Raw genomic sequence first — 284,678 nt, 5'->3', positions numbered from 1 at the left:
CTTCTCTACCAAACAGAGTGTACATTATTACTCCCTCCGGTCCTATTTATAAGCAACAAAAAAAAATTCACATAGTTTAAGAAATGTAGTTAAACTAGATAAAATGCATTAAATTTGTCTTAAATTAAAATGAACTTCCAAAATTACCCTTTATTATTAGTGTTGGAAAGTGGAAAAGAGAGAGAATAATTAATGAGACACATTTTACAAGTTAGAATTAATAAGGGCATCATTGGAAAAAATTAATTAATATAGCTCAAACTTTCATTTGGTTCTTATAAAAATGACCAAGATTTTTCTTCTCTTTCATGCTTATAAATAGGACCGGAGGGAGTACTTACCTATTTCTCTCTTCTCTACTCTCTCTTCTCTATCTCTCTCTATCCTACCAAACAAAGTGTTAGATTAGTTTTTTAGGTAGAATTAGATTTATCTTTAATTTTAATATTTTATTCAAGTCAATAGAATATAATCTTGGTAATTATTATCTTTAAGCTAATTTTCAGGCCTAACTGAATTTTAATAATTAACTAGCATGAAGGTCAATTTTAATTGATTGACCTTATAAATTTTTCTATTTTTTGAGTACTATACCTGAAATTTAAATATAAATTTAACATTTTATTTAAAGATGAATGTGGAGATTGAAATGAGGGCAGGCCAATTGAGGTAGAAGTGTGGAGAAAGGAATGAGGGAGCAGAAGTGACAGAGGGGACAGAAGGATGTTTGAGGAATGTGGGACAGTAACAGTGACCACACAGTGAGGGGCCACTGCCAACGATACTCATACGCGTGTAGTGTGTACCTTTCGGCGTGTGCTCCAGTAGTCCTGTGTTTGCCGCCGTTACGATACACACCACTCCACTACCAGCCACCACCATAAAATGAAAGAAAGATCGACATTCTCTTTCCCTATATATATACTTGCCACATGTTAAAAACATTGAGTTGTAGAAATTAGTAATTAATTAACCTCAATAGGTTTCATTCTAAATTAGATGTTTATGGTTGTAGTGTTAATTTTAAAAAATGTATCAAATATATATGCATAATCAATTATGTGGTGAGCAATCACACTGAAGAAGAGGCGAGCTGAGGTTATATATATAATTAGGTTAATTAATTAAGCACATGATATATATCTGAGAGCATGCTGCATATAATTCAGCATAAAAGAATACTACTTGCTGTGATCGAGCTTAGGCGTGTCTAGAATTGTTAAACCATGGTAACAAATGATTCCCGAACTTTCTTTGCTTTTACCCTACATCCCCAAGCACGAGTTAAAGTTACATATTGGGGATTGGGATATTCCTAGACTAGATCAACAAAATCAACAGTACTGCTACTACACAGAACAACCTCAACCATAGCATGAGACGACAACCACATCATGCACATACCCCACTTCCCTCATCAATCATCATCATTCTCTTCAAGTATCATACGGCAAAAATACATGTACAATTTGGTTGTTATTATATATATATATATATATATATATATATATATATATATATAACTCCAAACAATCTACTTCGCAAATAGCTCTCCAACAATCCATATCCCACAATAAGCATAAACCATGCTTCATGCTCATAGCACCAATGACTCCATGTGAGGATGCTTTCAAGCCTGTTATATTTTCACCTAAGAAAAGCCTGTTATATAATTTAGTGATCTAGCTGTTTGTAATGGACATTGGACACCTAATTTATGATTAATATGTTAGAATATAAATAAAATCATTTATGTAACTTAGTCATTACCCTATAACTTAAGCTTTTGGGATAATTTATTGTTTTTTATTTTGGTCAAAGGATAATTTGTTGTTTGACATAACGTGGTTTGATAAAAGTTCTAGGCCTTAGCCCAAGAGTGTTTTAATGGGTTGGTCCAAAAGATCATATTTATATATAAAGAAATCTGACCGAAAGTGAAGAGGAAGAGTGTTTTTTTTTCATGTCTTTCATGAAGCATATTCAGTTCAGCTATTAATAACCAAAGGAGACCAATAATTTCGTGATCATTGTTTAATTACTAATGGGCTATAGTAGCTTTTCGACCCAGCAAGTAAAAGAAGTCATAAAATGTAGTGCTATATTCAAGAATATTGGGCTTGAATATCATCAAGTCCAATAACCTTTCTGCCTTGACCTCAATAAGTTAAGAAAGTGCAGTTGACAAACAAAAAAATCTCAAAGTTTCAAATCTGAAATTGTGGTTTGGGACTTTGGGTATTTACCAAAACAAGATATTATGGTTTGGGTCAAACTCAAGGCTCATTTTGACTGGTAATACCCTAATATTGCAAGCCCAGATCATTTTGTAAATACTTTTGAAATATAAATATTCAATTTTTTATAAAATATAGTAGCATGTAATCATGAATCGATATTTATAGGAAGAACGATAATGAAAGAGAAAGATATTGCCTACAACAAATCAAGAAATATAATCTTCACATTTTGTTTGTTGTACACGCATGTTGTGTATAACCATAAATCCATAATGGCATTGTTAAATGGAGAGAAACATCAAGTTTTTCACTAGCATCATGGAAAACAATTGCCTGCCCAGATGAGGAACTAAAGCGTTAAAGCGTTATTTCAAAATTGCTTAGTTAAGAGTTAGGTAAACACGCACAACATTATCAAACTTGTGATTACTGATTAGTGATTACACATCTTTTCAATTATTCCTTGAAATTGTGCATAAGATTCTGTTAGATGTATAGGGTTTGGGCCTTAGCCCAATATGGTTTGTTGTATGGGTAAAAGCCCAATTGTAAGAGTCTGTATGTAGAATGAGTTAGGTGTAGAGAACTCTGTATAAGTACTTGAAGTATTGAATGAATGAAGTTAGTTGTTGTTGGTTGCAATCCAAAACAGAAAGTGTATTCTCTCTATCTCTCTATCTCTAACATTAAAGTGTATTATCTCTATCTCTCTATCTCTAACATTTGGTATCAGAGCTCCGTAAGGGGCCTGAACCAAGAAAACTGCAGTTTTCGTGAGAAAAGCGTGTTCGATTGGAAGAGAAGGAGAAGCGTGTTCGATTGAGGGGGGAAGAAGGGTGTTCACAACAAAGAATAGTGATCGCCATGGGAGACAATTCAAGAGACAATTCAAACTATGCACAACCTGCAGTTCCCAAATTTGATGGGTTCTACGATCATTAGGCCATGCTCATGGAGAATCTTCTTCGATCGAAGGAGTATTGGAGTCTTGTTGAAAATGGAATCCCTGTACGGCCACAGAATCCCACTCCAGAGCAGATCAAGGCACATGAAGATGCAAAGCTGAAAGATCTCAAAGCCAAGAATTATATGTTTCAATCTGTTGAGAGGAGCATCATGGAGACAATCTTGAACAAAGATACAGCAAAGGGAATATGGGATTCGATGAAATCCAAGTATCATGGCTCGAACAAGGTGCGCAGAGCCCAGCTGCAAGCTCTTCGTCGCGAATTCGAAGTTCTTGGGATGCAAGAAGGTGAATCAGTCAATGATTATTTTGCAAGAACCCTAGTCATTGCTAATAAGATGAAAATTCAAGGTGAAGCTCAGTCAGAAACTGTGATTGTGGAGAAAATTTTGAGATCCATGACCGAAAAGTTCAATTATGTTGTCTGCTCCATTGAGGAATCAAACAATGTAAGTACTCTCACCATTGATGAACTTCAAAGCAGTCTTCTTGTCCATGAACAACGAATGAAGGGATACAAAGAGGAAGATCAGGCCTTGAAAGCTACCAACTCCAATTCTGGCAGAACTGAAGGACGAGGAAGGGGTTGAGGATTCAGAGGAGGTCGTGGCAGAGGAAGAAAATTTCTTAACAAAGAAAGCGTTGAGTGCTACAAGTGTCACAAACTTGGACATTTTCAGTATGAATGCCCATGTTGGGAAGATGGTGCCAACTATGCAGAATTGCAAGATGAAACAAAAGAGTTGTTGTTGATGGCACGTTCAGATGGGAATGATCAACCTTCAGGAGGGAAGGTATGGTATCTTGACTCTGGCTATAGTAATCACATGTGTGGAGTAAAATAGTGGTTTCATGATATAGATGAATCGTTTAACACAACTGTGAAACTTGGTGATGATTCAAAAATGTTGGTCAAGGGAAAGGGAACTGTGAAACTGGATATTGCTGGTCTCACTCAAGTGGTAACTGGTGTGTATTTTTCACCATAATTGAAGAACAATCTATTGAGTGTAGGACAGCTTCAGGAGAAAGGTTTGACTGTCATATTTCAGGGTGGATGTTGCAAGGTTTATCATCCTGAGAAAGGGCTCATTATTGAATCTAAGATGACATCAAATAGGATGCTTCCCATAATAGCTTATGTTCAAACTCCTAGATGTCATAAAGTAACTGCTGAAAGTGCTACTAGTTTATGGCATAGAAGATATGGTCACTTGGGGATAAGTGGGCTAAAGGTGTTAGCTGATCAGAAGAATATGGTCAGAGGGCTACCAGAATTGAAAGAATTAGAGGGTGTGTGTGATAATTGTTCAAAGGGAAAACAACATAGAGACTCATTCTCACAACAGAACTCATGGAGAGCATCACAAAAACTTCAACTTGTTCATGCTGATATTTGTGGGCCTATTAAGCCAGAATCCAATAGCCACAAAAGGTATTTTATTACCTTTATTGATGATTTCTGCAGAAAAACTTGGGTTCATTTCTTATCTGAAAAATCCTCGGCTTTGGAGTTTTTTAAGAAATTTAAGGTAGCTTCTTAAAAGGAAAGTGAAGATGTTTTATGCTGCTTAAGAACTGACAGAGGTGGTGAATTCACCTCAAAAGAATTTGACCAGTTTTGTGCTGAGCATGGTATTAAAAGGCAACTTACCGCACCTTATACTCCCCAGCAAAATGGGGTGGTAGAGAGGAAAAACAGAACCATAATGAATATGGTCAGAAGTATGTTGTCAAAGAAAGAGGTTCCCAAGGAATTTTGGCTAGAAGCAGTTAATTGGGCTGTGTATGTTCAGAATAGAAGCCCTACATTAGCAGTCAAAGACATTACACCAGAAGAAGGGTGGAGTGGATTGAAGTCATCAGTGCATTTCTTCAGAGTTTTTGGCTGCCTTGCTTATGTTCATACTCCTGAGAAACAGAGGAAAAAGCTTGATGATAGGAGTATTAAGTGTGTGCTGTTGGGAGTCAGTGAAGAATCCAAAGCTTACAGATTGTATAATCCCATTACTCATAAAATCATAATTAGTAGAGATGTGATATGTGATGAGTATGCAAAATGGGATTGGGGAAAAGAAAAGGAAAATGGACTTGATCTATTAGATCTCAGTGATGAGACCAGAAATAGTGCAGACTCAGAAGAAGGTTCCTCAAGCACAAGTGGTGCATCTGGACTTCCAGATTCTGGAACACAAGGTAGTTCAGCAGAACCAGAACCAGAAACCTCTACTACACAAACTGACACTGCTACCAAAGATCAACCAGAAGCAGCAATTAGTGGAGGGAGTAAGAGGACTGTTACTCAACCAAACTGGATGAGAGATTTTGTAAGTGGGGAGGAGATTGATGATGATGACTTTAATCTTGCAGTGTTTACTCCCTCAGTTGATCCCATTTCATTTTCAGAAGCGGCTAAAAGTGAGAAGTGGAGAAAGGCAATGGATTTGGAGATGGAATCTATAGAGAAAAATAACACTTGGTAATTGGTCATTCTTCCACCTGAGGCAAAAAATATTGGTGTCAAGTGGGTATTCAGAACTAAGTACAATGAGAAGGGAGAAATTGAGAAGCACAAGACAAGGTTAGTAGCAAAAGGGTATGCTCAGGAGTATGGAGTGGACTTTGTTGAAGTTTTTGCACCAGTGGCTCGATGGGACACCATTAGAACTGTTTTGGCTCTTGCTGCCATCAGAGGTTGGGAGGTGTTTCAGTTAGATGTTAAAAGTGCTTTTCTTCATGGAGAATTAGGTGAGACTGTTTATGTGGAGCAGCCACAAGGTTATCAGAAAAGGGTGAAGAGAGCAAGGTGTATAGACTGAATAAGGCGCCGTATGGACTGAAACAGGCCCCTATAGCCTGGTATGGCAAGATTGAATCTTATTTTCAAAAGGAAAGCTTCTTCAAGTGTCCATCTGAGCACACTTTGTTTGTTAAGACTGGAGAGAATGATGCAATTCTGATTGTAAGTCTTTATGTGGATGACTTAATCTTTACTGGAAACAGTGAGTCTATGTTTGAATACTTTAAGACTTCCATGGAAAAGGAATTTGATATGAGTGACCTAGGAAGAATGAGCTACTTTTTGGGGGTGGAGGTTACTCAGAACTCAGAGGGAATTTTCATTAGTCAGGGGAAGTATGCTAGAGAAATTTTAGAAAGGTTTGGAATGAGCAATTCTAACCCAGTACATAATCCTATGGTTCCTGGTACAAAGTTATCCAAACAAGGAGGAGGAAAGTTGGTAGATCCCACTGAGTATAAGCAAATGGTTGGCAGCTTGATGTATTTGACAGCTACTCGACCTGACATCATGTATTCTGTTTGTTTGGTCAGTAGGTACATGGAGAGGCCCACTGAGTTACATTTGCAAGCTGTGAAAATGATCCTCCGATATGTGAATGGTACTGCAGATTTTGGAATTAAGTACAACAGAGAGGGAAAAAGAAATATGGTTGCGTTTACTGACAGTGACTATGCAGGGGATATTGATGACAGAAGAAGTACATCTGGTTATGTGTTCCTTCTTGGAACCGGTTCTGTTGCTTGGTGCTCAAAGAAGCAGCCAGTGGTAAGCCTTTCTACCACTGAAGCTGAGTTTATTTCTGCTGCTCTTTGTGCCTGTCAGTGTATCTGGCTGAGAAGAATCCTATCAACTCTTGGTTTTTCTCAGAGCAAGTCTTCCATGATCTATTGTGATAGCAGCTCAGCTATCAAACTGCCCAAGAATCCTGTGCTTCATGGTAGGAGTAAACATATAGAAGTTCGATATCATTTTCTGAGAGACTTAGTCAAGGATGGAAGAATAGAACTTGTTCACTGCAGCACAGATGAATAAGTCTCAGATATCATGACCAAACCTTTAAAGGGTGATAGCTTTGTGAGACTGAGAGGAGAACTTGGTATGTGTAAAGTGAGTGAATAAACTGACTTGAAGTTAGCAAGTTCAGTTTAAGGGAGGGTGTTAGTTGTATAGGGTTTGGGCCTTAGCCCAATATGGTTTGTTGTATGGGTAAAAGCCCAATTGTAAGAGTCTGTATGTATAATGAGTTAGGTGTAGAGAACTCTGTATAAGTACATGAAGTATTGAATGAATGAAGTTAGTTGTTGTTGGTTGCAATCCAAAACAGAAAGTGTATTCTCTCTATCTCTCTATCTCTAACAGATTCAACTCCATCATCATCATGCTTTCGAAAAAGAAAAAAATAACTCCAGAGCATTTTTTTTTTCTCTGAGATGCTTCTCACTATTATGAAACGAGTAGAGTTTGATTAGGATGATAAGGCCGGCCCAGCCTAAAGCAAATAAAGCACTTGCTTTCTACTAAAATATTTATAAACTACAAAAAGTATTTCAATAATAAAGATTTTTGTGTGAATAATAATAAAGATTAAATGAACTGATTTTATTATTCAATGAAAAAATACAAAATAAAATTCATTATAATAATGTAATGAGTAATTTTATATATAAAAATGAAAAAAAAAATAATGAATTATTTTTGTTGAACTAATAGTTCAACATTCCGTCTCATAACCAAGTTGTTGGGGTTGAATCTCAACTCTTGTGAAATGAAAAAACTATTGGTCAGCTCTCTACTACTTGCACTACATCATTTTTTGCTTTTAGCAACAAGGGTATATGCAACTAGCAAAAAGTGTTGCTAAAAGTGTCTCAGGAATTAGTTTGTGCATTGTCATAAATGGTTCATTTTAGGCAACACATTTTATAACAACATTAAAAAGTGTTCTCTATATAATAATAAGGAACAATTATTACGTGATAATTGTTGCATTTTTTCTACAATAGATTACATTTTCTCACAGTGTTACTAGAGAACACACAAAACTGTCCCCAAAAGAAATAGGTAACGTTGTTACCTTTTGTGTTTATGGCGCGCTACACTTTTAAACTGTTCTAAAAAACAATAAATGTTGTAGTGTTAGTATACTTACTACAGGGCGATAATAGTCTCACAACTATCAATTGTGGAAATAACTTGGTGAAGAAAAAAATATTTGAATTAATTTGGAAATGCCTTGTCATACAATGTATTTTTTCTTTACACTTGAAAGATGATCATATAATTCACTTTAGACTTATAAAGATATTTGTTTTCCTATCGAAAAAGAAAGACATATATGGAAGATGATCATATAATTCACTTTAGACTTATGAAGATGATCACAATGATAAAATACTAGTACGTATATATGTATCAGCAATTAAGAATTTCTTTTGAGTGATGAACGTTTTATATTTAGAGCATCAGTGCAGCACATATTGTGGTTAGTTATTTATAGCTTCGTGCGAGAAATTGTTTGTTGTTGGTGGATGATACCCTGAGCTCATTAGAAAATTGTTAACAATTATCTCATTTGTGTTAAAAATATTTTGATATGATTTAAAAAGTGAATTAATTATTATCTAAATATCCAAGACACATTAGTCATGTGATAATTTGTGTATATGTACATGAACTAGTGTCATTACGAAAAAGAAAAAGCAAGAAAGAGCATCCACAGCTCACGTGACAGTTAGGCACGTGGTCTCACGTTAAGTTATGGTAGCCTAGTAGTGTAGCATCAGCATATGTTTAATCGTCGTAGAAAAATAGCGCATAGGTTCGTGACACGTGTCGTTGACCACCGTCAGTTTTGGCTTTTGACACGAGCGGAGAGCACTCACATGATTGCTGACACAGTAGCCATGGCCACTGCTACCCATTCCTTCTCAATCACGTGTACCTTCTTGCCCCACCACCAAAATTACCAATCATGTAGTAAAAACATAAATACACAAAAAATGGTAAATAAAATTAAAATACAAATATTTTCAATATATATTTATATATTAATATGAATTTAATGCTAACGCTGTGTAAATATTTTTTACACAAACATTTAATTATAGGTTCCTAAATTATAAAATAATTTTTTAATTAAATTAAAGTATAATATATATATATATATAAATGTCTTTGAATACATAACATTCGGTTACTGTTACTGGACGTTTACGTAAAATGTTTTACAATGACAGTGAGCAGCTATTAAACTCTATTAATATTGTATGAGATATAATTATTTTATGATTGAGTTAAAATAAGTTTCGTGCTCCTTTTAATCATGAAAAAAATTAGGTTTAATAGCTCTTTTGGTCATTCACTTATCCCTAAAAAATCTAGCACAATTAGTCCCTCACATTTACACACTTTTGTCGTTTTAGTCACAAATAGGGATCATTTTTGCAAAAAATTAAGTAATGTGGAGGATCAAAGTGCTAATTTTTTTATTGGGATCAAAAGTGCAAAATCGTGGTAAGTGATCAGGGACCAAAAAAGCTATTAAGCCAAAAAAAATTAATAGTACTAGTGAGAAGTGAGAACTAAAGAGTGTAGGATGCATTTGGTTAAGAAGTACTTCCTCCATTCTAAATTTTTTTACTATTGTTTAAGAAAATGCACATAATTCAAGAGCTCATTAATTAATATAAAATTTGACTAAAACAGACATATTTAAAGTTGAGTTTAATTAAAGAGAAATAATGATGATTATTGATTAAGCGATTTGTGAGAATTGTGATGATTGATTAGTGAGAACTAAAAGTTGTAAGTGAGAAATATAATATTAAATAAGAGTATATATGGAAGAATATGGAATGAATAGTCTTGAAATCATATTTTTTTTCTAAAACAAAAGATATTATTGATAAAATGCATAGACGCATGAGAATAACCATCTCATGACAAAGGGGAAAACCAATAAATAAACCATCCCTTGAAAGGCCCATGGAGCTAGACAATGTGCCTCGTTAAAACCTTACTAGGGAAAACCCAAAGGGAAAAAGTCTTGAAGTCATATAAAACAACAACCATTTTAAAAAATATGTTAAAAATTCAAACAACAACATTTTAGAACGGAATAAGTAAATTTTAGATGTAGCGTCGTAGAGCGCGCATGATCAAATTGATACTCATTTTGTTCCTTAATATTAAGGAATATCATTTAATGTTCTATTTTTGTTAAAATTATTATTCCTTTTGTTCCTATATAATTGAAATTTTAAAGTTGTTGCAAAATAATAAATAACAATTAATGTTCTTGTTTTATTAAAATTACTATCTAACTTCCTTTTATACCCTTTAATTATCTCTTTTATTAATTTTAACTTTTCAATTTTTCTACTGCCAATAAATGAAGGGTACAATTAGTAAAGTATAATTAATGATCTCTTAGAATTATAAAAGTGTCAAATAATAGGAACAAAAAAAGGGTCAAAATAGTGTCAGTTATATAGGAACGGAGGGAGTCTATAACTTCCTAAACATACCCCTTATCTCTCTCATTAATTTTGCCTTTTCAATTCTCCAACCATCAATAATTAAATTGTATAATTGGTGAAGTATAATTAATACTCTCTTGAAATTAAAATAATAATAGTTATATAAGAACAGAGAGAGAACGCAACAAGTACTCCTTTTTTGATAATAACAACCTTTCCTTAAACTTTTTTAAACGACCTTTTCTTAAAATGGAAGCAATGAAGTAATTAACACATCTTATCCATTCTACATTTCCACGAGGATATAAATAAATATACCAAGATAATATTCGAACCCTCGCTCTCATAGACACAATTTATTTAGATGTTGTTGGCTTTAATTTCTAATCCTCTCCTACATGTCGGTGCATGCCACGTGACGGAGCGCACTTCAATTGATCAATGCACCCGCCCACACCCACATCACATGTATCTTCTTCTTTCTTTTTTGATGAGTTCATGTATCTTCTTTGTATCATATATAGATATTTCTTCTTCTTCATATAATCGGGTAAAATTATATAGTTAATGCGTATATATTGAGAATATATAAAATTGATCTAGTTTTTAATTAAGTGAACTGTTTTACAATTGGAAAGGGGAGCATCAACGAAATGATTACGTTTAGTATTTTAATTATGATGAATTAACCATGCCCTTACTTGCTCCATACTTTTCTATTTAGAAACAGTCAGATGATTAAAATGTTGTTTATGGCCTCTTTACTGGCTTTGCTAACCTCTGTGTTAGTAAATTGAGACTTGATTTGTTTATTTACTAAAGCTTGTCAAGAAGAATCATATCATATGCTTTTTCTTTATAATTTTTTCCCGTTGTCTCTTGTGTAAAGGTTTATTTTATGAGGGTTGTTGTTTTGTCATGTGTTTAGGTTTTACCTGCACTGGTTTAAAATGTTACCTACACGGCTGCAAAGTTAATTTGCATAGTTTTTTATTTCAATTTTTAATATTTTTTTACCCTCATTACAAGAAATGTTCATTTTAGCGTAAAAATTTAACGTCGGAATGTTGATATTAATTTTTGCGCTTTAACGTAAGCCAAACTGACGAAAGTGTCAAAGGAAAAATAATTTCTCTTAAAGGTAACGCTAGCGCAGACGACGTTACTAAGCATCAACTAGTCTATCATTAGAGTCGGCTACGACGGACGCTAAAACATCCAGTCAACTTAGCGTCCACCCGACATCCATTAGTGGTGGTTCAAATGATTATATTATGGGGCTGCTGGTGGATTGTTTTAATTTAATTGTATGAAAGTCTTGGAATAATATGTAAAGGAAAATGATTGTTTGCCTTAGAACAATGAATCTATTTAAAGAAAAATAAGCAATGAGAAGCTAGTAGTAGGTATTACATATGTATAATACATGTGTAGAAATTGTGGAGTTAGTCAAATGTTAACTGATATAACTTGTAAACTGAGAATGTCTAAATCTTTGTCATAAAGTTAAAGATGGACAAAAATAATGATGAAATGTAGTTAGAAGATAGTCCTGAACATTGCAATCAGACTTTCATGACAATACTAAGAGCAGCTGGTAGGACAAAGGCTAATAATAATTTTCGATTATAGTAATAGTTCGGATCTGCAATGTGTCCCCTCACCACAAGAAAGGGTGATTTTAGGGTCCAAATTTAGCGTCAGGTTGTCAACGCAAAATTTGGCTCGTTACCATCATTAAATAAAATTGAAACTCAACGTCGACTTTTCGTCAATTTGCATCAGCTCAAGCGGATCTTAAAATCACTGACCAACGTAGCGCTCGTCCATTAGTGAATAGTGTCGATTTTCGCCAATATTGCAACATTCACCGATAAACTTAACGTCAACCATAACCAATGTAGTGTTAGCACTACCAAAAGGATCACCACCCACAAAATACTAAGGCCCTTTCTTGCAGTTATGTTAATATAAGGGATTGATCATTAGTTTGTATATTTAATTTAAGCGGTTATCACAACATGGTATATAGCATGTAATTTTGGCTTTTATGATTGAACCATACTTTTTAATTTGTTTAATATTCCAACAGTTTAAGGACTAGACTGCAAGCAGTTTATTTAACGAGTCTTCCTACATTTATCCATGTTTAAAGCCGTCTGTGTTTGAAGCATTCATGCTCCTTTTTTTTCTATTATGCTAGAGTAACATTAGGAGACAGGGGAAAGAAAACCGTACTTTACGAAATCAAAGAAAACTTGACCAAGTACAAAATTAATTGAGAGAAAAAAAGAAAAAGGGCTCCAACGTAACTTGAGTCACAAATTATTTTTTCTTCCTTTTAACTCAATCAAAGCCTCATTCTCAATAAAAAAGTGAAAGAAATATTATTTTACTAAAAAAAATAAAAGAAAAAAGAGATGTTGAATTTCAAAATAGGTGTATGCTTGTCCCCTTCAAACGCAAATAAATCCTCTTCTGCTTTTCTCTCTCACCACTCAAAACCACAACTTTGTCACACTTTGTTTCTTCAGCTCCCTATACTTTCTCACTTCACCTCAACATTATATTTTTTTGCTTCAACAAGCAAATTAAACCCAACCCACAACACCATTACACAACCCAATTGCTTCCATGGAGGCACACGAAGAGTTTTTCTCTCCACAATTCCCCTCCGACACCACCACCACCACCAACATTAACAACGCCACCGCTGCTGCCGCCGACCAATTCATCGTGGAGGACCTCTTCGACTTCTCCAATGATGATGCCACCTTCGATGACTCTCTCCCTGCCAACTCCACCGAGGGTTCTCCTCCCCCTCTTGACTCCACCACCACCACCACCACCACCACCACCAATTCCAATTTCCTCCACGACATTTCCCCCCGGAATTCCGCCGACGGCAATTTCTCCGGCGACCTCTCCGTCCCGGTACGTCCTTTTACACACACGTGTCTCCATATTTATATACGTGTTAGCTACTTAGCTTATGTATAACAAACATGATTCTTATGCAGCATTTTTTCATTTAATTTAATTTCCATTGCTCAGGCACTTCCAACACATAAAACAATTGGACTTGTCTTTTTCATCCCCACACACCTTTGTCTTGTTTCCATGAATTTCAGGGAAACAAATTTAGGCCATGATTCAATTTCTTGCCAGAATTCCCTTTCGTTTTTATATTTGTTTTGTTTTGCAGAGCATGAGAATATATAGATACAGCAATTTTTCATTTTCTGAATTTCATGAAATTAAATGAGCTACCTAAGCAATTGATGAACATGAAAGCTTTAAGTTAAGAGTAGCTCACACATAATATATAGCTTCATCATCTTCATAATTTTATTTTAATTACTAAAGTGATAAAAAGTAAAAGTAAAAGTAAACAATATTAATATTTAGTACATATATTAAGTTATGAATAAATAGAATTTTTTGAAAAAAAAGTGGAGGTAATTAAGAAAGAATTGTAATTCTATATATTTTGGTTCTCTTCCTCTTGTAACCAAAAAATATTTTGGCTAATATATAAAAAGGTCAATAACAGCTAGGAAGTAGGAATGAGCTACTAAATGGTTCAAAAAAAAAGAGCTACTAAATGACTAAAAAAATCACCAATATAGGATTTAATCTATGTGTACCGGTAGTGTTACACATGGATTCAATCACTTTTATTTATTTATAAATATTGTGAAATTCAAATCTAATTATAACATGATGAATTCTAATTGAATTATTCTATTTTTACACAATTAGTGCATATATAATACATGCTAATTAATTTTTGTAATATACACTAGTTAATTTTATAAATAAATAACAATGTATATGTTTGTGGTTTATAATTTTGGTCATTTTGATCACAGTATGATGAACTTGCGGAGCTGGAATGGCTATCCAAATTTGCCGAGGAATCATTTTCAAGTGAGGACTTGCAGAAGATGCAACTGATATCTGGAATGAAAGTGCCAAATGATGCAGCATCGCAGACCCATGATGAGCCCACCGGCCCACTCTTCAGCCCGCCCGTGTCGGTTCCTGCAAAAGCCCGCAGCAAGCGGTCTCGTGGCCCACCCTGCAACTGGACTTCACGCTTACTTGTCCTTTCTCCATCCACCACTCCAACATCCTCCTCCGCCTCTGACTCTGACACCACTGCCGCCCCCGCCCTCGTGCCGACGGCGGTGAAAAAGCCCGCCGCACTGAGAAAGAGGGATGCTGACGTAGGCGATGGCCGTAGGTGTCTGCATTGCGCTACAGACAAGACCCCACAGTGGCGAACTGGGCCCATGGGCCCGAAGACGCTGTGTAATGCTTGCGGCGTCAGGTACAAGTCAGGCCGCCTCGTGCCTGAATACAGGCCCGCAGCGAGCCCGACTTTTATGCTGACGAAGCACTCCAACTCGCACCGCAAGGTGCTCGAGCTGCGGCGCCAGAAGGAGATGATGAAGGCTCAGCAGCAACAATTGCTCCAAATGCAACATCACCAGAGCATGATGTTTGATGCGTCATCCAACGGTGACGATTACCTGATCCATCAACACGTGGCGGGCCCTGATTTCTCGCACCTAATCTAATACGGTGGAGCTTCGGGTATTTTGTAGCTACAGAGCTCCATCACTTTTTTCCCACCTAATTTTGCTAGGGGTTTATTTTCTTCTACATGACTCTAATTTTTTTTGAGTTTTATGTTATTCGTAGCTACATACACTGCTCTAATTAATGTTTCTTCAAGTCATTATTTAACAGACTTGAAAGGTCACAACTCAAAATTTTCTTAATGCAGTTCTTTTTTCTTACCAACTAGTAGTTATTAAGTTATATATATCAATTAAAGTAGTTGGGTACCGATTTGACTATGGAGATTTTGTAATGCATAAAATTTTTGCATGGCTGTTTTATAAAAATAAGAATAAAATAATTTAGTTTCCTCGTATCTTATATTATGGTGGAAAATATTTTTCAAAAGAAGAAAAAAATTGGAGTGCTTATTTAATAGACAGTGCTTTTGCATGGACCACATCAAGTTTTTGCAAAGTCCTATTCCGTTTTTCCAGCAAAATAACTACGTACGTTGTTGATGTAACGATATTCAAGCAATTAAAGACTTGAGCTACCAAGGTGCGATTTGGAAGCCAAGAAACAAAAAGCTAAAAAAATAAAATTGTGTATGGTATTTCATGTGGCCAAGATAAGCATTAGAATGAGGTAGAAGAGAACTATTCGTGTTCTCGACTCATTAGTGATGTTCCTGAGAGTATGTTAATTTTTCAGATCTTGGTAAATGTTCCTACTTCCTATCTCTCATGATCTTATCTTTAGTTTTCTCCTTGTCTTGTTCGAATTTTCTTAGTTTCTCTTTGTTGGGAATCCCTTTCGTGCCTTTTTCTTTTTCAAGTATAAATATTTAAGGTGAGTTCTTAAGTATCTTATTGATTACTCTAGTTACATTTACTAAAAATGGATTTTTATTACTGAACCAATATTCAATAAATAACTGACACCATATTGACAGTGATAATATATTCTATTCATTTTAAAGTGTCAGTGCCTTAGTGAAAAATAAAAATTTGTTTATCTTTTACTTAAATTATAGATTAAAAACATCAATTGTTTTTCAGATTTTATTGTTTTCCTCTTATATTTTCACCAAGTAAAATAAAATAAAGAACTTGATATGATACTTTTTTAATCTTCAAGATAGTAGTAATGGATTAAATTAAAAGAAAAATGTACACGGATTTCAGTGAAAAAGATTGTTATTACTGATTAGCTCAGAAAGAATGTTACAGGAAGCAAAAAGTGGATTCGTACACAAACTATTGGTACTAGATGTGTGTAAGCGTATTTGGTTTATAAGTTTTTTTTTTTGGTCAATGGTTTATAAGTTAGACTTCCTCTTTTTCTTCTCTGTTCTTGAAGTTGAATAGCATGATCATTCATTCACATGAAATTAAAGAATTTGTTCTTACTTCCCCCAATAAATAATCAAAGTTAACAATGCATGCATGTGATGTGAGAGAGGAGATAAAGAAATGAGGAAACTTCAGAACCATTCCTCAGCCCCTACCAGCCCCACGTGATTGTAGTACTTCGATCTAATTCTAACTAGGTGATTGAATGAGTACCTCAAGGCGCAAAGCGACGAAAAGAGAGAAGGAATTTCATTGGATACAATTTTATCTTATAATATTGGGAGAGTGTATGTACGATATCAGGCAACACAAATCCAGAGAAATATCATGTCACTATTTAATAAATTCAACGCCTTCCCAAGTTATGTGTACATTACATCAATATAAAATTGACCATTTAAATATAAGAAGCCAAATGTGAATTAATCATTTGAATATAAGCAGCCAAAGGGGGAGTATAGTTTAATTTATTTTACTTACCCAAAGTCTTATGTATAAATAGTCGATTGCACAAGATATTTAAATTTAAAAATGATGCATTATTAGAGTGAGAGGAAGCTAGGATTGCGGTGGTCACATGACATTCTTCCATGGCCTCATGCATTAGTCACTAGTCAGTGTGGTGGGATTATAAATGAATGCTTATATATTATCACCGCCCACTAGTAGTTAGTAATTGCTCACACACCCCACTCTGATCACAGTAAGTGTAATCTTACTTCCAAGTTGGGGTTTTAAATAGCGGTTGCAGTCGCAATTGCGGTTGCCAATGAGTCGTGAAATTACAAACAAATATAGGTTGCTGCGGTCACAATTCAATTGCAATTTTAATGCCAATATGATAACTTGATCAAAATCCGTTACGTTGTGGGCACAAAAGTGGCCGAGGGCCGCAATTTAAAACCATTGTTCTATATTGCTATGAATTCACTTGGATTGATATGAAGTATTTTCAATATAAAGGGTTGGCTACTTCCACCTTTGAGATGAGAATAAATCTGAAAAATTGGGATTAACACTACATGCAATTGACATATGATAATAGCAAGGTCAGATAAGATTCTTTTGACAACGCATCAGCAGGAAATCAACAGCATTGTTTAATGTATAATGTGCATATAAATATAATATTAAGATTATGGCTCCATCTCACAAGGGCATTCAAATGTTGTAGAGGGGTCCACGTCAGTGACCTTTGCATAAAATGTTAAAGTTCAGGGGCATAGGGCATTCAGGTGTACATGTTTACCATTTTCATGAAAAGTTTGTAATCACTTTCACAAAAGCAAGACCTCCTACTGAAGAAATCCCCACACAATTTGTTGAAGTCATACTACTCCTACGAACTCCCTTGAATAGCCATTAGCAAAGGAAACATAATCCATGAAGACATATGCATGTGGTTCTATTGTAATCTCCACAATCATGTTTAGGCAGAGAACACTTTGCAGTTTTTGCCAAAACAATGGCTTTGGGAATTTCAACGCAAAAACAAAACACAAACCATATTTGGTTCAACATTTGAAAGTGTTGAGAAATGATTGTCTATCATAATCAATTTTTTGGTATTTGAATATTTTCTTTCACAACAGATTATAGTTCCAAAAGTCTATATATATAGGATGAAATTACAAATCCTAACTAATACAATTGATTACAATTGACATAATCAATTGTGGTTTTCAAAACTGAATTTTAACCTACATAAATCACTTCTCATAAATGTATCAAAAAACAAATCACTGAATTTTATATTACCCTACATAAATCACTTCTCATAAATGTATCAAAAAACAAATCACTTCACTTATACTTACCATAATCAATTTTACCAAAACTAGTTATATTCACGACAAATTCTGATAATGTTGATCAAAACATACATCATGTTGCCTGTATATTCGATATAATTTGATAAATACCAAGCATTTCACAAGGTGGCCAAATGCTTTTTGATATGAACAAAAACAATCACCACTGTACCTAAAGCTTTAAGCTAAGATGTTAACATATAACATCCTACATCCCTTCCCTATTAGACGGGGCACTAGGTTGAACACCAACAAATAGAACATGCAACCCTGCGCCCTTTGGGCATATCATCTCCTCCCTAAACGTGTAAAACCTGGGATTCAAACTCGTGCCTACTCTGATACCAAATGATATGAACAAGAGCACTTATCACCATGCCAAAAACTTAAGCAGTAAACATAAGTTCAATTCTTGACATGTAACACACTGCATCGAACACATGTCCTTCTCTATTGGGCATGAAACGGGTTGAACCCAATTCATAAACCCACATGCACCATCGCAATGTTTTGGTTAAAGAATGCTCACCGGATATATGGAAACATGCCGTACCTTGAATTCAAACACGCACTGGTTTTGATACCAAATGTTAAGAACAAGATTGCCATGTCAAAAGCTTAAACTAATAGTATAGGCACAGTTCTTAACATATAACACCTAGCATCAAAGTCAGGCTTTACCTATTGGACATGGACCATTGGGTTGAACACGATCCAGAAGCTCCTGACCCTTTGGACATATCACATTCCCTCTAATTAAGTTGCTTCTCTCGTGTGTGCAAGTCTTAACTAAGAAAATATCAAAATCCTGAAGTGCACTTATAGATGACATAAGCTATCATATTCAGGACATGCATGAGCATATGGGGCTATGAGGTGAATCAGCAATATCTTTTTGTTCCTTATTCACCAAGTAATGTGGGCATAGTTAGATTATTAAACAATTAAGACTGGGATGATCAAACGTTTAATTAAAGGAACCATTGCAAACAGTAAAAAGAAGATGGAAACATTCTTCCAACTGTATAAAAGCTATACTGAAATGAAAGGAAAGCTTAAAAACAACTAAGGCACCCCAGCAAAAATTAAATGAGGACTCCAATCTATCAATGACTGGCCTTCGAAATCTCTTATCGCGGTGTGCTGAGACCCATTTCTGAGGAAATTTGAAACAGATAAACATTACATAAGCACTGGCTTTCACCAGGGAAGTTGATTCTACAAGAAAATGACTAAGCAAAGCAAGTGATGCAGTTAACAGTTAACATGCAACTATTAGCTCAGGAAAACTACAGAGGCATTCACAATAGTTAAAATAACCTACACATAATGAAAACTCCTATGAATATGTAAAAGGACTGAAGGTATTAAAAGACTGAAACGTGTCTCCGAGGATATGAAGTGCAGAAAAGCTTGCAACAATCAGTGGCAATGAATTGACCTGGTCATTACAAGTTGCAATAACAGAAGGTCAATTGATACAATGTGCCTCTGCATTAAGTTTATTAGACACAATGATTTTAGATTGGAAAATGCAACAATATTAATTAAAGCTCAGATGTTGGAAAGTTGGTGTAATTAATAATTTCTTACTGCACCAAATGCGGTCTATTGTGCCTCTTTTAATACCATGTGTCTATTTAGGTACAGATCATGCGTATGCAACCTATTCGGTTATTCGTAAAACCCAGGAGAGACAAGGTTGGTTCGGAAGGGCAAACCAGTGAGCATATGTGCAACACAAAAAACAATGGATAATTCATTTTATCATCAAAGCTTCCCTATTTCCTATGGATGACCTTCAAAAGTGACAGGCACTCAGCATTACAAGCAAACACAAATAATTTAGAACTTTAACATATTAGAATTATATTGCATTCATATTATTAGACATTTCAGATCACTAACCCCACAAAAAAATACAGAATTAAAGACCTATTGATCACAAAGGGAATAAAGCATAAAAATTTCTAAGCCAGATAAATTGTCTTCTTAAAATAATTACTTAGATGCTAGAATTTTACATGCACAATGGAATTAAATCTTTTTCTCTTTTAAGTAACATACTAACATTTGTTCACAATGCCTACATGACTAAGTAAAGGATTATAATAGTTCATAGGCCACCCCCTGAGCTAAAAAGTAATCCTATATCCTGGTAGGCTGGTAGCTACTTCCTTGTTCAACAAAACATTCTGCCTAATCAGGAAGATTTATAAAACAACATTTGAAACTCTTACGGAACATGGATTAGGATTATTTCTGTGGTTTTCAAGTTACGGATTGGATGTATATTATTTAGGATTTTGATATATATCCTCATAACCAATACCCTGCCCAAGAGAAGTACTGCTGGTTGCAAGGGCAGAACCAGAAAAGTTGGGTAAGGGAGGCGAAAATTTAACACATTAAAGTAAAATTAACACTCTAGTTGAAAGATGCAGTATAAAATTTTGTGGGGGGCAAAAAATAACTTTTGAATATTATTCTATGAAGCAAAAAATCTCTCTTGGGGGGGGGGGGGGGAGGGGGGTGACCACCCCATTTTAACACTCCCTAGGTCTGCTCCTGGTTGGTTGTTCTACACCACTTCTACCCTAAACATGTATAGATATATTGATTTCTCTTCAGCTGAAATTCGAAATAGTAGATTATAATAACAGAATACCAAGTGCAACTCTCCATTTATCCTTTTGACATGTAAAATTGTAGGAAAGTCATCAAAAAAAAAGGAAGCCTTAACCTTCCACCAAACTCAAAGCTATAGCTTATAAGAGCACATTCGGATACAACTATACGAGCCTATCCAAGCTTATTAGAGCTTATCTACTAGAAAATGCACTAAATGAGCTCCAATAAGTGCTCATTGGTTGGCATCCACACGGTTAGTAAATCTAGCAACGAAACATGGCGATAAGCCTAAAGTCTAAGGAATCATTTTAGTAAATCCTAGACAATACAGCTCCATGAGTGCAGGAATACAATTGGTAATAAATTCAGAGGGTAATAACTAAAGGGATGTTATTCAGATTGAAGTTTTGGTTGCATGATTAGATGGGGCAAAAGAGTGAAAGTGGCATTGCTTACAGATAAGAAAGGGAGTGAAAATTAAGAATTGGAGAAATCAAACTCCGGGGTTGGCACTGCAGAGCATACCCTGAGACAACGACCTCGAGGTCCTCGAATCAATGCCGAGACAAGAGGTGAGGCGAGCTGACGACACCGCAGAGTGCAGGGGAAGCAGCGACTGCACGCAACCGAGCTCAGCAACCGACCTGAAACGGTGAATTCACAGCATGATTACAATGAATTGAATCTACAAAAGAAGACAAAAATTGGGGGAAAATGGACTTGCCTCGTAGAAGAAGAAGAAGAACGGGTTTTGAAGAGGAATGGTGAAGGCTTGGGATTGGTGGTGGGTTTGGTGATGGTGGATTTGATGAGGGACATTGCTGGTTGCGAGAATGATCTGTAACGAGAAGCCATTGCAGATTTCAGCGCCACCGAGAAATTTCCAGTGTTTGTATTAGGGTTTTTCTTTTTCAGCTAAGGAGAAGGGAAGGGTTTTTCTTTTCGTGAGGTTTTTTTGGTTTATTGAGTCCTTCTTGTTTCTTTCTTTTCCTTTCTGAGTCCTTTATTGAGTTTTAAGTCAAGTTGAGTCCCTTTTTAGTTCATAATTGCATTTGCATTAGTTTATTTGTTCTTAGTCTATTCATTTGGTCTTTTTATTAGTTTTAGTTAGAGGGTAATTCCTAAGGTCAGTTTTGAGCTGAAGTCCTTTGAATATATGAGAGTTGGTTGCATATTAGGAGTTTTATTTGATGAATTGAATGGATTGTTGTTGAATTATTGTGATTAAATGAGTGTTTCCATGAGTTACATTGGTGGAATGATGGTTTGTTGAGATTCTTTGAAGGTTTCAGGTGTTTTTGATGGAAAATAATGATGATTGAAAGCCAAGTAATGAGCCATGATGATAAATGAAGAAGGAGTTACAAAATAGAAGAAAAATCAGATGAGCCACGCTTGTGCGCCATGTATCCCACGCACATGCGTGGAGCTACTGTTGAAAAAACTTGATGCCCACGCATGTGCGTCACCTGATCCACGCACATGCGTGGAGGCAAAACCTGATGCTGCAAATTTTGCGTTTTGAGTGTTTTTGCCCACGCATGTGCGTGGCCATGACCGCCGGAAACTCTATAAATAGAGATTTTGTTATTTCTTTTAGGTATCTTGTAATTTTTGAACAAAACTTAGAGTTTTAGTTCTTTGGAGCTTGTGGGAGGCTTCTTGGCACTCTTATTTCAGGTTTTTATGCTTTTAACTTGCATGATGAATTTCCTAGTCATGCTTGACTAGTTTTCTTTGCACTTTGGGTGAAGTGAACCTTAGCTTTGATTAAGTTTTGAACTTCTGAGTTTCTTATATGAATAAAGTTTCCTTTCTATGTATCTTTTCTCTATTTCAATATTTTCTTGAATGCATGCAAGTGTTTGACTTTCTTCTTGCACAACGGTAGTTGGTAAGGATTAAGGGACTTGTGATTAGATTGATTTGTTTGCTACCACTTAGGTATAAGGGTGGGAACTTATTGTGTTGGCCTGAACATAGAACAATAATTCTTCAATTGAATTGACTAGGTACTAAGGTATTAGGCTTAGCAACCTGAGATTGAATGATTTGCTTGATTAAGGTATTAACAAGTGAAGGTAAAGGCTACATCACCATAGAAGGGGTTCTAAAGTTCATATAAGGATTTGGTTGTAAGAAACATAGTTGGATTGAGTGAAACTTTACCCATTGTACTTCTTTATCTGAATTACAATTCTTGCTATTCATCACAAGTGTGTTAAACACAACAAACCCTCAAACTTATATTGCTTTCTTTTTCACATTTTAAACACAAACTCTTAGAAGCAATTGATGAACAACTATCACTGTGGTTTGACAATCTTTTTTATTACTTCGATCAATCCATACACTTAAGGAATTGCTATCACTTATAACACTTCAATAGCTAATCCTTAGTTTTGATGGTTGAAAATTTTCATTTTTGAAATCTAATGAAATAGTAACAATTCTATATCCCAACATGGTAAGAAGTAAGAACTATTGCTGTTTGCTGAGGCCTTGAAAGCCCTAACTCCTGCTTCCTTTATGCTAAGTAGCTATTGCTTTAGATCTGCCTCCATTTTGAAGTGTTTGGCTCGTGTTAGCACCAATGCAAACGAAAGTTAGTACTAAATAAAAGTTGAATAAAACTCTTATGATAGATTGAGATGAAAGTCCTATTGAATGGTATGAGCTACAAATACAATAACACCTGAGTGTGGAACATTAGTTTCCTAACAGATTTTCAGCCAATAGATCCATAAATTTGTTTCATTCATCCCTGGTAGGCGCTGAGATTCTTATAATGAGGCATAGAAAGGAAACCAATTGTGAGTTGTTAATGTAGGAAATAAAATGGGCCTCCAATTAGGAACTACTCCTATTGAATGGTACGAGCTACAATTACACCTGAGCCATAACTAAGTTACAATATCAGCAAGTAAACGCTGCATAACATGTCAGAACACAGACGAAGCGATCACAAAACTTGGGGTATTAGCACTTGTTTATTGAATGCAGTCAAAGCAGGGCCAATCTTCCAGTCACCGAATCCACAGATGCTTTTGGCCCTGATACAAAACGCAGTAATATGTAAAGAAAATCAATCAAAAAGCAGCAGATTATTTGTCAAGTATAGCTTTCAAGAAAAGGACATTGTAACTGTTCTGTTATGCATAACTATTTTGATATTTTTACACATGCTTTTGGCCATACATGAAATACAAGCTATGATAGAAAGTAAGTACAAAGCATATATAGAAGCTGACCAGGTCCTACAGCAAGAACAGTCTTTGATCCTGCCGAAACCTGAAGATGATAGATGATGATTTAGAGAATAGATATTAACATAAAGAAAATATGGATGTTTTAGTGAAGAGTAAGAATGAGATAAATTGATGTCTTCTCCACCATTCAAGAGCCTGATCTATCCCCCACCTAAAACTAACCAGTCAACTAAATGCCATTCCCTTCCATTTTCTGCCTCTACTTATAGCTGATTAACTAAAAGTCTAAAACAATGCCTAACTAAAAGGGGGAAGCCCACTTGATTCCTTGGCCCATTGATTTAAGCTTTTCTAATTGGCACATGTTTCTAAAAGAAGACAAAAATGTCTAAGCAATAATACAAAGTTACCATTAGTAATTTCAATGGATTTTTTTTTAAATACCAACTCTGTGCTAGATTTTTAAAAGTGGAACCATTCTCTATTTTTAGCCACATCTCAAGTATTACCTCTGTTCGTCCAGCGTCGGCAACAACAAAAGTAGGAAGGCCGATACTCTCAGCAGTTTCCTTCAGCTTATTCCTGATTAAAATCAGAGTAATGGATGTAGAAGGTCTCAGGAGCCTGAACAAGAAGTGAATTTACAGTACTCAGGAGGAAAAAATCATCTGCTTACATTTCTTGTTGGTTCCTACAGGTCACAACAATTTTTGGCTGGCCGCACTGTTCCCATTGTCTCAAAAGAGACCGGTCACTGCAAAAGTACTGGCTTATTATTGCATGAAAGAACTTCACTTCTAATGATATGACGATCATTTTGCAAAATCACTCAGACTCAGGTTGAATATCATCTTCAAACTTCATGTTAAAATGTAGGGATACAAAATTACAAATACAGAACTAGAATGTATCTCAATTCTCTGAAATGGACACTGATCAGAACAAAAGTACCTTTGCATCAATTCAGCATACATGCCAGTGGCAGCATCTGCAAAAGAAAGATGAATGTAAAGACATGAACAAATAAAAAAAAATCATAGAAAGAGCTAATAAAGAAGGTAATGGTTGGAAAGAGATTTTTGAAAAATTCAGGATAAAGAACAGATCCAGAAAATCAGCAGTAGTTTCACATCTTACGAGCACATTGGGATGCAATCTTTCCAGATTTCATCTTTAGGTCTTGCCTAACAACCAGAACCTGACACAAATAGTTTATCATTGAAATCAGAAATTTCTCAACACCAATGAAGAAGTTCCTGATCCTGACAATTAAAAGGAATGCATATTTACACTATTTGTTTAACCCCTGTAGAGTTTAAATAAACCAGATACTGAATAAGAACATGTTCAGTTACAGAGTTTATGCATATAGAGTACTTTGAATGATATATTTTTCAAAGAAGGTTAAAAAGAATAACGGAAGTTTAAAAAAGCTGTTTCTGTGCTTTGTTAAGCATAAACAGCGTTTTCTGGTTTTCCCCCTTCAACAGCTCTTTTGATTAGTAATTAGAAAAAGAAAGTGCAGAGAAAACTGTAGACATTTATCTGGTATTAAATGCAATCATCAAATGAGTTCATTGTGCAAATCTTTCTTCTAAATGAGCCAATAACAGATTGAGAACAAAGGCACTATGTCAAACATGTATATACTACCAACAAAATAAAAAATGACTTGTTTACATAGAGTAGAAATAATGAAATACAACAGGCACTGAATAACCATTTATTTAAGTTATAGGCCCATAACATGAAAAGTGATGATAAAATGAACTAACCATTTTAAACTCCCTATCGCCATTGCCTGAGAGTGTGAGGTGCTGTTGAACCTTGCTAGGTGAGAATATTTTCTTGGACAAGAGATTTCTATGGGGCTTTGATAAATCTAAAAACATCCCAAAAATGAAACCTATGATAAGACCTGGAATGAAATTCTCTGGCTTGAAACTTCCTGCTAACCATTCTCCCTTTTGCTTTCGTTGCTGCTGCATTCACATACACACGCCAATAGTATTAGTACTTGAGTAAACAAAGTGTGTGTTTGGGTAAACAGCTTAATTAAGCAACAAACGATTGTCGCATAAGCGCTTATTCATAATCTAATTTGAGAAACTTGTTCAAATAAGCTGAAAACCAGTTTTATGTAAGCATAAGCTGTTATTGGTAAACTAATCTAAACAGTTTATGAAAATAAGCTCAAAACAGCTTATAGATAGGTCATAAACAGCTTACATAAGCACTCCCAAACACTTGCTGCTATAAAATAAGCTCTTCAAATGGGGCCAAAGTGCAGATAAACATCTTATATTAACTCAATATGAAATACGAAACATCTATGTGGGAGGTACATGATTACAAAATAAGATAAGCTGAGGAAACCATTTGAGAAATAAAGGAAGTGCTTTGCATATGAAATATGTATCGGGAAAAAATAAACAAAACTGAATTTACCTAACAGTCAATTAAGCAGAAATAGTGAAAAGGGAGATAGCTAAGTTAGAAGAAACAAGTGCAAAAGCAAATAATATATGTTTTGGTGTTCAGAACTGACAGTAGAAAAGGAACTTGTTGGAAGAAAAACACAAAGGAGGAGGAGGAGAAAGACATAAACTGACCTGTTCCTGAGGTTGCTTAGAATTTAGGATTGAAGGGAACATTGGAAGTTTACACTTTCTCGGTGATGGGCACGAATGGGGAAAGGTCGAAAATTTGAAGTTGAATTGATATGCTCTTCTTCTTCTTCCTTCTATCTTATGCGCTGCGCAAACAGATATTGAGAACATGAACCATGTGTCGTTTTTAGTTGTGTCCGGGTTTGACATTGGAGCATGCTTGGTATAAAGATTATTATTTGATATGGTATAAAAAAATGTTAAAGATAATGTAATTTTATTTGGTAATTGGTTAAAAAAAATTAATTTTATAGTTGAAGCTTTTTTGGGTGACTCGGGTGGAACACGTCCTGTGAGAAGGAGTTTTTTTGTACTGATTTTTAGGCTAAAACGGGTGCGCTTCAAGACTTAAACTTCCTCCATGTCAAGAATTCCCTCCCTAGTATGGAGGATTTGCTTCTAGTTCTAGCTAACTCTTTGGATACTTTGGTAGTTAGGCAGTAGAGGGTTTTGTTTTTTGTTTTTTGTTTTTATTTTGGCTCTCTTTGTATTAAGCATAAAAATAACTATTATTCAATTATATCTCACTCTAAATGATAGCTCAAGTGATAAGAGATATGAGACATATGAATTAGAAATATTTTCGATGTAAAAAATAAATAAAATAATTCAATTATAATTTTATCTTATTACTTTTGAACTATGTAGATTTATTTTATTACTTTTTAAATGTTATAGGTGTTAGGTCATTAGAAATTCTGAAATTTCTTCCTGAAGTTATGTGGCGGAGTGCGGTGGAATGCTAGGTGGTGCTACTAGTTCCTTGTCACGAAATGGAATACTTTAACGCTCAAAATAATGTGAGAGCAAAGATAAAATTTTACAATCTTAGTATAACTCTTATGAATGCTATAATAAAAAACATGTTAGGTAAATGAACAATGAAATATATATTAGTCTACGAGAATGTGTCGTTTGTTTATACCAGTGTATGAGAAGTCATGAGAATGAGCTTTCAAGTGCATAGTTGGTTTTGTGTCCTCATGCTTTACTTGTGGTATTTCGGCCTAGTAGTGGCCACTCGAACGCTAGCAAGATAGGAAGTTCATTTACTTAAGTCATCTAGATTGCCCTTATAACACCTGCTTAAGAGTGAATCTGTTGGGTCGGCTACAATATTATGGGGCCTTAAGGTTGAAAAGTAGGCTGCATCAACAACTCAAAATTGCAAAAGCAATTTATGACACACACAAAAAGTCAACATTATCTCATTACATGTATCATAGTAATAAAAAGTAAACTAATTTTTTTTTTATACATCGAAAGATTGACAAAGACAAAATTACAAGCAAGAAAACGAGTCCCTCGGGATGAAAGGTTCAACTTCCACTGGAGGCCTCTAAAAAATATGAACACCCAACGAATTAGCTGTAGCACCAAGATGAGCCAAACAATCTGCTGCGGTATTCCCTTCTCTAGGCGTCCATTGAAACGACACTTTCCATGGCAGCCGGAGGAGAGTAGCTATTTCCTGTAAAACTGGACAAAACAGATGTGTGGCTACATTCGTTATCCCTTCCAACACCTCTTTGCTATCGACTTCTGCCACTATGTCTCTACACCCATGATCCCAAACCATGTGCAAACCATCTCGCAGTGCTCTCACTTCTGCACTGAATGCATTTGCCCCTATACTGCAGGACTTAAAACCTTGGATCCACGCACCCCGTGAATCCCGTAACAGACCTCCGCTCCCCACTCGCTCGCTTCCTTTCTGTCAGCTTCCATTGATATTAAGCTTTAGCTTCCCCGGTGACGGAGGTTTCCAAGCTAGACTAATGAAATCATCTATCGTAGTATCTGATCGGAGAGCCCGCAAGAAAGCGTCATGATCGTGAGTCAACTTACGCCACACCTCCTCCACACTCCAAACTGTATCTTCAAAAATACCATTGTTCCTCCATTTCCATATGTTCCAAATTCCGGCCACGAAAATATTCCCATGATTCCCGCAGGCCTGGTGCATAATCCACTGATCCAGTGTTTCTGTCAAGAAATTCCTCCAACTTAGAGCTCTCATCCGTAGCCATATTTCCCTCGCATGGGGGCAGTCTCGAAGACAGTGGAGTTCATCTTCGATCGACGTTGAGCATCGAGAACACGACGGAGACGCCACCAACTTGCACTTGAAACGATTCGCATTAACCTGAAGGGATTGATGAAGGATAAGCCACAAGAAGAACTTAATCTTCTTTGGTATCTTGATTTTCCACAGCCAGTTCCATGAATTTGCTGCTACCTCCCCAGTCCCTGGACTCCGCAACCAAGTATAAGCATCACGCACATTGTAGCAACCTGTTGAGCTCTCTTTCCATACCTAGTTATCCGACCTAGTCAGCACCAGAGTTGGATAATTTTGTTTAAGCATTCCTGGACTTCAATCGGTGTCACTGTGTAGAGTTTGTCCAAAGACCAAGTCCCATCTTGAATAATATCCCGCAAACACAGATTCGTATCAGATATGTGTACAAACGACAAAGTTGGACCCCAAGCTCCTGTTCCAGACCAGTCATCATACCAAACCGATGTATCTCCCCTTCCCAGTCTGAATTCAAAGCCTTCCCACAATGCATCCCTAGCACGCAAGATCCCTCTCCAAATCATTGAGTCTTGGCGACGGGGTTGCACCTGCAAGATCGATGAGCGTTGCAGATATTTGTTTTGCAAAACTTGGACCCATAATTTATGCGGATGATGCATAATACTCCACACCGATATTCCCAAGCAGTGTCGTGTTTGCCATCGTCATGTCTCTGATTCCAGAAGGTCTTGAGAGCCTCAGCCACTATGTTTACCTGTGAAAGGGATGCCTTGCAAAACAGTAAAACATCGTCAGCGAAAAACATGTGAGAAATTGGAGGTCCATCCTTTGTCAAACGGATTGGTTTCCACTTTCCCAAGTCAACCAGCTGCTGGATGTGTAACGATAATCGTTCCATACACAGAACAAAGAGATATGGCGATATCGGATCTCCTTGCCTGAGGCCCCTTCCCGGTTTGAAAGGTTGGAGGCGTTCCCCATTCCATAGGAGGGTCAATTGAGATGAGGTCACACAACACATGATCAAGTCAATAATTATGGGAGGAAAGCCATAGAGCATCAAGGTTTCCTGGAGAAAATCCCAAGAAACACTATCATATGCCTTCTCTAAGTCAAATTTGAAAGCCAGGCTACCTTTAGATACCATTGATCTATCCATAAAGTCCACCGCCTCCTGATCTATCCATATATGTATATATATTAAAATTAATATTTATAAGTGAGCAGTTAATTGTCCATAAGTTTTTACTATTTGAGTTATCATTCGGTGACATTATTTTTTTCTCTTAATCCACAGTATTAATTTCAATCCAATTAAAAATTAAAAAAATGTTTGTAAATAGCTTAAAATCTTATATGCATTATAGATAGGTTCACAAATCCGTTGATGATAAGCAACTGAATAATCAACTTCTATTGCTCTAGGTTAATGCACTGTCGATCCAGAGGCTAATTAACTAACCTGGGAATAGAAAAGAAATATAATTAATTAATTATACTATCTGCTTTGTGCTTATCCAACTTTCAGCAGTATTTTTTCACTTCCCAGTGCTACTCAAGTTCACAGTCAGAATCACAACAGAGCTAGAGCTAGCAGGTTACATTTTCGGCTCTCTCTAGTCTCTATACATGTCATATCATTTCCCCTGACATCTTCTGCATGCCTAGTACTACTACTACCCAATTATCTTCTCTTATCCTTTGCCTTCTACTGGACGCTTCTAAAAGCAACTCCAACCCACAATTTCTTATTTGGTTTCTTAACACACTATTCGGCACTATTTTGCACTATTTTTGTAGGCCCGCATTGACACATCAGACTTAAGAAACCACTAAGGAACTGAAGCAAATTTTGCTCCAACCCATGGTTTCTTAAATTACTATTTGAAAGGTCTCACCCGTGTCCCACCATAAATATTAATTAATATTTATAGGAATTTAATTTAAAATTAATTTTACTTATTATTTAAAACAATTAAATTTAAATATCAGCATATTAACTTAAAAATAAAATAACAATAAAAAACTTATAAAAAAAAAAGAAAAACCGGTCAATTCATGCCCAAACGGGCAGAAAACCGGTTCTAGCCGGTCTGAACCGGTCAATAACGGTGTGATGACCGGCTTAGCCAGTCACCCACTATATATTCCATCTTTTCCTCTCTCACTCTCCATTCATCCTCAAACCCTAGCTGTTCTCTTCTTCTTCTTTTGTTCTTCTGCCATCTTTCTTCCCTTCCTCTCTCCCTCACCTTCTCCTGACTTCTGGGTTCACTTCTTCTCTGTATCCACTCCTCTTCTTCTGCCACAAACCCACCCCCAACCGGCCACCACCACCACCAAACAGCCACAACCCGCTGCCACCGCCACTTAACAGCCCCAATCCGCCCCAAACCAGCCACCACCGCCACCAAATAGCCACAATCCGCCCCCACAACCCTTGTTTCCATCAAATCCGCCACAAAGGAGCTTCCTTTTCCATCAAATCCGCCATCCCTGTCACTTCCCTTCATCAACTTCAGCAGATCGGGGCAAAGGTGGTTCCTTTTCCACTTGATCGGAGGAAAGGAAGTCCATTTTCACACATGCACTGCAAGATTGGATTGGAGCTTCCATGGTTTTTTTTTCTCTGTAAAAATTGACTTTTGTGTTCTCTGTAATATTCAAAAAATTAATGATAATTTTTTTTTCAATTTCATGTCTTCCTACTATGTTCTGCATTTTTGTGTTGGATTCAATTTCATCTTCTACCCTTTATCTTCATTATGTTGTTTTCCCACTGAAATCAGTTGGGTTTCGGTGAGAGAAAATATCATTTTTTAACTTAAGAAACCAAAAAGCAGAGTTCCTTGTGCAAGGAACTCTGCACTGTTGCTAAGAACTCAAAATTGCCAACTAGGCATGCTCCAACGCTGCCAGAAAATAAGGACAGTTTCTTAGCAACTCCAGCTGGGTTAAGAAACCAGCGTTGGAGTTGCTCTAATTTTACTCGTTTTTGAGACTCTTGTGTTCTATTATCCTATATACAGCAGAATTTGAATCATTTCAATCAAATCTCTGTCGTGCTGGTTTCAGAGGTGTCGGTCCAAAATTCTACGCGTTGTTAGCGATCTTTCATGGCTCGAAGCTTTGTTGGGAGCGTGAGTATCAACGTGTAGTTGTTCATTCTGACTCCTCCTTGGCTCTTTATCTCGTCCAACGTTAGGTACCAAGGCATCACCAATATGTTGCTATTCTTAGAAACATTTGTGGCCTTCTCAAGCAAGAGTACAGTTGAAGCATATTCTCTAGGAGCGGAATGCGATAACGAATCTCTTAGCAAGGTTTGGTGGTTCGAACTCCTTGCCATTGGTGGTGTTTGATCAGTCTTCGGGTGGTGTGGTCTTTGAGTCGACACACATCTTTTTTGAGGCGTTAACTAGTCTTCTTGTCTTCCTTTTGCTTTTCTTTTAAGCATCGTTGTACCAAAAGAAACATATCAAATGAGATAAATTCAAAGTTGAAAATGTATGTTTGAAAATAACATGCGTGGATTGTAGGTATCAGTTACTGGTTTTGTGTTCTCTTGCTATAAAAAGCGTGCTTTGAGAGTAAACACCATTTCCACCATACAAAGCATCCTTTGGCCATGATCATCATCCATCTCTGTTCCTTCACGTGTCCCCCAAAACTGGACAAAGAATCATCAACCACATTCTACATAATCAACATCAACACATTCTCCTAAATTCTAGTTCTTCATTTTCAACTAACCCAATCAAACGTAACTGCTCTGTTCCACGATCAATGGACGAATCCAATCCTAGTAACTCCACCACATCTAGCCGTAACAACCACCGCCACCACCACCACATTCGCGATCATATCATCCCTCGCCGCAGACTCAGCCAACCCATTTCCGACCGAATAGTCCGCGCCCTCCGCCACCGCCTTCGTCTCCTCCACCGCTCTGCCTCCACCTTCTTCATCCTCGGTGCCACTGGAAACGTCTACACCGTGACACTAACCTCCTCGCCTTCCTGCACCTGCCCTGACCGCACAACCCCCTGCAAGCACATCCTCTTCGTCTTGATCCGCGTCCTCGGCGTGCCCCTGGAAGACACGATTCTCCGGCGGAAGACGCTCAGGCCATGTCACCTTCAACGCCTCCTGAGCGAGCCAACGTCGTCGGAGGCGCTTGCAGGGGACACGCTGAGACAGAGGTTCCACCAGCTTTTCTTCGGCGGAGGGAAGGGAGGGACGGAGACTGTGGTGCCGGAGGAGGGTGCGTCGTGCCCGATTTGCCTTGATGAGATGGGGAAGGAGGGGAAGTTGGTGGCTTGCGGGACTTGCCGGAATGCTGTTCATGAAGAGTGCTTTGTTCGGTGGAGGAGGAGCAAGGTGAGTGGAGCGACGAGGTGTGTGATTTGCAGAGCGAGGTGGAGGAACAGGGCGGAGCAGGATGAGTATCTGAACTTGTCTGAATATCTTAGTGATGAAGATGTTGCTGATAGGGATTACTGCCCTGCATGGGTGGCTAACTCTCTTTCCTTAGATGGTTGATTCAATGTTGTTGTTTAATGTTCAGTTTCCTTCCTTCATGTACAAAGCAAAATCTAAGTTAATCTTAGGGGATCTTAATTAATATATGATGGATGTAAAAGGGTTTCCATTCCAATTAGTCAGTAATTTGTCTCTAGTTGTTACTTGTTTTGTTGCCAATTTTGAACTAGTGCAGTTATATGCAGCAAGAACATTGATTTGGGAAAGCTCCTGAATCTAAAGCTGGGATATGTAGTGGTACTTGTTTACAGTTTATGGTGTGTCTGTTACCAAGTTTAAGAGTAATAGTAAAACGCATGTTAAGGCCAACGTAATGCCTTATGCCTCCCTTTCAATTTGAATAGGGGAATGTTTGAGGGACACCCAATTTGATCCACATTATGGGATAGATTTCTTTTGGTATCATTTGTTCAATTTGCTCACATAAACAATATGTAGGAATCACTTGAGTTACTGATTTGATCAGGATTTCTCTTCCCACTTTAGAACATTACTTCTCCATCCGACTTTTCAATTTCTACCAAACTTTATCTTGAATGAAACCAAATACTTGTCTCTTGGATCTTCCAACAAAGTGGGAAATTCCAAATATTTGGAGTGAATCTCAATGGCCCTAATTCCCATCCATCCTAGAGAGACTTATTTTGCAATCTCCACTAAAATAAAGTTCACCCAGGTTAATGAGTTGGCTCTAATCCTTCTACTAGTAATCAAGGATCCTCTTCATCTTCTCAACTTTAGATTTATATGTTCGGAAGACTATCATCAACAAAGAATAAATGTGAATGTTTAGGGCAGTTCAGACAATTTTAATATATGTGATGGGCTCTGGATTCCCGAGCTTTTTAATTTTTAAATGAGACTTTAAAAGATTTTTACACACTGAATGAACAATTAAGGGGACATGAGATCATCATGTTTGTCTTCTCCGGCAAGTGAAACAGTGAAGTGAGCTTTTGTTAAATAACATTGAAAAGCTTACCTCTTATACATTAAATATTAGGCTAAAATGCACTTTTGGCCCCTGATGTTTCAAGTTTGTGCAAATTCTGCCCCTACTCTATTTTTGTCGATGTTTCTACCCCTCATGTTTTCAAACAGTGCATCGTCTACCCCTCATGTTTTCAAACAGTGCATCGTCTACCCCTCCGTCAGGGGTAGACGGTGCACTGTTTGAAAACATGAGGGGTAGAAACATCGACAAAAATAGATAGGGGCAGAATTTGCACAAACTTGAAACATCAGGGGCCAAAAATGCTTTTTAGCCTAAATATTAGAGAGCCGCAAAACCATTTTTCCGGTATCTTATTTTTTATTCCATTTTATTTCCACCAACTTTTTCTTATTTTTCTCTTTTTTTCCTATCACATCGCTATTTATGTCATTTATTTTTCTCTCATCACTTTCTATTTCTCTAAAAGTGGAGGTGGATAATGTGTGAAATAAAATTTTCCTTTTAACAATTAGTCACTAAAGTTAATAAGGAAAGTGTACCTTAACAATTTTTTTAAATAGTTTGTTAACTTTCACTTTAATTACCTTTAGAGAATACTATTGATTCTGTTATTCCCCTATATAACTACATTGTGACAGGGATGAAGTGATCTGCTTTTCATTTAACTTAATGTGAATTTATTGTTGAATTTTATGTGGCAAAATCTTTTTTTTTAACTTACATTAAACTCAATGTGTCCAACGTGTCGAACTCTATATTCTCAATTAATACCAAGAGATACCTGAAATGACATTTGTGTTTGGATCAACCCCCAAACAAACATACATTTATCTATAAACCATAATAAAAAGGCAATGTTAATTTCTATTTTGAGAATCAAATAAACTAACCTTAATATTATTATTTACGTATTAAATTACTCTCGCTATTCTAACCCCGAGTTTAGGGAATGCTAAATGTTTCATAAAAGTGCAAGTTTTGAGGATCTAACTTCAAACTTTCGACTGAAAAGTTCAAACAATTATGTTTAACTACTGCGATTACACTCTTTAAATATCATAATTATCAGTATTAATTAAAAAACATCAGATTCATGCAAGAATCGCGATGATTTAAAAAAAACAACTTTAAATCGAAGTGCAAAAATTCCATAAGTACGAATTGTTCATTATTATCATGAACCCAATTCATTTCAACATAATCTTTCATTCACATTTTTTCCAATCGAGAGGATTTTAAAACACTTGGACTTACAAATTTAGAGTTTCATTCATACTTTCAGGCAATTCACAAGGGTTTATAATTATTATTATTATTAGGGTTAAAAACTATAACCGTCCCTGAACTTTGAGCGAGTTTTGAAAACCGTCCCTCGCCGGAAAATTATCTGAAAACCGTCCTCAGACTTTTAAGAACAAATTTGACCCGTCCCTCCGGCCACCATAGGTCCTGCCGGAGCTTACGTGGCCGTCCACGTCATTAATGAGAGTCCGACGTGTATTTTTTTTAAAATAATAAATATTTCCTAATTATCTGAATTACCCCATTTATCCTAAATTAACTCTAAATTCCCAAATTAACCTTAAACCTAGTTTCTTCATGTCTTCATTATCATCTCTCTCCTTTACCGTTTCTGTTCTTTCTTATTTCTTCATCTTCATCTCATTTCATCTAACAACAATATCATCATCTTCTTCATGTCTTCATTTCCTCCAACATCTCAAAACACGCCACCACCCCCAACCCTAACACATCGCACCACCGTCGCAACCACATAGCGCCGTCGCCGCAACCACACCGCACCGCCACCCCCAACCCTAGCCCAGACCGCGCCTCCACCTCCAACCATCAACAAACCTCAAAACGCGACCTAGAAAGAAGGGGGTTTTGCTGGGTTTGAAGAGAAAGAGGGGGATTTGGCTGGGTTTGAAGAGAAAAAGGGAGATTTGACTTCAGATGTGAACAACAGTGGAGGAGCTGCCGAGTTTCGTTTCAGATCTGAACAACGACGGTGGGAGACTACCTTCTTCTTCTTCTTCTTCTTCTAGGGTTTTCTAGGCTTGATGTGTTTCAATTTGCGCTTTCTGGGTTTCGATTTGTGTTTTGGGTTTTGTGGGTGGTGGTTCTGGGTTCGATGTTGAATATGTTGCAGTGGTGGTTCAATTTTGGAGCCTGTGTATTCTTTCCTGGGCTCTGGGTTTTAGGGTTTGTGGTGGGTTCTGGATGTTAAAGATAATAATGAAGAAGATGATGATTTCTGAATTTGTTTCTTCAAGTTGTTTAAGACTTGATTGTTATCAGATTTGCTTAAATTTCTGGGCTCTGCGTGTTTGAAGTTTTGCACAAATATGGTGCCAACGCCTAACATAATGATAAAGACATATTAACTATTATTGTATTCCTTGAATACTTTCGTCAGGATTTTTGGTATGCCCAGCAATTGAAGCTTATTCTTATTTTTATTTTGCCATGGAATCTTATTTTGCCATTGAAAATTCCCTGAAGCTTATTCTTATTTTGCCATGGAATCTACAGTAACAAAGTTTCAATGGAAGATGATGAAGAAGTTTTTTTATTTTAAAATTCAGGATGAAGATGTTTATTTTGAAATAAATGATGATGTTTTTTTTAGAAATATTTATTATTTTAAAAAAAATACACGTCGGACTCTCATTAATGACGTGGACGGCCACGTAAGCTCCGGCCGGACCTATGGTGGCCGGAGGGACGAGTCAAATTTGTTTTTAAAAGTATGAGGACGGTTTTCAGATAATTTTCCGGCGAGGGACGGTTTTCAAAACTCGCTCAAAGTTCAGGGACGATTATAGTTTTTAACCCTTATTATTATTATTATTATCAACTTTGTTTTATTTGTCTTCCTCTTGTAAAAAAAAATTGTTTTATTTTATGTTCCTTTCTTTCCTAGATTGGTCTGTTCCTTCATTGGCATTGGTATCGGTTTCGTGTGTTGATGTCGGAGGCAATGGAAGACGCCGGAAATCTTGAGAGCTCCGGCAACCTTTCGCATAAGATAGTTGCCATCTCTGCAGGGGAAGCACACACTCTCGTTCTAACTGGTAAGCCTATTCACCTATTCCCGACTCAATCCGTGAATCATGGAAGTCGAGATCCCGTATTGCATTTTTGAAAAGTTTCCCTCTTTGCTTTGATTCATCGAGGGTTGAAAAAAAGGGTGTTTTTTATTGTAGGGAATGGCAGTGTGTATTCATGGGGTAGAGGAATGTTTGGGCGCCTTGGTGTTGGCTCAGAGAATGACGAGCTTTCCCCAGTTCGGGTCAAGTTTGGAAACCCCAACAATGTCAAAATTGTCGGAATTGCTGCTGGTGCTTATCATAGTCTTGCTCTAACAGGTTGTGTTCTGTAACCCCAGCATTGCATTGCATTCCACCTGAAAAATGATAATAATAAACAGTGTGTAGCTGCCATTGCTCAGCTGCTAATATATTAGCATTATCTATATCACCTATTCATAGGCTCTTGGTATGTTATTGGCTGGATTTTTTTTAAATTATAATTAAATCACCATGCCCCTGAGGCGAGCAGTATTAGTGGTTATGGTAAACTCTATGAATATAACCAAAAGGAGATAGTTTGAAACTATTTGAGATTGAAGTGAAAATGCAATGAAGTGAATGAAGATGTATGTTTTTTTTTTTACTTATGATTCCTTTTGGTCTCAGAGCTACACTTTGCCAACCGCCAGAGGGATTTGATTCCCTTTCCCTTGATGGGAACTCAAGATAAAGTGGCCTAGTTATTTATTTTTAACCATATTACTGACCTTTCATAAGAGTGATTATCATGTGTGCGCATTTGGATTACTGTGCTGCTTACAAATATGAAACACCTTGAGTTTAGGCATCTGGCGTAAACTTAGGCTGGTTCATCTAATTGGAGTTTGAAGGCTATTACTTCATCTAATTCTTCAGTCTCTTTGTGTGTTCGCAGAAGATGGATCAGTTTGGTGTTGGGGTTACAATATCTGTATCCTTAATATTGTTGAAGTCCCTTGGTTGAATTCAGTTATGAATATTACTTGTCAAGCCTCAGCGCAACGGTAAGTTTGCTACCATGTAACTTCATGGTCACAGGTTCGAGCCGTGGAATCGGCCTCTTGCAAAAGTGCAAGGTACGACTGCTTACATTTGATCCACAAAGTGGATCCGGCCCCTCCCTTGACCTCGCACATAGCGGGAGCTTTATAGCACTTGGTTTGCCTTATTTTACTTCTAGAAGTTTGTTGACTTGTATAAATCCTTGACTGTTATATGGATGGTCAACTTGGTAACAATGGAGAGGACTCAAATGAAGAAAAATACACGGAGGGAGATTATTCTTTAGTACCCTGCTTACTTAACAAGTTTATTGGGTTGCACCCCTCTGATTCTTCAACAAGTGTGTCTGAAGGTGAAGGCAAAGAATCATTAAGGGTACATAACATGAATTGCATTAATTTTAATCTTTAAACATTAGCCACGACGATTGCATCATTAATGCATTTTCACCTGTTCAACTTTTTCAGATCTGTGCTGTCAAAGCAGGAGGAATGATGTCTCTGGCTATTGATAATCGCGGGACCCTGTGGATGTGGGGAAACTGCCCACAAGAAAGCAAAGAAGGCGCGTTATCTTTTGAAACCAGTTTCATTCCAGCACCAGTATGGGACTTTCATGGTCGCGTTGTTGTCAAGGTTTCATGTGGAAATGAGCATGTTGTAGCTCTGGTTAGTGCTACAGAGTCATACAATGGTGAAGATCTAGTGTGCTACTCTTGGGGTCATAACAACCACGGCCAATTAGGTGTCGGGGATAGGGAGAGCAGGCTGCATCCAGAAGTTGTGAAGACATTTGATGAGGAGTCTCCTTGGGCAATTTATGAGTTAGCATGCGGTGCCTTTCACACTGCTTTGCTCACTCGCAAAAAGAATCCTGATGACGCATCAGAAAGCATTTGCTGGACCTTTGGTCGAGGGGATAATGGCCAACTCGGGCACGGAACAACGCAAAGCACTTTGCTTCCTACACCGGTAATAGAATTGCCAGAAAATGTACATCTTGTTTGTGTTGACTGTGGTTTGTTTCATACTAGTGTTGTTTCCTCTGCCGGGGATGTGTGGTCATGGGGAATGCAGAAGGGTCTCGGCTTATGCCCTGATGTTAGTCGCGCTGAATCAGATTCTGGTGATGCACTCAATCCCCGTCTCATCTCATGCGAACCTCATCAACCCAAGTTTCCTGATCCAGATAAAGTCGTGTGTGGGGCGGCACATACTGTTGTTGTTGGGCAGGAAGGTTATAAGGTTTGGGCTTGGGGTAGGGGAAGGAGTGGAGTTCTTGGAAATGGTGAGGGAGTGGATTGTCACATTCCCACCCTTGTGTTGTGGCCACCAATGTTGGATGATTCCGAGGAAAAGGAACCTGATGCAAAATCAGAAACAGATGAGAAATTATCCTCAGCATTGAATGAGCTGAACCTGCTTCAAACAAAGTTATCTATAATGGAGAAATATGCTGGCATACTTCATGGTTCTGTTTTTGGAAAACCTTTTGATGAGAAAGATATCCCTGTTTCGTTGCAGAGTTCAGGTTCTTTTGATATTGGCAAAGAATGGGACAACATGTTAGAGGCAGCAGATAATAGGAAGCTAGCTAGGTTGGAAATGTTTTACCGTGACATGCTTGCTGGTGTGAAAGATAAATTGATGAAGAGAAAGATCAAGGATATGATAAAGGAGTGTCTTCAATCTTCAGATGTAAAAAAATCGTATCAGTGAAAACAAAATGCATTCTTTTCGTACAAAAGATTTCACATGCTAAGCAATAAGCTATTTGATCATTCCACTCTGAGTGGTGGTGTGCCAATTGGCCACTTTATTTGATCATCCAATTTTGAACTTGAATTCTATTCATTGTTCCCTTGTCTTCATGGTAGAATTTGATATGTGATTTCACGCATCTCAGGCTATCTTTTGTAATGTTATTGTTCATATTTTTTTAACAATATTAAGGATTTAATCATGAACCTGTCTATCAATAATGTTGCCCTCTCAAACGGTTCAATCCCAGTCCCTGTTGTGTTGTTCCCTTCCTTATCCCAAGCCATTCTCTGACATCTCAAATTGAAGTCTTTGGAGGTTAGAATTTCACAAAAATGGCTGGAACGTATTCAAATCATTTTAGACATGCATGGAAATATGTGATTTCATCATGGAGATGGAATCACATGTGCTTTTAGTGATTCTATATATCTATATCCATCTTTTGAAAACAAGTTGAATTGTGGTCCTATGCCAACCAGTTAAGTCCTCACACAATTATTACACTATCTAATGAATTGTTCAATGTTTAGTGTTCATATAAGCCATGGAGATATCGGACTCTATGAATTTGAAATATATTGAAGTCCATAACAGGAAAGTACTAAGAATGGAAGATGTAAATAACGGTAGCTAGTTTAAGTGGTACATGTTTGAATTTTAATAAGCAAAGTTTTGAGTTCAAGTTTTGTTGTATGGGAAACAAAACCTTATTAAAAGAGTTAATCTTACCATAATGTAAATGTTCCTCGTTTGGAACATATATCCTCTAAGGGAATACTTGTGTGGAATAAAAATGAAAGGGAGATGTAGATTAATAACACATTAGGTTATATTTTGAAATCTATAACATGAATTAGGTAATATGATATGTCATATCAAATCAATTTATTTTAGGGCATTGTTGCTCCAGTACCCATGGGAAATAGGAGGATATAGTACCTTTTAGTTCACTATTTAGCATTCAAAGGACCAAATTATAAATTTTTAAAAAATTATTATAGAGAAAACATGACTAAAGATATGAAACTCCACTTTTAAGAGAGTACTAAAGAAATTGCCTTTGTTTTATTAATTTATGACTTAAATAAGTTTTTCGTCTCTAACCTTTACCAAATGTTTGGCATTGGTCCCTCGCCGGAGTAAAGGTGGGCTTTAGTCCCTAACCTTTGTCAAAATGTTTGGTTTTGGTCCCTCCGGAGCTGTTGGTCAACGCCGGAGCTCCGGTGGCCCATGTGGCATGGCCACGTAGGATTAATGAGGCCAGGTGTTATTATTATTATTATTATTTTTTAAATTAATTCAGTAAATTAAAAAAACCCTAATCTAGTAATTTTTTTTTTTTTGACAGGCTAATCTAGTAATCTCGATCAACATCTTCAAACAGCCTTCATCCTCACATCAACATCTTCACCCTCCTCACATCCCAAACCCAGAAAAAACAATCTGATGTAGAGTAGCTATAGCATCAAATCTGGACCACATTGAAAGAAGAAATAAAAAAAAATCTCAGAAATATCATAGACCCAAATTCAAAGGAAAGAAAAACAAGAAGCAGAAGAGGAATAACACCACCATGTCCCTGGAACCACACATGCCACGAGCACCACACCAGAAATCTCCTTCAAACCAGCTGTTGCATCACCGTACCATGGTCGACATCCCTCTTTCTTCATCTTCTTTTAAAGCTTAATCGGGTCCTCCTCCTCCTCCACCGTTTCTAAATTCGAATCCCTCTTTCTCTTCCTTCCACTTCCACTTCCACTTCCACTTCCAGATCCATTTGCCTCTTCTTCTTCTACATCTTCGTCACTGCTAATTTCCGATTCGGATCCGGATCCTTCGCGGGAAGCTTAGTGGCGGCGTTGGCGAAATCCGAGCGGGGGAACAAAAATCGTAGATCTGATTAGCTTCGTTCTCGTCGTCGTCAGTGAAAAACACCACGACGGCGTCGTTCTGGTCACGAAGGTTGTTGAGGTGGACGGGGTGGTGGCTGACGACGAGTACACGTGAGCCAGGGTTGAGGTTGAGGATTCTTCTAAGGTCCCTGTGGCAGCCCAGTTGATCAAAACGACAAAGACACTGAAGTCACTTTCTCCAACATGAAAGTTTGTTACCGGGGAGCAAGAAGGTGGCTCAAACTCTGACTTTGATATGGGTGGCAACAGTGGGATTAATCTGGAACTCCAGGAATGGTGCAGAGTTCAGAGAAGAAGTAGTGGAGATATGTAAAAGTGTTGACACTGTACAGTTTAAAGGATGGGTACTGCTACTACTATTCATTGAGGTAGATATGTGGATATAGTATGAAGGGATTTGAGCACACAGTGGAATGAAGAGTTGGACGGTTTTAGGTGATGAAGCAAGCTTCTGTGCTGATAGTGAATTGATTTGGAATTGATTGCTGGTGTCTGTACACTTGTACATGTAATCCTATATGACATTTTGCATTGACATTGGGTGGCAAATTCATCCTTGTTCTAGCACTTTTTCCATGTATTCTGCTTGATTCTTGATTCAATTCTGTTTCACTTGGATTTGGTTGAAGGAAGGGCAAAAGTTGGTTTTTGTTTATGAAATTTCTTTTGTTTCTTGTTGTTTTTGGATCTCTTGATTCTTCTTTATTTGTTTCCAGAATTTGTGTTGTTGATTCATTAGAGATGAATATGGAAGAGGATCAGATATTAATGATTTAATTAAAATTAAGATAAGTAAATTAATATTTTTTTATTTTTTAGAATTTTAAACAATATCTTTTTTAAAAGTTAATTAGTTTTTTTTTAAATTTAAATGAAAAAACAAATTCCACGTCAGCTCATTAATCCCATGTGGCATTGCCACATGGGCGACCGGAGCTCCGGCGTTGACTCAGAGCTCCGGAGGGACCAAAACCAAATATTTTGACAAAGGTTAGGGACTAAAGCCCACCTTTACTCCGGTGAGGGACCAATGTCAAGCATTTGGTAAAGATTAGGGACGAAAAACTTATTTAAGCCTTAATTTATCAATGAACATTTCTTAGTGTGGAATCTTTCACCAGAATCAATCTTAAGCTATTTTATAAGAAAAAGTTATTCCATCAAGATGTATTTAGAAATGAGTTATGCACACACTCCAATGCACATTTGGATAGAAGCTATAACTTGAAACTTCAAGTAGACGGGAATGAATCCTCTTGTGTAACTTCTTTCTCATATTTCTCATGTTGAAAATTTATGTATTAATTAAGTATACGTGAGACCCTTAAATTGTTTTTGAAGACATAAGCATAACACTTTCAACACTAAAATCATGAGAAAAATTTGATATGAGAATATCCATTAGCTAAGTAGACACACGTATTCAATCTCCCATATGCGCTACTCCAAACGAGCTAACTTGTAATTAAGATAACTACAAACCGAAAGCTTTCAGTTTACGTTATACATAATAAAATACTTATAAAATTATCACTGGAAATTTTATATATTAAATACATTTAAATATTTTCAAATTATAAAATTTCAAACTTCTATATTTTAAATTTCTTTGAATTTTTAGTCATTGAACTTGAAATATTTCATTAAAAAATTAGTTTAAATTATACCTTTTGTACATTTCACGAAAATGTAGCTTAATTTAATATTGGCAAATAATATTCCCCATTAACTTCAATCCAACCCAGTGAAGTGAAAAAATAAAATAAAAAATGGCAGTTGCTCTGGCCATTTACCTAGTCTTCCATGATATGAGGCAGCCAACGGTGTCCCTAGCTGTCCACACATGGCACATCTCATCACTCACGACAGAAAACTTCATTAGGATATGTCCAAAAACCAAACACTTTTATGACAAAAGATATACATATAAATTTAAGAGTTCAGAATTAGCATTTACACAAATGTTAAATCCCAATATACACAATCAACGCCGGCCTTTTCATACAAAAATATATATAATGGCACAAACTATATCAATCAACAAATTGGCTATACAATGCCTGCATAACTGCATTTCATACTATTAAATAAGGGACAACACCATCCAAAGGAAATTAACAAAAGAATAATCAGAACATAGACATCATTTTCATATAATTTATATAGTGAAAGAGAACTTTCATAAGGTGTAAAAAGAAAACAAATTAAGCTAAACACAGAATAAACCATTGAGATATCTATAATCTCCCAAAAATTAATGAATCAGAAAGAATATCCAACTACCTTCACAAACAAGCCTTTCATTCTGATGGTCAACATTTATGCTTCCTCCCTTCGAACTGAGAATGTGCCGGTATATCTTGTTCAATGCAGATAATTTACCTGCTAAGGCTATGTTGTACTACATACATGCAGAAGCAGACAGTTAAGCATGAATGCATCTCCGGCTGCATTTATATCCAAGTTTGCCATTTCCATTAACCTGTTCCCAAGGTTGTTAAAGTTTCTTAGGGAGATCATATGTCTTTTTAAGAAACTTAGAAGCTGAATCATCATTTCTATAGCATAAAACACGTAGTAATGTGTTTGGTTCGGATGGACTCCACTGTCCAGAAGTTGGAGGTAATGGAAGCCTAGACCTAGCATTGGATTTGTATGTCTCCAGTGTTAACCGTCTAAACTGCTCAATGATGCTCTCTGTGTCGGCTCTGAAAAGAGGAAGGACTGACCTCACAGTAGCTGACAACTTGTCTATTAATTCAGAAGGCAAGCCATCCCCATTTGCCCAAAAAAGCTCCTTAAGTAATTTGAAATCATCCTCTATGATTTGAGAGTCCTTTCGGGAAAAGGCACGAGCCGGGCCTCCAGCAAGCAATACAAGCAAGAATCCATCAAAGGAAGCTCTCATTATTTCAGAAATAATGCGCGTGCGAATTCTTTCATTAACGGTGTCTGATATGTACATTAAGTTCCGCTCAAGTTCCTGAATAAATGGCTCAATTCTGGAAGATGATGGATCCCCGACATACAAACCATCCCATAAAACATGGCTTAGATCACGGAAGACAACTCTATAAGCTGCGGCCTCGCAGAGTTGCTGAATTCCTTCAAGACAGGCAGATGGAGAGAGTTCAAACTTATTCGCTAATCCGTTTGAAAAATCTTCTGCATGAGCAGATTCAGAGTTTCGTAAAAGAGTAATTATTCTTTTTTCCAGAACATCAAATTCACCCAAGATCCATTGCAAAGTATTTATGCGAACACAGAGCTGTGGGATCCCAAAAGAGCTATCTCCATTTGTTGCAACCTGAGGGTTTCTCTTTTGAGAATTTGGAGATTTTTCTTTCTTCTTCCCAAAGCCTTGAAACTTTGAGCCAATAGTGCATCTGGTCAGCGCGGGCATTGTTGGAACAAAAGTATTTCGTGATCCTGAATATTAGAACAAAGAACAACAGTTATTAAAGATATCAAATATCAGAGCTTATCTATAAACTATGAAGTCTGAACATCATTTACCACAGCCTGATTTAGATTTGATAACATAGTACTGAAGGCATCTATCAAGGCCATTCATCACTTCCGGAAGTAATGCAGGATGCATTGGTATTGGAAGCTGAAAGAATGCATCCAAAGTTTCATTCATGATTCGCAATACTTCAACAGCAGATGGGGCATATCCTTCCTGATTTGAGTTTGGACTCCAAAGCTAGGAAAATGCAGTAAACTAGGTTAATTCAAGATATAAGGCAATCAATTGATGCATCATATAAACAGAACAAAGAAATTAATCACATGCATAGAGCTAATAATACGTTACCACTTATCAATTAAAAGAATCTCATGATCTAAAGACAACACACAACTCACAAATGTTTGGCAATGACTTCATGACATTCAGTAATGGACAATAAACTCATGAGTCTGATTCTACCAAAATATCCATCCCCAACATTCTTTGTAGGTAATGAAGTACAGTAGAAACTCTTTAAATTAATATTCGGTAAATTAATAAACTCTCTAAAATAATAAATTTGTCCGGTCCCGACTTGGGCCAATATAAAAAATTGAAAAACTCGATAAAATAATAAGATAATAATTTTTCGGGAGATCCCTTTATAATTTTCGGTCCCAAGAAAATCATAAATTAATAATTCATAGAAACTGAAAAAAATATATTACACTCTATTGAAATATGATTCAATAGTTGTCTGTTTTCCTTTAAGAATACATTGAACACATTTGTTCCTCTTGTTTACATTTACTGTACTTCAAAAGTCATTATTGATTTCCAATGCATATGAACACAGTAGTTACTAATTTACGTTGAGTCCCAAAGTTCGCTGCAACGTAATTCTAAGAGGCATAGACTAATTTGCCTTTTTGTTTGGTATGTACAGCATAATTACTTAAAAACTCTTTAAATTAATAATTATTAATTTATCGATAAATTAATAACTCTCTAAATTAATAAATTTCTCCGGCCCTGACATTATTAATTTAAAGAGTTTCTACTGTAATAATGAAAATCATCAACACACAAAAAGAGAAAAGATTATGAATGCAAACCTCTTGCTGCAGATTTCTATCAACCCATTCTTTCAGTCTGTCTAATCTAGTCTTAATCCATATTTTCACAAGATTGGCAATTGCACCTTCAGCCTCAAAAGGAGGCATCTCACGGATTATTGCCTTACCACCATCATCACTGTCCACTGAATCCTCAACTGCTATCTGCACAAGGTCTTTCTCCAATTGGTCTGCCGCTCTTAACACTTGAACAGCATCAGGTGTCAACTCTGTGATGCCTGAAATGAATTGCTTCAATTCATTTCCATAACATGAGTGGAGGGTGGCCACAGCAAGACCTGCGGGCAAGGGATGCCATCTCTTAAATATTGGACTGAACACTTGCTTTTCATTAACTGCCAGGCTACCCACATCCTTTGCAAGAATAGCAAGGACAGGGAGAGAATTTGGCTGATTCCTTGAAGCTCTCCTGCTTGAATCTGATTTCTCCATTATCTGTACAGCAGCAAAACAAGCATATTTCAGAAAATTCATCTTGCCTGCTAGACCTTGAATATTTAAGCAGTAGCATGTTTTGAATATATGAGGTCAAATTTTCCACATATTCACACTCACGTAGAATTGTACTTTGTATATCAACATAATTGCACAAAGAAGTAAGAAATTAAAGGCACTACAGTAAGAGTTATTAAAGCCCTATTGCCTTCTCGGGATATCATAAACCTCTAGTCTATCTATCTCCGTTTACTAAAGGGAAAAGCGAGTGGCAGACAGTAAGAACTTACCTGGGCAAAGGCAGTGCGCAGTGATGATCTGATGTAAGTTTCAATTCTTTCCCGGGCCACATTGACCTCAGTTCTTCTCCTCCGGCGATACTCATTAGATATATCTTCAACCAAAATCTTAGCTGCCGCTACCCCTAAAGAGACAATGCCCTCCATGGTTTCAATGTTTCCACGATCAAAAGTTTCATGATAGGCAAGAAGCCTTTTCTCAGCCCATCCCAAAATTGAAGTCAATGTAGAACTCAAAATTTTGGAGTATTCTGCATCTTTTGTCGTCTTTACGTCTTTTGCAACCTCAGCTAGCTGGCCATCAGCAACAGACAGCAGTTCCAAATCCACCTGGCCAGTCGCAACAAACTGATGAAATAAAACCCAAGTAAAACAGAGATTATGGAGTGTCTGGTTCAATCCAAGGATTCCCCAAGTCTTCTTAATCTGCTCCATTAGCTCATCAACTTCCTCAATAATTGACGATTCATCATTAGCATCAAAGCAGGACCGCAGAAGCATTTCATAAAGCCGGAGATTCAGAGGAATCCCATCTGCCCAGTGGCAAGAATCAGTGAGAGAGCCATCATACGACCTATTCGCAAGAGACATGACAGCGCTACGAAGAACCTGCATAGACTCATTATTCCTCCCAGTCTCTAAAGGCCTATCAATAGCAGCATGAATAATATGTCGCAGCCGCTGCGCAGAAGAATTGGATTTGTCCAGAGGCATGTAAGGATGCGAAATCAGACCCGCCTCCAAAACCTTGAGGGTCCTCTTCTGCCACTCCACATACTCTTGTTGATCAGTAAAATCTGAAGACTTGAGTTGCTGCAACAGCTCAAGTGGCACGACCACCGACTCAATCCTCCTTCCAACCTGCAATAAACACCACAAAATGCCATAGCCACTGTCAATTTCAATTCCAACATGAATCTACCAATAAGCATTTCAACAAAGTAACGTTACACTGCTGAGCTCACACAATTGGAAGAATCCAAAAGCAGATCAAGCGAATCTGGTTTTTCACGATTGAGAAAACCAATCAACAAGTACAAATTTACATGAAAAAATAGCAACTGAAGGCAGATCAAGCACCAGTTTCTACATGCATGATGATAATAGAGTAATTCAAACGAAAACGTGAATGGAATGGTAAAAGTTGAGTAACCTGGCCAGCAGAGATTCTAAGGAGCGCACGGCGCACACGCGAATCCATGGCTTCAGAAACCCTCATCTGATTCCTCATGAGCTCACCAACCGTCATTGGCCGCTTCGTCTTACCCTGACCCGACCCGGAACCGGAAGAGCCAGGGCTCTTCCGGCCACCCGACCCGGGCGATTTCAAGCCGAACGCCTTTTTCATCTTGCTGGCGGCCGTGGAGGTAAGAGATCGCTGGTAGGCCGGGGAGTTTTGACTCGGAGAGTCGGAGTTGTTGGGAACGAAGCTGAGTGGCTTCCCGGAGGAGGTGCGGCAGGCGGCGACGAAGATCTCGTAGGCGGTGAGGGAGAGGTCGGAATCGGAGAGAGTAGCGGCGAGTTGGCCGAGTGGGGAGGGGAGGTCGTCGGCGATTGGTTTGGGAGGCATTGTTATTGTTGGCGGCGGCGCGTGGGAATCACGCTTGGATTGGCCTAATGAGAGGTCTCTGAAGAGCTGGGCCATTATTGCAGTGAGAAAAAAGAGAAGAAGAAGAAGAGGATGATAGAAAAAGAGAGAGAGAGTCAAGAGTATGGACTAGTCTACTACCATACACATTGCACACACGGTAAAAACTGTTGACATCTCATACTGATACAGATACTTCCGAATACTATATTATTTTCCTCTGTTTTTTTTTTTAATTTTTTTCTATAATTTACTAATATATAATAAATGGATAAGACATTATAAGAAAGTGATGTATAAACTACTTGAATATATTTAATTAACTGCCAACACCACCACTCTCCACCACCACCGCTGCAACCATTGCCGCCACTACCGCCTCCATCGTCGTCGCCCTCCACTACCGTCGCCGCCACCGCCCTCCACCAATGTTCCCACCACAGTCGCCACCACCACTACCACCATGCTCCACCACTGTTACCATCGTTGATACCGTCATCGTTATTTTCACTACCCCACTGCTGTCACTACCACCACCCTCCACCGCCGCTACCACCACCACCGTCGCCACCATCGTTAATACCGTCTACATTATCTTCACTACCACCGCCGCCGCCAATTGTTCATCAATTGTTCTAGAACTTGGTCTAAGTGGTTGTTTTAGCCGCTTTAGTGGTAGGAAATAACAACAATTCTATCAATCAATACATCCTTAATACTTTGGATTTGTGAAAGGGGCTTTTTTCCAATATAAAATTCCCCCCACTTTTTAAACTATATTTAACTATATATTTTCACTTATTTCACTTCTATTTATACATTCACTTATTTATTTTTTAAGCAAATTTCCCCCTTTTTTATACAATTTCCATAGTTCGTTTATTTTTTAGATAATGAGGAGCTATATATGATTTGAATCTTTCACAATTCACACACGTTTGTAGTCTGTAGACTTGTAGTTATGAATTAACGCGCACCAAAATTAAATGGTTCTATACCGAACCGTGTCAGGTCAAATTTTGATTTTAATATCCTTGTAGCCTGTTGGTAACAATATTTAATTAATTAAAAAGTGCTTAGAAAAAGTAAAAGCATAAACATTGAGTTGAATGCGTGGCGAATATGACATGGTCCTAAAAAAATATAACAATGAAAGGCCGATTGTAGCTGCATGTTAAATTGTTGATGTGGTCAATTGTTGATGTGGTCAATCCAGAAATTATGAATCTGTATTAGGATTTTAATAACATTTATTTTCCCATCCTCTATTGCAATTTTATGGTTCAATTAGAATTAAGATGAATGTCAAGTAACAAGGATATTACTTTGGATAAAGATTATTAGATATACAAAATTCTCAGTTTAATATGATCGAGTTTGTGGTGGTTTTATGATGGTTTAAAAACTCCACAAAACCCAATTAACGTGATCTTGGACGGTGCGTATGGAGAAGCATTTGTTGGGAGAGGCCTACCCACTTAATGTGATCTCAGAGTCTCGAAGGATTAGTCTCATGGCTGTCGGTTGTGAAGATATCTTAGGAAAAAAAAAACTCCACAAAACCATATGGCTAGTGTATCTAAATTTTGTGTATATTTACATATACCTACTTTATACTTTTTGCATTTAGTCCGCCTAGGATTATGTTAAATAACTTTATGGGATAAGTTAGATAACACATTCCAGCTTTAGTCCTTTTCCTTACCAAATTATCATTTTATTTATTTTCATTTAGTTTCTGTCAATTTTAATTACATACCTCATACATGCATTATCAAACTCACTTTATGCAATATACATTTTACTCCCTAATCCCTATTATTTTCTTTTTACCGACATCACTCATTCGCCAAGTTGTTTCTCTTTACTTTCATTTTATGTCAAAACAACTTACATTCAATTCCTCTTTTTGTCAATATTTTTGGACTTTTTTGGCTTTCTTATCCTCCATTCACTTTCCTTGTCAATCAATATATCCTTCTTCTCAAGCTATTTTCAGACTATTTACTTGCTTGCACATTAATTATCAATCTAACTTTAGTAAATTCTACATGTTGATCATTTACATTTCACCAATCATTTCATATCCTTTAAAGTTGGTTCATTCCAGTAGTTACGTTCCAGACGTGTTATGCAAAATGACTCACTACTTTGTTAAGTTGATGAATTCCCCATAACGTACATTGTCAAAATATTCATTTAATACAACATGAACAATACAAGAAGAAAGGTGAAAGTTAAACTGTATTGTCAGCGGCATAAAGGAACAGAACAATACAACACCTTGGTTGTATGTTGTTTGTATTTTGAGAAAAATACAAGGAAGGAAAGTTAACGCGGCGTAATATACAGACAGCTAAGCATCACATGATATTTTACAAAACTATGATACAGAAGATTAATAAAAATATATTAAAGTCAAAAGTTGCAAATGAAGACAAGAAATTCATACAATATATAATGTGCTGTTTAATTATACTGATTGGTGGGACCTTAATTCCTCTGTATAAAATCTACTATTTTTTTTTTAAATAGTTATTCTTCAAGAAATTAAACAATTTTGTTTGAGTTGAGAATATTTATATTTTTTTAAATTAACTCTTCTAGTAATATTTTTTTTCATTAATAAAACTCGAACTCAAAACTTTATTTAAGGAAAATCAAGTAAACGTACATGTGTACGTTGTAAACGTACATGTGTTGATCATATAAAACCCACTATAGTATTATATTTTTTGTGTATGCAAAAGGATTTCTGAGTGAATATGAATCTAGTGTCATATACTCACATAGAGACTCCTCAAACATATGTTGGAACTAGGTGCTGATGATTTTAGGATTGTGAACAGAAGCAGATGAGTACATAACTATTTCACAAGTGGCACAAAATCTTGTTGGCTTTCTTTAACTACTGCATCATTGTTAGCTTCAATCATGCCAACCACCAGCTGCCAGTTTCACTTAAAACGCATTTTAAAATAACAATAACAATAATTTGTGGTAAGCTCACATGGACAATGATTAAGAACAGCCATAGTTCAACTATCTAGCCATATAATGGATAATATATTCACACACATGCTTATAGAAGAATCAGAGCTTCATATCCCCTACATGGCTACATATATATAAAAATATATAACACTAAGAACACTGTAAATAGTTTAAAGAATAAAATTAAGAAAAAGAATAGTAGCGTTTAATTAATAGTTATCAAGAAGGAGGAAATCACAATAAAATGAGAGATACTTGTTTTTTTTTTTGTCAATAATGGAACTTTCATTGATAAAGAGGGACAAAAAGCCCAGAGCATTACATGGCCCGGTAAAGGCCCACCAAACAACAGACAACAAAGCTAAGGGTGGGACCAAGAAGAATAACTACCATGCACAACATGCACTAACGGCCAGCACTTCGAAACAGCCAGTCATAAAAGAAATGAGAGCTTTGGTTGAAAGTAAGTGCAGCACAATAATTGATAAACCAACCCCCACCAGCACAAAAGTAGAGTAAGACTAGTGCCATCCCACCAGCAGGGAATCTCTGGCAAAGACTCCCTAGCAGACAAGAGAAAAGTAAGGAGCCATGGGAGAAGCAGCATTCTTGAGGCAGCAACCAGATCAAAAGCGTGGAGGGACGTTCCTAGCATCCTCAGAGAGGGCCAAAGCAATAGGGAGAGGGGGATTGAAGGTCCAGCCTTGGAGCAGGGAATTTTGCAAACATGCCTTTGCCGTGAGATGTGCTACCTTGTTATTGTTCCTTCTCGTCCAGACAAAGCTACAAGAAAGGAAGGTAAACTGCAGCTTCTTAATGTCTTCAAGGATAGCCTTGGATTCACCTATTTGTTGCCCACCATTGCAGGCATCTATTAGCTTCAGACAATCAGATTCCAGAATAATTCTATTCCATCCCAAGTTATGAGCTATGACAATCCCCTCCCTTAAAGGAAGTGCCTCAATAATGAGAGGAGAGGGACTCCTGAGCTTACGACAGTCTCCAGCCACCAGATTTGCTCCCGAGTCCCTTACAATTAGTCCTGTAGCACAGAAGGAGAGATCCTTATGCCAACTTCCATCCACATTTACTTTGAGCACTCCATGTGGTGGGGCTCTCCAGCCAGTAACAACAGGTAAACTCCTTCCTTCTTGACTCGTTTGTTGCATTTGAATTGGGGGTAGCATTGCCAGTTCCTCCAGCATAGCTCTGGTAAGAATAGTCACACCTCTAGGATTAGGTACTACCCCATCAAAAGAACTCCTGCATCTCTCTTTCCAAATAATCCAAACGGTGCACCCCAAGGTTCTACAATCAATTTCCTTGTTATTGGAGCAATTATGTATCCAGTTGAATCTTTCCAAGAGCCAATTGTCAAAGGAGGTAAGGCCGTAGGGGGAAATGGTCCACTGTAGTGGGGAGGCAAACCAAGCTGCACAAGTCCAAGGGCACAACAGGAGGGTGTGTTCCACAGTTTCCTCATCCTGGTGGCAGATCTTACACAAAGGGGATCTATCAATTTTCTTCTTGTACAGGTTATTAACAACTGCTATCGCATTATGACACGCTTTCCAGAGGAACAATTTCACCTTTTGGGGAATACTGCAACCCCAAATCAGTTGCCATAATTTAGAAGGAATGGTAGAGGAACCATTAGCTCCTTGGGGGGTAGTTTCACCATCAAGTCTAGCCATATAAGAGTCCTTGTTTCTATTTTGGAAAAGCTATATAAGAGTCCAACCATAGAACATTAGAACGAAAGGATTTAACCTTTTTTTGTATATATAGAGAAAACAAGATCTGGACTTGGTATTTTTTGTTTCCAGACATTGATGTGGGCCGTTTCTTGTAAGTGTTTATACCAATGGCCCATTGCTTGTTGGAAAAAAAAAAGCATTACATTATATCCTTGTCAAGCTGCAACGGCTCTCTACGGGTTCCCTGGTCAAGCTACAACTCCTTCTTAGCGTTGCTTCTGAGTTGCTTCTTCTCTAGTGGTCGCTGCTTGAGGAACCCTTTTAGGTGAATTTAGTTGTGTTCTCCCCAGTGGCGGACCCAGGAATTTGACACTGGGGTGGCTAAATATCTAACAAAAAATTAATTTTACTTTCTTTTATCTAAACCATGTTTATTTTTAAACTTACTTTTACGTATTATTTCTATACACATTAATCTTTTACCTTTTATTTTATCAAACTTCGTTATATCAAACATAATTTTATCAAACACTAATCCTAATGATTCGATATGTAAATCTTTAAAAAAAAAATATGTGTGAAACAATTGATATAATTGATACCAATTATGATATTAGGTTATGTATAAATATATAAAATTGTCAAAACTGTCAATAAAGTACTTCTAGTATAGTGGTAAACATATGAATTCGTTTTTATGGGGCCAAAAGGATTCGAACCCAAGACAAGGAGAGAATTGATTCATGAGCAAACCACTGAGCCACTAATCGTTATATGACCTGTGTTACCTTGTAATATATATTAATAATCACGGGTGCTAGAAAAATAATATACCTAGTATTAGTATGAATATCGAAAATATTCGGGGGCGCGGAGCACCGGTAAGCCACCCCGGTGGCTCCGCCCCTTCTCCCTTCTGAAGAGTTTCTTTTAACCCTAATTTAGGAAAAGGGAAGTTGTGAATTCTCTCTTAGTCAGACCCCACCGTTTTAAAAGCATTTTATGCTTTCCTTATGCTTGGTTGTAATTTTTTTTTGGTCAATGGGTTCTGTATTAAAACAATGGAACAAAACTGTTACATGAGTAACCAGAACACAAGACTCATTAAGAGTCCAAAAAATGGGCGTAGAAGCCCAAAAACGAACACCCAATATAGCATGGCTCAAATAGAATGCAACATAAAGCCAACGAGCTAGCTTGGGTGGTAATTCTAAATTGCTGAGGAATAGGGGGGCCTATACAAAACAAAAAAAACAGGCCAAAAGAAAGCAGTTTCAGTCCCAGCTCGCGTAGGACACCTGCCACCATCACATCGAAAGGGACTTCAAAACAGTCAATGCAGTGGGTGAACAACAACTACCAAGTAGCTTAGCAATAATTGAGGGGTAGTTGTGACAAAAAAGCAAGATAGAGGAGGCTTTAGGTCTAGCTCAGCCTCATATCCTTCTGTAGAGCATTGAAGATTGCAAGAGGGGGGCACCAAGTCCAATTCCGATGGAGATTACCTTGGAGGCAGCTTTTGGCAGCAAGATGAGCAACATAGTTACCTTCTCTCGGTGTCCAGGTGAAGGTGCAGGACTGGAATTGCTTTCTGATTTCCATAATGTCCTCAATAATTCCTTTTACTATTCCAATACAGGTTTCACCATTGCAGGCTTTAACCAGATCCTTGCAGTCCGATTCAATTATAACACTCGAATACCCTGTATTCGCCAAAAAAAGAAATGGCTTCTCTGAAAGAAATAGCTTCACCCATGATCGCAGAGTTTACATAAATTAGACTAGCTATGCTTGTGATGAGGAAGCCAGTGTCATCTCGGATGATTATGCCTGTGGCTCCATGTGGGGTAGAAGGGGAGAGAGCAGCATCGATGTTACATTTAACCCAGTCCAGAGGAGGCTTCTTCCAGTGTTTGGGTTGTGTATTACCATGGTTCCTCGTCTCTCGTGGTCCTGCATTAGCAGCAGAGGTAGGCGAGGTACTATCGCACTTGGTAGTATCCGCAAGGAGGCGTAGAGTGTCCTCGATAACCCTTATGGGGTCAGGGTATCGATTATGGAAGCAAACATTATTCCTTGCTTTCCATATTTGCCACAGGAGAATTTCAATTTGACCGATCTGCAGGAGTATTGCTTCCTGATCTGTTCCCTGAGAAATTCTGAGCACAAGGTCTTGAAACCACCCTCCAAAGGCTGTGTTTGGATCAACTGTTGGGATAATTTGTAAAGGAGACCCAAACCAAGTAGCCCGAGTCCAGCTACATTCAAGAAAGGCATGGGTGACTGTCTCCTCACCAAGTTTGCAAACTGGACACAAAGAGTCTTGTCCTAGATGACGCTTGAAGAGGTTGCCTTTTACTGCCACAACATTATGCAGAAGTTTCCAGCAGAAGACTTTGATCTTTGAGGGTACATTAGTGCTCCAAAGTAGGTGCCAGGTTTTGGAGGTGATGGGATCTGAGGATGAGGGGATATGATTGTTGTTTGTAGCAATGGAATGAGCTTGTTTATACCCTGACTTCACATTATAGCTGCCATTCTTAACCTTTGGCCAGATTAGAGAATCTCTATTTTTAGTCCACGAAATTGGAGTTTGCAGCACTTTAACAATCTTGTTTTGGGGGATAAGAGAGTGAACTTGGTCCATCTTCCAAGTCTTGGTGGTGTGGTCTATCAAGGAGCTAACTTCTCTATCTCCCCTGATTAGTAAATCCTCCATAGTGTCACCGCTGCTCAACCACCTATCTCTCCACACATTAATCTCATTGCCACTGCCCACAACCCACTGGCTGTTGCTGATAATGTATTGTCTGCCCTGTAGCATGCTTAGCCATGCCCATGGAGCATTCCTTCCTTTCTTGGCTTTGAGAAAACACTGGTTAAGGTAGTAGACTCCTCTAATAACTTTGGCCCATAGAGATTCTGGCTGTTTGATAAGTCTCCAAGCTTGCTTGGCAAGCAAAGCAATATTGAGAAGCTCAAAGTCCTTGAACCCCGAACCTCCATCAGATTTGCACTGTGTAATAACATCCCATCTCCGCCAATGAGTTTGACTTTGTAACCTCCTGGGCCTGGCCCATTTATTCTTCAATGAAACATCTCCATTTGACAAAAAAAACAATTATATTCTTGGGAAAGAATGTATAGTAGCAATTGGAAAGTGCAGTGTAAAAACTAAAAAGTAATTGACAAAAATATGTGTCAAAGGTAAATTAGTATATAAACTATATGGAGATGTATATATATCTTTAAGCGTTTATTACATAAATGCTTATTTATAAATTAATTTGAGAAGTTTATTGAAATATATTATGAGTGAGTTTAAAGTTAAAACACTTCGGTCATAAAATCATAAAATCGTGACGGACACTTCCGTCACGAATAGTAACGTGACTGTCTGTCACAAATAGTGACGAAGGTGTCACAAAGCAGCGGTAGAAGAATCCCTCACAAATTGTGACGGATGTGTCCGTCGCAAAGTAGCGATACATGTATCACGGAAGTATCCTTCACAAATTAGTGACGGAAGTATCCGTCACAAAATAGTGATGGAGGTAACCGTCACAAAATCGTGACAGAAGTACCGTCACAAAATAGCGACGGCTTTATCTATCACAAGATTGTGACGGATTAATTAATGTTTAAATAATAATATATTGATGATTCTCATATCTCACCATTTCTGCATTGAACTCGTGGAATTGCGTACTGGGAACACAACAGGGTGTAGAAGGAGGAGCATGCAAATTTCACTGCCACCCTGCTTCCGCCGTGGGATTGCATCTGCACAATCAACCATAATCTGAGATGAGAGCATTCAGAGCACTTCTTCAGCTTAACACTCTCTCCAACCTCGTTTCCTCCACGCGCCTCACTCTCCACCTTCCCAGTAACACGCCCCACCTCTCACCTTCTGCATTTCCATTCCCATTTTCATAATTCTCATTCCTGAATAACATGATCAACTTCATGATACAGGGAATAATCATGTGCTGAACAAGAGCTTATTGTTGTGGGATGCAACTGCAAATGCAACGTTTACTGGTAGTTCTCAAGTCAGGAAGATTTGGACTACCTCATTTGTTTGTATGGGCAGGCGTTCCAGCAAAATTGCTCGCAGAAAGGTTACCCTTTTTATCTACTTTGCTTAATTTGATTGGTTTTCATGTGCACGCTACCTGTTCGATGAAAATCCCGTCTCACGGTTTTCCTTAATCCGAACCCCATTTCGCAATATCCCAACTTGTGATAAATTGTTTTATTTAAAGACATAATTAATTAATAGCCCTGCTTTTTTGGATTTTAGGGTGCCCCTCTTCTCTCATGGTTCCTGATGTCACTTTAATGTATCTTCTTTAGACTATAGTTGGATTGATTGTGAAATCACATTTGTGTTGGTGACTTGGTGCAAACAGAGAAATATGCACGCACCTAATAATTAGGATTCCTAATTCTGTGAATACCTTCTTTTAAAACTTCTACTTCCAAGCTCTAATATTTGCCACGACTGCAGGGAACCCAAGATGTAAAAAGGGCAAAGCTGTACTCAAGGATTGGAAAGAAAGTTGTGTCTGCGTAAGTGCTTCTCCTTTTAGCATTTCATAGGCTAAGAGTGAGGTTTATCCCTTGTATCACTGTTAGAATTATTACTGGTGCAAATTTATTTTAACGTAACAGGGATATTTTGCAAATAATCCTGGCTTTAATGATGTAAAATAGATTATCTGGCCATCCTTGTATCTTCTTTAGTTCTTTTCTTTTATGTATGTGAGGTTGATGCCCGATTTTCCCTGATTTAAACACTGTATATTCTTTAATTCATATTGGTTCGTTTCCTAGAGAAGTTTGTTTGTGTCCTGTTTTCCTTTCTTGATCATAACCTTATTGTGCATGTTTTTCATCATACTGAGTGACAGTGTAAAGAAAGGTGGTCCAAATGTAGCAACAAATTCAGACTTGGCTGCTGTGCTTGAGAAAGCAAAGGAGCTTGACGTGCCTAAAGATATTATTGAGCGTAACATCAAAAGAGCATCTGAGAAGGGACAAGAGGCTTATATTGAGAAAACCTATGAGGTTAGTATATACTCCCTCCGTTCCTATTTAACTGTCCACCTTGAATTTTTTTTTTGTTCCTATTTAACTGTCCACTTAGCATTTCAAGAGAGCATTAAATGATGTTTTTACAACAAATGCCCTTGTCAGTACAATAAATGAGGAGAGATAACACATACTTTAAAGGATAAAATAGAAAAATAATCCTCACTTTTTCTAAAATCAACAAAATTAATCACACCCTTAATATGTGTGCCTCCACTCAAAGTGGACAGTTAAATAGGAACGGAGGGAGTAATATTATGAACATGTTTCAGTAGGGTTTTCAGACACTGTACAAATTCATTTTGGACAGATTTTGATTATCTCCTTTATCTCAAAACCATGAAAGTATCATGTTTTAAAGATATACAATAAAACATTTCTTGTGTAGACTAGATACACACCATTAGGAGGAGTCGACCAATCTTAACAGCAACAGTTTGTTCTTTTTCTCTTGTAGCATGACTCTGTCATGCTTTAATGATAAAACCATGAAGGAAAGAAAGCAAATCCATCATAAACAAATGAATATTGCAAATAATGTTCAGTTGCCATTGCCATAATTAATTCCTGTCACTTGAACATCTCAAATATCTGTTTGGGTAGAAGTAGCATTTTGTTATTTTTTCTCTAAAGGATGTTTGGGTTAAAATATCCTTACTTTTCATATTAAAAAGGGTCGTACAATATTTATTTTTCTTTTTAAAACCAGCTACTAAAATCTGATTTTACATAACACTATATATATACGCGCGAGCGCGCATACACACAGACATATATACACACACATATATCATATATTTAAATGAATTTTCGGAAAACATTCCTTAGCATAAATTCCAAAAGTAATTATTTCAGTATTTATTATTTCAAAGTACATTTTCCCTGAAATCAATTCATCCCAATTATCCAAACAAACATTGTCTTTAGCAGTATGCGATATTTAAAAATTTAAAGATAATCTTTGCTTGGTATTATTATTTGTATGTATCTATATATTTGCATGCACACACACACGTGCGTGTGAATTTTGATCCTGGAGTATTGTCTTAAAGTCATACTCTTCTACATTTACCCACAGGTATATGGCTATGGAGGAGTTAGTATAGTAGTTGAGGTATCAACTGATAAAATAAATCGTTCGGTGGCAAAGATTAGGGAAGTGGTAAGGGATTATGGAGGAAAGATGGCAGATCCTGGATCTGTGATGTTTAAGTTTAGACGTGCTCGGGTAGTAAATATTAAAGTCACCAATGCTGACAAAGATCAGCTGCTTGCTATTGCTTTAGATGCTGGAGCTGAGGATGTAATTGATCCTCCAACTTACGAAGAAGACACTGAAGAGGATGAGTCAGAAAGGTAATGTGCTCTGATTTCATTACTATGTTTTTCAGTTATAATCTAATTTATTTTCTTCAGAGAAAAAATATGTATGACCTTACTGTATCGCCTCTAATGGGGCTGCTCCCCCTATTTATTCCTGTCTCTCTGCTCTGTTTATACAGTAATTGGCCTGGGTGGAGGAAACTTGGATCCAGCTAAAATGAATTCATACATTTGACTCACTAAAACCCCAAAGAAATTTTATCCCTCCATTCCTTAATTTTTATTCCCTAATTGAACAATTGACTGGTTTAAGTAAAAGCAGTAAAGCATCACTTTACAATTTACATGATGTGGCTGACTTTCACTGGTCTATGTACTATCTTAGATTGGTTTCATATGTGTTGTCAATTATCAACAACCAAATAACCTGTTATCCACAACTTGATTGTCCCAATGCCAACCCAAGCTTTATAGTACATTTTTGATCCGAGTAATGAACTTTATGGACAAATGTGGAGTTTGATTAGCTGCATTTGAGTCCCTTACTTCTAATATTTGAAGCGAAGGCTCTTCTAGTATGTGTGGTCATAATGGTCTCTCGTTTTAAATAATATGTTTATGAAATAAAAGAAAATGTGACGTATTGGAATTGATACTTATTGTTGTTCAAATTTTCTAAAATCTGGCAAGTGGAATGAACATGAGAAATAGTTACAAATTAACAGTCAGATATAATAATTTCACGTTTTTAGGAGTTATTGGGTTGTATAAGTTTATCAAATGGGTCAAAATCTTACACTAGTGTCAAATTGATACCCTGCACAGACATGCAATATATATAGGACAAGCATTTCTTACACCATGATCTCATTTGTGATGGGATTAACTGATTTTGTTGTCATTCACACTCAAATTAGTCTGCTACTTGACAGCTTTGATAGCTTTAATGAGGGCAAAAACAAGTTCCAACATCTGCTTCTTTATTTGGCTACACCATCACAAAGTGTTTAGGATGTTCAACAATAGACCAACCAAGTAATTGCTTTATTTAATTTTTCCAGATATTATAAAATTGTGGGTTCTTCGGAGAACTACTCATCTATACTATCGAAACTGCGAGAGGAGGGCATAGATTTTGTGCCTGATAGTGGTTCTGAGCTTCTTCCAAATGCCACAATTGAGGTTTGTCTCCATTGGCTATTGCATGTGCTCACATCTTGTTTCATTTTTCTTTTCTCCTCCTTTTGGTTTTATATAGCATACAATGTTGGCAAGCTGACAATTCTGAAGGTATAAGTATGTGAGTTCAATCTGTGTAGGCTGTTGCAAGATGCAATTCATAAAATGACACTGTAAATAGCTTTTTCCTGACTCACTGTTTTGTTCTTCTGTCTTTATTGCAATTTTAAAGTTTCCCATTTTTGTCCTGACTCACTTTTTGTATTTACATGTTATAAACCACCGCTATCATGCTAATCCTGGGTCTTCATTTCCAATTTATTCGGATAGTGGGAAAGAAGATTTTAGAAAGTGAAGCATAATCGAGGAGGAAATTTTAAATTGGGTTAAATATGTATTCTGTCCCTGTAAAGTTTGTGATTTGTGGTTTTAGTTGTTAAAATGTTATTCTATTTTAGTCCTTATAAACTGCTAAACTCATGTGGTTTATAATGCTGTCAGTCAATGCCCTCTGAATTGGCTCTTCAGGACACTACATTTTAATTTTCTGATATATCTGTACATGACAAATTAATGGAAATAAACACTTAAGGGAATTAGATTCAGTTCTATAATTTAATTTTAGTTGGAAGGTTGGGAAAGTGGCTAAAGGTCTGTGATAGGAGAACTTGCGTCACCGAATCCATGGATACCCGCACTATGTTCATTTTGTAACTTTCTTTGTTCAGGGTTATCAGTTCTTTATAATTTTATTCTCATTCTCTTCTCCATAAGTCTTAGAATTCATTACTTGTAGATGTGACATTCTGAATAGAGTAGACAACTGCCAAATCTCAAGGCAAATAAAGGCTTCATAAAGATGAGACTACTATTCATCCCATCATTTATTTGTTTGAGCATGTCTTTGTTGTACATCGATGATTGATCATTATAGTATTTATTCTGCATTCTCCTTTGGCTATTTTTCTATATAAAAAGGAGATTGCTTGGATATAACTTGAGTGTTGCTGTTGATTTTGCAGGTAGACGATGAGGCTATGGACTTGAACAAGGAACTTATGAGCAATTTACTTGAACTTGATGACGTTGATGCTGTTTATACAGACCAGAAATAGTCATTTTTTTTATCTTCAAAAGCTTCCAGTAGACAGCTCAACGTTATTCTTCGCTACAGGGAGTTCATATGACATTATGTACCTGGTCTATTTGCAAAATGAAAATTTGGTTTTAAATTTTTTGGGGATTCCTCTGGTGAGAAGATTGTATTTCTAGTCTAAGCACATGCTCGGTCTAATAATCTGATTTTGTTTTTTCTTGCGAGGGTAGCTAGAAGCATGTTTCTGGTAAGTGAATTCATTTTGAAGTTTTTATCCAAAATAGAGGATATTTAAATTATTTATTTCCTTATATAACAAATTGACAAATTCCAACAATAATAAGACAAGGTAAATCTTGTTTCCTTCTGATCGGTTTCGTTGTATTTGCCAGCAACTATCTCCTTGAATTTCTGTCTACATTCGAATATGATTGGTCTTTATGTTTCCTAAAAAAAATGATTGGTCTTTAATGACGTATGATGATGCTAGGTGAACTAGTAGTCTTTTTTACTCATATGATTAATATTCATGCTTGCATGTAAACCTAGAAGCTGCTATATATAATTAAGGTCACGTTGCAAAAAACTTATTTGAGTTTATTTTTTAGTATAAGTATTAAATAAATATTAATGCTAGTGTTTGTGAGAGCTTATGTAAAATTGTAAATAGTTTATGACCTACTTATAAGTTGTTTTGGCCTTATTTTCTTAAGTTGTTTCAGACTAGCTTATGAATAAGCGCTTATACATGCCTATAATTATTTTGAGCTTATTTCAATAAGCTTCTCAAATTAGTTTATTGCAATAAATGTTTATGGTCTTAAACTCGCTGAGATTTAGTTGTTGACCCAAACACATCTTAGTGATTTTGAAGATGCGTTTTATTATGTGAGAACAACCAAGATAGGCTCTTGCTAGAGAAGAGTTGGTTTGTATAATTGCTAATATCTAACTTATCTATCATGGATAAGTTAGATACTTGGATTTCTTTTAGCTGGTTCGAATGTTGTATAATTGCTAATATCTAACTTATCTATCATGGATCTGAACTTCAAATTTGAGATATATTCACAGATAATAATACATAAATTATAATTTACAAATGCTACTTTCTAATGCACACATACATGCCTATGGATCACTATATCAGCTTTCCCTCATACAGTAGTAGAACTGCAATGAGTGTTATACACTTATTTAAGATACATCTCAATTACACCCACATAAACATGAATACATGATCATGATAGGGAGATGATAGATATGTGATTGAACATGAGTCGGAAAAGAAAGAAACAGAAGAACGAGATATGAGAAGTGAGGTGAATGTAAGAAAAATAAGGCTGTGAAAACTAGTAGAATTTATAGAGGTGTAATGCTTGCATTGTTTTTCCCTATATGATAGTAACAGTCTTTAGTGATACTTCTACTTTTTTGGAACCCAGCATCCATGCAATCCATATGGAATACCATGAGGGAACTCAGCTCTAGCAATCTCTTCAAAGGTGGAGCCATCTAACAACAAAGCATATCCTTCTCCATTTTTCCCACTGATTATAGAGATTACCACGCCTGCAATATGGGAGAAAATAAATTAGGTTAGACATTGCAGGTCAATTGTAATGGAGAACAAGAAGGGGCTGAATATTAGAGAGAACAGGCTTCAAATGTAGTAGCTAGTTCTAACCATCATCTTCCTCTGTTGCTCCTGGTCGAGCCACAAAGAATGGTTCAGATGGCACAGCACCTTCATCATACCAGGTCTTAGCCTTTTTCAACTCTAAATCAAGCTGCACATTACATGTCAAATTAAGAACGTTCGGTTAAGGAACCAAAGACACGCACGCGCGCGCATACACAAACACACATATATATATATATATAAGCAAAGAAATAAAGAACTGAATTATAAATTAACAAACCTTGGTGAGGGTGTTGGGAAAGTTACAAGGTCGGTTTGCTCCACAAGCATAGGCATATCTGTATTTCTTCCCTAAATAGTTAGGGTTTATGCTGCACATGTCCATGCCTTTCCCATGTTCATTTGGGTCTAATGCTGGTTCCAGTGTTCCATTTGGACTCCCATCCAGAGGTATTCTGAACCGACCAACCCTGTTAATTAATATTCAATACATTAAACTATGGTTTTAGTTTTGCATTCACTTATATGACCTTTCAGTTCAGGAAAGGCCAATTAAGATAAAATAAGATACAAATCAGTACTTAGCATCTGGCAGAACATCTTGGCCATTGAATGAGCGAAGATTCTGTAATCTAAGCCTTTCAAGAATGTCAGTATTTGAATTGTGCTCACAACAGTCAGCAATAACTGCCGTCACCCTCCCATCTTCATCTTCCTCTTCGTACGCATTTATGAAATGGAAAGTGATGAACAGAGGCACTTCCACACTTGCCACCTTCAAAATCACATTCCAAAAATAAGAAAATTGATTTGTAGACATGCACAGACAGTGTATACAGCTGACTGACACCCAAAATGAGAAAGGAATAGAAGAGACAAGTAATGGATATGATATATATGATGGATGTGATAATGATAGAGATGAGAGAAAAAAATGAGGTGTCTATACTATTTGAGAGTCTAAATATTGTTACTTGGAAAAAATTAAACCCCAAGACATATATGATGGATATAGAAAATCAACACATGGAACATAGAGCAAAGCTATTAGCATATCATACACATCAGAGATATATAACACTATTACTTACAATCTTTCCACTAGTCTTGCACATGACATGCATAAAAGCTTTGGATTCAGGGTGCCACTGGAACTTGTACAGTGGAGTAGGCTCAGCCTTTAGTAAATTCTGAGCACAGTATCTAAGAGGCATTTCAGGCACAATAACATAGTGGTCAGTAGCAGGGAAAGAATGGACCCAACCGGGTGATGGCCCGCCGCGACAGTCGACCCGACCGATCACCTTCCTCTCATTAGTACCAGGCTCCATTCTCACCACTAGGTACCTATTATAAATATAATATAAAATCATTCGTGTGTCTTCACCCAATAGAATAATTTAAGTTTTTAGAATAGTTAGTTCATGACATACCCTGGTCTAACAAGATCTGGAAGCAACGTTAAAAACTCATTGTCTGTCACAATGGGATGTGCAGAGTGAATTAGACCCCCTAGAGAGTCACTGTACTCGAATTTCCTAAGCGTGTCCAGTGTGTCAGGGTCTATCACAATGGACCCTTTCTGGGTCTCCGTGAGACACACCACCCTCCCGTCGCCGAGCTTGACAACGCCAGTGTTGGCGTTATCAGTGAGAGATGCGCCAGAGAACAAGCTTGCGAGCTCCCCCACGTAGGCTAAGAAGCTTTCTGCTTTAGGCACCTCAGAGAATTCACGGTAACATATCTTCTGGTTTTTCTTCGCGGCTTCGTAGGCTTGAGACTCGATTTGCCTGTGGCCGGCGATTAACCGGCCATTCTCGAAGTTAAGCTTGACCAGAGTGGCGTAGCCGTCAAAGAGGTGCCTGAAGTTGTAGTCCCCTATGTGCCACATGCCCGGGCCATTCCTTATATACGTTCCTTTCTGCATGTAATATTCTTTCATAGTTATTATATAAGGTCATTAACGTTATTATTATGAGGAATGAGGATGATGCAGACTTATAGTACATGTTGTTTATAAATCATGTCATAGAAAACATAAGAAAAAATAGTGGGTATGTATAATTAATTATTTTGTTTCCTTGTATACCCTTCTGGGAATCTAGTTAATTTCGAATTTGAAATGATTGATATGGTGAAATCTGCAAACAGATATGAGATACCTGATGAAATCCGCATACAAGTACATAATGTTCAAAGATACGTTAATGCTTATTTAATTAATTGGATATTAAACTAAGAGAAAAAGTTTGATGCACCAACGGTGTAAAGTTTTTTTACACCGTCAACCAGTCAGATCTCAAGGATGTGAGAAAATCTCTCTTTTCATTTAATTTCTTTAATTGACATGTCACATCCTTAAAATCTGATTGGTTGACGGTGTAAAAAAACTTTACACCGTCGGTGCATCAAAATTCAACTCTTAAACTAATCTTACAAGTAATATATACTTTGTTTTTGTAGTTTGTTGGCTTCCCATTGGCTAACACGGTATTAATCGAGAACGATTACCAACTAAACTATGTTACGTGTGAGATTAGCAGCTTTTGTTATTATTTTTATAAGAGAAAAGTTTGATGCACCGACGGTGTAAAGTTTTTTTACACCGTCAACCAATCAGATTTTAAGGATGTGAGAAAATCTCTCTGTTCATTTAATTTCTTTAATTGACATGTCACATCCTTGAAATCTGATTGGTTGACGGTGTAAAAAAACTTTACACCATCGGTGCATCAAAATTAAACTCTTTTTTATAATTTATGGATGTAATTGATCCTAGAGAAGAAGATGCTTTTCCTTGGTGACAACAAAATTTCCTGTTCTTTTTCCATTTGCCTGTGTGTTTCAATGGCGGATACAATATAATATAAGCTGTGCGACCTACTAATAATGGTGGTGAAATTTAAGCAAAAGTTACATCATACATATAATATAAAATATAAAATTTAATTGCATATCATTAGTTTAATCTTTTAATACATATATTACATAGTTTCAAGTTGAAATGATTAATGAATTTATTCGTCAAGAAAACTGAAAAAAGAAAGGTTATGAATATATTTTTTCCTGAAAAACTTAGTGTTGGGGAATGATCACTAAGGAATTTTTTTTTGTGATATGAAGTTTAAGACATGACTTAATTACCAGCCAGAATGGTATTTGTCCTTGAACAGCCAACTCTCCTTCCCATCTCTCTCGGGGTATACTAGTCCATGCAACATGGTGGTGCTGACTGTGGCCGTCATCGGAGGTCCCTGACGGCTCCTCCCTTTGTGGAGCAATCACGGGCACTGATGGACTTGCAACATTTGCAACGGTCAAGCCTTGAAGATGGTGTTGGCCTTTATGCATGCCCTTATTGTTGTTTCGAAATGAAAACCCGTCCTTGACAATATGAGACATGTCAGAAACAACCATAGTTGGCCACGAAATGGAGTTCATGATAGGTGATGATGCTATGAAAGCCATGGAAAAAAAATGGAGTTTGTCTTTGGTGTATGCTTATGGGTCGGAGAAATTGATAAGAGCCGCTAGAAGAGGAAAATAGAGAGTTTATCTTCTTAGTGAGGTTGCATGAGTGTGAACGATTCATCAATTTATATATAAAGGAGGTATTGATCTATGTCCATGTGATAAGCTATCTTGCGTTTGTGGGAATCTTGTATTGGTGGAAATTCTTTCCACTAGGAGACATGGTTTGTTTTCTTCTTGTTATTCACCTCCTCACATAATGTTTTATAAATCTTTTTATTTGAGAAAATAATATTATTAAACCTCAATTCCAATTCCCATCCAAAGTGAGATATAAATATAAGAGTGAAGTGAGGGATACGATATGATGACTCATGAGATAGAAAAATAATAATAGTCTAGAGTTAGGAAGAAAAAATGAGTGTAAACTAAAATGAGATGGAAGAGAAAATGTGTGTAAATGTATTAAATACTTGTTTTGAAAACTAAACCGGATTAGACCTACCGATCCAATTGGTTGAATCAGGAAGTGATCGAGTGACCGATCTATTTGAAGGAGAAATTTGTAGCTAGACATTAGAACCGACGAGAACTTGTCTATAACTTATTGAACCGGGTCAAAGTCGGTGAAAGCAGGCCAAAACTGATATTATCAAACGGGTCAGTACCAATTTAAATGATCCTATTTTTAAAAATCCACTTTTTTTGAAAATGTATTTTTTATGTTAAATTTAAAGAAAATATATTTTATCCAAATAAATATCTAATATCAAGTTAGAATATTCATATACTTGGATTATTAGTTTTTATCTTTTTATTATTCATTTTTTATCTTACAAAAACACATTAAGATAATTTTATGTCGATTTACCGTTTAACTTAATCTAATTTATTAATGCTTTATGTTAATAATTAATATGTTATATATTATTAAAATTATTTACTTATTATCGGTTCAACCACAATTGAACCATCTAACCATGAACTAGCATCCTCACTAGTTTAACGGTCGGTCATGTTTTTAAAACATTGATGTTTTAAAATCGGATCGGTGAAGACAATGCTTCACAGTTATCATTTATATGGTTCAAAATTGACATTTAGATTTTCCTAAAGAACCCAAAAACATTTGAATCCAATCCTAGATTGTTCATGGATTCATTTTCTTACAAAAAGTTTATGTAAACAAAGTAAGAATTTGTTCTGCCCTCTAAGTTATAAAAAAAGTAAGAATTTGTTAAAAGAGATATTTAATTTTATGGCGAGAAGCTTCATAATCACTTTTGAGAAGAAAGTATAAATTATAGTTTTTGAATTTACTGATGATAACGCTAATCTAGACACACTTTTTTTGGAACTTTTTTTGAACCTCACTTTTTATGGAACTTCAAACTAGATCAATTAGCTTTAGAATATATAAATGTAGATCCAAACATACATCATGTCTACATGTCGGTATGAAATTATAAACAGCTAACCTAAGCTAGAAAGATATAAAGATAATGTTTAAAGGCTACGCACCCTGGTCCAGAGCGAGAATTGGGATCAAAGCCGTACTCTTTTTTCAGGGAGAAATGTAAGTTGGGAAACTCTCACGTGCATTTAAAATGAACCCATATGAAAAGGGTAAAACTATGGAACTTCTGGATTGGATACTTTGGTATTTATGTTAGTTATAGTGATTCCTTACCCATATCAAGTCGATAAAAGCTTAACGTTCTGTCCTTCTCAATAATTTTTTTCTTATACAAATTCAAGAAACGGAGCTCGCTAGAACTATTTAATTTGTTTAAGGGAGGCCTAGAGCTCTTCCACTAATGGTGCATTAATTCATTCTTTGACCTCTAAATTTGATCGTACCAAAACCCACCAAGTTTGTCTTTAATTATGTAATATAGAATCAAACTCTCTAAAATCAAACATGTAATTATGTTTCTTCTATTACAACTAATAAACTTGTAATCTTAAAACTTCACTATAATTCTATTTCTTGCCGTCACTAAATTTTAGATTCTGCAAGCGAACAGTTTGAATCTTTCGATCAAAATTACACACATGCATCAAATACTGAACATATCGATCTCTTATTTTCAATTTTAAGGAAATATATGAGCCGTGTAATCTTGATCAAATAAATTGAATTTTTTGGCAGTGTGAATTTGAAATGACCTCAATAGCTAACCAACCTAACACAAAATTATTACACATGCATGTATACTGCCGCATTATATACGTGCGCATCCCGAGACATTTTAGCAAGGTGAATAATAATTTATTCATACTTCACTTTATTATTGTAAACAATAGTCTTGGCCTCTTTTTGAATTAGTCTTACAAATTTGATCACACTAATTTTTAAAAAAATACGTGAAATCAAATTATAATTAAATGAGAAAATAAGCTGACAACTGAACACTGAATGAAGAAATTTTGGCAACATAGCGACACGATGATCATGAATAGGGAATCAAAAATATAAATATTGCCGTCCAAAGTGGAGGTGAAATAAATTTTAGAGGTGCACCAGTCGTTGGGGCATTTCAATAGCAGAGCAAATAATGATGTTTTCCATGAATGAAGTCTAGTAGACACCACTTTTTCATAATTTGATTTTTTAATTATTGAGTGTTAATGAACTGTATTATGTTCATACATATTTCATACCCCTTTGGGAAAGTGGGAGCGTTCATTAATGGTTGCCACTTGCCATTTAGTACAAAAAATAAACATTTGGTTTTATTACGTTGACCTGCATGGTTGTGCAATCTGGGTCCGTATGTTGGCCACTTAATCTTCTTTCTTGTCAACAATCCTTAAATTAATCAACACTTAGCAAGATGAAGAAAGCAAAGCTGTATGTTAATTGTGCCATATTCTAGTCACTCCTGTTTTCAAGTGTTCGGTTCAAAGTAGGGAAATGAAAGGAAGAGATATCAGTGGGGAGAAGGGATTGGAGATGAGAGAATCAAATAAAGTTCATTTGTTTTGGGTTGGTTCAAAGGGAGTATAGGAACAAATGATTGATGATTGGTTCAAATGATACATGTTTAATTTCTTTTAAGTAATATTTTGAAATTGAGTTTTGTAGATGTGGGAAAAACATCTGTTGTAAATGTTGAGAAATCAAGAATTAGTTGAAGTCTCACATTAATCCAGAATGAATGAGGCGAAGACAATATAAGAGTTGTGATTCATAAGTCCAATACCTTAAGATTTTGAATAAGAATGTAGTGTCTAAGTCTCTTGGTGGTATTATTTGGTGTTGGTCCATTAGTGCAAACTCTTCTGCTTTGGGCTACACCTATCTCTTCAACAAGAGATCGACCTCACATATGTGATACTTGTCTTACACAACAAAGGAGTATATGAGAGGAGAAGAGGAAAAATAACAAAGTAACTATCATGTTTACTTATGGTTTAAGAAGAAATGCTGATGGATTTCTCAAGCAACTTCAAGTAAAGGAGCACGTGGAGGAGTCTCTAGGGATGAACTGGTTTGCAGGTTTTTGTAGAAATTTGGAGTCTTCTATAGTTTTAATGGCAGAGCGATTCGACTCTTGTTATTAATTATCTCATTACAATTTCTAGTAGCTAGTAAGGATTGTTGATCGGAAGAAGAAACTTTGGGGAATTTGTTTTGTTGATTGGATAAGCTACTAGTTTTGGTGGCAGTTTTAATTTTCTCAAGAGTCATTTAGGCGACCCCATGCTTATTCGTAGTAATATTTAGGTTTTTGTAGAAATTTGGAGTTCTCCACAGGTAGAGCGATTCGACTCTTGTAGTTAATCTCATTACAATTTCTAGTAGTAAGAATTGTTGATGGGAAGAAGAAACCTTGGGGAATTTGTTTTGTTGATTAGAAGCTACTAATTTTGGTGGAAACTTTTAATTTTCTCATGAGTCATTTAGGCAATCCCATATTTATTCGTATTAATATTTAGATTGAGGATAGCCTTATGGGTCTTGATGTTTTATTGTCCAATGACTTAATGAAAGTTAAGTATTTGATTTTGAAAAAATATTTTAATATATTTTAATGAACTGAAACCCTTTAATATTTATTTTTGGTTATTTAAAACAAAAAAGTTTTTAGTTATTTATTTCATCCAATTTTGAAGTTCATCCAAAATACTTATTTTAACTTCAAAATATCATGTAATTCACAGCAGAGATTAAACACTACATATTAATAATAAAAGAATAAAAAAATAGAGAAAAAATATTCATAAGTGGTCTATTTATATTAAAATGAAGTAAAAAATATAGCGTAATTTTATCTCTTACACCATACAAGTGAAGATTTTAAAATAAAAATTGTCAAAAGTGTAATTCTATCTCAAGGAAAGGGAAAATAATCTGCTTTTAATTGTAAATAGAAAAAACTCATTACTCAAGCATCTACCATTTAGTGCACCGACGGTAAGGTAAGAAATTGATCTCATGACTACCCCTTGTGACAAATGTCTCGATCTAGACAATAACATGTAAAAAAAATGAAAACTAAAAAATTGTTCCCTCTTTAATTGGTTGGATCTCTTCATGCCCTGCTTGATTCCCACAACGTCATCTGCTCAAAGCGTATATGGCAGACAAAATTAGGGACTTCCCACAGCGCATAACAGGTAGTTAATTTGAATTGATACCACAATTACTATAGAGACTAATCAGTGGGCCAGTCTCCAAAACCAACAATCAAATATGTGGGTGAAATTGATGCATATTGAGGCAATATCGACCCAAGTTGTGTAGTCTCAATAAGCATCTAGAAGATTAGTCTTATAATTCATCGGTTATGAGATATTTTACTACATATAAAAAAGCAGCTTATTAATTTATTGTGTTATTATCACATTATCTATATATATATATATGTAAAGGAGACTTGAACTTTTTGACATTGATTACCTTACATTTGTATTAAATACATTAGATAATAAAATACAAAACTAAAAAAATAACTACATCTACTTTATTATTCATTATATTAATTAATAATTGTTAAAATTTTCAATTTCCTAATTTAAAATAAAAACTTTTCAATTTCCCATATTTTAAAATAATTTTTAATATTTATTAAGTTTTAACTATTAATTATAACTTGAGAACAAATTTTGAATAATAATAATAATAATTTAAATTGACTACTTTTACATTAATAAAAATATATAGTAAAATAAATTTTACATTTATAACTAATTGTAAAAAATTTCAAATTCTTATATATTAAGATTAAAATTATTATTTTAATTTTAATTTTTAATCATAAGTTGGTGAATTTTAAAAATTAACCAATAAAACTTATTACTACATTTTAAATATAAATAAAAATTAAGTACAGAAGTTAGATATCATCTTAATAAATTATATATATATATATATATATATATATATATAAAAGAATACTGGACTTGAGATCTACATTACTGGCACGATTGATTAAATTTTTATTTTCATTTCAATTAATTATTGACATAAGGTTGAAAAAATGAAAAGATAGAAAAATAGCACAAATTAATATCTTTTAAATAAAATAAACATGTTAAATATTGAAATTAGTTAATGGTTGAATTATTTTTGTAAGTATATATTTTGGAAATTACTTTTAAAATATGAAATGATTATGCATGTTGTTTAAATTAGGCTAAAAAGCACTTTTGACCCCTGATGTTTTAAGTTTGTGCAAATTTTGCCCCTACTCTATTTTTGTCGATGTTTCTACCCCTCATGTTTTCAAACAATGCATCATCTACCCCTCCGTCAGTCAGACGTTAAAAAACTAATGGAATGAGCTGATTTGACTTTTTTTTTAAATATTTTTTGGACCTACCATGTGGAAATTACAAGTGAAATTGGAAAAAGAGGGCATGAGAGATTCAAACTCAAGACCTATAACACTACACCAGAAAATGGCTTTTACAGCGCCCCAATTACAGCGGTTGAGTTCGCAACCGCTATAAAAACGGAAACACGAAGCGTATTATAGGCTTTTACAGCGGTTTATATATCAACCGCTGTAAAAGCCATTACTATTAACAGCGGTTAAGTTTTGTAGCCGCTGTAAAGACGGAAACACGAAGCGGATTATAGGCTTTTACAGCGGTCGATATATGAACCGCTGTAAAAGCCATTACTATTAACAACGGTTATGTTTTGTTCCACTATTTACAGCGTTTATGATCAAACCGCTGTAAAGATTTAGTGAAAAATTAATTCTAGATTTAGTAATTGTTCCACATGAGATTCGAACCCAGGTACCTTAAGCTATTTCAAAATTACTTTCCACTAGGCTCAGGTTAGATTTATGTTTTGTCTTCGATTTATTGCTATTTACTTTCCACTAGAACCACTCACTTAACCCAAATCTCGTAAAACCCTTATTTTTTTCCACTACCACTCTCGATCTGCTACCTCAATCTCTCAACCGCTGTGCTCCTTCTCCCAACCGCTGCAACCCATCGTGCAGCCACCGCGCCGCTCTCCCTCCCACTCTCCACACTCCAACGACCTGCCGTCGAAGCTCCGATCTGTTCTCGTCCCTCTCTTGTTTCCCTGTCCTTCCCTCCCACTCTTCATCGACATGTCCCCCTCTCCCACCAGCGAATTTAGTGCGGAGAATTCTGAGACGGAGCGAGCCGCAGAGGAAGCTTCGTGGAGAAAGGAGGAGGCCGCAACTGCAACTGCGTGGCCACGGTTCACGCTTCTTCCTGGACGGTTCTGCAGATCGGACTGATATGGATGCTGATTTTAGGCAGATTTGAATAGTTAGGTTTAATTTAGGATATATCTATTTTTGATTTTAAGCTCCACGCCGTTCACCCAAGGTCGCAGTCCCTCTCGACGCTTTTGCTTCCTCACCCAGGCCTTCTCTTCCATCGAAGTCGCAGCGCACCTTGCAACTTCGTCACCCACTCCGACAAAGTCGTCGTTCTTCGTCGAAGTCGCTGTTCTCTGTCACGCTCTCTCTGCCGCGTCGTTACCGTCCTTCATCGATTGTTGAGTCATGTTAGGTATGCATCTTCTTGCTCTATCTCTATATCTTACGCTTAAATGTTCTGTTTCTTTATATGTTTATCTGTAGTTTTGTCATTTTAGCGTGCACTATTAGAGATATGTCTAACTCTATATTAGTTTTGTCATTTTAGCGTGCACTATCTCTATACCTCACTATTAACTTCAATTCCATATTTTCATCAGTTATGTAGGTACTACAATGATCTATTTGTATTTGACCTGGATCAAGTCAAGGTAAATACATTTAAATAATTGGGTGACATTCTACAATAAATATGTTAATTGCTATTTGCTACTGCAAGTTTCATATGCTGTAATAATGTCTAATCTTGTGTTCCTTAATGCGACTAACACCAATCTGATTTTCTGATGCTGTGGCAAGAAATAAAGCCTAAGCCTGGAGCAATGTGGCCTACTGTTCATAGTGGTTTTCAATTATTTGTCTATAAAGATGATGTGCGCAAAATACTGATCCTGTTATATGATGCTAAGGACAGGTTAGTTGAATGAAATTGTGTTTAAATCTGCTACTGCTGTTGTGAATAAGAACAAGTCAGTTGAATTAATTAAATTGAAATCCTGGAACTGGTTGAGATGCAAGTTAAAGGGGTTCTCCTACTCATATTCTTGGGTTGCTGATATGGAGCACATCACTTTTATATGCTAGCAGGTCAGCCCTATAAGGCAGATCCAAGAAAGGAGAGTAGAAACCTGAGATCATTGCTATCCTTTGAAGAGTGATCCAAGACACTCTTCAATTACTTGGGTATGTATGTGCTTTTGCTCATAAAACAAAATTGTTCCTATTCTAAAGTTTCCACTTTTTTTTATAATTTCTAAGTCATATTAACATTTATCTGATTGAACTTGTTCCTTTGCAGGAATGCAACAATTCCTTGCATCACCCTTTTGCTTGGTGGTAACTCACTCAAGGTATAAAAAAACTAGCTTCTACAGATATCTTCAGCATAATTTAACTAATTGAGAGCAAAACAATGGTTATGTGAATGTGAACTTTGTCTTAAATGGCAGGGTTGAAATCATCAAGTGTAAAACCATTGACACTCATCTGCATTTTTTTAGGTGAGTTATTTCTCTTTCATGCAGTCTTCATGTCACTTTGTTCACTATATTTATTGCTCTCTGTTTCTTCAATTTCAAGTGCGTTGATTGGTTTTGTTTATTGTTGTGCATGAGTGGTTAATAATTTTATTTATGAAATGCTTGGTCATAATTTGCTCTTTTTTTTATCTCCGTCCTTTCGTCCCATAGTTGTCTTTAGTAGTGCATTCAGTAAAAAATCTTTTTGTATGTGTTCTCATCTTTTTGCTCCATTTTTAAATCTCTTGGGTGCTTTTGAATGAAAGTAGGTCTGATCCATTATTGATGAGATAAAATAGGTGATCACAGTAAGTTCTAGTACAAGAAAAGAGAGCGCCAAAGCTGGAGATTTTTATACTGAAGAGTTAGAACTGGTTATGAAGAAAAATAAAGAAGGGAAAAAATAAAGAAGGGGAAGAAGTTTTTGATCAGGTTAGTTGTTTATGCTCATCTAAAATAATATAAACCTTTCCGTAACTTTGGAGGATTTTTACATCAGGTAATTGACACCCAAATTATTAATGTCGATAGCTTTTCTTTTTCTATGTGTTGCATCAGCATAATTACTTGGCTGAGTGTGAGTATTAAGAAATATAGATAAGACATCTATTAGAAGTGTGCAATGTCTATCTTCTAACTGGTTGTTTAGTGTTACTCATAGAGCTAGCTAGCTAGTTGTTTGGTCTAATGTAGGTTTATTTTGCTTCTCATGATTCTGAGCACATCATGATTCATCTAATATTCTGGATCAGTAGATTCATCATAATTAACTGTGGTTTTTTTTGCATGATTTCTATGCAGTGAAGGTTGGAAGATTTGTTCAAATGTTGCAGAAGTTGATATCACTGGGCGGACAAAGTCTAGCAAAGCTTTGGTGGGGAAAGATTCTTGAGAGGATGTCATTGAGTGTTCACCTCTTTTGCTGATACAGTTTATTTATTGTTGGGATCTCAAAATTGTTGAATTTATTTTGTTTGATTTCAGCACAGTTATATAGATTGGGTATCAATATTAATTTAGTCATGTTTTGATTCATTTGGTTGCAGGTGCCGAAGCTACGAGCCAATATCAAGAAGCTGCAACTGCAGAATTGTACATGATGAATTGGGTGTTATGATATTGATAGTGGTTGTGTTTGTGGTTAATTTTCCAGGAGCTTAACTTGGGGAGGAAAATGGTTAGTTAAGATAATTCCTTTACACTTTGCAGCATGTCTAGTTACTTGGTTTTGAACAAGCATTTGTTTTGTAAACTTTATGGTTACTTGTGTTTTAGATAAAATCACTTAAGCATGAACTTTTGTGGAGGAAAGGGAAGGATTTGAGTGTCCAAATGAGGGAGCTGTTGTGAAATGTGATTTCTCATTACCTTGAATGATGATTTTTCATTTGTTAATGGAGATAGTGCACAACTTCTGATTTTTTTTTCAACCTCATTTTTATCTTTGCAGTGAAACTAGTTGGGAAGGTTAGCTAGTGGTTCCTCCTAACTCCACTGTAATTATGAGCTTGAGCTAGTGCCATTTGAGAAGGTAAGTTAGTAATTGGATATGTGAAACAATTTGTTGCTCATTTGCATTTCATTGGTGAATCCCTTCAACCATGATTTGCAGTTATGTTTAATGGAAGCCGAAAAGAACTACATGCTAGGATTGGACTTTAATATTTGCTACTTTCTTTGTACTAGATAGTTGAGAATTACAACTATTTGCATGCTAAAATTGTCAAATTCCTTTGATTTTCTTCTAGGATATGGAAAATGGAGGATGCTATAGATGGTGGTGCACCTTTGGATTATGCTTCAAAACATGTTAGCTCTGAAACAGTGTCGAGTTAGAGTTGACTTCATATGAGATTTTCTGTAGTAGTGTATACATGAAAATTGTAGTGCTTTTGTAGTAGAAAGACATTGTTTGCAGAACTGTTGCACTGACAAATTACTCACGTGTCTCTGTTTTTTATTTTTTTTACTTTACATTGTATACTCTAGTCATTTTAATATGTAAGTACAAGGTAATCTATGTGATATTGTAGCTGCTAAGTACCTTTTGCCTTGTGATATTGCTGGTAGTCATTATATATATATTGGTTTTGATATGCAGAAGTTTCAATATGCTGTGTTTAGTAAATGATGATCTTTTGGCTGAATAGGTACCATTCATGGGCAACCAAAAAAAATTAAAATGGAGGACTCAATTACTGCGGTTGGTGTTAGGAAACCGCTGTAAAAGATTGCTCAAGTACAGCGGTTATTATGGAGTAACCGCTATTGTACGTATGTATTTACAGCGGTTTAAGTATAGGAATCGCTGTAATTAAGGAATCTTTTACAGCGGTTCGAACTGCTGTAAACTCATTTACAGCGGCGAGATCTATAGCGGTTCGGAACAGTCAAAAACCGCTGTAAAAGGGAAAATTTAAGCGCTGTAAAAGGCTATTTTTGGTGTAGTGTAAGTAGCAAAACATGCATTTCACCAGTTCAGTTACATACATAATTGATATACACATCAAGCAAATTTAATTTATATCATTTCCTTGATCATCATCAACTTCATATACTCATCTTCATCTCTTCAATCCACTCAGGAACATCTCTTGAGAAAGCCTGACTAACGGAGGGGTAGACAGTGCACTGTTTGAAAACATGAGGGGTAGAAACGTCGACAAAAATAGAGTAGGGGCAGAATTTGCACAAACTTCAAACACCAGGGGTCAAAAATGCTTTTTAGCCTTTAAATTAACTATAATGAAGTTTTGTATTATTTAAAAAAATAATTTTAAATTTCCTTGTGATTTTTCTTATTAATGATAGTAATAAATTATTGATGAATATTTTATGTTATTAATTTTATTGTTAACTATTAATTTTTAATTTTCATTTTCTTATACAAAAGAATAATTTATTATGTAGTACTTAAAAATAGTTAGAATATTAACTATCAATCATAAATTCAGAGAAAAAAAATTAATAAATATATTATATGTAGACAATATTAATAATTTAAATTAAATAATAGTAAAGATAAAATTTATTAATGAACAATCTTGAAAAATAGTTTCAAAATTAAATAAATGTCTCTATAAGATATTTACTATTAAATATATTGTATGTGTGTATTATTTGAAAAATAATTTCAAATATGTTTTTTTGATCTATTATATAGTAGTAAAAATATTTTCTAAAGTTTTCTTATGTTATTAATAATATTTTCCTTTTCAAAAAAATTTATTAAATTTCAGTAATATCCTTTATTTACATAAAGGAACTCCAATACAAGTAATTTAATGCATCAAAGGAACTCTAATACTATATATTTAGATGTCTAAACACAATAATTTTTTTTATTATATCTATACTGAAGAAATATTTGAATATTTATTATTTATATAATTAAACTATAGTAATTTTCATATAATATTAAAAAATGTCATAAATAAACCCGTGCAACGCACGGGTATAACATATATTTTATGCTAATAGGATATATATTGTGGCTTCATATTACAAAATTACGTAGTACTTAAAAATAGTTAGAATATTAACTATCAATCATAAATTTAGAGAAATATTAAGAAATATATTAATATGTAGACAATATTTATAATTTAAATTAAATAATAGGAAAGATAAAATTTATTAATGAACAATCTAGAAAAATAGTTTCAAAATTAAATAAATGTCTCCATAAGATATTTACTATTAAATATACTGCATGTGTGTATTATTTGAAAAATAATTTCAAATATGTTTTTCGATCTATTATACAGTAGTAAAAAAAAATTTCAAGTTTTCTTATGTTATTAATAATATTTTCCTTTTCAAATATTTTTATTAAGTCTCAGTAATATCCTTTGTTCACATAAAAATAACTCTAATACAAGTAATTTAATGCATCAAAGAAACTCTAATACTATATATTTAGATGTCTAAACACAATAATTTTTTTTATTATATCTATACTGAAGAAATATTTGAATATTTATTATTTATATAATTAAACTATAGTAATTTTCATATAATATTAAAAAATGTCATAAATAAACCCGTGCAACGCACGGGTATAACATATATTTTATGCTAATAGGATATATATTGTGGCTTCATATTACAAAATTACGTAGTACTTAAAAATAGTTAGAATATTAACTATCAATCATAAATTTAGAGAAATATTAAGAAATATATTAATATGTAGACAATATTTATAATTTAAATTAAATAATAGGAAAGATAAAATTTATTAATGAACAATCTAGAAAAATAGTTTCAAAATTAAATAATGTCTCCATAAGATATTTACTATTAAATATACTGCATGTGTGTATTATTTGAAAAATAATTTCAAATATGTTTTTTGATCTATTATACAGTAGTAAAAAAAAATTTCAAGTTTTCTTATGTTATTAATAATATTTTCCTTTTCAAATTTTTTTATTAAGTCTCAGTAATATCCTTTGTTCACATAAAAATAACTCTAATACAAGTAATTTAATGCATCAAAGAAACTCTAATACTATATATTTAGATGTCTAAACACAATAATTCTTTCTGTTATATTTATATTAAAGAAATATTTTAATATTTATTATTTATATAATTACACTATAGTAATTTTCATATAATATTAAAAAATATCGTAAATAAACCGTGCAACGCACGGGTATAATATCTAGTTAATTTAAGTATAGTAAAATTAAAGTGCCGCATATATTTCGCCTAGTGATCAAGACCAATGGGTTGAGATGAAATTAAATTCTTAAACAAAACAAAAGTGCCGCATATATCTCGCCTAGTGATGTAGTTCAATGAAGAGGGGGTACTCAATCAAGAAGATACCTCAGCCACCCACCATTTTTTTCTGGTTGACATCTTATGGATTTGATAATGACTGGTTGAACATAGTAATCAATACATGAATTAGAGTTGATAAAAAATCAATAAGTTTAACATTATTCGTGTCATGCTATATATGAACACTTCACACCTTTATCATTGATTAAAAAATGCAAAACAGGAAAGAGGGTAAGCTTGAAAATATCATAGCTGAAAACCAAATTACAGGATTGCTTAGCTTTCTTAATTCATTGTAGAACATATATCAAAGATTATCATATTCATGGTTCATACATCGTTCTATAACTATAAATTTGAGGTTTGATCCTCACCTATGGTTAAATGTATTTCATAGTCAGTCATTTACTGCTTAATATAAATATTCGCGATCATAAGATTAATCACCATTGAGGCAGTGAAAACGCTAAGACACAGTCAATTTACACCAATAATTAGTCTACGGAAAGTTACGGGGCTATTTGTCTTATACTTCTTGGACTATAAGAAATTGGCCGAATTCTTATCGATCCCCTTTAGGGTCACAAAAAATATATTGAAAACAATGAAACCTCTTCACTAATCACCAATGACAGTGAGTACCATTTTCTCTTACATTTTATTTATCCCGTCTAGTTATCGGCCAGTAGAGTACAAATGCCTCACAACGTGGCTCCACAAAATAGGTTGAGAGTTGATACTAAAACTCAGGTTACTCACTTCCAAATATTTAGCAATCCAGCCATCAGTACTTATATACTACTATTTATTGGAGGTCAAGGGAGTCCAAAAGTAGAAAACCATTTTCAATGAAATAAGTAAAAATCAAATATGTAAACATGACAATGTATCTTAAACTTCCCAATTCCTATTTCTTTGATGAGTTACTTAGTTGGAAAATCAAATTCACTAAGTTTGAAATTAATACTAATCCCTTAGGGGGGAAGAAACTAATTAATCTAGCCAAAAAATCTCTGATCCCTCATAAGATAGTCAATTATTCAATTTCATTAAGAACTCCTATGCCTAAATGATGAAAAACTCATTTCTAAGTTAACATGACACATTTCTATATTACATGCAACTTTAAGTTCAAGTTGAAATCTGACGAACACAAACTAACTTTGAAAACGCAGGGTTTTACAACACAACAATTAATCTAAGAAAAATAGGATCAAATAATCACATCACAATATCTAAAATTTTAATTACACCTAAGATATAATTTCAAAAAAAAATCACCTAAGATATAAAAAATAAAGAGGGTAAATGATACATGCTACAAGCTATCAAGAGATAGAAAGATGAGAAAATTCACTACTTTTTAGTTTGGAATTACCCTGATTCTAAAAAAAAAAACTATTCAAATATAAATAACCTGTAAAACCACTCGAAATGTGGATTCATCAACTACCCAAGTTACTAACTATAAATAAGGGGGTTGCTGGTTAGCTCACATGGTTGAGTTAAGAGTAATTGTAAGCGAAAGGTCAAGATTTAAACCCTGATGAGGGATAATTTGTACTAATTTACTAACAATTAACATTTGCTTCTAAAAAAACTAACTGTGAATAAAAGAATAATTATTTTAAGTTTATTTACAAACATTACAAGAAAATTGTAGAAGCATTTTATTTTAGCTCAATTATTACCCTTTTAATTCATCAACTACAACTGATGTGTAACCCCTTTTTTCTTTGACAATGAAATATGATTTCATATCAAGTAGGCCAGGCCCAAACTAAATACATACTGACATACACAGTAGCTGTTCACTACATTGACCAAAAAAAAGAAATCTGTTCACTACAAGGCCAGAACACATAAGGCAATAAAACATGGCCTGCCAACTACTAAGATGAGACTAAAAACAGACAAGGTAGTAGAAACCAAACAGTGACAGCAAACTTTACATAAATAACAAATTACCGATAAATTTTTAGAATGGAAGCAAATTTTCATTTTCTCAGTGAAATTTCTACAAATTGAATCAATCACATCATCTGAAACAAACATTATTCCACTCAAAATTTATTGAATAAAAATGTTATATTTTACTTAAAATCCAGAAATATCAAATATCATCTCTTTTTCATACTTGACGAATTCGTTTAAGATTCAAACTTGTGCTCTTATTTTTATATGGTCAATATCTTGCTTGCTATACCGGTGTTGATTAAATACAAAAAAGATTAGTGAACATCCAAATAGTGCAAAGCACACTTGTTCCATCTCTATCTAGGATGCTTTAGCTTTAGTTCTTTTTGTTATTTTTCTTATGTACCAAAAAAAATAGTGCAAAACACTATTAGACACCTACTTTTGTGGTGGTTTTAACTTGTACAAAATGTTTTGGGAGCTATAAACCGCCACTTTAAAGCGAATGTTCAATAGTGGTTTGCATTATTTAGATGTTTGTGTATGATAGATAAAATATCTCATCTCCATATCTTAATGTCATAAATTCTTTCAAATTTAATTTATTGCATTTTAACATTTAATTTTTCAAAATTATTTATATTCTCAAAATGTTGTTAATATGCACAACAACTATTAGAGTGGTTGGTAGATCAAATGCAAAGTTGGAAATTATCCTATTGAAAGACTTGTTGTTGAATCTGTAATGTGTTCGTTTCTTGTTAGTTTTTTTTATAAGGAGAAAAGAAAAAAATAATTTAAGAATTTTCAGTATACATAAATATTGACAATAAAAGTAAATTTGATTAATTTCTAAAATATAAGATTTAATGAGTTAAAAAAAAAACTAAAATTGCACTTATTTCAAACTATAGTGACCAAAATGCAAATATGAGAATGTTTTTCATTTTTGTGAGGGTACACTACAGCATTTTCATTTCCTCCGTATTCTCTGAACAACCCTCTCCGTCCCTCCGCGGCGGCGCTCCGTTTCCGACCACCATCGAGCTTGCACGATCACCTTCCTCACAACACCAGGTAATAGCAGTTTCGTTTCTTGCACTTCCCTTTTCAATAGCCTTCATAGAAAGTCCTTTCGCTTCATATAGATTGATTTTGATCCAGGATATAGGGTTCGCTTCATTCATGGTTTGCTTTATGCTGCAAATGGGTATTTTTCTTATTTAACAAGATCGAAGCTTTTATATTTCCTCTGTGCATCATAGGTTATGACCACCAACTGTTTGGTTAAATGCTTGGGTGTATTGTAAGTGCAATGGGGGGATCTATTGGTGGGAAAAAGGGTTGTTCTGGTTATCGCGAGAATTCTCGTCTGATTTGTTTATTGACATTGATGGGTTTTGTTGATGCTAAAGTGTTTAGTGTGTGTTTGAATCATTTTGATTTTGCAAAATTGATTTTATTCAGAGCTGAGTTTAATGTGAAATAGTCTAGAAACTTTGATCTCAAAACTAACTGTAATACTTATGTAGAGTTTGATTTATTGCCTAAGTGAGCTGACCATTATCCCATAATGATTTCCAGTTTGTATGATTATATGAATTCTCTAGGGGAGTAGACTGTGTTGCATGTTAGGGGTTATTGTTTTGATTGTTGGTTGTTATACTAATTTCAGTCCGTATCCTTGAAAATTGGTATATAGTTCACACTTTCTTTTGATTGGCGGCTTGGATTCTACATTATTATTTTTTGTTTGGAATTGTAAGGATTTAGTGAGTTTTCTCAGTGTTATAAAGTGATTCACTTTATCTGATTTCTTAACACAGTTTCTTGTTTTATTTTGGTTTGCCTAAGATTGCAATTTCCAAAATTAGCTTTTCCTTTTTATTAGTGAAAGAATAGAGGAGAAGAAAAATGCTTAGAAGGAGGCTCTCTGCTCTCTCGACATCGATCATCAGAAGCTCAATTCACAGCAAACCTGTTATAAGACACCCATCTATCCAACTTCACCCTGTGCAGTTCCCTCACTCTCGCAATGCTTATTCAGCATTTAATCCCAATACACTCCAGGGTTTTCAAGGTTTTAGAGCTTACAGTCTTCTGATGTTGAATGATCTGAGAGATAATGTTCCCAGAAAACAGAAGATAAGGAGGGGGCGTGGGATTGGGTCTGGAAAGGGAAAGACTGCTGGGTTCGGCCACAAAGGTCAGAGAGCCAGAAAAGGTTCGAAATTGGGGTTTGAAGGAGGCCAGACCCCTCTTCGTCGAAGAATGCCAAAACGTGGGTTCAAGAACCCTTTTAGCCTCACATTTCAGGTATATTTTCATGTTTGTATATGTTATTTTCTATTTGTTTTTATGCCTCAGGACATAGTGACCACCAAAAATGTATACTTTCTTTTGGTGTGTTAAGAAAAGCTGCTGACCAATTTTTATACTAGTAGTTAAGGTATTTAATTTAGACTCTTACATGTACCTAATTTTTTTGCTGCATCCTGGCAAATTACTGAACCTGATACAATCCTTTCATGGACCAAATGTATTTCCTGGAGGTCATGTTTGTTATTTGATGCACTTTTGCCCTGTAAACTTATTTTTCATAATTTAGTTGCTGAATAATGGAGGAAAAAGGAAAAGAGATATATTTTGGTCTATTGCCAAGTTGACCAGTTGCATCTCATGTGTGATTTACTATTTTTGCCATCTGGAAGACTCTATATGCCATTTCATGTAGTTGCCAGTACCAATAGACACAGGCCTATACTGTTGTTGTCTTTTAGAGCATGATCAATTACATTTGGTTGAAATTTTGGAACATAGTAAGGAACTAAGGATGCTCTTTATAGCTTTGAGGCAGTTATTTTGTTAAAAGATCGACTTAAAGATGGGAGTGGGTGTTTGCAAAAGATCAATCTTTTGGTCATCATTATCAGTTTCTCTTTTTTTGGTGTATTTCTATCATTTTGAGAAATGAAATATTACATAAGAAACAGTCCTGATAACCTTCTTTTGAAGCTAAAGTGCTATGCTTAATGCAGATATTAGGTGTTGTTTTTATTACAAGACATCATTTGCTTAATCCAATTTTTCTTTTCAAGACTACATTATCCTGTGAATATATATATTTTTGAGTGGCTAAGTTTGTTTTAATTGATATGAACCTTTCTTTTCCATTTGCCCATTGCCAAGCATGTCTTCACTTAAAGTATTGTGAGCGCTGACAGCAGATGTATGTCGGTTTATACTTAATTTAGTTAATTGTATTAAAGGGATCTTATCCCAGTCTGTTTTAACTATTTGTACTTTGTTTGTGATTGTTGATCTTATCCAATTGTTTTACCTATATACATTTATAAGATGGTGAAGCCACGGCCATGACTTGATCTCTTTTATTTGGACACTCTGCTAGCGTTCAAACCTTCCCCCTCTCTTTCTCACTGGCTATTTTCATATTTTTTTATATCTGCTTTGCAGCCAGTAGGGTTGGGAAAAATCGCAAAGCTTATCAATGCAGGGAAGATAGATTCTTCTGAACTGATTACAATGAAAACACTCAAGGTTTGCTGATTGTTACCTCACTTCAAATGGAATTGTTTACTTCATGTGCTTCTGATCATTCTTCTGCTCATTATTATTATTACCGTAGGACTCAGGGGCAATAGGGAAGCAAATACAAGATGGAGTACGGTTGATGGGGCGTGGCTCTGAACAGATTCTGTGGCCCATTCATCTAGAGGTAGAATATGATTACATTTTTTAAAAATGAACTGATCTTTTTCTAATGTCATATTTTCACGATTGGTCGTATCTAATCATCAATCTTACCTCATTAAATAGAATATGATTACTTAAATAACGAATTGAGAGCCTGCTCTCTTTTTCTATTGGCAGCATAAACAATCAAAAGTGGGATCAGCCATGTTTTGACCTTGGCAAATGGAATGGTATACAAATGTTGTAGTATGTATCTAAACATTAAAGAACTAACTATTGGCTTGAGACTGCATTCAACCTCGAATTTGTTTTAAAAAAAGTTGATATTACTATTATCCTCATATCTTCAAAGTTTATATCTTCACAGTTTTCTAAAACTGTTTACAAATAACTCGCATGGTCTGTGATTATGGTTCTGTAATGTGCTATTGTTTGTCAACAAGAAAGTAAATGCAAAATTGGTCCTTTTTTTGTTTAAAATACTAAATTATTAGTTATGCTTTGTAATTGTAATTTATAAACTCATTAGGCTTAAAACCTGAGCATGCTTGTGATATGGTGAGATTACAGGTATCAAGGGTCACTGTTAGAGCTAAGGAAGCAGTTGAAGCAGCTGGTGGGTCTGTGAGAAAGGTGTATTACAATAAGTTGGGCTTTAAGGCACTGCTGAAGCCAGAATGGTTTGAAAAGAAGGGAAGATTGTTGCCTAAAGCAGCTAGACCTCCTCCAAAGCAAAAGGATAAAGTTGATAGCATTGGTCGGCTGCCTGCACCAACCAAGCCAATTCCATTTTTAGTTGAAGGAAGCAAAGATGTTCCCGTTTTATCAGCTTAATTATGACATGTTTGGATCAACTTCGATTTCCTTAAAATCAATTCTGAAATCCAGAGGCTACTCACAGAAGTTTCTCTCCATAATTGATTATGATTTTAGTTATTTTATAGTTAATTGTAGAAGAATTTCCAAACATGCGCTTAATAAGTGTTTGGTGCCAGTTTTTTAGGGAGTTGTAATTCTTTATGATGTAAACGGTCTTAGTTAGTTACTTCCAGAGTTTTTTATGCAGTATCTTGCCATGCGCAGGTAGTTAATTCAGTGAGATAAATTTAAATTTCCTTTGGGACAAATAATGAGAAAACAGCCTTGTCTTTTTTTGTCATTCATTTAAGCAACGCAAGTATCTTGCTATAAACGCTTTATTTGAAAAATTACACTCACAAAATTGTATTTATTTGAAAAATTACACTCCCAAAAGTGTATGTTTGGTTCGGGATTGATGCAAACCTTGTGTGATTGTACATATCTAAAGATATTAACGAAAAAGTTAGAATTTATCACGTTGAGTTTAATGTGAATTAAAGAAGTAACATTTTTATCATGTTGAGTTCAATGTAGACCCTAAACCCTTTGTATTATTTATAAGTTTTGAAGTCTTCTCTTAGAATTATTATTTATAATAGTCTTCGCGATTGAATGACGGAGAAAACTAGTAAAGAAAAGCCAAATAGAAGGTAATCCTGCTTCAAAGAGTAGAGTTGCAATTCATGTAAGTTTCTTGTCACAAGCAACTTCGTTAAATTATAATTTTTTTGTACATTCGTGCTGACTACTAATTTTGCATACCGGCTTATAACCCCAAATAAACCTGGGATGTTGGCATTAATGTCAACCTTAAGCAATGAAAGTGCTTAGTGCCTACCACGTTTTGATCAATATTCTGTCCCTTAAATATGTGCATGACTTCCCTCACAATTGCATCGAACAAACAAATCAACACAACCTGTCATTAATTGCAACATGAAGTTCCACCACATTTCCTTGTTCCTTCTTTCAATCGCATTGGTGCTGAGCAACAGCTATGGTCTCCCTGTCCCAGGAAAAGTGCTCAATGTACCTCCTGAAGCATTGCTTTCCACTGGTCACTATCATACAACATGCCCAGCTGCTGAAGGCATTGTCTCACAAAAGGTTGCTGCTTGGGTTAAGAAGGATCCCACCCTGGCCCCTTCCATCATTCGCCTGCATTTCCATGACTGTGCCATCAGGGTAATCACTAACTCCTTCTCTATGCAGTTTGCAACATGCATCGAACAATGTCATAAAGTTCTTAAACACTTAGAGGAAGAGGTTTCCTGGTTATAGTACGTAGTCCTACCTGAATGACAATGATTGACTCATTTAAATGATACATGTGAATCTTGAGTAAGTACATGTTTGGATACACGATAGAAAATAACGGAGAGACCAAAATCACAGTGAACAACTACTAAAGCTAGGATAAATTACTTTTATCTTCCGTAATTTTGCCTCATAATGGTTTTCATCGTGTATCCGAATATGCAATAAATAACAATGCCATAAAGTTTACACTGAAATTATGTCCAATCGAATAATTGTTGTAAGTTTATTAGCTTGCTAATCATGATTTAAATTTTCAATTAGACTGGTTGCTTTAATGTTACAATTCGGGTTAGGCCTAACTTCATCGCAAAAGCTTTTGCGATAGGGTTTGACTTAACCCAAATTGTAAAATGGTATGATAGTCTATCTTAAATATGTTTGTTAAGCCACCTATAATGAGTATCTATAAGATGCCTAGCCCCAAATTTTACATTCTAGATGTCCAGCTTTAAGTGTAAGAGGTGTTGAGAGGTGCATTGACTACAAATATTACCAAAATAAGTCATGATAGTGGGTAGAACAATCTCACCCCTGAACTATCTTTGAGGTATAATTAGGCTTAACCCAAATTCTAAGATGATGTACATGTGAATTGAATTGTTTTGATGACTGCAATTTATCAAAATGCAGGGATGTGATGCATCAATTTTGCTTAACCACAAAGGAAGTGAGAGGAATGCCTATGAGAGCAGAACACTGAGAGGTTTTCAGATGATTGATGACATCAAGGCTGAGATAGAAAGAAGGTGTCCAAGAACAGTTTCTTGTGCTGACATTCTCACTGCAGCTGCAAGAGATGCTACTATTCTAGCTGGAGGACCCTTCTGGGAAGTCCCATTTGGACGCAAAGATGGCAAGATTTCCTTAGCCAAAGAAGCCTCTCTGGTTCCTCAAGGCCATGAAAACATCACAGCATTGCTTCAATTTTTCCAAAAAAGAGGGCTAGACATGCTTGATTTGGTCACTCTCTCAGGCTCACACACAATTGGGAGGAGCACTTGCTCCTCTTTTGCTGACAGGCTTTACAACTTTAGTGGAACTGGAAAACCTGATCCCTCACTGAATGTCTATTACTTAAAATTGTTAAGGAAAAGGTGTCAAGGGGTGTTGGATTTGGTGCACCTTGATGTCATAACACCAAGGAAATTTGACACAACCTACTACACAAACCTTGTGAGGAAAGTGGGGCTGTTGTCAACAGATCAATCACTGTTTTCTGATGCAAGGACAGCTCCTTTTGTGGAAGCATTTGCAACACAGCCTTTCCTTTTTACTAGCCAGTTTGCTGTGTCAATGGTGAAGCTTGGGAATGTTCAAGTCATGACTAGGCCTAATGAAGGTGAAATCAGAGTGAATTGTAATTTTATCAATCGTGTCTAATTGGTGCCCTGCATGATGTGTGGCTAGCTTCCTAGTTTCAATTTACATTTGCGATGACAATATATAGTTTAGCAAGGGTTGGCTTGTTTGGGAACTGAAGTCAACAGTGAGCTTGCTATGGGTATTGTGTGTTACAGTTACTTACTAAGATTTATTTGCAAACCAATTATAATTTGGCAGTTTATTAGTATCCAACTGAAAGATTAATTTTAGAATATTAAAGAAACTAGCTAAAACTTGTAGATTCTTGACTTAAGAGCTTCTAAGAAATTGACGAGTTTAAACATTTCATTGAAATATTATTGGATCTTCCTATGTTAAATAGGAAAATCACTTGGTTCAGGAGCGGAGGACATGCCAAAAGTGGGATTGACAGATTCCTAGTGTCTCATGAGTGGATTTTAAAATGGCTTAATTGCTCCCAAACAGTTCTTATTATAGCAATTTCTGATCACTTCCATCTTGTTGTGAAGCATGTAGACATGGACCGAGGGACTAAACCTTTTAGGTTGTGTTTGGATGAGGGATTGTAGAAATTCAAGGGATTTTAAATGCTAGGGAATTCAATTGAATCAATTGAATTCCCTTGAATTTCAAATTTTATTGTTTGGATAAAATGTTGAAATTCGCTCAATTGTAAAATTCTTTGTTTGGGTAATAGAAATGAATTTCCTTCATTTAATTGTTTTTATCTTAATATAATCGGCCGAAAATCCTAAAAATCAGCCCGACTCTCAAAAATAGACCGAAACCTTAAAAGTCGACATAAAAGCCTAAAAAGTGGCTGAAAAAACTGAAAGTCGGCCGAAAACCCAAAAATCGGCCGAAAACCTAAAAATCAGTCGAAACCCCTAAAAATCGGCCCGACTCTCAATAATCAGCCGAAAACTCAAAAGTCGACACAAAACCCTAAAAAGCGGCCCAAAACCCTAAAACGGCAAGAAATCCCTAAAAATAGGCCGAAAACGTGAAACTCGACTCGAAACTCAAAAATCGGCCCATAACCCTAAAAATCGACCTGACTCTCAAATATCGGCTGAAAACTCAAAAGCCGTCCGAAAACCCTAAAAATCGGCCCGACTCGAAAAAATCGGCCGAAAACTCAAAAGTCGGCACAAAACCCTAAAAATCGCCCCAACCCTAAAAAATTGATCGAAAACCCAAAATCGGCCCATAATCCTAAAAATTGGCCGATAACCCTAAGAATCGGCCGAAAACGTGAAATTCGGCCCGAAACTCAAAAATCCCCAAAACCCAAAAATCGACTGGAAACTCAAAAATCGGCCGAAAACCCTAAAAATTGCCCGACTCTAAAAAATCGTCCGAAAACTCAAAAGTCGGCACAAAACCCTAAAAATCAGCCCGACACTCAAAAATTGACCGAAAAACCTAAAACCCGACCTTTCGGGTTTTCAGCCGATTTTTAGAGTTTTGTGCCGAATTTCGAGTTTTCGGCCGATTTTTGAGAATCGAGCCCATTTTTAGGGTTTTGGGCCAACTTTCAGGTTTTAGGCCGATTTTTGAGTTTTCGGCCGACTTTTGGGTTTTGGGGATTTTTGAGTTTCGGGCCGAATTTCACGTTTTCGGCCGATTCTTAGGGTTATCGGCCAATTTTTAGATCGGCCAATTTTTAGGATTATGGGCCGATTTTGGGTTTTCGGTCAATTTTTTAGGGTCGGGGCGAATTTTAGGGTTTCGTGCCGACTTTTGTGTTTTCGGTCGATTTTTTCGAGTCGGGCCGATTTTTAGGGTTGTCGGACGGCTTTTGAGTTTTCGGCCGATATTTGAGAGTCAGGTCGATTTTTAGGGTTATGGGCCGATTTTTGAGTTTTCGGCCGATTTTAGGGTTTTGGGTTGATTTTTGAGTTTCGGCCAAACTTTCACGTTTTCGGCCGATTCTTAGGGTTATCGGCCAATTTTTAGGGTTATGAGCCGATTTTGGGTTTTCGGTCAATTTTTGTTTGTCTGGCCGATTTTTAGGGTTTTGTGCTGATTTTTGAGTTTTTTGCTGATTTTTTGGGTTTTGGACCGATTTTAGAGTTTTCGGCCGAATTTTGAGTTTTCGGCCGATTTTTGAGTTTTCAGCCGAGTTTAGGGTTTTTGGGTCGATTTTTGAGTTTCATGCCGACTTTCACGTTTTCGGCCGATTCTTAGGGTTATCGGCAAATTTTTAGGGTTTTGTGTTGACTTTCGAGTTTTCAGCCGATTTTTAGGGTTTTGGACCATCTTTCTGTTTTCGGCCGATTTTTGAGTGTCGGACCAATTTTTAGGGTTTTGGGCCGATTTTTGAGTTTTTGGTTGACTTTCGAGTTTATGGCCGATTTTAGGGTTTTTAGCCGAGATTAATTTTTTTTTACTGAATTTAGATAGGGTTAAGGGAGAGATGAAGAATTTGAAATTCCTCCTATTTTGAGGTGATTTCAATTACCCTAAATCTTATTGAGTAAAATACCTCATTTAATTACTAGTAATTTAAGAATTCTCCACATTAGATATCCAAACAAGGTATTTTAATTGAAGGGATTTGAAATACCATCTAAAATTACATTCCCCTCAAATATTCCCCCATCCAAACACAACCTTAGAGTTTTAGATTTTTGTGTGGAAAATCCAACGTCCTGTAAATTTGCGGAGCAAAAGTGGAAAGAATTGGAAGTGAGTGGGAATGAAGCACATGTGGTTAATAAAAAAAGCCTAATAAGTTAATTGAGGAGCGAGAATTAGGAAATCTTTGATTATGTAAGAGGAGAAATTAATATGAATGTGGAAGGAATAAATAGGTTGGACAAATTGGATAAAAGGCTTGTTTTTTTTATGCTCAACCACAAAGAAGCAAAACAGAAAACTGGAAAGCAAAAAAACCCCTACAGCCGAACAAAAATTGTCCCCAGAGAGTCAGCCAATAACAACGGCTCCAGGCCAGGAGGGGGGTCCTGAACAAGGAGGAAATCCAAGTCTTGACTAGCTCCCATCTTAGCTAGGAAATCCGCGCAAGCATTCCCCTCACGCAAAGTGTGCACCAGTCGCACCTCCCACGGTTGACGAAGCAGAATAACAATTGTTTAACTAAAAAGGTCCGGCTCAAACAATTTAAAAAACCTATTTAGTCTGATAGGCCGACCTACTTAGTACTTATATTTTATTTTTATTAATAATATAAATAAATATAATATAATTATATATAATTTTTTTTTTTAAACTGATGTATAATTTAGTATAAAAGAAAACCCTAAGTCCCTACCCTAACCTAGATTAGAAACGTTCCAGACATATTCATCATAGCACATCTTCAGCCGCACAGGACGCAGGCTGCAGCGTGCCGCCACTACCGATCTGCCACTGCCAAGTCCACCTCTCCTGCAATGATATATGTTTAGTTTTTGAAATGCAATGATACATATTTTTTTATTTAAAAAGAAAGTGCAATGATATACCAGCCTAATGACCTTCTTTTGATAAAATTGTCTGTTAAATAGACTTTTAAAAAGGCTTGTAGGCCAGGCCATACCTTAGAAAAGGTCAAGCCAAGCCATAAAATTTGGCATATTGATAGGCCACAAGCCAGGCTTGGGTCACGAAAAGAGAATGCAGGTCAGGCCTAGGCCACGCAAAGCTTGACTCGGCTCGGCCTATTTCCAGCATCACTTCTACGTGAATGTGATTTGGTAAAAAGAAGGGAGCTAATTGCATATCTTTGGAGGTTGTCAAATCTGGATGAACATATTTTATGGCAAAAATTTAGATGTATGTGGGTACGAGAGGGGATAAAGCGAAAGATACTTTCACGCGGTAATAAATAAGAGAAGCAGGTCAAAGTCTATATCTAGGCTAAAACTGAGAAATGAATGGGTAGATAAGCTAGGAAGGGTCAAGAGGGGAGTGAAGTTATTTTTTTGAAGACAGGTTTAAGGAAACCAAGTAGAAGTAGACTTAGGTAGAATGGTATAAACTCTAAAAGTCTAAGTGTGGAAGAGAATAATCTTTTAACTGCAAGTGTTGAAATTGAGGAGATCAAATCAGTTGAGAGGGAGTGTGATGGCAGCAAATTCAGATGATTTTAATTTTAAGTTTATCAATTCTTAGATATAGGAATATTTCTCATTTGAATATATGGAGAGTATTGTTTTTGACGAAGATATATGGAGAGTATTGTTAAATGAATTTCATGATCATGGTGGGGTCCTACACAATATGGATGTAATTCTCCAATCATAGGTTTAATTCCAGAAATTGATGAGAATCCAATAGGGTAAGGATAGCATAGAAAAATTTCTCTTATTGGTTGCTTGTACAAGATTATAGCTAAGGTTGTAGGTAGACTAAAAAAAGTCAAAGTAGTGTAATAAAAAAGAAATCAAATTGTGTTCGTAGGGGAAGATAGTGGATATGAGGCCAAGAAAGAGAAAACGCCATGTTGCATATTCAGCATTGATTTTGAGAATGGATACGACTTAGTTTGTTTCAATTTTTGGTTCGATGTGTTAAAAAGGACAGAATATTGTAAGAAATGGATTAGATTGATGAAGTGATGTGTGGAATCCAGTTCAATTTTGGTCATGGTGAATAAGATCATTGACAGAAGAATTTAAAATGGAAAAAAGTTTGAGATAAGACGATCCAATTGCTTCATTCCTTTTTTTTCTTTTTATCATGGTGGAAGTATGAGGTGGTTTATTGCGACAAGCAGTAGATAAAAGTTTGTCAAATGAGTTCAAAGATAGGAAATGAGCTAAAATTTCACATCTACTATTTGTTGAACATTGATAATAGGGAAAATGTCACTGAGCAATATTTGAAAGATTAAGAGTATTGTGCGGTGCCTTGAACTGGTCTCTAGTGATTACTGAGATTTGATCTGGTTAAATCATCTCTCTGACGAAATGGTGTAAACGTGAAAACATTTATCAAAATAGTCTCAAATGTATTTACAGGGCGACCCACCATGGTTCACTTTGACTTTACCTGTTATTATAGGTGGACATAGTGGGTTGACCAGTAATAAATCATAAAAATTGCAGTTCAGTCCTCCATATCTGTCTGAGAGTGTACACATATAAGAGTTGAGAACCTGTATGGAAATAAAATAATCAAACAAGTTTCCAACATGTGAAAAAACCTATGAGCTCTGAGGAAAACCCAGGTCGATCGTTGAGGTGTTTGTTGGACATCGCGGCCCAGGTCGATCGTTCTGCGTTTGTGTCGACGGTGAAAGACGACATTGTTGGAGTTTTCGCCATCGAGTAACACCGTGGGTGGCGTTGCTGGTGCGTCCGTCGAAGTGGAGGAGGAACCCTGTAATCGTGTTGAAGGATAGATCTTTTATTCACATATCAGATCATATTTATCACTCTCAAATTAAGCAAATAAATGTCTGCTTTCTCAGGATATCATCTAAGCCTATCATCTACTGCAATTAACATTCAACTCCATAGCATCAACCTTGTCATGTATATAAAATTGCTCATGCCTATTCACCCATCAATTGCCTCACAGTTAAAAGGCAAGGCTCCCAGTTACAACATTCCACAACAAGATATATGTTTAATGTGTTAATGTGAACTCTCAATACAAAAGAACTGTCATGAAACATCTAAACATCTAAATGCCACGCATGAATACCACACAATTCAATTGCCAATTGAATGAAAAACCCACAACATAATTTCCCCAATAATTTCAGGCTATAATTTGAACAGATTCTAATCATAATTTGAGGCTATATTTTGAACCCATCTTGAACAGTACCTCCATCGAGAGTCCCTTCACATGAGTCAATAATGCGCATGCTCCTGGCTATGGTTCCGACTGAATGCCTCCATTTTCAGCAGGTTGGAATGAATTCGCGATGGTTGGAATTAAGCTCAGAGGTTGTCACAGAAGAACAACCCTTTTATCGAAGGAAAACCCGTTTAGGGTTCGCGACGTTTGCTAAAGGGAGCGCCGCGACCGACGACGAACGTTACCGCCGGTGAACTACGACCACTGACACCGATGACGAATTTCGGAGGAGATTACGGATTACAGAGGACCGTAATGGAACGATACCATGGAACGATCTGAAAGAATGGGAAAGGGAACGGAACCAGATCAAGCTTTTCACTTTCTTATGTCTCTGATTGCAAATAATTTTTTAGTTTCCAAAATCCTCCTATATCCATTAACAGGTAACGAAGGCCAACCATTGGATCATTTAAACCCCAATCCAACGCTCAGAATTCAACTGCACCACGGTGGGTCAGTTTGAGTGAAACCCATTTACAGGGAATACAAACCTTAACAACCTATATACTAATAAAAGGCTCATGATTCACTTTACTTTCATTCATCATATGAAATGCATTCATGAATTATGAACCACTTGTTTAGCTGTAGAGCTGTTAAACATTTTTGTTACTGCAACAAGTCTTTTAATCTATTCACATCGACACTGATGTCAAGAAGGCTAGAAACATGAGCTAACGAAATAACTCTCGCAAACCTTCAAGTCTTCAAATGTGATGGTTGTTAGTTTCTTCTCAAGAAAATATTATGATTTTCCCTTTAGGAGAAACAGTCACCACTGTAACAAAATTTTAAAGTCCTCACATCAGCATCCCAGACGCAATTGTGATCGCATTATTTCAAAGTTCTCCACAATTTCACAACGCATGATCTATTTTCAAATTTCTATATCAAAACATTAACTTAATGACTAATACGTCATACCTCCAACTTCTTCCTTTGAAAATAGCATAACTTTTGTCATCTTTTTCCCTCCCCCTTTTATTTGTTGTTTAAAAGGAAGGGGACATATCATATAAAAGACAATGGTGCTGCATGATTGGTGAAAAGAACAATGCAAGAGGGCTTCAGAAAATGCCAAATCGAACCGGGAACCAGCTGAGTGGGTGGCAATGGGAAATACGTGTGGCTTCACAAGGTTGCCGACAGTCGCTATCAAAGTGAAATGTGGCCAGGAGACATAGACTGTGACGGATGCCGGTTTCGTCGCCGGTGACACACTCCATAAATATCCTCTTTTTGATGACATATATTTTCCTATTTCCACTAGCTGCTGTTCTTTCATCATTTCATTTTCACCCTAAGGTGAAATGGGTAGGTTGCAGACTTGCAGTTGAATTGCATGCCCCACGTTTTGATGTTTGGCCTATGCATGGTTTTATAATTAATTAGTTGAAGGGTCCATCATCAATTCATGTGGAGAACAACAAGACCAAACCTATATATCCCCTCTAAACCTGTCTGTCTCTCGAGACTTCACCCCACGCTATGCCATGCCATGCCATGCATCTTAACTCTCTTACTAGTACCTACATTGAAAAGACAAGATAAAACAATGATACTTCGGAATATAGTTACCTGGTTCTCCATACGTTGCGGTACGCGGTACGGGTACCGGAACGTGGTTCGCGATTAAAAAAATATGTGGTACGAGGGGGGTATATAGAGTCGGTTCGTCATTTTGGTACGTGATACGTTTTAATTAATTAATTAGCACTCTCATGTAAATTTTATGATAAAAAGTCAAATAATTATTGCCAATTGAGAACCTAAGTAACAATTTTCATTCCATTATTTGAACATGATTTGTTGTTTATATTTTTTTTGTGTGGAAAGATTTGTTGTTTATATATATAATCAGACTTGTTGTTTAATATATAGGGAGTATTAATTGTAGTTTAATAAAAAAACTGAAATTGAATCAATTAAGAGAGATTCACGAGATTTGTGGCACCATTATACTACTTGACCTTTTCAAATATGTCTTCTGGAATTCAAAAATCTTCAAAAAAGGAAAAAAAATCCGGAACCTGAAAATGGAGTACCAATACGCGTATGGGAGAGAACCAGTTCGCAAAAGTACCGCGAATTGGTACGCGCGAACTGGTACGCGGTTCCACCAAAAAATGAAGAACCAGGTAACTATGTTCGGATACACAAAATGATACTCAGATACAAAAACAAAACCAATTCTTTCAGTAACAAAACTTTGGGCACCTCCAATCCAAGCACGGGCATAATACCAGGATGGAGCACAATGGGGATGTACTTGTAAATTAAAAGACTCTCTAACACTTAACTTAACTCGTAAGTTATTAGTGAGAGAAACTTAAAGTCTTAAAACAATATTTAGTGAACAAAATTAGTTAATGCTTATATGACTAATAATAAAAAACAAGTATTAATAAAGCGCGATATGACTTCTAATCAATGTTAAGAAAACACATCGTTCACTCAACCGGGGTTCATCTAAGTTTTAAGTACTCAAAAGATAAATATTTACTGGTTCAACTCAGTTCAAGTATCGGATCAAGCGATTTTTGAACTAGCCGGTCTTTCCCAGTGACAAAACCAGTCACTCTACTAATTCTCGGTCGAATCGATCGGTCCGATCCTATTTTTGAACACTACGTGTAATTGAGACAATATGCCGTAGGGAAGTTTTTGTGGAGGACTTCCAAAATAATGACTAGGCTTAAACAACTTTTTATTTGTTTAATGACTTCGTCAACTATGTTTCACTATGCTAACTGTTAGATGTGGTGAATCTCGCTTCGGTCATTTTGACTGATATATATGACATTCAATTGGTTGTGAGTCATTTAGGCTATCCAAAGCGATATTGGGTCTGATTGCTATATTTTTTCTGATCGCTATATTGTTAGAATAAGATCCTGTATATATAAACTCTCAATTTTCTTTTCAATCTCTATTTTTTTATCATATCACATCATATATTACATTCATTACATTTTTCTATTATCTTCCTTTCTTATTTTGTGATTTTGTCGTTTCCTGAATATATATCAACAACTCATAAAAAATGCATTACAATGTATATTTAATATTTGGGATTAAGATAGAGATATTCTAAAAAGTACTTCCCAACCACTCATATGGTATATATTATATATATTCCATTTTAAAAATTGGGGGAAGAGAGAGGGGTGAAAAAAAGAAACAAACCACACTCATTTGGCAGGGAGGGAGTCCCCGAAAGATAGCTCAAGTAGTAAGAGCTATGGACATAAGGGTTGGGTGAGATGAAGGATGAAGGGTCCCGGATTCGAACTCGAAGGAGGGGTTAATTTACTAACATTTCTAATAACTAACATTTGCCTATAAATAAAAAGAAAAATTTGGTAGGGAGGGAGGGATGATGAGTCCCAACACATTTTCTTGGATCTCTCCAAATTGTGAAAAAGGGGTGGACAATGCTTTTTTTTATTTTTATTTCTACCATCAAACTTGACGGTTTTAAGGTGCCAAAAAATGTACTTATGACATGCAGAAATTGTTATTTTTTGCACATAGCTGGGTAAAATGACATCTAGACACAAAAAGTAATTTTCTTTCATCACATTCTCTCTTATATTTTTATTATACCGAACAATCTACAAAATCTATTATTAATATCTTTTGATCTCTTTACTCATATTCTATCTTTCTCGACAAAGCATTCGTGTTTACAAGAATGGGTCCCACAACATCATTCAAGAACTCGCCGGGAATGACATTTTCCCCGAAAACACTTCTTTACCACCCTAAAAATTACATCATCGTCCGAACATAAACATTTCACCCAACACATGCCAGAAATTTCTCAAACCTAAGACACACACTGTCCCTAAGGTATGCATCTACTGCAGGCCTCCCCTCATATTTCTTATGCTTAATCAGTTAATCCAATGGGAGTTAATCCAATGGGACAGGTCGTGCATTTAGGGTTCCCATCAATTTGATTATGGGTGCTCTTTTTTGTCCTTGAAAGTGTTGATTGTGGGGTATTATTTTTGAATTGCTTGGGGAAATATTTATTAAGAAAAATTGTTACTCAATTTTAACTCGTATTAACCAATCAGATTGTAAGGATGTGTCACGTCAATTAATGAAATTGAATAAAAAATCAGATTTTCTCACATCGTTAAAATCTGATTGGTTAACAAAAGTTAAATTCTTGTTGTTATGTAGCTACATAACTAATGAAAAAAAATTCCAGGACACACCCAGCAAACCGCCATGAACGTTATAATGTCATTATTTGAAAAATTTAATTAAAGTAATCTATCTATATCTATATATAACATATGGAAATTAAAGGTTATGTATGTTGTCCTTTCCCCAATTTAGCTGATTCTGTTTAATCAGCCTAACTAATTTAATGATCGAGGCCAATATGCTGAACAGCAATAATTAAGTTCAATGGCAGTGTATCAAAATATCTAATCTTGTGAGGTTTGGCCAACTTGCCACTTAATCAATTGTCTGGTAAACCAACCGCATCATTGTCTTCTGCCCTTATTATAATAAAAGAAATATAGCTCCTATTATATATATGATAAATATTATGGACAAAGATGTCGACAATCATTTCATTATTATTTTTTTAACCAAATGGACTAATTAAAACTATATTTATTAAGAAGCAACAAATCGATAAAGTACTGCTACAATCTGAAAGATTATAGGTGATAATGGAGCACGAACTTTGTCTTTCTATCCACCACATGTTTATTCTAATTTAGGTTACTCATACCACGAAAGGTGCGATACAGAGGTGGTGTTGTGACATTGTACATTATATTTGAAAGTTTTTTTTAGAAGCCAAAGGAAAATGTATATAAGATAACACTAGGGGTGCTATAACCCATATACAAATAGAGAAGGAAAGTAGTAGGAATAAGAAATACAAGACCAATACAAAAGGGAGCACTAAAGCTGTACAGGTTTAATACTCCCCCATGCATCTTTCTGGATCGACATCAATGCCAATAGAGGTGGGAATAGGTCAGACCGTTCGTAGGGGCCTATGACCTAACCTACTACAGTCCCAGGCCAGGCCAAATTGGTAAATAGGCAAGGCTTAGGCTTTTTGAAAAGTCTATTTAGTTAAAAGGCCAAGCTCAGGCCATACAAAAAGCCTTGTAAGCCTTATAGGCTAGCCTATTTAAGTAAATATAATTAGTATTTTTTTGGTAAATTATAAATATGATTAGTATAAATATATTTTACTATATATTTGAAATTTATCATAATATCTTGATATTATATACTGATTGACATTTTTATATATTTAAGCAAATTGACTTATATAATTTCAAAGTTATAAGTCAATTTAAAAATAGATATATGACGTATTTAAATACATTAATATGCAGTGTGATTTTAATTTGGCTCTCAGACTCTAAGAAACCAAATCTCGTTTATTTTCATCTCCACCTAGTAGCTTATAATATTATAAGTCAGATTGTTGAAAAAATTATTTTAGTATAATTTAACACGTTAGCTTATAAGTTTGATAGTTTCTTTATAGATAAGTTTGTTAGCAAACGTAAAACTCTTGTTGTGAAACGAGCCTTTAAACAGGCTAACAGGCCAAATCAGGCTTTTGGGAATGCCAGGCCAGGCTCGAAAAAAAGTCTTTGACATGCCACAGGCTAGGTTCAAACCTTAAGATTTTTAAACAGGCTAGGCCTATTTACGCAAAGCCTACTAGGCCCAGCCTATTGCCACCCCTAAATGCCAACTTGTATTGCTAGCTAGTTACCATTGATCGGATAAACTGATGCGCTATAAAATAAGTAACCTAAGTCTTACTTTTGGGTTGGCTTGTGGCTAAGTCGATGCTGATGCTAATTTAGGTTGGTTAGCAACAACTAAGTCGGCGCAAATTAAGTATTTTTGTTACTTAAAGATAGCGCCTAACTGACTCATGCTAATTTAATTTGTGTGGATAAAGCCCGATTAGCAAGTCAGCGCTACATCATTTGGAACACAATGTAAATTAATCAAGCAGACACTAACGGTCTGTTTTGTTTGAGGGGAGGAGAGAGAAAGGAAAGGAAAAATGGAAAACTAAATTTTTTCCCTTCTTTGGTTCATGAGAAAAACATGGAGGAAAGAAAAAATGGGGTGGGCCCCACCCCAAAATGTTTTCTTCCTAAAATGGAGAGAAAACGGTGGAAGATGGGCATACCTTATAAAATGCCAAAAATGTCCAATAGAACAAAAACGTTGATTATTTCTTTACTTGTTTTTTATTATAGTTTTTCTATTATTTTTATAATACTGGTTTCTTTTATTATTTATCTGACAATGACAACGATAGTAATTTCAAATATATAAATACATATTATCATGATACATCTTTCTAAATTATTGTACAATTTTAGTTTTACTAAAAAAATATGACAAATACGATATTATTTTTTGATATAAAATATATGTTATAAAAGTAATTTTAAAGATACCCAGAAAATTAGAATCAACATATTTTGAACTGTGTAAATTAATTTTAAAAATGTAAATTAAATTTTGTTATATATGAATTATTTGTGTAATTATATATATATATATAAATAAATAAAGATAAAATAGTAATTATACATCACACTTTTTTTCTTTCCTTCCACATTTTTCTTTTCCATTCCCCCACACCAAACAACCTGAAAATAATCTTACTCTCCTTTCTCTTTCTTTCCTTTTCTTTTCCTTTCTTTTCCTTTCTCATACCAAACAAACCATAAATGCAAGACCTAGATCCTAGGGCCAACGATTAGTATCGGTCATTGACGCTAATTTGGTTTGGAAAACACAAATCCTAGATAATCGGGAAAACAAATCTATTTCCTTCTCCAATTCTATACCCGAATCCATTCGACTACCATCGTCTCCCACGTTTCTCCCCCTTCCAATCTCGGTCGCTACTTTCTAAAGGGCTCTGGTAGTGGTTAATAAGAATTTCCTTCCAAATTTTTGCAGTGACAAACCTCTCACCCTGGCTCTTACCTCACAAAGCTCCCTTTTCTACACCAATGCCGTCCTCACATTTCCTTTTCGGTGCTAGCATGACATGTCTTTGATGACGAACTACCATCGTCCATCTTCATCCACGAGCCACCGGCCACCATCCACCATCCACCATCCACCATTCTGTGGTTAGCTTCTGCCAGTATGAACTACTTAGCCTCAATAATTCAAATTGACTATTAAATTGTGTGCAGACAAAAAAAATCAGTCATATATCTGGATGTCAGTATATTGAAAGCGAAATTTCTCTCCGGCAAAAGCTAATATGCTTTTCTTGTATTGGATCACTGCTAGCTTTTACATAAAAAGAGAATCCCTCAATTACACTCAAGTTGACATATTTGCATTACCGACCAGCAAAAAGCAACAAGCTATAGGGTGAATGGTACAGTGTAACTTTGATCTTTTCCCTATCTCTATGGAAAGTTTTTATCCAAACGCTGTACACCACTATGTACAGCCATAATTAATCTCCCTTATCATTTGATGTACATGAATTACCAAACATCCCATATAGTAATATTTAATGCAAATGGTTACTTAGGTCAGTACATATATAAATGCAATCATTTCGATCCTAGTATAAATTAAAGCTGCGTACGTAGAAACTGAAAGCTATGTTGAAATCGTTTCCCTCTAGAAAGCTAGGTATATGTATGTTGTGTGTGTAGCTAAGGAAAATGACACAGAGTTTCTTGTCATTGACCTAAATTAAATTCGCACAAGATGTAAATAAATACTCATGCATGCATAATTATGCATATAAATGCTATAAAAGATATTACTTTTGGCACCGCCATGCATCCCAAAAATTCTCACATATATAGCAAAAAGTCAAAGTAAACAAAAACAGATCACATTTTCGAAAATTAACCCACGTACGTACCACTAGCTATTGTTATAGGATAAGCAAACATGGAAGAGTGAAAGGAAAGTAACGGGGACAAAAGCTATTGCGTGGGTCATTATCATAGGAAAATAAATACTTCATTGCTTTCAGGATTTCCCAAAGTCTTCTTTTGAATCTTTCACGTACTTTTTTTTTAAGTTTGGGTCGGTTCGGATCTAATCACCCGACAAGCCAACTTTCAGCATTTCACATACAAATATATATCAGTAATGGAATATTTCACACAAAAAAAATCTCATTTTCAATTTACTAATATTTAATATAAGTCATATAAATTTCAACAAATTAATAAAAGAGTGTTTAATTAAATTATAGTGTTAACACTCGTATTGAAGCAAAACTTCCAATTCGTGGTTTCTTTTCCTGCAAACATTCTTAGATAGTCAATACAATATTTATGAGCCATGGACCCCATTTGTTATGATTTTTAACACCTCATCTGCAGATATCTATGACTGTCTGCATTGACTGCATCATTAGAGTTAGGGGGTGTACAAGGGATGAGTTGGGACGGGTTTTGGTTAACCCTAATTCGGCCCTAAATATTGACCTGGTCAATTCATAGACCCTAACCCGTCCCTAGACCCGAAGCAACCCGACATTATGCGGGTCCAATTTAGGACGGGTCTATGTAGGACGGGACCGGGTTGGCCCGAGGGACAATAAGTCTAAGACTATTTGATACTAATTGTAAAATTTAAAGATAATAACATACTTAAAGAGCTATAAGTTATAACTAATTTTTAGAAGAAAGAACTTGAAAGGATTCAATTCTTTCATAATTTATTGCACTTGAGAGGTTTACATTTTGTTTGATCTATATATATGTGTCACTCATTTTGTTTGATCATTCTTCACTTGTCTCACATGTGCATAATACACACATGATTTTCTCTTGTTAGAGCATGAAAGTGTTCATAGTTTGATGAACGTTTATTTACTTTATAAGGTAGATGTTGAACATTTTAATCTCATCCACATGATAAGATAAATTTGAGCACCATGTATCACATTTAATCATTATAATAAATTAAAATTTTATAAAATATATATGTGGGACGGGCCGGGTGACCTGAGTGTCAACCTGAACCCGACCCTACCCGAACTCGGGTAACTCAAAGATCAACCCGAACCCGGTCTTTTTAATGATCGAACCGGGTTCAACCCGACCCTAAAGGCTTGGGCCGAGACGGGTTGGCGGGTAGGGTCGAGTCTTATACACCCCTAATTAAAGTTATGTGTTCTTCAAAAAATCTTAATTAAGTTTTGATGATATGTGTACGCGTATACTTCATTCGTTTCAGAAAGTTTGTTGTTTTGGACATTATTTCAATATCCCAAATGTTTGTTATTTTAGAAGGTCAATGTATTTTTGTTAATTTTTTCCACCTATACATTCATTTAATACATTTTCTCTCACTTATCACCTTTCATATTAACCAACCACAACTATTTTCTATCAATTATATTCTTCTCTATCTATATATAATTTAATAGTTGCACATTATACTAGTAAAATTAAATAAGGACAATCTAGTCAAATTATATTATCAATAATTGTTTTCTTATATTCTTTGTGCCACAACCTTAAAATACAAACTTTCTGAAACGGAGGGAGTACGTGTGTGTCTTCTTTTACAACTTGATGTTTAAATTCTCTAATGAGTGATGGTATAATTAGCTGTACACTTTGCAAACAGAAACAAATTAAATGGAAGCTCAGGAAGTCAAAGCTATATATGTCGATCGATTGATTCGATTCTGATTCTATGCAAAAAGGCGATTCTTGAATTTGATTCTAATTATGTAATTAACTTTTTGCTTAATTAAGTTTCACAAATCATCACTTTTCTATGTGAATATATGGAGTTAAAGTTGATATGAGTAATTTAATCACGTTGAGTAAATCGAGACCAAGATTAAACTCTATTGAAATTAGGGTTTTGGACATATCTTTAATATAATGATCACTTTTTTGTGGCGATTGATGGTCCTACTGCTGCTCGCCTTGCATCAATTCTGAATTGCAAACTTATGGCGATCCCCTTTGTTTACTTGGGCATCCCGGTGGGGGGAGGCCCGATAGGCGAGATACTTGGGCCCCGGTGATCAGAAACTTCGAGAATAGATTGTCGGCTTGGCGTCGGAAGTCTGTATCCTTTGGAGGGCGAGTTTGTCTTATTAATAGTGTTTTATCTGCTTTCCCGCTCTTCTTCCTCTCATTTTTCAAGCTGCCATCGTGTGTGGAGAAACTTTGTACTGGATTCATGAGAAGCTTCCTTTGGGGAGGCGATGGAGTGGATCGGAAGATAGTGTGGGTCAAATGGACTAAGGTGTGTCTTCCTAAGGGTGCCGGTGGCCTTGGTGTTAAGGACTTAGCGTCATTTAATAGGGCACTCCTTGGGAAATGGTTGTGGCGTTGGCGTAAGGAACCTTCGGCCTTATGGTGTAGGGTGCTCCAAGCTAAGTATAATGGTAATTCGGGTGCTAAGTTCTCTGCCTGGTGGCGGGACATTAATAGTGTTTGTGTCTTGGATGACCAAGACTGGTTTGAAGCTGGATTGGTCAAGTCTGTTAGGGGTGGGGATGCTACGGAATTCTGGCAGGAGGACTGGTTGGGGTTTGGCACGTTGAAAGGGAAATACAATCGCCTCTATAATCTTTCCAAACAACGGTGGTCTCGGGTGTGTGACTGTGGCTCTTGGGAAAATGGTGTTTGGCAGTGGAAGCTGGAATGGAGGAGGCCCTTAGTGGGTCGTGAAGTGGTATGGATGCAGGATCTCTTTCAGGATCTTGTGGGGGTGCAATTGTATGAAGGGTCTCGAGATAATTGGTCATGGACTGTTGCCTCTGATGGTATCTATTCTGTCAACTCTGCATACTTATTTTTGCAGGAACACTTATTACCCGCTCCTGATCCTCTACTTTCTGGCGTTTGGAAAGCCTTTGCCCCCTCCAACGTCAAGGCTTTTACTTGGAGGCTACTTCTTGACAGACTTGCTACCTTGGACAACCTGCTGCGCCGCCGTGTCATTGTGTCTCTTGGTGACGCTTCCTGTAAGCTGTGTCATAACCATATGGAAACTAGCTTTCACTTGCTGTTCTCTTGCGCTTTCTCCCAGCAAGTGTGGCAACGCTGTTTCTCTTGGCTTGGGATGGTTGCCTTCTCTTCTACCAGTCCTCGCGATCATCTTCTGGCTTTTCGATTGGGACACAATAGTTTGCAGCTCCGTGTGGATCGTGCGATCTGGATGTCAATTGAGAAGGGTTTGGAAATTGGTTGGAATTTTTGGGGTCTTGTCAGTGTTTGCTCTGGTTGCTGATCTGGTTGGTTTCTTGGCTGTGGTTGGAGTGTGGGAGTATTATTTCTGTTGGTTCCTGGCTTTTTCTTGGAAGTATTGTCTTGTCATTCTACTTGGTGTACTCTTTTTCCTTCTAGGTTTTTCCCAAGGGGGTTTTCCTAGTAGGTTTTAATGAGGCATCTTTTGTTAAGACTTGCTTCTATGATTTTGTTTTTCTCATCCTTGTAACTTTTCCTCTCTATTGCTTTCTATTTTGTATTGGGTTGGAGCACCCCTTGTGCTTCTTTTCAATATAAATTTGGCTTATCTAAAAAAACGTACTTAGAAATAATACAATATAAATCTTGGCTCAGGACTAAGACTAAAGCGGGTCATTTCAATTTTTCAATTTACGAGTGGACTGTGCATTTACTTATCTGTATTGATTCTTTGTAATCTGCTTGGGTTGGGTAACTCTTGTACCTAACAATATATTTGGTTGATAAAAAAAATCATGACCTAGTTTTTAAATTGACTCCTAAAATTTAGTATTTAATAATTAATTACTTTTTTTTTTCGATGGTTAATAATTAATTACTTAACACTCACTAATAAAAAAATTCACATTTTCAATACGGTAATTAAAAAATTAATATGATATTTAGTAAGCTACATTAGTTTTATTAATTTGCGTGAATTAACTAAAAGAACTTGTAAAGTCCCCAAACGATAGCTCAAGTGGTAAGAATTATGAGACATATGAAAAAGATTTAAAGTTCAATTCATAGAGATACAATTTATTTTTCTGATGTAAAAAATAACTTATAAATAAAAAAGAATGGAATAAATAGCAGTAGTAGTTTAGTAAAGGGAGACATCGCAATTAAGCAAACATGGGTTTTTTACTTTTGTACATTAGAATCCAAAATGGTGACGTAGTTTCCACAATTAGCAGCCACAAGAGCCACAATTTTGCTTTCTACGACAGACGTCAGAGGAACAGTTGCAATTGTCGGCTAGCTGTATGAGCCAAAAAATGGTTCTACGGGATGAAGATATCAAATATAATTCTATATAAATTTAGTGTAAGAATAATGCAAATAATATAAAGACTGATTTATTTTTATTAAATTTATTATTTCCAAAATAAGTATGAAAATACAAATCATTTTATGTTATTAATTTTTATATATTGCAATATTAGTTTAAAATAAATATTTACATGAAAGTTTAATAGTAATTAATTTATAATTATAAATAGTTAACTAAAAATAATACATTGTATTAACAAATATTATGCTGAACTTTTTCTTTGATTTCATATTTGTGTAAGTGAAAAATAAATGTGGAATAATTTTGCACCCTAAATTAATAACCAACAATGATATATAGACACTTTATTTTTTAAACACTTCATTTCCACCTATTTTTGTTTATATTTCTCCTCTCTTATCATCTATCATGTAACGCCCCAATTTCTCAACTGAGGAATCACATTAAGTAACATAACAAAGTCTAAGGACTATTCTGCAATCCCTAAAATCCAAGGGTATTTTTTTTTGAAAGACAACTAAACACTTCAGCTAAAGGGTTGGAAACACATCATAACTTTATTTAAATAACCTGTTTCCCGATATACAGTGATAATAGTTTACAATACCATAAGTAATGTTCAGAATAAACAAGCGCACTTTAACAGTGGCGGAAGCAAGGCTTTAATAACAGAGTTCTCATATAGAAACAGAGACTCGAACATAGTCCACAATAAGAGAAGCAAAGCTGCTTCTTACACCTCTACTCCACCGCCTACAACCCGATCTCCAACTCGAGCAGCTAAGCTTCGGCGGAAGGATCTCCATCGCCTAATAGCGTTAAGCGCCCAAACAACAAGTAGCAAATAGAAAGGGTTAACTCCATGCAATTACCACGTAAAAAAAAAGAAAAGCATGCTATTCAGATTTAAGTGCATTTCATGGCACATAAACTAGCAACTTATTTCAAGATAGATGACGACATATATCCAACAACATGAAATCATATCAGATATCAAAAACCTCAACCATATAACATCAAATCAAATACCAACAACCTAAACTTAATCAGATATCAGCAACGTAATAACATAAATTTAAAACATATAACAATAACCTCAACAAGTCAGATCAGATATCGACAAGATCAAATGTTAGTGCTCTAGAATGCAACTATATGCTGCTATCAAAATGGATCGATCAATATCGTCTCTCAAGACGAGACAATGATAGGACCACACCTCCTCATCGCCTCTTATAGCGTCTCACAAGACGGGACAATCATAGGACCACACCTCCTGATCGCCACTTATAGCGTCTCATAAGACGGGACAATCATAGGACCACACCTCCTAATCGCCACTTAGCGTCACAATGGACGTGATAATGATAGGACCACACCTCCTCATCGCCACTTTCACCTTAAGCCTTATATGCCAAGTCAGACAACAACTCCCAATCCAATAGTCAATTCAGAGTAACCACATGTTATTCATAATCGCAACATTCACACAAACACATCAAGCTCTACTAAGCGATGAAATAATAATTCAGTGCTGTAAAACATAACCATATCCAATCCACTAGAAAGCAGTAATGACAAAAACCAGTAAACGACCGAAGCCTCTCAGAAAACGGAGACGAACGTCTCAATAAGTTCACTCGGCCGAAGCCTCCAGAAAACATTTTCCCAGTTCAGCACAATAATCATAACCCAATGCCAATCAATATAAACATCTTCGTCTCAAACGCAGGCAGTGTGATAAAAGCAGGCAAGACTCAAAGACACGCTAAAACTGAGTTACCCTTACCTTCGTGAGTAGAAGTTGTACATGAAAGTTGCGAACCTAGAACAAGGAAACACAATAATCAACACAAGCCTCACTAGGAGCAACACTATCTAATAACACTAATCGAAACCGGAAGAAAGCTTTTAAAGCTTCAGAGTTCCTATTTAGGCACGAATTGACAACAGAACTTCGTTTGCTAAAACGCGCATAACTTGAGCTACAGAAGTCGGAATGACACGAAACCAAAGCCAAAATTTCGACAATCGAAAGAGCTACGCTATAGCTCAGGTCATAGAGACCCAAAAACTATTTTTGGATACGGTACCCTAACAACAGGTTTCGGACACTTTAGAAAATAGGGTTTCCGAACTTTTTCTTTGATCTAAATCAATTCCTAGGTATTCTTCGGCGATATCTAGGCCAGGGAAACTCTCAGAAAAATTATCGGATCGAAAACTAGAACAGGGGTATTTTGGTCAAGATTTTTAGCTCGGAAACTCAAAATCAGAATTTTGAAAAATAAATTGGATGAGGTCGATACCAACGACGTTTATGACGACTAATCCTACTGACGCTAAGCTCAGTCGAGAGTTTTTGATTCAAAAAGCGGAACCTCAGCATAAAATGGGTATTTTGAGCAGAATTGAAGTTCCGCGGCGATTCGACGAGATTCGGCGAAATGTAATCCGCTAAACATGCTCTTGGGCATGCAGGGAATAAGTTTAGACAGAGAAATCAAGTTATTTGGACAGTTTTACAAAAAGCTCAAAACTTTGAGCACAGAAAGACATAGAGAAAAGCGACAGAATTTACGATCAGAGGTAAGGAAAAACATCAGTACCTCGAGGCCTACGCGTAGCAACGGACAGAGCGAAGATCCAATAAGAATCGGCGAAAATCACTTCTCCCCCTCTCTTCCTCCTTGCTCTCGGCCGTGTGTGTGTGTTGGTGGTGATGATATTTTTTTTTTTTGATTTTTCAAGCTATTTATAGAAAATGGAAAACGTGGGAAAATGAATATTTCACGATTCCAATTTTTCCTGCACATTCATCTGTGAGTTATAAGATAGAATCCGGCGACAGAATTTCAGAACTCGAAACAGGTTTCTCAGAATTTAAGCAAACGATTCACTAACGATGTTAATCGATTTAACCCGAAAAGTTACTTTTTGTAGTTGATGTCGGATGAGAAAACTTCGTTCTGAAGAAAGATTGGAAACATGGAAAGAAATGGGTGTACGCGTGTGGAATCTTCATTTGAAGCTCCGAATAGAAAAAGTCTTCATCGACAGTTTACTTTAAGGTTCTTGAGCTATCAGTGATTCAGTTTCGGCAAACCTCCGAGAATTGAAATCGATCATTCGTACATTCCAGGGTTTCGTGTCGAAACACTTGTCGTGGAAAGGAATAAGAGAAATTCTTATACTCCTCTGAATATTTTTGAATATCGTTTCTACAGTGCTTTAAGAGCAAATTAGTCATTTGCTAACGTTTTCGCCCTAAGGCGGAAGTGAATGAAACTCGTGCTATAAACTATATCGACTACAGTACTATTCTTAATCATTTCCTGAACTTTCTTCTTTATAATATTAATCCAACCATCAAACGAAAGTCAAGTTCCTCTCACGCTTACACAGAATCCTATGCGTGAGTTAGAAATTATTTATTTATTTAATTATAAAATCCTGGATCTTACATATCACATATCAAACTTTCTCTCTCATATTTTTCTTTTCTTCCTATCTCTCTCCTCATTCCAACTCTTTCACTTCAAAAAGAAGTGTGTAAATAACATTATTCATTAACATCAGAGTTTGGCTAATAATGCTGATGTCTTAAAGAGAAATTGTACTCATTGTTTCTAAACACTCAAAATCACTCCAACTCAATTATACCAAGAAGCAAGTTATTTCGGGCCTATTTGATTACACTTTACAAAAAATTGTTTTCTGCTTTTAAAAATTGGAAATTTTAAGAACGTATTTGTTTTTAAAAACTGTTTTTGAAAACAGTTCTCAGTTCTCAGTTTTTAAAACAAAAATATCAGAACAGGTAAAAAATGTTTTCTGTTTCAATTTTTATTTTTCAAATTACAATTTTTTAATGTTGAAAAACATATAATTCTTTTTTTTTTTGAAAAAAAGTTTCTGAAAACTATTTTCTTAAATACAGTTTTCAAAAGTTGCAACCAAACAGGCATTTCTTTATGTCTAAATTTCCCCTCTCATATTCTCTCTTTTCTTACGTTTTGCTAGCTTTCGATTTGAGTTGTTGCATTTTTGTTTGCGTCATTTAATAAGAGAGCTGTTAGGCATAGGCTTCGTAACGTATGTATTCACATTACAAAAAATGATGCGTATTCATTCACCTTATTGGTGTTTCAAAAATTTAGAAAATGGTAAAAAAGTTCTTTGATTTTTTCAACAAATTTCAACTTGAAGACGAATTATAGTTTGTTTTCACACCTTGATCATAGCAATTGTCTTCTTTGGTTTGTTATTCTAGCATGCCAATTGAAGTTGAACAGAACTTCAGTGAGTCAATGGTCACCACCTTTATTAGCATATCTCGCAGGTTCTTGCTTTCTACAATCTTTTTCAACAATAGAACCTCATCTTCAAGCAAATACCTGATGAAGTGGGAACATATATAATGTTTTTGTTCTACGCTGAAATGTTTAGTTCTTTGCTAGAATATCAGTATGAGAGACGCTTCTCTCTCAATGAATCTCAACTCTATTAACCATCATTGAAACCATATCAAATATTTACTGGGATTTTTTTTTTAAAGAGAAATATAATATATATATAAAAATAGATAATGTTGAGAAGCAACTCTCTCAACATGGGTAAAGTTACCAAACCAACAAAAGCTGGCATAAACCTAAGCACTACAAAAATACCCTCTAAAATTCCACAAGCAACACCAAACCAAATACAACTAGAAGAGGCATCTACCAAAAGTTGAAAACAACGGTAAGCACAACGATCCTACCAATAGCATGAAACGTGCAAGATAGAGAAACAATCCAAATGTGCAAAGCACTAAACCCAACAATTGCCATAGAGTTGAGACCTGAAGTCAAAAGAACCTGAAACAAAAAAGAAAAAATGAAAACGAGGAAAAACACCGTGACCAGACGACTAGAGCATTGACAAAAACCTCCAAATTGTCTTAAGACCCAAGCAGCAGCAGCCACATGCTACTGACAACCAAAACCAACAAGAAGCTAAAACGCAAAGGCCGGAAGGAAACCGTTGCCTTAACGATTTTCAAGCGGAAAGGGGAACAACAAGCACAATTGAAGCTCATACCACTTGGCAACCACCCAGAACGTCGCCTCAACCAACGAAACACCACTTCCGCTGTTGAAAACGACGACAGGATCTCAAACCCACTAGTCAAAACCACGGGATAAACACCGCGACGACGTGCCAAGAAGCTCACCCAACCACACATCTGATAGGAAATCCATATTTGTTAGGTAAGCGAAAGGTCTCTAAGAGGAGGCACCGCTGAAGGGGACAGGAAGCGCACGACAACAAACTTGCAGGTTCTTGCTTTCTACAATCTTTTTCAACAATAAAACCTCATCTTCAAGCAAATACCTGACGAAGTGGTAACATATAATGTTTTTGTTCTACGCTGAAATGTTGTGTTCTTTGCTAGATTATCAGTATGAGAAACACTTCTCTCTAAATGGATCTCAACTTTGTTAACCATATCAAATATATACTGGGATTTGTTTTTTTCTTAGAAGAGAAATATATTATATATAAAAATAGATAATGTTGAGAAACAACCCCTCTCAGCATGGGTAAAGTTACCAAACAAACAAAAGTTGGCATAAATCCAAGCACTACAGCAAAAACCCTTCAAAAACCTCTATAAACCTCAAAGGAAACACCAAACCAAATACAACTAGAAGAGGCATCTACTAAAAGTCGAAAACAACGGTAGGCACAACGATCCTACCAATCACACGACGCCTGCAAGATAGAGAAAAAATCCAAACGCGCAAAGCATAAAACCCAACAATTGCAATAGATGTGAGACCTGAAGTCTAAAGAACCTGAAATAAAAAAGAAAAAAGAAAACGAGGAAAAACACCGCGACCAGACGAGTAGAGCACTGAGAAAAACCTCCAAACATCCTCCAAATTGCCTCAAGACCCAAGCAGTAACAACCATAGACAACCGACAACCAAAACCAACAAGAAGCTAAAACGCAAAGGCAAGAAGGAAAGTGTTACCTTAACGATCTTCAAGCAGAAAGGGGAACAACAAGCACATTCGAACTAATACCACTTCCACAACCACCCAGAACGTCGCCTCAACCAACGAAACACCACTTCCGTTGTCGAAAACCACTTCGCCTCAACAGGCTAGCACAAATCTGGGCAAGGCTTGCCTGCGGCGGCGCGACGGCAAGGTGAGGAACCAGAGGTCGTGGTTCGCTAACAGAACCAAAGAGCCTTCAGATGCGAACTGCAAGTCGAAAAAGAGAGGGAGGAGCGGTGGCCCGGCGACCACCCAGTCGAAACGAGTGGTAAGAGCGACAAAGAAGCTAACTCTGAACCCACGGACATGAAGAGGAGGAAACAGGGGCGAGAAGGGCAAAGGCAACATGGGAAAGGAACATGGGAAAGGAAAAGGAGAGGCAGAGAAGGGAGAGGAAGAGGGGTTGTCACCACACACGGAGGCGGCGCGGCGCGCAACGACCATCCTAGTCAAAAACCTAAATCTTGACTCAGAGGTTAGAAAGAACATGATTTACTGGGAATTTGTTACTGCAACATAGTCAACCCGTGTAGTGGATAAAACAACAATATTTTGTATCCACAACACCCAATTGGTAGTTGTAGTACCAACAATGAAAATGTTACATTCGGTACTTCTTAGATAATTAATATTAGCTCTGAAGTTTGCATTTACATAGTCTTGTACTTTAATTTTACTTTTCCAACACATTTCTTTGGCTTTCCTCGTAAATACCTCAAAATCCATTTGACTGTTTTTTAATGGGCTTTACTTAGATTTGCCATAAACCATCTTACAGCTCTCATTGCATGGCCAATTTTAGCCTAGTGCATACAATACTAGACCCCTTAGAGATATTTGCTAACTAGAATATCTTACTTAGAATATTGCCTAATGTTACGTAAAAATTTGCCATACCATCTGACAATCTCGTTCATATCTAAACTTTCAAAGTTGACACTAAGAGCAACTCCAACGCTGGTTTCTTAACCAGGTTGGAGGTGCTAAGAAACCAAGGGCCAGTTTCTTACCCATTGGAGCAGGGTTCCATCCGGTTTCTTAGCTAAGAAAAAGTGGGCAGTGTTGCTTGCAGAAGCAACTCTGCTTTATCAGTTTCTTAAATAAAATACTATACTTTCTCTCACATTCAGTTCCAACAGATTACAGAGGGAAGAAACAGGGTTAACAGATTGTATGAACTACTACAATTTTATTCAAACAATAATTACAAAGCTTCAGAAAAATAAATTTTTACAAAGAAAAATGGAAAAAAAAAATTACAGAAGTTGAAGGGTGTAAGGAAAAAAATTACAGAAAAAAATTACAATAAATTTTTGCTTGATCCGGTTGTTTTTCTCTGATCTGGTGGCGGTGGCAGAGGGTGGCCCTTGAGGAAGGCTTGCATGTCTCCGATCCAGTGCTTGAGGGGCGATTTGGGTCGAGATTGAAGCTTTGGTGGCGGCTGTGGTGTGTTTTGGTTGCGGTGAGGAGGTGATGAGGCGGTTTTGGTGGCGGTGAAGGTTGTTTGGTGGCGGGTCAGTGGCGGTGAGGTGGTTTTGGTTGTGGTTGTGGGTGTTTGGTGGCGGAGAGGTGGGTTTTGTTTGAGGTTGTGGGTGTTAGGTGGCGGTGAGGAGGGTGGTGAGGGTGAGGAGGCCGTGAGGTGGCGGTGGTGAGGGTGAGGAGGGTGAGGAGGCCGTGAGGTGGCGGTGAGGAGGGTTTGGTGAGGAAGAAGAAGAGGACGAAGGAGAAGAGGACGAAGGAGAAGAGGACGAAGGAGAAGAAGAGGACGAAGGAGAAGAGGACGCAGGTGATCGGTTGGTGATGTTTGGTGATCGGTTGGTGAGGTTGCAGAAGAAGAGGACGAAGGAGAAGAGAGGTTGAAGAAGAAGCTGCGTGAGAGAAGAGAGGAAGAAGAGAGGAGTGGCTAGGGTTAGAATGGAGAGTGAGGGAGGAAAAGTAGATTATATAGTGGGTGACCGGCTGAGCCGGTCATCCCACCGGCTGGTGCCGGTTTTCTGCCCGTTTGGGCTTTTTTTTTGAATTTTTTTAAATTGACCGGTTTGACCGGTTTTTCTGCCCGTTTTCTGACCGTTTTTTCAATTCTCCGACCGTTTTTTCAATTCTCAGATTCTTTACCTTATATATAGTGCAGTAGACCATTTGAAACACCAACATTTACTCCCACAATTTCTCTCTTGTCCAAAAATTCTCAAATTTCTCACAATGTCTAATCCTTATGAGCAATATTATCCACTGCTCGACAATGAAACACCTCCTACAAGTGAAGGTTTGCAACCTTCGCCTATGTTTCCGCCACAAAACCAACCTCCGCAGATGATTCACTCGCAAAGCCAACCTATGATGGTGTTCCAACAACAAAACCAACATTCGCAGGTGATTCGCCCGCAAAGCCAACCTATGCCGATGTTCCAACAACAAAACCCACATCCGCAAATGTATCAACCACAAAGCCAACATCCGCAGATGTGTCACCCTCAAAACCAACCTCCTCACACCGGTGGTAATGTTCAAAATCCTTCGTATCAAATGTTTCCACAATCGTTCTACCATCAAAACCAACCTCAGGGTCAAATGGGATCATATCCATCACAAATGTCTTATCCAAACAATCCACAATATTGCATGTATCCACCACAATACCAAGCACCTCCTACTGGTAGCAGCAGTAGTTCAAAAGTCTCAAGTACACAATGTGAGGCTATGCCTGAGGAGCCTGAATTTTCTACTCAACGGGGTCTAGATGATATTGATCTTGAAGAATCCGGAAAGAAACGCACCAAATGGAGTGGTAAAGATAATATACCTCTTCTTCAGTCATGGCTCAACGTTTCTACCGATCGGGTCGTGGGAAATGAGCAAAAGTCAGATTTGTTCTGGAATAAGATTCGAGCCCAATATGAGGAGTACCGCGACGATGCCTCTCCTTCGAGGACATGGTTATCCCTGAAATCTCATTTTAATAAATTGAATGCTGATCTTCAAAAATTTGTTGGTTGCCACACTAAAGCCGTCAATCATTGGAAAAGTGGACACTCAGATAAGGACATCATGGCTACGGCGCATCAATTATATCATGTAGATACGGGTAAAGATTTCAAACATGAGAATGAATGGCGGTTGGTGAAGGATGAACCAAAGTGGAAGGGAACATTTATGACAACCAGTTCAACGAGGCAGAAGAAGTCAGTAGATGGGGTGTATGCAACATCGTCTGACCGGAGTGCATCAATCGAGGGCGACGAATATGAGGCCACACAACCAGCAACCCGCCCGTTGGGAAAAAAGAACCAGAAAAGGAAGGCCAAAGTAGGAGACACAGCTTCAAGTGATCTCGATTATGTTCCTAACTCCGAGATGATAGCCATCGGGAAAGCTAAACTGGGATTCCTTGCGAGTTTTGAGAAGCTCAAGACTGAAGAATTGGAGGTGAGAAAGGAAAAAAACAAACTTCAAAAGGCGCGGTTATTGAAGGAATACAAAGATATCCTTATGGAGGACACATCTGAAATGAACGAGGTGCAGTTAGCAACGCATCAGCGCCTAGTTGAATTCGCCATGAAAGAACTAGGAATGTCTTAATTCTTGTTGTTGTCTTTCTTAGCGTGTGCCAATGTTGTGATTTTAGCATTTCTACTTATTGATTATGCATTAGTGTTGTAATTTTAGCATTTCTACTTATGTGTATTGCATCAGTGTTGTAATTTTAGCATTTCTACTTATGTATTCTGCATTAATGTTGTAATTTCAGTATTCGAATTTTTCTTAATGTGTACTGCGTTTCTACTTATGTGTTCTATATAGCCGTTGGGGAATATAGCTGTTGGGGAATATAGCCGTTGGGGAATATAGTCGTTGGGGAATATAGCCGTTGGGGAATATAGCCGTTGTGGAATATAGCCGTTGTTGTTTCTCTTATTTATACATGTCATATTTCATTCATCTCAACATTCAAGAGTTGTTTTGTCCTCTCATATTTTCTTCCTCCTATCCAATTACACTGATAGTTTCTCATTGTGTCATAGAATGGATCCAAACAATATGGCCGACTTGGACATTTACGACGTTGTCATTGACGAACTTATCAATGACACGACTATAGAAGATATGATGCATGAGGAGATGGAGTTTTATCAACGACGTGCCAACACCGTTAGGCCCAAGCGAACAAGAAAGGTGATAGAGAGAGATCGTGAAGCTGGGAACGAGCGGTTGTGGAATGACTACTTCTCCGAAAATCCTGTGTACACGGAAGAGCTTTTCCGACGAAGGTTTCGAATGCGAAAGCATGTGTTCCTCAGAATTGTAGGGGCCCTTGGGTCTCATGACCCGTACTTTTTAATGTCTGTCGATGCAGTTGGAAGACAAGGCCTATCACCATTACAAAAGTGCACCGCCGCTATTCGTATGTTGGCGTACGGATCACCTGCTGACAGTGTTGACGAGTACGTTCGAATTGGTGAAAGTACTGCAATTGAGTGCTTAAAGAATTTTGTGGAAGGTGTGTGTGCAGTATTTGGTGGAACATACTTGAGGCGCCCGAACCAGGAAGACATTACTCGCTTACTTCAATGGGGCGAGTCTCGTGGATTTCCAGGTATGTTGGGTTCTATTGATTGTATGCATTGGGAATGGAAAAATTGTCCAGTTGCGTGGAAAGGTCAATTCACCCGAGGTGATCATGGAAAGCCCACAATCATGCTTGAAGCAGTGGCATCACAAGACTTGTGGATTTGGCATGCATTTTTTGGCATTGCAGGTTCTAACAATGACATTAATGTGCTAAATCAATCTCCGGTTTTTAATGAGGTTTTGAGTGGAAATGCTCCCATGGTGAACTTTAGCGTGAATGGAACAATGTATAACATGGGATACTATCTAGCAGACGGTATCTATCCCCCGTGGGCTACATTTGTGAAGACCATCCCAATGCCGCAAGGAGAAAAAAGGCAAAAATTTGCGAAAAGACAAGAAGGAGCAAGATAGGACGTTGAACGTGCATTCGGCGTTCTCCAATCTCGGTTTGCAATAGTTCGTGGTCCATCACGCTTTTGGCATCCGAATGAGATGAAGTCAATAATGTATGCTTGCATCATATTGCACAACATGATTGTTGAAGATGAGCGCAACACGTACCGAGGTAATTTTGTTTATGATCAGGTCAATAATGACATATTGGATGCTGAAGTAGTAAGTGGTCCTATTCCCGCTTTTAGAAATATCTTGGAAAGAAGAGCACATCAAATTGATAGGTCAATTCATCACCAGCTTCAAGCAGACTTGGTGGAGCATATTTGGCAGCTTCTCGAAAACGAGAATAATGAAAATTAACCTTCAAGTGTTATTATGTATTTCATTTCAAATGTATTGTTGCTTATTTTTCATTGTCATGTATTTTCTTTCGTCTTTATTTCTATCATTCAATAAAATTGTTTTTGCTAGAAATAACACAATGTACTTTTTTATTTTTGTTTCAAGTTAGCATGCCGATATTTAAATTTAATTGTTTTAAATATTAAGTAAAATTAAATTTAAATTAAATTCGTATTAATTTTAATTAAATTATTTTTAAGTTGAAGTATTGATTTAGTATTAAATTTTAAATCTAAATTGAGTGAAAATAAATATTATTAATTTATGTTGTATGGTGGGACACGGGTGAGACCCTTCAAATAGTAATTTAAGAAACCATGGGTTGGAGCAAAATCTGCTTCAGTTTCTTAGGAGTTTCTTAAGTCTGATGTGGCAGACAGGGCCCACAGGAATAGTGTTGAATAGTGTTGAATAGTGTGTTAAGAAACCAGATAAGAATTTTGGGGTTGGAGTTGCTCTAACAGAATCATTGAAATTTGATTGGAGAAATTAATTTAATATTTGAAAGACTGGTTTGCTAATGTAAAAAGAGTGACAATGCTAAAAATAATTGGAAGTATTCTTTTTTGGCACCACTAAGTGGTGTAATTTTGCACCACTATGTTAATTGTCCATTTTACCCCTGTTTAAAAAATTAATCCCATCAAAATCCACCCGGTAATACCAATATTTTTTTCTTTTTATAAAGTAATTTTTTTTAACAGGGGTAAAATGGACAATTGGTATAGTGGTGCAAGGTTGCACCACTAAAAAATGGTGCATATTAGGTGGCACCATTAAATAGGAAAGATATTGTGTTATAGATGACAAAAAGGGCTGCTAAGGAACTTGTCATAATTCACCTAACTCATGATTTAAGTACCTAATTAGAAGCATTTTACTGTACACATGTTGTTTCTAGTGCATGTTATACCTTGTGGGCTCCTACAACTTTCTATAAATACTTGTAGTCATGGATTTAGGGGTACATGACCGCAATCCTATCCATTAACTCGTCATGATCCATACCTTTTAAATCTGCATGCATCGAATTTATTTAGGTTTAAGGACAAGTTTAGGTTAAAAAAAAAAACTCGGTTAATATTTAGCATCACGTGAAAGACAAACACAGTCAATTTCATTGGCTCTTGAATGGAATCCATTTTCTTCAAACCATTTTGCATTGAGCAGATCTTAATTGTAAGGAGAATGGGAAATTGCCAGTTTCTATAAGCGTGTCTGTGGTGTTTGATGACAATTATTTTGTCACTATCACATGCTCATCACCACAAAGAGCACACCAATAAGCATCTGCCGTTTGCCAAAGGAAAACCAGAAAACTTTATGTCCCATTAATCCACAGAATTGAGACATGAGACACAAAACCTTGAATATCCAAAGAATTGAGACATGAGACACAAAGCCTTGTTTTATTGGCATAAATAAATAATCTCCATGCCAACGAGATTAAGCCACCACTACAACTTGAAATTAAGATATCATTTATGATTTATGGTCATCATCATCATCATCATCATCACCATTCCCCTTTCAAGTAAAGGACTATTTTTTACTTGGATTAGAGTTTCCGGTTTTAGCTTTCTCCCCAAAGCAAACTGCAAGTCATTAAACATCCCAAACAAGGAACACAAACACTTTCTCATCTTACTTTATTCATTTATAAGCATTTACAATTCTAATAAGGAGAAAGAAAGGCACACATAATGAGGGGGCAAGACAAAGACAAAGACAAAAGGATAAAAATCCACAAGAGTGAGTTATTATAGCCCCTAAAAGAAAGAACCACAAGTGGCTGCTGGTGCATTTTTACCTTTTTCTTTTGTTGACACAAATATCCACCTCTGCTGACGGTAATAACTAATTTCTTCGTCGCAAATGATCGCAGTAATGTAAGCGACTGGCCACGAAATATGCTTCACTCCCAGGGGTGATAATCAAACCCCCAATCTTATGATGGTTAAGTGATGAAGTGAGCAACAACCTATAGTGGCTGCTGATACCGATACACGCCAAAAGGAGATATTTTTATACCAAACAAGAACAGAGTAGAAAAACAGAGACATTCCCAGAAACAGAGCAAATCAAGCACACAACATCAAATTACACACAACCCCAATCTCTGCCACTCCAGACGAAATCTTCCATGGTCTGCAACCATGGCGGCTGAAACATCCACTCATCGATGGAATCCACCAACACGAACTCATTCTCCAGCTCGCCACACTCATCACTGTTTTCCAAACGGGGAAGCTCTGTTATCTCACTGAGCTCATCAGAAGCAGAGGAAATGTCCATTGCAGAAGACATCAACGAGGAGGTTGGAGAGGGGAAGTCCATGTGCGCCGCTTTTGCTGCTGCAGCCTGAACGTCACGAGGAGCAAGCGACGCCGGCCGCGGCAGCAAGTTTGCGAGCTCAGGGAAGTTGAGAATGGCGGCGCTTCCCTTGATGCTGAGAGCCGCCACGTCGTGCGCTCTGGCGGCCATTTCTGGCGTGCAGAACGTGCCTAGCCATATGCGTGATTTCTTCCTTGGCTCCCGAATTTCGGACACCCATTTCCCCCAAGTCCTCATTCGAACTCCCCTGTACACAGCGTGTGTGTTCGATTCTCGATTGCGCTTTGTGTTGTTGTTGTTGGACTGCGGTGGCGATGATGATGATAATGATGTATATGAATTTGAGTTTGAATTTGACTCTGTTTCTGAGTTGTGAGGTTCAACACTCATTGTTATGAATAGAATTGGATATTTGAAGTTTGAGTATGAAGGTTTATGTGGCAGAAACTAAGTTTATTTTGGGAGTGGAATGAAGGAAGAGGTTTGAGTATGAGTTCTTTGGCTTGGCTTGGAAAGGGAAAAGGAAGTGAAATTAAATCAGCTGTGAACTTTTTTTTCTGTCACTTCCCAGTGACTCTTATGTCACTTTATAAAGGTTCATAAGGGGGCAGAAGAGGACCCACTAGAGAAAATGAGTTACCCAGCAAGCTCCAGTGACCATTGACTACTGATACACCCTTGTTCTGCCACGCACACTCATCTCTCAGTTTGTGTCTCGGTTTCTCTAATATCATTTCAGAGTAACATGAACAAACTTTCACCTTAATTTGGATTGGTGTAAAGATTGCATCAGCATCTGATATCTAAATATAACCTAAGTTTGCTGGATAATGTACTAATTCATATTAAGGCACGGTTGTTTTAAGCTGCAAATGTTAAATTCTTTTGCCTGATTTCACATTATAAGTATGGTTACTTGTTTGGATTTTGTATATGGAAAGATTTTGCTAAAAATGTTAATCCTATCTACATGTGTTGTGGATGTTACCGATTCCAAAATGATAGATTCTTCTAACTTAAAATTAGAGGATTTGTTGACTGAGTACGATTCTAGACATCAGGGTGACACCCAACTTTCTGGCCGTAATTGTGACCACCATAGAGTAAAAATTCACTAAAAACATAAAACACAATTCCGACGGTATGAAATCGTCACAACTTTCATGTATGAAAACATACATGAATTTTGTGATGGGTTTAGACCGTCATAATCGCAACAACAACAAAAGTCTTATCCTACTAAGTGAGGTCGATTATATGGATCACATTATGTCATAGTGTTCGGTCAAAAAACTAGATTTGAGGGATATTATTGCAATGTGACCATTTTTAAGAATATATTTCCAAGTTCTTTTAGGCCTCCATCTACATCTCTTTTCACATGATTAAAAGTCATGTTATCAAGCATTCTCATCGGTGCCTTCAAATGTCTTCTTTATACATGTATATTCCATCTTAACCAATTTTTTTTATCAGATTCTTATTAAATTTTGTATCTCGTCGGAGAAGGGGTTTGTCTCTTCAACTATGCATGGACCTCTGACACTGGTGTGTTCTGGTCATCCTTCGAACAAGCAAGAAAAACGCCTCGTCTGTGGGTCGTCGTTGTCATCCTCTAACGGTTTCACTAGAGCTCCCGAGGTCTTGAATTGGTTCCCTTTACGCACATATACATATGGAAGTTTGAATCATGCAGTAACTATTGAAATGTAATAAAGTAACACAAGAAATGAAGTTTGAATTGTGTTCCTGTAAAACTTGAGTTTTCAAATGAGCATAAGTTTATAAAGCGTTTTCGCGATCGTTTGGTGCAACAGATATAAGTATAAGATAGTAGGCGATAAGAACACAACAATATATCCTGGGTCTCCCGCAATCGATGGGGTTACGTCTAGTACTTGACTTAACCAAGATTTCACTAAACAAGTATCAAGGGCTTCTCCTACAACAAGTATTCGACATGACTTTTCTCACAACAAGTATTAGACAAGACTTCTCCCAACCAAGTATTATGCTGGACTTCTCCTAAACAAGTATTCGATAGGACTCCTCCGACAACAAGTATTATACATGACTTCTCCTAAGATCTTTTTCAAGATCGTTTGGCTCTACAAGGTTCTCTTATTACAAGAGGGATATTATAAATTTCTTAGCCCATGAAATACAAATTATTGAATAAGGTTTGATTTTATGAAGTACTTTGTGTTCTAAATCTAAGGAGAGTTGGATAAGATGATTTGACTCTTGGGTATATTTCTGTCTTTGAAGCAGACAATGTCAAAGAGATTTGACTCTTAAGCTTGACTTGGATTGTTGCTTCTTGCTGACTTTGATCGTTGAAATTGATTCAATAGAGATTCGATCGTTGGCACTTCAAATCTTGACGTCTTCCTTTTATGCTCCTTGATCTTCTGTGAGAAAGATTGTAAGTGTTCTTTACAAAGATTCTAGTCGTTGGATCAAACGATGCTTTAGTGTACTTGTGTTAGGTGCATTAAATGCATGACACTGTTTGATGAAGACCTTTTGCCCAAAAGAAGTAGTATGTCAGTTGGTAGGTAGCATTGGACTTTGCTTCTATCCGTTGAGGAGCAAAAATGACAACTTGATGGTGACAACGTTGTACTTGAGCTTTGGTCATTGAGCTTTGTCAGATCACGTGCTCTTATTCGCTTCTAACTTCTTCTCCAAGTTTGTTTGAGATCTTTTTGTGATTTATAGATGGCACACATTCTTCAGACGATCTTCCCTTGTTAGACGATCTTGACCTGTCGTTTGCATAAGTTGTTTAGACTCGGACAACACATCATATGCATAGACGATAAGTCAAAGTGTTCCTGAAATATGAAAATTTTACTATTTCACTTATGCCCTTAAAATTGTTATCGTACAAAACATGATAGACGGATGACTGAACGTATGAACTTAGCAACTATTTCCTGCATATCTTGTAGTAGTGGATGTGCTCATGGAGGAGCAATTCAATGGCATCGAGCTCCACGATCTCACAATTGTGGTCGCCACCTTTAACAACTTTGCCTTCTGCGAGCTCGACCTTTGAATCGAGCATCTATTTCACTTAAGGCTATGGCATTGTGGTGTTTGGAAGGGGACAAAGGTTATGTCGCTGACGGTGATGAGGTTTTGGTTGTAAGAGACAAGAGCAACGTTGTTGACGATGGTATGGGAGGTGATCTGGTTGAAAACAAGTTATTTATGTTGCAATCGAGAAGGCAAAGCCACCATCTTCTTCTTGCTTCTTTCAGTGGTTCTCCGACTTGCTGACTAGAATTATAAAATAATGGATTAAATTAAATTAAAAAAATACTTGGTACTCTCTCCATTCCATAACACTTGTTGTTTTAGTTTTTTTACATATTTTTTAAAATAGTTGTTCTAGATATTCAAGATTATTGATCACATTTTCTTTGATTCATACCTTTATTTAATGTTATATCTCTGAAATACCTCTTATTATCACCTATCATAATTCTCATCAATTACTTAACTAATAACTATCCTCCTTAATACATACTATAACCCAACTTTAAATTAAGATGTTTGACTAAAATTATATATCAATTTAGAGCTTTTAAACTGTGTGCATAATCTCTTGAAGAACGATATGTTTTTGAAATGGAGAGACTAGCAGGTGGATGAAGGTTATCCAAATCTACACCAGACAAGGCAGACCTTTAAATAAGTATTTACTGTTCACTTCATTCTCATCCTTTTAACCAGCCTGTTTTTCACGCGTTATTTACATGTTTTTCACTCATGCATCCCCAGAGCTGTTCTGACTCCACCATCATCTCCCTTCGCTATCACCAACTTGCCCTATTATTTCGGCAGAATTTAGTACTATTTTACACAACAAACATAGATGACACCATCAATAGAGGTTGACAATGAGGTGGACACGGTCTAGCTAACCGTGGCATTAGGCCTCCAATATATATTATTTATATTCAACTTTCTCTTGGTCATGTTACCTTGGTGCTTTTTTTTTCTCTTCAGGTCCAATATCTCAAGCCAAACGAACGTAACTCATCAATACTACATATAGTTCATTTGTTGGACCATAAATATGTGCATAATAACTCACTCACCATGTATATAACCCTCCCTGAACGTTGGTTGAAGCTTGTTCTATTGTCTCTATAGCTAGCTATGTAGCTAGTATTGTGTAGCTAAACCCAACCAAAGCAATAATATTAATAGCATGTGGGTGCTTTAAAAACTAGATAGTCAGGGCCAGCATAAACTTTTAGGTTTCTGTACCCTTCTTTGATTTCTTCCAGTTTGTGTGCCATTTCCCAATCGTTGTAGAAGAAGATATGCAATAATTTCAATTTTTTCAGTGTGCTTGTTCCGATCCTCTTCCTTTTCGGTTTGTTAATTAATTAGATCGATTTTAAATAGGATGGGGCCTGGTGGTGTTCCTCGGCAACTTTGTCCAATTTTTGGTCCACACCTCATCACTCACATTAATTAAACATACCAAACCCTAATCTATTGTACATTTTTCACTCTTCTAATTTTCTAATGTAATTTTTGTGGGGTTGTCTAAATGACCCATGATAAAGTTTGGGTTAAATAATCCATCATCCAATTACATTGAAGATAAGTGAGGTGGAATTTCTATATTTTATTTATTAATTTATTTCCAACTCACTTATCTCCAATGTAATTGGATGATGGGTTATTTAACCCAAACTTTATCATGGGTCATTTAGACAACCCCAATTTTTGTTCATAGACACCTGAAATAGCGTGACACATTTTTGACATAAGCGAGAGTTTTAATTTTAACCTGCACAAAATGTAGTCCGTCATTGCTAAATGGTAGGGGTGTACAAGGGACGGGTTGGGACGGGTTTTGGTTAATCATAACCCGGCCCTAAATATTGACCGGGCCAATTCATAGACCCTAACCCGTCCTTAGACCCGAAGCAACCCGACATTATGCGGTCCAATTTAGGACGGGTCTAAGTAGGACGGGACCGGGTTAGCCCGAGGGACAATTAGTCTAAGACTATTTGATACTAATTGTAAAATTTAAAGATAATAACATACTTAAAGAGTCATAAGTTGGAACTATTCTTTAGAAGAAAGAACTTGAAAGGATCCAATTCTTTCATAATCTATTGCACTTGAGAGGTTTACATTTTGTTTGATCTATATACACGTGTCACTCATTTTGTTTGATCATTCTTCACTTGTCTCACATGTGCATAATACACACATATGATTTTCTCTTGTTAGAGCATGAAAGTGTCCATAGTTTGATGAATGTTTATTTAATTTATAAGGTAGATGTTAAACATTTTAATCTCATCCACATGGTAAGATAAATTTGAGCACCATGTATCACATTTTAATTATTATAATAAATTAAAATTTTATAAAATATATATGTGGGACGGGCCGGGTGACCCGAGTGTCAACCCGAACCCGACCCTACCCGAAGTCGTGTAGCTCAAAGATCAACCCGAACCCGGTCTCTTTTAATGATCGGGCCGGGTTCAACCCGGCCCTAAAGGCTTGGGCCGGGACGGGTTGGCGGGTAGGGCCGGGTCTTATACACCCCTACTAAATGGTTTATCAGTCGTGTTATTTCATATGTCGGTCTACAGCTATAGAACTCTTTCATAAATAAATTTTAGGCTTAATACATCAGAAGACCCCTGAAATTGTAAAGGGAATTAGTTTCAGGGTCTGAAAATTTTTTGCATCAAATTGGGTCCCTAAGAAATTTTTTTTAATTCAATTAAGGCCAAATCTCAATTTTGTCATAGTCATCAATTACACGTGACTTTTATAATTTTTTTTAATTAAAAAAAAATAAAAATTATTTTTTTAAAAAATTAAATTTGGCCTTAAAAAAATTAAAAATATTTGCCCTAAAAGAAAATTTAAAAATTTGGCTTTTAATTCAATTAAAAATATTTATTTGGCCTTAAAAATAATTAAAAATAATTTTTTTTAATGAGTTGAGTTGGAATTAAAAATAATTTTTATTTTATTTTTTAATTAAAAAAATTATAAAAGCCACGTGGAATTGATGACTGGGATAAAATTGAAGCCTGACACACTTTGACCTTAATTGAATTAAAAAAATATTTCTAGGGACCCAATTTGATGCAAAATTTTTTCAGACCCTGGATTTGATTCCCTTTACAATTACAGGGGCCTTTTGATGTATTAAGCCTAAATTTTATATAGTTAATTTTTGTGTAGTCACCATAGTTAAGAAATTTCAACCATTAAATTAAAAATAAAAAATCGAATGATTCAAATTATGAGAATATGTTTTATATATGATTCATTATGCTGAAGTTGGAAGTTGGAACTAATCAATCTTTACCTTACGTCGAACTTCCTTAACTGTAATGATCGCACCAAAATTTAACTGCCAGCCAAACCATATCCTTAATTTTCAAGCCAATGAATTCAATGTTAAAACTACTCGTGATAAAATCTCACCAAAATAATTGATGAGTTTAATGGATATGCACTGACAGTGTAAAATAGTTTTACACAGTCATCCAATCAAAGCATGCCACATAGGAGAGATAATTACATTTGACTTTAATTTTAATTAAAAGAATAAGATATTTTCTGATTTGGCGGAATTCAATTGGATGTCTGTGTAAAACTATTTTACACTGTCAGTGCATATCCATTAAACTCATAATTCATTGCTTTTATTCTTAGACTTTAGTAAAATAAGTGAAGTTAGTTGATGCATTTTGTGGCGGTTTAAACGGTCACTAATGCATTTTGTGACGGTTTGGACCATTACTTCTACTAATACACATAATCTGTTGACAATAAGAACTAACTTCATATACTTCATTAATGTTGCGGACTAAAAGCTATGAATTTTTTGAAGAGGCCAAATTCATCTACGCCCTTATTTTACATGCACTAAGAACATATTTGATAAAAGTTGATATAAACATTCTCTCATTTCATTGTACTGTCATAGTCATAACTCGTAGGGGACAATCATGTCGGAAACGAGTATTGATTGAGTATCGATCATTATCGCAATTTTTTCCACCATCTTCCTGAAGCTATGTACATTTCCTAGTACTCAACATCTGACATCATACAACTACATCGGTTGTCATGAGAACACTCAACAACTTGACATAAGCTGAGATGGGACCATAAGAGAACCTACGATAAGCCCTACGAAGGAGGACCCATATAATCAATAAACATCCCTCACTCGATGTTTGTAACCACTCGTGAAATCACCACCAAACGCCTAGATTGCAAATTTCAATTATCACAAGCTCAATAATCGAATTCCTCTCCACAACTGATTGCGTCTCCATGATGGGTTACATGGCGTCTCCTTGACCGATTGCGTCTCCACGACCGATTGCGTCTATACTAACTAATATTGTTTCATAGTTACTTGTCTAAGTCGAGAGCTTAATTAACTTGGTGTGCCTTCGTCTACTATGTCCTATTTTGAAGTTAACAACTTTCTCCGATCCCTTAGGTATAAGCGTGGTTCTCTCCCACTACAGAATGTGAGATTACCCTCGACCGCTCGATTAAACAGCATGTGAGAAGATTAGGTCGCCTCCAACATCGTTGTACTTCTTGCTTCTTACCCATGCACATTCTGACTCGAGCATTAAAGTGTCATTGCAAATCTCTCCACCAATGACGGATAAACATTTGTTGGGGTTGATTGCAATGTAAGCCCCACATTGCTAATGAAGGAGAAAAAAGATCAAGTTATGCATCTTGGAGAAGTCCTACATCGCTTAGATTGGTGAGGAGTGGGAGGGTCCAAGACTATATATAGAGATCTCAGACTCCTTGTTTCAACACACAAAAAAACACCAAACAATAGCACCTGAAAACACTTTAAGTTTATATTTGTGTTTCCCTTTTTCTCTTATGCTCTTGTTTTAGAGTATTGTGAGATGTAGTTCAAATATTTACTTTGGAGAGTGTGGGTGTACTGGGGTCATGGGTGGTTGAGAGTGAAGTCTATGTGTTGTAACAATTTTTACATAGTGTTTATTCTCTGGTTGTCGGTTTTGATAACGATCGTGGATTTTTCTCCGGTTTTGGAATTTCCACGTTATATTCTTGTGTTGTTGATTGCGCTCCTGGTTTATTTTACTTGTTTAGCTGTGTTATTTCCCAACAAGATTCTCAGGGCCCGAAGAAGCACTTTACGGCTAGTAAAATCCATGATTTTCTCCCTTAACATTGATTTGGTTAGGCATGAATAATCAATTATACTGAAAATGAAACTTTTAATTTTTATCTTACGCCGAGCTCCCTTAAGTGTAATGAAACCCCAAAATTAACTGCCGCCAGACCGCAACCTTAGTTTTCAAGCTAATTCATGTTAAGAATTATATGAGGTCAATTATATTCATATTTACATGATATTCACTTCGTTTTGATTTATAAGACCTTCTTAACACAATCATGTTAATTAAAAAAACATATAATGAAGTTAATTAATGTATTATTTTTAAAAAAGTTTGTAAAATTTTTTACATCTGCTCTAAATTAATATATTGAACATTGTTAATTAAAGATGATTAATTAATAATTTTAGAATTACAAAAGTTGAATAAATACAATGGTATATAAATTTTTTAAAAATTAATAAAGAATAAAAAAAACGCCAAAATTTATTTAAATGATCGAATGAAGTATGAAAAAACTTTCATTTTCATTGTACTATGATAGTGGTAACCCGTAGGGGACTAAAATTTTCTTCCAAATGCGTCCCAACCGTGTGACGGCTGTTTTGTCGCTTATGGTTTTGGTGCGCTATTGCTGTTTCCATCTTGCCACGTGCAATTTATGAACAGTTTTACCTCAGCATTTATTATTCTTAGTTTTCACAAATACTTTTTCATTAAATTTTTGGCCCCTTCTTATGTTAAATTAAAAAAAAAATTACCCCTATTATATAAGTGGATGCACATAGGCATAAGCATAATCATATTAATGTGTAAGTTCTTGGAATAATCTTCAAGTGCGTTTATATTACTATAAAATCTCATGATTGCAAATTTGTAGAATCATTCATATATATATATATATATATATATATATTTATCCTTAACCAATATATATAGGGTAGTATTCCCATAAAAAATTAAATATATATAGGGTAGTATTAAAAATAATTAATGACTAGTAATAATTAAAATTATAAAATTAAAAAGTTTAATATATGGTATATAAATGAGAAATTAATGTTTCTAAAAGTTAATATGAAATCTTATATAAACAGAAATCAAACAAAGTTTTGAAAATGTGGTATTGTAATTTTTAAAAAATATTTATTTATTTTGATTGTAAGATATAATTAAGACATAAATATGCTTAAAGTCCCTATAAAATTGGGTTTATTGACTTTGGTCCCTATATTTTAATTTTAATGATTTTAGTCCTTAAGTGCAATAAAACAATACTCCGAAGCACAAAGAGAGAAAATGAAAACCTTACCACTAGGCTTGTGAACTCTTAATAATATTTGTGCACAATGAGTTAAAAAAAAACATGTAAGTCATACTTATATAAATGAACGATTAAATTTATATTTATAAACATGGTTGAAGTCAGAATGAAGGTGCTCAGTCTTAATGAATTTTTTTTGTATGACTTATGATATGTTGACTATCCTTAGGTGGCCTTACATTTGTTTCATATGTGTGTCGCCTTTGTTTTGGACAACTTTTGTCTAATGAGATGAACTCGTTTTAATCATTACATGTCTTGATGACTAATATGATATTCACTTAATTGTGAAACTTTTGTACCGTGCAAAATAATATTTGGCATTATGCCCATTGGGTCACCTAGAACACATATGTTAAGCATAAGTTTTTTTGGAAAGATGAACATCATATTATTGAATCAAAGAAAATCTCATGAGAAAAACAGTAATGCCAAGGTACACACAACGCACAAGGGGCCAAGCAACATAGATTGGGCCAAGAGAAACATGCTAAGCAATTCAACCAATATTAAAAATAATATAATTATCATATGAAAAAGAAGAGTCTTACACCCCAAATCCACCCCCAACTAATAATAGATAAGGATATAAGTGAAATAAACTAAATGTTATATATGATAGATAGCGTGAAAGAAAAAGAGAAAATTAATGAAAGTAAAAACAAAAGAGAAAATTGGGTATGAATATATCGAAACCCATAATCTAAGTAAATTATTATAATGGAGTCCCCAACACATCAAAGTGACATTTCTATGTCTACTAGGGCCCGAGCTATATTTAAGGGGTGATCAATGCCATAGAACATGTCATTTAAGCAAATAAAATATGCTTATCTTGATATTTTTCTTGTACAACAAAATTAAAAACTTAGGGTGAGAGGATGATGTCTCGGTCCAAAGCACAGAGAAGTTATCGAATTTTAAGAACACTTAACAAATATTTACATTTAAGCTATATATCCAAAGGAGATTAGCACATGTGACCTTTTAGGATGAGACCCTCTCATACTCCACTAAAATAACCGATTATGTAAACTTTCGAATAATATTATAACATGTTTTTCGAATGTCAAATAATATATCTCTATATTATTGAGTTGAAGTTATGTATGACCAAACCCCATAGCATTAACACTTATAACATATTAATTAAAGTAAATCCCAAAATCAAAACCATCCATATCAAATACTACCTAAACAATTCAACAAAACATGTTAGAGAAGTCTATATACTGATTAGAGATATGATCACAAAAGTTTAAGAATAACTATCACTTCGAAACTAACTAGCTCTTAGAGTAGAGTAAAGCTTAACAAGGAACGTTTACATATCTAAGATTTTTCATTAAGGGCGAAATAAAATAACAAAAAATCTAAGTCTTGAGGGGACTAAGAATGTAAAAATTTATATATAAAAATAAAGATAGTTGACAAATAAATTAAATTTTTGGGGCACTCTGACTTTTGCCAACCCCTCATATATAGGTCATTTAGTTTTGCAAATTTTCATTCATGCAAATTCCATGCTCTAAATGTTCAACCCTAAGTAAATAAGAGTTTAGAAATTATAAAACAACCCTCAACTCAAAATTATAAGTTTTTGTGGTGGAACTAGACTTAATCTAAATTCTAAGAAAAGAAAAGTTAACCCTAATCAATATTCGATAACAACATAAATCAATAGAAAAATCCCAATAAAATCTTGTTTCATAATTTTCATTTAGTTTTAATTTTACACAAACAACCAATTAAATTATGACACATAGAATTAAGCGGTTACACTTTTTAATTTTAATTTAAATAAAAATGATTATTAATGAAATAAATTGATGGATGTCTGTAATTTTTTTTACCTTGACAATGTATCAACATTTTTCTATTTCCATTATCACATGTAAAATGAAAATAAATTAAAATGTTGATATATGTTAATATGTATGACAATTTTTTTCGGTGTGATGGCATTATTGGCCCCCTGTGGCTCCACCGGCGGCTATGTCAAAACTTAACATATACAGGAGCCCTTTTTCATTATGAAGATTTGACACGTTACAAAGTCCTTGTCATTTAGAGGCCATTATTGTATTATTGCAGAAGTGAAACAGCTTAAGAAAGAAAACAGGTACAAAAAAGTGATGTTATGAGAAAATAAAAGAGAACTGGTAAGAAAAAAGATGTGCAGTTGGAATGGGAGGTAAGAGTTTATTGGCCCCCTGAGCCCTGTGGCGGTCATCGATCAGATTAAGGATGTTACTAAAAGCACGTTCAGCTGACATAGTTGGGTTTTCTAGACAGTTTTGCAACCGAGCAAAATTAATGTTGTATTCAAGAAAATCATGTAATCCAACGGATAAACAAAACACACTAACTGAGTGTGAATCTATGAAAGTTGTTCTGTACAAGAGTGAAGAGACAGTGGCTTCAGAGCTTCTAGCACCCGCGGGGGACTCTGCATTTTATGCTTTACATCAGTTACAACGAAAATAATTGATCCAAAGGGTTATTAATTATTGCTTTATATGTGCATTTTCCAAATGATGAAATTGTACCTCCTACACATAAAGCTTTTCCCTGTTGATGGACACCTGTTTTAGGACCCCTCGAATGATTTTTTTTCGGATAATCTTTGAGGTGGAAAGAGGTGGAGGATGAGAGATATAGGAAGAAAAAAAAAAGTAAGAGAGAGAAAGTATAAGATATGATAGATAATAAGAGGAGAGAGATCGAAATAAAAATAGGTGAAAATGAAGTATATAACATATCATTACTCTTTTTTTTCAATCCACAGTTGCATGCATCCATCATCACAGTAAACAAGTACTACAGAGGAAATCAGTGCCACACATTTTGCTTTTTTCCTTAATTAAGAAAACTATTTAAGAACCTCAACAATGAGACATCTGGGCCAGATTAAAGCATAAGGCTCGACAAAGCAATTACTTCAGATAAGATACTTGAGTTGGTGAATGCATTCGGATTCTGTTCCAGGATTTCTGTGGTTGATTGTATTGGGAGGTGAACATGAAAAGCAAGGAAGGAAAGAAACCCTGAATACTAAAGCAGGACACATTATTGTTATGATGAGTTTACTGTACGCTGTGAATGATTGAAGGAGGATACTAGCAGCTACCATTCTGAATGTTTGAGTTTGTGGCTAATTAATGCACTATTTTTTGTTTTGGTGTTAGCCAAGGTTTGCCGTGACTCACACTAAGCAGTTTTTTAATTCACAAAAATTTAGAATTAAATACTCAACCACTCAGTGTTTAACCACTACGTCAACTTACTTGATTAGCTAATGCTCTGGTGTGAGGGAGATAGTGAGCACTTAATTAGCAATGTCTTGAGATTGAGGATGATTTTAAATGGAGTAAATGACTTCTAATTTAGACTTGAGGCATGACATGCATTTGCTGAAGTGGGACCAAAATTAGCTAAACTGAGGGATACCACTCCAATAAATGTCAGAGTTAACACTCAGATAAGCAGATTGGTCAAGGTATGAGGACAATTTTAATTCATTCACACTCTTCTTTATATGTATGAGATGTATGAGAATGAACATCATTTTATATGAGAACATAGGAATAAATCACAATCCTTAGATTGAATCATCAATAGTCAAGATTAAAATAATTTAATGGTCATGTGATTGTCACATGATTGTTTGTTTGTTAAAAATGAAAAGAAATCTTTCTTCCATTCTTACTATAGACAAAGATGCTAATATGGATATGTCCCAATATTTCTACTTTATTGCTCCTCTTATCTCACATCTCTCTTTCATGTTCATAGCCTTCTCTTTATGAAAGATGGAAGAGGAAAAGTTTTGGGTAGAATTTCTCAGATGGAAATAATTAGCATTGTACATTTTCATACAACCTAGCCACTTATGCAAATAAGCAAAGTACGAAAATATTGTATGTTTTACATGTCCAATCAGATAATTGAATTCAGGCTAAATTTCTAGCTCAGGATCAACTAAGCAAGGTGATAATTCCAGGTAAAATTCATTCTGTCACTGTTTTTTTGTGATACATCGGAAAATTACAAGGCAAAAACAAAAAACTACACGACTCCTAAAACATCCTTTAGAAGGATAACTTGTAACTCGGGAGGAGGCGAGGGCATAAAGCTAACTCCCTCGTCCTAAAGTCTACTAGCACGCTTCGCTAATCAGTCCGCATTTGCATTTTACTCACGATGAATCCAAGTAACCTCAATCGTCCAGGTACGCCGAAGGAGTTGCCTGATGTCATTCACAAGAGCTAGCTGTGCGTGTTGTACGTTCTCGGCTGGAAGCTTTATAAGATTCACCAACTCTTTGTAGTCCAACTCGCAAAGGATCTTTCGCCCACCATGATTCCACACTGTCACCAAGCCGTCACGAAGAGCCAGCGCCTCCGACATGAAATGGTTACCATGCTTCTTGTGGCTCATGAAGCCTAACATCCAGGAGCCCGCAGCATCTCGGAGGATTCCTCCACCTCCCATACAATATGTTTCTGCAAGATGACTGTCATCGACTTCCAATTTCAGAAAATCATGGGGAGGAGCACGCCAACCTAAACGCAAGCCATCCAAGAGATCCGGTTTCAAGAAACGCGAGACTGAATCCAGCTCAATACGGTATTTACGCCAAGCACTCTCAAGGTTCCAAGCCTCCACTTCCAAGCACATATTGCATCTCCATTTCCAAACGCTCCATAACCCAACAATGAATTTGATTGCATGGTTGCTACGACCATGCCGGTGAATCCAATCCCACAGGTTCAAGTTCCAAAATTGGGGCCATTGGTAAGCTCCTATCTTATTCCAAAGTTCCCTCGAATGAGGGCCGTCACGCAGAGCGTGGAGAGCATCCTCCACCGGTGAAGAACATCTCGCACACGCTGCAGAAGCCGCCATCCGACACTTAAATCTATTACCGTTGCTGGGAAGAGCTTCATGCAGACATCTTCAGATGAAGGTGCGAACCTTTTCTGGGACTGAGACTTTCCAAATCCATCTCCAGTTAGGGGTCTCCTCCATTGTCGATCTTTGCTCTCTCAATCACTCGTACTCACTGCTAACTGAGTACCCACCATGGTCACTGCCAATGCACGACCACCCATCAATGGCTCCGTCCACTAGACGAGGAACCAGGTTAGAAAAACAAGTTGTAATCTCTTCCGAAATCATGGTATAGAGTCTCGAAAGGTTCCACCCATAATTCGAAATCAGATCCTTGACGGTGAGAGACGTATCAGATATATGAATGATAGGTAACTACTCTCCATTTCTACCTCTACCCGACCAATCTTGATACCAAACCGATGTTGCTACAGAACCCAACTTGAATTTGAACCCTTCCCGTAAGCAGTCTCTTACTTCAAAAGGCCCTTCCACACTAGTGAAGCTTGCGGACGCACCTGGACATTCAAAATAGAAGCCTCTTGCAAATATTAGTGCTTAAATGCTTGGACCCAAAGTTTGTTCGAACCACCTAAAAGTTGCCAAACCCCTTTCCGCAGAAGAGCAATATTGTGATCATCCATATCTTTAACACCCAACCCACCATGCACTACTACAGAAATGACATTTTGCCACGCCTCAATTGCCACGGTTATAGAAGGAATCGTGGCAAAAACTCAATTGCCACGGTTATGGGCGGAACCGTGGTAATAGGGGGTAATATTTTATTATTTATTTGAGGGACCGTGACAATAGAAGTTGTTTGCCCAATTTTTCATTTTCCCCGTCGATTTTGTCCTCTCTCTCCCACACGTTATAATTTTTTTCAGATGAAAAACCCTAAACCCTCTCCCTCCCACTCTCCACACTCCATCCCAGCGGTGTGAGCATGTTAAGGTCGCCCACCATTCACGACGGTGGAGACGACTCCAACCCTTCAAAACGACGACGTTAAACCCAAGCTCTCTCTTCTTGAGGTCGAGCTCGAGCTCGCGGCCTCTCTTCTGTTCACGGCGACGGTCCCATGGCCTCGCTTATCCTCTTCGTGAGGTCAAGCTCGTTACTCTTCCTCTATCATCTACAGGTCTCCGTCGTGTCTTCCTCCTTCGTTCTGTTGTTCTCCATCGCGCCGTTTTCTGTGGTTGTTCTTCGATCGCGCCATCGCCCATCATCGTCATGCTAGAGGCGGAGGGAGGACAGGACGGTGCGGCAGGATGAAATCAAGGTGATATCTTTGTGATGGGTTTTATCTTACAATCGTCAAAATGTTTTCGTTTCGCCCCTTTTAAATGATGTTTGTTTTTAGTTTTGTGGGTTCCATTCTGTGTTCATAGATCTTGATGTGCTTTTTGAAATTGATATCTGCTGGGAATTGCTTCTTTTGTCATCTGAAGTTTGATGAGGATGGATTTGCTTCATGGGTATTTAACCATTTATCTGAGGATGGAATTTTTTTTCATGTGTGTTTGTTACTGTTATTGCAGAGATGCTTTTGTTGATGAGATCCGAAGGTTCATGAAATGGACAGCTCAGAGATATAAATTTGGATCGTTTACCACTTAACTTTGAACTTGGCAACTCAGGAAATATCTGAATTTGTGTGAAATCTCAAATCTGCGTTTGTGGAGGGTGGAACAAAATGACTATTGGTAAGTCTTTTTGCACCATCTTATTTTCCAGTAGGGAAACGATATCGACATTATGTTTATTTCTTATCATTGTCTAATTAAAAGTAGGGTGTGTTTTGTTTTGCCTCTTTATGAATCATAGTGGAAATGAAGATTTGTCCACGGCCAAAGAAAGTATTTCTGCAGATTGATCATAATTAACGTTACATACTTAATGGCAGTGGAATTTAGGAGCATATGACATCTATGGAATCTGTGTCTGAAATATAGCTAGTACTAGCACTATGTTCATTTGCTTGCTTTTATACAAGTGACCTAGGGGCTATTCCTTGTTTCTTCATTCTTATGGTTTTTGTTGGTTTTCAACTTTCTTTGATTTTGAATTTGATAATTGGTTTTGTGTGTGGAATATTTTGTTTCAGCTCCCCCAATTGCTGGGAATCATTTCAGAGAAAGATACTGAGCTTGGTTATGTCTTTGTTGAGCAAAATGTTGTAATGAAAGAGATTAAATTTATGATAGTCGTACTCTTATGTGCTTTGATTCATTGGTTTTGATAATTAAGCTTTGTCTTTCAAAATGGATGGGAGAAATGATATCATCTTCCTGTTAGGATAAGAAAGGTTCTTACATATTAGCCTGATCTCGTGCTAGCTTCATGCAGTTGGCGAATATTGTGGGAATGTGGAGTTATGCAGGCTCACTGAGCAGGTTGTTTTCTCTGATCCTTATAAAGTTTTTCTCAATATAATCATTGGACTTCCCCTTATCTCGATAGTGATGCGGAGGCTGTTTGGGAAGACATTCTTCTGAAGCTTGAAGTTGCTGAGCTCAAATGGAAGTCTTATGACTCACTTTTTTCTCCATTTTATTTAGTAGTTATGTTATCAGCATTTTGTTTATAAGAATTTATATCCGTGCAGGTTCTGTGAGAGGGCTCTGGCACTAATACATGGAGATCTACACACTGGTTCTGTGATGGTAACTCTTGAATCAACACAAGTTATTGATCCAGAATTTGCATTCTATGGACTAATAGGGTTTGACATTGGAGCATTTTTGGGAAATTTGGTTTTGGCTTTCTTCTCTCAAGATGGACGTGCTAATCAAGCAAGTGATCGAAAAGTAGGTCCCCTTTTTTCACATGTCCTTTGCACAGTCCTTACCTGTGCTCTTCTTTTGTGCTGTAGACTTTCTGGATTGATAACTGGGTGCACATTTTGTAATTCCATAACCTTGATGGCTGAACATAATTGAATTCTTTCGTGAGAAGAAAGTGTAAACTTTTTTTTGTAGGAGTCATGCTTGTTCCATAGAAGAAAGTTTGAGATAAATTTAAACTTGTTTGGTTTAAAAAATCCTAAGTTCTCTTAATATCATTTTTTCTGGATTGTCATACTTGTCTTTGTTCGTGCAATGTAGTAAGTAGTCTTGGTTACCTTTGAGCTTAGTGGGACAAATTTAACTTTATCCTCATACTTGCCTAAACAATGACAAACAAGTCAGCACATATTTTTGTGAAGAACCATTACATAGCTATGCTTTGATAGTAGCTTTTAGATTTTATAGAGTATATATGATTTGACTTCTTTTCCTAAAATTCTCTCAGTAGTCATTGCTTTGAGATAGTATTTGTTTTTCTAAGATTTTTATTTTAAAATGCCTAAACTGTATGAATAAAAGTTTTAGAACTAAATTGTCTCTGCCTAGTGTTTTACTGCCGCGGGTTGTTTAAAACTGCCGCCGCGGTATGCGCGTGGCGAGTCTATCAGGAGCGGTTTTCAAAACCCCTGCAAAATGACAGGCGGGGGTCAAAAACCGCCACTAAATGTAAAAAACCCCGCTAAACAGCAAATTTTTATAGTGAGAAGACACTTATTGCCACGGTTCCCCACTTGACCGTGGCAATAAATGCAACATATTGCCACGGTTCGACGCTTGACTGTGGCAATAGAGGCCACATATTGCCACGTTTGCCTTTTACGAACCGTGGCAATAGGTAAAGCAATTGCCACGGTTTGCCCTCCAACCGTGGCAATTGAGCAATTGCCACGGTGCTCAATTGCCACGGTAGCTATCGCCACGGTTTAACCGTGGCGAAAGGGCGTGTCGAACCGTGGCAAAAAGCCTTTTTTGTAGTAGTGATGAGACTTGTCCAACGTGACCGTGTTCCAATTAACCATGTGCCACCCGCGGGTACCATTGCCCTTGGACCCGATGAAGCTCCTCATTGTTCTATCAATCTTGTGAATCATGTGTCGTGGAAGCCAAAACACTTGCATTGAGTACGTCGGCATGGCTGAAATTACCGACTTGGCTAAGCAAACTCTACCTGCCAAGTTCAACATGTTGGTTTTCCAAGCTGCAAGTTTTCAGCCTATATTATCCATGAGATAATTGAAGCGTCCTCTTGTTCTCCTTCCGCCAGAGAGTGGAAATCCCTAGTATTTGCAAAGGTCTTGAACAAAAGGAATGAGAGCTATGGACCTGATCTCCTCACGAACCAAAGGCTGCACACCCTTAGAGGCTAAAGCTTTCGATTTGTTGATATTGATTTTTAAACCTGAATGGCGGAAAAATAATTGAAGAGTATCTGCTACCAATTGGACCTGGCTAACATTAGCTTGGAAAAATAGAAGAACATCATCAGCAAAAAATAAGTGGGAGATAGGGGGTCCGTGAGGGGAGATCCTGATGGGTTTCCAAGCACCAGATTCCACCAACTGGTGAATCCTCAAAGATAGTCTCTCCATGCATAGCACAAACAAGTAGGGGGATAGAGGATCTCCTTGGCGGAGACCCTTCCCAGGGTGGAAGGGAGGGAGCCTATTTCCATTCCAAAGAATAGACAGCTTGGAACCACCAATGCAACTCATTATCAACTCAATTGTCTTCTAAGGAAAACCAAAGAGGTGAAGGGTTTCCTCTAGAAACTCCTAGGAAACGCTATCATATGCCTTTTCAAGATCAAATTTGAAAGCTAGAAGTCCCTTCCGAGCCAAGGAGGAATTCATGTGATGTATTATCTCCTGATCCAAAAACGCATTGTCCATAGTGCCACAGCCTGGTAAAAAGCTACTCTGCATGGGGCCAATTAACCTATTCATCATAGGACGTAATCTATTAACCAGAACCTTGGTAATGACTTTGTACAAGACATTGCACAAGCTGATTGGGCGAAGCTCCTTGACTGAAGAAGGGCTCTCCACTTTAGGGATAAGCACCACCAAGGGTTCTAGAAGTTTTGCTTCCACCCTACCTTGAATAAAAGCGTTCTGCACAACTGAGCACACATCACCACCAATGAGATCCCAAAATCGCTTGTAGAAACAAGGCTGAAACCCATCTGGGCCACGCGATGTGAAGGATTTCATGGACATCAGGGCCTTCCTGTAACACCCCGATTTCGGTGGCGTCACTTTAGTAACCAAAAGTAAACTTAATGCGGAAAAACGTGAATATTTTTTTTTCGATAATAACTAAGACAAGACTGAAATAGATAAAACCCAAATGCGAAAAGCAATAAAACTAATATACAAAATATATAACAGCCCCCGCTGTAAGTAGCAACCTCGTCACGAGTAAACCTCCAGTGACGGGTAATAGAAGAGTAGCGCCCGTAGGCAATATGTACAAACCAAATGAAAAGGTGAAGTGTCCGCAACACCATCCCTCAAAACTGAGAATAAGCTGACCCAATGGTCTGAAAATAAGACCTCCTAAGTCCAACCAACTCTCTGTGATTCCCGTAAAGAAACCACACAAAAAGCTATAGGCGGAACTACCCTGTCCCCAAAGAAACAAATGAAGCAAAGACTGTCAGAGCTAAGACTCTACTCCTACACTAATCCTAACTCGAGGAGCTCACACCAGCACTAAACCTACGTGCTAGCATGATTGTCGTCTGAATCAGAATCCAGAACGACTAAGTCTACCAACCCTATCCGTCCTCCCCTCGCAACCGCGATGCGCTCCGATGCTGGACTCACGGGCTTAGGGCCCGAACCCTGATCATCAATGATCGCAACGGTGGGTGAACTGGACTCTGCCGAAGGCACTCCCACTGGCTCCTCCTCTGAGGGATCCTCGTCCTCTGAAGATGACGGTGGCGGCGGTGCTCCTCCAAATCCTGGTCCACAGTGAACGCCCGGTGGCAAGTTGAAGCTGACAGAGCATCTCCGCAGCACTCCTGACCTCAAGAGTCCTCCACTATCTACATGGTCCTCCATGATCCTCCCGGAGTACGTCGCGCGATGGCTAGCGGGGTCTACCACCCACGAACCGGGGTCATCCTGGTCAATCACCTCATATCTGATCCCCCCCAAAGGGTGGACCATTGTGAACCAGTCCGCAATGGACATCTGACAAAAGGCGTTGTCCGCCAAAACACACACAGAAGACGCGAGGGTCAACTCTAAAGAATTATGTAGATAATAAACCCAATAGGTACAAATAATAGATAGCCACTTAGGCTTATAGCTAGAGATATCATTCCTAGGGTTGCATGTTCCACAATAACATAAACGCAATAATAGCAGATAGCATATTTCCAAATAGGATTAACAATTACCAATCACACTCAACAACTAAATTAGTATGCATGTTGCATGATATGCAAATGACGGTTAACCCAGTTAACCACATGCATTCCGGAAACGGATGGACATCAAACGGATCAGCCCTAACACCAGCCACGGTGGGACCATTTCGGCCCGCGTGCCTCTTACACCACACAAGGTAGCCAGATCAGCAGTAAACCCGAAGGTCTGCCATTTCGGTCTGCTACAAGAGTCGTCTACAAACGCTCTTACACGGCATTCCGGGTCTTATGACCATTTTGGAAACCGACGAGGTCCAGAGTACGTCCTGTGTTAATACCTCATTAATGTTGCATGAATGCAGGATGATTAGTCAAACAACGTCTCCGAATCTCACTCGACACGTCGCCACGTGTTCTAACTAAATTAAAGTCTCTAAAAGCTTACCCTAAGGTAAAGTCGATTCTGCGACAAAAGACACTTCTTCACAACAACACATAACTCACGATGATCTCCAAATCATCCGACTCATCTCAATCCGATGGTCACAACTGCTCAACGAGCACAGAGTATCACACTCTCGGAAACTAACGGTTTCCCGGACTTATCCCCAGGATAGCCCAACAACACATAGCTGCTCCAACAGCACAAGAGCATCAACATACTCAACACAGCTGCTCCAACAACACAAGAACATCGACATACTCAACACTTCTCAACTTCCTCAACGATTGGATCCGACGACACTTCTCGTTTTCCAAAAACTAAGATTTGCATCCGAAGCTTCCTTTCGAGTTTATTATCATTAATTGAAGATTTAGAGGTTGTTTAATGTCTTATGAGTTTTCTTTTCAAAATAATATCCTTTTAGTCTTATCGCAAAATCTTATAAGTTCTCGGGATCTCCTAATCCCCAAATTACACCAGAGAATGTCTCGATCCTTGAAACACCATAACAAGGCCCGAATCTCATTCGTCCTATCAACTTTCTCAAAACTCTCAAAATAAAATCGGCATGACCTGCCCGCTATTCTCACTACTCAAAATCTCAGATTTCATTGCAGAAGCATAATTAACTCATCACAGTCAACAACATGTCATATATCAGTACATCTCAGAATAAACACATAGCACTTAGCATATAAAGCATGCACCACACATCCTAGATTACCCACATAGCACATAGCATGTAAGTCAATCTCAAAAACATTCAGTAGATGAATCATCTACATTGTCAGCCGAAGCCTCAGAAAACATTTTTCCAATCAAACACAAACAAGTGCATAAACAGTAAACAATGTCGAAAGCATCGACCCTAAGCATTAACTAGAGATTCAGTGAGATGCCCTCACCTTAGCCAATTTTCTTCCTAAACTGCAACTCCAATCCTATCACATCTTTGTTTTCCGCGTCGGCTCGCTTCCTTCTATTCTTTAGCTTCGTCGCAAGGCGCTTTCGTCCTTCGTACCCTTCACAAGTTCACATACTAAACCTTAGCCAATCTTTCTAGCTCACTTAGGCTAAATGCACAAACTTTATGTTTCAAGGACTAAACTCCAAAGATAAAATATTTGTGAGTTTTAAAGAAAGGCCCTTAAAAAAAACACGTTTCGCAAACAACTCCTCAACTTTTAAATAATTCAACCCTAGTCCCTTGATAAGCACATAATCACGAAAAGGTCCTCACATAAAAGTAAGTTCTTTTTCAACCCTCAATCTTTTATAAATTTATCAAACAAACCCCAAGACTTTTAAAACTCCGGTTTAACCCAAAACTTCTCAGCCTCTTGTGCTTTAATCCTAAAGTTTTCCCACAATAAACTTTTAGTCCATAAACTTAACTTATGATTTTCACTAAACAAAAACAAGTTTCAGAATTGATTTTCCAAACCCAAAACACATGCCATAGGCTCGGCCACATCTACATAACCATGTATAAATTTTCCTTTTTCCTAAAATCACTTCCAAAGCCATTTCTTTTTCATTTAAAAAAAATAAATAATCAAGGCTTAAATTAAAATCATTAAAATCTCAAAATCACTTAACTAAAAAAAAATAACTTTTTAGAAAACTAATCGGTGAAATCCATAGATCCGGTGATGGGGAATAACATTTGTAAAAGCACTTTGGAAAAAGCTCTAATTGAAAATTTTACAAAGACAAGAACTCAACATTTTTGGAAACAAAAATCAAAGTTTAGTGAATCATTTCCATAGTCATAACTTTAATGAAAACACTATGTGTGGAAACTAAAAGAATAAAGAAGAGATTATTTACCATATAAGTCCATAGAGATTATGGTTACTGTGGCTGTCCAAGGGAGCTACGTGAGGAAGAAGGACAGAGGGTTGTGGTGCGTTTGGCCAGCCATGGAGAAAAGAAAAGTAATGAAGAAGAAGAAAGGAGAAGAAAAACGTGATTTGTAGAAGAAGAAACATGGTGTGCGTGGACTGCCAAGGGAAAGAAAGATGACGGTGATGCTTGCTGCCAAGAAGAGACAAAAACGAAGAAGAATGGTGATGTTGGTGGTGAGAAGAGAGAATGGGTCGAGAGGTGAGGGGATTGGGATTATGCTGTGCCAAAATGTGATGATAATAATCATTCAGATATGTAAAGGAAAGGATAGAGAAGAAGCAGATAAGAACGTGACGAGGATAGATAGAAAATATCTGAATTCAAAATATCCTATGGGTTGCTTCAGCAAAAGAAAATGAAAGAAAGAAGAAGTGTTGCAGGAAAAGAAAATAAGGGACGTGAATGAAGGAGAAAGAAAGAAAGTGAATAAGAAAAGAAAGCTGGTGGTGAATTGCAAGTGGGAGAACAAGTGGTGAGATATTTATTCAAGATGTTTTGAGAAGATATTTTTAAAATCGGTACGAATTGATTTAGACACCGAATGATTTAACTCATAGAGTTAAGAGAAAAATATAAGAGTGATATATTATTATATAAAAATTATGAGGAACTCTATGAAATGATAAAATATAAATTTGAATCACTTTGAGCAAAATAAAATGATTCATAAACCAAGAAAGGAGTAGAAACTGAGCTAAAGAATAACTGTGAGACGATCAGAACAAATATGAAGTTGTCATATTATGCATCAGAGTTAAGTATCTCTCTATAAAATGTCGATACTTGTTCCTGGTTCATTTAAGTGAGAAAATAGCTTGAACGTAGTATGGGTTGAAATATGCCGCAAAACTACTTTTTGCGTTTGACGTCGGATAAAGAAACTTCCTTCTGAAGAAAGATTGAAATCATCAAGAGAAATGGGTGTACGCGTGTAGAATCTTCATTTGAAGCTCTGAATAGAAAAAGTCTTCATTGTCGAGTGATTCTAAGGTTTTGAAATACCAGGGTTTCGGTTTCGGCAAACTTCCGATGATTGGAATCGGACGTTCGTAGATTCTAGAGTTTCGCCTCGAAACGATTGTGATATATGGAAAAAGAGAAGTTCTAACATTTCTCTGAAGATTTTTGGAATTAACTTCCATCGTGCCTATAAGTGAAAACTAGCTATATTCTAGAGTTTCTGACCTAGGTTTAAGCGTATATCGATCGTGCTATACCTTTTATCGACTTCGATACAATCCTTAGACTTTTGCTGAACTTTCTCCTTCATAAATATATTCCATTCGATGAACTCTTGTTCAGGTTTTCCTTCACGATACATCAAGCCTAGTCGTAAATGGAAATCTCTTCCACTTATTCTAAGCTTAAAAACTTGGGTCTTACACTTCCTAACCTCTTCTGAACTCACTGTGGAAGCTAACGTTGCACCCTCGACCTCAGTAAGAGAAGGGTATCTCTCATGACTGAAGCCTACGTCCTCGCGACTAGTATCCAAGGCAAAGAGAGCTTGAAAGTGAGATTGTACCTTCTGAGCCAAGGTCCCCTGATCCGTGTACCAAGTACCGTCTTGAAGCTTTAGACGATGAATTCGGTTCCTCCTATTTATGATGACTGCATGCATGTGAAAGTATTTTGTGTTCCTATCACCAAAACGAACATTGTTTCCTCTAGCTCTTTGGAACCATACCAACTCCTCTTGGTTCAGGATAACGCCATATTCTATTTGCAATTCAGCTTCTTGTTGGGTCATATCAGATGTGACGCGAATATTAAGTTCTCGTTGTACCCCTGAGAGGCGCCCTTCCAACCTGGGGTGGAGGCAGGAATTTCATAAGGGGGGTGCTAAGATCTGAAGAAATGTGATATATAAGAAAATTTAATTTTTTATCAATGTGAAAAAAGTATAAATAACCAATATTTTTTTATAAAGCTAATAAATATAAAATTTGTTTCAGTACAAGAGAGATACTAACCGGCTCATAAGCATTCTAGCGAGAACAAAAAGTGAGAATCAACAAAAAAAAACCTATAACTGCTTGTGCCTCTCAAAATTAGGAAGTAGAAAAGTAGTACACGAAAAGTGAGAATCAAGATTTTGTTGATTAAATTCTTGAAGCAAGCAGCCAGAAAAAAAAAGAAAAACCTATTGAACGCTTGAAGAAGACTAGCAGAGGCAAGATTGAAGATAGAGCAATTTTTTGTTGTGTTGTTGCTTTTACAAAAAAAATGACAATCAGTATACATTCGTATGTAACAAGCTACCTAGTTAAGTGATAATATATTAAAAAATTGCAAAGGTCCCACACATAATAATAAGAAAGAGTAAAAGAGAGTGTAGGTAATGGGTGTTATTCAGTTAAAAAACTATAGGATATGAGACTCAATTTTTTTTTGTTAATAAAAAAAATCAAAATTTTAGGGTGGCTACGGCAGGGAGAAACCCCCATTGTAGCTCCACCCCTACTTCCAACCATCTCTTGCGACAGAAAATATCCCGAAAAATTACCTTGCTAAATATCTCTGAGTCTTTACGAATCTGATCCAGCTTGGAGAAATTGGAGCCATGTCCACGATGCCATGCCATGTCAACGACTTGGGCATAATTAGGATGGTCAGCCCAACGACCAGAAAACGAAAAGGGTGGGTCCCTCCATCCCCTGGAATTAAAGCGCCACAGTGCATAAGGAGAGAACTATGATCTGAATGCACTCGGTGAAGAACCTCCACAGTAGCTGTAGGGAACGCTAACCTCCAATCAGTATCACTTAAGGCTATATCAAATTTCTTGGAAAGAATGATTCTGCTATTAGACTTCCTGAACCGTGTAAACTTACCTCCCACCAAGCCTAGATCAACCAAATTACAGGCTCTAAGAACCTCTGCAAATTTCACCGCTTGGTTTGGTAAGAATTCACCCCCTCTAACCTCATAAGGGAAGAGTACTTCATTCATATCACCAACTAGAAGCCAAGGTACACTGATGGAATTACGAATTGTATTTACATGATCCTATAGCGCCTCCCTTAATGTCGGGACCGGGGAAGCATAGACATCGCTACACACCCAGGAGAAGTTGTCTCTCCAGATTTCAAAAGAGATCACCTGTTCATGCATGTTCACCATTCTGAACGTGAAAGGAGCATTGGAGCGGGTTAAAACCCAAATCCCACCTCTGAATCCTTCTGCTTCAGAGATAAAAGTAGGATAAAAACCCAAAGAAAGCCAAAAACGGCTAACCCAGGAGAATAAGCAGCGAGTTTCATAGAGCAACACCACATCTGGTTTCTTATTCTTAATTAATTCTTTAACAAAGAGCCTTCCATTCTCATGTAAAGCTCCACGCACATTCGATGAAATAAAATTTAAATCTTCAAACCCAATCATGACAGGGATGAGAAGATGGGGGAAGCAATGTCCCCTGGACCCTTATAGGTCAGTTTTAGTTTGGATGTTCATCATGGGACCAAGAAAACATCAATCCTCTTGGCGTACTCATCAACTTCATAGTCTCTTTGGTTTGTTTTACGAAACACCACAATTTGATTACTTTCCTGGTCTGGCGCGCTACTGTTGAAAGGTTTCACCACACGTACTCTTGAATCCCTTTCAAGATTCAATTGTAGTATAGTAAAGGCTCTTCTCTAAGATGTTGCTGTAGCTATCTTGGTGCAGTTCTTGGTTGGTTTCGTGTCTTTTCTTTGCTATGCTGGATCACTAACCTTATTGGAGGTTGACTAGGTGTTGCTCTTTTCTTTTCTAGTTAGTTGATGTACTGGTTAGATTGATTCTAGCTTTCTAGTCTTTTGTTCTTGTTCTATTTTTTCTGTTTTTGCAATGTATCTTCCTTTGTTGTTTATCTCACTTGCGAGAGTATGTTCTCAAGATCACCTTATTTTTAATATATTTTCAGTTTCAAAAAAAAGTATAGTAAAGGGTTATATCGTATCCACAGGGAATTGGAAATACAACGCCGTTCTCTAGCTAAATAACTTAAGTAATGAGTTTAACAAAAAGGTTGATTGTTTCGGTAATCAAAAGAACATGTAAGTTAAGCAAAGCGATATGAAAGAGGATTGGAATTCACCGATTGACTTTACACACTCGAAGACTACACACATAAATATTGTCCTATGATTGGTTCCATCACACCATATCTTATCTTACTACACAGTCTCCCTATGCGAAGATTATCGTCTTACTAAATTAACCCTCAATCTCTTGATTGATTAACAAAGCAAGAAGCATTAAGCATAGATGTTAGTTTGACTAATGATCCAATTATATCTCTAGATCTTAGATTCATTAGATGATATTTACCTAGGCCAGATTCAATTAGCTAGTTCTCACTAAACTTATCAAATCCATTTTCATGTCTTAGGTGATCAAGCCAAAACAAGCATGAAGAACAAAGTAAAATCATTGAAACCATCCATAGAACAAAGATTCATGTATATGTAGATCAAAGTGAGTGCATAAAGGCCAAAAAGCTACAACCAATCCCAACAAAAAGAGCTTAGCTATCCATATTCATGGATGCTCAAAAGCTTACATAGAAAGAACGATGAAGAAGACGATGATCGGCGGCGGTGTGGCGTCCTCGGCGTGTCTCCAACTCAACGAACGATCAATCGGCGTCAAACTCTTTCCTTTTCTCTTTAGGTCAAACTCTCTCTGTTTTTCCTCTATCCTTTCTCTCCAATTTCGAGTTATGCTCTTTTGAAGATGAAGAAAATCCTTTTATAATGATTTTGCATCTTTGCAGAGTGCTAGGCGGCCCTTTATGGGCGCCCAATTACTTCAAGGTTGGGTTTCTGAAACTGCCATAGGCGCTGGGCGGCCATTGACAAGCATTGGGCGGCCATAAAAATATGCCTTTTTCCTTGAGAACTTAAACCCTACATCATAATTTGATAATATAATTAATCATAAAACACATTTGAGCTTAATTCTTAATCAATTAACAAATTCCAATCAAGATGAGGGGAACTAATAAGGATTTCTCATAAATCACTTAAGATAAGTGCCTAAAGTGTGTACGAAAATTAGGAAAATATGACACTTATCAACTCCCCTTAACTTGGAACCTTGTTTGCCCTCAAACAAAAGGTATTGGTAATAAAAACACATATATACAATTTGTTCTTATGCAAGCATGACTCATGAACAACCATCTTAAAAAGCCTTTTCACATTGCATGATTTTAAGCATATGTGAAGCCCACAACAATTAACCAAAAACTATGATAAGAAAGCATATCCAATCAAGAGATTCTAAGCACAATTTGTATTTCCTACTTTTAATCAAGGATTCACTCAAAACTTTTCATCACATGCACAACTCAAGAGTTCAGGGTAAGTGTTTCATTCAAATCTATCAATGAATCACACAAATCAAACTTGCTACCCGTCTCGGTAATCATCAAACTGCATGGTCAATCCAGAGTCACAGAGGTCTTTCTAGGGTTGTAATGGAGCCAGGTTTCAAAAGAACATTTGTTTTTCTAGATATTCAAATACTTTCTAGCTAAGAGAGCATAAAATGACATGTGTCACAATTTATATCTAGCAACCTTATTGTAACACCCCGATTTCGGTGGCGTCACTTTAGTAACCAAAATAAACTTAATGCGGAAAAACGTAAATATTTTTTTTTCGATAATAACTATGACTGAAATAAATAAAACCCAAATGCGAAAGGCAACAGAACTAATACACAATACATATAACATCCCCCGCTGTAAGTAGCAACCTCGTCACGAGTAACCTCCAGTGACGGAAAGTAGAAAAGTGTAACGCCCGTAGGCAAAATGTACAATCCCCAAAATGATAGGTCAAGTGTCAGCAACACAAGCCCTCCAAAAATAAGAATAAGTCAGAGCTATGACACTAACACCCAACCTTAATAGACTCTAATCACCCATCCCCCATACTTCCATCATCGACTCCCATCTGGTCATGCATGAAGTCCGGGTCCACGTCGAAGGCTCAATAGTAGTCATTTCGCTCCGGGCCTTCCCCGAACGACGAGGAATCACGGAAGAATCCACCAACGACATCTGACAAAAAGGGCATACATAGCCCCCCAAACACAGGTAGCACGTGCAAGGGTCAACTTACGGAATATAGGATAGAGAATACAAGACAACAGGTAAAGTATAAGGGGTATAGATATATATGTTATATATATACATATAAGTTCTGCATTGTCTACCCTAAGGTTTAAACATAGCATGTTATCAACACTCTAGTACAATTCCATCATCAAAGCACATAACGATATCTATCAACATCTACTCATCAAAACACATAACGATGTTTATCAACATCAACTCATCAAAACACATAACGATCTCTATCAACATCTACTCATCAAAACACATAACGATACAATTAGAGTGCATGATATGTCAATGCAACGTCACTCTCGACGGTTCCAGAAAGAATCGGCTGGGCACGTTTGAGTCGGTCCTAACACTGGCATTGTGTCGACCATAACCCCCGAGTGTCACTTACAACCTTGACATAGCCGGATCAGTCCTAACCCTGCGGGTCGACTTTTCCCTCCGCTATGCCCGACAATCAACAGGTCGATCCTAACCTCACGGTCGATCATATCCCCCGTCGATGTCCGAATTACCCGAAGAAAGAATAGGCTGGGCACGTTTGAGTCGGTCCTAACACTGGCATTGTGTCGACCATAACTCCCGAGTGTCACTTACAACCTTAACATAGTCGGATCAGTCCTAACCCTGCGGGTCGACTTTTCCCTCCGCTATGCCCGACAATCAACAGGTCGATCCTAACCTCACGGTCGATCATATCCCCCGTCGATGTCCGAATTACCCGAAGGTATAAACTGTACCCGAAGGCATAAACTGTACCCGAAGGCATAAACTGTACCCGAAGGCATAAACGGTACCCGAAGGCATAAACTGTACCCGAAGGCATAAACTGTACCCGAAGGCATAAACGGTACCCGAAGGCATAAACTGTACCCGAAGGTATAAACTGTACCTGAAGGCATAAACGGTACCTGAAGGCATAAACTGTACCCGAAGGTATAAACTGTACCCGAAGGCATAAACGGTACCCGAAGGCATAAACTGTACCCGAAGGCATAAACGGTACCCGAAGGCATAAACTGTACCCGAAGGCATAAACTGTACCCGAAGGCATAAACGGTACCCGAAGGCATAAACTGTACCCGAAGGGATAAACTGTACCCGAAGGCATAAACTGTACCCGAAGGTATAAACTGTATCTCATGATGATCTCCAAATCATCCGACTCATCTCTATCCGATGGTCAACACTGCTCAACGAGCAAAGAGCATCAACATGCTCGGAAACTACCCGTTTCCCGGCTTATCTCTCAGATAGCCCAACAACACAACTGCTCCCAGAGCACAAGAGTATCAACATACTCAAAACCTCTCAACTTCCTCAACACTTGGATCCGACGACACTTCTCGTTTTCCAAAACTAAGATCTTCATCCCAAGCTTCCTTTCGAGTTTATTATCATTATTTGAAGATTTAGAGGTTGTTTAATGTCTTATGAGTTTTCTTTACAAAATAGTATCCTTTTAGTCTTATCGCAAATCCTATCAGTTCTCGGGATCTCCTAATCCCCAAATGACTCCAGAGAATGTCTCGATCCATGAAAAACCATAACAAGGCCCGAATCTCATTCGTCCTATCGAACTTTCCCCAAAACTCTCAAAATAAAATCGGCATGACCTGCCCGCTATTCTCACTATTCAGAAACTCAGATTTCATTGCTAAAGCATAAATAACTCAGCACCATCAATCAACATGTCATATATCAACATAATAAGCCATAACCACATAGCACTTAGCATATAAGGCATGCACCACACATCCTAGATTACCCACATAGCACATAGCATATAATTCAATCTCAAAAACAGTCAATAGATGAATCATCTACATTGTCAGCCGAAGCCTCAGAAAACATTTTCCCAATCATACACAAACAAGTGCATAAACAGTAAATCAAGTCGAATGCGTCGACACCTAAAGAATTAACTAGTAAGGTAAGTTGCCCTTACCTCTAGTTATTCCAGCGTTCTCCTCAAACGTTCCTTCACAATGAGCTCCTTGATCTTCAGGAAATTCTTCAAAAGAACCTTTAAAGTAAAACCACAGAATTCTATCAAAATCTATCGGAAACTAAGCTATCAATGCTCACTAAGGTTACACGAAGTAGTTCATACTCCGAGGTACGAGAATCTAGCGCGAAAGGACAAGTTTTCAGAAAAGGAATTTTCCCCCTCCTCCCCTATAGGGCTCGGCCACTTTTCACAATTGTGGGGCTCGATTTTTCTTCGATCAAACCTGGTTCCTATGCTTTCATTAGCCGTAACTAAGGGTATTCTGAACTCGGAAAAATTATCGGATCAAAAACTGTCGCAGGGGTATTTTGGTCATGATTTTTAACTTAGAAATTTCAAAACTGAAATCCCAAAAACCAAATTTTGCAGGGACGTTACTAATGACGTTTATGACAACTAATCCTACTAACACTAAGCTAAGGCGATAGTTTTCAGCCTAAAGGTTGAAGCTTTACCTCAAAAACTCCAAAATGGGTATTTAAGGCTAAAATTGATTCCGGCGGAATTCCGGCGACATAACGGAAAATCTAATCCGGCAGAAGTGATCTTGGGCGCATAAGGAAGAGGTTTAGAATCAGAAATGAAAGATTCAGGATAGTTTTGCAAAAACCCATAAACTATCCGCTCAGAAAACTCTACAGAAAAGCTATGGAAAAAGCGATCAGAGGTAAGGATTAGCGACTATACCTCGAAGCCTTGAAGTAGCAACTGATTGATCGACGATCAAGCAAGAAATGAAGAAAATATCTCCTCCTCCTCTCCTATGCAAACTCGCGGCCTTGAATGGGTTTTTGGGTGAGTTTTGTGATTTTTTTCTCATTTCTTGGCTATATATAGAGGTTGGCAAAACGCGGTAAAATGAAAGTTTCGCGAATCTGATTTTTCCGGCGTCATTCTCCGTGAAATAATAGATATGTTTTGGCAAAAGAATTCCAAAACTATAAAGAGGTCTCCTTGTATTTTTGGCAACTAAAGCATAGTCGGTATAAAACTATTTTACCCGATAAGTTGCTTTTTGCATCGAATGTCGGAATGGAAAACTTCCTTCTGAAGAAAGATTGAAATCATCAAGAGAAATGGTTGTACGCGTGTAGAATCTTCATTTGAAGCTCTGAATAGAAAAAGTCCCCATAGTCGGGTGATTCTAGGGTTTTGAAATACCAGGGATTCGGTTTCGGCAAACTTCCGATGATTGGAATCGGACGTTCGTAGATCCTAGAGTTTCGCCTCGAAACGATTTTGATATATGGAAAAAGAGAAGTTCTAACATTTCTCTGAAGATTTTTGGAATTAACTTCCATCGTGCCTAAAAGTGAAAATTAGCTATATACTAGGGTTTCTGACCTAGGTTTAAGCGTATAACGATCGTGCTATAACTTTTATCGACTTCGATACGATCCTTTGACTTTTCCTGAACTTTCTCCTTCATAAATTTATTTCATTTGGTAAACTCTTGTTCAGGTTTCCTTTCACGATACATCAAGCCTAATCGTAAATGGAAATCTCTTCCACTTATTCTAAGCTTAAAATCTTGGGTCTTACACTTATACTCTCTTCTAAACTATTCTCTCTTTTGTCACCATTTTCTTAACATTTGTATCACTTATCAACCCTTTCATTCCCTTTCAACTTCTCAATCCCTTTTTTTTACTTACGTTTCTTTCTTCATTTCATTTTCATCATTTTTTTTTGAACAAAGATTGAGAAGTTTGACATTGATCACTACACAAAACAAAATATATGTTCAATGGTTTAAATTCCCCCTAACTTACACATTTATACAATCTCATCATTCATGCTCTCTTAACTAAGAAAGTGAGGGAGAGACATTGTTTTTCTTTTTAGGCTCTGGGATCATATACAAAACAAGGAAGTTTTTATTTATTATTATTATTATTTTTTTTGCTTAAGTGGGGTAACAAAGTGATTTTCTAAATAAAGGTAGGCTATATGGCTAAGTAGTTATTTACACTAAAGAACAAAATGCCTGGATCATTTTCTTTCATTTCCATTCAATTCCAAACAATTAGAGACTCAAGCAAGTTCAACTATGTAAAACAATGATGATTCTCACTTTCTCTCTTCTCACTAGTGTTTGGTCACACTCCCTCACCCGACTTAGGTATGTATCCTTGATTTCAAGTATTTTTCAAACAAATTGAGCCTAAAACCTCATGTGAATGATGCATTAATATCATGTCATGGCATCAAGTGGGTGCAAACACAATTTTTATCATGGAATCAGTAAAATCAATTCACTTTAAGCACATATCAAGAAATTTTCACAAAAGTCATGCTAGAATTGAGAGCAGTCAGAGAAACATATAATCCAGGACACAAGTGCTATGTATAAAACTATACCATTAAAAAAAACTAAAAACAAGGTTAAGTGGACTCCCATGTGATGTTAATGATTTGAATCCAAGATATCTACTAAAATACTTGATCTCTCTCCCCCTCCATGGGAATTGGACTGTCCTCATGCCAAACTGTATGATTATCCTGTTAATCTGCCTTACAGTCACTTGAATACATGTTAGAAAACAAGAGATAAATGAGATACTAAAAGCACTTTAACATTTTGTTGAAAGGTTTCACCAGACGTACTATTGAATCCCTTTCAAGATTTAATTGTAGTATAGTAAAGGGTTATATCGTGTCCACTTGGAATTGGAAATACAACACCGTTCTCTAGCTAAATAACTTAAACAATGAGTTTAAAAAAGGTTGATTGTTTCGGTAACCAAAAGAACATGTAAGTTAAGCAAAGTGATATGAAAGAGGATTGAAATCAAGTGGAGACAATTGTTGGAATTGGAATTCACCGATTGACTTTACGCACTCGAAGACTACACACATAAATCTTGTCCTATGATTGGTTCCATCACACCATATCTTATCTTACTACACGGTCTCCCTATGTGAAGATTATAGTCTTACTAAATTAACCCTCAATCTCTTGATTGATTAACAAAGAAAGAAACATTAAGCATAAATGTTAGTTTGACTAATGATCCAATTTTATCTCTAGATCTTAGATTCATTAGATGATATTTACCTAGGTCAGATTCAATTAGCTAGTTCTCACTAAACTTATCAAATCCATTTTCATGTCTTAGGTGATCAAGCCAAAACAAGCATTAAGAACAAAGTAAAATCATTGAAAGCATCCATAGAACAAAGATTCATGTATATATAGATCAAAGCGAGTGCATAAAGGGAAAAAAGCTACAACCAATCCCAACAAAAAGAGCTTAGATATCCATATTCATGGATGCTCAAAAGCTTACAAAGAAAGAACGATGATCGGCGGCGGTGCGGCGTCCTCGGTGTGTCTCCAGCTCAACGGACGATCAACCGATGTCAAACTCCTTCCTTTTTCTCTTTAGGTCAAACTCTCTCTGTTTTTCCTCTATCCCCTCTCTCCAATTTCGAGTTCTGCTCTTTTGAAGATGAAGAAAATCCTTTTATAATGATTTTGCATCTTTGTCGAGTGCTGGGCGGCCCTTTATGGGCGCTGGGCGCCCAATTACTTCAAGGTTGGGTTTCTGAAACTGCCATAGGCGCTGAGCGGCCACTGACAAGCGCTGGGCACCCTAATGATCCAAAAATTCTCTAAGTCCCATAAAAATATGCCTTTTTCCTTGAGAACTTAAACCCTACATCATAATTTGAGAATATAATCAATCATAAAACACATTTGTGCTTAAATCTTAATCAATTAACAAATTCCAATCAAGATGAGGGGAACTAATAAGGATTTCTCATAAATCACCTAAGATAAGTGCCTAAAGTGTGTATGAAAATTAGGAAAATATGGCACTTATCAGCTACTCGGTTGTGGGCCCTTTGACGATATGGCCAGCTTGGATGGCGCTAGGATTTTTTCATTCTTCCAGATCTGAACCTCCTTTTCTTATTTTCCTGAGCATTAATTGCTACATGATTGGCTGGTCCCACTTTAAACTCCTGAATTTTCGAGTTGGCCAGCTTTAACGATCCTGGGCCCCTTGACTTTGATTTATCAAAGTTGACGTTTACTGATTTTGTGACCTGATTTCCCTTTTCTACCGCCCCTGTTTTGGTGCCACATGTTGTCGGTGGTTTCTTTTTCCATTTCATAACGGTGAGCCACTCACCTACAATTTTGAAGTCCTCTGCCAACGCTGACTCCGAGGATTGCGTGGACGAGATAATAAGGTTGCTTTTAGCCTCTTTGTCGGTGTTGGTTGGAGCAATAATCATTGTCGTATCATTCGTGGGTCCCATCTAGTTAAGCTCCATCGTTGGATCACTGTCACGTGGCTTGTCCACCGCCATCGCTACTTCGGCTTGCTATGGATCCCTTGTAGGGTTTTTCTGTGGTTCTGCCACCGGTTTGGCCACCTTGGGTGTTGTGGCTTGACATTGTCTTGGTCGGTGGCCATAGCAGCCGCACTTGGCGCAAATTACGTGGAGACCTTGATATTCAATCTTGTACCAATCTCCTTCGAGGCACACTTTTCCCACCACTTCTTGAGATAGATCAAGCTCCACACATATTCTAGTGAATCTCCCTCTATCTGCCTGTAATGTATTCGTATCAACTTTAATTGGCTTTCCAATGACTCTTGCAATCGAGAGAAAATAACTTTCATCATAGAACACCATATTCAGGCCTAGAATCCTGACCCAAGCTAGCGTCTTTGTAACCTTAGCCGTCGAAGAGACAAACTCCCTTTTCCAAGTGGACACTGCCAAGTAATGATCAAATATCATCCATGGACCTCCATTAATCATCTTCTCCCGGTCCTCGTTAATGTCAAACTTCACCATATAGAACCCATTATCGACATCAAGGATGTCAAAGTCGCCAGTCAGTTTCCAAATCGATGCAAGCTTCATTTTCATGGTACAAAAACCCAATCGCTTTCCCAGTAGACATACCACTAGTGATTCTCTCCAGGGTGCACACATCTCATCCAAAACCTCCTTATCAGTGGTGATTTGGGGTAAGAGACGGTTACCCTCCACAAGAGAAACTTTCATCTTTCCTTGCTCCACGAGATCCTTGTAGCCCTTTGGGGAGGGAGGAGCTTTCGCCCCCCCCCCCCAATAAGTTTGTCACGGAAAGAGACCCTTGCTGCCTTGCCGTCATCTAGGGGATGGTGTTCTCCCTCAACGTCCATAGCCGCCATCGAAAGAAAAGCTAAACATATATTTTCAAATGTAATTTAAAATATCATAATAAATTAAATATGAAAAAAATAAAAATATGCAGGAAGAAACAAGAACTACAATATGCATGCAATTTTATTCATATAGGGGACATTGTTAATAAGATTCAGGAACAACTTTGGGTTTCCCAACCTGCCCTTTTATCCAAATTCACTTTATCCCAGCTATGATACACACCATCTTTTCTAGCTGATCAAAAGATTTTTTGATGGTCTCCTTCAACTTTAGGATCATACAGATAGAATTTAGCACACACTGGGACTAGGTCCCATATCATTATGCAATCTTTGACATCGAAATTGGTTAGTTTAACGAAAGGTTTCCCTGGTTCCAAAAGGTACTGAGTTGCTTGGAAGCTGTTAATGAAGTAAAGTCTATCTGAGTCAGGTGGCAAATCATTCACAATGTAAAGGAAGAGGATGTTAATGTTGCTTTCATTAAGGCTTTGTTGTTGGTGATCTGGTTGAAAATGGGTAGAATATTGAGTAGTAGTGATGGGTAGTGAATGGGAATTACCAGCAAAACTTGAGCTATTGAAACACACTACAAGGAGAAGAAGCAAGAGGGATACTTGGATTGAAGTTGGCATTTTAATTGTTTTTCTCATCAATCATCATTGGTATTTCACTTTGTTAATTCTTTGTTCTCCTACTTCGCATAGGAGCATCAATTGGCACAATTTTGTATGAGTGTATGTGAAGGACAATTTAGTAATTTTCATTTATAAAGGCTTAATAGCATTTTTTGTCCCTAACTTATCACATTTTGAAAGTTCTGGTCCCTTTTGTTCTTGTTCTAGTTGTTGCTGCTTCTCTTCGAGAAATTGCACCATCTGGCCTCTCTTCTATTGCTGTTTTTCTAATCGGTACCAGTTAATGGGACTGATTTTGGTGCTTATGGTTACCACGTCGTGTTTATGTTTAGAGGATCTCTCTTATGACTTTGGTTTCTATCTCTGGTTTCTTTTATTGCTGCCTCTATTTTGGACAGCTCACGTTTTCTGTTTTCATTTATGTATTTCTTCTTGTATTTGATGTATTTCCAGGGGCCTTATGTAATGGATCCTATTTGTATGGGTATATCTTGATTCTAAAAGCAAAATGGTGGCTATGGAGATTTTTTTCCTCAACGTGGGTTTCAGAGTTTCTTAATTCTTTGAAGAGATGAAGATAAAGATGATCAAGGGTATGATTCCAATTTGGGTTGTGTTATTTAACATTGAGATTGGGTTTAGGTTAAAAGAGAGTTTGGATTAATTAGTTTTATTTTAATTAAGTCTCACGTTTAATTTTTTAGTTTTAAATGAAAAAAAATTGCCACCTCACTTCATTAAATGAGGTGGCAGTGTCACGTATGACTCGGTGGCGACATGTGGATAGTAATAAGTTGAGATGTAGAAGAAGATAAAGTGGTCTAAATTGAGCTTTTGATTGAATAAGTTCCTCCCAAACAATTAATATCATCTATGCAGTTCAACTGAAGTTTAAACTCAAGTTATTCATCGAAGGAATGAAAGGCAAGTCTCTAGAGCTCAAAAAAAAAAAATTATTAGAAATGGAGAAGTGGATAGAAAGAAGTTGAGTAGTAGAAAAGGATGAAGAGGCCTAATGGAACTTTTGAAGGATATGTTCCTCCCAAACAATCAAAATCATCTCTTTGTTCCAAACAAAGTTTAAACTTAAGGTATACCTCAAATGACTGAGAGACAAGTGTGTAAAACTCAATAAAAACTTACTACAAATGGGGAAGTGGACAGAAAGAAGTTGAGATGTAGAAACAGATAAAGATGCCTTAATGGAGATTTTGATTGGATACGTTCTTCCATAAGAATCAAATTCATCTCCTTGGCCCAACTGAAGTTTAAACTCAAGTTATTCCTCGAAGGAATGAGATGCAAGTCTGTAGAGCTAAAAAAAATTATTAAAAATGGAGAAGTTGATAGAAAGAAGTTGAGTAGTAGAAAATGATGAAGAGGCTGTAAGACCAAGATTTGGTCATGTAGTACAACTCTATGTTTTAATGATTACAAGTTAATTATTGTATATGAACAATTATGGTACTCTAACGTTGTTCTCTGAGTGTTTAATTGACAGGCTCTGACTCTAGTCTAATTACACACTTATCAGAAGCACAAAGCAAAAAGAGTAACCAACACAATGCTTTCGCTCTCACTATTTTCTGTTTGAACAGTAGTATATGCTTCAGAAGTTCTGAAGATCATAAGCTCTGATGTGGATTCAGATCACTTCAAGTTCTGAATACCAGAAGCTCTGAAGGTCTAGAAGCTCTGAAGGTCCAGAAGCTAAGAAGTGAAGACTCTGAATTACAAGAGTAAGTTGGCTCTGAAGACCAAGTACTTCCAACTCTGATGACTAAAAGTTCTGATGAACAGTCCAGAAGCAGAAGCTACGAAGGTCAGAGGATCCAAGCTTCCCTCTGAATCTGGAAGTTCCGGATTTGCCCTCCAACGGTAGCATTCCATGCAACGGATACAACCCTAATCCTTGGAGTATATATAGTGGCTGAAGTTGGAAGAAAGAAGCTAAGAAAGTTTGTGCAAAACTCAAGCAAATATTCAACCGATCATTTAGCAATCTTTCTTCAATCGTTCTTATTGTGTTTACCTTAGCTTTCTTAGAAGCACTTCATTGTAAACCAAAACCTTTCAAACAGTGAGTTTGTATTTCCTTAAGGGACCAAGTTTGGTCATATCCTTGAGAAGACTAAGAGAGTGAATCTTAGTGTTTGCTAGTTCATTGTATTGTTATCACTGAGCAGGTTGTTAGTGCAGTTGTAACAAATATTGAATAGTGGATTGCCTTCATTCTAAGAAGGAAGAAATCACCTTAACGGGTGGACTGGACTAGCTTGAGAGATTATCAAGTGAACCAGGATAAAATACTCGTGTGCTTTTCTTCATCTCTTATCTTTGCACCTTTGAGTTATTTGTTACGAAAAGATTTGTTTAAATATTTGAGTGGAAAAAGTTTTTATCTGAAAACGCTATTCAAACCCCCCCTTTTTATCGTTGTTCATACCTTCAGAGGCCTAATGGAACTTTTGATGGACATGTTCCTCCCAAAGAATTAAAATCATCTCTTTGTTGGAAATGAAGTTTAAACTTAAGATCTACCTCAAATGACTGAGAGACAAGTGTGTAAAGCTCAATAAAAACTTACTACAAATGGGGGAACTAGACAAAAAGAAGTTGAGATGTAGAAACGGATAAAGAGACCTTAATGGAGCTTTTGATTAGATACGTTCCTCCATAAGAATCAAAATCATCTCCTTGGCCCAACTGAAGTTTAAACTTAAGATATTCCTCCAATGAATGAGAGACGAGTGTGTAAAGCTTAATTAAAACTTACTACAAATGGAGAAGTGGATAGTAATAATTTGAGATTTAGAAAATGATAAAGAGGTCTAAATGGAGCTATTGGTTGAATATGTTCCCCCCAAACAATCAAAATCATCTCTGTAGCCCAACTGAAGTTTAAACTCAAGTTATTCCTCGAATGAATGAGAGGCAAGTTTGTAGAGCTCAAAAAAAAAAAATTTATTAGAAATTGAGAAGCGGATAGAAAGAAGTTGAGATGTAGAAAAGGATGAAGAGGCCTAAATGGAACTTTTGATGGATATGTTCCTCCCAAACAGTCAAAATCATCTTTGTGGCGCAACTGAAGTTTAAACACAATATATTGATCAATGAATTTTTTTTGATACAAGCAACCAAAAGAGAAAAGAAAACAAACTAACTAACGCCTAACAAAAAAAGTACCACTCGCATCAGCTAGCAAGGGCAACATTAACTCCGGAGGAGGATCCACCACCAAACAAAACGGCTGAATTGGAAATTAACTCAAAAAAAATTATATCAAAGATTGATATTGATCAATGAATGATACCAAATATATTGATCAATGAATGATACCAAATATGCCATAAACAATTATATCAAAGAGTTTTAAATGATTGAATTGGAAATTAACTCAAAAAAAATTATATTTTCGCATATGCATCTGGAAGATTAAAGTGGTATTGGTATATTGATTCCATGGGGTTTGCAAGGTCCGGGCTGCAAAAAAAAAAAACATTAATCACTTGAGGTATGTTGGACGTCTGTTGGAGGAGCCTCAACAAATAAAAGGAGCAGTAAGAGATCATTTCAAAAGCTTCTTTTTTTCTTGTTCTGTTCGACCATCCAAACGTGTAATGTCGTAACTTGAAGAGGGTAAGTGTAGCCTTAAATAGATTTCTGAAGGCGGAATTTTCTAAGGAGGAAGTTCTTGTGTTTGATAACATTAACTAATATCACTTTTTATTTTCTCTCTTATTTATCATGATAGGCTTTCATGAATCACGATAAACTCAATAAAGTACCTTTCCTAGTAATATGATTTCTACTTTTTTAAATAATTATTTTTTAAAAAGATGAAACAAACATATTAAAGTTTAAAAAATAATGTTTGAATAAAAAAATAATTCTAAATTAAAAAGTGGTTTTTAGTTAAAAATCTGAAACAAACACACTTTTAGTTGAGATGGTTTCATTCTAAATTGGCATTGTTTAGGTTTTAAATTGGCTAATCTTGTGAAAACCTCTCCTTCTCCAATATCAATCCAACCTTCGCCATTGTAATTGAAAGCCACTGGACTTGAGCCAATGGGAAAATCGTTTTACATCTTGTTTATCATTTTTTTTATGAAAATGAAAACGAAATGTGATCAATGTAAACAAGACTTAAACACTGGTAAACAAAGAGTAAAATTGCATAAATCATTAATTAATAAATATTATGTAAGCTATATAAGTGAAGCCTTTAATTACAAAAAACCCAAACTTGTTTTTTCACCCAGCTCCTCCCTTTATCCCGGCTGTGATACAAACCATCAATTCTCACTGACCAATAGATATTTTGATTGCTTCCTTCATAGTCAGGATCATAGACAGAGAAAAAGATGCAAGAAGTCTTCCAAACCAGTTGACCGGATGTAGGATCAAAATTTGCTAATCTTGTGAAAGTTTCCCCTTGTTTGAATTCCTTCGGACCTTCATTATTGTAATTCAAAGTCATTGGAGCTGAGCCAGAGGGCATATCATTGCTAATGGAAATGGCGAGTATGTTGATTTTTGACTCATACGATTGAAGCTTGGGCGGAGTTTCAGAATCTATAGAGTCTACAAATGTTGAACCATTGAACAGACATGCTACAAAAAGAAGCAATAGGGTAGCATGAAGCAAAGTATACATCTTAATATTTGTTATCTTTTCACGGGTCGATATTGTTTTTCTTATTTTCTCACTTAGCCATTGACATTCACTCTTACACACATATATATAGGGAGGTTTGGTGTTTTTTAAAGGAAGTTTGGTATAGTAATGGTACATATGTAAGTTGCCATTTAAGTTGAAAAAATCACAAATGTAGTTAAGGATAATCTGAGTTAATTATTATTTGAGTTATATTGTATTAAAACAGATTAAATGTAAATGTATTTAATGAAAAAGTTGGTATTTGTTTTTAAAGCAAAGTTAGAAATTAGTTATTATTTGATTTGGAAAAATCATAAATGCATTTAAGAATAATCTTAATAAATTAATAATTTATTTATTTTGTGTTGAAAAAATAATATTAGTAGTCAGTTATCATTTGACTTGAAAAGACATAAATGTATTTAATGATAATCCTAATTAATTATTATTTGAGTAAAGGAAATTAAATTCACATAATGTTTTTTTGTTGCAATAGAAAAAAGATTAAAATCACATAATGACACTTCATATTAATATCTTTTTAATTATGAAATACTAAATTAATAATATATTATATACTATGAAATATAAAATCATTTAAAAAAAATAAAAATTTGCTAAAACAAAAACAATTTGAATTCATGTATTATTTTTTGGTTACAGAATTCACGTATTTAAAAAAAAAAAGCTTAATTTCTATACTGACAGAGCAAATAAATTTTGCACAATCATTCAATCGCATGCCTCCATTTTTCTATCTTATAATTAATTTAGATTTTAGTAATTTATAAAATAGGAAATAGAAGGTTGTGATTAAATGACTTACCCGGTCAGTGCATAGAAATTATTCTCAAAAAAATTGAAACGTATTTTATACATTTTCTAAATTATGTAAATGTGTTTTTATTTTTAATAGAATACGAAATAGACATATTTTTCAAGGAGGAAAATTAGGTTAAATCTTTTCATAATGTTATATATATAAAAATCAGATTTCTTAAGCACTCATAGTTATTATTGGAAAATGTAATATAACAAAAATATTTACCTAAAGGAAGTTTATAAAAGGCTTCAGGAAATATTATGTTTTTATAATGTGTTATTATGTTTTTATGACACTTTAAAATTTGTTTCTGCTTTATTTTTTCTCTTTTCTTTAGTATATAACAAAAAATATATTAATATAAACTTTTTATGTGAGAGGCTGAGAGCATATCATAACCCTGGACTGAAATACAGAAACAACATGCATCAATGAGAAATTTTGTAATATTAAATTACACAAAAGAAGAAAAAAAAGACTGCATTAAAATATGTTGCTTCGAAGAAGTGAGACACAATGCCACCTTCCATTTTGTTAATACCTGCGTGCTACTGTTAGCCCTTAGTATTAGCATTTACTGACCATCAAGTCAAGGAAGAACAATAATTCTCCAACCAGGTAGAAGTGGATTTAAGAACGCGAAGCTTGCCATGAAGCAGATCTCGAGCCATTAGTCTTATAACAACAGGAAGTCTTTCACACAAGGAGGAAGAATTGGATGAATTAAATGACTGCCAAAGAGTGTGAAAAGCACATTTTATGTAGAATGAAAGAACAACAAGGTCTTCTAAGTAAATGAAATAACATATGGACACATACATGTTAACACACTATATTTTCATCAGAATAGCAATCTGAAAAGGTCATTGTGATACAAAAGCCTACAAATACATTTTAATTATTCCAAAAACTTAAACTGTTGGTGAAGACACCCTTAGTGCAAAGATCTTGTTCCTTATGCTGAAATTCAACTTGTTTTTAAAATTATGGACAACAAGAATCAAACTCTAGACCACTTGATCAGAGGATATCATACTATGTTATGAACCAACTATCCAAAAGTTGAAGTTACCTTATGCTGAAATTCAATTTGGTTGCCACCTTGTTTGGGTTTAACCAATTATACAAGAATATATTAGATTAAGTCCTTGAATTCTTACCATAATAGTTGTCTTGCGCTCCTCTATTAATCGGATAAATAATGATGATAACATCAGGTGTGCTTGTATCTCTCTGTTGATATCTTGTAAAGGGCGTCTAGCCAGCCTACCATCAGTTTTAGCAGCTTCCACGATCAAATCATTGACTTCTGATATTTGATCAGTAAAAAAATCTAGAAGTGGAAACTGTTATGTATAGCTTATTTAACAAGTGAGGCCATTTCTTTAGGTAGGAAAATTTGTAGCTATTATTTCATTAAAGAAAATAGGACTTAATTTTCACCCTGAGTTGCGGTGCATGAAAGAACACGAGCAAGTGCGCGGAGTGATTGTGGAAGACCCTTTCCTTTTCTTCCAGCAGACCTCACCTCCCTATGTGATCACAGCTCCATCAGATAGCCAGATACTGACAAGTGTATAAGTAACATTTTAGAGTAGCACCACATCAAGAAGTCCTATGCCCATTTACATGTCAGAGGACGGGTGGGCGGGTTGGGTAATTCAACTGACCAGCCCGTGGGGCCAACGTCAGAGTAGGATGGGCCATCTTTTTTTTTTATTTTTTGAAGAAAAATGCATTTTTTTATGTTTTTTTTACTGCTTTCGGTGGGTTTTGGCGGGCTAACCTGCCCTCCAACGGGTTGGGTTGGGTATCTCAACACATCCTAGTTGGCATGTCAAACCGCCATGCCGAGCTTAAGAATTCAGTCATAGAAGCACAAGAATTCAGTCATACCCCAGTTCCCGGAAGCTAGAATATTCAATAACTATTATATAGATAAAATTGGGATGTACCGGATAAAGATATGAAATAAGCCAAATAACTCACTGAAAAGATCTATGGAGAGAAAAACAAAGATCAGAGATAAAATCCTCTTTGGTTGAAAGCTCGTAAGTGAATTAGAAGTACACATCTATCCTATCTGAACAGCGAACTCAACTTATTACAACTCATTCAATTGTTTTTTGCAAACAGTTACCCAGTCTAATCCACAATCTGAAGCACAACATGAAGAAGGTGAAGCATAAAATTTGTCTGAACCTTAGCTTTTCCATTAATTCCATACAAATCATGATTTAGCAGTCAACTTAATTTATTTAAGGCTTAATCCAGTTTTTGGTCCCTACCCTTTGCCATAAATATGGCTTTAGTCCCTCGCCGGAGTAAAGGTGGGGATTGGTCCCCGATTTTTGGCAAAATGATTGGTTTTGGTCCTTCTGGCCGGTTGGGTCAACGCCGGAGCTCCGAGAATCCCATGTGGCATTGCCACCTCATTTAATGAGTCTACTTGGATTTTTTTCTTTTTCATTTAAAAAAAATTAAAACAGAACAAAAAAAAAACATCATTCGTTCATTGCATCTTCATCATTATCAACATCATCTTCAACCATTATCATCATGAAAAAAACCCAACCAGATGCATATTCAAATATCCAAAGTAATTAACTCAGCAAACTTGAAGCAAAAACATACACTTTAACTTCATTCTTCATCTTGATTTCACATTCATCCAAAACATTTTTGAAATCAAACCAAACTAGAATCAAAACCAATTAATACAAAGTTCATGAACTCCATAAACACTAAACCACGAGACCTGCATCATCTTCAAGCCTCATCAATCCAAGAAACCACCAGACCTTCAAACAACCACAACACTTGAATCGACCAAACCATACACCCACATCACCAAAAACAACAACCATCGTCAAAACTCGACCCCGACTTCATCAATCCAAAACTGTGGCCACAACCAGATCGGAGCCACCGCAACGCTCCATCGTCGCGTCTTCAGCCACCACAGCCAGATCTAAAAATACAGTGGCTTCGCGATTTGGATCTGGAAGAGGAATGGGGGGGGTGACGATGTGATATGGGGAAGAGGAGAAGGTCGCGATTTGGGTTGGAGGTGGTTGGGTGAGGTTGCGGCGGCGCTGGAAAGGGAGTACGAGCATTGTGTGTTGCCTGCGCGCAGTGCCTCTGTTGCCCACTTTTTTTCCTCTGTTTTGGTCTATATCAAAAGCTATTGTTCCAAAGGCACAACTATAGTGCAGTCAAATGCTACAATTTTCACAATACCCAAATCTGGTCCAACCTTGTGCTCCGACAACCATGGTTAATGTTAAACAAAATTCCACTGTTACCAACAACAGCACAAGAGGAGTACCTTTTCTCACCGGAACTCCGGAAGTCCAACCAGTACCGGTAGAACAGCGGTGACCTGAGATTCGCCGGGAGGCCATTCCTGTTGTTGATGAGGAAGGATGATGGTGTTGATGATGAAGAAGAAGAAATCTGGGTGGTGAGGATTTTAATTAATTAGAAAAGAGGTTAATTAGTAATAATTAATTAATGTTTTAATTTTTGTCTCTTTAATTTAATGAAAATAGAAAAAAAATTCCAACAAGGCTCATTAATTGACGTGGCAAGGGCCACGTCAGCTGGCGGAGCTCCGGCGTTGACCTAACCGGCCGGAAGGACCAAAACCAATCATTTTGTCAAAAACCGGGGACCAATCCCCACCTTTACTCCGGCGAGGGACTAAAGCCATATTTATGGCAAAGGTTAGGGACCAAAAACTGGATTAAGCCTTTATTTAATTACACTCATGAGATTTGATACTCTGACCCAACCTATAGCATTGTTTAAGAATATTTAATTTCTTCACTTTGATAGAAAAAATCTTCAGATTTTCAGAGTAAAAGTAATCAACTGCATAAGAAAATGAGATGTTCTATCACAAGATAGATGACAAGAACATTGCAGTCGGCTACAACTCCAGATGCAATTACATGCTGACAAGGACAAAAATATTCCTTAATCACAACAGACAACAGATGGAGGGGATATTGTGTTCACATATTATATGATAGAATAAAAATTCAAATATAAATTGATCCAAAACATGTTATACTCACAGGCCTGATTGCTAGAAAGACCTTTTCAATTTGAGACTTTTGGTTAATAGTTTCCTGATAAACTGAACTTTGGCGAATCATCTCCAACTCACTTTCATTCCAAAATATCTAAAAAAAATCACAAATTAACCCGTAAGAATAATTCTTATTCTTTGAGATTAATCTTTAAAACAAAATTTTATTATGAAAAGCGAATAATCATTTCAAAGCTTATAATTGTACAATTTTCATAAGTGTGCTGGCCTATAGTAATGGGAAAGTGAGAATAGCTAATGGTAGTAATGTTAAAAGAACAATTTTACCCAGAAAAAAGTAAGACAGGGAAAACTCAAAATATGAAAAGGAATAAAAACTTGCCGTATTATGCAGCTCCTGGTGCTCTGGAAGACAGCTGATATAAGGTTCCCACTCAGAGCCCTGTCATAGAGGCAAAGATATACAGCCATATACTCATAAGTTTCTTCAAGTTTATGCCAAATGTAAAGTTCTAAGCAAATGTGGGTGTCAAGCCTCAATAGCAAATATGTTGGAGATGTGAAGCTACTTCTATAGATTTTCTATTTATTTTGTTGTTTTCAATTTTATGCTTTTGTTAAGGAGAATTCCTTGTCCAGCTCTTTTATTGTAGTTTCTCCCCCTTTTCAATGATGAACTTCTTATTACATTATGAAAAAAATGTCCACTATGCTTGTGCACAACATATATCGTTTTAGGAAATTTGCAAGAGCTCAAAAACTCCCCAACTTCAGATGAAAATTGTCATGGGAACATGATAGTATGGCTACCTGACCCAATTTCTTCTCGATTAGAATAACAATAGCAAGTTTTGCAATATTTCCCACTTCCTCACTGATCAGAGATCTGATTTCAGCAGGGAGATGAATACCGTAAGAACCAAATTGCCATTGTGAACTGTGAAAGCTACATGATAGTAGTTCATAACATAAAGTTCAAGTAAGACTTAAAATGGGAAGCAATAGCTAGCATACCACACTGTAAGGAACCTTAAAATGCAATCTCCTGTTTTTATCATCTTAGAAGCAAACAGGGACCTAGATGCAAGCCACATATAAAGAGGTAATTTTTGTTGTTTTTTGAAACTAAATAAAGAGGTAATTACATAAATCATAATTGTTCATGTTATAAATATAATATAAAACCATTTAGAATCCTTAATCCATCAACTTCAGCTTTTGAGATAGTTGGCTCATGATATGGTATGAGCATCTATGACTAAGCAAATGGGCTCTTGCGTAAGAATGCGTTTAGAAACATAATATAAATAAAACTATTCAGAATTTTTTACCTTATAAAGCTGTACCAAGGTTCTCAACAAAGAAGCGGAACTGTTGACTGTCAAAAAAAACAACGGTGTTTTTTTTTGAAATGAACAACGGTGTTTAATCTCTTTTAAAAGTTTTATTTATTTTTTAAATAAATTTTTTGAATTTTTAATCTTATCTTGTAAATAACTAATCGGCATTGCTTCATTGCTTGGATACCAAAGAGTTCATACCCTTAGGTCTATTGTTTAAAATCTAAATTAGAAAGATTATATAGCAATATTTTTTTGTTAAAAGATTGTATAGCAATATAAATAAAAAATGGCACAAAATCTCTTCTTTTTAAATGGACATCAAAGATATCACAATTAATTAAATTACAAAATATCTTTTTAATAGTTTACTTTCGTGATATGATAGTAAAATCTAAATTTTCCTTAAAAAAGAATCTAAATTTAAAATAAGAGATGATACTTTTAATTTTACAATAAATTGAATTTGTTGTTTTTCGTTGTAGAAAAAAATTGAATTTGTTTTCAAATTCATATAAAACATGTAAAAATAATAATTCATATAAAACAAACGTGAGTAGTAATAACATATAAAAAACTAAGGTTCGAGACCTTCACCTTTCCTCTCACATCACAAAAACCTATAAATCTTTTCTATAGCTCTTATGTTTTTCTCTCTTGAGAGAATCTTGTCACCGCTCGTCCGAGACTATCACGGCAAAGCAACCTTCCCTCGCCTTCAATTCTAATATATACAATACTCTACATATTGAGAGTATTGAGAATAAGAGACCCTTAGTAAGTGATTTATCATTTTCTTTATGGCATAGACACTTAAGGCATATATCTAAGGATAGAATCACTGGGCTGATCAAGAATCAGATTTTACCTCCCTAAATTACAGTGACATTGACGAATGTGTGCACAATAATATGTGTTTTGTCTCTCAGAAAAAACACATATTATTGTGCAGAAAATTAACTAGTGTCGATTTTATATTTTAGATATGGAAAATATTTTACTTACACCTCAATTCCATTTCACATTTGGAGAGATATGAACGGTAGAGAGAGAGGTGAGAGGAAGGATGAATCATGTAATAGAAACAGAATAGAGAAATAGAATGAAAAAATGACAGAAGTAAGATGATAGAGAAAATGGATCTGAATGTACCATAACTGTTTATAGATATGATTGATAAGAATGAGATGAAAAGAAAATCATGAATTAGGAGAAGTGAAACTCAAAAAATACATAGTCACACATTGCCGTTTTTAAAACCTTTTGTTTCAACTTTCAAAGAATATGTTTGGATCAAGATCTCTTTTCCATAATATTAATTCTGGAACACATAAGCTGGTCACAAAAACTCCTCTTCAGAACTAATTCTCGTTTTAAAATCAATTGTAGAAAGATCTTAAATATGTACTTATAATTATGTTCAAAAGCAAAAGTAAGTCTGTTTATGGAAATCAAGAAGCTCAACCAGGCCATCAGAGACATGAAATAAGAAGAGAAATAAAAGCCACCAAAGTTCTCAAATTAAACTATTCAAGTGTAATATTATACAATCAAATGTAAGAAGAAAGAAGAAAAGGGAAAGCAGTTTCCATTGCATGTAGATTGCAGAAATGTAGTTGCATGTCGATCCCTTATTGAATCAGCAAGTTACAACACATGAATAATGTTTTATTCTAACAATCTTACAACATGATTTCTTTTACCTTTTTAATTCTGTTCCCTGTTAAATAAACATCATGAGGCTTTTTCTTACCATTTTCTTCTTTTATGACTTAAAATGAAATCATCATCGTCATCATCACTCTCACTGACAATTTTTTTCTTGGCTTTTATATCACCATTTTTTGATCCCTGTGGCAGTTGCTTCCTCACTAAAGTTTCAGTTTTAGTTTTAGTTGAGGTTGAGGGCTTTGATGACTTAACAGGAGTGCCTCCTGTCCAAAGCCCCTTTTGCTTCCTCTGCTTCTTCTCAAATGCTTTCTTTGCTTTATCAGGAGACAGCAACCCATGTTCCATTAACCTGCACATTGAGGTATGTAATTATATGTCTTAGTTTGTAATTTCTGAGCAAGGTTTAGTCAACACAAGGCAGAAAATGATAGCAGAAGAAGACTCCAACTGAATACAAAACATCAACAGTTATATAATGAACAATGAACAACACAATCTGTCAATTGAAATTAAGGTAATAGCATAAGAAATTTTTTCCAATCTTCCGAATTTCTCACACCAGAGGGCAAGCCTCGCCGCAACGGTAAAATTGTTTCCATGTGACTTTGCAGTCACAGGTTTGAGTCAGAGAATCAGCTTGTTGCAAAAATGCAAGGTAAGACTTCCTACATTAGATCTAAAAAGTGGGTTCGGCTTCTCCCTGGACCTTGCGCATAGCGGAAATCATATAGCACTAGGTTTGCCCTTTTTTTTTTTAAATTTCTCACTGTGATTTTCCAAAAACCAATATAGAAGCTGCAGAAGCCTAGGATAACATCTAGCTATAGGTCAACTTAATGATTTGGACAACTGTTTGATAATTGACACATCTACACCAAGGTGCCAAAATCTGTATGTTCTACTTGTATAAAGTTTCTTTTAGGATTCAAGAACGATACTTCCACACTCTTTTCCACATATCCTCTTTATGGAACCAAGTACTGGCAAAAAAAATGGACGAGCATACTTTATTACCATGTACAAGTTGCCAATGTCAGATATGAATAGGGATGGAATGGGCTGTGATTTTAATAAATATATGCAAACACAAATCAGTTTGCTTTCAACTCCTTTTTACTATAATCAATTTTACCAAAATCAATTGTGACAAAGGCTGATCCAAACACGCAATTACACCTCACATGCACCTCATTATTTTCTATATATCACAGATTTCACTTCTTTTCCTAATATGTATGCCTACACTTAAAGTGTCTATCAAACATTTTCCTTGATCAAAGTCACCCAGCAAGCTTTTGTTATAACAATCAAGGAAAATTAGTGTGAAATGGTGTGAAACACCAATGTTGATAAAACAGAAGCTTGTAGGGGCCACCCTTGTATACAGCTATCCTAGATGGAAGTTAGCATAGGTATATGTTCTGAAAGAAAACAGCAAACATATTCTGAATGAAGATAGCTTTTATTCATTTTTTTGGAGTAGTTTACAGCCAGACAATTCAAGCAACATGGCTCATAAAACTCCAAAATATAAAGTAACATGAAATGGAGACGACTTCAACAATAAAATTGAACAAAAGGAATGAATTTAGAGCACATTTTTTTACACTTTATTAAAAGTTGTTTAAAACTGCCAATGTTATACAAAGTATGCTAATGTTGCAGAGTTGGAACTGGATGGTTAACAACTGCTAGATTCAGATTGAAAGGAAACTCACCAAAATTCCGCCATTTCACTTGTTGGTATCTGTTTTGACAATGACTCATAGAAAACCCTCAGGGGTTCTTTCTGTCAACAGAAGGCCCCAATAAAAAAAAACTAGGATGCGTTAGTTGATTGCCATATATGTAGAAAGTTGTTTGTGAATTTCAGGAATCAACTGTGATAGATTCAGAACCTGTTCAGGAGGATCATGTTTCTGGCCAGGTAGATTGTAGACTTTCCTCTCTCTCACTTTGGTGGTAGTAGTTTTCTTTGTTATTGTTTTGGATGATGATGCCGTTGCTTTTGATTTAACCTTCAAGTTCATACAAAACAAAAATGACAAGTTACAACCTTCCTAAGTAAAATCAACACATTCTATTTGAGATAAGAAATGCTTTCTGGTTCCACAATTTCCTAAGGAAAAAGAAAAAAACAGGTGCATTCTAAGACAAAATCAATAGCAAGTTCTCCTAATAAACCACCATTTATTCATTTATACTCTCTTAAGAAGCAGTGAGCACAGCAACATGTAAAATTTACAAGCTAGTACATATTTAGAAATCACTGTACAAAATTAATTATGGGGAAAAAAATCTGTGAGTAGCTTCTGGGTGACAGAATTGATAGAAGCTGCTACAAACATGCTATTAATGCTATATCCAGCAGTCAAGGAAAACCAACTAATGGATTGAAAAACCTCACAAATTGGAACTACCCATGTAAGAACTCAATCCCACAAGTCAGAAAGTTGGGAATGATACCTCAGATTTGGTGACAGTGGTGGTGGCAGATTTGATCTTAGAATCAGTGGTGGATTTGGTGACAGCGGTGACAGATTTCATCTTAGAATCATTGGGGGATTTGGTGACAGTGGTGACAGATTTCACCTTAGAATCAGGTGGGTTTCTGGTTGAGGTGCTATCAATCTTCTTTTTGAGAGCTGAAGAATCAAACTTTGGCTTGGAAGCTGAGACATGTTGTTGGGCACTTGACTTGAGCTTCACCGCAGTGATTTTGGACTCTGTAGCCATTGCCAAATTATCTACTATAGATTCTATTGATCCGGTTGCTTCTTTCTTCACTCAATCATCATTGGTTTTGACTTGCTCAGAAAATTTCTTTTCTTTTTTCTCAGAAGATAATCTAAATTGGGAAAAGAAAAAACAGAATGGGGAAAAAGTGAACCCAGGTAGGTAGGTGAGGTGAGAGATCAGAGCAGAAACACAAGGTTCTGGAGGTGGATCTTGGAATGAAAGTGGAGATTTTGAGAGGACAGAACAGAAAACAGAGATCTTAATTTGGGGACAGTTTTTTCCTCAAACACTGTTTTTCACGGAATTTCACGTTAACGGTGGTCGGAACGCGTGTAGCTCTAGATAAACACGACAATACCCTTCCTTTTACATAGAGGTATCTTAATAGTAATATTTGAGTAAATATTCAAAATTAATGTATATAAAGTATTTTATGGCTCTAATTAATTATTCTCTGCGTGAAGCTTCTTTAAGTTAAAATTAATTCTTAAGGGCACGAAATATCCAATCCTAAAGAGATTTGAATGACACTGATTCCTCATTTATTTTTTACTTATCTCCATGAATTGATACTAGATATTGATAGATCAAATTTCAATTGGTTACTTTACTTCTCTTAGTTCTCTGCTGTCGGTAAATTTGTAATATTTTTCTAGAGTCGTTACCATGTTTGAATAATGACAATTGAGTTTATGAAGCTTGATCAAGAAGTGCTAGAGTTGCGTCTTCATAGGTAACAATCAGCTAATCATCAATACCCTTCTTTTGTTTGAATGGAGATAGTTTGAGAACTATCAACGCCATCATTTTGTGTATAAGCTTTATAAATTTTACACAAAATTGTCTTACATTTTGTAAACAAGTGATTTTCTGCTTCTGCTGCCACACAATTGGTGGGTTTGCATCCCTGTTTACATGGGTAAGAATCGCCTAACTATAAATAGCGTGTTTATTCTGCGTTTGGGAATTTCATAATCACTTCTCAAAACAAAGTTACTAGTTGTAGTTTTTGGGGTTAACATACTCTGGATTGTGAGCTCATCGCCAATCCAAACCCACTAAGAAGCTATGTATTGTAGCTTTTGTAAATACTTGATTTGAAGTGTGTGCCTGTTGTTAATCCAAAGTCCAAACATGCAAAATAAGCACTTCCATATTTTGACCAAACACTTCAAAAAGCACTAAGAAAATAGGTCTTCATGATTTCATACTCTAATGATTTCTTCTTTCTAGGGATATATGACCCTCTGTGCATAAAAAAAGGTAAACTTCCTGGGAGGGGCTGAACCCACTTCGTGAATCTAATGTAGGTAGTTTTACCTTGCATATAGTTCCACGGCTCGAACACGTGACCACAAAGTCACATGACAACAACCCGAGGCTCGCCCTCATGGCCCTCTAACAAATGAATTATTTTTCTTCCATCATCCTGTTCTGTTCTTGCTTCTCCTGTTAACTCGTGCAATCTACCAACATCAAGTTATTAATCTTACACAATGAGTTTCTACAAAATTGATACATGAGATCACTTCTGACCTACTCGGAAAAGTCTATTGTACCAAATTGAATGAAGAAGCATGTGAAACAAATCATACTTTACTGGCTCAGGATGCCAGAGAAAATGCTCTTGTACCTTTTTCACCCGCTTATGCATCTCTAAGTACCTTTCTTCCGATATAGAAAGCAGGATGTTCCTCAAATCAGGGATATCTTTCTCCATCACAAACACAGCAAAAGATTCCCAGTTTAAAACCTCGAACAAAGGCGGAATAAAATTGTCAGATATGATAACTGGAACGCATTCATAGAGTAGAGCCTCAACCACGCGCGGGCTATTAACTTCATGACCTCTTGCACATATGCAGAATTTGCTGCTCTTCATGAACTGGAGGTAGTTGGCATTACCCCTGACATGCGGCAATGGACCAAATATTTTCATGTCAGGTTCTTTGTTCTCCCAGTGCTTCAACAAAACAGGCCGAACATAACCGTGCAAACCACCGGCGAAAAAAGCCAGGATAGACCTCTGAGAAGGAGGGTTTCCCCCTATGTTTTTGACAGGATTCTCAACTGATCTTATATATGTTTCTGCAAGAGAAACATCCTTTCCTATCTTGAATCCTACTTCAATGTCAGCGTTGCAGAGGGCTCTAATGCAATTAAGCATGCGGCCTCTCGTTTCTGCAGGAGCCTGAGAAATGGTGCTTGTTAAATACTCTTCCACCCAATTACTGGTGAGACTGCTTCAACAGAAATTAATGATTCAATCATAATGGTGTATGACATGTCCTGTGGGAAATACTATTGACTAAAACTAATAATTTATGAACTGCAGAAATTTGCTGTTTATCAGAATATGAGTGGGATTATGTTACAGATTTAGAGTTAAGAAAATTGGGGAAGTGGTAGTTTTGTTAAAAGGAGAAGAAAAACCAGATATAATCTTTATAAGTATAAAGAAACATACCCAATCATGGCAAGCAACAACAAAGTGATCTGCTCCATTTGTTCTATTCCAGAAAGGGTACTTTCCAGCAATCTTGTCCACATAATTTTTCATGTACTCAATTAAGTTTGAACGTCTGTGTGAATTTTTAACATAGAGAGTTAACTGCAACAATCTTGAACTGAAAGGTATGTAAAACAAGTGAGCCTTACTGGGGTCGCCAGACATAAATTGTTTGTTTTCCTCCATTAATTTCACGAACCACCCTTCAGATGCATATATTCCATCCAGTAAGGGCTCATGAAAGATTGGTCTGTCCCCATCCTGGTAGATGTAAACTTTGAGCATCTTCTCCATTAGTTCATAACTCCTGCAGATATGATTAGTTGGGTTTGTTTTAGGAAGGATATGGACAGCAAGATGCTTACAAGGTGAAGAGAAACACATGCACATTTAATTACATATATAAGCAGAATCTTCCTATCTGAGTTGGTTTTAGATGTTTTCAAAAAAGAGAGTTGATTTCAGATGCCCTCTCTACTTTTTATATAATAGCATGATGTAACCTGATAGGTTTTGAAACAGAAAATTTATTGAACTACACACAGAGTGCACAGATACACAAATCTGGTAGATGAACTTCTCTAGCAGCCTTAGAGCCAAGGCTCTCTTCTCTGAGAAAATAATTTTCAGCTTTACACACAGAAAAGCAGAATACACACAAGAAACTCTAAGCAATCCTCCCTATAAATACACCACTTACCACTAAATAACTGCTAAATAACTACCTATCACATAATTTCCTTATCATACAATTTAATACCTACTACATAGCTGCAAACCACAGCTGCCCGATTACTAATTCTGGCTTGCTATTTTATTATTTCTCCTAGAGAACAAGCCACATTTTAAGCTTGATTCTTCATGATCCAAAACCTGACCCACATTTTGACTTTGGCTTCTAGCATAACCTATTAGCATATCTTTGTAAATGTCATATATTCTATTAATAAAAACTACCTTGGTAACGATACATAGATTTTAAGATAAACTGTTATCTTAAACAAACCAAACTCTACCAAGATAAATCTTCAAATTATTGATTGTAAACTCAGATAGAGACAGGTTAAAAAAGTCACTGGAAATAGTATGTTTAAAGCAGAATCATGCATTTATACCAGATGCCTTTAGGTCTACCTATTCTAAATGCTAGTGTTTTATTCAGATCTATAAAACTGCAATTGATCTTGATTCAAATTGTTAGATTCATTTTACCTTTCAGAAATAAATAAGTGCTTGATAAGTAAGCATAATAATACAATTAATAAAAAATTTAAAAATTTGGCCATTTATGGTTGAACCACATTGCTATGTATTTGCTCAAGAGCAGATTCAGTACATTGAAATTTTATAGTTTTTTATCATACCTTCTGAACATGGAAATGTTCCTGTATAAAGGGGAGTAAAGTCTTGAATCATTCATAATGAGAGGTGCATTTTCAATCTCTGACTTTACATGCAATATTTCCAGATCAACAGCTGAAAGCTCTGCTGACTTCTACAATAAAAAAATAAATGAGATAAATCACAAATCTAATGGCATAATTCAATCTAACCTACTGATCTACAGCCTGTAATCCAAAACATACCGCTATCTGGGAAGAAGCGTGACTGCGCTGCAACAGTAAGTTCATCTCGGATATTGGAACTACTTTAGATGACTTCTTTTTGGAATTCTTTGTACTCACTGGCTTCCCGTTACCGAGTGTCACACCACTACCTTGCAAAGAACCTGAGTTTCCATCCTTGCGGACCGGATCACTCATGTTTGACTCCAATGAAGTTGCAGAGGAAATGACAGATATCATGGGACTTCTAGAATCTATTTCTGAATCCAAGGATGTTGTTCTGTTGGGCAATGGAACCATAGGTTGTGGTGCAAGCAGGGAAGATGCAACCCCTTGTGATGTCAAATTAGTATCTTTTTCTTTTCCCTCAACACTACCCATTGGTGAATTACCATCATCTCTAGTTGTGAAATTATTAAGGATAACAACACTACCAAGCCCTTTAACATTCTCTGGAGCAGGGGCATTAATTGAAGCACTAACTTGATCTAATGGGGTATACTGAGGACTACTTGGTACATGTTCAGAGCTTGAATTTGAATCATTTAGGTGCATGTCATTACCCTCCATTCTAGAATTAACTGAAGATATATCCATTGTGAAACTAGTGATCTTAGCAGTGAGAGAAGATAACAATTTACTATTTGGAAGCTCAGAATACTGAACAACTAGAACTAGAGCTACAGCTATTCCTAAGAATGAAATCAATCTCTTTGTTTCTGCCTGACACAAAAATCTAAATCCACGATCCATGTTACAGTTGCAGAATGTAACGTGTGGAAGAAAAGGAAGCGAGACTTAACTGGGGGAGTGAGAGATAGGAATTTCATTGAAGACCCATCATCAAATGCTTCGAAACTCCGATTTGTCAAGCACAATCGATACCTTTGTTCAGGAAATTTAGGATCAAGTCTCTCTCTATGTCTCTCTCTGAGAAAGGAAAGGACATCGAGCAGGACCAAACATGTGTTTAGATCTTAAAATGGACCATTTTACTGATTTGGTCTATTCTAATGTTTGTGATAAATTTATGAAAAATATATTTATTTTACTAGATGATGTCGGAGCCAGCCTACCATTTAATATAATATTTGAGTCTCGAGGTGATTAGTGTCGGCTTACCATTTAATGTAATCTTTGAGTCTCGAGGTGATTAATGTCGGCTGTGAAATACCTTAAAGAAAAACGATATAACCACAAGGTGTGGCGTAATAGTTAACTCACTTCGTCGCTTAATCCTGAGATCGGGAGTTCAATCATCACCGATAAGAATGAAGAGCATGTTGTAGACGGTTATTTACGACTTAGTGCGAAACGAGCAGTGACGGTGAAGGAATTAGTCCTTGCTGTCGGCGGTGGATACTCGACTCATGCTCATGGCTTATGGATTGAGTTTAATTGAGTTTAAAAAAATTGTGCATACAGTATTGAAAGATCAAACCTTTATAATTCCCTATCATGTTCTTCTTTATGGATTCGAGAACAATTATTTTCTCTTTAATTAATCTGTATTTCTTATCTTGATGACTTGACATAGAAGTTCTTTATTTGATCATACATAGAATCTTTGACATCTTTGTCAAATTTTCAAGCAATTTCAAATATACGAATATACATAACTTTCTTTACAGCAAGATCTATAAAAATGTACACAAAAAAATGACCTTATCAATCAATATCTAAGCACTAAAACATGTCTCTAAAATCATCTAGCTCTGGCAGTGAAAACTCTATTGTACCAAATAGAATGAAGTGTCATGTGAAATATATCATACTTGACAGGGTTCCTATGCCAAAGGAAATGTTGCTGTACTTTCTTCACCCTCATTTGCATTTGAAGATACCTCTTCTCAGGAATAGAGAGTAGTATACTCTTCAAATTTGGAATATCCTTCTCCAAAATAATAACAGCAAAGGATTCCCAATTCAAAACCTCAAAAAATGGAGGCACAAAATTGTCTGATATGATAACAGGAACACATTCATAGAAGATGGCCTCAACAACTCTTGGACTGTTAACTTCATACCCCTTTGCACAAATGCAATACTTGCTGCTCTTCATGTACTGGATGTAGTTCCTGTTTCCCTTAGACTTCGGCAAAACTCCAAAGATTTTCATGTCAGGGTCTTTGTTTTCCCAGTGTTGCAGAAGGATCGGTCGAACATAACCGTGCATGCCGCCGGCGAAAAACGCTAGAGTTTTCTTCTGTGAAACTGGTTTTCCACCAAGGTCTCTAGTGGGTTTCTGAGCATTCCGGACATATGTTTCAGGAAGGGACACGTCCTTCCCCAAGACAAATCCTTCTCTGACATCAGAGTTGCATAGGGCTCTTATGCACTTAGCCATGTGATGCTTTGTTTCTGTAGGGGCCTGTATTTGGATCAGCATTGTGAGAATTGATTTTGATAATAAGTAATTATCTAAAAGTGAGTTCAAAGTGAAGTGATATATATTTGGATACGTTTGTGGGAGAAGTGATTTCTATGGGGTAATACTGTGAAATCAAGTACTGAATCCTACAATTGATTATATTAACCACAGAAGCTACTCTCTCTAGCTTCTCCGAGAATTGATTTTGGGATCAGAATCAATTCTCTAATTGAATGTTTGAAAATATTTCTACAATTGATTCTAAAGCCAAAATTAATTCTGGGGTAAAACTTCTGTAAGTAGTTCCGAGTGCTAGAATTGATTCTGCAGAAAAATAAGATGATCCAACATACTATAAGTCGCTTGCCAGACATCTACATAACAACTTGAAAGCGATTCTGGACACTGAAAATTGATTCTAAGGCTCTCAAACATGGAACCAAACACACTACCAATCCATGTTTTGCTTGCATAAGAAAAAGTGGTAGGTAGCATTGGATGTGATATGAGAAACAGTTATACCTAGTGCCCCCTAGAAAATTGACACAAACAAAAGACATTCATTGAAGTTAGAAAAAGAATACCCAATCATGGCAAGCAACCAGAAAATGATCAGCACCTCCTGTTCTGTTCCAGAAAGGATGTTTCCCAGCAATCATGTCTACATAATCATTCAGATACTGAATCAGGTTTTTATGATTATGTGAATTCCGCACATACAAAGTTTCCTCCAGCATTCTTGAACTGAAAGGTAAGTAGAACAGGTGTGCCTTCTTTGGATCTTTAGTAAGAAATCCTTTATTAACTTCCATTAACCTCATGAACCATCCCTCTGAAGCATAAATTCCCAAAAGATATGGTGAGTGCATAATAGGCTTAGCCCCTTCTCTATACACATACACTTTGAGTGTCTTTTCCATTAATTCATAGCTCCTGGTAACAGCCACAGGACAATAAGAAGGTGAAATGAAAATGCAGCAGTTAGTACTTAGTACCAGTGAGAATCTTGTTTCATATATCATTGCTGCTACACAATTAAACAAATGCTCATATCTGCTAATTTTTTAAGCACTTCCCCTGAATAGAATGAACTCTTTAACATCAAGAAATCCAGAAAATTTAATAAATTATACTAAATTTGCTAATTTTGTATGAGTGGATCAAGAATAGAAATTTCTTTTTAGGAAATAGATACTTCTGAACATTTTTCCAAACAAAAATACCACAAATCAACAATAATCAAATGATACCTCTTGAACATGGAAACATTTCGAAAAAGGGGTGCATAAAGATTTTCAACATTCTCTAGGTTTGGTGCGTTCTCAATCTCTGATCTGACCCGCAGTAGCTCTTGATCAACAGCTGAAGACCACCTTGGCCTCTAGAAACAAGTTAGCAACATAAGAACAGAACACAAGAATGTGCTATATGGCCTATAGTCAGTAATATGAAAAAATAAAAACTTCATTTACTCATTTACCATAGAACGATATGAGGCACGGTTTTGAAGCAATAACGTGTTCATTTCAGAGATTGATGTTACTTCTGGAACTGGTAAATGAGAATCTTTAGTCTCCTTATGCCCACTGGTGATAGAAGAATTCTTGCTCACTGCATCCACATCATCTTGTGATGGTTTTTCCCTCTCACCCTCAGTGAAATCAATTTCTTCAGAATCATTTGATAACACCGGAGGCGTAGTTATAGGCGGAGTCAAATATGTTGGTGGTATTGCGTGAGAAGGGGAATGAAAATTAGCATCTGAAGTTTCCAATTTATGATCTGACCCTGATGTAATGTTAACCTCTCTAGTCAAATTCACACCAATAGAATTGTTATCACTATTTTCTGATAACACTGCAGAACTTCCATCGGACTCATCAAATCCTAAAGATTTGTTTGATACCGTTCCTTGTTCTGACATGTAACCAGTTCCTGAAATAGTGTCCTTTTCCTCAGAGATCTTAGTTTTATTAACTGTCTCAATGGGATGTAAATGTTCAACAGTAGAATTTTGTTGATTCAAAACTGACATTTCAGACACAGATGGTGGATCTGCACTACTATCAGATGCTGGTAACTTGTCAGAAGAGAATACAGAAGGTTGAAGGCTACCATAAGGAAGCTCAAAACACTGCAATGCTAAAATCACTGCAAATGTAATGCCTACAAGCCACAACAGTCTCTTTCTTTCGCGTCGAAACAAGGACATAAAATCTTTACCCATTGTGCTAAAATTACTGAACTTGATTGCCAATTACCATGTCAAATCTGCATATTATACCAAAACAACCAAGATCCAGTGAGAACTAAGAAAGGTGAAATTTCTTTAAATCAGTTCTAGAAAACGGTACAAATTTGCGTCATTTCACTACTCAAATGCGCCCAATTGAAATGCACAGCATCATGAAAAATTGGCAATCACAAGCAGGAAGCTAACTAAACTATACTAGTTTTGCCAAATTCAGACATATCAGTGGAATAAATAATGATGCAGAGTTCCATATTTGAACTCACTCCCATGAAACAGCTATATGAATCTCCCAGCTATATAAAGTAACAAAACAAATCTACCTTCTGCTCATTTTCTGAAAACCTATGGTTTTCTGAAGAATCATTGTTGCTGAAATTCATAGAAGCAAATGGCCTAAAAAATACTGATAGCTCGTTTGGATCAACTTATTTTTTCCCAGAATCAATTCTAGCACCCAGAAACAACTTACAGGAGCTTCATTCCACAACTGATTTTGGCTTTAGAACACTTGTAGAAAGATTTTCAAACATGCAATGAGACAATAAGCATAGTAGGAAAGGTAACAAGCATAAAGTAAACACCACATGCAGTCTCCTAAATCCTAATCCATGGCCAAGAGTTAACAAAATCTAGAAGCTAAAGCGGTGGCATGAAAAATCTACCCAATCATACAAGGGAAGTTGCAAATCACAACTCTATATCAGTTTTCTCAGTCTTTTCCCCAGAAAGCATGCAAATGATGAAGAAAAACAAAGAACCAAGACAGGGAAACAAAAACACTTTACCAAAAAAAGTTTCTGCAGCATTGAAGTGTTCCTTTCCATGTGCAGGGGGTGAAATTAATGGTATCATGCGCCAGCTGTAAAATTTGATTCCAATTTCCAGTATAGTATTATTTCTTTCCTCTTTAGCTTCAGTATTGTTTATTTATCTCATATCTTTAATATTCTTTTCTTGAGAGTTAGTCAAATATAGATTTATTTGTGCTTTATTGCAGAGTTTTTTACTTTGTTAAAGTTGAACTTCAGGATAAACCTGGTAATAAGACATGATGCCGTCAGCAGCCAAATAATTTTTGACCAGTGCTGATTTGTGTACACTAAAAAATTCATAATACAGGTAACACTTATGTGACAGTTTTTCACTGCCACAAACTACAAAATTAAAAAATCTATTTTAAATTGTCACAAACTACAGTATTACTGATGTCCTTAATTTTTTATTTTTTTGTTACACCAAAAAACATTTCTTTCTTAATTTGACACGTTTCTTCTCTCTCTCTCTCTCAATTATTAAGGAGAGTACAATTTAGATGTTGCCACTCAAGTATCTATAGCTTGGTACTAAGTCAAAGAATACTTTTGTTGAGAGAAATTAAAAGAAAATCTGTCATTCAAGTGTTGATGAAGCTAATAATTGGTGGTTTATTACAATATGTCAGCTTTTCCTGCGCACAGCACATTGATTTAGCCAACGTTTTTGTTTCTAAATATGGTTTGATATGATTACAGTCCGTGTAAAAGATAAAATGTGACGTGTATTAGAGTTATTTCACTTCCCATCTACATGAATTTAGAGTCGGTAGTTGAGACTCACACTAAATAAATAACTAGTAAAAATGTATAAATTTGTATTCCTAACAGTCTCAACATAGATATCTCAATAAAATAAAACAAAAGAGAATTCTTACATTTTTTTAGAATAATTTTTTTTTTTGAAACATAGAATAATTTCCCTCAAACAACTGTGAGTTTACGGTTTCTTTACCAATCAAGTGACAAAGCTCCCTAGCCAATTTTAAAGAAACTAAGTACACTCAAGCTCCTGAGATCAATTTAGATGGTCTTGAAGTTCTAAAAACATTTTTATAATTCAAATTATAAGTCCTATTTAAATTATAAAAAAATTTCTAGAGACCATTTAGATCGACCTCAGAAACTTGATTGTAAATTGGTTTTTTTTCAAATTCACGAGAAAGTTCTGTCACTTGTCGGTGTAAAAACCGTAAGATCATAACTGTTTGAAGGAAATTATTCTAAAAAGAGTAAGAATTCTCTTTCATTTAATTTTTTTAACTAAGAAAAGAATAAAGTATACTAAACAAATTAAATAAAGAAAATAAAATATACAAATGAAATATAAATAATAATGAGATAAAGAAATTTGAACAAATATTTATACAGCATTAAACAAGTATTTACATGAGGAAGATAGCGGAACATAAGTGAATAGTTGACCATCTGTTGACTTTTATGTCAAACATAGAATTGTATACTACTAACTGATCAAGGGTGCCATTATAAATGCAGGAAATCAAAGAACATTTCTAAAAGAAAATAATCATCTTCAGTATGCTATCATATAAATATACACTTAAGTAGACAGTTCATAAACATAGTCATGCTGTAGGCACTTTAGATCCCTTTCTTGGTAAGAAAAACATACTCGAAAGACATATTTTGAGGAATGCAGACAGAAAATATTACGATTCATCGACAATATCAAGTGCAAGGGGACAAAATTGAGAATTGTAATGTAAAATTATTTAGTCATAAAGCTTAAAAGTAAAAGGACCAAATTGAGAAACATTTTATCTGTCAAAGACTTGAATAACAGTTTTTACATAAACGGTTATGCTAACACTACATACTGGAAAGCCAATGAGCTTGACATTCACATAGATAATTCAAATCAGATACCTCATAGAACTGCTAACAGTAAAAGTCCATCGTAATTTTTTTAACATGTTCCAAATTTTCGCCCCCTTGGTCTATATTTTCTGGTTTCGTCCCTGCGCATAGTGTGATTGGATGTCAATGTAAATGCATATCATTAAACTCATATAAAAGATGTTAGATTAACAATAAAAACAGAAGTGGTTTAAGTGGCATATTCCAATGGATTGAAAGCTCTGAATACGGCCAAAAACAGGGTTCCACTAAAAGCAAAAGACAAGTTTGTGTACTATATAATTACTTTATAATCAGATAAAATTGAGAAAACCATTAAAATATGTAGTACACAAACCTAAAAAATGAATAAAAAATCAAGAGATGGCAATGTTAGTTTTTCTTACATGTAAGTAACCATACTATTAATATGTACACGATTTGAGGCACTACTTGTGTACAAGATTTGTTTTGCTTTTCCTTCCTTTCTGCTCCCATGGCCATTTCATATAATAATGCATTTCTAGTGAATTGCTCCATTCACAAAAGACCCCTGTATGTCTCAAACAATAATTTTGGTGACTACATCATTCCACTTTTCTCTGCTTTCAAGGTAATTAACCACCTCTCACTCTTTGTCAGAAGTTCAATTTGTTTTTTTCGAAAGGAGAATGATATTTATCAGAAAAAATTCTGAGAACATCTTCCATTCCCTGAGCAGCCAATGATCATGAAAGCTATGCCTGAAGTCTTCTTGCAAATTGATGTTCCAAAAACTATGAAAAACAGTGCGGCTAAATTAGTTGATGCTTTTGTGGATTCATTCTTTGAATTCATTGACAAGCCTTTGCTTCCATCTCAGGTAAATAAATGCTCTTCTTCTCCACTTTGACTATGTTTGCACAAAGCCATGGCACACACGCGCTATTAAAATTTAAAAGTTTAGCTGCGAGTTATTGATTTTAAAGTCTTAATCAATTCAGCTTCTGATGATCAGTGACAGAATTTAAGGAAAAATAAGTTGATTCAAACATGTGATAAATCGTGCTACATTATTTTGCAGAGTAACTATGCTCCGGTGGAGGAGTTGGAGGAAGCCATAGTTATGAGCAGCATCCAAGGACACATTCCAGATGGTTTTCCCGAGGGTGTATACATTAGAAATGGTGAGGATTTCTTTTCAGTTTAATTTATTATATTTCTGATATTTACACAACACTATTTCTTGTTGATCATATGTGAACAAACTTCCTATATATGAGTCAACCTGACATGTTGTAAGTATCTGTTTGTCCTTATTGATCACTTCAAAGGTAAATAGACGCCATAAACTCCATTACCGAGAATGTATTAACAGAGGAAACAATGAAAAAGCAACAAAAACACATAGTAAATGTGGAATTTTGAGCTGGATGGTCACTTTCTTTAAAGGGTATATCTATCCAAAAACATAAAAGCATATGCTATCATCAAATCAAGGTACAATAACACACAAAATACAAGTCAAGCTAGTTTTTTACTTGATATTTATTTTTACAGGCCCAAATCCACTATTTGGAGGACTGAAATCAACAAATTCTGTTTTTGGGAGGTCAAGTCACATTTGGGTGGAAGGAGAAGGAATGCTTCATGCCTTGTATTTTAAGAAATCAAGTCATGGGAATTGGACTGTCCTCTACAACAACAAGCATGTTGAGACAGAAACATACAAGCTTGAAAAACAAAGAAACAAACCATCGTTTCTTCCAGCAATTGAAGGCGATTCGCCAGCCATTTTATTCGCCTATCTCCTAAATTGGGTCAGCTAATTATTAGGCTTAAATGCATTTGTTGCCCCTGATGTATCGCTAATGTGCAAAAGACAACCCGACTCTTTAATAAAAACCTTGAAAATTTGTAGGAGAGGTTCGAACCCAGGACCTCGTAGTGGCAAAACACACACATTACCAGTTGAGCTACATGGAGAATTGTTTAATTTAACAACCGGATTTTATTTATTTCATATATCTTCTTCATCTTCTTTCTTCTTCCCTTACCAATCAAACTCTAACCTCACCATTGTTGCATCTGAGCTTGTGCACTTCGATTCTGACTTGCCCCATTACAAAACCAAAGATGGGGTGTGCAGAGATCCTTCTGGCAATGGCAGAATCGTTTCACCCATATTGATGTGGGTAGAAGCTCTTGACCTCATCTTTCAGAAGCTTTCAAAATCAAATTTCAATTTTTCCAAGGTTGCAGGTGTTTTTGGGAGTGGACAACAACATGGTAGTGTTTATTGGAAGAAGGCTAGTTCTCAGATTTATTCATCATTGGATGCTAAGAAGCCATTGTTAGGTCAGCTTGAAAGTGCCTTTTCCTTTAGGGAGTCCCCAATCGGGATGGATTGTAGCACCACTAAACACTGTTAGGGAAATCGTTGGGGCGTGAAGGGTGTTCGCCACCATGGTGTCGTCGTGCCGGGATAGTGGCGACGACGGTGGCTGGTGGGGCTGCGGAGGAAGGAGGTTCAATCTGGGTTGGGCCGTTGGGGTTAGGGATTGGTAAGGGAAGAAGATGAATGATGAGGAAGAAGATGAAGAAGATATATGAAATAAATAAAATTCTGTTGTCAAATATATCAATTGTCCATGTAGCTCAATTGGTAATGTGTGTGTTTTGCCACTATGAGGTCCTGGGTTCGAACCTCTCCTACAAATTTTCAAGGTTTTTATTTTCATTTAATGACGTGGCATCTGAGGAAATAAAAGAAAAATAAAAAAAGAAAATCCACGTCAGCCTCTCTGTTAGTTTTTTAACGTCAATCTGACGGAGGGGCATTCGCTATACTTTCTCAAAACATTGAGGGTACAAACGTCGACAAAAAAAGAGTCGGGTTGTCTTTTGCACATTGGCGATACATCAGGGGCAACAAATGCATTTAAGCCTAATTATTACTAACTTAATGCTTAACTAGTACATTAATCAAAATAATAAAAAATAACCTTGGTTGCAAGGAATAATTATAAAAATGTTATTCATTTAGTTACATCTTTGTGGATTTAACAGTTGCGATTTGGCAAAGCAAACAAATACATTAGCAACACAAATATCATTGAGCATTCAGGGAAGTTTTACTCTGTTGCTGAAAGTCACATCCCACAAGAGATTGATATCTTCACTCTGAAAGCTTCAAACAATTGGGATGTCAATGGAGCCTGGAACCGACCTTTTACAAGCCATCCAAAGGTTTTTCTTTAGCTAAAGTATTTGCAAATCAAAAGTTATTCTCTTTTAACAATCTACAATTGATTTCTCAATCTCAAATTGTTTTGTTGTGACATCACAGAAAGTTCCAGGTACAGGGGAACTAGTTACATTTGGGGTGGCACCAACTAAACCTTTTGCTGTTGTTGGAATTATTTCTGGTATGCTCTGCATTAAACTAGAAAACCAGAAATAAGTGTTTTCGGGCTTGTTTGATTTCTATTTTAGTTTTCTGTTTTTAAAAATAGATTTCAGAAACGATTTTTAAAATATGTTTCTCAAATAGAAAAGACTGTTTGAATAACATGTTTTACAACATTAAAAAACTCAAATTTGAAAAGTAAAAATGAAAACAAAAATCATGTCTAAGATTTTGAAAACAGGTAGGTTATGACAAACAAATTTTTAATTTTTCAATTTCTAAAAACAAAAACAATTTTCAAAGACTGTAAATAAACATGAACTTAATTACTTGCTTCAAGTGTTGCATAGTGTCTACAAGACTATGAATAACAGTCTTCTTTTCCTCTCCTTTTTCAGCTGATGGGAAAAATTTAATTCATAAAGTTGATCTCAAACTAAACAGGTGCAGCCTTTGCCATGACATAGGTGTTACAGAGAGGTAGATTTCTTCACAATTGTACTGGACTGGAGTTATTATCTAAACTATTTACCTAGGAGTACATATCATGTATTTTTCTGTGGGCTTTGGTTTTGTAGGTACATTGTGATCATGGATTTTCCACTAACCATTGATCTAAACAGACTTCTTAGAGGAGGCTCGTAAGTTCATATTCTTTGTTTAAGGTAACTTTAAACTAGGATAAAAATTTACAAAATTATGTGACATAGCACATATTCTCTACATGTAGATTAATAAAGTATACTAAGGAGGATATTGCAAGGATTGGGGTAATGCCACGCTATGGAAATGCCAACTCAATCAAATGGTTTAAGGTGGAGCCTAATTGCACATTCCACATAATCAATTCTTTTGAGGATGGTCATGAGGTGAGTTATCTAAAAGTAACAGTAAGATACTAAAAAAATCTGAGATATATGAACAAAAGGACTGCACTAAAAATTTTGAAAATAATTGTGTTCTTGTGTATAACAGGTTGTAGTGAGGGGATGCAGAGCTCTTGATTCAATTATTCCTGAACGTGACCCAAATTTGAAGGAATTTGAGTGGTTATCTCGTTGTTATGAATGGAGATTGAATATGCAAACTGGGGAGGTTAAGGAGAAAGATCTTTGTGGAACAACAAAAGTTTATATGGATTTTCCTATGATCAATGAAAACTTCATAGGTATTAAGAATAGATATGCATACACACAAGTAGTTGATCCCTCATCAAGTACTACTCGAGGTAACAACATAGAAGAAAATTATTCTTTTTCTTGAGAATTGTAAGTGTCTTTCATATTTCACATATAAATGTTGTATAACTTGGTTTTGTCATTGGATTTATTAGATGCACCAAAATATGGAGGTTTAGCAAAGCTCTACTTTGGAGAATCATGTGCAAAGTTCTCAACGGTAAAATAGTGCTATGACAATCCTTTTTTTCTCATCATTCTTTCGCGAGTTCTTCTAGAGGGACATATGGATTCTCGTGACATCCTGCTGATACACCATTTAGCAGCGATTAAAACACCTGTTAAATTATGTGTCGCAAGAGTTTGGAGGGTTTATGTATGTTTTTGAATCACTTTCATTCTTTGGCTGCGATAACTATCACAATTTGAATTTTGTGAAACAGAGGGACACAAAGCAACCTGAAGAACCAATAAAAGTTGAATACCACATGTTTGAGAAGAATGTATTTTGTAGTGGGGCAGCATTTGTGCCTAAAGATGGGGGTGTTGAAGAAGATGATGGTTGGGTCATCACTTTTGTTCACAATGAAGATACCAACACATCTGAAGTGAGTTGATATTACTCCTTAGCATACATTAGTATTGTTGAAAGTTAGGATAATTTTTACACATTCATTAACTACCCTTTATTCACAATTTTTTTTTAGGTTCGTGTAATTGACACGAAGAAGTTTTCTAGTGAGCCAGTCGCCAAAATCACATTGCCTTGTAGAGTTCCATATGGGTTTCATGGAGCTTTCATGTCAATCTCATTCAAGGCTCAATAGGCTGTCCCAACAATCGAATCGCGGTAAATCATTAGTTATCGATGTAACTATAGTTGTCAGTAAATGATCTGTTTCTTGCTGTGTGTGCGGAATGGTCCTATCGTTAGCTGATTGTGATAAAGGAGGATGTGGTTGACGTTGATAAACTTGATGTAGAAGTGTAAAGTAATTTATCGTATTTGAAATATACAATTATAGGATTTTTGTTGTTGTCAAGTTTAACTATAGGTTATAAGAAGTAACTCAACTATTTTTTTTATATAAGCCAATTAATTGTATTTAAAGATAGCACAAGAGGGCTAAACCCAAATACATTTTCTTTTTGTTCATGTTACAATGAAAATAAAAGGCCGGACAGCCCAACCACAAAGGGGATTAAAGAGGTAATTCAACTAAAGATAATCATATTATTTTCATTTTATGGGCTCAGAAGCCGATGGGCCTAATTAATATCTGATTGGACATGAAGAATTTTTTTTTGGATATTTTAGTGTGAAGAAATTTGGGTCATAAGTAAATGCACGTGTCGTGCCTATCCTTGGATTAATGACTTGGCCCATGAAAAGTTCTTGAACCACTCAAATCATCTGTGGTCGAAGGTCAACTCGCTATTTTCAAAAGGATTTTATTGACAAAACAAAAGAAAAAAGAAATAGCTCTATCTTTTTTTTTTGAAAGAAGGAAATAGCTCTATCAATAGTCCTCTTTGCTTCTATAGTTGTCAAAATAAATCATTTGTGGTAAGATGTTTTTTTCTTCTTCGAACTGAACTACTAAGTCTGCCTACTTCTTCGAAAAAAATAAGTTAATGAGATAGTTATATAAGAAAAAGAATACGTGAACCCCCTAATCAATATTTGATGTGCACCGGTTCACAAAATAATAGACAATAGTGAGACATACCAAAAAAAAATGGTTGATTCAATTAGTAGATGTATGCTTCCTCCTCCTCTTAAGTATGTCTAGAGTTCAAGTCTAATGCATAGAAAAGTTCCAATTAAAAAAAAGTTAACCCAAACATGATGATATAAATGTTTTCGACTCGAATATAATTGTATTTGCGGTTGACACATGAGAATTTAGATGCTATGAAAGTTTTTACTTTTCAGTCAAATGATGATGGCAATGTTAGTGTTAGAGACTTAACACTATGTTTGATTTAGGGGAGAAAGAAAGAAGATAGAGTAAGAGAAGAGCCAAGATGAGTGGAGAGAAAGATATGAGAACTAGAGTAGATTTAGTATGATAAAAAAAAAAGATATAGAAGAGAAAGAATGACGTGGAGAAACAAAAAAGATGCTTTTATTTTAAATGATAGTTTTATTTAATTGAGACTCTTTTCTGGCGGTCCATATTCTAGCACCGTGGAACCGCCATAAATGAATAAATAACTGCCAAAATAAACTTGATGCGTGGATTAGGGTGGTACGGTTGAATTTCTTCACAAATTGGAAAGAACCAAAAAGAAACAACTTGATATCCATCTTGAAACAAATTGGGAAACATTTTACTCCCCTCCCATTGGAGTGGGAGTTTGATAATATAAGATGGGAGGAATTTACGGTGCACAATTGAATGCTTGTGTAAGGTTACACAAGCTACTTTTGACCTGCAATAACAGGTTTAAAAAAAATCAAAAAACATATATATTAGTAAATTAGTTAATGAAGAATTAGGTTAATTATCCTTAATTACTTCACTATCCTCTCTTCCCTTTCATCTCTGAAAAATGCTCTCTGCCTCTGCAATTATCTATTTCCTGGATCTGAATTTTGCAATGTTTTTCTGGATCTGGAGTGGGGTTTTAGGCAAGAAAACATGAACCTTCAACTCCAAAATTATCATAACATGTCTCTAGTGTCTCATCGCATCCATTTTTTCAACCCCAGAATCTTAATTTTGTGCAAGTTTCACCGGCAATACAATTTATGCAAAGCTTACATCTAGTACAATTCCTGAATATAAACCAGAGCTTCATTTATGAAAACTATGACCACAAAATTGAACAGATTTGTATCACGATTAACCAGAGATATATTTTCCAACCAACTTATGTCAAGGCCACCATCAATTAACTTATTTTCCCTCTCTTTTTCTGGAATATCATTGAACATCCAAAACCTACAGGAACATAGAGAATTTTTATGAAAGCTATTAACCTAATAACCTCCGTGCAAATCATCTCATGTGCATAGGAAAACTCAGAAACCCTTCATTGTCCCACCGCCGGTCACCGCCCCTCCCTTCCTCCAGATCTGCAGAAGCAAGGGCAGCGTAAAGGCCAAATACCGCCACAAGCACCAGATATGCAGGTACGGTTGCGGTCCTCGACGCCTCCACCACCAGATCTGTGGTCTCACCGCAACACAACCACTGAGAAACGAAGAGGACACGACCCAGGAAGGAGAACCACCGCAACTTCTGAAACACACACGCCACCTCCACGCAGATCTGAGACTAGAAGTGGAGGAGAGAGATGGAAGGCGTCGAGGGAGGAAGAGGGTGTTGTGGTCGCCGGGAAATGCGCCGACGGAGGAAAGAAGGAGAAGAGGTGGAGGTGCGGTTGAGAAGAAGGAAACGAGGTCAGGAGGGAGAGGGAGGTGGCGGTGGCGGCGGCGGCACGACCATGGATGTGTGGCGGCGAGGCCAAGGAGGTGGCAGCTAGGTTCTGATGGTTAATGGGTTTTTGTTGGATGATATGATATGATGAGAATGATTTTTTTTTTCTGAGTTTTGGTTGTTAGGAACAGATGATTAATTAAGAATAATTTTTTTAAAATTAATTAAAAATAAATATTTAATTAAGAAAATATGTTTTTTGATTTTTTTTTTTAAACCTATTATAGTGGGTCAAAAGGCCAATGTGCAACCATACACAAGTTTTTACTTGTGTAGGTTAAATTTTTCCTATAAGACGTCCTGTTTTTTTTTTATGCTGCTTGTATGTTAGATCAGAATATCGAATATATCTAGCTGATTATTGCACCTTGAAAGCGAGAGAACTCTAATATAAAACAACTGGTTGAGAAGTTAGATTAATAACAAGACAGAAATTGTTAAAAGAGGCATATTCCAATGGATTGAAAGTTCTGAATATGTCCAGAAACAGAGTTTCATTTCCCATTAGAGAGACAGTGGGTCGGTCTGTCATATAGTAATCCATAAAATTAAAAGCAAAATACTGTACTGTATGATTATTTTACATTTTAAAGAAATTAAGAAAACAATTAAAGCACAGTCTTCCTATTACTGTCCAAAGTTAAATTCAAAATCAAGAGAGGATATTTCCAATTTGTTCTTCTGAGTTACCTCATTGGTATAATTCTATAAAAAATTAAATAAAAAATATGTGTAATTTCTAATCCACTTGTCTTAACTTTGTAACCTTATAATTAACAACCGAGTTTGAGACATCAGGTTCGGATTTGTGTACACAATTTGCTTTGCTTTCCCTTCCATTGTAGTATTGATTCCTATGGCCATTTCATATAATAATGCATTTATGGTAAATTGCTCCATTCACAAAAGACCCTTGCATGTCTCAGACAATAACTCTGCTTTCAAGGTGATTAACCATCTCTCTCAGGTCTCACATTTTGTTTTAGCTTCTACCACTTTGCCTGAATGATGAAAATGTCTTATAAGAATATGTGGTTTTGAGCAGCCAATGATCATGAGAGCTGTGTCTCAAGTCCCCTTGCAAATCAATGATGTTATGAAAAGCACTGCGGTTAAATTAGTTGATGCTTTTGTGGATTCATTCTTTGAATTCATTGACAAGCCATTGCTTGTTCCATCTCAGGTACCTAATTAAAGACTAATTGCTAGCTCTTCTTCCACATTTTGACTTGTTGCACAAAGTCATAACACACACAAACTAGTGCATGTTTGGGCATCTTTATAGTTTATTTTAAAGTTCTAACCAATTTTGCAGAAAAACTTTTGTGAGTAGCTACTAAATGACAAAATTGATTTTAAAAAAGAAAATAAAATTAATTCAAACATGTTATGAATTATGTTGCGTTATTTTGTAGAGTAACTTTGCTCCGGTGGAGGAGTTGGAGGAAGCCATACTTATAACCACCATTCAAGGACAAATACCAGATGGTTTCCCACAGGGTGTTTACATCAGAAATGGTGATGACCTTTTCATTTTACATCCATTCTATATTCACAATTATTGTTTTTATCTTAATTTTAATCATATTTTTTTCTTATTTTCTTTTTATATCATATCGCCCACTAAATTTCTTACTTTTCTCACTTCTATTTGTATCTCTCCAAAGTGGAAATAGAATTGGGTGGGAACATATATTTTTCTCCTTAAACTATTTTGTAATAAAAAAATTTATTTTAATATATATATATATATATATATATATATATATATGTCTACTCATTAGGTTTAACCGATAAGCTTGCTTGCTACTTATTTTAGCATACATTTATGATATCAAGACATCCAATTAGTGCAGACACAGACACCCTCTATATATCTCTTTCTCTCTTCTATTATATATTACATCAATTACTTCTATTTTCTCATATTTTCCCACTCTGAGTGTCTTTTTTTATTTGCCAATTTTTTGTCTTTTTTCTATTTTTCCGAGGAGGTTGTTTTTTAGGGATCGAGCACTGCATCTGCACCTACATGTCCTTATGCTCTAATCACTTGAGCTATCCTCCGCGGATACTTTGGGTGTCTGTTAGATGTCTGCACTATGCGTATGTCTACCAAACATTTTCCATGTGTTATCTATGTTGCTGATAGGTACTTACATGTTTTATAGGATCAAATCCTCTCTTTGGAGGCCTGAAATCAACAAATTCTATCTTTGGGAGGTCAAGTCACATTTGGGTGGAAGGGGAGGGAATGCTTCATGCCTTGTATTTTAAAAACTCAAGTCATGGGGATTGGACTGTCATCTACAACAACAAGCATGTTGAGACCGAAACTTACAACCTTGAAAAACAAAGGAACAAACCATTGTTTCTACCGGCCGTAAAAGGCGATTCGCTAGTCATTTTGTTTTCTTATCTGCTAAACTGGGTTAGCTTACTAACTTGATGCTAAGCATATTCAGACTAATTAGCCTTAGTTGCAAGGAATAATTAGTTAAACTTATGTCAGTGGATGAGGCAGATTTTAGTAGGACACTTAGTGTACGTTTGGATCTGTGTTTCCACCAATTGGACGCGCGTAATTCCTGACGATCGAAGTTGTAGCTGTGGGGAAAATGCACTTATTTTCTGCCTCAAACGCTTACGCAAACGGAGCCTTAATCTCCATGTCATGGAGACTAATATTAGCAAGTAGTCAAGTACACTATAAAAGCTAAATAGAATGTTATCCCTCTTTATAATCCATGTGCATTGCTTACCTTCAAACCCACATGTGAAGCATCAAGCAATTATTTGTAGCTATTTCATTAATTACTTACATCTTATGGATTTAACAGATGCGATTTGGAGAAGTAAACAAATACATGAGCAACACCAATGTCTTTGAGCATTCAGGGAAGTTTTACTCAGTTGCTGAAAGTCACATTCCACAAGAGATTGATATCTTTACCCTTAAAACTTCAAACAACTGGGATATCAATGGAGCGTGGAACCGACCTTTTAGCAGTCATCCAAAGGTTTTAATTTTCTTTGATAAAAGTATTTGCAAATCAAGATTTATTCTCTTTGCAATTGTTCACTCACTCTCAAATTCTTTTGATGTACCATTACAGAAAGTTCTAGGTACAGGGGAACTAGTTACATTAGGGGTGTCACCAACTAAACCTTTTGCTGTAGTTGGAATTGTTTCGGGTATGCACTACACTGTACAAGAAAAAAAGAGCAAAAATGAATGTGTTAATTACTTGCTTCAAGTGTTGCATAATTTCTACATGATTATAAAATTCTTCTGTTCCTCACATTTTTCAGCTGATGGAAAAAAATTAATTCATGAAGTTGATCTTAAACTAAACAGATGCGTTCTTGGACATGACATAGGTGTTACACAAAGGTAGATTTGTTCACAATTGTACTGTCTTAGAGTTTTAATCTAAACTAGTTACCTGACAGTGAAACACTGCATTGTAATGTATGTACCTCAATAAGAGCTTTTGTTTTGCAGGTACATTGTGATCATGGATTTTCCACTCACCATTGATCTAAACAGAGTTCTCAGGGGAGGCCCGTGAGTTCATATTATCATTTCAGATAACCAAATACCTTTAATTTAAACTATGATAGAAATTTAGAGAAGTTTTGTGACTTAGAATTGTTGTCTACATGTAGATTAATAAAGTATGAAAAAGATGATTATGCAAGGATTGGGATAATGCCACACTATGGTAATGCCAACTCAATCAAATGGTTTGAGGTGGAACCTTATTGCACCTTTCACATTATCAATTCTTTTGAGGATGGTGACGAGGTGAGTAATCTAAATGCAATAAAATGTGAAATAATTCTTAGATATATAAGCAAATTAAAGGACTGCACTAAAAGTTGAAAGTATATGTGGTGTGTATTAACAGGTTGTAGTGAGGGGCTGCAAAGCTCTTGATTCAGTAATTCCTGGACCTAACCCGAATTCGAATGAACTTGATTGGTTTTCCCGTTGTTATGAATGGAGATTGAATATGCAAACTGGGGAGATAAAGGAGAAATATCTCTGTAAATCAAATATAGTGTATATGGATTTTCCTATGATCAATGAAAACTTCATAGGTGTTAAGAATAGATATGCATACACACAAGTAGTTGATCCTGCTGCAAGCACTACTCAAGGTAAGAATGTAGAAGGAAGTTTAATTTTTATCTCAAGAATTATAAACAGTCTTTCATATTTCCTATATATTTTATAACATGGATTTGTAATTGGATTAATTAGTCGGGCCAAAATATGGAGGTTTAGCAAAGCTCTACTTTGAAGAATCATGTGAAGAGTTCTCTATGGTATAAGAATGCTCTAATAATATTCCCTTATCCTAATGTCAATTTATTATCATTCTTTGGCAATAATTATCATAACTAGGATTTTTATGAAACAGATAGACAAAGAGAAACCTGAAGAACCAATAAAGGTGGAATACCACATGTTTGAGAAGAATGTATTTTGTACTGGAGCATCATTTGTGCCAAAAAATGAGGGTGTTGAAGAAGATGATGGTTGGGTCATCACTTTTGTTCACAATGAAGATACTAACACATCTCAAGTGGGTTGATACTAGCTACTCCATAGTCTTTATTAGTCTTACTGAGAGTTAGGACAATTTTTACACATTCACTAATTACGTTTATCAACACATTTTCTTTATGCAGGTTCATATAATTGACACAAAGAAGTTTTCTGGTGAGACAGTTGTCAAAATCACTTTTCCTCACAGAGTTCCATATGGGTTTCATGGAGCTTTCATGCCAATCTCATTCCAGGATCAGTAGAACCATATTCTATATATGTATAGTGTTTTAAATTGAGATTCTTGTTTGATGACACTTGGGACTTGAATCTATCTTATAATCGCATCGAAAATAACAATGTTACTCCCTCCGTCCCTAATTATATAATTATAAGCTAAAGTTGTAAAAATCACACTTATTAAGAAAGGTTTAATTGATGCATTGGTTTGTGAAAAAAAGGTACAACTTTTCATGTTTACCCCTATTTAAGATAGAACTTTTTAATTATTATACTATGAATAGTACTCCACTACCAATAAATGCAAGGGTAAATATGGAAAGAAATATTAGCTTTTACAACTTTAGCTTATATTTAGTGACAAAACATAAGTCTCAACTTTAGCTTATAATTAGGGACGGAGGGAGTATATAACTATTGCAATTATTGCTACATCTTTTATTATTAGTGGGTTTTGATTCATTTAACATTCCATGCCAATCACCTGATGCTTGTAGTGTTAATAGACTTGATCTATGTGAAGGAAATCAATTCCGTGAGTATTATTGATAATGAAATACCCTATATATACAACTTACCTAGTTGACTAACAATAAATATTAAACCCTAATTACAGGCGTAATTACAAAGAGAATAAATAATATCCTATTCTATCACACCCCCGCAGTCGAAGCGGGAGGTTCACCGACGCTGAGACTGGAACGAAAATCATCAAAAAGAACCCGAGGTAGGCCCTTGGTAAAAATGTCCGCAATCTGATGACGGGAAGGAACATGAAGGACGCGAGCCTGGCCACGCGCGACCTTTTCCCGAACAAAGTGGATATCCATCTCAATATGTTGGGTACGCTGATGATGCACTGGATTCCCAGAGAGGTAGATGGCACTAACATTGTCACAGTGGACCAATGTTGCCTGAGAGAGAGGAAAATGAAGCTCCAGAAGTAAATTGCGGATCCAGCAGGACTCGGAGACAACATTAGCAACACCTCGATATTCAGCTTCAGCACTAGAGCGAGAGAGAGTGGGTTGCCGCTTGGAGGACCAAGATATGAGGTTGTCACCGAGGAAAACACAGTAACCAGAAGTGGAGCGTCTGGTGTCAGGACAGCCCCCAAAGTCAGCATCAGTGTAAGAAACAAGCTTTTCAACCGGGGAGGGATACAAATGTAGCCCATAAGTCAATGTGCCACGAACATAGCGGAGAACCCGCTTGAGGGCAAGCATGTGCTCGGTGTGGGGTGCATGCATATGTAAGCAAACCTGCTGAACAGCATAGGAAATGTCAGGACGAGTAAATGTGAGGTACTGTAGGGCACCAGCAAGACTCCGATATAGGGTGGCATCCTCACAAGGAGTCCCAGAGGAAGAACCGAGCTTCTGCTTGGTGTCAACCGGTGTAGCAGAAGGGTTGCATGAGGCCATGCCGGAGCGAGCAATAATCTCAGTAGCATAAGTGCTCTGACTGAGGAAAAGGCCACCTGCATGTCTAGTGACAGCGATGCCAAGAAAGTAACTCAGAGGACCAAGATCCTTCATAGCAAACTCGGATGCAAGAAGTGCCATAAAGGATTTGCGGAGATCATGCGATGATGCAACCAGGATGATGTCATCAACATAGAGAAGTATGTAGGCAATATCAGAACCCTGCCGGAAGATGAAAAGAGAATGATCGGAAGTGCTGTGCCGGAATCCAATAGAGGAAACATAATCAGCAAATCGCTGATACCAAGCACGAGGCGCCTGTTTCAGACCATAAAGGGACTTCTTCAGACGACAGACATAGTCCGGGTGGTGAGGGTCGCGGAAACCCAAAGGCTGATGCATGTAGACAGTCTCATGGAGATCACCATGCAGGAAAGCATTCTGGACATCCAACTGATGTATGGGCCAGGATCTGGAGAGAGCAATGCTGAGAACTGTCCGGATGGTAGCCGGTTTCACCACGGGGCTGAATGTCTCGTCACAATCCACACCTGCAATCTGAGACCTGCCATCACCTACAAGACGAGCCTTATAACGCTCAAACAAACCATTAGACTGCTTTTTATGGCGAAAAATCCACATACAGCGAATAACATTAACATCATCACAAGGACGGGGAACCAACTCCCACGTATTATTTCTAATAAGTGCATTAAATTCAGACTGCATAGCGGACTTCCAATTGGGATCGGATAAGGCTTGTTTTGGGTTACGAGGCAAGGGTGAGATGGACGGGTCATCAATAGAGACCGAAAGGCTAAAAGGCTTTTTAGGTTTGGAGATGCCGTGCATGCTACGGGTAGTCATGGTCCGTATGGGTGGTGCAGGTGGGACCGGAGGCAAAGGCAAAGGCGAGGGAGAAGCAGGAGGGGAGACGGGAGCCGGTAAGGGAGGCGAAGAGTCAGTGGGACTCGACGGCGGGACCGGAGGGTCAGGTGGTCGGGATGATACGGTTTGCCAATGGTGGAGCAAATAAGGAGGAAGGTCCTCGGTGAAGCACTCATAAGAAGGGGCAGGAGTCAAGGATGGGTCAGCAAAGGGGAATCGGGTTTCATCAAAAATGACATGCCGCGATATTATAATTTTTCTGTGTGACAAATCATAACATTTATAACCTCTGTGATTCATCGGATACCCCAGAAAAACACACGGAGTCGATCGTGGTTGCAGTTTGTTTATTGTAGCGGAAGGAAATAGAGGAAAACATAGACAACCAAAGACACGTAAGTGTGAGTAGGAAGGGTCGCGATGATACAACAGCTGAGTAGGAGAATCATACTGAAGAGTCTTGCGGGGAAAAATGTTCAGAAGGTACATTGCCATTTGAAGGGCATGATGCCAAAATGAAGGAGGAACGGACGAATGAGCTAGGAGGGTGCGGATCATGTTGTTAATGGTGCGAATCTTCCGTTCTGCTTTGCCGTTTTGAGAAGAAGTGTGAGGGCAAGAGAAGCGAAAAATAAGGCCATTAGCATCACAATACCGATGAAAGGATTCATTGTCATATTCACGTCTATTATCACATTGAAGACATTTAATATTTGCTGAAAATTGTGTTTTAATAAGTGTAGCAAGAGTAGTAAACATTTCATAAACCTGAGATTTCTTGCTAATCGGAAACGTCCATAAAAAATCAGTGTGATCATCCAAAAATAAAACGTAATAACGATGACCAGCAGTACTTAAAACAGGAGACGTCCATAAATCACTATGCAAAATATCAAATGGTCTCAAAGTAATAGTTTCAGATGAACTAAAAGGCAACCGGACATGTTTGCCTAAAACACAAGAATCACAAACAGAACTAGAACACGAAGGTTCACAAAAAATAAGTTTAGTATTCCTAAGATGGTTTAAAGCTGAGGAAGCTGGATGACCAAGTCGATTGTGCCAGACACTAGAAGCAAGACCAGCAAAGGGAGAGGAACGAGTGACTGGGTAGAGGTCGCCGAGGCTGTTACATCTCAGGAGAGGCATCCCCGTCTGGAAGTCAGACACCGAGAATCCAAATGGATCAAAAGAAACAGAAACATTATTGTCAGTAGTGAGTTGTCGCACAGAAATTAAGTTTTTAATAATTCGCGGAGTGTGCAAGACATGATTGAGTGCTAAAGGTTTGTGAGGGGTAGGAATAGAAGTGTATCCCGAACCCTGAATTGGAATGCCCTGACCACTACCAACTATCAGTTTCTGATTTAAATGACTTAAATTAGAATAAGACGTGAGAGTACCTTGAGATGCCGCAGTATGGGACGAGGCGTCGGTGTCCATGTACCACGTGGTGTCTGGAGGAGTCAAAGACATGGTGTGCATGGTAGCAGCGATATCAGTGGGTGCTGGAGAAGCAGTAGCGGTGTAGGCCTGAGGACGCGGACCTAAAACGCTGGGTTGCTGCGGAGCACTCATGGGACGTGACCACTGAGATGTGGGGTAAGGACAAGGAGGCATGCCCCAAGGGGAAGGAGCCCAACCAGGGGGAGGAGCCCAACCCCAGGGATTCCAGGATGCCTGCGGTGGTGGGCGCCAGGGTGGAGGAGATGCAGCAGAGGAACTAGAGGAGCCAGATGATCCAGGATAACGGGAGTCACCTTTCTTCTTAGGTTTACCAGAACCACCCTGATAATTGCGATTGTGCCCGGACCCATAACGATGGTTGGAGTGGCCCTGATCGCTGCGGTAGGTGGGGCGCTGCTGAGAGGAGTCAACGGAGGCCTGTGGACGGGAAGCAGAGGTGTGCAAAGCAGTCTGAGAGGCCGGACCTGACATCCTGGCGAGACCAGATTCCTCTAGAATCAACATGGAGCGGACCTTGAGGAAAGGTGGCAAAGGCTCGCTCTGACGGATCAGGGTGGCAACACCACGAAAGGGCTCAGTGAGACCAGAGACCAACTGAAGAACAAGACGATGGTCACTGACTGGGGCACCAACATTCCGCAACTGATCAGAGATATGTTTCAGACGCTGACAATAGGCGGAAACATTAGGAAAATCCTCCATGCGAGTGGAGATGAAATCCTGGTCGAGAGCGACTGCACGAGAGTTCTGATTGTCCTCAAACATAGAAGCTATACGGTTCCAAGTAGCCATAGCAGTAGAACCTTTCTCCATAACAGTGGAGAGAAGGTCGAAGGAGATGGTGGAATAAATCCACTGTTTGACGGTAGAGTCAAGAGTGGCCCACCGAGCATAGGAAGCATCGGTGCGCGCAGGAGGCTCCATGTCAGCTTGAGGAATGATGTGGTGGAGCACCTGAGTGGCGTGAGCATGAGTCTCAAACAATTCAGCCCACATAGCATAATGATCCTTGTCTATCTCGAGTTTAAAAGGAATGTTGTTTTTGATATTGGTGACAGCAAGGGCCGGATGGAAATCCGACTTGGCAGGGGAGGACGTCGGCGGCGGCGTCGGCGGGGGAACCATAGTGGTGTCGCCAATTGGAGAACCCGTGGTAGAATCAGTATCAGCCATTGAGCCTGCTGCAAATAAAGAAGATGGGAATAATAATAAAATTATGGGGTTTTTTTTTTTTTTTTTTTTTTTTTTGAAGGTTTGGGTGGCAACCGGTCTGGGCGAACCGGATTGGGCTGGTCCGGTTCGCTGAAGTGGGGCTTGGAAAACGGGTCAGACGGGTTTGATGGACCCGGATCTGAAGCTGTCGGGTAGGAGAAGACAGCGGGCAAGGGGCGAAGCGGCAGGCTTGGGCGCGACGGGCAGGGGTCGCGGCGGCAAGGACGGCTGTCGGCGGCGGCGATCCAGGAGCGGTGTGGCCTTAGAGAGTGGCGGCGCGACGGAGGCGCTGGAAGAGGGACAGAAACGCGAGAGTGAAGATGCTCTCCAAGGGACGACGGCGCTGCGGGCAGAGGCAGGGAGGAGGCACGCGGTGGTGCAGAGCGGCGGCGCGAGGGAGGGCGCGGCGGCTGGAGAAAGGGGCGGCGGCGGCAGCACAATGGAAGAAGTGGTGCGGCAGCGGGTAGGAGTGAAGGGGCGGAAGCAGTTAAGGGTGAAAGAAAGAAGAAGGAAATTAGAAAATAAATTAGGTCAGAAAAGTGGATCTGAACCTGCTCAATGATACCATGAAGGAAATCAATTCCGTGAGTATTATTGATAATGAAATACCCTATATATACAACTTACCTAGTTGACTAACAATAAATATTAAACCCTAATTACAGGCGTAATTACAAAGAGAATAAATAATATCCTATTCTATCACTATGGTTCTTGGGAGTTATAGAAAAATTGCTCAAGAATCCATCCTATATTCATTACTATCATGTGTTGTGTGGTTCCTATTGAAGGGGAAAAATGCATGCACATTCAAATAGGAAGATCCTAATCCTATGTTGGCTATCAACAGATCACAAATGCTACACTCTAAATTCTTGAATGCTAAACAATCTCAAAAGTTGGGGATTCAACAAAACAAGAATCAGATAGGAGGAGAATTCACTACCAACCAAGAGGGAACATCCCAGTAAAAATCATGTGAAATGCAATGTTGATGCTGCTTCCAGAAAAGAATGAAAAAGACTATATACTAATGATTTCTATAACACTGAACCAAATACTGAACATTAGTATTTGTTTACTTCTTGGTATACACTCCTTCTATTAAAGTACTAGAATATCATTATTTTTAATTTTTATACTTAGTAATTTGCAAATATAATACTTGCCCAATTTAATAAGATAGCTATTTTTTGGTTTTTATGCTGTTTGTATTTAGATCATCGAATCTATACTAAAACACATATCTTTAGTATCGAATATTAAGGTGAATTATTGGACATTGAAAGCGAGGGAACTCTTAAAATATATTACTAATATAAAATAATTGGTTCAGAAGTTATATGGGGGCGGTGGCCGGCGGTTCAGAAGTTATATTAATCAAAGAGAAACATAAATTGTCTAAAGGACCATATTCTGATGGATTGAAAGCTCTGAATACATCCATGAGCAGGTTTCACAACTTAAAATCCTAATATGTGATATGACAATGTTAAGTATAATATTTTATCTATCTTTTTTCATGAATATATTTAAAGATTCTCACTGATTTAATTTTATTACATATAAAGAAACAGAAAATATCAACATGAAACAAATGTGAGTTTTTACATGAGATGGTTCAGATGGAGGTTTCATTCACCTACGGTTGGAGAGACATATGGCTCTGTCTTAAAGTAAATATTCAATAGAAGCAACAGAGGAATCTAGACTCCAGAATATTGGCTAAAAAGGCATCAATTGCATTATTAATACGGAGTAAAAGTTTCATTCACACGTGCGGAAATGGATTGGGAAAAAACAGAGATAGGAAAAAAAAAATAGATGTGATTAGTGATGTGAATTAAAAAGAAAAGAGATAAATGATAATTGATAAGTATAGTGAAAATGAAGTGTACCTGTCAATTAATCATAATTAATGTAATATTAAAAAATGATAAAAAAAGATTCATGTACCATTAAAACAGCGACACATCACTCTACACCACTTTCGTGGCTATTTGTGACGGCCACAAAGTGGTGAAGTTTTTTTTTTCTTTTATTTCCTACGTTGTGGTGGTCAGGAACTACATAAAAGTGAGTGTTGGAGTAGTCTACCACTATTTTATGGTACACCAATAGGGACTTTAGATGATTTTATAAATAATTGTAGTATGTATATTTAAATATCACATTCCATTTCTCCCACTCATGCAACCTTATAAAAACCGAGTACGAGGTACCACATTAGATGCGTAAGAGGTTTGCTTTGCTTTGCTTTACTTCCATTTTAGTAATAAGGGGTTGATTCCGATGGCCATTTCACATAATAATACATTTCTGGTGCATTGCTCCATTCATAAAAACCCCTTGATTGTCTCAGACAGTAATTCTCGTCACTACAACATCCCACTTTTCTCTGCTTTCAAGGTAAGTAAATAAGCATTACTCGTTCTCTTTTTGTTAATATGATATAATATTGCAGAGTAAAGGTCACTAAACTATTATTGAAAAGTATACCTAGATCTACACATACTTAAACATGCATTAATCAATATTCCACATGTTAATTTTTCACTATAGGAAGAAAAACGCTCATTAGCATTCGCTAGATGCCAGCTCTAACAAGACAAACCGACGCTATAGTTGATTTATCGTCGGTGTCAAGGTTGACGTTAGAAAACCCGAAGCTAACTTGTAGCGTCGTCCCGTGGCTGACGCTACAAAGTTATCTTTCTTCAACAAGTCAATCAATGGTTTTGCTATTCTGCCATAATCCCTTACAAACCTTTTATCGTACCTTGTGAGACCCAAGGAATCTCGAAGTCTCTTCACTTCATTAAGATCTGCCCAAGTTTTCATAGCCTCAACCTTGGAATTATCTGCTGCTACTCCCCCGCCTGATATGGCATGGCCAAGGTATTCTATACTAGATTGGGAAAAACTACACTTCTTCTTGTTGTAAATGAAAAAGATGGAGCTCAAAATCCTTGTTGAAAACTAGGATGTCCTCAATGAAGACTAGTACAAACATCCTTAAAAACGGTTTGAGAACCTCATTCATCAAAGCTTGGAAGGTGGTGAGAGTGTCTGTGAGACCGAAAGGCATCACCACAAATTCATAATGTCCTTAATGTGTTTGGAAAGCTGTCTTCTCAATATCTTCATCCTTCATACAAATTTGGCGGTATCCAGATTTTAAATCCAGCTTAGTGAAAATTGTAGCTCCCCCAAGTTCATCTAGTAATTCCTCTATTATTGGAATAGGGAATTTATTTGGGATGGTTACCTTGTCTAAAGCTCGGTAATCAACACAAAACCTCCCGCCTTTGTCCTTCTTAACCAAGATAATTGGGCTGGAATAAGGGCTAATATTGGGCCCGATAATTCCCACATCTAACATTTTAGACAAGAATTTCTCAATTTCTGACTTTTGATAGTGAGGGTATTTGTAAGGCCTTAGGTTAGGAATTTTCTGCTCCTTCTTTAAGATGAATGGCATGGTCAAGTCATCAAGCCCTCTCCTTCTTTCAGCACTTGCATAAAAGCTCCAAAAGACAATTCAGTTTTCATCAAAGCTGTGTCTCCTGTGATTTTGAGCACTTGCTCCCCTCTTTTAACAGTTAGCTCTAATCTGTCAAAATCTGCCTTAACCTCCCCAAGACTTGCTAACCAATCTAACCTCAACACCAAACTTATACCCTTCAGGTCAATCAAATAAAATCCCTGAATAACCTCTGACCTCTGCATTAACAAAACCAATCCTGCACACTACCACTTGCACCGGATTTTGTGTCCATCACCAACCTCACATAGGTAGGAGTATCCGCCAATGGTATCCGCAATTGGTTAAAAAGTTTATGGAGATGAAGTTGTGTGATGTTCCACAGTCAATCAAAACCACAACCTTCTGTCCTTGAAGTTCCCCCCTACTTTCCATGACTTAGTGGAAGTTAATCCAGCCATAGGATTGAGTGATAGCTGTAAGGATCTATAATTTTCCACTTCTGTATCCTCCACATCTTCTCCCCCGCCACCTTCTTCCTCTTCTAAAATGATCATACACAACTGTTTATTCTTGCAACGATGCTCCCTAAGGTATGGCTCATCACATCGAAAACATATTCTTTTTTTCCCGCATTACTCTCATCTCTGCTCCAGTAAGATGCTTAAAGTCTCCCCCTCTGTTTCTTCCTCCCTCCAATGTAGAACTAGACCCAGAACTGCTTCCAAGACTAACTTCACTTTTCTTATCAGTTTGAGGTTTAGAATCAAGGGTGACCACTTTACTAGCAGAATGGCTACGATAGAATCCACTGGTTCTAGTATAGTTGCTAGTCGTTTTCTTATTGGCCACCAAAGAATGGAGTTCAAACAATCTTACCTCAAACTGTATCTACTCCTTCAGCCCATTCATGAAGATCCCCCTGACAAAATCATTGAAGGTTGGAACCTTCGAATCACAGCCAGTTTAAAGCTCTCCTAGGATGGACTAAGGTTGCAGCGAACCCACCATTGATACCAGCTAAGTGCCCTTCCCTCAAGAGCGACCATAGTGGCTTGCATCCTCTCCTCTTTTGAAACCTCCATCATCAGAAAGTAACGTCCAAGCTTGTGAGTCCAACCATACGCGTCGTCGCCTGCGTAGATTGGGATCTCAATTTTCTGTCATCGCTCCCGGCCTTGACTTCCATCAGAATCGTGTTCGCCTTCCGCCTCGCTCCTATTAAATTGTGGTATGGTTCTCCCAAGGTTCTTATCAAATTGTAACTTGACATGAGAAAAATATTACACATTGGTATGTTACATTTCTCATGTTAACTCCTTTGTTCGGTCATCAAGCGCCATCCCTTCTTGTGTACTGAAGAAAAATGCAAATCACCATAACTTTGAAATTGCATTTGAATAAAATAATTCAAGTGAAGTATAAGATAAGCAAATGAAGAACGTGACTTCGAGAAAAATACCTCCCAGGGTGCATCTTCTTGGACAGGGGGTACAAAAACTATTGTTGGCCTTTCTACTAGAGCAATTCCTCTATACACTGCCTGCCTATGAAGCTCAATGAGAGTCTTCACCAGATGATCATATATTGATTTTAGGTGTTTTACATCCAAATGAGTGTTTACTTATCCTTTTCATTACCATATATATGTTATTTATGTTGCTGATGGATACCTACATATTTTACAGGGGCAAATCCGCTGTTTGGAGGACTGAAATCAACTAATTCTATCTTTGGGAAGTCAAGTCACATTTGGGTGGAAGGAGAAGGAATGCTTCATGCGTTGTATTTTAAAAAATCAAGTCATGGGAATTGGACAGTCCTCTACAACAACAAGCAAGTTGAGACCGAAACATACAAGCTTGAAAAACAAAGAAACAAACCATCGTTACTACCAGCTACAGATGGCGATTCACCAGCCATTTTACTTTCTTATCTGCTAAATTTGGTCAGTTTATACTTTATACTAAATTAATGCTATACTGCCTAAGCACATTTAAAAAATGTAGCCTTGGTTGCAAGGAACAGTTAGTTAAACTTGTATAAGTGGATAGTGAGGAAAATTTTTACAGTGCTCTTAATCTCCATGCCCTGGACTAATACACTGATCTGGCTAAGGTCAGCAAGTACACTATAAAAGCTCACATGAGATTGTGAGAAGCATCAATCAATTATTTCATGACATTTTAGACAGAATTCTTAGATAGCTAAAAATGTTATTATGACTCCACATGCTTCATTTAGTTACACATCTTGTGGATATAACAGTTGAGATTTGGAAAAGCAAACAAATACCTTAGCAATACCAGTGTGTTTGAGCATTCGGGGAAGTTTTACTCGGCTGCCGAAATTCACATCCCACAAGAGATTGACATCTTTACCTTGAAAACTTTAAACAACTGGGATGTCAATGGAGCCTGGGACCGACCTTTTACAAGTCATCCAAAGGTTTTTCTATAACAAAAGTATCTGCAAAGCAAAGTTTATCCTCTTTTAACACTATACAATTATTTACTCAATCTCAAATTCTTTTGATGTAACATCACAGAAAGCTCCAGGTACAGGGGAACTTGTTACATTAGGGGTGGCACCTGCTAAACCTTTTGTTGTTGTCGGAATTTTCTCCGGTATGCTCTGCATTGTACTAGAAAGAAAAGAACAAAAAAAATGTGTTAATTACTTGCTTCAAGTGTTGGATATTGCATAATATCTACAACACTAACGTTATTTTTCTTTTCCTCTACTTTTTCAGCTGATGGAAACAAATTAATTCATAAAGTTGATCTCAAACTCAACAGGTGCAGTGTTTGCCATGACATAGGTGTTACCAAGAGGCAGATTTGTTTAGAATTGTACTGGCTTGGAGTTATTGTCTAAACTCTAAACTACTTACATGAGAGTGAAACCATGCTTGTAAAATTTGTACATTGAGGGGTTCTGTTTTGCAGGTACAATGTGATCATAGATTTTCCACCAACCATTGATCTTAACAGACTTCTTAGAGGAGGCCCGTGAGTTCATATTTTTTGTATACGGTAACTATAAACTAGAATAAAAATTTAGAAAAGTTCTATGACATAGCATTTATAGTCTACATGTAGATTAGTAAAGTATGATAATGAGGATTATGCAAGGATTGGAGTGATGCCACGCTATGGTAATGCCAATTCAATCAAATGGTTTGAGGTGGAATCCAATTGCACCTTTCACATTATCAATTCTTTTGAGGATGGTCACGAGGTGAGTTATCTACACGCAATAAACTGTAAGATACTAACAGAACTCTTAGAAACATGGAAAAATAGCTCCACTAAAATTTTGAAAATATATATGGTGTGTTTTAACAGGTTGTAGTGAGGGGTTGCAGAGCTCTTGATACTATAATTCCTGGACCTGGCCCGAACTCAAAAGAATATGAGTGGTTTTCTCGTTGTTACGAGTGGAGATTGAATATGCAAACCGGGGAGGTTAAGGAGGAGGATCTTTGTGGAACCGAAACAGTTTATATGGATTTTCCTATGATCAATGAAAAGTTCATAGGTATTAAGAATAAATATGCATACACACAGGTAGTTGATCATGCTGCAAGTACTACTCGAGGTAACAATATAAAAGAAAGTTTACTTTTTATCTCGAGAATTATTTTTAGTCTTTCACACTTCATATATAAATATTTTGTAACATCGATTTGTCATTGGATAACTTAGACCGGCAAAATATGGAGGTTTGGCGAAGCTCTACTTTGAAGAATCACGTGCAAAGGTCCCTATGGTAAAGGAATGCTATGACATTAATCCCCCTTTTCTAAACATTCATGTGCTGCAATAATTGTCATAACCTGGATTTTGTGTATCAGAGAGACAAAGAGTAACCTGAAGAACCAATAAAGGTGGAATACCACATGTATGAGAAGAATAAATTTTGTACTGGAGCATCATTTGTGCCAAAAGATGAGGGTGTTGAAGAAGATGATGGTTGGGTCATCACTTTTGTTCACAATGAAGATACTAACACATCTGAAGTGGGTTGATACTACTCCATAGTCTGTATTAGTCTTACTGAGAGTTAGGACAATTTTTACACATTCACTAATTGCGTTTATCCACTCATTTTTTGTAGGTTCATATAATTGACACAAAGAAATTTTCTGGTGAGACGGTTGTAAAAATCACATTGCCTCGCAGAGTTCCATATGGGTTTCATGGAGCTTTCATGTCAATCTCATTCCAGACTGAGTAGAAAGTAGAAACACATTCTATATATCTAGTGTTTTAAATTGTGGTTCTAGTTTGATGACACTTGCGACGTGAATCTATATTACATTTGCATCGAAAATAAAAATGTTATATAACTATTGCAGTTATTGGTACATCTTTTATTATCAGTAGATTTTGATCCGTTCACGCTCCAGTTTCTCTTCTATCTCCTTTTCATTACTAGGTGGGTCATTTACACTTTAACCATAAAGAAAAACTTCCAAAATTGAAACCTCATTCCAAAACCCTAATCCAAGATTTCCTTCCAACTATCACCTGATGCTTGCAATGTTTTGATTGACCTATGGTTATTGGGAGTTATATACAAATTGCTCAAGAATTCATCCTCTTTTGAGTCCCTACTTTCATTACTGTTATGTGTTATGTGGTTCCTATTGAAGGGGGAAAATGCATCCACATTCAAATAAGAAGATTGTAATCCTATGTTAGCTATCAACAATGCACAAATGCTACACTCTCAATTCTTGAATGCTAAACAATCACAAAAGTTGGGGTCTCAACAAAACAAGAATTAGATAGGAAGAGAATTCACTACCAAGTGGAGACCTCCCAGGAAAGATTATGTGAAATGCACTGTTGATGCTGCTTTCAGAAAAACACTGAGCAAAATAATGAGCATTAATTATTTACCTGCTAGGGCCATGGCTCGTTTTGTTACTGTCACCACCCCATAGCTTCCCCCTTACGCTCCTCAAGTAGCGATACAACCAAGGATTCATTCAATGGCTTCAATACATTGTTCAATAGAGGAAATTGTTCACAGGCTTAACAATCTCCCTTAGCATGATAACACCAATTGGTTACCGAGAGTCATCAATTACACAAAAAATGCTATTGCTTTTGAAAAAAAAAAACGGTGAACGGGTATTTCTTTAGGGATTTCGCCAAGACTTATGACCCGAGTTCGATCTTATCTGAAGTAAAAAATAATATCTTTGTGACCAGGTGATAAGTGCCAAATTTACTTAAATTATCATATTATTATAATTGACACTTATTTGTTCTAAACATGTGAATTATCATTCAAATATCCTCATTTTCATATGTTTGTAAATATTTAGATTTTACTAGTATTATGCTTTAAATATAGTCTAAATCATGATGAATCTTTGGGTTTTGTTGTAGGGATGAATATCCAAAGAAATATGCAAGATTTGGTGAAGTAATGAGGGTTTTCAAGGTTTCTGGTCCAAAGGTGCTAAGCATCAGCCTATGGGTGCTAAGCACCATATAGATAGGGATGAAGAATTAAAATATGTCAAAACCATGCTTAGCATCCATAATGGGGTGCTAAGCGCCCTAAGGCAGTGGGGAAACCCAACTTTGAAGAAACAGGGTGCTAAGCGCCCAGGATAGGGTGCTAAGTACCCTGACCAGATCTAATCCTTATAAAGTGCGAATTTCAGTCAGATTAGAGAACCCATCACTTGGAAAACAGACCCAAAGAGAGAAAACTCAAAGGAGATCATCAAGGAAGGTCTAGGAGGCTAGAGAGAAGGCTTTGGAGCCGATTTCATCGATGGGGAACCGTCACGGATTCAGTTTTTCATCGTTCTTCTTCTCTTTTATGATTGTAAAGCTATCCATGGAAATGGATAGCTAATTTCTCATTTGTTGGGATTAGAACTAGTTGTTTTGATGCTCATGTAATCTATTTGATTTCTTTTCATGCAAATTTCTTGTTTCTATGTTAAAGAATCAATGGTTTTCTCTTTTGCTTCATGCTATATCTTAGGTTGATCCCCTTGGGTATTTTGATTGATTCAAACTTGTGTAGGGAACTCACACGTTCTTGAATCCGAACTAGAGTTAATCATATGTTTCTTTTCCATGATTCAATGATTTTTACCTTGTGCTTCATGCTTGTTTTGGATTGATCACCTAGAACATGAATTTAGATTTAATAGGATGGTGAGAACTAACTATTTAAATCTGAATTAGGTAAAATCATCTAATGATTCTAAGGTCTAGGGATAGGGTTAGATCATTAGTCTATTCAAACATCCATGCTTAATGCTACTCACTATTGTTAATCGATCAAGGGATTGAAGGTTAATATAGGGAGTTGATAATCTTCTACACTGGGGGACTGGGTAGTAAGATAAGAAATGGTGGGATGAATCAATTGCATAGAACGATATTTGTATGTGAATCAATAGAATACATAGAGGTCAAACAACGAAACTCTAATCCCAGCAAAACTATCTACCTTGGTGAATCCAATTACTTTATCTGCTTTATTTATATTTTCATGTTCTTAAACAAACCCCTAATATCTCTGTTAACCCTCATTTAAGTTGTTAACTATTGAACGGCGAAAGTATTACACCTCCCTGTGGATACGACAAAACTCTTTACTATACTACAATTGAGTCTTGAAAGGGATTCAAGAGTAATGTGGTAAAAACTCTTTCAACAAATTGGCGCCGTTGACGAGGAGGTGTGTCATTACTAATTGCATTGCAATAGTTTTCATTCTTGAATGATTGTGAATATAATGTATAGTTTTTGTTTTCAGCTTAACTTTCCTTGTTGTTACTAATCTCTTGTGTTAGTTAGCTAGTTCAAGAGGAGAAGCAACAAGAAGCTTCTGAATCACTACTTTCAAAATGTTTCAATCGTCTCAAACATACTATCCCTCCGAAGAGGATAGATTTCTAAGCTTGAGGATACCTTGGTGCAATTTATGCAATTGTCAATGATTAATCAAAGGAATATTGAGGCTTCCATCAAGAACTTGGAGGATCAATTGGGAAAGCTAGCTAACATGGTAGCTGAACATGGAAGAGGAATTGTTGAAGCACAAGTGGAAGAAAGTGAGGAAGAAGAAGAAAAATCAAAAAAAGAAGAAAGAGATCCAACCCTTCACCATTTACCGACTCCTTCAAGCCCTCCACAGGTAAAACATGATGAGGATGAGGTAAGCGTTGAAGATTTTGATAGCATAACACATCACCAATGCAATGATGAAATTATTAATGTTGAGCATATTGACTCTGTATTTGGTGATAGGCTTGATGAGCAAGTTCCATCAAATTCTTCAAAGAGTTGTAAATTTTCATTCATTCTGATGCCTGTAAATAGCTTGGCATGTGAATTGAATGTTGGTGAATTTGGTTGGGTTGAGAAAGAAAAGAAAAAGAAAGAATTTTTGATGGCTTGGAAGATTTTTAGTAGAACAATTGATGAAAATCAAGTCAAGAGGCCTAAGAAGAGGAAGGGGTTATATTATAACCCTTGTTTGTGGTCACCATGATAGTGTTTCCGTCAAGCTAATGACGTTAAACAAGCGCTTCTTGGGAGGCAACCCAGTGTTTTTATTGCTTTTGTCATATTTATATGTTTTCATGTGCTTTTAGAACTAGGGTAGTGATTTTGTGGAGTTTTGCTTAAAATTGAGTAACTTTGTGCTTCACATGTCTTAATTAGTATTTGAAATGTGTTCATGATGTTTGGAAGCATTAGAAATGAAGATTTCAAAATCTAGGTTATGGACTTATGGAAATGCATGTATTCTTGAGTGAAATTGGATTTTGTGGTATATCTGCTTGTAATATGTGTTTTAACTTTTGAACAGGTCCAATTTAATATATATAATGCATATGGCATGATGGAAGGTTGGTATGTTGAGTATTGAAGATTTTGGGTATAGAGGTTGTGAAGTTGTGATGAAATTCAACTCATTTTGTGTCCAAAACTGCATAAATTCTGCATAATGTTTCCAAATGGCATGAAATCATTATTGTTTTGGTGTGAACTTATGTCAATCTAATGTGCTTTTATGTTTGTGTTGTGTGTTTGCAAGTTTGAGTGTTAAAGATTAGGTATAATATGTTTTACTACTTTAGGTTGTAGGTTTTTAAGTGTTTTATTTAGGATTTGAAATTTTGATCTTGTGGATTGAGTACTTTAAAGTGTGATTTTAAATTCTCCACATGTTTCGCTTGATGTGTATAGATGGTTTGCTCAATTTTAAGGTAAGAAAAATGAGTGGATTGAAATTTGAGGTATTGAGTTGTGTAAAGATGTTAAAATGCATGTGATTTTGGCTTTACTTTGATCTTGTAAACTGTGATAAAATGTTGAAATTAAAGTTTGTCACAAGTTCAAAATGAAGTTAGACATGTATTTGACTAATTTTGAAGCAAGAACTATGATTAAAATGAGTTTTGGGGTATAAGGTTTTGAAAAGTCTTAAAAAATGCATTGTTTTTTGCTGCATAATTATGCAGATATTGAGATCTATCAAATTGATGCTTAGCACCAATATTCGGTGCTAAGCACTCTGAATTTCCACTCCAGAATGCCATTATCATGCTAAGCACATGTAAGGGGCGCTTAGCGCCACCCCCTTAACAGCATTGAACACCTTGTTTCAAACGAACATAACTTCTTCATTTCTCATCGGATTTGAGCAAATGATCACTCTTTGGAAAGATCTTGAAGTTTATTTTCATATGTAATTGAGTTTTTATTATTATAACACTTTTGGTTTCTCATTTCTCTCTTGTATTCTAACATGTTTCAAGTGACTATAAGGCGGATTAACAGAAAATCATATAGTTTGGCTTGAGGACAGTCCATTCCTCATGGAGGGAGTGAGAGATCAAGGATTTGAGGAGAGATCTTGGATTCAAAGCATTCACATCATGAGGGAGTCCACTTTACCTTGTTTCTAGTTTCTTTTTTAAATAGTATAGTTTTATATATAGCACTTGTGTCCTAGATGACTGTTGTGAGAATTGCTTGATATATGCTATAAAAAAATGAATGATTCCATGATTTAAATTGTGTGTGCACTCATTGATGCCATGACTTGATATGATTGCATAATTCACTTAGAATTCTTGAAGCATAAAATAAAGTTGCTTGAAAATCAGAGAAATTTTAAACTTTTTAGCCTGTGAGGGAGTGTTCCTATACACTGTGAGTTGAGAGAACATCACTGCTTTGCATAGTTGATTTTGTTTGAGTCTCTGATATCATTGGTTGCATGGAATTGATAGGAAAGGATCAAGGCATATTTTGTTCTATATATATAACTACTTAGCCAAATAGCCTACCTATGTCATTTAAAATGCATTTACTACCCCTTGAGTCTGAAAGTTAAATATTTGATTTTGTTCTTGATCATGACCCTAAGCCTAATAGAAAAACAATGGCTTCTCCTAAGCTTGATAGGCTAAGAGAGCATTCATTTGTGTGGGTTGTACGCAAGTTGGGGAGAGAAGGCTTTTGTGCTAAATTTTATGTATGCTTTGGATTCTACATCTTTGTATATGCTTCAAAAGTAAAAGAAAAAAAAAAACCAAAAAAATGTGTAAAAAACAAAAAAAGAATAAAGAAGAGATTGATGAAAGAAAAAGGTTAAGTTGAAAGAAAATGGTGAATGAGAGTTGGTTTAAATCAAGTTGAGGGGAGTGAATATCATGAAAGTAAGCTGTGACTACTCTCTAAGCTTGTTGAGTTTCTTTGCATATCTTGAAAAACCAAACTCTTTGAAGCCTAGCCTCATTACAACCCTGTAAAGACCTTAGTGATCCTTGATTGCACATGTAGTTTTGATGATTGTGGAGACAGGTAACAATCTTGACTTCTGTGATTCAGTGATGTACATGAGCGAAACACTGACCTTGCCTGATTTGCATGTCATATCTTGGCTTGATTGAGTGTTCCCTGATCAAAAGTAATTGACTGTATGCCTATTGAGTTCCAGGTTGAATAAGAAAATGTATCAATGTTATGCATTCTCTTGTGGGTATCATGTTTCTATTTTGGATCATTCATACAATATGTGTGAAATCTTGCAATTTGAACTTTGAAAATGTTTCAGTCATGCTTGTTTGATCACAGTCTTGACCTTTTGTTTGAGGAAAAACAAAGTGCTAAGTTGGGGGGAGTTGATAAGTGCCAAATTTACTTAAATTATCATATTATAATTGACACTTATTTGTTCTAAACATGTGAATTATCATTCAAATATCCCCATTTTCATATGTTTGTAAATATTTAGATTTTACTAGTATTATGCTTTAAATATAGTCTAAATCATGATGAATATTTGGGCTTTGTTGTAGGTAGAGCTGGGTATGCGGTTAAACCGCCCCGCATAGGCCCGCCCCGCGTAGGCCCGCATTTAAACGGGCCTCTGATACGCTGGTCCGCCCCCGCCCCGCGGATAAGCGGGCTGGCCCGCGGGCCACCAGCCAAATTAAAAAATAATAAAAATGCACTTTAAAACTAAATTAAAAATATTTTTTTTCATAAAAAACCTTATGAATGACTAAATTAAAAAATGAATGGATTTTTTTTCCAAAGTTGTCAAACTTTGTTGATACATAATAATTCATAATTAGTAATAATCATAGAAATCCAAATTCCACAGCAGAAAATTTTCACCGGAGCTCCATTCCCCGCCGCAGTATCACCTTCTCCGGCAACCGCAACTGCGGTTCCTCTCTCCGCAACACAGTCTATCAAAACCCACAAACCCTACCTCGAATCACTCCTCCACCAATCCGGCGTCGTCCTTCTCAGAAACTTCCCACTCCACACCGCATCCCACTTCAACGACCTCGTCGAGGCCTTCGGGTATGAAGAGCTTCCCTACGTCGGCGGCGCGCGGCGGCGTGGTTGATGGGCGGTGGCGCGGCGGCGTGAGGAAGAGAGGGAGCGTGTGTGGTGGCCGCGGGTGGCTGCTGTGCTGGGTGCTGGGCAATGAAATCAGATCAGATTTTAGAGAGAGAGGAATGGGGTGGCTGCTGTTTTGAGAGAGAGAGGAGAGGAACCAAAAGTAATTTAGGGTTTGTAATGAAATCAGATCAGATTTTAGAGAGAGGAATGGGTTGGACCTTTTTTTTTTGGTGTCTTAAACCTTTTTTTTTTTTTTCTGTTGGGCCAGTTCTTCATTTCAAGGTTTTTTTTTTTATAATGCGGTCCAGCCCGCAAAACCGCGGTTCAACCCGCCTGAACTCGCGGGTTGAGCAGGCCAGACTGCGTAGGCCCGCATTTAAACGGGCAACCAATCAGCGGGCCACAGCCCGTGCGGACTGCGGGTTAAGCGGGCCGGCCCGCGGGCGCGGGCCAATTCGCCCAGCTCTAGTTGTAGGGATGAATATCCATAGAAATATGCAAGATTTGGTGAATGATAAGTGCCAATTTTACCTAATTTCGATGAGTAACTTAGGCATTTATCCTTATGAATTCATGATAAATCTTGATCAAATCCTACTTCTTTTGATTAGAACTTATTGATAGGTGAACTTTAGGCTAAGATGTGCTTAAGTTTGATTTTAATCTCAACTTGTATTGTAGGATTGAAGATTCAAGGAAGAGGGCATGTTTTGGCAAGAAAAATGGATTTTGAAGATGTACTGGGCGCCCAGCGGCCTGCAGAGGCCGCCCAGCGCCCAAGGCGGTGCCAGAAACCTTCCCCTGAAGTTATCTGGCCGCCCAGCGCCCTGTACTGCGTTTTTTCAATATAAAAAGTTTCTCTTAAGAATCTGGTGAAGGGAACTTGAGGAGAATAGAACCCTAACAGAGGGAAACACTTGAGAGACAAGGAGAGAGGCTTAGGAGGCTAGAGAAGAGGCTTGGGTATCGGATTCGGCGGCGAGACATCGCGACGGTTTCGGTTCTTCTAATTCTTCTTCTTTATTTGTAAAGCTATCCATTTTCCCATGAAAATGGATAGCTAATCTCTATTTTGTTGGGATTTGATGTAGTTGTATGATACTTATGCTCTCTATGTGATTCTCTTCAATATAAAGCATGTTTCTAGTTGTTGATTTAATGGTTTTCTCTTGATCTTCATGCTATATCTTAGATTGATCACCTATGGTATTTTGTTTGATTCGACTTGTGAGCGGAAGCTACAACGTTTGAGTCCGAACTAGAGTTAATCACCTAACAATCTTAATTGCTAGACATAGAGTTAGGTTTGTTAGTCACTAAACACCCAAATTTCAGGATAACTTTCTTTCTTAATCATGTGAGACATCAATGTTTAGGATTAGAGAGTTATTGATATCCACTCATGCGAGACATCGATGACGTAGGGTTGAATTGGTGTAGATGAATCATATGCTTGAACATGTTATGTATTTGAATCACTAGAATGCAAAAAGGTCAAACAATGAAGTCTAATCCCAACAATTCCTCATATATGTTGTTTCTCTGTTAGTTTATTTGCTTTTCATTTAGTTTCATGTATAAACAATCAATCTCTTATGAATCCATCATTTAAGTTTGTCAACTATTGAACGACATAGTGTTACACCTCCCTGTGGATACGACAAAACCCTTTACTATACTACAATTGAGTCTTGAGAGATTCAAACGTAGAGTGGTAAAAAATCTTTCAACAATTTGGCGCCGTTGCCGGGGAGGTGTGCCATTACTTATTGCATTGCGATAGTTTTCATTCTTGAATGATTGTAAATATAGTGTATAGTTTTTGTTTTCAGTTTAATTTTCCTTGTTGTTACTAATATCTTGTGTTAGCTTGTGCTTTCGTTTTCATTCAGTCGGCTACTCAAAGAGAAAAGAGCAACAAGAAGCTTCTGAGTCACTAACCTCCAAAAATGCAACAACCATCAGTAAGAGATCAGGTAATATGGTGTGATATTTGTTTTAACACTCACTGTGTGGGTTATTGTCCTTTTCAGGAAGTACAGGTATCACCACCACCATATCAATCATATTATTCCCCAGAACAGGATAGGATTGCTAAGCTTGAGGATACCTTGGTACAATTCATGCAGATTTCAATAGTTAACCAAAAGAATACCGAGGCTTCCATCAAGAACCTAGAAAAACAAGTGGGGCAGCTTGCAACACAACTAGCTGAATATGATAAGGTGGTTGTGGAAACAAAAGAAATTGAGAAAGAAAATGAGGAAGAAAGTGAGGAAGAAGAGAAAAAATCAAAAAAAGAAGAAAAAGGTCCGACCCTGCACCACTTACCGACTCCTTCAAGCCCTCCAAAGGTAAAACATGAAGTGGATGAGGTAAGCTTTAAAGATTTTGATAGTGTATCACATCACCAATGCAATGATGAAATCCTTAATGTTGAGCATATAGGCTTTGTGTTCGGTGATAGGTTTGATGAGCATATTGCATCAAATTCTACAAAGAATTGTAAATTTGCAGTCATTCATATGCATGTAAATAGCTTGGCATGTGATTTGAATGTAGGTGAATTGAGTTGGACCCTTAAAAGAAAGAAAAAAATGAATTTTTGATGGCTTGGAAGGTTTTTGGTAGAAAATTAGATGAAGTCCAAGTCAAACGACCTAAGAAGCGGAAGGAGTTATATTATAACCCTTGTTTGTGGTCACCTTAATTGTGTTTGAGTCAAGCTAATGACGTTAAACGAGCGCTTCATGGGAGGCAACCCAGTGTTTTTATTGTTTTTGTTATACTTATGTGTTTTGTGTGTTTTTAGAACTAGGTTAGTGATTTTGTGAAGCCTTGTTTAACTGTGTGTTTTAATGTGCTTCACAAGCTTTGATAGATATATTGAGTGTGTTCATAGGCTTCGGAAGCAATGAAAATGTTAAACTTGAAAATTGAGGGTGTGACTTGTGAAAATGCATGAAAATTGAGTGAAAAATTGGACCTCGTGATATTTCTTTGAAAAAACTGAGTTTAAGAGTTGCTACAGGTCCAATTTGATGTTTAGCACGCATATGGATGATTGGTTTGTATGGTTTGAGTGTTTTTCAAAATTTGGGGTATGTTGTTGTGAGTTTCGGATGAAAAACTAGTCTCTCTTAGCCATTTTCTGCATAAACTGTGAAAACATGCTTCCAATTACTTATGAACCATCTCATGTGTGAATCAATGTTGTTTTTCAAGTTTAAGAATAGTTTTGTAGTGAACCCTTTGATGATGTGATGAAATTTCAAAAGTGAAGGTCAATTTGCTCTTGTGTGGTCTATGGAGTGTATCATGAGAAAATGTGCTTCAATTGTGTGTTCTAAGGCTCTCCACAAGTTTTAAATGACATGAATGAGTGATTATGAGGCCTAGAATGCAAGGAATTTGAGCAATGAAAAAGATGAGGTGTTGAGTTGTGAAATCATTAAATTTGACCCTTAATGGAACCTAGAATGACTTTTGTGCTTCAATTGCTAATTTTTAGGTATGTACAAGTTCCATAGGGTATTTGAATGTGTTTGGACCAAGCGGCATGTGCTAGAAGTGAATACATAAAAATATGGCCTATTGAGTTTCAAAAAAAGCATAAAAACTTGTCTTTGAAGCCTTGCATTGTGAATCTTTTATAAACTGTGCTTATTTTTGAATTTTAAGGCATGAACATGTTTGTAATGATATATGAATGTGTGTAAATCAATTGGCGTGACCGGGAAGTGTAAAACTCAAAATTAGACCAATCCAGTTGTGGTTTTTTAGTTTTCTTGAGCTTTTACACTGCACAGGGCGTCGGGCACCCATCTGATAGCGCCCAGCGGTCTGCAACTCTGATGCGGACCGCTCAGCGGTATTCAGAGGCCACTCAGCGCCACCCCTTATCAGCAATCCACTCTTTTATTCAAATGAGCGTAACTTCTTCATTTCTTATCGAATTTGAGCAAATGACCACTCTCTGGAAAGCTCTTTAAGTCTATTTTCATATGGACTAGGGTTGGAATTGTTTCAATTCTTTTATTTTCTCATTTATCCCTTGAACTCTAATATGTTTTTCCAGTGACTGTAAGACAGATTAACAAAAGAATCATACAATTTGGCCTGAGGACAGTCCAATTCTCATGGAGGGAGAGAGAGATCAAGGATATAAGTAGAGAGCTTGGGTTCAAAGCATTCACATCATGAGGGAGTCCTTTTCACTTTGTTTTTAGTGTCTTTTTAATAGTATAGTTTTATATATAGCACTTGTGTCTCGGATTTCCATGATTCTCTGACTGTTTCAATACTTGCATGACTATTGTAAGAATTGCTTGATATATGGTACGAAAATGAATGATTCCATGATTGAAATTGTGCTTGCACTCATTGATACCATGACTTGATATGATTGCATGATTTACTTGGAATTCTTGAAGCATAACATGAAAATTACTTGAAAATCAGGGTTATTTGAAACTTTTTAGCCTGTGAGGGAGTGTTCCTATACACTGTGAGTTGAGAGAACATCACTGAATTATATGGTTAACTTTGTTTGAGTCTCTTACAAACATTGGTTGCATGGAATTTCTAGGAAAGGATCAAGGCATGTTTTGTTCTGTATATATAGCTACTTAGCCAAATAGCCTACCTATGCCAATTAAAATCCATTTGTTACCCCTTTGGGCCTGAAATTTGAAGATTTGTGTTTTGTTCATGATTATGACCCTTAAGCCTAAAAGAAAAACAATGACTTTCCTAAGCTTAATAAGCAAAAAGAGCATTCTTAGTGTGGGTTGTTTGCAAGTTGGGGGGAGAAGGCTTTTGTGCTAAAGTTTTTATGTGATTTGAATCCAATCTCTTTGTAAATATTGTCAAATATGTGCATGCTTCCAAAGAAAAAAATGCAAAAAGAGAAAGAAAAAAAAAGAACAAAAAGAACAAAAAGAGAATAAAGAAGAGATTGATGAAAAACAAAGGGTTGAGTTGAATTGAAAAAGGTGAATGAGAGTTGGTTTAAAGCAAGTTGAGAGGAGTGAAGTGAAGTGTGATTGCTCTCTTTCCTTGTTGAGTTTCTTTGCATATCTTGAAAAACCAAACTCTTTTAAGCCTAGCCTCGTTACAACCTTTAAAAGTCCTTAGTGATCCTTGATTGCACATGTGACTTTGATGATTGAAGAGACAGGTAACAATCTTGACTTCTGTGATTCAGTGATGCATATGAGTGAAACACAGACCTTGCCTGATTTACATGCTATATCTTGGCTTGATTGAGTGATTCCCTGATCAAGAGTAATTGATTGTATGTCTATTGAGTTCCAGGTTGAATAAGTAGTTGTATTAATGTTATGCATTCTCTTGTGGGCATCATGTTTCTCTTTTGGATCATTGATTCAATCTTTGTGAGATCTTGCAAATTGAGCTTTGAAAAAGTTTAAGTCATGCTTGTTTGATTTAAGTCATTACCTTTTGTTTGAGGACAAACAAAGTGCTAAGTTGGGGGGAGTTGATAAGTGCCAATTTTACCTAAATTCGATGAGTAACTTAGGCATTTATCCTTATGAATTCATGATAAATCTTGATCAAATCCTACTTCTTTTGATTAGAACTTATTGATAGGTGAACTTTAGGCTAAGATGTGCTTAAGTTTGATTTTAATCTCAACTTGTATTGTAGGATTGAAGATTCAAGGAAGAGGGCATGTTTTGGCAAGAAAAATGGATTTTGAAGATGTACTGGGCGCCCAGCGGCCTGCAGAGGCCGCCCAGCGCCCAAGGCGGTGCCAGAAACCTTCCCCTGAAGTTATCTGGCCGCCCAGCGCCCAAAACAGGCCGCCCAACGCCCTGTACTGCGTTTTTTCAATATAAAAAGTTTCTCTTAAGAATCTGGTGAAGGGAACTTGAGGAGAATAGAACCCTAACAGAGGGAAACACTTGAGAGACAAGGAGAGAGGCTTAGGAGGCTAGAGAAGAGGCTTGGGTATCGGATTCGGCGGCGAGACATCGCGACGGTTTCGGTTCTTCTAATTCTTCTTCTTTATTTGTAAAGCTATCCATTTTCCCATGAAAATGGATAGCTAATCTCTCTTTTGTTGGGATTTGATGTAGTTGTATGATACTTATGCTCTCTATGTGATTCTCTTCAATATAAAGCATGTTTCTAGTTGTTGATTTAATGGTTTTCTCTTGATCTTCATGCTATATCTTAGATTGATCACCTATGGTATTTTGTTTGATTCGACTTGTGAGCGGAAGCTACAACGTTTGAGTCCGAACTAGAGTTAATCACCTAACAATCTTAATTGCTAGACATAGAGTTAGGTTTGTTAGTCACTAAACACCCAAATTTCAGGATAACTTTCTTTCTTAATCATGTGAGACATCAATGTTTAGGATTAGAGAGTTATTGATATCCACTCATGCGAGACATCGATGACGTAGGGTTGAATTGGTGTAGATGAATCATATGCTTGAACATGTTATGTATTTGAATCACTAGAATGCAAAAAGGTCAAACAATGAAGTCTAATCCCAACAATTCCTCATATATGTTGTTTCTCTGTTAGTTTATTTGCTTTTCATTTAGTTTCATGTATAAACAATCAATCTCTTATGAATCCATCATTTAAGTTTGTCAACTATTGAACGACATAGTGTTACACCTCCCTGTGGATACGACAAAACCCTTTACTATACTACAATTGAGTCTTGAGAGATTCAAACGTAGAGTGGTAAAAAATCTTTCAACAGTGAAGTAATGAGGGTTTTCAAGGTTTCTGGTCCAAAGGTGCTAAGCATCAGCCTATGGGTGCTAAGCACCATATAGATAGGGAATGAAGAATTAAAATATGTCAAAACCATGCTTAGCATCCATAATGGGGTGCTAAGCGCCCTAAGGCAGTGAGGAAAACCCAACTTTGAAGAAACAGGGTGCTAAGCACCCAGGATAGGGTGCTAAGCACCCTGACCAGATCTGATCCTTATAAAGTGCGAATTTCAGTTAGATTAGAGAACCCATCACTTGGAAAACAGACCCAAAGAGAGAAAACTCAAAGGAGATCATCAAGGAAGGTCTATGAGGCTAGAGAGAAGGCTTTGGAGCCGATTTCATCGTCGGGAAACCGTCACGGATTCGGTTTTTCATCGTTCTTCTTCTCTTTTATGATTGTAAAGCTATCCATGGAAATGGATAGCTAATTTCTCATTTGTTGGGATTAGAACTAGTTGTTTTGATGCTCATGTAATCTATTTGATTTCTTTTCATGCAAATTTCTTGTTTCTATGTTAAAGAATCAACGGTTTTCTCTTTTGCTTCATGCTATATCTTAGGTTGATACCCTTGGGTATTTTGATTGATTCAAACTTGTGTAGGGAACTCACACGTTCTTGAATCCGAACTAGAGTTAATCATATGTTTCTTTTCCATGATTCAATGATTTTTACCTTGTGCTTCATGCTTGTTTTGGATTGATCACCTAGAACATGAATTTAGATTTAATAGGATGGTGAGAACTAACTATTTAAATCTGAATTAGGTAAAATCATCTAATGATTCTAAGGTCTAGGGATAGGGTTAGATCATTAGTCTATTCAAACATCCATGCTTAATGCTACTCACTATTGTTAATCGATCAATGGATTGAAGGTTAATATAGGGAGTTGATAATTTTCTACACTGGGGGACTGGGTAGTAAGATAAGAAATGGTGGGATGAATCAATTGCATAGAACGATATTTGTATGTGAATCAATAGAATACATAGAGGTCAAACAACGAAACTCTAATCCCAGCAAAACTATCTACCTTGGTGAATCCAACTACTTTATCTGCTTTCTTTATATTTTCATGTTCTTAAACAAACCCCTAATATCTCTGTTAACCCTCATTTAAGTTGTTAACTATTGAACGGCGAAAGTATTACACCTCCCTGTGGATACGACAAAACCCTTTACTATACTACAATTGAGTCTTGAAAGGGATTCAAGAGTAATGTGGTATAAACTCTTTCAACACCAGGGACATCACTACTGTATCCCGAGTCAGATTAGTCACGTGAGGTCCCTTTCCCCCGTGGAACCGGGTGGCCAAGGAACAAAAAGAAAAGAAATATATGTATGCGAGTCAATTAAAATTTACTACTGATTAGCTATCATTTGATGAGTAATAGGGTTTCGCGCAAATTTTAAAGTTTAGGGTCAAATTTCGGGTTTTGAATCGATTTTAGGGTTTAGGGCTGATTTTTAGGGTTTCGAACCGATTTTGAAGTTTATGGCCAATTTTAGGGTTCTGAGCCGATTTTAGGGTTTTGTGCCGATTTTAGGATTTGTTATCGTTTTTTGGGTTTCGGGTCAATTTGAGAGTTTAGGACTGATTTTTGAGAGCAACTTTTGGATTTCGCACAAATTTTAGGGTTTCAGGTCGATTTTATGGTTTAGGGCTAGTTTTAAAACAAAATCTAATTTTAAATCTGATTTTTGAACCTAATCTACATTTAAAATTGGTTTTTGAACTAAATTCGGGTTTGAAAAATATCGGAATTCAAGTCGGTTTTCAACCATATCTAGTTTTAAATTCGGTTTCATAATCAATTTGAGTGTATAAAATTAATTTGAATAGAAAAAACTAAACCATATAACTATAACTAGTTGCTTGAGGAACATTTCATGCCATGATTTGTTCTCTTGGGATGGTTTGATACTTATTCTTGTTTTTGGCTTTGGGTTCTGTTGTGTAGAGCTCTCCTCACTACACCATTTATTGCTTTTAGCAACACTGTTTTATGCAACTGGTAAAAAGTGTTGCTTAAAAGGTATCTGGCATCAGTTTGCACTTATTGCTATAAAAGATTAATTAAAGACAACATAGTTTTCACAACTCTATATAAATGTTCTCTATTTCACAATAGACAACAGTTATGACTTGTTACTTTGACAATCTTTTGCAAGAGACAATAACATTTCCTCTAGCTTTAATTGGGTACATTTTTAAGCTGTACAAATTACTCAGTAAATTAGTCAACACTTTTCAATCGTTGCCTTAAAATTGGAAATAAATTCTGAGAGCTAACTGAAATGCAATTTTACACCTGGCACTAAGTTCTCTTTGAATAATTTTTTATTTTTTGAAGACAATCTTTATTTTATCCAAAACAAATTTTAATAAAAAAATAAAATAACCATTGCGTTTCAATTCACGTGATCGAGTTCGTTAGATCCACGCTTCAATTCACTCTTCTGCTTTCATTCACATGATGGTGCGAGTGCGAGAAGCTGCGATTGCGAGTGTGATTGCAACTGCGATTGTGACTGTGATTGCGAGTTCCAGTTCGATTGCGAGTGTGATTTCGAGTTTGTTAGGGTTTCAATTCATCTTCTACTTCCATTTCTCTTATTGAGTGAGCCAAAACAACATCAATCGTCAATTTCACTTGCGGTAATGCTTTCTATTTTCCCTCTTTTTCTTTTGTTTTTCGGATCTATGAAATAATCACTCTCCTGTGTGCTGATCGATCTTTCCCTTTGTTTTCCTTTTGGTTCTTCTGCTTATACCACCAAAGTCTGGTTGCGTTTTTGGTGATTTTTCTACTGTTGAGGGATTTGCAGAGAAGTTGTTTGAAGAAAGGCATCACTGGTCTCTTCAGGTACATATTCAGTAATTACACTTCTAGCTGTTTGAAGTTGTTGATAGGATTATAAAACACTCTGTAGGTGCGTGTGTTTTATGTAGCAGAGTTGAGTTAGTGTGCAAATCTGAATTGGTGCTTGTTGTTTTGACAGTAGGTGCGTGTTTCTTGGTAGCAGAGTTGAGTTAGTGTGTTGTTTTCCACTGTACTCTAGCCTCTGCAGGTTTTGTCCTTGTAACTCTTGGGTTGTGATGCCCCTAGCATCACCATTTATACTTATTCTTTTTGGCTGATAAAAAAAAAGGCTTATAAAACACTCTAAATCAAAGATCTGAATCTCTTTATATGTTATATTGTGAACCGATACTACTTTTGGTATGATACTATTTTTTCTTGACTTGCTTACAACAAATCAGATATTAGCTTGTAATTTAGATCAATGAGTAATTGTGAGAATATTGCTAATGCTACATGAGTGATGCCTTGGATATTCCTTTTGGTTTGAATCAATGATTGTGTTAAAAAAGACAATACCAATAATAATCACGTAATAGTGGCTTTGATAGCCTTGTTAGGTGCATGGTGTTGTTTATTTGTGATTCCCCTTGTGATGGTATTGGAGAGATTTGTATCAGCATATTATGGTGGTCTAGTGTGGAGAGGTGTCATTGTGTATGAGTTGGTAAGGGTGTCTTAATTATATAGATACTTAAGTTATAGCTGAGTAATGGTCCTCACTTCTCAGTCACAAATATCTAGTTTTTTCTGAGTATACATTGTAGTTATTTTATTTAGCTAGACTTGCCAATTGCATGCATATTTTAAAACTTGTCATTGCAAGCACATATATTTGGAAGAAGATTTTTCAAGGTGGTATACTGTTCTTAATTAAATTGCAGAGGGGTGAAAACTTATCCTTGTGATTGACATGTTGGGTTGACCCACAAGGACCCACTGAATTCCACAATTTGATAATGGTCTCTGATTAGTGATTAGAATTCAGATACAAAACTACTAGTAATACTTAGCACAAGAATTATGTGCTGGATCGATCACTTAACAAGTGATCAGATTAGAGGTTTTGAAAAAACTTGTTCCTATTTAAATAGATCTTGGAGGGTAGCCATCTTTTATATTGTTTACTTTGAGTATACAGTATATTCAAAAACCCCCATTTTTAGCTTAAGATTTTAGGAAAGCTTCCCCACCTTTTATATTGTTTACTTAGAGTATACAGTATATTCAAAAACTGCATTCATATCAGTTTTTCAAGTTGCTTACTTTGTCATTCCTTAGGTTCATTCCTTTTGGAAATTTATTGTTCAGAAAACCAAAGATGATGAAGAAGGATTGAGTTGACTTGCCTCGATATAGTGAAGATTATATTGCTGGTGTTAGACACTTTTTGGAGGTTGCATTTACTAAAGGCAGGTTTGAAGGAGAAGAAATTTTGTGCCCCTGTGCTGTGTGTTGTAATGATAGTTGGGAAAAAAAGATGTAGTGTTTGATCATTTGGTAAGCAAGGGATTTGTAGAAGGATACACAAATTGGATTTACCATGGTGAAGACATAACTGATATGGATCTAGATAGCGATACTGATGGTAATGACTCTTTTGATGATATTGATGCCTTATTGGTTGAGACATTTAAGGATGTGGCTGAAGCTGGTAGAGTGCATGAAGGCCTCAATGAAGATGCAAAGAAATTTTATAACCTAGTTGAAGATGCAAATCAAGAGTTGTATCCTGGTTGTAAAAAAATTTCCACTTTATCGTTCACTATTCGAATATATCTCCTAAAATCTCTCTACGGATGGAGCATTGCATCGTTCACTGCTAACCTGGAGTTATTGAAAGAAGCTATTCCAGATTTGAACATCCCTATCTCTTTCAATAAAACAAAATCTATGATAAGAAACTTGGGCTTAGACTACAAAAAGATTGATGCATGCCCCAACAATTGCATGCCGTTTTGGAAAGAGCATGTAAATTCTGACTCATGTCATAATTGTGGAGCCTCAAGGTGGGTTGATTTTCCTGAAGTGGATCATGGCCTTGAAGAATCTACAAAAGCTCACAAAGTTCCTATCAAAGTGCTAAGACATTTTCCTTTAATTCCGCGACTGAAAAGACTTTTTATGTGTTCAAAGACAGCTAATTCCTTGAGGTGGCATGCAGAAGAGCGTTCAAGGGATGGTAAGTTAAGGCATCCTGCTGATGGCCAAACATGGAAAGACTTTGACTCAGCATCAAGAATTTGCTCGTGATACTCGTAATATTAGGCTTGGGTTGGCCAGTGATGGGTTCAATCTGTTTAGAAATATGAGTTTATCATATAGCACATGGCCTGTGGTTTTAACAATATATAATTATCCTCCAGATTTGTGTTTGAAGGCAGAAAATTGTATGATGTCATTACTTATTCCCGGACCACGATCTCCTGGAAATGCAATTGATGTCTATCTACAGCCACTCATTGAGGAGCTAAAGTTGTTGTGGGATGTAGGGGTAGATACATATGATATTTCTAGAAATCAAACATTTAAATTGCATGCATCTCTTTTATGGACTGTTAATGACTACCTTGTATACGCTATGTTATCTGGTTGGAGGACTAAAGGGAAGTTGGCCTGCCCTGCCCTGCATGTAATTATGCAACTTCTTCTACTTACTTAAAACCTAGCAGGAAGATGTGCTATATGGGGCATCGAGTCTTTTTAGATTCAAATCATGAGTGGAGGTCAAAAACAGACGCATTCAATGGAAAGACGGAATATAGGACTGCACCCTCCTTGTTAGATGCAAATACCATTTTAGAAGACTTACAAGGCATCCTCGATGTATTAGGGAAGAATAAGAAGAGAAAGAGAGATGGTCCATGGAGAAAAAAAATCTGTCCCTGAGGAATAACCATTTGTTGAGGTGGCAAGGGCGTGGGATTCATGTGGGTAGAGCTGGAAAGACTGTGTAGAGGGTATAAGAAGGGAAATGTGGGAAAGGGAGATGTATGCAGTTATATCTTTAGGCTTGGGCTGAGAATTATCATTCTTTTTCTTTGTATTTCCTGCTACTGATTATGATTTACATCAGAGTCCTACTCTGGTACCTAACACTCAGCAATCCTTGTATGTTGAATTGCTCAATGTATGTCAATTTTGATGTCAAGATTGTGAAACTTGTCAATGCTTGGGATATGAAAATGTTTTGAAAAAAAATCTGATATAATGTTTTATTTTGCTATGCAGGAAGGTCACAATGGTGGAGATACAAATGAGGACTTTCAAGATGCATTTTAATCTTAAAATGGTACAACATAAAATTTTATGACTTTCTTTGGATATTATAGTAATTTTAGATGTATTTTTTTTTTGGGGTCTGAAGATATGAGATTTAATTAGACCATGTTTTTTGTTGGCTATTGTCTATTTGAATTGATGTTCAAAGTCAAGACAGTATTATAAAGCATTAGAGAGCTTATAGTATGCTACAATTGATATCGCTTTACTGTATGGTTTTATAGATTTTAGATTTTATCAATTTAATATTACTCCTAGTAACTTGTTAAATTAATTTTGCATATCTATCTGGCATTAAATTAGATATCTGAGATGTGTTTGAGAGTAAAATTAGCTAAAAATTGTTACATACAATGGTTACAGTTAAAAATTGTTCCTTCTTGTAGAATTTTTTGGCAACACTTGTAATTTGTACCTAAATTTAGCAAATAGTTGGAAAATGTAACCATAAACTTATGTGACAACTGTTCCCTTTTCCCCACAATAGGTTACATTTTCACACATTGTAACCATAGAGTACAAAAATTTGTTCCTAAAGAGAATAGGTAACGCTGGAATATGAAACCGTCAAAAAATGTTGCATAAAACTTTAGGGAACACTTTTGGCCTTTATGATTACATTTTTGGACTGTTGCCAAAAGCAATAATTGTTGTAGTGCCTGGTAGCGTTTTTGAGGGGTTTTTTTGAGTTCCCTGTGTGGGTTTTGGGGGTTTTATCTTTTGAGCGGGTGTTTGCTTGTCATTGTTTCTGTTGTTGATCCCGCTCTTGTCGGCCACCCTTGGGGGTTTTGTCGTTTTTTTTTGTGGATAGTAATACAATCCTTTATTTTTAAAAAAAAAAAAACTAGTTTTAAAGTGGATATAGTTTGAATTTTAACCAAACTGAATACCCCTACATGTCACTCACTAACCTACAAAGCTACAAATTTTGCAATACAAGTCAAATTTTTAGACGTGCGTCGTTGAAATAATTATTTAAAATCGATCTGAAGTGCACACCCACCAAATATAATTATTTATATTTTTAATTTGTATCTAAACAAAATATTGATAACTTTAATTCATTCAGTTGTTTGAAATCCAAACTCTATTGACTATTCTACGTTTGTTATTATCATGAGTCGGCATAGAAGTACTTAAGAAATTTATTTTCTATCATCAGCATGTCAATGACATGTGGATGGTGATGGATACAATTAAAATCAAAGCAGCCACGAGATTCAATCTTTCAAGGCGACGCCATCTTTCAATGGCTGTTTTAACATATGGAACCACTTGGCCAGAGATTCATTTTAAGGAAAAAATTTCCTTCACATTCAACTCTCATCCTCATATTGATAGATGTAAAAGATAAAAGAAATTGAAAGATATAATAATAAAAGACGGAGATGAAAATAAAATAGATGATTTTTTTTAATACATCGAAAATATAAATTACACTATTCAGAAATCCCTATATTTACGCACAGTTGTTGAATTTGAGTCATCTAATTAATTGAACGACTTAAATTTTAAGAGATGTTTATCCTTCAGTTTTGATGAAAAATTAAATCGAGTGATCTTAATCGTACGATCCAAATATTATGGATGTAAGGTATTTGCCTACAGATAATCCATATATGAGAAAAGTATGATCTATGTGAGGTATCAACCGGGCTGAAATTAGGCGTGTACACAATCCGTTTCATATGGTTCCGTGTGTTCCTAGATTAAACCTATCAAATGAGGTCGGGTTGGGTTGGATCGAGTTCTAATGATTTTCAGGTGTAAATCGGAGCTAACCAAATCAAACTGATGGATAAGGTTGGGTTGGTCGGATCAAATTTGTTCGTGTTTGTAAACAACTTGATACTCGAACCAAACTAATGGTTCACTAGTTAAAAATCCAAACCTCACTGTCGATTCGAATTAACCCGCTATTTCACAAACTATTCAGGTTGAATTAGCCGGATTTGCCCGATTTATGTGCAGCCCTACCCTAGATTGAAATGTTTAAAAGTTAAAATAAAATACATATTTAACCGGTGCTAACTGGACAATCCTTAATAGAAACGAACAGTGCAAAGCACATATGTTCAATTATGTCAATAAATTGTATAATATGTCAATCATGTCATGAGATACCGCTCTAATTAGCTGATAAACATGCCTGTCTTTATCCATGAGAAGATATTTTTGATTATTTGTCCAACACAAATTACTCATAAACTAACAAACAAGTAAAGCTTCCCGTGTGGGGACAAAATGAACATCACTTCATTAAAAGACAAGATTTCAAGCTTTTGAATTTGTCAGCATTCACTGGACAAACATCACTGAAGATGCCAACACTTGTGATTTCTACACATATGTGTCTATGAAGCTAGGAAAAATCCAGAGAGAACCACTAATCTAGCCAAAAATCTTCAAAAGATGTGTAACATACTCTATAAGTCCCATTTGGTTATCATGTTCATGATGGTTCTTTCTCTACCTTTCAATGTTCAATCCCAAGACAAGGATGTACAGAACATGCCAGAAATACCCAAAAGTGTCCATCCAAGCAAAGGAGTTATAATAATAGTTCTCTCTATAATGTTTGCCTCAGCATTTCTCTTACTTGCTTATGTAAAGTTCTGCAGAATCAGCTCAGCCCAAATTCTGAACCAAAACTCCAATCTCCAAACTCTAACAAGATCAAGGTCAAGACTTTCTTCTGGGGTTGACAAACAAGTAATTGAATCACTCCCTTTCTTCAAGTTTTCTTCCTTAAAGGGATCCAAACAAGGCCTAGAATGCACCGTTTGTTTATCGAAATTCGAGGACATCGAGGTTTTAAGGTTGTTGCCAAAGTGCAAACATGCTTTCCACTTGAGTTGCATTGACAAGTGGCTAGAAAGCCACTCTACTTGCCCTCTTTGCAGGTACAGAGTTGAAGCAGGGGACATCAAGAACTTCTCTTATTCATTGAGTTCAAGGTCTCTGAGAGTTCCTTCAAATTTAACTGAGGACCCAAATCTTGAAATTTTTATCCAAAGAGAGTCATCAAGGAGAAAGAGCAACAATCAAGAGCTTCTTATTGATCACGATGGTGGAGGTAATAGTGGTGGTTCAACTGCAAAGTTCAAACCTTTGCACTTGATCAATCATAGAATTTTGATCTCTGATGTTGTTACAAGGAGCAGGTGGAGTGATCTTAATTCCTCAGATTTGCTATCATTGAACTCTGAGATGCTTAATGACATGTGTAGCACTAGATTTTCTCCTTCTGAATCCAACAACAGTGAGAAGTTTCAAGGAGTTTCAATCCATTTTCCCAGTGCTTCCAATGAGGAAGAAGATGAGAATTCGTTCACGGCGCTGAATCCGGCTGAGAAGAGGTCCATGTCTGAGATTGCGAATGTTCCAAGGTTTTCTGAGATGAGCAAGAGGAACAGAATCAGAGAATGTAATGGGGAGAATGGAAGTGAAGAGAGACTTTTGAGGATTTGGATGCCAATTGCAAGAAGAACAGTCCAATTGTTTGCAAGACAAGAAAGAAATTTAGTTGAGTTAGAAGATAGACCTTTAGCTTCAAATGTTTGATGATTGTAATAGTACTAATAGCATGATTGGTTTCAAAATTTGCACATATTCAAAGGAAATTTTACTCAAAAGTTAAGACTTTTAGATTATAGTAGCTTCTAATCTACTTGTGTTTACGAAAAATCTGACAGAGCTTAGTCAAACACCTTACTCTGCCTCATCTCATGAAACCCTTTGTGCACATGCCTATTGTCTAATCAAATGCTCCTTATATAAGTGGGTCTTCTTTAATTACATTAATCATGAAAGAGGGAATTACATGATAATATAAATGGTATTTAGGGTTGATTCATAAATCTCATAATACATTTATCATAGGAGTGAAGGATGGAGCCAATTACCCGTATGTGAACGACAATCTCAGCCATGAACTCAGCCGACTGTGATGGACGATTGATAACGATCTATATAGCTAATTAATTTAATTAGTACTTCATTCGGTTCTTATTATAAGAATTATATTAGAGATATAACTTTGATCCTTATTTATAAGAACTAACTACACAAAGCATCAAATGCAAGCAACTGCTATTGTTGGACACTATAACCATAGTTGCAATTGAACCATCCAAACTCTGACTAGTATTCAGTAACAGAGACTTCATATAACCCTTTGGGCCTTTTAATTTGCCAGGGACATTTGAATTCCTACTTCATGAGGTAATAATGTATACATTAAGTTACAACAATCAATTCAAGATCAAAAAGGAACAAGAAGATACATATTAAATACTGAATATTAAAATTCTACCAGACATATTAACAAAAATTATAAAGTTTGTCTGAAGCCTGCCTGCTTGTTGCTTATGAATTGATGACCAGAGCAACCCTAGTGATTCTTTGACCAGCATCAAGCCAAACAAACAAGGGTAGCGACTAGCAGAACAGGCCAACGATCAACGTCTTTACAACTTAATCCTTAACAAAGTTTGATTACTATGATAATCAATTCAATGTTTAAAATGTCGTTACGGTCATTTTTTGTATGAAAAAAACAAAATAGTGTTGAAAATTATATGCAACTATTATTATCCTTGAAGGTTTTTAAGGTAATCATATTATTTCATCTACTTTTAATAGTAATTCAAAGACATTTCACCACTTAGATCAAGTTAGAGATGATGATTACTGCAATAATGATGGCTGGACATACAAAATTCATGGACAATAATACCCTTTCGACATAAGTATTAGCGGCAATTTGTAACCACGATGAATGTTTGTTTAGGTTAAAAATCATGGTAATATATATGTCGGATGAGTGTCACGACAATTTCGTATATTAACATATAATTACTCTTCAACTTAATCAAGAGATTTTAGGATTGGACCTAGTATTGGGTAAGATAAGTCATTGTTTTAATTAGACCCTAATTTTTTAATTACTAATATAATTTCTTAAAACAAAAAAAACAACAATTAGTCGATGTGAAATATCAAGAGCAATTAAAACATACCTTCACATTATTGTGTCCTAGGACTCGCTCCTCTTACAAATAATTAAATATAAATTGACTATTAAATAGTGCGTCTGACTGACATTATTTGATCAACATTTATTTTCATTTGTCCTTGTTATAGGCCTTACGCTATCAAGCCATTTAAAAAGCTGAAAAGTTTGTCAATTATATTTTTTTTAATTAAGTAGACATCAAAAAGATTATGAAGAACAATAATTCACTACATAGTTCAGCTTGAAGAAAACGACCAATGCCAAGAGAACTTTTCTCAATTCAAACTCAGAGGTAATATAATTTGGCAAGAAAGTGAGCAACCTAATTATTAAAACATCTAATAAAAAACACATTAACTAAAACAAAAGCAAGCGCAATAGCGAGACACTCCCCAATAACAACACCCAATGAGAGAAACTCATGGCTTATAAAAAAAAATCCCATTGAGAGAAACTCTTCCTCCGGTCCTATTTATAAAAGTTTGTATATTTTTATTAAGTTTTTTTTTTCAATGATGTCCTTATTTTTATTTTATTTTTATAAGCAATGATGTTCTTATTAATTCTAATTAGTAAAATGTGTCTCATTAATTATTCTCTCTCATTCCCATTATCCAACACTAATAACAAAGGATAATTTTGGAGGTTTATTTTAATTTATGACAAATTTATTACATTTTAACTACATTTATTAAAATATTTGAATTTTTTTTTCTTCTTATAAATATGACCGGAGGTAAATAATTTTCTATCCTTAAAAGTGTAATAAATAAGCTTTAAATAAAAAAAATAACTGTAATTACTAATTAGTATGAATTAAAACTGCTTCATTAATTCTAACTTTCACTTGAAGCTTACAGGTTTGTTGGGTTTTTCCATTAATGGGTAGAGTTTGAGCCTCTTCATTTCCCTTGATATCATACTTTATCATGGATTGTATCTTTATTTTGTTTGATTAAGGAAAGAAAGAGAGAAGATGGGTGAAGAGAAAGATGTAAGAAATACAATAATTTTAAAAGTTGTTTAGTATGATAGAAAAAGAAGAAAAAAAGATGGAAAAAATTACTTTCTATTTTGAGATATGTTTGGAGGTAAAGAAAACATTTTTTAATAGTTTCAACCCTGATATGTTAGATCGCAGAACAGTGACGTCTACTCCTTACACCTACTTTTATGATAGCTTTTTATGGTTATGAAGCGAAAATTAGTTCTACTTTTCAATTTGTGCTAGGAAAAAATCCACAAAAGTAGGTGTTTGGAATAGCTGTTATTGTTATGTGATTTATGTATCTTTTTCGTTTTATAAAAACTATGTTAAGGTGGTAGGGGCCATGTTAAGGTCATGGGGTACACCTCTCAATCTCCTTCCCCTCTCCCTCATCATATAAGGTAACCCTCTCCTCTATTTCCTCTAACTTACCTAACATAGTGTTCAATTAGAGCACCTTTACTTGTGGTTTGCTGAAAGAAGAGCAACACATTGTAAACACCACAATTTTAAGTACGGTCTTTACACACATGTGTGAAATAGTAGTGGTTGCTCAATGTAGCATGAAGCATGCAACTCAATATTATTAATTAAAGGGAGATGTATATTTTTTTTTTTGGTACATAAAAAAGGGAGATGTATATATGAGTAAGCTATAAAGAATGTGACGCCAAAATAATAAGTAAATAACCTTAAGGTTGGTCACTGAGTTCTAACTTCTGAATTCTAATCACACAGATTCAAAGGTCCTAGTAGCAGGATAATTCATGAAAACATTCAACGTACAGTTGATAAAGCATTTATATACCTTCATAAATACACCACCAATCAGCCAAACCCTCTTTACATTTGTTTATAACCCCAACCTAAAGTCCCTATGATCATTGATCACTAGTTTCTTTTAATCAAAACCATCATTCTCATGCCATGGATTCCTATGGCAATCGATCCCTCCATAGCTTGATGGACACAGAAACCATGACAGAACAACAATCCCCCAACATTCACCTTCGTGTCCAAACCCACATAGAAACAAGTGATCAAGATCTTCAGTTCACTTCACCAAGGCCTTCCACTTCTGATGGTACAACAATGTTTCCTATGGTGTCACCAACGATGTCACCAACCCCTTGTCCTGAATCACCATGGACTCTTTCCCCTCTCCAATCACCTTCCCCTTCATTGCTTTACCAATGCATCGCCTCCCTCCACCGCCACGAAGGTAACCGGGGCTGAAACTAGTACCCTAGAGAAAATAATTTTTTCAATAGAGTAGTATTCAAATGTTGTATTTATCACTTGAAATTAATTCAAGTCGATCTTAATCAACTTATTTGAACCAGAGCCCGTGACTTAAGTGAAACATGATGCTCTGACTGCAGGAAATTGAGTCCAGTTTTTACATTAGATCATATATTTAGTGATTCTTGATTTTATTGAGGTGAAAATGTGTTAAACTTACGTACTCTTACCCAATTTTTCTGGTTTCATCCCTGAAGGTAACATCTACGCCATCTCCACTTCCAAGGGCTTAATCTTCACAGGCTCCAACAGCAGCAGGATTCGTGTTTGGAAGCAGCCAGATTGCATGGACAGAGGGCACCTCAGAGCAAGCTATGGCGATGTCAGAGCCATTCTGGCTTACAGCAACATGCTTTTCTCCACACACAAGGACTACAAAATCAGAATATGGAACTTCGCAGTCTCAGAAACCTTCAAATCCAAGAAAGTCGGCACCCTCCCTAGAAAAACCTCTCTTCTTTCATTTCACAAATCAAAACACACACAGAAACACAGAGATTCTGTTACCTGTTTGGCTTATTACCACTCAGAAGGGCTATTATACTCTGGCTCTCATGACAGAACAGTGAAAGCTTGGAGAGTCTCTGATACAAAATGTGTTGATTCCTTCGTAGCACATGATGATAACATCAACTCAATCTTGGTGAACCAAGATGATGGTTGTCTTTTCACTTGTTCCTCTGATGGATCAGTGAAAATTTGGAGAAGGTTATACACAGAAGACTCTCACACTCTCACAATGACCTTAAAGTTCCAACCTTCCCCTGTTAATGCTCTGGCTCTGAGCTCCTCATTCAACCACTGCTTCCTCTATTCAGGATCTTCTGATGGGATGATAAATTTCTGGGAAAAGGAGAGATTGTGCTACAGATTCAACCATGGAGGGTTCTTGCAGGGTCACCATTTTGCGGTTCTTTGCTTAGCAGCCGTTGGGAACATGGTTTTCAGTGGGTCAGAAGACACTACAATAAGGGTGTGGAGAAGAGAAGAAGGGAGTTGCTACCATGAGTGTTTGAATGTTTTGGAGGGCCATAGAGGGCCTGTGAAGTGCTTGTGTGCTTGTCTTGAGATGGAGAAAGTGGTGATGGGGTTCTTGGTGTATAGTACTAGTTTGGATCAAACTTTTAAGGTGTGGAGGATTAAGGTTCTGGCAGAGGAAAAGGTGGGTTTTGAAGAGTGTCATGGTGATCAAGGTGGAGGTAGAGTGAAGGATAGAGAGTACGATATGAGCCCGGTTTTGTCCCCTTCATGGGTGGAGAAGAAGCTTCAAGGTAGCCACTTTCAGTGAGAACTGAACGACTTAGGGTAGGTTTGGATATCCATTGACGACAGCCGTGAAAACGGACTTTACAAAAGGTGAACAAGCTTCTCCCGGTGGATTGAGATAAAAGTACTTCAACTTTAGTTTAACTTGTATCCAAACATGCACTTATACGTCTTTTGCTCGTCAACCACCATATGCATTTTCCATTGTTGTTCTTCCCATGCTCTTTTCTTATGCATAGATAGATATAGGAAAATATAATAAAACTTTTCTAATTAGTTATAGACTAATCTTGTTTGGATAATGTGGATTAAGATAATTATTACTCCCTCCATCCCTAATTATAAGCTAAAGTTGTAAAAATCACGCTTATTATAAAAGTTTTAATTGATTCATTGGTTTTTTAGAAAAAATGGTACAATCTTTCATATTTACCCCTATTTAAGTGGGTAATAGTAGGAGGAAAGAGAATAAAAGTGAGTTTTAATTTCAAAATGTTGGAATTAAAAAACTAATAAATGCAAGGGTAAATATGGAAAGAAATATTAACTTTTACAACTTTAGCTTATATTTAGTGACAAAACATAAGTCTCAACTTTAACTTATAATTAGGGACGGAGGGAGTAGTTTCGATAAAAATAATTATTATATGTTCTTCCACAGTAGATTAAAATGGGTTAATTAGGATTGTTTAAGCAACTCGGGTAATTACTGATCTTTTGTCAAAAACAAATTTGGTACATCGAAAAGATAAAAGACACAATTCAGGAATTGATCATTGTAGCTCCCTCTCCCGAACTCATATATCATCAACTCTTACCACTTGGGCTATCATTTAAGAACTATAAAACATAATTTGATTCTTATTATTATTTTTAGTGAAGTTTGTTCTTATTCAAGGAAACATCAGGACTTTCAAGATTCACCAAGTAAATCAAATTATAGAAATTAACATAAATGTTTACTGCATGGGTTAAAATGGTTATTTGAACTATTGAGATCAATTTTGGCGAAACCTATCTTTACCACATTCATTGAATAGGATTGCCTCAATAGATGTTACTTGTAGTTAAAAAAAGCTATTTTTTTTTGTACATCGGAAAGATAAATTGCACCCGTCAGGAATCGATACCTAGACCTCCCCCACCCAACTCATATGTCCCTCAGCTCCTACCACTTGAGCTATCATACGGGACAGTTAAAAAAGCTATTTATAGCAGGTGGCTATTTATAACTAGGGTGGACCTTTATAATTTTGATCCACCCGTGCACCATGGGCATTACAGACATTGCATGAGGGGTATTTTGGACTTTGTCCTTTTCTCACCTTCTTTCTCCCACTCTCTTCCAGCCCAGTCTGAATCTTCAACTTCATCTCCTTCCTCTCTCCTTCACCCTTGTGACAATCCACTAGCTAACATCAGATTTTCAATACATACAAGCTTGACCAATGCTCTGAAAAATATCCAATGGTGTTTGTGTATATATCTAGAAACACCTTGTGAGAAAGGGAAGCTACAAAAATGGTTCACGACCCATCCACCCTCTTCTTTCTCTTCAGCGACTGTGTGAGAAAGATAGGGTTAGAGAGAGGTACCAGCTCCAGCTATGATGAGGAGCTTCAGATTTATAGAAGGGGAAAAACCAGATTTTTTAAGACTACTGTTTGAACTTGAAATACCCAACAAATCTAGATCTGCAATCACCGAAAATTGATCACCAAAATCTGCCATGCTCAAGAGAGGAAGAAGGGCTATGGTTTCTGGAACTCAAGCTTCGATTAAAAACCCATAAAAGCTTCAACCTTCCTCCATCGCACTCCATGGCAGAACTGGAACTCGCCATAAAGCTGCTAGCTGAGGGGTCAAGGGGTGACAGCGGTGAGGTGGCCGGTGCTGGTGAGGTGGACGGCGGTGGCATGGCCGACGGCGGAGAAGCACCAGAAGCAGGGAAAAGAAAATAGAGAACCAGATGAAAAGAGGAGAGGAGGGGTTGTCTAATTTACAATTTTATCCTTTTTGTCATAATTCAATCCCAACCACTAAATTAAAGAATATTCCAAAAATTTCAGATCTAACGGTGTATAATCATGGTGCACCGGTGGACCAGAAAAATAAGTGTCCACTCTAGTGGGCACCGCTATTTTTTTAGATAATATAAACAATAAGAAATTTTACTAAAATATAAAAGCTTAAAAAAAAGAAACTGGTAATGTGCGACGGAATATTAGTTCGTCACAAAAACCTTGGCTAGAGCTTGGATCTAGCGACGAATCTTTGAAAGGAGTTTTCCGTCGCAAGTTCGGTGGCAGAGTAAAAGATGCTAAATCCGTCTCCTTTAGCGACGAATATCACTCCCTCTCTTATTACGTCGCTCAATCAATTGTTACGGTAATTCTCCTTGTAAATCTGTGATGCCTATTGCGACGGACGTCATCCGTGTCAAAATTTCCGCCGCTAAATTGTGACGGTTTAATTTTCCGTCGCAAATGAATAAGAGAAATGCAAGATTTCACATGATCCATTCCCATAGATAAGAAAGCAGAGATGCTAGGTGGTGTGTGACTGTGAGTAAACAAAGGACAAAGACATTGTATCATTTGCAAGCATAGCAATGGTCTCATCCTTAATGTTAGGAGCAGCTACTACAGCATTGTCACCTTCTACTTGTTCTACACTGTCATCATCATCATCATCATCATCACCATCACCATTACCACCACCACCACCACCATCATCATCATCACCATCATCATTATTTTCACGAAGATTTGCTGTAACTTGGTTCTCTGCAGCTTCATTTGGTTATTCAGCTCTGCCACAACCCCAGTTACTATTTGGTGCAAAAGGATTTCCATTTCAAGTACCAGAGGCTATTGCTGCTGCAGAAAAAAAGCTAGTCCCACCAGTGCCAAATTTGTTTGATTGGGTCCAAAATGACAAGCGAAGATTTCTCCATGTTGTGTACAAAGTTGGAGACTTAGAGAAGACTATAAAGTATGAAAGTTTATGTAAATAAATACATGTGTGTGAAACTTGATTTAGTGATGTGGGGTTATTGAATTTGATTGCATTTTTGGAATTTGGGATGCAGGTTCTACACTGAATGCCTTGGCATGAAGCTGTTGAGACAACGTGATATACCAGAAGATAGATATTCAAATGCTTTTCTTGGATATGGGCCTGAAGATTCCAGTTTTACAGTTGAACTTACCTACAGTGAGTTCAGATTTCAATGCTACTCTTTTTTTTTTTTTGTGAAGTCTTTATGCATAAAATGGTCTCTCATCTTGCTATTTCATGGTGATTGCAGATTATGGAGTGGATAACTATGACATTGGAGCTGGCTTTGGCCATTTTGGTATTGTGACTGAGGATGTAAGCTCTTGAATAGATAATAAAGCATTATTATTAGCAACTGCATTGTGAACTTGTAATTAAACATGTTCGTTTTGAATGACTCTCGAGCATTTGGCTTTGACTGATGAAGTTTTATATCAAGGTGTTTGTTAAAATGCTACTGTTAGCTATTTTTATATGTAACACAAATAACAATATGAAATTCCTATAGGAATTTAAAAACTGAATTGCCTTTCAGAGTTCCTTTTGCTACAAAATCTTCCATTTCTTGGGTTTGGAGATGTTCGTATTTGCTGGATGAATTTTTTGAGACAATTTAGATTATTGGGGTTTTATACTGCAATTTTTGCAGGTTGCCAAGACAGTAGATCTAATAAAGGCAAAAGAGGGCAAGGTTACCAAGGAACCAGGGCCTTTCATTGAAGATCCTGATGGTTATAAGTTTAAGCTGTTGGAGAGAAAAGGACCTACTTCGGAACCCTTTAGCCAAGTGATGCTTCGAGTAGGTGATCTTGATCGTGCCATAGCCTTTTATCAAAAAGTGAGTATATCTACTGCTTTATAGTAAAGGTTCCTTCAACTGCTTTGATGTAAACTCACGTATAGCTTAATGCTTTTCCTTGTCTATGTTGGTTTCAAAGGCTATTGGCATGAAACTTCTTTTCAAGGAAGATAACCCTGACCACAAGGTAACTTCTACTTGTGACTACTAATCAGATGCATTACTTTTGTATTCCTGACATAACTGTTTTGTTTGATATTTATAATTTCTACATAATAAAGTTTACTGATGGGATGTGCTCAGTAGTAGTTGTGCATTTTGTTTGATTAGTCTACCTAAATATTGAATGAATAAAGAGAAATTTTCTCCACCACTATATTAGCTTCAATATCTTTGAATTAGTTTGCATATACCTACGGAGAACTGTTAAACTAACCACCTGAATGATAACTGAATGCATTGGGGAGGTTTTGTCGGAAGTCTCTATATTTCTCATGGTATTATATTCCCTCGTCTGTTGATAGGTTAGAAAACTATCTGCTATTCTGAAAAGGTAGGTGTTAATAATTTCAATTCAAATGGAAGTCTAATTAGTTTCAAGACATTTTAATGGCTGTTCTGAAAATTTTATGCTAATTTTAGTATTTGTACTGTTGTGAAAAGTATATTTATTCTGATAACTCTCGGCTATGCTTTCCATGATTGCTTTCCAGTACACAGTAGCCGTAATGGGCTATGGTTCTGAAGCTGATAATCCTGTTCTAGAACTGACATATAACTATGGCGTTACTAATTATGACAAAGGAAATGGTTATGCACAGGTAGACACAATTCTTCTTCTATTTGCAGACGAGGATTTTTGTGATTTTTGCCTGTCATCCACAACTGTTTGCTGTATGTCATTGTAATGTTGTATTTGCAACTCATTTTGTGTTTGAACAGATTGCAATAGGCACAAATGATATCTACAAGACTGCAGAAGCAATCAAATTGTCTGGAGGGAAGATTATCCGTGAACCTGGGCCCTTGCCAGGTATCAACACCAAGATCGTAGTTTGCTTGGACCCTGATGGTTGGAAATTGGTATGACCTCTTATTCTGTTTCTGCTGGGTTGTAAATGATTTATTATTTGCCTTAAGACTTCAACTCTGTCACTAATGAAATTGACCTACATGCATTGATGAAACTCATAAGGGTTTAGTAGATGAATTGATAGGTGGTATGAGTAATGCGTAACAAAGAGGGTAGTCATGAGAGGAATGACATGTGGGTAAATTAATGAATTATGTAAAGAACCAAACCAAAAAGACAGAGAGATATTCTAGAGTTTGATTTCTGTATCGAATTTTCTAATGTGAGGAATGCTAGTAACAAACTTTTATTGTCAGTGACACTTTTCCACATACTGTGTAGTTGATTCGTTTTTTTAAACAATCAACACATTTACCTTGTAAATTAATCACTTTTTAAAAAACAGACCAAGCATATGTGTGAAATAATGTGTTCTCATATTGTTACCACTTTTTTTCAAACCTGTCACCTAGAGTTCTCTAGACATATTCCTCTTAGACTTTTTGTGCAGTACAATGCACTGATGGAAGCCTTCTCATTATGTTCGAATTCACATGCTGCGTCTTAGTTTATAGTCTGACTTGTTTGTTACTTCATGCAGGTATTTGTTGATAATGTTGATTTTCTGAAGGAACTATAGGATCCGACACATCTTCACAGAACTTATGCAAATCTAACAATTTTGTCGGTGAAATCTTACATTCATACAGTGACTGTAAAATCTACAATCCATCTGTGTAACCCCCTCCAATCACTGTGAGAAGAAAGGAAAGAAAAGTAAAATGTATATTTACAAACAACCCCAATGGAAATTTTATTATTTTTTATTATGCTACTTTGGCACTGCAATTCAATATGTGCTGGATCCCCTCAAGCCAGAACTGTTTGTCTCCTTTACTTCCACATTCAAATTCTATTATCCTGTCTGCTGTTTTTATTCCAAAGTATGCCCTCTTTTCACCGATGTCTTCCTTCTCCCTTCCGGGCCAAGCTTGGACATCAATGCCAACTCCAGTGACTATATCTGTCATTTTAGGCCATACCTTAACATTGTTGACCAGTGGCAGGAATAAAATAAGTAAGTGCTGTGTAAGAAACTTTGCTTACATTTCTTCTTTTTTGTGAATGTTCCTGCCATATGCTTGCTTTTCATTTTTGCGACGACCTGTTGTCATTTTGTGTTTAGTAGATATTCCAAATAATAATAAAAGATTGACCAACAGGAGCCTTGAAATATTGATCTATGCCAGAACTAGTTAAACTTTCTAGGCAGCTAAGCTCTTGGAAATTATTGGAACTCATGCCTATGATCTGTTAATGAATGTATGAAGTCTCTTCTATCAATTACCTGCAAATTTGAGTTTATATTGAAAGACACTTGCTTCCAGTGCAGAGCTCCTGCAAAAGATAAAACAGCATCTTTGCATACATTAGAGGTGTAAACTTCTATACACATGTATCCTTTTATTCTTTTCAAATGAAGCCATTTTTGCAAACATTTCAGTAAACATACCTTTTCTTGTACGTTTGAGAAGTTGTCCTCCTCTAAAGACACAGTCCAGTGCTGTCAAAATGTTTGCTTCTTTGCTTTGATCATGCTTCTCGTCAACTAGAGGAATTGCAGTGGCTCCAAGCCCCTTTTGCAGCCTTGCCTTTAGAGTAGCCGCTCCTCGCAAAGCTGCCAACAAAGCATTTAGTTCATTATATTTCCTCTTATTTTGTGTTAGAATCTGACTATATCAAGGGGAAATAAATCATAGAATGCAGGTTTTAGCCGAGTTTTCCTTACTATTATGTTGCTCAGTAAGTATGAGTTTATTTATTGTCCTTTTCACTTTTTTCCTTTGAGCTTAGATTAATTTATGGAGTCAGATGACTTGGTGTATGAATTTTAGATGGAGTCTACTTTCATAAAAATAAGTGGAGCTGTCATAAAACACGGTTCATTTTGGTCTGAAATTGAGAATTGAACTTCAAGTTTTGATACCTGTGGCTGCTCCGGCTGTTAGAGCCATAATATCTCCATTGGTTTTTGCATTAATGGCAGAGTCGACTACTGTTATAATTTGGTCATGTTCAGCCCCCATATCTTCTGCAATCTCAATGCAGTGAGAGGCCACTAAAGCTGCTGCAGATGCAATTGCAGCAGAGGCTATGGTAGGGTTCTTTTGGTCGGCATTAGGCATTTCAGGTGATGCTATTGAAGCTACCACTGCTGCAACAGCAGCAGCAACACCAACCACAGATACTGCAGCATGCAACTGAGCATTTTGGCTCCTAATTTCTTGCTTTTTCCTCTCTTTCTGGTCTTTCATCCACCTACCCATTGTCTTCCCTCTAAGCAATCCCTTGTAAATCTGGTGCAAAAATTTGCACCAAGAATTTAAAAATTAGGAAAGAAACCACTGATTAGTATAGTAATACATTAAGCTCGCATTTGAGTCTATGATGATCATAGGGTTAAATGCAAGATACCCCATTCCTCAGCAAGTTCTGACTGTAAAGGAATTCTGGATTGATTGCTTGATGGAATAAAAATAAATCCTGCATATGACAGACTGGTATGTCAATGATTTAGGCACGCTAAAGATTGACTCACTGTGATAAACAAGGTTTGATAGTTATGGGTGTCAACTGTTGATGGCACGCAGTTATTGTCAAGGAGAAACTAAGTTCTTCTACAATTGTTTCCAAAGTCATAATTAGTCCTGGGGATAGGCTTATGTGAGTCGCTTATGAGTTTTCGAATTGATTTTGAATGAAGAGAAATTGATCAAAACATGCTATAAAACAACTTCATGAAAGCAAGCTAACCCCAAATGACAGTCTTCCAACTCTTAATTGAAGCTGAAAAATGGACCAAATTGTTTCTTGTGTCTTGTGATTATTTTTGTTACCATATAAGACGTGGAGCAGTAAAGTACCTTCGTTTCATCACTGTCTTTTGGTGAAATTGGAGGGCAAGAGCTGTCAGATAACTGCTAAAGTAACTTGCATCAGAAATCCAGAACCAATATTAATGTATAAAGCAACAGGAAGACATGAGACTATTGAAGAATCCTTGACCAGAAAACTATATGTCTATTCTGGGAATTTTCTTTCACTTGAAATTCCCTTTTGGAGGGTTTAGAATAGATATTCCTTTTTCCTTTTCTTTACCCTGCACAGGTGTGTGTGTGTGTGTGTGTGTGTGAAAAATCTGTTTTACGAGAACTAATATATATAGTGTTTGCATGATTTTCATTCAGTTCACATGATGCATTGTCAACTAAAAAGGAAGTAGCTAAAAGTATTGCTAATGGCCTAATTTAAATAATCCTCTCAAAGAAAATGTTCTTACAGAATCCTTTGAAGCAGCAGAACCCGTGGTACATAATTGATTACCAGAAGGGCACGAACTTGGCATCTCAACACCAGTGGAGGTCTTAATATTGGTGGTGCTATGCAGTGCTTTGGAGAGTTCCATGGCTGAAAGACTCCATGATCTAGCAAGGAACTCCATAGATTCAGTTGGAGTATCAAGCTGAGCACCAGATGATGCAGGCCAATCTGCAGGAGCATTCTCATCAATGTTCCCTAGGTGATGAACTGAGCATTTAGAGCTAGGCATGCTGGAGCTCACTGACATTGTAAATAATCACAGAAAATTAGTGCAATGATTTCACCTGAATGGAGCTTAATCATAAGAATTAGAAGAAGTGTGGATTCTTTTTTGTTTCATCATGTGAAGTATATATATATATTAGTAGGATAACTTTTGGAGCCTGATGGAGAAAATTGAGAAATTGTCTTAGAATGAAAAAACAAAGTGAACACTCACTTGTAAATATTGATACCCTAATGCCTCAATATCACTCAAAACTCAGGAGACTGGAGATTAAAAATCTCATAGTGAGAGTGAGAATTGAGAGCAAGAACAAGATGATGAGAGGACTGATGAGCAACAGTGTGATATTTAAAAGGAAAATATGATGTTGTTTCCAAGTTTTCTTTATTAAGGAAAATGAAAACAACATAAAAGATTCCTAGTGATGACTGATGAGTGATGAATGAAAGGACCCAATTTAGAGGCCATTCATTCTTGTCTTCCAACTTAAGTTGCTTTTGAATTCCACCTCTTAGTGCTTTATTGATAAAGAGTTAAAGACCTATTTTTATGGCAGCCGAGTTCATCATTACTAGATTCTCCTTTGTCACCCCTATCACTTTCTAAAATAGAGCTTTGGGGACCCTTTTGTACGCTGCTTCTTTACATTATTTTGCAAAAACTAGATAATGTTTAATTATAATGTTCTGTCAATTGGGTTAGTTTTACAGTTGACCTTGCTGTGGAGTGTGGACAATGTCATTTGGCTACAGTGTTCCCGCGTGAATCTATTATTTTCATCTATCAAAGCAAACGACAAAAGGGTTTTTTTTTTCTTCTTCTTTACCCCCATCTTTTGTTGAATTCTGTTGATGATTACTGAGAGAACCCTTAATGTAAAGGGTTTTGAAATCCCTTCAACAGCATCGCAACCACAATTGTGACAATTTCAACTCGCATTTGTCCGCAATGCAGCCGCAATCGCAACTGCAATTTAGAACCATAGTTATTGCATGGGCAAGTATTTGCAGGGTCCTGCTCCTACATATAATAGTTTGGATTGTTGAATATTCGCTTCTTATTAAACTTCTTCTAATTCTAACCACAATATGAAAGTTCTTTAGAAATCAAAATACAAACCCAAGTCCAAAGGTGAAGTATAAGTCGGATTCTAACACCAAAATAAACTTAAACTATCCAATTTGTTTCAATAAACTATGAACTAGATTGTTGTGAACAATTGTGTTCGGCTTCACTTCTAACACCGCATTCATTGAAAGAATCACGTTAGGTCATAAGCTACAATGTGAAGCTTTTATTTTTGTTAGATGCACATCCAAACATGAACTTGTAGTATGAAGTGAGTAAGCTTGTACGCTAACAAAAAACATAACTGTACACAAGAAAAAGACGAACAAATTCGTGTGCTGAATGCTTGAGAGAAAAACAAAAGGAAATTAGATGATGAGAGGGACAAAAAAATGATTGTGGCTTCCCATCACGCATTCATGTTCCACTCATCATAAATAAAGAGAAAAATTAACTCCACCAAACTTCTTCCTTGTGTGTGTGGACACCCACCAGCATAACCAGTTCTTCAAAATCGTACAACCTCGTTAATTTCCCTCTCTCTGAAGTCTTAAAGTGGGGCATTTGCCCCTCTTAACATGATGTATCATCCACCAATACATTTGGGATGAAGGTGTCATGTGAAGGAAGTTCATTCATGTCATGGTATCTTGCTTGTCAGTGGAAACAAAAAAAAAATCTAAGTGACTCCTCCAAATCCTGTTAGAGAAACACAACAAGTCAGTGACTGGCTCAGCTATAGTAAAGAAAGTTCGATAATAATGTAGCATTCAGTCCAACTCTATACTCTAGATAAATGATTTCCTTACCTACTATTTGGCTGATGAAATTCGGCGTAGAGAAGGAATCCAGCTACTTGAAACATGGGAATTAGCCCCAAAAACACGACTCGGGTTAGAAGTTCCTATGGACCTTTCTGGCTTTGAGACATTTTCTGTAGATGACTTGGGCGGGGCAGATGAAGTGGGTGGAACATTCTTCAGCCACATAAAAATAAAAATTCAAAAGAAAGATCAGCACAATTGAAATAAATAACAGCTGGAACACTCAGAAAAAAAGCAAGGCTGCCCTATCTTAGAAATTACTGTGACTTACATGTTTCTCGGCCTGATTCTTGGTATTCGGATTCTGAACATTTGATGGCTTAGGCCTTGCACAAACACTTGGGCGTTCAAGATTGGCAAACATTTTTGTTATATTCATTTGACCCGAATCATCAGTTCCTGAAAAGATGTTAGGCATAGGCATTAGGATGTGATCTGTATAGAAAGCATCACTTCACTATACTTCAGACTTGTAAGGTTATCTCAGTTCAACACTGTTACAGCTAAGCAAAAATTCTATGTGAAAAAGAAAAGTTAATGATAATTATAATAAATACAAACAGTTCATTGGTAATATCTGTCCATATTGAACACTATCTTAGTATCTTAGCATATCAGATGGTATTATATTTTGTTTGCAGAGATAACAAAAATCCAGGAAAAAATATCCCACATGAAAGTACAAGCAAGTCACTGTTTCCTTCTTTTTTTGTGCGCTTTAAAATGTCACTTTAAATTCTAACTCATTCTACTGGAAATTTCAAATCTCTGCTAGCAAATCACATAATATAACACACTTCCTTCAACCACATGATAAGAAACTAAGGTTACCTGCATTCTTTTCAGTAAGACTTGGTGCTAGACTGCTAGGCACAGCAGCTGAAGGCTGCAAATAAGTTATTTACTCAAGTGAGAAAGAGAATAAAATCAAGAAAGTTTAATATGTAAGTGATCAGAAACTCCATATGCATACTAAGAAAAGCAAGCTAGACCATCATTAAAAAAAGTTTAAAAGAGTTTATGTATTTACTTCTATATGAAAATAAGAATAAAAAATAACTATTGAGAAAATACTACAATTACTGACAAATGATTGATTTGGTCTCTTTGTCTGTTGCGCCTGCTGATATTTTAGGATGGACCAGTCGTATAAATAGTCACGATCATATCCTGCTCATTATATTCAGCCAAGCAAACTTCTTAGTACATTAAGGGAGAAAATAAATACAACAGACAAGATCACCAAAACATGATAAATAAACCTTGAAACCCTAAGATTGTTGATGCATGATACAATTAGTTATTCCCAAGCACAAACATGAACATGCATAAAATTTGCACAATCTGAAAACTTGATTTTATGCGTTTGGTTATAGAATTACATAAACATAAACACAATCATTATCACACTAAGTGAGGTCAGCTATATGGATCACATGATCCATATTGAAGATACGACCAATTTTACGTTGACTACCGCAGGCCTAAAAACAATGTTCCTCCTTTATCCAAGTTTAGGACCGACTATGAATAACATATAGGCGGAGCTTTTGGAGATAGAATAAAGAATGAAAAGTAGTAGTAAGACCTTAAAAACTTTAAGAAATTGCTTTGCATTATTTTCGACCTCAAGTAGGTCTCCTTTCCAATTAATGCCTTGGTAAATAATTTTGTGCTACTGGCACAAAATCTAGCATAACTAGACGAAATAGGAAGTAAGGTTAAATACTTAATGACAACCATAAAATAACCCACTTCTACAGTCAACAGGCTAAATCAATCAACCAATAAGCAAATTGTCATTTTCAACAAACAAGGAGCTATATTTCCAATTAACAGAGAAATGAATTAAATCAAACATTTGATAAAAATATAAAATAAACAGCCAATACCTTCACGAGTGAACAAATCACGAAACAGACGCTTTAAGAATCCATAATCCGGATCTTGATCAAATTGCAAGGAGTGACAGTAATGAAAGTAAGAAGCGAACTCCACAGGATATGACTTGCAAAGCATCTAATACCAAGAAATATTGAATCAGTAAATTTCTCTGTAACAAACAAGTTCAATAAGAAAATCTTCAAGGACTGGATGAACTAAAATTTAATTGATTCAGTAATAGCAAGCCTTAAAATCTCTTAATTTAATAGTTTAATTAAGAAAGTGTTCTAACTTAAGATCTGAATTGCGGTTGATTCTTCTTGTTTTGCATAATTCTAAAGAATTGGGGACCAGGGGATTAATTGTTTTAAGAAATTAAAAAAATTCACATGCCTCAAAAGGAGTTGATAACTTCTTCTCACAAATCTTGTCATATTTTTCCTTTTTGGTGACTGCTTTCAGACCCTGCCAAGGAAGGCTAAAAAGGCAAAAACCAGATAGTCAAGCCCTATATTTACTTGAAAAATCTATGCAATTGATATTCACATGCATAATTTTTTAAAACTCAAGATGCAGACAGAACTACATGAATAGGAAGAAACGTACCTTCCGTTTAAAAAGTACATAAGTACATAACCAAGAGATTCCAAATCATCACGACGACCTTGCTCTGACAAAATAAAACCAAAGTAGTGAGAAATTTGTCAGTTACAACCTGTAGCTGTAAACAATAAAATTTTCTTTCTACCCACCAATTCCTATGTGAGTATTGCGACTGGCATAACGTGCCGTCCCTGTTAAGTTTTTATTCTCCCTGTATGTTTATAACAAGATTAAGTTAGGTAAAAAAACCTGGCTTGAAAAACCCAAACTGGCAAGCACAAGTAACAGTGAGAATGAATCAATCAGAAGAATTCAAAAAAGCATTATTCGAGATTCCATAGATATCAAGTTGGAGGAAGATTTCCCATTGATGAACAACAATGCAGGTTTATTTTAGAAATCAAAATCATGTCTATTTTAACAAAACGCACAGGAAGGATGGCATAGGCGCACTGGTTAGACCAGTAAAAAAAAAACTTGGTAATTATAAAATTTAGCGACAGAAATCGTGATTAAAGACTATTTTGTTGCATGGTATCCAATAAATACCAGCCGCATTAATTTATCTTTTGCTTAGTATAATCTTATAGATTCTTTAGTATTTTACAACATATTAAGCCTACTATGACATTAAAACAATCTGATTTTGTTAGTAACACCTCTAGAACTTAGGGTTGAAAATGAAGAAACAACGAAAACGTGTACCGCTAAAGTAAACAACTTCTAGTGAAAATAAGGTTTTTCTTTTTCCGAATGACTAGCCTTCATCAGAAGGAAAGTCAAAAGGAAAACATCTTGTCAGGTGGAAAAACATTCAAGTAGATTTATGACACTAAAAAACATTATAGCAAAACAGGATCCATATAACAAGAGATCATTAAGTATAAAATCAAATTGAACAGAACAAAATGTACCTGTAAGGAATATGCTTGAGTGTTTTAGGGTCCCAATATCTTTTTGCTAGTCCAAAATCAATAACATAAACCTGTGAATGTAACAAATTGCAGAAAACATATAAATGGAATTGGAAGCATAAAAGGAATCACCAGACAGGAAATTATCCACATAAGTTGTTCATGATAGAGAATGAGTTTTGATGATTTTACCTGCCTTGATTTTCTCCCAATTCCCATAAGGAAGTTATCTGGTTTGATGTCTCTATGCAAAAAACCCTTGGAGTGCATGTACTCTATTCTCGAAATCTGTGGTCAAGTAAATAAAAAGGACTTAATCATCAATTAATGTGCTTTCACTGAAAACTCCCATGTATCGGAGCACTAACTAAAAGGGGTAGATGTTAGAGACAAAAACTGTTATAGTAACTTGAGGAAACATGGTAATATCCCGACGACAAATTAAAATCAGTAGGAACGAATGTTTCTTCCTTGAAAATCTAAGCAAGCAATCCTGATAGGAATCAGTGGTTACCATTTGGTCGGCCAACAGCAAGACTGTTTTCAATGAAAACTTCCGCCCGCAATAGACAAAAAGGTCCTCCAGACTCCGTCCCAGAAGATCCATAACTAGAACATTATTGTCTCCATCAGTACCGCACCATTTCATACTTGGAATACCACCTAAAATCCAAAGAGTAAGAGGATTCAGGAACAAAAATAATTAGTATAACCCTTGGAAAATTTTTGCACAGCATTTATATTATCGAAAATGATTCTTCTATAACTTACTTTCTCCTTGGAAAATACTATATAACTTGGCCTCAAACAATAGTTGCGGATGTTTGGTCTTCTTGTTTTCCTGCAAAATAGAAACACAGCTGCTGTAAATCACTATTACAGTTCTTGAATAATTGCATACGAAAAACAATTGGAAAAAGTACGAACTTAGAAAGTATAGTTATCTTCATTCAAATTTGACCCAAGTTTTTTCAATAGTTTATGCAAGTAATTCAATGTAATCAACCAGATACATCCATGATCCAACTACAAACTGTTAGATGCACATAAGATAAATAATTCTGCTGGTGGAAACTCATAAATAACTGGATCAATAACTAAAGCAATTTTGGTCTCCTTCGATAATGCTTAGCGTGCACAAAAAGTCAACATTAGAAAGGATGCAACCCTAGCACAACTCTCATGATCAAAATGAAATCAATGAGTTATGACTATGTAAATTCACAATCAGGCAACAACAACAACAACAAAAAAACAGAGAAAAAATAATTAAAAAAATTAGAAGAAAAGCAAAAATTGCATGACATGATGATAAAGAGGCTAAAATTGAAAGAAAACAAACCATCTTGACGGCAACAATCTCAGCGGTATCAATATTTGAGGCTGCAAAAAACAACAAGAAGCAGAAAAAGGCATGTTAAAATTGCACAACAATATAACTATGTCAATTATTGATTACACAAACTCCATAAATTCCAGTTTGAGAAGAATTCAAAGGTTTATCCATTACCTATATAAATTTCACCAAACGAGCCGCTACCAATTTTGCGGCCAATCTTAAACTTTCCGCCGATGATCCTCTCCATGGTGGTTGTTCAGCGGTTGGTGGCGGATTCTGAGAACGAAGAACACAGCGAATATGGATTCGGTTGGAAACACAGAGAGAGAGAGAGAGAGAGAACGCAAATGGAAGAAGAAGAAGGAAAGAAGAAAAAGAAAAGATATTGAAAGGGGAGGTTAATATAGGAATTTATGGATGTAAAGTTGTTTGGTGGTGCTGACCTGTACAAAGCGCTCTCAACGTTGTTCCAGGTTACCTAATAACCTAACCCAATCAAAATCGTGTAGCGTGTTGTGTTGGTTTAGTTTGCTTTCCGAGTAGAACAGCAAATTTCAAATAAAACACGCTTTTTTCGTGAGGAATAAGATTAATAAATATAGAAATAACCGACAGATACTACTTTATTATTTTCCTTTTTAGAAATGATTAGATTTATTATTTGGATAAATGGATAATCTGACTCAGCAGGATCTAATTATCCAATTAACGCGTCCTTTCATTTCATTTCCTTCAATAGTGGATGGATCTTGCTTTTTCTTCAAGATAAATAAATGTTTGATTGCGTTCATTCGTTCACTCTGGTCACTGTTGCAGGTGAGTATAGCCTTCCGAGAAGATTGAAACATAGGTCGCTTATAAAAGTATTTACAACTTGCTCATAAATACAGCTCTGTGACATTAGTGGTGAGAATCGAACAAGGAATTTTCTAAGAGAAAATGGTTTATTGAGAGGTGTTGACGATAATGGATCTTGCTGAGTAATTTCATTCCTTTGGTGAAAAAATAAATAAATAAATAATGGGAATTGCGTGGTTGGTATCATATATGGTAAAGAATAAGATACTAGTGTCCACTTGTGTGATGGTGATTGGTTGGTAAGGATTGTACAGCTCCTAAATTTGTGCTTTGAAAGGGAAGTCAATACTCAATTGGATAAGGTTGGCATTCATTGACCAGATGCTGCTCCAACTTCTTCTCAGACAAATGAATATATATACGGATTGATTTTTTACTTTTACAGGAAAGTAAACGTTTGTGGAAAAAATATAAACAACAATTTACTTACGTTACAAGATCAGAAATGTGAGAAAGGGAAATAAATATATTTTTTCCCATTTTGTACTCGTTATCTAGTTTATATTCCATTCAGTCCAGTCTCGACATTTTAGAGGTCGTGGGCAAATAATAAAAATGGACTCCTGATAATTTTTTTAAAGAACATTATCTATTTAAATTGTAAATAGCATCAACAACTTAAAAAATATGTGACCAACATAAATAAAATGTCGTATTCTAGTCAATATTATCCAAAAAAAAAAATTAACTACTTAAGAAAAGCCTCTCTCCTAGCATTTTTTGAAGCAAAATTTTCAATCAAATCTTCATATTGTATATTCTCCAACAAATTATTCTCAATTGCTATCAATGCTAACCCATTAACCCTTTCTTGTAACATGGTAGACCGCAAGTAAGAGCTCCTGATTGAGATCGAGTTAACTCATCAAGTCTTTTCTTTTTCTTACGTTTCTCACATCCAGAATCAAACTTTCTAATCTTAGGAGGCAATTTAGGAGGCATAGAGGAATAATTAGAACAAATTTAGAACCTGAAATTTCTCACTGTTCTTGATCAATTCTGCAGCGTTGAAGTTGAACGGGTAAATAAAAAATTAAGAGACAATTAATAACATGTTGATCAATTAATAACATCATTCAGAGGCAATAACATATAACAGTAGAGGCAGAGCATAGCAATAAGCCAAAACAGTACCTTGAAGCAAAAAGAAAAACGAAGCAGAACTGCAGAAGAAAAACGAAGCAGGCAAGCAGAGGCGTCGGCGGCCAAGGGCACGAACGCGCGGTTGAAGGAGCGGCGGTGGGTGACTCAAGTCGTCTTCAGTCTTCACATTTCGGTGCTTCCCTCCTTCAGTCGTTTGACGTTTCAGTTTCAGTGTTTCACCGTTTCAATTTCACTCTTTCTAATTCAAAATAGTACTAGGGTTTAAAATGGGTGGGTAAATGAATATTGATTATTGGGTAAATTAGTGGGCCAAAGTGCCAAACAAAAAAAAATCCAATCTATTAAATGGGAATTTTTTTAGGGAAAGTTTAATGATAATTTTTTTGGGACCCCTTCTTTTTGGAGGCCCTGGGCTGTGGGTCTGCCTGCACAGACCCAGGGTCGGCCCTCATTTGTTTGTTTTGTTGTATAATTGGAAACTAGGTGTAACTAAGAAAATAACAACGGATTTTATTTTAAAATTCTATATGAATAGATAAATTATAAATAGTAATCAATTATTTCCTATCTTTAATATATATATGACCATACAATCAGGGCGCGTATCAAGTGAGAGCAATGCTTATTGTGAGAGATGAGAGCGTCAAATTGTGATCATACATTATAAATGGATGGTTGAGATTTAATCTTGACCATTCATGTTAGATTTAATGGTCACGATTTAATACTCTCATCTCTCACAATAAGTATTACTCTCACTTAATACGTCCTAAGTTAAAATATATATAAATACATATATGAAAAAAAAAACTTAGTTTCTATATAAAACAACATATTCTATCAAACAACCAAATATTCTAAAAGTTTAAGTAATTAGGTCAAAGGCATATGAGTAATTGTATACTAATATATTTCTAACATATCCCCTCACAAGAGATCTCGCAGCTTCATTCATTGGGACCTAAATCTGAGACCTCAGCTTAAGTTAGAACAAACTAGTGTCAGTTAATCTACGCGCTTGGTGGTAATTAAAACATACAATGTAATTTTTCAAAAAATATATCATCTTAAAATTTAGAAAAAACATATCAACTTGTCTATATCAAATATCAATTGATTACTTTATTATATTATAGTAATGCGTGTAAGTTTGAGTAATTGTAATTCAAATTAAAAAAATATTAAAACTCTAAAAATCTATGTTAGGATTTTGTGACAGATTTGTTTCCGTAATAGAGAAAGTAAAAAAAAAAAATGTCAGTCACTGCCGGTGGCAATTTAAAAAAGAAAAACTTATATCACCACTTGGAGTGGTGGTTTATACTAACTTGGTAACTAAAAAAAAGTTGCACCACATTAGTAATTATTTGTATAAATTACACTATGCATGTAAAAAAATTGATGTATCAATATCTATTATGAGGTTGGACTTCCAAGTATCATATATGTTCTTCAAATTTCTTCATTCTTATTTTATTTTAAAAAATCCTAGCATTATAACTTCTTTCACAGACAATATCAAAGTCATCACTCCTAGAAATGAGTTGAAATTGATAACCATAATCATTAGACTTTGGTCATTTTCGACTACAAGAATCCTAACATGTCATATATTATTGTGATTGTTATGTTTGATTAGAAAGTTGTCAACTGATTCTCTTAATTTTTTTGTTTTATTTTTATTCATTGCATATACATTTTGAAGCTTTAATCAATATTTTCAGAGTGATAATTTTCAAGCTTGCATTAAAAATACGTTGCTCAAATTTTTTTTTTGAAAGAGCTAATGGAAGGTTAGGTGTATCAATTTCAAAATTTTGGTGTAAGAGCAAATACTGGGCAATACTATATACAAAACTACGAATCACAATTATAAGATCATTTTTGAAGATGTTATTGTGGCTAAGCCTTTTCAGTGCCCATTTTTCCCGAATATGGGTTTCACTTGGTGTTTACTCCCGAAATAAAATCAAGAAATTTTGACCAAAATTATCTTTTTGGTTCCAAACACCTTTTATTTTTTTATTTGTTAACAACTCTCTTATATTCTTTAAATATAACTCATCTCCATATATGTGCATGTCATTCATCTACTCATTGATGTTGGAGCTTAACGAGATTTTTTGAACAAATGAGAAAGAACAAAAACATGTTGTTCTTGAACTCAACATTGATGAGTGAATTTTGTTTTGTATATTACACATTTTTGTTGTAATATATCGTGACAACAAAACTCTATAAATTATCGCTTAATTTATGTATAAGGTTAAGTGTGCGCTTTTTCAAAACGTCATTGAGGAGGTCAGGTTTTTTTATCACTGCTGGAGATGTCGCCATTGTTGTCCAATTTGCAAGATTGGAAATGTGGAATGATAAATAATTTTGTTAATTTTCATGACTTTGTGTTATGCTTAATGCGCTTAATTTATACTCCCTTCGGTCTTATTTATAAGCATGAAAGAGAAGAAAAATCTTGGTACTTTTTATAAGAACCAAATGAAAGTTTGAGTTATATTAATTAATTGTTTCCAATGATGTCCTTATTAATTATAACTTGTAAAATGTGTCTCATTAATTATTCTCTCTCTTTCTCACTTTCCAACACTAATAACAAAGGGTAATTTTGGAAGTTTATTTTAATTTAAGATAAATTTAATGCATTTTATCTAGTTTAACTACATTTCTTAAACTGTATGATTTTATTTTATTTTGCTTATAAATAGGACCAGGGGGTATTTTAAGCGAATCATGATTGAACAGGGAAAACGGCTAGAACTTCATGTATTCTACAAAACTTTACTTCAATCCTACCATTCATCATACCAACATATTGAAGGTTATGTATGACATTTATATAATTTTAAGTTTTAACTTATTAATTTATAAATCTTATTAAAATTAAATATTCCAGCTTATTTTGACTATAACATTTGTAAAGCCAATGAAAGCAATAAATTCAATACCTTCCATTTGTCCCCTATTATATAAGTTCTCCTTCCTCTTGTCTTTTTCATTCTCTCACTTTCATTTCACCGGGGGACAAAGCTAAGTAATATATATTCTGATCTTATCTTGACATATACCTTTAAAGACCTATAGTAACCCGTAGTTAATTGGATGTAACTTTTTCAAGAGTTACAAGAGTAAAAGTGTTAAACATTATTGTCATTGATGAGAAAAGAAATTCATCTTCAACAACAAAGAATATAATTTATAAGAATGTTTCTACCAACATTTTATTAGCCTTGACAATTTTTGTGACTTATACAAAGGCTTACTTTAGTTTTTCTTTATTTAGTCATATCTTTCATATATCAACCGTGCATGACATTAGTTAATTAATATTAGTAATAACTAAATAAATACCCTAAAATATCACCTAAAGGAAATAATAGTAAAAAAATCCATATTAAAATAATATAAAAGCTGTGACCGCGTGTTCCTCGAGACATTTAAAAATTCTTTCTCCTTCCTTGCGCCCATGGAAGTTCTCCTTCCTTCCCCTTCTCTCTTTCGCTATCAAACTTTCATTTCACCATTATTTCTTCTACAATTAATCAGTCTTTCATCCACACACACACACACACAGACTCGATTCTCTGCTGCATGCGGGTGAAATGATGAAAGAGGAGATATCTGAATTTGGAAGAATGATTTTCAACTTGATGACAACAACAGAAACAGAGTGCGCCACCACACACTCGCAGCAGCACGCCACCGATGTGTTTGTGCTGCTCTTCTGCCTCCGCCCTGATTTTCAGAGTGCGCCGCCAGGCAATCGCAGCACGCCACCGGGGTAAGCCGTTTTTTTATGTCTTCAAAAACATTATTATCATTTGTTTCTTGGGTCTCCCCTAATATGTACCACTTTAAGAGTGATGTAATTTTACACCACTTAGGCCCAGTTTGGAAGAACTTATTTGAGCTTATCTGACAGCATAAGCTCTTATGTCAGTGTTTGGGAGAGTTTATGCAAACAGCTTATGACCTGCCATAAGCTATTTTCAGCTTATTTTCATAAGCTACTCAGGATAGCTTATGAAAAACAACTTATGCTTATATACAGCTTATTTTTAATTTATTTCAATAAATTTTCAAAAATAGCTTATGAATAAGCGCTTATGACATAAGCGCTTATGACCATAAGTGCTTAATTAAGCTGTTTTTCTAAACGGGGTCTTACTTTGACCGATTATAACTGTTCAACACATTTCTTTTTTTTAAATATTATTAAAAATTTGTTATATATTAAATTTTTTTAAAAAATATGTGTTAACCTGTTATAGCAGATTAAAAAAACGTGGTGTAAGATTGCACCACTCTAAAAGTGATGCATATTAGAGCTCCCCCTCTTTCTTTAAGATTTTGCTAACACTTGTACTGTTAAATTGAAACCAAAATAAAAAGTCAAGCTACTAAAAAGTTTTTTTTTTACAGTAAGCTACTAAAAAGTTACTGAATACTGAATTAAGTACTTTTCATTATTTAGAAAGTGTATTGGAATTTAATAGTACATCTAATTTAATACTAGTTTAGTATCTAAAGTGATCGCATATCAACATAGCTCAAAAATAATTGTATTGAGGCTAAACCAATGTTCTTGCAATCACAAGTAACACGTTTTTGACACTCTTTTTTGCATTCTCTCATTAGTTGGTTAGAATTCATGTAGCACACCAAAGTTAGAATAGAATATAAAACTGTTCATTTAGCTTTTATTCAACACTTTAAACTTTTTGGATAAGTGGTTACTTGAAATGACATTAGAGTCTCTATGACTTAGTGGTCTAGAGTTCGATCCTTACTCCCCTCACTTTCTAATTAAAAAAGTGAAATTTAAGCACATGGGAGGTGAGTCTGTGCATGTATCCACGCTTTAAGCCCAAAAGGCTCTTGCATGAGGGAGTGTGTAGTGTATAATATAAAACCATTTATTTAACTCTTACCCAACCGTTTAAGCTTTTGGAATAAGTGGTTACTTGACTCTCAGAAATTAGGGTAGAATCAATTGATTTCATTGAATTATGCTGATAATACATCAGTCATAGATACAAGGCTAGACAGTTATTTTAGGAAATACAATAACACCTATACAATCAGATCCCTATGATTCAGGGATATTTCTCTCATACACTATAATTGTAATATGCTAAATAAGGAAATAATACAACTAATAAAACACTGAGTGGATTACATGGAAAATTGGGGCTACTAACCTTTGATTTATACCTCTCAATGGATCCATCAGCCTTGTATTTTATAGTATATACCCACTTGCATCCTATTGGTTTTTTTTTTTCATTTGGGAGAGTAACCAAATCCCAGGTACTATTATTTTCTAATGCTTACATTTCCAAGTCCATGGCTTGTTTCCATTTTCATGCCTCAAATAGGGAGGTAGGTGTGATTGTAGTGTTTAGGCTTGTGAGGAAGGCTTTATGGGTAGGTAAGAAGTTGTTAAAGGATAAGTAATTGACTAGAGGGTAAAGTGGTTTGGTGGTACATTTCCTAGTCTCTTTCCTAAGGGCAATTGGAATATCTAGGTCTTTAAGAAGTGGTGCTAAACTGGATTCGGGTTCCTGTACAATTGAGAAATCATAAGTTGATTCAGTGGAGATTAAAGGATCAAAGGTAGTTACCTCATGTAATGTTGGGTTGGATGATTGGACATGGACAGATTCTGGAATGATCTTTGTCTTCTCTGTATAAACTAGACTTTTCCCAAATCTTACATCAGCCCCATCTTGAGTGGACTTAGTGGGTTGAGTCTCTTTCTTAGAAGTTGTCTCCTTCTCAGAAGTTGTTACACTTCTAGTCCCTACTCCTGGTCCTAAGCTTAAGTCAGGGAGCATAAGGAGATCATCTTCCTTTCTTGTATTCACCTTTGAAGATGATCTTGGTGGAAGTAACTTTCTTGCTAAAAAAAGGTGACATCTCTGGACACAAATTTTTTTTTGGATGGTGGGTGATAGCATTTACATCCCTTTTATGTGGAAGAATATCCTAAAAAAACACATTTTAAGGCTCTAAGATCAAGTTTACCTCTATCACCATTGTGGACATAGATAAAAGATACACACCCAAATATTCTTGGTACAAGTTGATTGGATGTGGACACATTAGGATAGAAAGAAGACATAACCTCCATAGGACTTTTTGAAGCTAAAATACTAGAAGGTAGTCTATTAATTAGATAACATGCAGTGAGAACAACCTCCCCCAAAACCTTTTAGGAACCTTATGTTGAAAAAGAAGAGCTCGAGTTTGGTCTAGTAGGTGTCCATTTTTCCTCTCAGCAATCTCATTTTGTTGAGGTGTTTTGACACAAGATGATTCATATGAATGATACCTTCATTTTGACAAAAGGAAATAAGCCCATGATTAAAGTAATCTTTAGGATTATCGGATCTAATCCTCTTAATGCTAACACCAAACTAATTTTTTACCATGGAGGAAAACTGTTGAACCACATAGTTGACTTCAGAATTTTGTTTTAGTAAGAAAACCCATGTGACCCCGAGTACAATCATCTATAAAGGTAAGGAACCAACGGGCACCATAAACATTTGGGACATTTAAGGGACCCCACACATCAGTATGAATTAAATAGAAGGGGAAAATGCTCATATTATTACTAACTGGAAAAGGTACACGCTTGTGCTTAGCAAGCTCACACACTTCATAATGAAGACTTTCCACATCTAATTTGCTAAACGGGGAAGGGAATAACAATTGTATGACTCTAAAGGAAGGATCTCCAAGACGACAATGATGTAGGAGGACTTCTCCTTGTTGGTCTTTATTGAATCATAGAAAAAAAAAGTTGCTATTTTGTAGGTTTGGTGGCAGATTCGGGTTGTCCAAGTAATAAAGGTCATCCTGTTCTCTATCATGTCCAATCGTCCTCCCCGAGTGCTTGTCCTGCAGTATACAAGCATTGTTATAAAAAAATAACAGTACATGATAGGTCTTTTATGAGTTTTTTTATGGAAATCAGACTGACAGATAGTTTAAGAATATGAAGGACATTTTCATGGGCTTATTTGAACTGCTCCTTGATCTGCTACAGTCATCAAAGTGCCATCTACTGTGAATATTTTCTTATTGCTAGGGCAAGGGGTGTAAGAGGAGAAATGTTTAGGTAGGGGCGTCATGTGGTCAGTAGCCCCAGAATCCAGTATCCAATATTGTTTATGTTGTTTATATGAGGCATTACATCCAAAAGAACAAGGAAACTCACCAAACGTACCTAAATATGCTAGAGAACAACTACTTGTTGGTTTATCTAACTTGTTGAAGAATGATCTCATCTTCTCAATTTCATCCTAGTTAAGTTGAATCTCTCCTCCCTTGTTTTCTTCACTTGTTGCAGCAACTATGTGTGCTTGTCCTCCCTTTCTTGTGTTGTCTCCTATATTCCCCCACTCCTTGTCTCGGTTTTGGGGCCCTCAATCTCTACTAAGCGGCTTTCCATGCAGCCTCCAACATTTCTCACGAGTGTGGCGAGGCCTGTTGCAGAAGGTACACCACACTCCATCACCTTTCTTCTCCATATTGGTTATTTCTCCCTTTTTTTGGTATACCATCATGGCTAAGGCCCCAGAAGTTATCATGGCTGAATTTTCCGTGGTTAGGTTTTCTAGCATTACTTCCTTTCTGCGTTCTTCACTTCTGACCATAGCTACTACTTCATTAATTCCTGGAATTTTTCTTTTCCAAGGATTTGGGCTCTCACTTGATCAAAATCAGAGTTAAGCTCCACCAAGAAATCATAGACTTTATCTTGCTCAATATACTCTTTGAACATTGTTGAATTTGTTGGGCACTTGGATTTTATGACCCTGTAATAATCTAATTCCATCCACAGTGATTTGAGTTGATTGGCGTACTTTGTAACAGTCTTGTTTCCCTGTTTTGCAGCCATAGTCTTCACCTTCACGTCATATATTTGAGCATCATATTTAGCTTTGGAGTATGTCTCCTCCATGGCCTTCCAAATCACCTTTGCAGAATTAAGAAACACGCATCAGTGGTTTATGGGATCATTGAGTTCCATAGCCATGCCATGATCATAGAGTCCTCTTCGTCCCACTTTGTAAATTTGGGATCTCTTTCTTTAGGGGCTTCGTCAGTCAAGTGGTTAGCTTTCCCTTTTTTCAAAGTTCTGCCAACAAGCTAGGACCATTTCAAGTAATTCTTCCCATTCAATCGGTAAACATTGTTGATGTTCTGCAGCTCTTCTTGAGTTTTCTGCACCACTTCATCAATTGGCTTCGCCATGGCCACAGCAGTACAACCCAACATTACATGAGGTAACTACCCCTGATCATTTAATCTCCACTGAATCAACCTCTGATTTCCCAATTGTACAGGAACCCAAATCCAGATTTGCACCACTTTTTGAGGACCTAGATATTCCAATTGCCCTTAGGAAAAAGACTACGAAATGGATCACCAAGCCACTTTACCCTCTGGCCAATTACCTATAAAGTGATGATCATATAATTTGGTGGATTATAAGAAAATTTAATTTTGACCAATGAGAAAATTAAAGAGAATATTGTTGGTATCTCTCGTTTTTTAATATAATTGACAACAACATCTCACTTAGATGACATAAAAATTATGATATGTTTACATTTTATTTTTTCATATTATTTATCATATTATTTATTTATCTCTTTTTTATTTTCATCAATTTTTTAAAGTGTAAGGTGCAAACAAATTCTTGGCATAAACACGTGCATAACTTTAAAAAAAATCTCTTAATGTAGAATGTCAATAATGAGCTAGCCTTACAAACACTTTCAAGCATAAGTCCAAATGATAAGAAATTCAAGCATATTAACAATTAATGTAGAAAAACTTACTAGATAAGTATTGACTATAAATTTGGGACCTGATCCTAATACTGATAAATTTTGGGATTCCATATTCATTAATGTTTTGGTCATAGGAATATACAAGAAAATGAGTGCTAGAAACAAACTCCAAACACACTTCAATGTTTTTTTTTGGTACAGTTAAAAAAGAACAAAAAAGGAAAACGGGAGAACCCGAGCTAAGGTCTCACATATGAGATGCCCATAAAGTCAGCTAATAATAACAAACTCATCCCATCTAGGGTATGATCAATAGTGACTAAACTACTATCCTGCAAAGCTCCAAACTTAGCCAAAAAGTTAGCACAAGCATTCCTCTCCCTGAGTGTATGGCAAACCTCAATGCTCCAATTCCGAGTCATCAAATCCTTAATATCTCAAACTAAAGACGCATTGAATGTCTAGACGGCGGAATAAAATTCACAAGAGTAACTGCATCAAGAGAGTCTGACTGGCACTCCACGCTCCGGGCACCCTGATCCCAAGCTAGACTAAGACCATGGAAGATGGCTAGCAACTCAAGGTACAAAATATTAGGATCATCTCTGAAGCCAAAAAAGCAAACCACTGACCAATCCCACTCCTAAGAGAACCACCAAATCCATCTCTGCTAGTATTATCGCGCACACTCTCGTCCACATTAATCACCAACCTGTCAGGGTTTCGAGGACACCAGCGAACAAGCATGGGCTGAGAAGGAGTACCTGCATTCGAGATGCCAAAGCCAAGCTGGATGTCATTCGCCATGCCTGTGATATTAGCCGCTACAATAAAGGATTCATCATCGTGTTCTCTAGGCAAAAATTACACCGGGCTCGCCAAATCCACCACACGGAGGCCATCGCGAGTGGATTGGAGCACCAAGCACCTCACGACGCAACCACACAAGGGGGTCCTGAGATTGAAACAGGGGATTAGAAAGATGATATCCCACCCGGAGGCAAATATCCTTGGCCATTCTGCAGTCACGAAGGCAATGTAACACCGATTCATCCTCCTCATTGCAGATAACGGAGGTAGCAAAATTCGCCATGCCCCTCTTGAATCTGTACTCGTTAGTTGGAAGGGAGCCATGAGCCGCGAGCCAGACAAGAAGGATGCACTTCAACGGAACCTTAAGGCGCCAAATCCATCGCCAGCTAAGACCAAGATCCAAGCTATCGGCCAACGTGGGCAACCTCTGAGAAATAATCCAGTCGTAACCCGTCTTGGTTGTGTACTCACCATTCACATGCCCTGTCCATCTAATTCCATCAGAGACATGAGGATTAAGCCGAGGTCGAAATCTCGAATAAACCGAGTCAAGTGATCAGGCAAAGTAGTCCAAAGCTGCTCTAACCGCCAACCATCTCCATCCCACACATCTTTTATGCGAGTTTCCATGTCATAGTAGTGCACAAAATCAACAAGCTGGCCAAGAGGCTGAGGGCAACACCAAGCTGAGTTCCAAAAAGAAGTTAAACCATTACCAATCTTAAACTCAAAACCATGATGCAAAACATCACGAGTCTTTCCAAAAGCTTTTAGAACCGACGAGCCCGTCTGCACCTCCACATCCATGAACGAAACAGTGGGAAAATAATTGGATTTGAGAAGTTGCACCCATGGTTTCCCCGAGTCAGTAGGAATTTCCCAGACATGTTTCCCCAATAAAGCAACATTGTGGTCTCTAGCTTTCCTCAAACCCAAACCACCAACATGCTTTGGAAGAGCAATGCGGTCCCAGCCAACCAGATGCAGGCCTCTCCCATCCCGGTTTTTCCAGATAAAATTCCTCACAATAGCATCCAGCTTATCACAAGCCCCTTGCGACATCCAGACTTGGCTCATACAGTACGCATGCATAGCAGAAAGAACAGATTGAGCGAGAGTAACCCTACCGGCTCTATTTAGGAGCTTACACTTCCAATCTGCCAAACGAGAATTAATACGATCAAAGATGAAGTTGAAATCATGCTTTGTAACTCGCTTTTGAAAAATAGAAAATCCCAAGTACCTGCCAATGTCAGAAGTAAACTGAATACCAGCAGTAGTAGCAATACTAGTCTTCTTCTGATGAGTCATCCCATGAAACCCCAGAATTTTGGACTTGGCTTCATCCTCCTTCAAACCAGAAGCTTTGCAGAAATTATCAAGCATATCTTTTATCAACCTAACCTGAATCTTCTTATCCTTGACAAAAAGAAGCAAATCACCGGCAAAGAAAACATGAGATAAGACAGGACCATTATGAACAGTACAGATGGGGTCCCACCTCCCCTCCAAGACAGCAGTAGAAATCGTAGAACTAAATCTCTCCATACAAAGAACAAAAAGGTAAGGGGAAAGAGGATCACCTCGCCTTAGCCCTCGCTTAGTAGGGAAGGATTGCAATCTCTCGCCATTCCACAAAATAGAGAGATGAGAAGCAGTCACGCAGAACATGATCAACTTGACAACAATAGGGGGGAAACCAAAAGCCACCAAGGTTTCTTTTAGGAAACCCCAGTCCACCCGATCATAAGTCTTTTCCAAGTCAAGTTTAAACACAAGATTACCATGCTTCCTCCTTGCCTTCCGCTGATGGTAAACAATTTCCTGGAGAGCTATAGCATTATCACTAGTATTTCTCCCTGGGATGAAGCTGCTCTGCATAGGACTAATAATATCATTCAAAAGGGGCCTAATTCTATTAACATGATTTTTTGTCATAAGCTTATACACAACATTACACAAACTGATTGGCCTAAAATCCTTGAACGAGAGAGGATTATCCACCTTGGGAATGAGGACAATCAGAGTTTCCCCCAAACCTGGATCAAACTGCTGGGTCACAGACGCATTTCTGACGCACTGGAAGACTTTTTCCCCCACAACATCCCAATAAGTTTTATAAAAGTAGGCATGAAGGCCATCCGGCCCAGGGGCTTTAAAAGACCCCATGTGCTGAAGAGCCGAGAAAACTTCCTCCCTAGTGACTTATTTCTCAAGGTCCGCCAAGAAGTGAGAAGGAATAAAAGGCAACCCAGGAGTGGGCAGGCACGAGTGATCAACTTCCACAGTCTCAGCAAACAAGGTCTTAAAGTACTCGATAACACCCAACTGGAGAGTTTCAGTGTCATCACACCAATTCCCATCCGGAAAATGAAGCCCCAAGATACGATTCCTCCTACGACGGATAACAGTCTGAGCATGGAAGAAAGCAGTGTTCCTATCCCCATATCTGACCCACTTATCTCTAGACTTCTAGAACCACAACATCTCTTCCTGAGCTAAAATGTCATGATGCTCTTTCTTCAATTTATCAGGCTGAAGCAGGAGAGCAATTGAATCCACAGTTTCAAGTCTACTCTGAATAGACGCCAGACAATTCTCAATATGCTTCTTCCTGCGAAAAATATTACTAAAAACCTTCTTATTAAAATCCAAAGAGTCCACCTTAACCTCATTCAGTGTCGCTAGTATGCAAGAGCCTCCCTTGTGCCAAGCCTCCTGAACCACATCTCGATACAAATTGTGACTAGTCCAGGCAGCTTCAAACTTGAAAGGCCTTCCACCTAAATTCTCCACTTTTTTTCCCACAGCGAAGATTCAACGGGATGTGATCGGAGTGTAACCTAGGCAGCACTTCCACACCACCTTCCGGGAAACCCACTCGCCAACACAAAGAAGCTAAGGCACAGTCTAGACGCTTGTGGACTGGGGACCGACCCTGGAAATTACGAAACCAAGTGAAGGCCAGACCCGAAGCACCAATATCCATCAAGTTACAAGAGTTAATGTTATCCATGAAGTGCCTCGCTCTCGACGGGGAGAAGATACCACCCCGCTGCTCAGTCGAGGCCAAAGTATCATTGAAATCACCAACCAGCGCCCACGGGATTGACATGCTATCCGCTAGCCCACAGAGATGGTTCCAAAGTAAACTTATATTAACATGAATAGGACTAGCATATACGCCGGAGCAAGCCCAATTGAGATTTCCAGAAGAAATGCCCAAGGTAATAACCTGGGGATGAGAATCCAGGATAGTCATATCACCTACAATATCACTTCTCCCTAGAGCCCAAATTCCCTATGCTTGACCATTAGCCTCTTCAATGCCAAGAGGTCTGTAACCAAGTTTCAGCCAATATTTTTGCAATCTGCCAAATTGTACATGAGTTTCAAAAATAAAACAGACATCAGGTTTATGCTTTTTAAGCAATTCCTTGATGTATCTCTTAGCCACCGCATTAGCGGTACCTCTAACATTCCAAGAAAGTATAGAGAAGTCTGGTTGTACCACCATTAAAAACCCAAGGAAGAAAGGTACCACAAAGTTGCCAAGGCTACGTTGCATTGCCTGTCGCTTCCACAGTTCTAATATCCAAACATTCCTCTTCAATATGCTCTTCATTGGCAATACTCATCTCTTGATCGTTCCCCTGCTGCTCATCAGGTGGCCTAGTCTCAAAATTTGAATCAAAATGGTTCCCTGCTTGGAAAACAACATTAGACACTTCCATGGTAAAAAACGTGGATGGGCCCCCTGGCAAGCTGGTGATCCCCCATTGGTCGGCTCTGATCACGGGCTTTGGGAATTTTGTCATTCATCCCAATAATCACTTCACTCTGTGATCCAATATGAAAATCTGGCACTGAACACTCATGAGGTTTGAGTTAGTAATAAAAAACAATTTTTTTTATAAATTATAAGTATTTTTTGTCTGATTTATAAATTACTATTTAAGTGAATTAAAAAAAAGGAGAATGGGCTGACCTATTTAGTTTGCAACCTAATATGGTTTGATATTTGGACAGATAAATTTGCAGTCCACTTCAATTTCAGCCAGGCCCAACCCAGTCTGAATTTATTGGTCCGCTATGGGTTGGACCAACCTCAATAAGATAGTGCATGGCACGATAGGTCATTTGATCTTGCGAAACACAGTGAGGGCTACAGTAATTTAATTCATTATTGATACACAGTATTTTCAATTGAACAAAAAAAAAATACACAGTATTTCATATATAAGAAATTATAGTTAATTCATAATTAATTATTTAGCTAAAATAAACTAACTCGATTCACTTAAAAAATGTATTTTTAGTGTTAATTGATTTATCAAACTAACAATAGACATCACATCACGATTGATAAAAAATAACAATACGAATATTCAATCATGTTCCACGAATATTCACCTAATACACTACTTCACGTTGGACAAAATCAAAACGCAACTTTGATGTTCGTATGTGTATAAAATAGACATCCGACAACTATGCTTTTAGCGTGTAAACCACATGATTGAACCTTACGTGTTGCGTGAAGTCTATTCTTTGGTCTATATAATATAAACGATAGTGTTTTAGAGAGTTTATGTAAATAACAGTTTATACTAATATATAATCTATTGAGTTTTAAATAATAGCTCAAGTGATAAGAGTTAGAAATATATAAATTAGGTAGGGAGAATCTAGGGATTAATTCTTGAAGGTGCAATTTATCTTTCAATCTTAAAAATATATATATATATATATATATATATATATATATATATATATATATATATATATGTATGTGCAGGAGGATATTCTCTTTTTTGCATTGAAAACCAAAATGTGACTTATGTCGGCAATCGGCAATGTACCTGAAACGGGTTCGTGGCACCTAAAGTTAAGAACTTAAAAGGTGAACAATGTTTTCTCACCTCAATTCTATCTAGTGGGTTCATGAGTTCCTCAAAAGTAAATTCATGATAAGGTAAGTATCATACTATTAACTGAGTTATTTTTTTAACTTTTTAAACTAAATAATTACTATTAATAGTATGATGACTTATTTATCATCATCACTTTAGAAGAGCTAAATGTAACTTGAGTGAGATAGATAAACATATTTTTTGGTAGATAGAAAGAAATTATGATTATGAAAGGGAAAAATGAATAAGAAGAAGAAACAATTAAGAATGTCATAATAGTACAAAATAAATTAAATGTAAATCTATCAAAGTTAGTGGATTAATTGTCGTTGCACTACTCCAAAGATTGAAATATGAATTGTGGCCACTGGTCAGAGCATGAAAGCTAAAAACTTTGTTAAAGTTTTATAATCATTTTGCTTTAAAAAGCATTTCATGAACAATTATTTCTTTGAATTTAACTAGACATGAACCCGCATGAGAAGCCTTTAACTTTTTTAAGAAACAAAGATAATATTATTCAGAATATTATAGCATAAGATAAGTTTAATTTACTACATGACATTGAAATTTCTTGTAGTAATATTTGGATTAACTATAGAAATATCATTATATAAGAATATAATTATATTAATTAAATTTAATTCTCCTTAAAATTTTATATATGTAAGAATATACTAGTAATTTTTTTAGAAATACATTATCAAATGAAAATTAATTTGTCCCCGAAGAATAACTTAAGTAATAAGAGCCGATGGGCATATAGGTTAGGGAGGAGATATCCATATATCAACCTTAGAGACTGGAGGGCTGTAGTTTATCTCTGGAGGTATGTAGTTTATCTTTTCAATGTAATTAAAAAAATGAAAATTAATTTGATAAATGAAAATTTGCCGTTCCATTGGCTTATTAAAAGCTAGTAATATGTCAAATTTATGATGGAAGAACAAATGGTAGTGTAATTAAATGGAAAGTTATCACAAAAATTAAAGAAATAAATAGGGCAGGTACGTACGTAGGGAAAGATAGAAATATCAAGGGGTTCAACTACATGGTTTTTTTAATAGGCAAATGTGACTAGTTGTTAGTAAATTAATTAGTTCATTTTCAAGATTCGAACCCTTCACCATTCACCCTTTATTTCCCTCTCCCTAATTTTTATGTCTCCTAACTCTTACCACACTGCTTCAACTACATGTGATATTAGAAAATTGCTATGCTGAAACAATTGAGTTCATTGGTTAAACAAGATACCCATGTTATAATTTAACTTTTATATATATATAGTTAAAAAAAATAATACTACCTCCTCCCCGTTCCACAAAGATTAGCCATGTGTCAATTAGAATAATAACTGAACTAACTAAACTAATTTTCCTTATGAAGATTGCACATGAATCACGGCCACATAAAAAAGCAACCGTATTAGAAGTGTATTCCTTAAGCAAGATTACAAATGGTGGGAAAGGTGTCTCTTGCTTGCATCATTGGAATCTGCCTGCAGAAGATTACAAGAGCAACGTGTATGATTCTTCAAGAAGCAGGTTTGCTCATTTTACCTTTTTCTGAGTCATCATATTCATATGTGACTCGCTGCTGTACTGTTCAGGACTTCATCAGTTCACCACCACACTCATCTTCTTGTGTCTCTGCAGGTGAGAATGGAGAATGTGATAGAGGAACCACTTCTGAACAAGCACAACTCCAATGTCAAGGGTGGCTTCAGAACCATACCTTTCATCATAGGTAATAATGAGATATGTATAGGAGATCTAAGTCACCCTATATTTTTAATTTGATAATATAATGCTGATTACAAAGTTTCCTAGTTATATATAACATATATTTCCTAATCTGAGTAGAGATTAGTTTCTCTTAGACCCATATTCACTTACAGTGCTTCATCAAGATGGATCCTCTGCAGCTATTTTCTCTGCAGCTCACTGCTGCAAATTCTAGGACTTTGATTTTTACATTAAATGGTTCAGATTGATTTGTTAAAAGTTGAACTGGTCGACAGTTTAAAGCATCATATTTGCTGTTGCAGAGGCTGCAGGGGCAGCAGAGGATCCAAATTTGTGCTTCATAGTAAATTGTTCAACTTTACTAATCTGTATATGAATGTTGTTGTGGCAGCAAATGAGGCATGTGAGAGGCTTGCGAGTCTTGGGCTAATGCCTAACATGATATTGTACTTGACCAAAGTGTATGGCATGCAAACTGCTGAAGCAAGCAATTTCCTGTTACTTTGGTCGGCCGCCACAAATTTCATACCCCTCATTGGTGCTTTCCTGGCAGACTCCTATGTCGGTCGGTATCCCATGATTGGTTTTGGATCTATTGCTAGTCTACTGGTAATTTTCTTTCATTCTTTAGAACATGCTCCCTCACGCGAGCCAACTGGCTTGAAGTGTGGATAATGTACATACTCGCCTACCATGTGCTGAAAGTCAACTTTTGGGTTCCTATTCTAGACCACTTTGATCATAGAGACTCTGATACCATGTCAAAATCGTACTCTAGACCACTTGATCATATATATAGACTCTGATTCCATATTAAGAACTAGTTATCCGAAGAGCTTAAGCTTTATGAATGGTTTTTATATTATATTTCTAACACTGGGATTGTGCAGGGAATGGTTCTTCTATGGCTAACAACTCTATTTCCAACATCAAGGCCAATATGTAACCAATTTGCCAACAGTTGCAGTTCCCCTACAACTATACAACTTTTGATCTTGCATTCTTCTTTTGCCCTAATGTCCATTGGAGCGGGAGGCATAAGATCATCTTCCTTAGCCTTTGGTATAGACCAGTTAAGTAAAAGGGACAAAGATGCAGGAATCAAAGAGAGCTACCTCAGCTGGTACTATGCTGCTGTGTCCGTGTCATCGCTGCTAGGTTTAAGTGTTGTTGTCTATATACAAGATAACATGGGGTGGAAAGTGGGATTTGGAGTTCCTGTTATCCTAATGTTTATAGCCACTGTCTCATTTTTCTTAGCAACACCATTTTATGTAATGCTGGAAGCTAAAAGGAACATCCTAAGTGGGTTAGCTCAGGTCTTTGTAGCTTCTTACAGAAATAGACTTCTGCAGTTACCACAGGAGGACAAGAATGGTATCTACCACCATGAGAAGGATTCCATTCTCCAAGTGCCAACTGACAAATTAAGGTTTGTTTTGCTTCTTTTGTCTCATTTATCATGCTTTGGATATCACTAACTACGTGTTTGGTCAGCATTGTCATAATTGATTTTGGTAAAATTGATTACACTAAAAGTGAGTTAAGATGAACTGATTTACATTTGGAAAAATTATGGGAAAATTTATTTCTATAACGTAATGTTGTGAAATTTCAAAATTGATTATGTCCATGGAAGAAGCTACTCTCTATAGCTTCCTTTTCTGCAAAATTGATTAACACACCTAGAAGTGATTATGGTCAATGATAATTGATTCAAATGCCCCCAAAAGTGGAACCAAATTGTTAAGAGAAAAAGTTCACTCACTATTGTTATGTAGCTGGAATACTTGTTTCACACTTTCAGTGAGCTCACGATATTAGTTTGGTGGATCATGTGCCAGCCAAGTATGAACATACTGGTTGTTAGCTAATAGTCATGAATATGTTAACATTAAATTGAAAACCTATGCATATATATGCCATATTTGATTTCTAGTTCATTAAAACTTGGATTATATACTGCGAAGTGTTCTTGTTATAAATCAAGAGCAGAGGCTTAAGATGAAACTTTATTGCCTAGGTTTCTCAACAAAGCATGCATAATTGGAAATCCCCTACAAGATCTAACACCCAATGGAAGAGCTTTGAATCCTTGGAATCTTTGTACAGTAGATCAAGTGGAAGACCTCAAGGCACTTCTAAAGATAATCCCAATCTGGACAACAGGAATCATGTTAACTGTGAATGTCAGTCAGGGTTCATTTCTGGTACTACAGGCATCCTCTATGGACCGCCACATTACTTCAAATTTTCAAGTTCCTGCAGCTTCCTTTGCAACATTTATGATTTTATCTTTAATACTTTGGGTTATACTTTATAATCAAGTTTTGGTCCCTGTGGCATCGAGGATAAAAGGGCGCCAAACACTCCTAGGTACGAAACAGAAAATGGGGGTAGGTCTTTTTTCTTGCTGCATATCAATTGCATCACTAGCCGTTGTTGAGAGCGTTAGACGCAAAATTGCTATTGAGCAAGGCTACTCAGAACAACCTCAGGCTGTGGTGAACATGTCTGCTATGTGGCTCTTGCCGCGCGAAATCCTCGATGGATTGGCTGAGGCAGCGAATGTGATCGGACAGATTGAGTTTTTTCTCACTGAGCTTCCTCAATCTATGTCTAGCGTGGCTTCGACTCTTGGTGGACTTGGGATGTCAGTGGGAAGTTTGGTAGCAAGTTTTGTTCTGAGTGCTGTTGATTCTGTTACTGGAGGCAGGGGAAATGAAAGTTGGCTTTCAAGCAACATAAACAAGGGTCACTATGACTACTATTATGGCATCATTTGTGCTTTGAGCATTGTAAATTTTGTGTATTTTCTTTACTGTAGTAAATCTTATGGTCCTTGTAAGGAAAGAGGAAAGTAAAATCTTAGATATAAAATCTTAGATACAGGTGATGTTAATGTTCTTGAGATCTTCTAAGTTCCTATTTGATACATGACAGAGTAGGCCCAGAATGAAAGTAGTACCTGGATATGATTGATAACTAGATTGTTGATTGTACTAGATTCACATCTTATACTGTTAGTATTAAGAAAGGAACAGTTGTTTCGTGTATTCATGATATTGTAAAAAAAACTTTTATCAACTTTACTCCTGCTCCCTGTAAGTTAATTTGCTAGGTGAATTAATGTTTCTGTTATTTGTTCTACTTCTGCAGTAGATCTAATACATCTTTGGAAGTTTTAACCTAGTAGGTTTTATTATAATTCTATTTCTATTTCTTGTCAATAAGGAACTTATGCTTGGTGCAATAAGTAAATAGGATGAGTAAATATTGATCATGAAATCTCATCATTAGAGGAATATTGCATATATTATCAGGAAAGAAAAAATTTATAGACAAAAGACTTGTATTTGTATTTCTTCCTTGGTTGTCCTAGTTAATGAAACTGCTACTTATTTTTTCCTAGCTGAAAAAGGACTCCGCCAAGGGAACCCTCTCTCTCCATTATTGTTCAATCTTTGTTCTAATGGTCTTTCGTGCATGCTGAATCAATTATGTTCCTCCCGAGTCATCACGATATGATGACCTAGTCACATATGATCACTCATAAGCCCAACAAGCAAACACGCTTGAGAGCTTGAAGGGTTGTGTCCCTCCTGCGTCTTCACGATATGATGACCCGGCCGATAGTGTGAGCAATACTTTTGATTACAAATCCCTGTTCAAAGGCCCTTTCTTCTCGAGACCCCTTCCACCAAGGGCAAAGGGGAACATCATATTCACTCTAATGCTAATCATGACCTAAGCTTGGACTTTACACTGATCTTGGGACTCCCGTGGTTTAGGGTGAACAACTTGTTGTTAGATGACAGTTTTAAAGGGATTAAGATTGTAAATTCGTTATCGTTCGCGGATGATACACTCATTTTCCATGAAGCAGGTTAAATTCAAGTATAAGTGATGTTGGATGCTTTGGAAGGCTTTTTGTTGCATCCAGGTTGAAATTAAACTATCCAAAATCAGTATTGTATGGCTACAAGGTTGATGCAAACACATTGGAACCTTATGCACGCTTTCGAGGATTTAGTGGGATGAGGAGTATTGAGAAATGGGAAGGGAGAAGTGTTGGGTGCTTCTCAAAACCCAGTTGAGCATGCCTGAGTTTATGAAGCTGAAATCTTCGCCATCCAAAATGCTCTCCTTTTCTTCCATTAATTTAGCCTTAGAAATATTGTGACTGAAAGTGATTCTACTTTGGCAGTTGAGTAGGTGAATAATAATTTTGCAAAACCTTGGAAACTCTTCATTATGCTCAAGAGGTTAAGGAATCAATTTGCAGACTTCTTGCCAAAGCAAGTGCACATCAGGTCAAATGTGCTATGAGCTGTAATTGACAAAGATTAATTTCCTTTCTTATATTGCCTACTTGAGTGAAGTGTACTCAAGAACTTACTAATCTTCAATATGTCCTTTCAGCCTTAAAAAAAAATAGTTACAACTAATTTATCAGTTAGTCAGTTTTTCCCAGGCATACTCAAAGTGGCATTTTCAAGTGTAACTTATTTATATTTCAAACAACTGCTATCTTTTATTGTAATTTAAAAAAGTATTTCTAGTCATGGAAACATTCATATCCTTGTAGGGTTAGCTGTCCTTGAAACGTTTTTCATATATAAGAATCAAATGTGAAACTTTTATCAAACCGGAAACAATCACTCATTTTTTTTTGAAAGTGTAAGTGAGTGATTGTTTCCGGTTTGATAAAAGTTTCACATTTGATTCTTATATAATGAGTTTAAATAATAATTTACACTCATTATTTAAATAGAAAAAAAAAATTAATTTATGATAGCTTACTATAACATGTTCCACCTCTTGCGGTGGAGTGACAAGAGCTTAACAAACTCAACAACCACTGTGACAGAGTTAGTGGCGGCGAGTGATGCGAAAGTATCGGCCTCATTAGACTGGGCGGAGCCGCCACCGGCCAAGTCGGAGAGAGCCCTGAAAACAATGAATGGCACTCTTTGTTGCAAACATATAAGAGCCACTGATGCACTTTCCATGTCCACTGGGCTCACATTGAATTTGTTGTAGAGGAAGGTTCGGTACGCTGCGTTGTCTAGGTAGATGCTCGCACTTGTTCCTCTATCAACAAGTTCCACCTTTGGTATAGTGGACAAGCATGTCGTTGAGTTTATGCACGCCTTTAGCTTCAAGCCCTGAACATACATTACAAAACTTAATCAACCACATGTGTATACCATAAAAGTATCGGATTAATTGAGTAATTAACACTACAATCTTGCTAAATCATGACTTCAAATCTTTTTGGGTTTCACTAAATATCAGAATAATTTAAATGATATATGATATATGTACCATCCATCAAGAAAAGTCTTGTTCAAAAGTTTCAAAAACAAAATTCTTGTAAATTAATTTTAGCACATAAGATATAAATTATAAACAATGTATACTAAATATTAATAGTAAAAATATGATTTATGAGTAGATGGTAAAGTTGCTCTAACTTGCCTTGAGTTTTTGAGCAATGTGGTAGTACTTGGAATCTACAGGGACCCAAAGAGCATGTTTGGTCTCTTCTGGAATGCCATCAACTGGAAAAACTTCCTCTGGTTCGTACCAGATATTGTTGAGCTGGTTATCACTGTCAACACTTGAAGATGAGTTTGAGGTGTAATTGGCAAATTCTAAGTATCCTACTTCCTTTGTGAAGTCAAAGGGTAACGAATCATTAGGCCCTTGCCCATACCTCTGCACAATACAAATAACCAGTCAAAAAAATTACAGAACCAAAATCGTCTGTTGTAAACATCAGCGATCCAAATTGTACAATCGTGATAGATGAAGGACACAAAGTGTAATTGAGCAATAAAAATATTATTAGAGTTTTGGTAATATATATACCTGCCAACTCCAAAGTGCTAAATGAGCCCAGTATTGAGGAATGGCTACATCTCCAATATGCAAGGATGGGTTTGCATTTCCAGCAACACCGTAGTGCACCACTCCTTCAACTGTGAATAAGCTTAATAGAAGCTGAGTAGTTACACCTGCATTTATCTTTATGTTTCCAAAAATATTCCAATCATTAATTCATAACCCTCAACTATAAATTTATGAAAATAGAAGTGATTCTGAAAAGATTAAAAGTGAATCCAAAGATTGTGTACAACAAGAGTACTAAAATGTGTTTGCACTAACGAGTCTAATCATAGCCTAAAATGAGAAAATTAGAAAAGTGTACCATGCCCATTCCTGTCATGACCAGTATAACAGGCTTGTGGCCAATGGCTCCAAATCGAAATCTCCTTCCTTCAATAATTGATGTAATAGTGTTTTTCGTACCAAAAGACATATACATTAAACATCATAATTATAATCATAAGTGTATTAATAATATAGTGAAATTACATGGCACTTACCAGCAAAGTCTATGGTGAGTTTACTTGGAGTGTAGTCTGAATTCTGAAGAAGAGGGTCTAGTTCAAAAGTATTTGGTATGATCAGACCAAGATAAGGTCCCTTTTGATTGGCTCTAGCAATTTTTCTTTGCACTTGTGGTGTCAAAGTACAACTTACAAATGCATATTGGGCATTAATCCACATAAATGCCACAAGAAACATGGACAAGATTCTCCTACCACCTGCCATCTTTATCCACCCAAACACACAACACGCCCAACAGAGAGGGAGAGGAAGGGGGAGAGAGGGAGGGAGGTGGGGACTTGAGAAATGGAGGACCTATTGCTGGTTGGAATTTATACAAAAAAAGGGACCGCATATAATTGGATACAACGCACCATCCTTTTGATATAATAATTAAAAAAACAATTCGTGTACACCGGTTAATTGTAGTTTGTGACGATCATAAATCACCACGAAATGCAGATATTTGCTGTAAAAATAATCTGGTAAACGAATCAAAACTCATTAACTAACCATTACATTTCATCTCATGTTAAATATATCACATGTCATTAAGGACCAAAACTTTAGATGATCTATAAAATATTACATTTTTTACCCGAAGTTTTAGCAAATTAGTTCAATTGCAAAGACCATTTTAGCTCATTGACCAAGAGATCATCAAATGTGGATCGAGTTAGCTCAAAAGTGATGATATGGTGGAACCCCTCTCTCTCTAATTATTTATTTTGTGAAACATGTGGCCTATCTGAAACACAGCTGGATAAATCTATAGTACAATAATTTTATATATCCTTATATAACAAAAGATATGAATTTGAATCAAATTTCAATCGGTAAAATACTATACCCAATTAGGTAACTACAATACAAAGTTAGTTATGAGTCTAATTCTCTTAAAGTTTAAAAATGGCATTAAGTAAATAGATTTCTCTCTAGGATTAGATGTTCAAGGAGATCAGCTTCTACTAATCCAAAGCATAAGCTGTGCAATTGTTGTCTCTGCTGGTGTGGACTAAAGTAAAATAAAGCCATATAATCCCATTTTAATTTAACTCATGGGTCAAACACGTTGAGATTCCTTAATGCCATGTGGGATGAGATATAAATCATTCCCAAATCCCAAATACTATATACTAAATGAACCAAATTTTTTTGAGGAGCTTTCTATTGACCGAATCTTATGAGGGATACCGTATTTTCAAAGGCGATGCGACTCATGTTTATTATATTTGCACCATGTGTCGCACGAGTTGTATTACTTCTTGTTCAATTTATGATTATTAAAAAATTATAAATTTTAACAACTATTTATGATTAAACAAATATCTGAGGGATTTTTTTATCAGAGACACATCCGGAAGGTTGAGTGTGTTGATCCTTTGGCTTCATTTGAACACACAAATAGTGTGTTTTGCATCTGTTTAGTAAACAAATGTCACTAACAGGATCCAACGGGGGTTGCAACATGACGGCAGACTGGCTCACGAAGCTTGCATCAGTTTTATTTTTTGCTTCTTAATTTTTCATCTTCTGTATTAGTTTCCGAGGAATAAAAAGAGTTTTATATTAATAAAACTTATTGTAAACAGATATTCTTTTCATTTTGATCTTTCTATATATAAACATTGAACTTTTCTCTGAATACCTGCCTTCACTAAATGTCTGTTTGGCTTCACAATTTGACATAATTTATATATGATTACTTACAAACTACAAAAACTTATGGCTTCTAACTAGAGGTGATTCTGGATCATTCCACCCGTGAAACCAAACATGCTATAAGAGAGTTTATACAAACTTCAAATCAAACTGAAAGAAAGATATAAACCAATTGATCACAAACCAGGTGGTTTAAACAGAGGAACCGCATTAAAAATGCCATCTAGGTCTACGGGTAATCCAAGAGCAGGGCCAATGACCGGTGGCATTGTCGTCTTGCCTTTCCAAGTGCTGAACCATGGACCTCCTCCAACTTCTAGAGCTGCCATGTCACTTGAAACGTCCAATATGATCTGCCATTTACCAAACATTTCATTAACATGTTCCATTAAACATTGAATGTAAGAACAATTTATGTGTGCGAATAACAAGTCACCTTCCCCTTGCTGCCATCATATCTTCGTTCCCATATTTTCAATGTAAGAATTCCGAAACATGTGTCTTTACAAGCTTGTGAAAGGCCTGCTTCTGATGTTGGCGCACGCAATGGAGTACCGGGATCATCTGTTTTTGCTTCTAATTCAACCTGCCACAATAGTGTGTTCGGATTTCTGTCAGCGTACATTACAAGACAGTTTAAATGTATCATGTCTCTTGTGTCGTTGGAGTGAATGAGTTTTTGACCAACTTGAACGTAAATACAAACACACTCATGTCATTTGCCAAAAGAAGTCCCATCAAATTATTATTTTTCTCCTGCATTGAGAAGTTCAACTATGTTGCACAAAGCATAAATTTAGGATTTGTTTGGGTTCTATTTCTATTTTTATTTCATTCTCTTTCAGTTTTGTTGAGGAAATTTGAAACAAAGTGAAAAAAAGTAGTTAAAAGTCAAAACTGGAAATGAAAACTAAAACTTTTTCTAAAAACAAATAGGACTCCATAGTTTATATATTGATAAGTTCAAATGAGATTCAAAACTATAAAATTACCAGATAACTGCCATTGTCTGCAGACATAAACCAATAACCCCAAGGAGTGACTTCCCAGTTAACAAAACCATTCCATGGCACAAATTCATAAAATTTTCCACCATAATGAACTCCAATCTGCACCAGTTTGCAACATAGTAAAAATTAAGAAAAGTCAATCATAATAATAATAACAAGAGGAGGACGATTAATGGCATGCAGTGAACAACAGAAGATGGCAAATAGACCCCTAAAATTCTTACAAGAAGAACATAAATTATGTTTTTATTTTATAACCACAACGTGAAACGAAAGAAAGCACCATCTACCGTTAGATATACAAATTAGAACATTTCAGAAGAAATACCAATCTAATTAAAACACTTCATACGAAATATTAACATCACTCTTTTCATCACTCATGATTTTAAGCAGCGGACAATTGTTTCCGTGAAGTATCAGTAATACAATTTATGCACAAATTTTAAGAGATTAAAAGACTGTATTTATACTCACCCAAGAGTTTGTCTTTATCAAAGAAAACAACTAGCAAGAGCAGAGACAGTTATTTTGGCAAAAAGAGAAATCAAATTAGTTATATGTCCTGGTCCTTTTGTCATTCCCATGACTAGCACCATTTATTTCAGAGGTAGTCTTAAATTTATTTCCTGGTGTAATAAATTTATGAAATAAATCAAATTTATAGCCAAATGCTTTATGAAGGTACCAGTGCAGCATTTTCAAAGGTCTCGGTTATCCCAGGAATTTGCCTCAATCCACCAGCAGCTGTAAGTGCAATTTCTCCACTAGCACCCTCACCTTCTAAAACATTACATTGAACCTGTACGAAACATTAACAATTTGAGATGCATAAAAATATAAAAGCACAGACACTGATCCAAACAAAGGTGAGAATAATTGAATGTCAATATAACAATACAAAAGGACTCCATCTACTGCAGTCTCCAAGGCCTAATGAAGCATGACTTATGTGCTTGCTGTCTATAGCTTGTTAACAGACAATTGATTTTTCTAGAAGTATAAAACATAATGCTGAAGAAATAAAACATTTTAACCACAATTTTCAATAGACAAGGTTTGCAATTGATTACATACAATCAGAAACGGCTTAAGATTCATAGCAAACCATGGAATTGATGTGCTAATGAACTTTAGAAGATATACTTTCATGAATAAAAATATTACTTACCCAAAACCACTTTCTTGGGAATCCTCCGCCCCAGTTCTTTTCTGAATAAGATGGGGCATTTTCAAACTCAATCCTCTCGCCATCCCACTCTATCCAACCTGAGATTCAATATTAATATAAGAAAAATGAAAGAGGACATAAATACTGCAAGGTGCAAGCAAGAGTGATTACTTCTTAAAGCATAAAAGTACTTCACCAAAATATGAGCCTAGTAATCCAATCTTAGTCCAAAATTGGCATTGTAAGTGTAAATAGCATTATACTCCCCCCTTCCTGATTCACCTCATGGTTCTAGAAATGATTATATATCCTTTCAGCATGACTATTATCGACGTGTAATATTTTGTAGGTAGCAGGTGACTAATAGCTTGTTGGGATCAGTTTTACATTTATTCAAAATCAATTCTCCCAAGTAGAAGCAAGAAAGAGAAATTTGTGCTCTACACGTCAATCAGAAGCAATTCTCATTTAACATGAAAACAAGTTGGGTTTCCAAATATGCATTAAGGCCCAGTTTGGAAAGCTTCTAGTTTATGGGAACTCTTTTACTAAAATAAGTACTTGGTTCTTAATTTACGAAAAAAAAAAACCTTACAAAGTTAGAGGCAGGTCTCATGGAGGTTAAATGAAGGAGTTTCTGAAAACTTAAGGTGCAAAAGTTGGGTTTGACTCAGTTACTGTAAGATCATTCTAAATTTCTTCCTCCATAAATGCTTATTAAGAAGTTTATCCAAACTGGCTCTAAATGTCAATCACTTAGGCAAAATACATTAGTAGTATACAGCTGTCAGTGCCGTGATAGATTCATAATAATTGTTCAAACAAAATTATTATGTTTCAGTTCAGAAATAAAAGTAAATGTAGGATTCAAGACCATGATATAAATAAAAGATTGAATAGCGAATAGCCGAACAACTAGCACATGCCTGTTGACAATCCACCACCCATGCATATTTGCCAATGTGGCTCAAAAACAGGAAAAGCTGCAAGCCAGCCAGCAGTAGACTTCTGTGTGGACCCAACATCACCCCATCCATATACAGGGCGTGTACTATATTCCCAACGAGCCGTCTTTACTGTTTCTACATAATTTGACCTATAATTAAAATTTGTGTCAACTGTCAAGTAAGAAAAAAAATTAACCAGAGAATCTAATACTTAAAAAGCAATCTAACTTCCACCTTCCATCATCGCAAATGAAACCTTGATTCCAAAGGGGAGTGACTTGAAAACCTTCCAGCACTCTATTATTAAATTCCTACACAAATGAACAAATACGAAGCATATATAAGCAGAAACAAAGAATAAGACTTGTTTCCTGAAGCCCACTCTAAGTTATAACCAGTCATGTAATCTAACTGGCCTACAAATATCATATTTATATGTAAAGAAATAATGTATCTGACATTGTGCTATGTCCATTGGGTTCCACTACAGGTACTAATGCCAACATCACCTCTTACAATGATATTATAAGACTTGGAGGTGAACCTTCCCAAACTTTCCAAAGATATAATGAGAATAAGGTATAGTGCAGAATAACACACCAAGTCCAAAATCAATGAGTCAACCAGACTGTCAAAAGTTACAATTTAATACATTGCAGTTTCATTAGTTGCAACATTTTCACTTTCATCACTTTTCTGCTTCTTATGTTTATTACTCTTATTTGGCTCCTTGCATTGGCTTTTAAGGTGACCCCTTTTTGTCATAATTCCAGTAAATCATATCTTGCCTATTTTTGGATTTCCCGTTCTCTTTGGACTTTGATCTGCCTTGGCCTGGGTCTAATTCTAACCCTTTTAACTGCTCCTCCCTCTGCTTTTCGTATTTAATAATGCAGAACCAGAATTGTATTGAACTCATTAATGTGATCAGTCACAAAATTATCTACTCCCATCGAATAATCAGCGCATCAGGTGTACTTTGTTTGCAGCATATGGATTTTTCTACATATTAGATAACACCTTCATCAAACTTAAAGTAATTTTCTCATTGACAATGCTGAACGTGACATTCTTAGCCAATGTAAATCTAATAATTCCAAGATTCTGTCAATCTAACAACTCCCTATCTGCTTACTTCATGTCATCTAGTTTCTTCCCTCACGAGGGCTGATAAAGTTTCTCCTATTACAAACAACCCTCTTATCTTCCAGAATCAAGAAGATAAAGGACACACAATATAATGTGGCTAGGCACGCAGTGTATGTACCTATGTCCACAGCTCGAAAGACCAGTTTTATTGATGTTTGTATGTAGAAAAGGTTTACAAGGCTCACAGCATATGTATAACATGTAATGTGGGACTTGTGAGAAGTATCAAACTACACAATTCTAGCATTTAAATTAAAACCAATGTAAGACATAACGAGAGTATCACACTGCATAACTCTAACAAGAAGAAAAAAAATGAAAGC

At 36.4% G+C, this 284,678-nt stretch overlaps 28 protein-coding genes, 3 long non-coding RNA genes and 2 pseudogenes across 46 annotated transcripts in view; 16 read left to right on the top strand and 17 right to left on the bottom strand.

Moving 5' to 3' along the window:
- Nucleotides 1-12,974: 12,974 nt before the first annotated feature.
- On the top strand, nt 12,975-15,293 carry LOC130727605 (GATA transcription factor 9). The gene is made up of 2 exons (XM_057578785.1): nt 12,975-13,422; nt 14,361-15,293. The coding sequence occupies exons 1-2, from the start codon at nt 13,123-13,125 to the stop codon at nt 15,069-15,071; spliced, it is 1,011 nt and encodes a 336-aa protein (XP_057434768.1). The 5' UTR covers nt 12,975-13,122; the 3' UTR covers nt 15,072-15,293.
- A 3,804-nt stretch (nt 15,294-19,097) lies between these two features.
- On the bottom strand, nt 19,098-21,818 carry LOC130727604 (protein NONRESPONDING TO OXYLIPINS 2, mitochondrial). 2 transcript variants are annotated; one of them, XM_057578784.1, is made up of 3 exons: nt 21,576-21,818; nt 21,377-21,495; nt 19,098-19,376 (listed from the first exon to the last, which is right to left on the bottom strand). In XM_057578784.1, the coding sequence occupies exons 1-3, from the start codon at nt 21,704-21,706 to the stop codon at nt 19,351-19,353; spliced, it is 276 nt and encodes a 91-aa protein (XP_057434767.1). In that variant the 5' UTR covers nt 21,707-21,818; the 3' UTR covers nt 19,098-19,350. The 2 variants fall into 2 exon arrangements, with proteins under 2 accessions (XP_057434767.1, XP_057434766.1); XM_057578783.1 differs by having other exon boundaries at nt 21,308-21,495; nt 21,576-21,813.
- Nucleotides 21,819-23,474: 1,656 nt separating this feature from the next.
- On the bottom strand, nt 23,475-26,883 carry LOC130727603 (uncharacterized). Of its 2 annotated transcripts, none has more exons than XM_057578781.1 (8): nt 26,673-26,883; nt 25,836-26,042; nt 25,198-25,258; nt 25,012-25,048; nt 24,737-24,814; nt 24,570-24,642; nt 24,103-24,142; nt 23,475-23,904 (listed from the first exon to the last, which is right to left on the bottom strand). In XM_057578781.1, the coding sequence occupies exons 1-8, from the start codon at nt 26,877-26,879 to the stop codon at nt 23,855-23,857; spliced, it is 753 nt and encodes a 250-aa protein (XP_057434764.1). In that variant the 5' UTR covers nt 26,880-26,883; the 3' UTR covers nt 23,475-23,854. The 2 variants fall into 2 exon arrangements, with proteins under 2 accessions (XP_057434764.1, XP_057434765.1); XM_057578782.1 differs by having other exon boundaries at nt 25,836-26,039.
- Nucleotides 26,884-32,386: 5,503 nt separating this feature from the next.
- On the top strand, nt 32,387-33,705 carry LOC130732197 (uncharacterized). The gene has a single exon (XM_057584303.1). It carries the CDS (start codon nt 32,557-32,559, stop codon nt 33,310-33,312), a length of 756 nt encoding a protein of 251 aa, XP_057440286.1. The 5' UTR covers nt 32,387-32,556; the 3' UTR covers nt 33,313-33,705.
- A 3,474-nt stretch (nt 33,706-37,179) lies between these two features.
- LOC130727602 (ultraviolet-B receptor UVR8) lies at nt 37,180-40,213 on the top strand. Its single transcript, XM_057578780.1, has 5 exons — nt 37,180-37,344; nt 37,477-37,638; nt 38,237-38,272; nt 38,561-38,718; nt 38,811-40,213. The coding sequence occupies exons 1-5, from the start codon at nt 37,239-37,241 to the stop codon at nt 40,059-40,061; spliced, it is 1,713 nt and encodes a 570-aa protein (XP_057434763.1). The 5' UTR covers nt 37,180-37,238; the 3' UTR covers nt 40,062-40,213.
- A 3,842-nt stretch (nt 40,214-44,055) lies between these two features.
- LOC130727601 (protein unc-13 homolog) lies at nt 44,056-49,067 on the bottom strand. The gene is made up of 5 exons (XM_057578779.1): nt 48,497-49,067; nt 47,335-48,204; nt 46,589-47,044; nt 45,539-45,728; nt 44,056-45,451 (listed from the first exon to the last, which is right to left on the bottom strand). The coding sequence occupies exons 1-5, from the start codon at nt 48,986-48,988 to the stop codon at nt 44,520-44,522; spliced, it is 2,940 nt and encodes a 979-aa protein (XP_057434762.1). The 5' UTR covers nt 48,989-49,067; the 3' UTR covers nt 44,056-44,519.
- Nucleotides 49,068-57,292: 8,225 nt separating this feature from the next.
- On the top strand, nt 57,293-62,685 carry LOC130727600 (probable transcriptional regulatory protein At2g25830). Its single transcript, XM_057578777.1, has 7 exons — nt 57,293-57,511; nt 57,601-57,746; nt 58,136-58,197; nt 58,539-58,695; nt 59,798-60,075; nt 61,104-61,224; nt 62,244-62,685. Exons 1-7 carry the CDS (start codon nt 57,430-57,432, stop codon nt 62,334-62,336), a joined length of 939 nt encoding a protein of 312 aa, XP_057434760.1. The 5' UTR covers nt 57,293-57,429; the 3' UTR covers nt 62,337-62,685.
- A 677-nt stretch (nt 62,686-63,362) lies between these two features.
- LOC130727599 (carotenoid cleavage dioxygenase 8 homolog B, chloroplastic) lies at nt 63,363-67,542 on the bottom strand. Its single transcript, XM_057578776.1, has 7 exons — nt 67,104-67,542; nt 65,393-65,880; nt 65,051-65,306; nt 64,541-64,734; nt 64,240-64,429; nt 64,005-64,107; nt 63,363-63,889 (listed from the first exon to the last, which is right to left on the bottom strand). The coding sequence occupies exons 1-7, from the start codon at nt 67,425-67,427 to the stop codon at nt 63,744-63,746; spliced, it is 1,701 nt and encodes a 566-aa protein (XP_057434759.1). The 5' UTR covers nt 67,428-67,542; the 3' UTR covers nt 63,363-63,743.
- Nucleotides 67,543-76,834: 9,292 nt separating this feature from the next.
- On the top strand, nt 76,835-77,378 carry LOC130732196 (uncharacterized). Its single transcript, XR_009016963.1, has 3 exons — nt 76,835-76,896; nt 77,003-77,074; nt 77,292-77,378. It is a non-coding gene; the product is annotated as an uncharacterized LOC130732196 (long non-coding RNA).
- Nucleotides 77,379-83,170: 5,792 nt separating this feature from the next.
- Nucleotides 83,171-87,124, top strand: LOC130727598 (uncharacterized). Of its 2 annotated transcripts, none has more exons than XM_057578774.1 (5): nt 83,171-83,328; nt 84,106-84,567; nt 85,726-85,809; nt 85,898-85,987; nt 86,536-87,124. In XM_057578774.1, the coding sequence occupies exons 2-5, from the start codon at nt 84,166-84,168 to the stop codon at nt 86,797-86,799; spliced, it is 840 nt and encodes a 279-aa protein (XP_057434757.1). In that variant the 5' UTR covers nt 83,171-83,328; nt 84,106-84,165; the 3' UTR covers nt 86,800-87,124. The 2 variants fall into 2 exon arrangements, with proteins under 2 accessions (XP_057434757.1, XP_057434758.1); XM_057578775.1 differs by having other exon boundaries at nt 83,172-83,328; nt 84,143-84,567.
- Nucleotides 87,125-87,689: 565 nt separating this feature from the next.
- On the top strand, nt 87,690-89,721 carry LOC130727596 (peroxidase 7-like). Its single transcript, XM_057578773.1, has 2 exons — nt 87,690-88,011; nt 88,777-89,721. Exons 1-2 carry the CDS (start codon nt 87,763-87,765, stop codon nt 89,524-89,526), a joined length of 999 nt encoding a protein of 332 aa, XP_057434756.1. The 5' UTR covers nt 87,690-87,762; the 3' UTR covers nt 89,527-89,721.
- A 27,817-nt stretch (nt 89,722-117,538) lies between these two features.
- On the top strand, nt 117,539-119,061 carry LOC130727594 (uncharacterized; annotated as a pseudogene).
- Nucleotides 119,062-120,621: 1,560 nt separating this feature from the next.
- Nucleotides 120,622-122,087, bottom strand: LOC130727595 (dehydration-responsive element-binding protein 3-like). Its single transcript, XM_057578772.1, has one exon. The coding sequence runs from the start codon at nt 121,720-121,722 to the stop codon at nt 121,099-121,101; it is 624 nt and encodes a 207-aa protein (XP_057434755.1). The 5' UTR covers nt 121,723-122,087; the 3' UTR covers nt 120,622-121,098.
- Nucleotides 122,088-132,907: 10,820 nt separating this feature from the next.
- On the bottom strand, nt 132,908-144,811 carry LOC130727593 (uncharacterized). Of its 2 annotated transcripts, XR_009015383.1 has the most exons (4): nt 144,242-144,811; nt 143,317-143,433; nt 133,395-133,469; nt 132,908-133,294 (listed from the first exon to the last, which is right to left on the bottom strand). It is a non-coding gene; the product is annotated as an uncharacterized LOC130727593 (long non-coding RNA). The 2 variants fall into 2 exon arrangements; XR_009015382.1 differs by lacking the exons at nt 132,908-133,294; nt 133,395-133,469 and adding an exon at nt 139,407-141,787 and having other exon boundaries at nt 144,242-144,806.
- An 11,975-nt stretch (nt 144,812-156,786) lies between these two features.
- LOC130711039 (uncharacterized) lies at nt 156,787-157,479 on the bottom strand. The gene has a single exon (XM_057560477.1). The coding sequence runs from the start codon at nt 157,477-157,479 to the stop codon at nt 156,787-156,789; it is 693 nt and encodes a 230-aa protein (XP_057416460.1).
- Nucleotides 157,480-164,330: 6,851 nt separating this feature from the next.
- On the bottom strand, nt 164,331-168,858 carry LOC130710999 (uncharacterized). Its single transcript, XM_057560424.1, has 8 exons — nt 168,815-168,858; nt 168,611-168,746; nt 168,183-168,242; nt 167,826-167,933; nt 167,003-167,202; nt 165,190-165,278; nt 164,907-165,055; nt 164,331-164,477 (listed from the first exon to the last, which is right to left on the bottom strand). The coding sequence occupies exons 1-8, from the start codon at nt 168,856-168,858 to the stop codon at nt 164,331-164,333; spliced, it is 933 nt and encodes a 310-aa protein (XP_057416407.1).
- Nucleotides 168,859-170,634: 1,776 nt separating this feature from the next.
- Nucleotides 170,635-173,908, bottom strand: LOC130727592 (uncharacterized). Its single transcript, XM_057578771.1, has 4 exons — nt 173,278-173,908; nt 172,710-172,829; nt 172,530-172,600; nt 170,635-171,160 (listed from the first exon to the last, which is right to left on the bottom strand). The coding sequence occupies exons 1-4, from the start codon at nt 173,545-173,547 to the stop codon at nt 170,890-170,892; spliced, it is 732 nt and encodes a 243-aa protein (XP_057434754.1). The 5' UTR covers nt 173,548-173,908; the 3' UTR covers nt 170,635-170,889.
- An 820-nt stretch (nt 173,909-174,728) lies between these two features.
- On the bottom strand, nt 174,729-178,630 carry LOC130727591 (probable glycosyltransferase At5g03795). Of its 2 annotated transcripts, none has more exons than XM_057578770.1 (4): nt 177,646-178,630; nt 177,424-177,551; nt 176,018-176,366; nt 174,729-175,741 (listed from the first exon to the last, which is right to left on the bottom strand). In XM_057578770.1, exons 1-4 carry the CDS (start codon nt 178,375-178,377, stop codon nt 175,076-175,078), a joined length of 1,875 nt encoding a protein of 624 aa, XP_057434753.1. In that variant the 5' UTR covers nt 178,378-178,630; the 3' UTR covers nt 174,729-175,075. The 2 variants fall into 2 exon arrangements, with proteins under 2 accessions (XP_057434753.1, XP_057434752.1); XM_057578769.1 differs by having other exon boundaries at nt 177,424-177,554; nt 177,646-178,629.
- Nucleotides 178,631-179,144: 514 nt separating this feature from the next.
- On the bottom strand, nt 179,145-183,192 carry LOC130727590 (probable glycosyltransferase At5g03795). Of its 2 annotated transcripts, none has more exons than XM_057578767.1 (5): nt 183,035-183,192; nt 181,476-182,266; nt 181,246-181,376; nt 180,580-180,928; nt 179,145-179,995 (listed from the first exon to the last, which is right to left on the bottom strand). In XM_057578767.1, the coding sequence occupies exons 2-5, from the start codon at nt 182,220-182,222 to the stop codon at nt 179,330-179,332; spliced, it is 1,893 nt and encodes a 630-aa protein (XP_057434750.1). In that variant the 5' UTR covers nt 182,223-182,266; nt 183,035-183,192; the 3' UTR covers nt 179,145-179,329. The 2 variants fall into 2 exon arrangements, with proteins under 2 accessions (XP_057434750.1, XP_057434751.1); XM_057578768.1 differs by having other exon boundaries at nt 182,912-183,043.
- A 2,175-nt stretch (nt 183,193-185,367) lies between these two features.
- On the top strand, nt 185,368-190,527 carry LOC130727589 (carotenoid 9,10(9',10')-cleavage dioxygenase-like). The gene is made up of 13 exons (XM_057578766.1): nt 185,368-185,531; nt 185,640-185,780; nt 185,982-186,084; nt 186,458-186,717; nt 187,967-188,146; nt 188,247-188,325; nt 188,705-188,786; nt 188,885-188,947; nt 189,037-189,175; nt 189,282-189,534; nt 189,640-189,704; nt 189,928-190,092; nt 190,192-190,527. The coding sequence occupies exons 1-13, from the start codon at nt 185,415-185,417 to the stop codon at nt 190,309-190,311; spliced, it is 1,767 nt and encodes a 588-aa protein (XP_057434749.1). The 5' UTR covers nt 185,368-185,414; the 3' UTR covers nt 190,312-190,527.
- Nucleotides 190,528-193,706: 3,179 nt separating this feature from the next.
- On the top strand, nt 193,707-197,850 carry LOC130727588 (carotenoid 9,10(9',10')-cleavage dioxygenase 1-like). Its single transcript, XM_057578765.1, has 13 exons — nt 193,707-193,876; nt 193,976-194,113; nt 194,346-194,448; nt 195,102-195,361; nt 195,771-195,950; nt 196,047-196,125; nt 196,243-196,324; nt 196,436-196,498; nt 196,600-196,738; nt 196,842-197,094; nt 197,198-197,262; nt 197,358-197,522; nt 197,629-197,850. The coding sequence occupies exons 1-13, from the start codon at nt 193,787-193,789 to the stop codon at nt 197,746-197,748; spliced, it is 1,737 nt and encodes a 578-aa protein (XP_057434748.1). The 5' UTR covers nt 193,707-193,786; the 3' UTR covers nt 197,749-197,850.
- A 9,142-nt stretch (nt 197,851-206,992) lies between these two features.
- LOC130710960 (carotenoid 9,10(9',10')-cleavage dioxygenase 1-like) lies at nt 206,993-210,563 on the top strand (annotated as a pseudogene).
- A 15,622-nt stretch (nt 210,564-226,185) lies between these two features.
- On the top strand, nt 226,186-230,230 carry LOC130727587 (uncharacterized). 4 transcript variants are annotated; one of them, XR_009015381.1, is made up of 4 exons: nt 226,279-226,535; nt 226,660-226,743; nt 226,880-226,948; nt 229,972-230,230. XR_009015381.1 is itself a non-coding variant. In XM_057578764.1 (3 exons), exon 3 carries the CDS (start codon nt 228,304-228,306, stop codon nt 228,991-228,993), a length of 690 nt encoding a protein of 229 aa, XP_057434747.1. In that variant the 5' UTR covers nt 226,186-226,535; nt 226,660-226,743; nt 228,022-228,303; the 3' UTR covers nt 228,994-229,965. The 4 variants fall into 4 exon arrangements, 2 of the variants coding, with proteins under 2 accessions (XP_057434747.1, XP_057434746.1); XM_057578764.1 differs by lacking the exons at nt 226,880-226,948; nt 229,972-230,230 and adding an exon at nt 228,022-229,965 and having other exon boundaries at nt 226,186-226,535; XM_057578763.1 differs by lacking the exons at nt 226,880-226,948; nt 229,972-230,230 and adding an exon at nt 228,052-229,965 and having other exon boundaries at nt 226,190-226,535.
- Nucleotides 230,231-232,255: 2,025 nt separating this feature from the next.
- LOC130727586 (putative RING-H2 finger protein ATL12) lies at nt 232,256-233,657 on the top strand. Its single transcript, XM_057578762.1, has one exon. The coding sequence runs from the start codon at nt 232,435-232,437 to the stop codon at nt 233,584-233,586; it is 1,152 nt and encodes a 383-aa protein (XP_057434745.1). The 5' UTR covers nt 232,256-232,434; the 3' UTR covers nt 233,587-233,657.
- A 3,107-nt stretch (nt 233,658-236,764) lies between these two features.
- LOC130727585 (uncharacterized) lies at nt 236,765-237,977 on the bottom strand. The gene is made up of 2 exons (XR_009015379.1): nt 237,837-237,977; nt 236,765-237,701 (listed from the first exon to the last, which is right to left on the bottom strand). It is a non-coding gene; the product is annotated as an uncharacterized LOC130727585 (long non-coding RNA).
- On the top strand, nt 236,955-238,807 carry LOC130727581 (protein JINGUBANG-like). Its single transcript, XM_057578756.1, has 2 exons — nt 236,955-237,249; nt 237,527-238,807. Exons 1-2 carry the CDS (start codon nt 236,955-236,957, stop codon nt 238,615-238,617), a joined length of 1,386 nt encoding a protein of 461 aa, XP_057434739.1. The 3' UTR covers nt 238,618-238,807.
- A 2,317-nt stretch (nt 238,808-241,124) lies between these two features.
- Nucleotides 241,125-244,382, top strand: LOC130727584 (probable lactoylglutathione lyase, chloroplastic). Its single transcript, XM_057578761.1, has 8 exons — nt 241,125-241,589; nt 241,687-241,811; nt 241,906-241,970; nt 242,305-242,493; nt 242,594-242,641; nt 243,168-243,275; nt 243,397-243,537; nt 244,128-244,382. Exons 1-8 carry the CDS (start codon nt 241,207-241,209, stop codon nt 244,164-244,166), a joined length of 1,098 nt encoding a protein of 365 aa, XP_057434744.1. The 5' UTR covers nt 241,125-241,206; the 3' UTR covers nt 244,167-244,382.
- On the bottom strand, nt 244,354-248,218 carry LOC130727583 (VAN3-binding protein). Of its 2 annotated transcripts, none has more exons than XM_057578759.1 (9): nt 247,347-248,218; nt 246,867-247,147; nt 246,451-246,507; nt 246,002-246,070; nt 245,514-245,883; nt 245,040-245,204; nt 244,875-244,924; nt 244,634-244,691; nt 244,354-244,550 (listed from the first exon to the last, which is right to left on the bottom strand). In XM_057578759.1, coding segments are annotated over exons 1-9 (1,248 nt in total). In that variant the 5' UTR covers nt 247,348-248,218. The 2 variants fall into 2 exon arrangements, with proteins under 2 accessions (XP_057434742.1, XP_057434743.1); XM_057578760.1 differs by having other exon boundaries at nt 246,451-246,504; nt 247,347-248,151.
- Nucleotides 248,219-248,520: 302 nt separating this feature from the next.
- LOC130727582 (uncharacterized) lies at nt 248,521-254,147 on the bottom strand. Its single transcript, XM_057578757.1, has 15 exons — nt 253,937-254,147; nt 253,769-253,809; nt 253,198-253,267; nt 252,941-253,089; nt 252,619-252,714; nt 252,427-252,497; nt 251,662-251,723; nt 251,516-251,579; nt 251,303-251,387; nt 250,918-251,044; nt 250,113-250,195; nt 249,857-249,911; nt 249,297-249,424; nt 249,011-249,178; nt 248,521-248,900 (listed from the first exon to the last, which is right to left on the bottom strand). Exons 1-14 carry the CDS (start codon nt 254,010-254,012, stop codon nt 249,014-249,016), a joined length of 1,272 nt encoding a protein of 423 aa, XP_057434740.1. The 5' UTR covers nt 254,013-254,147; the 3' UTR covers nt 248,521-248,900; nt 249,011-249,013.
- Nucleotides 254,148-259,193: 5,046 nt separating this feature from the next.
- Nucleotides 259,194-275,112, top strand: LOC130727574 (protein NRT1/ PTR FAMILY 1.2-like). 5 transcript variants are annotated; one of them, XM_057578745.1, is made up of 7 exons: nt 259,194-259,523; nt 270,161-270,265; nt 271,662-271,819; nt 271,931-272,021; nt 272,412-272,629; nt 272,911-273,452; nt 274,044-275,112. In XM_057578745.1, exons 4-7 carry the CDS (start codon nt 271,937-271,939, stop codon nt 274,882-274,884), a joined length of 1,686 nt encoding a protein of 561 aa, XP_057434728.1. In that variant the 5' UTR covers nt 259,194-259,523; nt 270,161-270,265; nt 271,662-271,819; nt 271,931-271,936; the 3' UTR covers nt 274,885-275,112. The 5 variants fall into 5 exon arrangements, with proteins under 5 accessions (XP_057434728.1, XP_057434725.1, XP_057434726.1 ...); XM_057578742.1 differs by having other exon boundaries at nt 270,161-270,337; XM_057578743.1 differs by lacking the exon at nt 270,161-270,265 and adding an exon at nt 263,648-264,039.
- Nucleotides 267,568-268,624, bottom strand: LOC130710933 (uncharacterized). Its single transcript, XM_057560329.1, has 3 exons — nt 268,130-268,624; nt 267,842-268,080; nt 267,568-267,757 (listed from the first exon to the last, which is right to left on the bottom strand). Exons 1-3 carry the CDS (start codon nt 268,622-268,624, stop codon nt 267,568-267,570), a joined length of 924 nt encoding a protein of 307 aa, XP_057416312.1.
- A 204-nt stretch (nt 275,113-275,316) lies between the features above and the next one.
- LOC130727578 (uncharacterized) lies at nt 275,317-278,729 on the bottom strand. Of its 2 annotated transcripts, none has more exons than XM_057578753.1 (5): nt 278,413-278,729; nt 278,235-278,302; nt 277,895-278,050; nt 277,502-277,741; nt 275,317-277,188 (listed from the first exon to the last, which is right to left on the bottom strand). In XM_057578753.1, the coding sequence occupies exons 1-5, from the start codon at nt 278,639-278,641 to the stop codon at nt 276,823-276,825; spliced, it is 1,059 nt and encodes a 352-aa protein (XP_057434736.1). In that variant the 5' UTR covers nt 278,642-278,729; the 3' UTR covers nt 275,317-276,822. The 2 variants fall into 2 exon arrangements, with proteins under 2 accessions (XP_057434736.1, XP_057434737.1); XM_057578754.1 differs by lacking the exon at nt 278,413-278,729 and having other exon boundaries at nt 275,317-276,350; nt 276,824-277,188; nt 278,235-278,406.
- A 1,282-nt stretch (nt 278,730-280,011) lies between these two features.
- LOC130727575 (tocopherol cyclase, chloroplastic-like) overlaps nt 280,012-284,678 on the bottom strand; it is a 5,626-nt gene continuing 959 nt past the window's right edge. The window contains exons 4-10 of the mRNA XM_057578746.1: nt 283,441-283,517; nt 283,186-283,355; nt 282,260-282,357; nt 281,777-281,890; nt 281,071-281,187; nt 280,515-280,664; nt 280,012-280,431 (exon numbers count right to left, since the gene is read on the bottom strand). Of these exons, the coding sequence (XP_057434729.1) occupies nt 280,255-280,431; nt 280,515-280,664; nt 281,071-281,187; nt 281,777-281,890; nt 282,260-282,357; nt 283,186-283,355; nt 283,441-283,517 (903 nt within the window). The 3' untranslated portion in view covers nt 280,012-280,254. The remainder of the gene's footprint in view (nt 280,432-280,514; nt 280,665-281,070; nt 281,188-281,776; nt 281,891-282,259; nt 282,358-283,185; nt 283,356-283,440; nt 283,518-284,678) is intronic.

The sequence above is a fragment of the Lotus japonicus genome, chromosome 1 (assembly GCF_012489685.1).
Source record: "Lotus japonicus ecotype B-129 chromosome 1, LjGifu_v1.2".
NCBI lineage: Eukaryota > Viridiplantae > Streptophyta > Magnoliopsida > Fabales > Fabaceae > Lotus > Lotus japonicus.
This window is presented reverse-complemented; position numbering and strand designations above follow the sequence as displayed.

Coding starts and splice junctions, on each gene's coding strand:
- LOC130727598 (XM_057578774.1), top strand. CDS start 84,166: ATGCTTAGAAGGAGGCTCTCTGCTCTCTCGACATCGATCATCAGAAGC. Junction 84,568..85,725: donor CTTTTAGCCTCACATTTCAG/GTATATTTTCAT, acceptor TCTGCTTTGCAG/CCAGTAGGGTTGGGAAAAAT. Junction 85,810..85,897: donor TTACAATGAAAACACTCAAG/GTTTGCTGATTG, acceptor TTATTACCGTAG/GACTCAGGGGCAATAGGGAA.
- LOC130727599 (XM_057578776.1), bottom strand. CDS start 67,427: ATGGCTTTCATAGCATCATCACCTATCATGAACTCCATTTCGTGGCCA. Junction 64,108..64,239: donor TTCCCAACACCCTCACCAAG/GTTTGTTAATTT, acceptor TGTAATGTGCAG/CTTGATTTAGAGTTGAAAAA. Junction 63,890..64,004: donor AGCAACAGAGGAAGATGATG/GTTAGAACTAGC, acceptor CCCATATTGCAG/GCGTGGTAATCTCTATAATC.
- LOC130727586 (XM_057578762.1), top strand. CDS start 232,435: ATGTGTAACATACTCTATAAGTCCCATTTGGTTATCATGTTCATGATG.
- LOC130727588 (XM_057578765.1), top strand. CDS start 193,787: ATGGCCATTTCATATAATAATGCATTTATGGTAAATTGCTCCATTCAC. Junction 196,126..196,242: donor TGTAGTTGGAATTGTTTCGG/GTATGCACTACA, acceptor CACATTTTTCAG/CTGATGGAAAAAAATTAATT. Junction 197,523..197,628: donor AAGATACTAACACATCTCAA/GTGGGTTGATAC, acceptor TTCTTTATGCAG/GTTCATATAATTGACACAAA.
- LOC130727583 (XM_057578759.1), bottom strand. Junction 246,508..246,866: donor CTGCTGCTTCAAAGGATTCT/GTAAGAACATTT, acceptor AAGTTACTTTAG/CAGTTATCTGACAGCTCTTG. Junction 245,884..246,001: donor AGAACTTGCTGAGGAATGGG/GTATCTTGCATT, acceptor TTTTTGCACCAG/ATTTACAAGGGATTGCTTAG.
- LOC130732197 (XM_057584303.1), top strand. CDS start 32,557: ATGGACGAATCCAATCCTAGTAACTCCACCACATCTAGCCGTAACAAC.
- LOC130727582 (XM_057578757.1), bottom strand. CDS start 254,012: ATGGAGAGGATCATCGGCGGAAAGTTTAAGATTGGCCGCAAAATTGGT. Junction 253,090..253,197: donor TAGTATTTTCCAAGGAGAAA/GTAAGTTATAGA, acceptor TTTGGATTTTAG/GTGGTATTCCAAGTATGAAA. Junction 252,715..252,940: donor TGCTGTTGGCCGACCAAATG/GTAACCACTGAT, acceptor ACTTGACCACAG/ATTTCGAGAATAGAGTACAT.
- LOC130727602 (XM_057578780.1), top strand. CDS start 37,239: ATGTCGGAGGCAATGGAAGACGCCGGAAATCTTGAGAGCTCCGGCAAC. Junction 38,273..38,560: donor GTGTTGGGGTTACAATATCT/GTATCCTTAATA, acceptor ACTGTTATATGG/ATGGTCAACTTGGTAACAAT. Junction 38,719..38,810: donor AAGGCAAAGAATCATTAAGG/GTACATAACATG, acceptor CAACTTTTTCAG/ATCTGTGCTGTCAAAGCAGG.
- LOC130727591 (XM_057578769.1), bottom strand. CDS start 178,377: ATGGATCGTGGATTTAGATTTTTGTGTCAGGCAGAAACAAAGAGATTG. Junction 177,555..177,645: donor ACGCTTCTTCCCAGATAGCG/GTATGTTTTGGA, acceptor TTTTTATTGTAG/AAGTCAGCAGAGCTTTCAGC. Junction 176,367..177,423: donor AACATTTCCATGTTCAGAAG/GTATGATAAAAA, acceptor TCATATCTGCAG/GAGTTATGAACTAATGGAGA.
- LOC130727605 (XM_057578785.1), top strand. CDS start 13,123: ATGGAGGCACACGAAGAGTTTTTCTCTCCACAATTCCCCTCCGACACC. Junction 13,423..14,360: donor CCGGCGACCTCTCCGTCCCG/GTACGTCCTTTT, acceptor TTTTGATCACAG/TATGATGAACTTGCGGAGCT.
- LOC130727604 (XM_057578783.1), bottom strand. CDS start 21,706: ATGGCTTCTCGTTACAGATCATTCTCGCAACCAGCAATGTCCCTCATC. Junction 21,496..21,575: donor TCTTCTTCTTCTTCTACGAG/GCAAGTCCATTT, acceptor TCACCGTTTCAG/GTCGGTTGCTGAGCTCGGTT.
- LOC130710999 (XM_057560424.1), bottom strand. CDS start 168,858: ATGATAAAAACAGGAGATTGCATTTTAAGGTTCCTTACAGTGTG. Junction 167,203..167,825: donor TCTTTCTAGCAATCAGGCCT/GTGAGTATAACA, acceptor CTCACCACCCAG/ATTTCTTCTTCTTCATCATC. Junction 165,056..165,189: donor TTCATGCACCGCAACTCAGG/GTGAAAATTAAG, acceptor ATCAAATATCAG/AAGTCAATGATTTGATCGTG.
- LOC130727600 (XM_057578777.1), top strand. CDS start 57,430: ATGAGAGCATTCAGAGCACTTCTTCAGCTTAACACTCTCTCCAACCTC. Junction 58,198..58,538: donor GGAAAGAAAGTTGTGTCTGC/GTAAGTGCTTCT, acceptor ACTGAGTGACAG/TGTAAAGAAAGGTGGTCCAA. Junction 60,076..61,103: donor GAAGAGGATGAGTCAGAAAG/GTAATGTGCTCT, acceptor TAATTTTTCCAG/ATATTATAAAATTGTGGGTT.
- LOC130727592 (XM_057578771.1), bottom strand. CDS start 173,547: ATGGCTACAGAGTCCAAAATCACTGCGGTGAAGCTCAAGTCAAGTGCC. Junction 172,830..173,277: donor CCACTGTCACCAAATCTGAG/GTATCATTCCCA, acceptor ATGAACTTGAAG/GTTAAATCAAAAGCAACGGC. Junction 171,161..172,529: donor AGTGAAATGGCGGAATTTTG/GTGAGTTTCCTT, acceptor CTCAATGTGCAG/GTTAATGGAACATGGGTTGC.
- LOC130727595 (XM_057578772.1), bottom strand. CDS start 121,722: ATGAGTGTTGAACCTCACAACTCAGAAACAGAGTCAAATTCAAACTCA.
- LOC130727587 (XM_057578764.1), top strand. CDS start 228,304: ATGGATCTAGATAGCGATACTGATGGTAATGACTCTTTTGATGATATT.
- LOC130727589 (XM_057578766.1), top strand. CDS start 185,415: ATGGCCATTTCATATAATAATGCATTTCTAGTGAATTGCTCCATTCAC. Junction 186,085..186,457: donor GGGTGTATACATTAGAAATG/GTGAGGATTTCT, acceptor TTATTTTTACAG/GCCCAAATCCACTATTTGGA. Junction 186,718..187,966: donor TCGCCTATCTCCTAAATTGG/GTCAGCTAATTA, acceptor TGGATTTAACAG/TTGCGATTTGGCAAAGCAAA.
- LOC130727584 (XM_057578761.1), top strand. CDS start 241,207: ATGGTCTCATCCTTAATGTTAGGAGCAGCTACTACAGCATTGTCACCT. Junction 241,590..241,686: donor GACTTAGAGAAGACTATAAA/GTATGAAAGTTT, acceptor TTTGGGATGCAG/GTTCTACACTGAATGCCTTG. Junction 242,494..242,593: donor CCATAGCCTTTTATCAAAAA/GTGAGTATATCT, acceptor TTGGTTTCAAAG/GCTATTGGCATGAAACTTCT.
- LOC130711039 (XM_057560477.1), bottom strand. CDS start 157,479: ATGAAAGTTTCTCTTGTGGAGGGTAACCGTCTCTTACCCCAAATCACC.
- LOC130727581 (XM_057578756.1), top strand. CDS start 236,955: ATGGATTCCTATGGCAATCGATCCCTCCATAGCTTGATGGACACAGAA. Junction 237,250..237,526: donor CTCCCTCCACCGCCACGAAG/GTAACCGGGGCT, acceptor TCATCCCTGAAG/GTAACATCTACGCCATCTCC.
- LOC130727601 (XM_057578779.1), bottom strand. CDS start 48,988: ATGGCCCAGCTCTTCAGAGACCTCTCATTAGGCCAATCCAAGCGTGAT. Junction 45,729..46,588: donor ATAGAAATCTGCAGCAAGAG/GTTTGCATTCAT, acceptor GCATTTTCCTAG/CTTTGGAGTCCAAACTCAAA. Junction 45,452..45,538: donor CAAATCTAAATCAGGCTGTG/GTAAATGATGTT, acceptor TCTAATATTCAG/GATCACGAAATACTTTTGTT.
- LOC130727590 (XM_057578767.1), bottom strand. CDS start 182,222: ATGGGTAAAGATTTTATGTCCTTGTTTCGACGCGAAAGAAAGAGACTG. Junction 180,929..181,245: donor AATGTTTCCATGTTCAAGAG/GTATCATTTGAT, acceptor GGCTGTTACCAG/GAGCTATGAATTAATGGAAA. Junction 179,996..180,579: donor TGGTTGCTTGCCATGATTGG/GTATTCTTTTTC, acceptor ATCCAAATACAG/GCCCCTACAGAAACAAAGCA.
- LOC130710933 (XM_057560329.1), bottom strand. CDS start 268,624: ATGACTATCCTGGATTCTCATCCCCAGGTTATTACCTTGGGCATTTCT. Junction 268,081..268,129: donor TTAGGTGGAAGGCCTTTCAA/GTTTGAAGCTGC, acceptor GATGTGGTTCAG/GAGGCTTGGCACAAGGGAGG. Junction 267,758..267,841: donor GCTCAGGAAGAGATGTTGTG/GTTCTAGAAGTC, acceptor TATCCGTCGTAG/GAGGAATCGTATCTTGGGGC.
- LOC130727603 (XM_057578781.1), bottom strand. CDS start 26,879: ATGTCAAACCCGGACACAACTAAAAACGACACATGGTTCATGTTCTCA. Junction 25,259..25,835: donor GCGATAGGGAGTTTAAAATG/GTTAGTTCATTT, acceptor TATTTGTGTCAG/GTTCTGGTTGTTAGGCAAGA. Junction 23,905..24,102: donor TGTTCTTGCTGTAGGACCTG/GTCAGCTTCTAT, acceptor GTTTTGTATCAG/GGCCAAAAGCATCTGTGGAT.
- LOC130727574 (XM_057578741.1), top strand. CDS start 271,937: ATGGAGAATGTGATAGAGGAACCACTTCTGAACAAGCACAACTCCAAT. Junction 272,630..272,910: donor GATCTATTGCTAGTCTACTG/GTAATTTTCTTT, acceptor GGGATTGTGCAG/GGAATGGTTCTTCTATGGCT. Junction 273,453..274,043: donor GTGCCAACTGACAAATTAAG/GTTTGTTTTGCT, acceptor TTTATTGCCTAG/GTTTCTCAACAAAGCATGCA.
- LOC130727596 (XM_057578773.1), top strand. CDS start 87,763: ATGAAGTTCCACCACATTTCCTTGTTCCTTCTTTCAATCGCATTGGTG. Junction 88,012..88,776: donor TCCATGACTGTGCCATCAGG/GTAATCACTAAC, acceptor ATCAAAATGCAG/GGATGTGATGCATCAATTTT.
- LOC130727578 (XM_057578753.1), bottom strand. CDS start 278,641: ATGGCAGGTGGTAGGAGAATCTTGTCCATGTTTCTTGTGGCATTTATG. Junction 277,742..277,894: donor TAGCACTTTGGAGTTGGCAG/GTATATATATTA, acceptor TGTATTGTGCAG/AGGTATGGGCAAGGGCCTAA. Junction 277,189..277,501: donor ACATTGCTCAAAAACTCAAG/GCAAGTTAGAGC, acceptor ATGTATGTTCAG/GGCTTGAAGCTAAAGGCGTG.